At 38.0% G+C, this 288,358-nt stretch overlaps 1 long non-coding RNA gene across 1 annotated transcript; it reads right to left on the bottom strand.

The window, feature by feature from the left end:
• Positions 1-133,054: 133,054 nt before the first annotated feature.
• LOC138224244 (uncharacterized) lies at positions 133,055-276,062 on the bottom strand. Its single transcript, XR_011182633.1, has 3 exons — positions 275,969-276,062; positions 137,964-138,078; positions 133,055-134,844 (listed from the first exon to the last, which is right to left on the bottom strand). It is a non-coding gene; the product is annotated as an uncharacterized lncRNA (long non-coding RNA).
• Positions 276,063-288,358: the final 12,296 nt, after the last annotated feature.

Raw genomic sequence — 288,358 nt, 5'->3', positions numbered from 1 at the left:
GGCTTGAACAGTCTGTTGATGGTGGACAAAAGATGTCTGGGGTTGTTTTGGTGATTTTCAATGAGGTGAGAGAAGTAGGTGGATCTAGCAGACTTACTATAGTAACCTTATATTCAGACAAGTAATCTCCCCAAGCCTGATAATGTACATGTTGGCCAGGAAGACGCCACCCACACTCAAGTTTGCGAGAGTCTGCCTTCATGGATCGCAGATGGTCGTTGTACCAGGGGGCAGGGTGAGAGAAGGAGATGGTTCGAGTTTTTAAAGGAGCAAAGGTGTCAAGGGTAGATAAAAGAGCACTTGTCAAGTATCTGTATTTTGGTCTCTAGAGGGTCAGAGGAAGAGAAACAAGATAAGGAGGAAAGAACAGAATTTGCAAACCTTGGGTGATCAATTGATCGCCAGTTGCAGACATTTACAGAGCATGGGGGGGAGTGTTAGAAACGGGTAATTCCAGATTGAAAAGAATAGCTAAGTGGTCAGAGAGGCCTAGATCAAGGGGAGAGCAGTGGGAGACAAGAGTCATTTGCAATAATTAAATCTAAGGCGTGTCCTTTGTTATGTGTAGGGGTACAAACAAACTGAGTAAGATCAAAACATCCCAATAGAGAGAGGAAGTCTTTAGCCAGACTGGAAGACTTTGAATCGATGTGTATATTAAAGTCCCCTATTTTATTATTTTATAAATTTGCTTGAACAGCAACTGTTTTATGTAGGACAGGAACAGTAAAGGTTGGTCCAGCTGGTTGCTCCTTCAAGAGGAGCTGAGCCAAGACTGTTCTGCTAAAAGGTGCATGGTATAAGGTGATGCCATCCAAACTGTAGATACAATGATCATAATGAAATGATTTTGGCTGCTGGGCAGAAAACACATTGGACACATCATTCAGAAGAGAAATAGATTGAAACATAGGTGTGTTCAATCTGGAGATTTATGTATGTGAAACAAAGAATGTGATTTAGATTTCTGGGCATCACCTTATAATCTAAATGTGCTTCTAACAGATATTTAATTCTATGCTCATGAATTTACTGCAAACATGTCAAAAGTGCTGTGGCAGCAGTAACAAAAGATGTGTTACATACAGAGACACTGAGTTGCTACAATCTCTGAATTTTGCTCCACTTCTTCCTCTTTATCTAAACAAAAGCATGGACATCTATCTTTATCAGACTGATTTCTCAGACACATTGCTTCTGATTTTAGAATTAGTCTCTTCCCGCTCTTATTTTGCTTATTTGGCTCTTATTTTGCAGGATCTTGTGCAAGATGTTGACAAGCTGCAGAGCTTTAAAATAATGAAAAAATGCAATAAAACTGAAAACCCACATCTTAAAACTCTTCTACCATGTTGTAGTAGTTACAAAGCAAATGAATGTTGTGTTTTGTTTTTCATGAAGGCTTTTACATGCCCCTCTGAAAAAGGACCTAATAATGTGTTAGTACTAGTAGGGATGCTACCTTCATCATGCAAAAAAAATATATATTTTTGAACAGAGCAGCTTAATTGGGATGCTAATGGTTATGGGACTCATTAACTTGATCGTGCAGTATAATGTTAAATTAAATAAACATTCTGCACATCAAAGGGACCTAAAAACACAACATGATCACCAGAAGCATCTTTCCTCCAGCAATTCAATCAGAATGCGGCTCCAAATTAGCATAAGTCACTAGCATCTAAACCACATTACAACAAATGGTTGCAGAATATAGCTGGGAAAAAGCCATTCAATTAATGAAAGCAAGTTAGACTCGAAAATGACTTCTTTTTTTTTTCTCCACTTAAGTTGATTTTGAATTCTGTACAATTTAGGACAATGCAAGTGTCTAAGAAAAAAAGGAGGTTCTACAATACTAATGGATCTGTCTGTGTGAACATGCCAAAGAGTTGCATTTTCTGCTTCTGACAGCTACAGAAACAGCCAATAAAAAAGAGACAAAAGAGAGTTGGAAATCAAGGTGTTTGCTTTATGTGCACACTGAGAAAGCAAGTAGTGCAGTGCGTAACAGTTATAGAGTTAAGATACTTGACCTTTAACTGCTTTCAGTTTATCTTCAAGGTCATCAAAACTGCATTCTGCTGCTTAACTAAAGTAGGTTATCCTTACTCATCAACGCTTGAAGCATCATACATGAACCTATTCCTGGATCAGGAAACCACTGTATACTGTAGATTACAATGAAACCAGAGTCAGAAGCTTCTAGGCTACTTTTCTCTATTATAATAGTCTGTTATGATTGTTTAACATTGTTACATAAAGAGTAACCTTTATAAGCTTGGTTTTGTAAATAATATAGTAATTCTATGTAGCATTAAACAGAACAAAGACTGATATCTAATTTGCATTGTATTATAAAGTACCAGAGTGAAAATTCACAACATTTGCATCTCCACAGTGTGTCCAAGTTATCTGTTTGTTGCATAAACAGCTGTGTCTTCTAGTAAAGGTGGATGGAGATTCCAGTTGCATTCTTTATTTGCTGAACATGAAAAACTGCTGCCATAAGCCTTACTTATTCCCTTTGTTAAAAAGGGATTTTCTGAAGACATCAGTTTTTCAAAGACTTTAATCAAATCCACTCTTTGCCATCTTTTACTGAGATGGAAAAGATTAAGTTAAAGGATTTTAACAGGGATTTATTTCAGCGCCCATGTACACCAACAGTGTTTGGTTCACTTTACAGGGTAAAAATAAAACAAACGAAACAGAGAAAGAGAAAAAACTCAAAATAGTTATTGAACAGAAACAAAGAAGACATCTAGAAATTAAAAACATGGAAAAGGGAGAAATATGCAAAAGAGTTTACATTTCTCAAATTAGCAATGAGTGAGTTCCAGAGTAGTGGTGTAAGGTACCTGTAAAAAGTTTCTTCAATCTGTCCTCATAATTGGTCTTCTTAAGGTTGGTAACTGTATGAGTCTAGTTGCTCTTCTAGAGGCATTCTCATTTATTGTGGACACTTTTCCTGAACAGTTTCCAGACCATTTCTCTCCCCTAAAGTTAAATTGTTTCAAAGGTGATTTCCTTCTCTAAGCTCATTATCGATAGGTATGAATCTGCTACGGAATAAAGAAGGTGTTTTCCTATGACTTAACATCCTTAGAAATGAACAAAAAGATTTCAGGGAGCAACACCTCCCATGAAGGGCCACTTCAGATCTCTGAGCTACTCTCTGTGAAATCTCCCTTATTTTGAAAGCTCAGTGCTGACAGGTGTGCATTAGACAGTTCATAAACATCAGTTTGACAACCATTTCCTCCAGCTGTAGGTTTCGATCACAGCAGTTCCAAAGATGTTTTCCTAACCATTCTCTAGAGAGGAGGGAATACTTCAAAGACATCAAATGGTCAACTGGGAAGACAAATGCTTCCACACCTTTTTTGACGGGGGTTATTTAGAGATTTTTTAGAAGGGATCAAAATCTAATCAAGTTAAAAATGATTGGAATTTGTCACTGATACAAGTGGGAAATTGGAAGCAGGAAATCTGTAGGTCTAAATCACAGTAGCAGTCTTCCATATACAGATGACTGCTTTTATATTTATTTGTATCATGTCTGCATGTATAAAACATTGGACTGGATTATATACTTAACTGGAAAACATTTTGCATAAATGCATACAATAGAAAATCACACAATTTGGTGGCTGTGAATTTCTATTTTGTGCACTTGTGGTGCGTTGGAGATACTGAATACTCATCAAGTAATACTTTTTTGTTCAAGCAACAATCACCTGAGGGATTTAATATCTGTGCTAATCCACTCTAATTTATATGTTCTAAGAATAAATAATTAGTGATTTGCAGCAGGTATAGGGGTAAATATTTAATGATCACATATGGAATTCTCTTTAATGAAATCTGGTATGGAAGTATATCTGGATGATCTGACCAAACATAAAGAGGACATATGATCTAAAGGAATTTTTGCAGGAGTAATAGGACCAGAGCAAAAATGATTATAAAGTGACAGTGTTCTTCAAAATTATTTTTTATTAGTTTAAAGGGATGTTTATCCAAGAGATAATATGATGGAACCTACAAAACGTTTTTAAAAATAACACCATGACTTTGTGGATGAAGTGTACAACAAACGGCTATGGTAGTACTGGAAGGAGTGGGGCAGTGAAGCTTTTTGACAACTAATTCACACAGCTGCTAGGCATACTAATAAAGCTGCTGTTAAAAATAACAGGGTAGTTGTAACCTGAGGACAGCTGACATATCTGGAAGCACATTGGTCGTTGACATTTTCTGAAATGACTGAGGAAATTAATGGCAGCTAATGCACATTAATTAAATACAGAAGCCCCTTTTTGATGCATTTCCATCTGCAGATAGTTGTCTAATTGTCTTCCTTTTGCTGCAAGTATAGAATATGTATGTTTATTGTGAAGATTTTAACTAAATATGGAAACAAAAGTTTCATCTCAAGACTAGAGTGTTTAAGCCATGTATAATCAATCACTCTGCATGCTGATTGGCATAAACACACTTAATATATACAGAATACCTAGGATGCTTTATTCCTAATTTAGGCAGTTTCTAGTCCAATGCAGTTTAAATTGTGGATGTGAAAAAAAAATATTCTAATTTTTATTCCAAGTTTTAGTCACGCAAATATAGACATGGATCCTGTGCATGAATGGTCATTTCTACATTTACACCAATCATAATGAGTGAATAATATACTGTATACAACAATATCAATTCTTTATGAATTAAACATTAACATGAAATCTTACATGCTAATTTTAGCTCAGTAGTTTGGGCAAACTCTAATTAAGCAGAAGAAGTGTGATTTACATATGTTGTGCTTTATTGAGTAACTCACTTGGCTGATGAGATAGATAGCCCTTTTGTAAGGATGGGGTGGCAGAACTCCTTCTAATGAGAAATTAGCTAGGGAGCTTTTGCACAGGTAAAGATGGGTTGGAGGAAGTGATGTAAAGAAGTAAGCAAGAAGCAAGATATTTATATATATACTGTAGATTAGGTACAGGTACTGTAGGTGTAGATGGAAGAGATTAGGCATAGACTTTCTTCTTAATTCTTAACTCTTTAGTGTGACATTATGCACTGTTAAAATATTAATTACAAAACAGAAAACTGTAGTGGAACATTCAATCTGGAAGTAAATAAACTACAAAATGAATTAAATAGGCTATTAATAAATTGCTGCACACCTCAATGAACACCAGCACTGTGCCCTTAACAACAAAGGACTCTGTCACATCTCAGATACAAAACAAAAATGAACACCTACTGTACTGTACGCTTACATTACTTTTTGGCTACACACGTAGCAAAACTTTTATATTTATATTATTTAAATGATTCTTTACTACAGAAAGATAAAGAGAAAGATTTCAGGGATGGAGTGGAAGTTAAAGATTATATTTCAAGGCAGTCTGAACTCTATGGATCAGAAGAACAATAATTTCATATTTCATTCAGTAATATCCCTAAGTTATTACAAAAACCTAATACGTAAGTGACAGTGGTTTCTCATTAGAATATTATCATTCAATGTCTACTTAACACAGTGATTTAAATTACAGGGATGTTTTTTATTATATAGCCAATATCATAAAGGTAAAAGAATATGAAATAACGGAAGACATATTATGTTTTTATATTAAAACATTATTATTAATACAAACTAATATAACAGTACATAACATATCTGCATTCCAATATCTAATTTCTACATGCATTTGACTTACAAGTCATTATTCTAATCCTAACAAGGCAAATGAGGTGCCAGTATTACAAATAAAATAACAAAGACAAGGTCCAAGCACTTGGTCTTTGGTTTAATTTATCTTGACAGTAATCACAATAAACTTATTGTGCATTTGGAAATTGTGGTTGGGGGGAGGAACTGTTGTCATGAACTCAGGGTTGTGTATCTGTTTCTTGGAGAAATGCAAGAGAGCAAAGATTTATTTGAATGGTGATAATTGAGGAACTCATTTTATTCCAGTAAGGTTCTTTCAACCACAATCAATTTCACTTGGCATCATAAATAACAGAGGTCAGATAAATAATATGGGGACTCATGTGAGCTCTGCCAAGAAAGTGGGAATTGCAGCACTGGCAGGAAATGTCACTTTTCCTGTGTTTGGGTGCACATTAAACTAATTTAAAAAGAAGTACTGTAGCTCAAGTCATGCAGGACTTCCACATTCCACCACCAAAAAGAACAGTGCCCTCCAAAATTATTGGCACCCTTGTGTCACGGTTATAGTCCCCCCTCCTTAAGGGTGATCCAGCCCTTTCACTTTAGACTTTATTCTGTGCACCTGATTCCTATTCCCAGCCCACCTTAAAAGCCAGGCGCTGACGCTCATCCTGGCTCTGCATCTGGTTTCCGTGCCGTGCGAGTCCGGGACCTGGAAGCGCCTGGTCCCGTTAAGGTTTTAATCTCTGTTCCTGTTCCCTGTCCGCCGGTTCCGACCCGGTTTCTGGTTTTAATTCCTAGTTTTGATGGATCTCCTGGTTTTGGACTTACCCTTGTGTTTTGGATACCCTCTAAGGATTACTCTTTTGGATTGTTTGCCTAGGCCAGACCTCCCCCGTGCACCAGCGCACTTTGGACACGCCCCCCTGTTTTCAGCCCCATATTCCTGCATGACGTTTCCCAGTGTTTCCCCACTTCTTCGGATTGTGTCGTCCGCATAGGGTCCGGAAAGAACTGTTCGTTACACCTTGATGAGCAAAAAAACCATTTGTTTATCTGCTTGATCTTACACTGAAAATATGAAAGAAATCTAACCTTTCAGTGAGGTAAAACTATTCAAGGAAAAAACATTTTTAAAAAACACGTGTCACAATTATTGGCACCCCCACAAATTCCTATGAACAAAATCTAATTGACATACATTCCCATTCATATTCTACCTTTTTTAAACACATGAGTCTTTAGGAATTCTTAATTGGTCCTCCATGACTTCCTATTTATCTGGGGTATATATATGAGGTGACATGCAGGCCAAACACCCTTAGTCATCCATCAACATGGAAAAGATCAGAAAATACACAAATTTCAATACACAAATGAAATGAGACAAAAGGTTGTCACCTTCATAAATTAGCCAGTGGCTATAAAAAAATAGCTTCACACCTGAAAATACCTCCACTGGCAATAAGAAGTTTCAAACAACTGCAGCTGTGATGAACCTGCCTGGACGAGGACTAAGGATTCTAAGGATTTTTTCTCTTTGAATAAGTTTACCTCACCGAAAAGTTAGATTTCTCTCATATTTTCAGTGTACGATCAAGCGATAAACAACAAAGACATTTTTTAAGCCTTTTTTGCTCATCTTTACCAAGGGTGCCAATAATTCTGGAGGGCACTGTAAGTACAAAATTAAATTAGAACTGTGCTGCTTTTCACACATACAGTACAGTACAAGAATTGCTTATAACTCCAACCCCTAAAAGTCCAACCCTTCAGATCATCTGATCATCCCAAGCAAGCTTTCTGAATTTTCATCTCAGGTTGTTATATTTCAAGCCAAATAGCATAGTTCTGTATGAAACAAAAGTTAACTATTCTTAGTACATTATCATACAGAAAGTCTAGAATCCCCTTGCAAGTAAATGTTTGATATTTACTCAGACTCCCACAGGAAAGGAATTACACTGCAACATTTAGAAGGTACAGTGCTAAACAAAACAATTAATAGCAGTTTACTAGACAGTCCATTAATCCTCCGGTCATGCCTTCCAGCATTCAGGGGAAATTAGGTCAGAAACAGCATCTATTATAATCTATTTCAGCAAACAAAGAATACATTGGTCTTTTCAACCTATCGTGTTTGTTTGAGCAATAATTTCCAGTAGTATTGAATAAAATCCTTCTTGTGTTTAAAAGACTCTCCTTAACATTTCAGATCAGTATTAAGAGCTGGACCAGTCAACATCTGGCAAGAAGATGGAGGAAAGGGTGGTTTTGTACCTTAGCATGTTCAAGGCAAGAACAAGAAAGTCCCAAAAGTCCCTTTCAAATTCAAAATCTCTCCCTCTGCCTCCATACAGGACCTGCTCCAAAAAGAAGACATAAGATTGGCCAAAAGAGAAGAGCCATACTTGCAGCACAACCACTGGCTGTCATTATCCAGTAAGACAAAGTCAGTAAATATGTGATGTGATAATTAACCACTTCACAGATAAAAGAATAAAGAGCTGTAATTAATACATGAACACATAAAAAATACTATCAAATAAAAAACACACACACAATAAAACTGCAATTGTTTTACAAGCAGATAAGGAAAAAGTGAAAAAAAGATTACTAAATAAACAAACAAAAAACTAACAATACAATTTGATTGTACAAGGACAAGATTTTTGCATTACATTTTATTTTAAAAATGTGAATTCAGAACCATGCACTTCACATTGTCCAGCTGTATAAATGGGTACAAATGTAAGCCACTCTGGATAAAAAGATCAACCAAATCAATTAAAAATAATTAAGGTATAATTTCCTAAAAAGCACTAAATGCAACAATATTCCCAATCTAACTTCTAATTATTTTGTTTTCCTGGGGTGTGTGCAGGTGGGCATATAACTCTCCAACTCACAGCTGGCAGCCCACTGAAGCTAAGCAGGTGTGAGCCTGGTCAGTACCTGAATGAGAGACCTCCTGGGAAAAACTAAGGTTGCCGCTGGAAGAGGTGTTAGTGGAGCTAGCAGGGGGCGCTCACCCTATGGTCCATGTGGGTCCAAATGCACCAGTACAGTGACAAGGACACTATACTGTAAACAGGCGCTGTCCTTCAGATGAGGCGTAAAACCATGGTCCTGACTCTCTGTGGTCATTAAAAATCCCAGGGCATTTCTCAAAAAGAGTAGGGATGTAACCTTAGCCTCATTTCCCATTGGCCCTTACCGGTCATGGCCTCCTGATAATCCCCATCTATTAATTGGCTTCATTACACTGCTTTCCTCCCCACTGATGGGTGGTGATGGTTCCGGCGCATTATGGCTGCTGTTGCATCATTCAGGTGGATGCTACACATTGGTGGTGGTGGAGGGGAGTCCCCATTACCTGTAAAGCGCTTTGAGTGGAGTGTCTAGAAAAGCACTATATAAGTGTAAGCTATTAATTATTATTATTATTATTATTATTATTATTATTATATTACAGTCAGAACTAAAGCAGAATCAAGGTTTCATACAGGAGAGATAAAAGTAGCAATAAATTACATTCAGCAAAAATAAGTTTGCCAGAGAGTGGCTAGGTAAACTTATGCTCAGGAATCAGTCTTAGCTTTTTACAGGAATAACCAAATTCAAATCAGCTGTTCACAGAAAAACACAACAGAGAACTCAACTGGAAAGTATCCATGCTGGGGATATAAGGACCAGGACTAAAAAGTCTTGGTTAAGACTTTCCTTCAATTCATGGAATGAGGAATTTATCTCATGGGGTGAAAGGTAAGACCATCCTACCATCTCTGAATTGCAGGCTTTTACACGTGAATACAGAAAGATCATTTTAGCCAGAAATCTAATATTGCAGATAAATAGAAGCATATTCCATCTAACCTAATGTGGAGCTGTTTTAGTTTTCCTGTCAGGATTATATCTTGGGATCGATGTTCCCACTGACCACCCTTGGTAAGACTCCTGTCACGGACGTCCAAAGGGACTAACCGTGGGGAGCAGGAGAGCGGAAAAAGACCCATATGCGTAGCGGCGAGACGGGAAAAAGGCCCGGGCTCATTAGTGCAAAGAGTTCAGGAATGCCGTAAAGAAACCTATGCCCTCAGGGAGCGGACGTGGGGCGCCCTGGTGCTAGGCGGGTCTCAGGACATCCAAATGTCAATGCTGAGCGAGGACAGACTGCAAGACCCGGAAATATATAGCCCAAGGGAAAGAGAGGGACAGGAAGGACAGCAGACCGGAAACTAGGGACAGGAGAAGGAGCGCCCTCTGGCTGCAGAGGGCGTGACAACTCCTTCCACCTGGGATAGTAAAAGCGAGGTGCTAGAACCAAAATAATTGATTTATTTTTTATTTAAGAGTATGCTTGTCCCATGCAACAGCATTGTGTGCTATTTGAGATTTCAGTTAAGCTCATTGAAAGTCCAAACCATTGGTTCAAATGATCTTGGTATCTGAGTAGGCACTGCCATTGCCACAATGAATACTGAGTAGTGCATAAAAGGGGGCTCCCTGTTTAAGTATTCAGGACTGTCCATCTCCCTTGGCCCCTCATAGCATTAAAAGCCATTGAAATAACACTGGAATGAGGTTATCTAAGTCAATCAGAGGCAGAGCAGTTCTTTCTAAAACCTATCACACTGAAGGAAAAAGAATATATATCAGATTCAGGAGCTTTGAAGGATAAATGTAAGACAAAACTGTTTCCTTTGTGAGATATTTCCCTGGGCTAGACCCAGACTTATGTAAGCACATGCTTCATGACTCTTTTGTGAGGTAAAAAGCTGCTACACAATAAAGAATGGAACTGTCAGGACAAAAAAAAACCCTTTAGGACCGATTTAAGGAATCTCATGAAAACATGATCTGGAGAGCAATTGGAGCAGAATACTGCTCCAAACCCTGCCAATGTCAGTGGAGTAGAATGTGAATTAATAGGTCAAAGAAGCCTTTGTCAAGTTGATCTGAAAAAGCCGAGTGGATTTGATTACTGAACATTACCTGCAGCACTGGTCAAAGAACCACATCAAAGAACATGAAACTATACACCTGGTAAGAAATAGATGCAACACAGGATACATTTGTACATACTGTATCTCAGTGCAACACCCACATGTATTCTGACAATTATATCAAAACATAAAAATAACTCCCATCATAAATAACACTACAACCTACATAATGTACAAGAACTTAGAATGACTAATGTAGCTTAATCAAATACTAATATTTGTTTAATGTCCATCATAGGGGTGTTGGGGTGATATCTTGGAAGGATAACTGCATGTCTGAACTGGTATCAGTTCTTCACACTGGGTTCTTACTCAGCTTTGAGTCATAATGAAAACTCTTACATATCTCTCTCCGCAGCATGAGCCCTAAATACCGTACCTTCATCTGCTAGATGCTTCTCTTCCAAAATTGTAACTGAGATGCCCCTCTCATAGACTGCTTGTAACTTCTCTGCCCAAAGAGACCCCACTTTGGAAAATCTATTTCTGGTGCAACATTCTTTATCTAAAAAAAATCTCTTCCTGGACTCAAATTATCTTTAATGTCAATCACCACCACCTACCCTCCTCCTATGTGAAAATGCCCCAGTCACCTAGGGCCTCTGTAGTCTTCTTTCAAAGTGTGAATTTTAAAGCCATCTCATTTTATTTTCTTATTCCATACTTCACTCCCACAATAGCTTTATCATTACATGGTGAACTGTGAGCTCAGAGGCACCTGGTAATCTAAGAGGACTGTCTTGTGAAGTAAATCCTAACTGTGCTTAATCAAGTCAAGGTTGGGGAGTCCTGGATAGCTGGCTCAAAATCTTATCTAGACATGAACCAGATGATGTTGGACATGTGCAGTTCAATCAACACTCCCAAATGACACATTTATTAACAGATAACAAGCCATGATGCATTATTAAATAACTTATAAACTTAATAAATCATTGTATTTATTAGTATCCCACACAAATCCTTATATGCAGCACTAATTATAGACATAACTAAACCATACTGAGGGCAATAATGAGAGCTAGTGTAATATATTTTCTTTATTTCTTTTTAGAAACTCGTCATTCATTAAAAAGCTTGTTTTTATTCATCATCAATAACAACCAAAACACATTGTCACTAATTTGTTTGCTGTCTTGAAAATATGGAAAGCAAAACAAATTGTTCAGTTGCTTTAAAAGTCATCATCTTATCATAACATGTATTTCCTCATTTAAAATGGAAAACCGCCACTTCCAAATGATTACTTTATAATTATATTTTAGAGATAATTGTTACCTACTGTTCATATGATTTTATTATTCCTAAATATAATTTTGTATTTTTTTTCAGCATAGGACTAGAGCTATGAATTTACTAAATTTTATCCTAACAGCCAGAAACAGTACATATCTACAGTTTGTTTATTGTTTCATAGTAACATGTCATCAAAAACAGTTTTTGTTGTTGTATATAGTTTAGAACACTGCTAAAAATTTAAAATTGTGTAAGTGAAGGGGAGAAGTTTTCTACAACATTGATTTTTCTGGTGATCAAGGACAGGGTTTGTCATAGAGAGGCCACACTCCCTACAGTATATACTTATTTCCCCTGAGTTAACTGTTAAGGAATAAAACAAGCTGTTAGATTAGGTGGACAAATTTAGTTCACCTCTGAACTCCAGTGATCCTGGTGCAAATTGGGCAGGCTTTGCTTTAATTTTTAAGTTAAAAAAAAGGTAAGAACCATGAAACCTATATGACTTTTCTTGTCTATTTTTTGTATTTTAGCCCTTTGACCACAAAAGAAAACTGAAGTAAATACAATTAATTGATTGATTTTGCTGGACTCCTGCCCACTCTAAATTATTGGTGTCTAAAAATGATGAAAGTGTTGTTTTTACACATGACATTTCAACAGTGGTGTATTTAATCATCCTGAAGTATTTAGTTTTATATCATCCCCATCTTCAAGAAATGTCATTTTTGTAGGAAAGTAATCTGGTATCTGAAAAACAAAGATAAGAAAAAATAAATGGTTTATTATTCTAATAAATTCTAAAGTTAATAATGTATACCTCTGAAAAAGTATTCATTCTCAGATGGAGACAGAAATCTAAGACTTGTTATAGTTATTTAAACAGATAAAGAATAACTTAACATTCTGTGATTTCATTGGAATTTCATCAATGAAATGCATGTACTACTAAACTAATTGTAGTAGAAACCTGATACTGTATTTTTTTTATCTACATTACAAAGAGGTTACTACATGATGAGGTTATGATGAGGTTATCTAAGCCCATTCTTCGGTTGTGCTTAAGCCTAACACTACACCAGGCAGCAAATCCATTGTTTACTTTTTTGGTGGGTAGTTGATATTGCTCTCTCTTTGGAATGTGAGTTCTTTCTTTGATCACTTGGATTTGGAGGGGCGAGGGTGTGGTATGTTGTTACTGTACATGCTTAAACTTGGGAGTATTGCGTGATTATGTGATGATCATGTGATCATGGCAGAACTGACTGTTGAATTTCTTGAAGCATTTAAATTTTTTAAGCATTTATTTGTGAAATGATTTGTGTTAGATCTTATCTCCCAGTGAGCCCATCAAGATTTCAAATATTTGATGGGAAAGATGAACCATAAACCTTGGTAGAAAAATATTAACTGATCAGCTACAATTCATGCTCAGGTTTTGGAATTGAATGAGAGTAGAAGAATGTAATGAGGAATTTTGTTTTATGAATTGTATTAGTGTACTTCACTTCCACTATCAAGAAATGGGATTAACTAGTATAATTAATAAAGATGTCAACTGGCAACTTGACATTATCAAAAATGTCAAAATACCACAAACGCTCCTGCCCTAGCAGTAAAATACAGTACATTGTTCTAAAGAGTGTTAATACCAATACATTACTTTCTCTGACATTTATTTACTGCTTTCTACCTCTGATTTCTAAAACGTGGGCATGTACAGATCTGCCTTCTTTAAACTGAGTTTAAAGACAAATGGCAGATGAGCAACAGTAACTTTTCTTAATTTATCTTCACAGAAATTTAAGCATACCTCTGTACAGTAGGTCTAAGATCAATTCATCCATCCATCCAAGTAAGCAAATAATGTAAGCAACTAGTTAGATTTTGGTTGTGATAAAATGGGATTTATTGCCTTTAACAATGATAGTGGGTTACTGTAACTTCCACATGTAACACAACAGAGTAACTGTTAAGTTACATTTACATATAACATTTCTGTAACTGGAAAATAAATATTTACGTGTGGTCCATGTGTGTCCTAATGCCCCAGTATAGTGATGGGGACACTATACTGTAAACAGGTGCCGTCCATTGGATGAGACGTAAAACCGAGGTCCTGACTCTCTGTGGTCATTAAAAATCCCAGGGTGTTCCTCGAAAAGAGTAGGGGTGTAACCCAGGCGTCCTGCCCAAATTTCCCATTGGCCCTAACCAATCATGGCCTCCTAATAATCCCCATTATTTTGGGGATTTGGAGGCTTCATTACTCTCTGCTCTCCTCCCCACTAATAGCTGATGTGTGTTGAGCGTTCTGGCGCACTATGGCTGCCGTCGCATCATCCAGGTGGATGCTGCACATTGGTGGTGGTGGAGGGGAGACCCCATTACCTGTAAAGCGCTTTGAGTGGAGTGTCCAGAAAAGCGCTATATAAGTGTAAGCAATTATTATGAATTATTATTATTATTAAATAATTTATTGTCAGATGGCAATGTTTTCCCATGACAATGCTTTTCATACACATTATATTCCTCCAATGGTACTGGGATGACCTTTTGATTTAATTTTTCTTCATTTTTCAGGTGAAACTGCCTAGTCTCATTTGCCCTTGGCCAAATAAAGCTTTAAACTGTCCTAGATACTTGAAACGTTCTGAAACTACTGAAAGCGGCCATATCAATTATCTTTTCCCTGTGCCTAAATAGTTATATTTTGATGTTTTTATTGTATGGTGCCATAAAGATGTGGAACTGTTCCATTTAGATTTCTGAACAAATGTTGTGTGTTTTATAACTGGATTTAATTTCAAGCTTTGGAAGCACCCATACCACTGCAGAATGTACTATGACTGCATTTGATTATCTGTACATCATACAGCAAACCACACCTTATGACCTACCAATCCCAGATTCGACCTGTATTTAATATTGAAATAAACTACTGCAATGTCTCAAAATCTCATAAGTCACAGATTTGGGATATGGTCATATGTGTATTTTATATAACTTGAGGTCATTGTATTGCTGCCACTCTGACAGGAATATGGTTCTTATACTGAACACTAATGTATCGTCTGGCACCATCTCTGGACAGAAGGAAGGAAGCCACTGCACCAGGAATACATTTTGTAGCATTTCACACAAACAAAATACATGTTGCATAATGTATTCACTAAAATACCCAACATGTGATAGATGTGGGCAAGCCTCTGCCACTATGAAACATGATTAGGTCTTTTCCCAGGCTGAATCTTTTCTGGTCTTCCATTTTTTATACTCTCATATCACTGATCTTGAAATCAAACCTATTACTTTTATTGCCACTTGATAATCTCTGTAATAATCTCAAAAATACAATTTGCCTGGATTTTACAACTCTTTTTTTGTGTTTACCAATGGATATTATATTCCTGTGTTTGTGAGGAGATCTAGTACCTACCTTCTCCTGAAAAAAGAAAAACTTTGAAACACACGGTTAATGTAGATTCAAAAGATTTCAAAAGGCTGGGGGATGCCTTAAAATGGTAAACTCTTTTGGATCCTGGGATGTGATACCAGCGTCTCACCTTGAACTACAGACCTGTTACTCTACTTAAAAATGATTAGAAGACAGAATTGATTCTGCCACTAGGTGCTTTCAAGAGAACACCCCAGTGATTCATTCTGAAAGTGCACTTGTTCAGGAGTGCTATCCATTTTTTTCAAATCAAGTTTTCTCTGGTGTCATAATTTGTCGTTACTGTTATAATACATAATGTCCGCAATTTGAATTTTAAGAGGCTGGAATAGGTATTATTGCAGCACCCTAACTGTTGCAACAATCCTTTTTACTCTATGAATTGGCTTCATTACACTGCTCTCCTCCCCACCGATAGCTGATGTGTGGTGAGCGTTCTGGTGCACTATGGCTGCCGTCGCATCATCCAGGTGGATGTTGCACATTGGTGGTGGTGGAGGGGAGTCCCCTTTACCTGTAAAGCGCTTTGAGTGGAGTGTCCAGAAAAGCACTATATAAGTGTAAGCAATTATTATTATTATTACTCTCCTCTCTCGGCTACCTTAACAATTCCCTTTCACCCTGAATGACTCTAAGATATTAATTTAGAAGCTTCCTAAGCAGCCCAGAACAATGTAGATGTACAAGATTATTAAAAATAGCCTTCACTTATTAGCATGAGTAGATTAAACCTGTATGAGACTTGAAATGCTAGTGTCAGTCTTTAATAAAACAGAGCACTAGACCAAAAGATTTTGTATGAAAACTTTGTAAGTGGTATTGTATTATCAAATTCTTTTGTCTTTAGAGTCAAGCAAATCCTTTTAGGGGTCACAACAGACCATAAAAGCAAAATTATGAAGTTTCTGGTATTCTTTGTCAAGTTACTTATTTTCTATTTTTTTTTTGTGGGATTAGTAGTAGTAGGAGACGGAGTAGTTTGTACTTGGAGGTTCAAAATTTTATCATTACCAGAAAGGTATGTGGCACACTGTAGCTTCAAGGTACATCTTTATTATGACCTAGTACAGCTTCAGAAGGCAGCTCTCAATTTTACTTAATTCTGTACATTCTGCTACCTACCCATCAGTGCCAGTCTAACCCCTTGATGTTTTTTTAAACAATTTAATTGCTCTTGCAACTTCCATAAACAAAAAACAAATATGAAGAAATAACTGACTGTCACTGTCTTCAGCTTGCTTCAGATGGACTTTTATCACTGACTTCTGAAAGTCTTTTTCAAACTGATCATTTATTTTGAAACTGCTGCTTTCTCAGCTGCTCATATTGTATTATTTTAATTTGTATCAGGTTTCAGTAGGATTCATCAATAGATAGTGTAAATATAGCATTTAAAGCAAAAAGTGAAAAAGATCATATTTTTTTGTATTCAATGCAATTCCACATTTGTTAGATCAAGATATAAACATAAGGGTATATTAATTACACAACTAATCCCTTTGCTAAAGCCCATAAAAAATATTGTAGTGTCTAGATACAGAAAACTTGTAACTCACATACAATGGAATTCTTACTTACAGAAAGTCTCTCGATTGTTAAAACAAGTGTAAAACCAAAGTGCAGACAGTGCATCAAGACAATATACAAACAGTAGACAGTGTACAAGTAAACAATTTGAATGTAAACAATACAGACATGTAAACAATGACTGAAGATGTGAAATAAATAAGAAATCATAATGAGGTAGATGGTGTAGGTGTGGTCCGAGGGGCATGGCTAAATGTGTTCATCAATCGCACTGCTTGTGGATAGAAGCTATTGAAGAATTTAGTGGCAAGTGTCCGTACGCTCTTTTATCTCTTGCCTGAGGGCAGTGGGGTGAAGAGCTCATGCCCGGGGTGGTGACTGTTCTCTGTGATGGCCAGAATTCTACCACTGCAGCGGTCTGCATAGAAGTGTTTAATCTCGGTGAGACCACAGACGATGATCTTCTGGGCCATATTGACCATTCTCTGCAGTGCCTTTCTTTCTCGAGAAGAGGTGTTGCCGTACCACACGGTGATCCCGTTGGTGAGGATGCTCTCGATGGTGCAGCGGTAGAAGTTCACCAACACAGGTACAGGTACATCTTCCATCGCTTGAGGCACCTCCAGAAATAAAGGCGCTGCTGGGCCTTCTTCATGATAGAGTCAGTGTTCACAACCGAGGTTAGATCTTTAGAGATGTGAATTCCCAAAAACCTAAACATGGTGACTGTTTCCACTTCCGTTCCATCAATACTGAGTGGGCTGTGAGTGTGTGACCTGTGTCTCCGAAAGTCCACTATTATCTCTTTCATTTTATTTACATTCAAGTTGAGGTTATTGCTATGACACCACCTAACAGCCATCCCTGTAAGTGGACTCGTCATCATCACTGATCAGTCCTATTATAGTGGTGTCATCCACTTAATAGGGTTGTTGCTGTGTCTTGCTGTCTCTTGCTGTGCACTCATGAGTAAACACGGAGTACAAACTTGGACTCAGACAGCTGCCTTGTGGGGTTCCAGTGCTCAGGATGAGCATGTTGATGTTTTATTGCCTATCCGCACCACCCGTGGTCTCTCAATAAGAAAGTCCAGCAGCCAATTGCACACAGAGTTGCACAGACCTAATAACCTGAGCTTTGTCACCAGTTGACTGGGTATGATGGAATTGAATGCTGAACTGTAGTCCACAAACAGCATTCTCACATACAAGTTCTTAGTGTCCAGGTGTTCCAAGGCTGTATGTAGAGCCAGGGAGACAGCATCATCGACTGATCTGTTCTGGTAGGCAAACTGCAAGGGGTCCAGGGACCTCTTGATGGAGGAGTTGATGTGTGACAACACCAGCTTCTCCAGGCATTTCATCACCACAGATGTTAATACTACTGGGAGGTAATCGTTCAAGAATGTCACTTTTGCCTTTTTGGGGAGTGGAACAATAGTGCTTTTTTTAAAGCAGGTAGGGACAATGGACTGTGACAGGGAGGAGTTAAAGATGTCCGTAAACACTGTGGTCAGCTGGGCTGCACATGTCCTCAGGACGCGAGGTGGTATCCCATCAGGCCCTGCAGCCTTATGGATTTTCACCCTGCTCAGAGTCTTCTGCACATCCTGCTCTGAGAGTTTCAGAACAAACTCACCCTGCACGCTTGGGGTGTTTCAGCAGTGCCAGTGTTCAGAGCATCAAAGAGGGCATAGAAGTGGTTCAGCTTGTCCGGCAGGGATGTGTTGTTTGTGTCGATCTCCTGGCTTCAGCCCTTGTAGCCTGTGATTGACTGTAATCCCTGCCACAGCCTCCGGGTGTCAGCGCACTGTGTTTCAAGCCGCACTCTGTAGCTCCATTTAGCACGTTTTATGGCATCCTCTAATGCATACCGTGATTTCCTGTACATCTCTTTGTCCTCTGATTTGAATGCGGTGGATCTATCTTTTATTTTATTGCAAATGTCATTGTTGAACCACGGTTTCTGATTGGGAAATGTCCTAATTTTCTTTCCTGGTACACAAATGTCGGTGCAGTATTTAATGAAGCTGGTGACCGCTTCTGTATACTCATTTAAATCTGTGTCGGGAGCTCTGAATGCGTCCCAGTCTGTACTATCAAAGCAGTCTATTAACCTGCTTTCTGCCTCCTCAGACCAACAACGCACTGACCTGTTCACAATGGGGGAGGTCTTCAGCTTCTGTTTGTACCCAGGAAGCAACAGGAGAGCGATGTGGTCCGAAGCTTTGTATGCTTCTTTATTGTTGTGTAGCAGTGGTCCAAAATATTGCCTCCTCTTGTCGGTACAGTGACATGCTGAATGTATTTTTGCAGTACTTTCCTCAGATTGCATTGGTTTAAGTCCCCGACTACAATTGAGACAGCTTCCAGGTGGGAGTTTTCATGCTTGTTGATAATATCATGGAGTTTGCTGTGTGCTGCTTCCATGCAGGCTTGAGGTTGAATGTAAACGGCTGTGATAATGGTGGTGAAAAACTCCCTCAGCAAATAAAAGGGTCGACATTTTATGGTCAGGTGTTCTAGATTCGGTGAGCAGGATTTAGAGATTACCTTCATGTCTGTTCACCATTTGCTGCTGACCAAGAAGCAAATGCCTCCTCCTTTGTGTTTGCCGGTTGCTTGGTGGTTTCTGTTCATGCGATAAACGGTGAACCCTTTTGGCTGGATGGTGGTGTCCAGAACGCATGCATTCAGCCAGGTTTCAGTGAAGGTGTATACACAGCATTCCCTCAGGTCCCTTTCCACGTTGATCCGACAATGTAGCTCATCTATCTTATTGTCCAGTGACTGAACATTAGCTAACAAAATAGACGGTAGCGGTGGTCTGTGCGGACGCCTTCGTAGTCACGCTTGTACGCCGCCTCGTCTCCCCCTGGCGTCTGCCCACCTGTTGTTGTTGTTCGCCGCATCTTTGTCCGATCCAGCAGGTGGGGTCCGGTACGTGAAAAAAGTTGTTTGATGACCCTAAGGAGTCTGTTGTCAGGTTTAAAAGTGTTTGTCTGTCATAAGTAATGACAGACATTGAGCATCCAATACAAAACAAGAGTATTAACGTATAAATAAACATTAAAACACTCACACAATAAGAGAGCTTTCTGTAAATCGTCACCATCTTGCCATCAAGAACAACAACAACAAGAGCATCAAATCTCTGAATGTCATATTGTCATAAACGATGTTAATTTACGAATATAAATATATTATACATATTGTATTTGACTTATAGTGGTAGCTTAAATAAAACTTACACAGTATTCTACTTTCTTCATGAATATTTTATGCATCAAAGTCTTTAACTCAGTTATTGTGGTTATTTTGGAAATGTTTTGAGGTGCTTGTTCTGACTATATTAAGTTTATATACTTTGTAAAAAGCTATAACACTTTAACCTTTTCTATGAATACCTGCTGCTGTTATTGCAGTAAACAAATGTGTATTTTTAGAATCTGCTTAATAGGGAATATATGGGTTCAATTCCTCCTTAGGGTACAAGTTTTTCTTCTAACAAACAAAGACTCCTTTTAAAAAAATAAAAGAGTAAATATTATGTACACTATACTAACAATTATTTATTGTTTTTTATATATCACAACCTATTCAATGTTAAATGATATAAATAATTAAATAAAAACGTGAATGAACAAACGTGAATATTGTCAACAGTGGGAGTAAAAACCAGTTCAACCGGTTAAATTCAATTAAATTCAATTCAATTCAAAATACTTTATGCATCCCAGTGGGGCAATTTAACACAAGCCTTTACACGTAATCATATATAATTATAATCAAGAATAACAAAGTACTAAAAAGACCACCAAAACTATAATAATATATCTGATTATTATGAACAGTATTCATGTATTAATAATAAATAATTTCAAACTTCTTTTAGAGGGTAAAGACTGTTATGTCAGAATGCTGTACATATACTTTAGTTCAGCATTCAATACCATCGTCCCCCAACAATTGGTACACAAGCTGTCCTCACTGGGTCTGAACACTCCACTGTGCAACTGGATCTTGGACTTCCTGACCAGCAGTCCACATGGCTGTGAGGATCCATGGTAACACTTGCCACACCATTGTTCTGAATACTGGTGATCCGCAAGGCTGTGTGCTTAGCCCACTGCTGTAAACTCTGCTGACCCATGACTGGGTTGCTAAATACAGCAGTAATCATATCATCAAGTATGCTGATGACACCACAGTTGTGGGAACAATAAACTACAACTTAAATAAAAGGAGCCAAGATAACTAACTTTCAAGGATTCATGTCCTTAGAAACTTTAGAAAGTTGGTCTCTAAGAGTCAAGTCAGTTCCTTTCACATGGCTGCTGTCTTATTCTGCTTTCTGAAGGAGATGGATTTTGGTAACAGGTCTGTCATCCACCATCAGGACCAGGTCCCCAGGAATGAAGTTCCGCTTCAGCTGGGACCATTTTTGGTGTCTTGTAGCAATGTTAGATACTCCTTTGTCCTTCAACGCCAGAACAGGTCTGACATGTATTAAACCTGTCTCCGACTTCATCCCAAATACAGGTCTTCCTTACTGAATAATCCTGAAGGTAGCATTGGCTTGGTCTTCAATAACAACAAATGGTTTGGTGTTAAGGCCTCCAAATCATTGGGGTCTGTGGATACTTTTATCGGTCTGCTGTTAATTATGGATTCCATAATTCTGTCTGCAGTGGAATTGAGAACTTTTCTTGCAAATCTAATTAATCACTCCCAAGGTCCACCATCGTCCGATCCAGTAGGAGGACTTCCAAGAGGTGTTATGTTGCAGAAGAGCATCATGGATCTAGGCATTTTTCCGTTCTTGTATGGCTTCTTTTAATTCTCGCCCAGCCCCAATGAAATTCATTCCATTGTCTGAGTAGAACTCCCTTACCTGACCTCTTCTAGCAATAAATTGAAGCAGGGCATTCACAAAAGAGCTAGTTTCCAAAGATGAAGGCAGTTCAATATGCACAGCACGAATTGTCAAGCATGTGAAAATTACCCCATATTACTGTGCTACTCTGGTGAAAGCAGGGTCATCTGGTAAAACTCTGGCTGAGGGTAGGTCTTCCATTCGCTGTTTTTCTGCTGCTCCATGCAATCATCACACTTGGAGATAATCCTTCTTATTGCAGCATTTCCACCCAGTATCCAGTACTTTTCACACAGCTTAGAAAGCATATGGTTAATGCCACCATGCCCAACTATTTCATTAATGTGTTGGAGGATCAAAGTAGTAATATGAAGCTCCTTCTAAAGGATAATAGGTTTCTTAGATTCTTCTCTACTGAGTCTGTCACCAACTCTTAGAACTCCATCCTGAAGGAAGGGATTGAGCTTGTAAATGGTACTAGTCCTCCTCTGTCCCTTAAGCAGAGTGGAGATTTCCTCAGGGAACGTCTCATTCTGAATGTGGCAGATGATTTCCAGCTCTGCCCTTCTCAGGTTTTCCACAGAAAGGTGACTTTGTCTGGCCTTTGCCCTTTGCAATTCCACCTGTCTCTGTAGGTTTTCTCCCTTCAACTGATTAGGGATGGCTGCCAACTTTCTTCTTGCCCCCAACTCAGGAGCATGTCCCTTTATCTTAGAATCCACGCCACCACATGTTTCAAATTTGTCCAACATGAATAATGATAAATCAATTTCTTGACTGCATCGTTATTCCTAACGGCCACAGTGTTTACAGTTACAGTCCCTTTGGGACTACATTCAGCAACAACCTCTGGGTTGTTGGTTTCAATCCTTCAAGCATTATCTAGGATTTCAGGCCAGCTCTGCCCTGAACGTCTGAGAAAGCTTGGTCCTGAGAACCAGACCTCGTTCCGCAAACATTTATACACCTTCTGGCCCTTTGATGCATAATCTGACGTTTTTGGGGAAGTACTGACATATCGCCATTGTGCCACATTAGACAGCTTCAGAATGACTGAGACTCTATTTGCCATGAAGGTGCAGAGCTGGTGTGTTCATTTCCAGGGTATTTCAGTACAGCCATACTGTCCACCCAGAAGACAGAATTCACCAGTTCTAGATGAAGTTCTTTCCGTAACAGTCTATCCGTCCGAGTGGTAACCACTGCTGCAGTCAGCTCCAGGCGCGGAATAGTTGGTTGCTTTAAGGGGGAAACCCTGGCCTTTCCAATCATAAAGTCTCCGCTTGCATCTGAAAAATGATGCAACTGGGTAAAGCTGTTCTCCAAACCCCTCAGGCTTGATGTAGCTTCAAGTAGCTAAAGCAGAATCTTTTGCTTCTCAGGAATTTAAGCTTTGTCATGTGTGTTTTGTTCCTTAAACATGTACAGACCTCAAGAGCATGCGCTCCCTTACAGAACACACAAGAGTTTGTTGAGCCACAGAATCCCTTTTGTCCTTATTAAGAGGTACAGCTGCAGTAGAGAATGCTTTCTTTCCACCTTTCTTCTGAGAGGCTGTGTTTGTGCTGAAATACGCACATCCCTTCACAACACTGCTGTCCTTCATATCTCAAACACTGGCTGCATTGCAATGTTAGATTGCTTACTGATAAAGCTAACAAGATCTTGAAACCTGGCTCTCCTACCCAGTTGTTCATGGACATCGAAAGCTACAGCCCACCACTTCTCTCTCAACTTGTAGGGTAGCTTAGAAATGATAGCTTTTATGTTAGCTGCGCTTTCCATTTGGTCTAGAGAGTCCACTTCAATCATGGCATTGCAGCACTAGTGAGAAAGAGTGAAAATGAATTCAAAGCTTCTCCATCCTCTGGTTTAACTGGTGACTAGTTTAAAGCCTTGTCCACGTAAGCAGTGGCTATCCTACATTCATTTCCAAAGTTCTCCTGCAACAGCTTCTTTGCCTTATAATAGCCCTTCTCTGGGTCCATAAGAAGACAGCTTCTTACTAAGTCCTTGGGTTGTCCACCAGTGAGTTGTTCTAAAAAGTAAAGCCTGTCCCTGAAACTCTCTGTCCTTTCCTCTACTCTCTGTTCAAAGCCTCTAATGAACAACATGTAATCCAAAGGATCACCTCTGAAAACGGAAACCTCCAACCATGGTAATGTGAACAACCTATGTTGCTTCGCTAAGATCTCTGTGATATAATTTTTTGTTTCTGCATTACATCACACAATGCACCAACTAGTCCATCTTCCCTCGGTGCAGGAGTGTTAAACCATTGCACATCACCATGAGTTTCCTGGCATTGCGGTTCAAATGTGGTTCAAACAGACACTCTTCTGTCTGAGAAGTCACTGTCCTGGCTGGGTGACTTAGTTGCTCACTACTGCCAGGAGCATCACTGAAGACATCTACCTTCCCTTCCTTGCTAGAAACTAGCGATGTAGCTTGATCAAGCTCAAGTTCCTTCAAAGTCTTGATTTTATCGTCGGAAATGGCCAAAGCAGTCTCAAGTTCTAGTGCCTCTCATTGTCTTTCCTGTGGCTGGAAGGTTGCCGGTTCGTATCCTGCGGCTGGCAGAGGAATCCTGCTCCGTTGGGCACCTGAGCAAGGCCCTTAACCCCAGCTGCTTCAGGGGCGCTGGACCCTGCGCTCTGACCCCCAAGCGAGAGCCAGTTGGTGTGTGCAAAAAAAAGACAAATTCCTAATACAAGAAACTCTATAAGACCAATAAAGGGATCTTGTAGATCTATAAGATCTCTTATAGAAATCCATGTTTAACCTGGTTTTGACTATGTCAAGATTACTATCATTTTTCATGAGCTGTTCAATCTCATTCATTTTACTAGTCATCTGCCCTAACATCTGTTACCTGAAGTGTGATCCTTTCTTCTTTCCATTATCATTCCGTGCTCCTCAAGATCCAGTTTCTGATTAATGTAGTAACCGAATTCCCCCGTAAGAAAGGTGAGCTTATGGCTGACCGTGCCATAAGACTCCAAAATAAACTTTGCCAGGTTGAAAAATTAAATGTGTTTTATTCATATTCACAATGGTTTTGTTAACAAACAAAAGGAGTTTTCCACAATACCAAAACTATTCCTCAAAGCTCAAGTAAACTAAACACGCACCTACACAAGCACAACAGAAACCACTGTGCTCTAGTTTCCTCTCTGTTTTGAAAACTGAAACTTCTAGAATTTACATTAATGAACAGCAGCAATTGGCCATCTTAAAGGCATACACAAAATTAATGTAAACAAAACCATGTGATTTTCAAATAGTAGAACATCAACATATTCACAAGATTGTTTATAAAGGAATATAACCAAAAATAAAAACATCACATGGCTCCTAAACTTTGTATTACAGGTATTATGGATAATTATGGTGTCCATTGTGCCTTTCAGTTTAGAGGATTTTAGTCTGTGCCCAATTTTGGAGCAGTTAGAGAAATGTTGGAAAGCAGATGTTTTATCAATAGCGGGTTTTAGTCTCCGTTTACTAGGGAGGTATCAGATGTTAAATTGAGGAATGAGACAACCCCCATCCCCACACAGACAAAGGTGATTAAAGGTGATAAAAATCCATCCATAAGGGTGCCCTGTGTTAGCACAAAATCTGCTAACAGAGCCGCTTGTAAGAGCAAGGTGACTTTCTGCTCAATTAAATGAGAGCTACAGTACAGTCGGACATATTTTAAATTCTTTAAGCAACATTAGCTGTTTGTCAAATTCTACTATTTTGCACAATACACGTAATCTGAAAAGGTACATTTTTCTCTTGTGCAAACTCATCAAAGGTTTATTTTTTTATAATTTCGAAACGTTGGACAGTATGTGTAGCTCCCATGAAAAGGGAAATGATTAAATAATCAGTCACTCAGCTCGCCGTTTCCTCATCAGTGGATTTTAGTGTGAATCTATAGGATAAACAGTTTATAGTAATACAATATAATCAAAAAAATAAGCTAAAAGTTATAAAAAGGCTTCTCAATATTTTTTTAATGACATATTAAGAAAATATTCTGCATTGAAATATCGGCGATATCGCAAGACCTCATTAGTATTTCTTTACAAAAGTAACGTTCACTAGCAATATAAAAGCGATAGCACTTTGGTTATTAATATAAAAAAACTCAAATAAATATAAAAAAACCAGGAAGGGTAAAAATAAAGTTGCGTAAAGAGTTGGTTTTCAAATTCACCCCCTTGGTCGTGGTGAATTCGAGATGCAAATCCAAACTTCATAGCAAAGTCATTGAAGAGACGCTCAGCAACAGTTTTTCCTGACTTAGAGGTTGTAGCATAAGCCTGAGCAAACCAACAATTACAAGAATGTATTCGTATCCACCTTTGCATTTGTCTACATGGAGGAAGTCAACTGAAACAAGTTCAAATGGCCGTATTGTTACAAAGTTCTTAAGTGGTGTTCTTGTCTCATGGCTTGGCTTCTTCTGTTTAAGACAGCTGCTATTTCTCAGCACATGGTGTTCAATATCTCTCTGCATATAAGGCCAGAAAAAGCGGTCTCTTATCAGGTTTGTTGTTCGGTCGACACCTTGTAGCCTCATTTCATCATGTAGCTCTTTCAGAACTACTCTTAAACTTCTCAGGCAACACCAACTGTGTTCTCTGAGTGTTTTTTTCTATGAAGGATACCATCCTCATCTAATACCAGCTTATCCCATTCTCTGTAGAGACACTTGGTTAACAGACTTGCTGTCTGTAACTCTTGGAACAAAGTCTTTGATCCAGAATGGATGTAGTCAATAACCACATTTATGTTGCTTTCTTCTTTCTGGGCTTGCTGTACCTCTGATTTTGACAGTGGTGTAATGGATGTGTTCCCCAGAGTGAAATTTTCTGCTGCACACTGAACAGGTACTGTCATAGACCTGTACTTCAATGGCTTGTACCGTTGCTCCCACAGAATTGGAAGATAACTCTTGGTTGTCTCTATGTCCACAGGCATCCTAGATAGAGAGTCAGCATCAACATTTTCTTTTTCTGGGTGGTAGCGGATGGTGAAATGGAAGTCTGCCAATTCAGCAACCCATCGGCACCCAGTGGCGTTAAGCTTTACAGATGACAACACATAGGTCAAGGGGTAACACGGCTGAACACGGCGGTGAGCATGAATACGACTGTGATTGTATTTGTTGATGCAAACCACTGTAAATTACATGACCTTGCAGCCCTGTTTGCTACTCTTGTTCTATGCTAGGTTCCCTTTGCCACTCATATCTCTCTGTGCACGGACTCCACAACTGTTCCTGCATTGGCTGGTAACCAGGTTTTGGATATTGTAACTGCCGCTGGGCTGCTACAATTGTATGTTTTTCACTTGAAACTATACAGCATTTTTGAGACGTTGACCCAGACTGCTGTATTTTAATAGTCTCTTTGATATGTGCGATGTCTTCCCCAAGGTTTTTCAGTTGTGATCACATGTCTTGTTTTGTCTGTTTAATTTGGCATTTATGTTCTACTGGATGTTCATCTAATTGCGCTGAGTTAACAGTGACAGTATGATCAGGTCCAACTGATTTTTGTTTATTTTGTTTCTCTGCATCATTTGAACATGCAATGTTTAATTTCTCTAGAAGCACTTAATCAGTAACATTGGTATCTAAGAGGTAGGGCTGAAGATCTTGTTGGATGTGGTCACTCTGCAGTCCAGTGAGGACTGTGTGCAAGAACATACTCTGGACCAGAACAGGATCATACTTCAGGCCAGACAGAAGTTTCTGTCTCAGATCAAGAGCACGAATTAGAAAACTTTGTGTGGTCTCTTTACTATGTTGTACTTCTGTGGTAAATTGGTTGTACAATTCTGTCGCACCCTTTAATTGGTAATGACACCAAAGAATTTGTCTTAGCGTAGGTAAGGTCAAATCTGTTTAACCCTCGAGGTAACTGTGCAACTGGAACCCAAATGTGATGGCCCTAATTACAGCATCAATTATTTCCTGCTCTGTATAGTCCTGATTTAATCCACTTTCAATCTGGCTAGCAAGCCTGGAGAATGACAACCTGTCTTTCTGACCAGGTTCCCCAATCTGACCGGAAATCTTAAAATCTTTGTGCCATTGTGAGATTGTTTGCCTCTGCACTGAGTATTGGGAGTTACCAGAATTCACATCTTTAAATAGTGGGTGGCGTGTTGTACCTGGGGGTACTGTAGGGCTAACACTCACACTGGAGAGTAGTACCACTTTGTCTTGTTTTTCTCTTATTGACACTTGTAGTGCATTCATTTCTTGTTGCAGTTTTCCTCTTTCTCCATTTATTTGCTCTGTTTCAATCATAACAGTGGCAGGAGCAAGTAATAACTCACTCAATTTATCTTTAACACTTAACAGTTCAACCATGCCACAGTCCTCCAAGTCCTCTAATTCGCCTCTTAAAATGTGGGTACTGATCAGAGATATGAGGGATAAGCGGGATTTATTACTTATGTTCTCCCTAAGAATACTATGAAAGTGGCTGAGCTCTACCAGCTTCTCTCTGGAAAGTGTGTATAGTATTTCACCAACTTCCTCTTGCAGTTCTTGGTGTGCTGGGGTGGCTGGGTGTTTACCTGGTGCTGACTGGACTGCTGCCTCTAGTGGTCACTGTACCTCAAGTGCATTCACTGCTCCACCAGCTCCACGTCTCAATCCACTGTTATCAACTACCTCACTTTGCTTCTGACCTGAATGATCTCAAGGGTTGAGTGCTACAAGGGAGGATTCTGCTTGACATGGAGATGTCCACCCTGCACCCAATCCCAGCGGTGCCTCCAACAATTGTAGCACCCCTGAAGAGGGAAATGATTATATAATCAGTCACTCAACTCATTGTTTCCTCATTAGTGGCTTTTAGTGTGAATCTATAGGATAAACAGTTTACAATAATACAATATAAACAAAGAAATTAAGCTAACAGTTATAAAAATGCTTCTTAATATTTTTTAATTACATATTAAGAAAATATTCTGCATTATGTCCTATTCAGTCTTCTCCTTAGTTTACTACACATTTCAATAATAAAACACAATCAAATCGGCGATATCGCGAGATATTTCTAGTATTTCTTTAAAAACGTAACGTTCACTAGCAATATAAATGTGATTGCACTTTGGTACAATTTTATATTTTATATTTATTAATTTAAAAAAACTCTAATATAGAAAACCAGGAACGTGAAATAAAACTAAGGTTATTACCGAACATGAACTAAATTACTAATCACTAAAACATTCACATTTAACATACCAAATACAAATAACCACGAGGAATCGGTCTACTAACTTTGTTCTAATAACTTGATATAACTTAACAAATACACTCAAATATGACCGGAAAATACTTTTGTCATATTAACAAATCATTGATAACTGTTTTCTGCACATAACAATCGTGTTTTCTACACTTTTTACCTGAAGAGGGAAATTATTAAATAGTCAGTCACTCAACTCGTTGTTTCCTCATCAGTGGCTTTTAGTGTGAATGAGGAAAGGCAACAGGAGCTCCCTCTCGCTGTGTTTCACAGACATAAGTAGTAAATTATCGATTAAAACTGTAGATTCTATGGGTAATCTTGATATAACAGATAAAAAGATTGAACAAAATAACATCCCAGTGAAAACTATACGAAATAACAGCGCCCATTACAACCCGTTACATATGCCTCAGGGATTCATTCATAGTATAATGAACACCCCCTCCACTGCCGGGTCATACCATGAAGATGGGATAGATATACCTAAACAGTAGCGTGCACGGCAATGAACAGCAGTGTTTTTGTATACTGTATAAATAAACTGTATATATAGTATGATACCATACGATTTCAAAGCCACTACAGTACAGTATGTGCGAAATATTTTGTAATCAAAAGTTAAAGTTAAATTTCTCATTTCTGAAATTTGTATAAAGACAAAATATAGATTTTCTTAATACAGATGTAAACCTCACGTTCGCAACAAACACATCGTGTGTGCAACAAGCTATAGTAAACTATTTTTATACAGCAGGCTATGTTAAAAATATAGCCAAAAAGGATCACTCTAAAGGTTAATTACAATCTGAAATACAAGACTCAACGTGTCTTCTCTATAACTCTTTACAGCTCATCCATGGTCATTCATTTATGAATATTATTAATAATATATTCTGCATTGCATTTAAATGTAAAGGTTTTTCCAACTATAAAAAGGTGTGATACATAACGTGTCTCCTCTATAACTCTTCAGTTTACAGAAAAATTAGACTTGAGCCACACAACATTGTTGTGTGGAAGCTCGTTTCCGCCAAGGAGTAAAAAAAAACGCTCTATGGTATCTCGCAATTGCGACTTAAAAACTCAGAATTACGACTTCATATCTCAGAATTACGACTTGAAAATTCAGAATTCCCACTTGAAAACTCAGAATTCTGACTTAAAAACTCAGAATTCTGACTTAAAAACTCAGAATTACGACTTTATATCTCGCAATTGTGACTTTCTATCTCACATTTGCGACTTCAAAATAGCCCACATTTTTTTTACTCCCTGGCGGAAACGGCCTTATATTGACTTCACCCTTCTTGTCTCTAATTTGCAGGGAGTAACCCTATTACAATAGGGAACAGTGCATCAGTCCTTGATTGTGGTGAAACAGTACATACGATGTCTGGTGGAGTTTCAGCGTTCACTTTTTTGTAATCTGTACAGAACCGTGAGGTCCCATCACAGGGGGCACTCTACGGATCTCCTTGTTTGAACAAAACTGTGCTCCAGCAAATAATGTACAGTATATCACCTTCTGCAACACTTCTAGTTTAGCAGGATTTACTTGATAAGCACATTGTTTAATAGGGGTGACATTACCTACATCTATATTGCTGTACAAAACAGGTTTAAGTAGTAGTGTCTGTTAATAAAACAGCGCCTTCCAATAAATCTAACTTTAAATTTAAATTTAACATTAGTAAACAACAGAGTGAGTCACTGGCTCACTTAAGGCTGTAACACATCTGTCTTCACTGCCATGGTATGGTTTCCACATATTGATCAGCTGTTCTGCAGTTACTGGCCCTCCTTTGTTTAACTTAAATAATTTTGTAAAGAAATCCTTAATCACAAAACCATCACTTATAATAATTCATCAAGATATGCACACTAATGCCGGAGCCAATTGTACCAGAAACAACTTCCCAGTAGGTCTTTGGAATGTGCAGTACTGTACAGTACAATGTACAATTTAAAGTTTTTTTCAAGTTAATTTATTGGCTGATTACTAGTTGCTGAAATTTGGATTAAGACAAAGTATAGATTTTCTCACTTCAGATGTAAACCTGAAAGAAGCACATCACATTCAAAACAAGCTATAATAGTGAACTATTTTTATATAATTGGCTATGTAAGAAACAAACCAAAAGTAATGTTTTTATCGGGCTTTGAACCGTCTGGGTAGAGCGGGCTACAGTATGATCCCTGAGTGTTCCATTGTTCATTACCACTACAAGGACAACAAAAGTAAAAAAAATACGAATGTCAAAATGTTTCCAAAACATCCACTTATGATATTTTTAGAACCTTAGTTACACAATTTTATATTAGTTTTACAATCAAGTGATATTAAATCAGTACAATGTTTTTTTAGTAATAGCAGCAGGTGGTGTTCTTATTCCTTTTTCTTAGAAAAGGATAAAACATTATAACTTTTTATGAAGTACAGTATATAAACTTTATAATGTTCGAACAAGCACGTTAAAACTTTTCCATAACCCAGTGTAAGTCACCAAGTTAAAGACTTGGATGCATAAAATATTTATGAAGAAGTTGAAATACAATCTGCTTTGTGTACATTAGGTATGTATTGCGTTATACTACTGTTTTTATTTTCCCCTACCAAAATTTACCTTTGGGTTTTCTCTATGTGGATGTAAACCTGAAAGAGGCACATCATGTTTACAAACTACAATAAAATAATAAACTATTTTTATATATCCAACTGAGCAATCTTGCTTTTATAAAATAGACATACTTTTTAATTAGTTTTATACTTAATGTACTGAACTTAATGTATTAAACTTAACTTGCTGTAATACACAGTTGAAAATTAATAAAAGTCTAAACAGTATAAAACATCTATAAATCTATAACTCAAAAAAGATTGTCCCTCAGCATTGACCGGGATTTGAAATCAGGTGTTTTCTGGCGACAGCCTAAATGCTCCACACACCACATTAAGCTTTCACTGTTCCACCTGATGGTTTTACAAAGCAGTGCAGTCGCGCAACTGAGTATTTTAAAAAACTTGAACCGCAAAGCATTGTCCCCCGCCCATTCTGAATGCCTGGATCTGTATATTGGATTGGACTGTATATGCGGTAATATTGTCCCGTGCAAAGTAGCACTGACTTTAACAACAGTAGAATATTGTCACACTTTTCTTTTTGGAAAAAAAAATATCTGGAGGAGCACGTGTTCTCTTTTTTGTATACATAAAGTACAACACCATGTCAGTAAACATTCCCAGATTAAAACGGGTATTGTTTTAGCCATTTAGCCAGAGTGACCACATCCAACAAGATCATGTAGAAATGACACAGCTTTCCAAACGTATGTTGTTCTCGATTTGAAGCTGCAGAAACATGCCCTGTACATAGGTTTTTGACTACTCTTTAAACATTTAAACATTGAACATTGAAAATACATTAATGATGACTTGATGATAAGACTTATACCAACTGTTTTTGCTGGTAACAGGAAGATTTTTTAATTCATATGTAACTTTTGATTATGATGCACTGCATCATATTCAACATATTCAATATATTGCATAAAACAACAAGGAGTGTTTGCTTGTTTCCTTTCTGGAGATTTTGGCCAAACCCTAGTGTAGTGAGCAATTTAGCAGATAAGCCATTGAGATTCTAATTTGGCATTTATGGAAGTTACAAGTTACTCCTGTAAAGAATTACTATTTAAAATTAATAAAAATAAATAAATGGTTTTTAGAGCAACTAATTACTTAACATAATATATATATATGCACACTACATAATGTAGATCATTGATGACTGTTTTAAAGTAGTTTCCCTCAAAATTCTTATTAATTTTAAAAAGCAATAGATCCCTTTTCAAAAGCAGTTTTCTACAGCACTGCCAAAGCAGTAAAGCTAACCAAAGATGAGTGTTTAGGGAGTAACTACAGTTAGTATGACTTTGAGGTATGAAATCAAATAAGAATTCACAAGGTAAAACAGGTAGACACATTATAAGGAATGAGACAGGATCATCTCAGCAGAATAATAAAGGGCAGGGATTAAAAATGTGAGGTGGGGATGGGAATCAAGCATGTGTTTCTTATTTGAATAAATTCAATAATTAGGCAGACACTTAATAGTGGAAGCCTGTTGCCAGTAATGCAATTTGGCTGCTTGCCATTTCAGGGACAGAGATGTATTCAGTCATTTCAGAATTACCCTAATGTTCACTGCTGGATTACCTGCTTGGAGAAGGAACGGCACTGTGAGGGAGTGCTGTGAAAGTGCGGGATTAAAAGGGCGAAATTGAACATGTGTACAGTTTCTCGGTAAAATGGAGGAGAAAGGGGCAGTACAGCCACCTAGAATGAACATCATGAAGAATGTAGGATAGGACATGAGATTGGAGTGCCTGGAAGTGACTTGGTCAGGATGGCAGGTGTCTTGCATTCGTTTTTGTTTAATATTGAGAAAGGCTAGGCTTTATAATCTGCTATAGAAGTTCAAGTAGGGAGCTGCATCAGCATACGTAGGCTGCAAAGGAACAACTAAAGGTTTATTCCATGCTGAAAAGAGAAGAAAAGAAACACAATATGTCGGCTATGGAGCCTTCTTCGGTTATGTTTCTTTTCTTCTCTTTTCAGCGTGGAATAAAACTTTACTTGTTCCTTTATAATCCTCTGGTTATTAAATGCAAAGTTTTACAGTAATTACTTCAGTATTGTGATATGTAATGGAGTATTTATGTTCTCCCAATGTTCACATGGGCTCCTTCTCTGTCCTGTCCCTAGTTTCCTGCCTGCTGTCCTTCAGGTCCCTCTCTTTCCCTTGGGCTATATATTTCCGGGACTTGCACTCTGCCCTTGCTCAACATTGACGTTCGGATGTCCTGAGACCCGCCTAGCACCAGGTCGCACCACGTCCGCTACCTGAGGGCATAGGTTTATATGCGGCACTCCTAAACTCTTTGCACTAACGAACCCGGGCCTTTTTCCCGTCTCGCCACTACGCATATGGGTCTTTTTCCGCTCTCCTGCCACTCCACGGTTAGTCCCTTTGGATGTCCCTGATACTTCCTCCAGGTGCTCTGGTTTTCTCAATAGTCCAAAGCCATATTGGTACAGTAGGTTAACTGGCTGCTGAGAAATTGGCTCTGGTGTGATTTTGTGTATTTTTTGTTGCTTGTGTGTACACTGTGGCTTTCCAGGATGTTTTCTGCCTTACCGAATTAGGGTCCAGGATCCCCTGTAATCCTATACTGGATAAAATTGTTAGAAAATGGATGGATACATCTAATATGTATTCTCATAATGAGAAAAAAAATCCATCTAACCACAGAAACTGAACCCACGTGTTCTTTAGCTTCAAGGAAACATTGATCTTCCATAAAGTTAAACAATCTACCTTTGAGGTACTGCAGAGTAATCCATTTTTTGCTTGTTTGCATTTCTTCAACTTTTATTAAATCTTTTTGAAGCCTTCCCTGATGGAGTCATTTGTTAATTTACATTTTGTGTACAGTACATCATGTGGATGATTAAACTGACCAGAGAAAGATGAGTGACTTTGGGCCTTTGTGGGAAAGTCAGACAGCAAAGTTTGACAAACCATGGTGAAGCAAAGTTAAGATCAATGGTGGCAACTCCTTTTTTAATTCATTTCTGATCGGATCACTGAAAAATAGATTAGTGGTTTTTGAAGGCTTTAAAGCTTTCACTTCCCAGCTAAATCCAAACAGTTCACTTAATCACCAAAGGGCTGTTTATCTGACTGCATGCCATGCTCAATGTAACCGAGCCAAAGCTGATTGGTTTCTCTGCAGCCCAAGTTAATCATAATGAAAATAAGATCAATGCAAATAAAACAAAAAGCAGTAGAGCAAGCCCTTAAACATGTTATTGGGTTTTGTTAGTGGTCTAAAATTGCTTACAGGACACTGAGCATTGAGCTATGCAGATTGCAGTACAGCAGCAGTACTCAACTCACAGCATGCAGAAGTAAGATATATAGCCTTTGGGACACTTATCGCACCCACTGATGTCCACTTACTGAATGTTGTTACTATGTAGGAACATTATCATTGCTCTGAACACTATTGGTGTTAATCAAATGATCATTTTAGCATTGTCACGGCAGTACACTCTTTCCCACAAGAAAACAGAAAATATAAAAAAATATTCATAAACGTTATAAAGATTATAACAATGATAATTGTTTATACACAGGACATCTTAACAAAAAGAAAGAGTGCAGATTACAAAATATTTACAATAAAATATCTAAATCAATCAATAAATAAATACATAAATAAATAAATTGAAGCCCCAAGTCAGCACCACCTGTTAAACCTGCAACTTGCAGGAGGCCATCCCAGCATTTTCAGGATATGTGGAATAGTGGTCTGTGAAACGTCAAGCTTAAAGGTAACTTTTGAGCAATCCTTCATGTTGAAGGCGTGGCAAGAACACTTTCTCATTGTGTTGTCATTTTGGCAAATGGAAAATGCAAACTTAATTCTTAAAAAAAAATTGCATTGCAGACTGCAGTACAAAACCCCCAATATCCAAGATAAGATAACATAATAAAATGTTTTTTGCCCTGTTGGTGTCATTCACTGCATGTATAGTTCCATTCTATATTTCTCTTCTACAAGACAAAAATGTGTGATTATTTTTCATTATTTTTTTATTACATTTATTTTATTAATTTCATTAAATAGTTGATCAAATCAACAGCATATTGCATTTTAATATTTTAAAGAGAAAAACACTGAAAGGACAGTTTCATTTACTTGACTATAAAATGCAACCAATGTTCAAGGTGAGAAATCGTTATAGTTCTAATTTATTACAAAAATATTACTGAAATGAAAATTAAACTGCAAAATGTATTTTTCTTCTGAAATAATATTCTGAAATCAATATTATGGAAACTATTCTGAGAAGACAAATGCCTCATCAAAAACCAACAACCAGAAACCAACAAGATAGACTTTATGGCAACAGCATTTACAGTAGAGTACTGTCAAATTATGTCTGATAACTAAGTTGTAAACAGTAAGAATGGAAATCAATTTTAATGAAAGAGACTGAAAATTCTTAAAGATATTTTTTTTTTTGGCAATGAGGGTAAATAGATTGTTTATTGGACCAAACCAGGTTCTGACTATGCATTAAAAATTCAAAGCATTATTCCACTAAATAAGTATGGTCTTGCTTGCAGTCTTAGAACCTCAGGCTGTCTGCTCAACCCTGCAACCATATGTACATATTAACTATGTGCAGAAATGCATGCAAAACAGTGAAGCAAAAACTGAATTTACATCTCAAGTCTGAAAATCCTAATATTAATTATGGTTGGAGAAAATAGTAATAATTTGTATACATCACCTAAATATCTATCTGCTTTTTACAGTGGTTTGCTAATCTTTGCAGACATATTTCTTGTATACTGTATATCTTGTCCAATGTACAGTACACCACATTTTTCTTACTACTGGTGTGATTTTGCCATTGTACTGTAAGTATATCTAACACAGATCTGTGCTATCTAACACAGATAAATAGATCTAGTCACACTTCCTTTCTGAATTAAACTTTGTATTTTGTAATTAAATTGCTTTGATCCATTAGCCTACTTTAAGATATGAATGGTAAATACCAAATATTTAAAAATATGCAATCCAGACCTCCCCGACAGAGTATGACTGTTGCCTGGCAACAATTCTCCTTTATCATCCTGTTCTTTGTTTTAATAGATGGAAATGTTGTTGTTAGTCTTTGACACATGTAAACAGCAATTAATTTTCTATTCTTTTTAGTCCTCCAGAGTGGGAGGCTCTGCTTTTTCACCATTGAGCCGTCCGGCTGCACCTCTGAAGCAGAGAGACAGAGATTTAATGGTCACTGCTCTTGTTATTCTGCACTGTTAGGAACTTAGTGTTGTCCAGTTCTGGGTGTAGGACAGAGGTTAAACAGTCACAGATTTTACACTGCAAGTGTCTACTAAGGAAAATACCATACAGTACATACAAAAATGGCACTGGCTTGGTTTCTAGAAGTAAAAAATAGTCTGACTATCAAAATTAGTCCTCTTATAGCTTTTTGGCTGCCTCAAATTATTTTGTTCATACTGCCATGTTGCCTTGTGGTAATTATGCATTAATAACAAGTCAGTTAAGCTTTAACAATCCATGTACTCATTAATTTATTTCACTTGAAGCTTTACTTTTAAAAAACATGCCTCAGTCAAAGTGCTCAGGAATAACCTAATGTGGCCACTGAGCAATATTATTAGACTTCATCAGGGATCTGCAAAATATGACAGATTTCTATTCTCAAATGTGTTTGATACCTTAAGAAATGAGACTTTTATTTTAGAGTATGTCATATTTCTCTATGATTCACTCCATGAAAGTTTAGATGCATTATTCATCATTATCAAATTATGTATTTGATTTGCATATGCAAGATTGTTATTCCATTTAGATCAGTCTTTCTTCTTTTATTTACAGGGAGCAATTGTGAAACAACAGGAACATGATAAATTTGGAAGAAACGCATTACCAGCTACATCTGAAGGTAGGGCTTTAAAAATGTTTCTCCATATGGCAGAATCAAGAGCACTGATAAGACAAGAACTGTGAGAACATGAACAATGTGATATTGTTCTGTATAGTACTGAGCAGATCCAACCAGGACTAAAGCTTCCAATATGTATTACACCTTTAATGTGAAAGAAAAAAGATCTATTCAAAAAGATCTAAAAAGAACATCTAATAGTTGTAATGTAATGCATTCATATGTTACATACCAAATAATAATAAATAAAATAAAATAAAAATAATGTTATGAAAAACTGACTGTGAAAATTAAAGGATGACCTCAATGGTTTGCCATTGCTTGTTTACTAACCTATTGACTATAAAAATAAAAGTCCATAATATTGAGTTTTTAAATATTAATTTTAGTATTATTAACACTGTGTTGCAATTGACACTTCTTTTATCCACCATCTTTCTAGATGTAATCCTAAATTTAAATTAGACATTGAAGTGACACAACAGGGGTGAATAGATTATTTGCTCCAAAGGAAGCAATAACTCTAGTTTGCTTGGCATCAGAATGATGAAAGCAAATTGTGCATTAGAGCTAACTGTTTTGAATATTGTCTCACTGCATAACTAAAAACACATTTTGAAACAAATTACATCACAGACTGTCACATAGAAACATGATAAATGCTAAGGACATGAAACATTATAAAAAAATCAAATTAAAAAGGGAAACATGTACAACTAATCTCTAATTCATTCCATCCTTGCAGCTACACACTACTACAATAAATCAAGACTTCTCCAGAATATTAATAGTGCAGATGCATGCCTTTATTTACTGGAATGAAAAATTATTAGTACAAACACTGCAATAGAAGGATGCATGCTATTCATTGCAAACAAATAATTTTATTAAATGCTGATGTCAATAGGTATTCAAAGAATTTGAAACACAGTGAAGGTATTCAAAGTGGGTTATTTATTAAAATTCTCAATCAGTGGTTTCTAAATCTTTTTTTCTTTTGTATGTTTATATAAATCAGAAATTATTCATTTTTCCTGGAAATCTAAAAAAAATGAATCCAAGTAGAAATAGTCGTGATTTGCATTTTAGACTGATAACACAAGCAAGAACTCACAAAGATTCTTATCATCACACAAAGATCACGTTTTCCAGTTGAAGCTGGTCTTTACAGGAAATCCAGAAATCATACTGGGATCATTCTCATGATCTGAAACCCACAGAAAGTTACAGAGCCTTGCTTCTGGTTTCCAGCTGATGGGTTCCAGCTAATGAGATTAGTTTAGAAGGTGCATGTAAGCAATTTTTAGTCGGTTAATTAAGGAACGTGACATGACAGATGTATACTGTTGTGGGATAACACCACTATTTGAATGTGTTGTGAAGCATGACATGGAAAGTAGTTTATTTTTAACTAATTGCTAATGTACTAAATTATTTCATTCATAAGTTTATTAAGGAACAAATGTTCAGCAGTCCCCAGGCAAAAACAGTTTGAAGAGACAGGAGTATTACAGGTAGAATTTCCAGGGCTTGAGCAATATTTTGAGCATTATTTATAGACCATTAACAAAACTCTTTCAACTGTGACTTGACACTGGGGTTATAGTCTTTAACTGAAAAACAGGGTAATTTAGCAAACGAGAGGCCATTTGATCAACCCAATGTACTGTATCAGCTTTAGCAACATGGGTAGCTTGTTCCAGGTACCTACTTTCATTTAGGTAAAAAAGTGCCTCTTGTTCTGATTTTTTAATTAACTTCCTCATAGTTTCCACTTGTGTCTTCACTCATTTGTTAATGAATAAACAAGCACATTCAATGAATGGCAAAGAAGGGCTTTTGAGGCTGCCTCAGATACCTCTGCATTTGAACGCCTTTCTTCTACTAGCCCCATGCCTAATGCTATGAGTTAGGGAGTCTAAGATAAAAGGGGATGGAGAGGGAAGGAGCAACGCAAAGGACAGGGCCTGATGCAATGTAAGAACATAATGTGTAGGAAGCACTTATTCACATTAATTCTTCTGACAGAAATACAGCATCTGATGCATTCAATAAAGCTCAAAGATCCCCCCAAAAGAATTTGATCATTATTCCCTAAATACTACTGATAACACATGTTATCATTAAAGATAAAAAACATTGAAAATAGAAAAAAACAAAGATGTAGATAATATACAGTGAATACCCAAAGTGATGCAGTGATTGATATTTGAAATGTAAGACCTTCATACTTTTACCATTAATTTAGCAGTAAGCAGTGCTCAATGGGAAGTCTAATCTTATTCTTTGATTAAACGTCAGATAAATTCTTCTTTAAATCTTCACCTTAGTGTTCATGTATTGGGCTAGTCTCAATATGTAATGCCATGGACCTTATAAATGTCATACATTAAAATACAGTAACATAGGTGCTGTATGAAAACGTACCCACTAAGTACAACATATCAAGCATAATTTAGAAAAGGAACCATGTACTTAAATATTAAAACTAAAGTAGATAGACACACAATGATGGCCAACAATTTTTACTCATACTATACAGTACAGTATGTGTTGTAAAGGCAAATTATAGACAAAAAACAGTATATTGCCTCTAAAACATTTTGTAAAGGGTTAAAGGGCTAAATTTATACCATGCATACATTAAATTTCCATTCTAATTAAAATCCCTAATTAGGTCTTCTAACGAACGTTGCACTGTCAATGAGCAAATACATAGGAACACATACTAATAATGCCCTTCTTTTACCTTGCTTATACTCCAGAGCATACTGTGTTAGCACATGAAATGTAAATGAAGAACTGCTTTTATTTTGGGGCATTTAATGTCCAGTTGGTTGTGATGGAAAATAGAATATTTTTTTTGGTCATATTTCATTTTATTGAGAATTACAGGAATTAATTTGCCCTTAATTACAATAAAGTCTTAGAAAATGAGCTCTGTCATTGTATTATCTGTAATGGCTTTTGCAGGCATTCTTCAAACAGTCAAGCAGGAAGTAACAAAGCAGATAATTTTTGTAGAACAGCATTGATGTTATCAGACAGAAAGTTTTAACGACGGGCATTATAAAACAGAAGGATTGCTTTATGAACCCCAGGGAATACATGTTATTCATTCCAAATATAAATGAAAATAAATCATTTATCTAATTCCTTTGCCCTTATTTCTTTAGTTTAGTTTTATGGTTTAAATTTAACACATCCAAGGATGTCAAAGCCAACGTACAAGGTCTTCTAGAATGGGTAGCAATTTAAGTTTCTCAGTCTATATCACTGTTATAAATATAAAACCATAGAGTGCATGTGAAGTTAGCTGGTTTAATTAATCAACAGTATTATGAAAAATGCAATGTGGAGTGGAATTTGGTGTATATAAAATGTTCCTATGGAAAGCAACAGTTTGAGTTATCACCACTTGGCGCTGTATTCAGGTGATCATGTTTGCCCATGATGGCTCTGTGTGCAAATATATGGGGCACACAGCTGCATGAAGTTATTATATATTACATGGTACCCAACAAACTTTAAAATCTTTTTGTTTTTGTTTGTTTACAGTCAAAACTAATTTGGTTAGTTAATGCCAGTTTATTTTTATTTGTTGGCTAGTTGAGATCAGATTATTTTTACTTGAGATCATGCAGTCATTTAATATAATGGAAATGATCAACTTCCATCATTCACCCATCGTAAACATAGAAGGAAAATACATGATTTTCTCTGTTTTTGACATGTGTTTAAGAACAAGTTTTCACAACTGAATTGGACCGATAGTAAATTACAGTTGTATTTTGTTTCCTCTTCTAAAATGCACTGGTGTGTTGTCTAACAGTGAACAGAAATGTAGAAAAATAATTTGCAGTCCATATCCTCTAATTTCACTCTTGAACCCTTGCTGTTATACATAAAAAACACTTAAAATATATCATCACAAATTTAATGTCAATGCAATATACAGGTTTTGTAATCTTACCTTCTCTGACCAAGTTCCTTACCAGATCACTTTGCACATTTGGGACAGTGACCCCCTCCAATTACTAACCTACTGTAAACAAAGAAATAAGAAAATTTCTATTTAGAATTCACTAGAACTGAAGCACTATGGAGCTACACATCATGGAACACAGATCCTTAATATGCAGCTTTATAAAACAAGAATGGACACAATTTTTCACATTGTCCTCTTTGGATTCATATATCCTTCCCTTTTTTACCAAAATCAGGATGTATTTAAAGCCAAGAACATGTATAGCACCATAAGGGAATAAGATGAATATCCCAATGTGGATCCACATTGTTATTATTATTATTAATAATATTAATATTAATAATAATAATAATAATAAATTATTTGTTAAATTATATGTACAGTATATGCCACCCTACAGAAATATTGTGTAATTCATATTATAAAATGGAGAGTTCAGGTCCTGAAATCTGATTAGCTGACACACTTTCGAAGCTGTGCTATATTCGGTGATACACGCACATCCCGGAAGAAATTTTGACTTTTTACTGTGTGATAAAGAAATATCAATGCACTGACCGATAAATTATGGTCAATCAAATCGATCGCATAGGCTTTTGAAGACTTCTTCTTAAGAGCCATAGATAAGAAAGCTTGGATTCCCAGGTATCTGCTACATGTATTTTTTCTGCTGTCTTTGTTGCACAGTTGAGGATCCTTGTGATTTTTTTTGTGCTCTCGTTGAATGATAGTGTCGCGTAGTTTAAATCATTTTCAATATTAGAAATGATGAAACACTTGGTTAAAAGCAGAGAGATTATGTCTGTTATAGTTATAGCGAGAGTTCGCTACGACGTTATTGGAAACCCAATTGTAATGACAAAGCACTGTAGTGATATCCTGATAGGCACTGAGACCAGCACCAGTGGGAGCACTCCCGCAGTGAAAAAGAAAATGCCTGACTTATGTTATGTTACTTATGTTACTTATGGCTGTGTTTCTGCGTTGTGATTATAGTCCAACAAAAGTGGACTATAATCTCAGACGGGGGAACGTAAACAGCTTAATTTTCGTTTTAAATATTTTTTTTATTAAAATGTATTCTATACAACAATCGTATATTTGGGGACTGTTTTATAAAAGCAATAACGCATTTGAGGCCTGTGCTACAGTATATCGTGAATATAGTCACAGTTAAAAGGGTTGCCGGCCCTCTGCATCACGTCGGGCCTAACAACGCCTTTTAACTGTGACTTTATTCACGATATAGCACAGGCCTCTCGTGCCTTATTGCTTAAATATTTCTACAATAATGTCCCATTATGGGTTTGTCCAGAGAATTCTGTTGTTAATAGATCAGAGCTTTCTACCCAGGGTGTTATGTAATGGGACAGGTCTCAAGAACAAATTTCACCCACCACTGATGACTGACAAAGTGTGGGTGTTTGAGCAAAAGGTATTCGAAGCCTTCATAAGTCCCAGATGAGAAAGAACAGAGGACTTTTCAAAGAAGGAAGGTTTGTGGCAAAGGTTACAGTATTGGACTCAGGAGAGGACTGAAACACTTGGGACTCTATATGGAGCAGCTGAAGAAGACTCCAGTATCATCTCCCCCACCTGACATTGGACTTGCAGAAAACAATGTGGGGGTGGAATGAAGGAACCACATTGTTCAGGGAAGCCAGGACCAGAGAGGGTGCCTAAGAATCACTGAGGGTACTACTACAGTACTACTGGACTACAGTATTTTGAAATATTTGTTTTTTAACTGTGGTTTTGTAACAATTGAGTGGTTGGGGCCTGGTCTGCAATGTTTCTTTTTTGGAGTTGGTTTTGTACGATGTGCCCTGCGTGTTCGGTGTTGTGAAAACTGTTGTGATCGCTTGAAAATAAAAAGAGCACTGTATATACTAATAAAATCAAAACTAATGTTTGTTTCTGGTCTTTGCATGGACTGGTGACTCTGGGAAATGAATAGAATCTGTGGAAGGGGGAAAGGATCCTAAAATCCTTTATTATTTCTAGAATGTGTAGTCATCTAAAAAATAAAGTAATTCCTGAATTTGGAGGTCACACACTCCATGACAGTATTCTCTGATATTTGGCATATTTAGTATGCTCTCAGGCACACAGTTTAAATCCAAGGCCTTTCACTCAACAGTCTTCCACTGACAGCTCTCACAGAGAGACAGCACAACACATTACTTGTGGCCTAGCTTTACTTGAGATAATTGGTGTCAAGATTTTATCATTATACAATGGAAGACATGTTGGCCAATTAGCAATGAACTGATCTGACAGCCTGATCTGGGGATCAGTCTGTAATGACAGCCAAGGAGGCTCAAACTCCATGTAGTCTGAATGTATCTCCATCTTTCAATGCCAGACTCTGTCACAGGAATATGCTTTTCTCAGTTCTGTACATCATTTAATTCTGTTTACTTAATTCTTGGTGATCTTTGAATTACATCTGTAATGTAAGTGAGGTTTTAATATATTTATTTTAAAACAAACCTCTTAAGAAATCTAAAAGAGGTGTTGATTTTTTTAGATTGTTGAGAAACTCAAATAAATACATTGCATTTTTGCTTTAGCTAATGAGCAAATACTAGAAGAAGTCTTAATTACCTTTTGTGTTTACACTTTGTGTCAGAGGTATCAGAGCATTATGTAAAGATGGGCAGTTGATGGGTTTACCTGCTTCCCTTTTCTTGTAAAGTGTACTATATTTTTTGTGTAATATATTCTTGCTAGTGTACTATACAATAAACCTTTAAATATTAACACAGGTCACTACTTTTATTGTTATTACTATTAATACGACGTAACGCTGCTTTATCATCTTGGGGGATCAATATTTTATGATTAAGAAATAAAAAGGTGTTTTAGGTGGAGAGAGCTAGTGCATTCAAATTGTTCATCCAAAGTGAAACACACAGGATGCTCCACACATTTGCAACTCTTTCCACTGGAAAGGAAAGGGAGGGTTTTGATTTGTAGAGGTTGGACAGGGTATCAGTGACTTTACTCATGAAAACAGCACACCTTGAAATAGACTCTTTTCAAGTATTTGCACTTTTGAACACTTCTTAATCATTGAAAAATTACCTCAAAACATGCAAAAGCAAACAAGCAGCACAATATACTAATACTGTTAAAAGTTGTTAGTATTCATACTTTATTCAATATAACAATTGTTTTATGACATATAGTTCTATTTGCCAGCTTCAAAATTGGTGTCAAACATTTCCCTCTATCACATCCCTACCCGCAACCAGCCATGTTTTTTTTCAGCTTTTACTACACTGAATGTGAAGACACCAGCAGTATTGTGCTTTCACTCTGTTACTGTTTTATTTGATTCTACAACACTTCCATTTAAAAAACAGTGGAATGTCACATTACATGCAGATGGAATTCAGTGGTGTCCCAGCCTGACACATGAACCATGTTTGTTATGCTGTCTGTGATAGAACTGGAATAGCAGAGGAATATGCCACAGACATGTAGCAAGAGTCTTAGAAAGAGTCCACAAGTATCACTAACCTCACCGAACGTTCACAGTTATACTGTACCTTACTGTAAGTTAACATACTGAGTTTTTGACTGCAGGTGGACATATTGTTGATATTGTTAGAATTTCTCACATGCATAATTTGCTTCTCGTTCTCTCCTGCTAATACACCATAAATAAGGTTTCCCAATGAGACATAACTCCCCCCCCCTTTAACATGCACATTGGAAATTGTATATTTATAGAAATGGCATTTTTCTTTCTTTAGCACAAAGTACATACTGAAGTATTCTGTCTTAGTAAGTCATGTTGTGTTTTAAAAAAAATATCTTTGTGTAACCATGAAAAACACTTCTGGCAGATCCTCGAGACAATAGGCCATGTTGATTAATTGTCTGAGAAACTTAATTGTACCACTTATTTTTAAAATAGAAAATACAACTACAAGTGTATGGACTAAATTTACATTCTGTCTTCAGTTATTAAAATGTAAGCATTTTAATCTCAGCATAAACAACACTTCTTGGTACTGTTACAGCATTTTAACTTGGAAGCATTGTAGATGAGAAGATTTTGTCATTATCTCCAGCTATTCTCCTGCTTCACATGCCACAGTACATGCACAGACCCCCAAACAGTTTGCTTAATAGTAGTATAGCAAAGGAAAAAAAAAAGGAAAGCACAATACGACATTTAACATGCTTCAAGAGGACTACTATCATGCCACTGCCTAAAGCAACCAAGGTGTCATGTCTGAATTACTACCACCTGGTGGTACTCACCTCAGTAGTCATGAAGTGCATTGAGAAATTGGTGATGTGACATATCAGCAGAAACTCCCAAACTCCCTGGACCCCCTGCAGTTTGCCTATAGGAATAATAGGTCAGTGGACGATGCTGTCTCACACCACTCTTGAGCACCTGGACAAGAAGAATACCTATGCCAGGATGTTATTTATTGACTTCAGTTCAGCCTTCAACACAGTTGTGCCAGGCAGGAAAATGGTCAAATTCAGGGGTCTGGGCCTCTGCAACTCCATCTGCAACTGGGTCCTGGACATCCTGACAGGCAGACCCCAAGTGGTTAGGATTGGAAAGAAAACCTCATCCCCTCTGATCCTCAAGACAGGGGCCCACCAGGGCTGCTTACTGAGCCCACAGTTGTATTCTCCATTTACACATGAATGTGTGGCTAGATTTAACAGCAACCACATCATCAAGTTTGCTGATGACACAGTAATCGGTCTTATCAGCAACAATGATGAAAGTACCTATAGGAGCGAGGCAGCAGAGATGGTGGAGTGGTGCTACAACAACAGCCTCACACTTAACACTGGTAACGCAAAAGAGATTATTGTGGACTTCAGGAGGCATGGAGGACGTCACACACCCATCATCATTCATGGGGCTCCAGTCGAAACTGTCGGCACCTTTAGGTTCCTCAACCTCCAGATCACTGAGAGGCTGAGCTGGTCAGAGAACACTGCTGCCATCCTCACTAAAGCCCACCAGTACCTTAACTTCCTGTGACAGTTAAGACAACACTCACCAATTTTTACTGTAATACCATTGAGAGTGTTGTGACTGGATGTATTACGGTGTGGTATGGTGGAGCCACAGTACAGGACAGAAAAGCCATACAGAGGTTTGTGAGGTCCATGCAGAAAATCACTGGGACAGAGCTACTGTACCCTCCATCGACCGGATATATCTCCACCGCTGCCACAACCGTGCTTGAGCTATACTGCCCAGCAGCCATATCACCCTGCAACTCACAACTGGCAGCCCACTGAAGCTAAGCAGGTGTGAGCCTGGCCAGTACCTGGATGGGAGACCTCCTGGGAAAAACAGGTTGCTGCTGGAAGAGGTGTTAGTGGGGCCAGCAGGGGGCGCTCACCCTTCGGTCCATGTGGGTCCTAATGCCCCAGTATAGTGAGGTGGACACTATACTGTAAAACAAGCGCCGTCCTTCGGATGATCCATAAAACTGAGGTCCTGACTCTCTGTGGTCGTTAAAAATCCCAGGGCGTTTCTCGAAAAGAGTAGGGGTGTAACACCGGGGTCCTGGACAAATTTCCCATTGGCCCTTATCAATCATGGCCTCCTAATAATCCCCCTCTATGAATTGGCTGATGATAGCTGATGTGTGGTGAGCTTTCTGGCGCACTATGGCTGCCCTCGCATCATCCAGGTGGATGCTGCACATTGGTGGTGGTGGAGGAGAGTCCCCATTACCTGTAAAGCAGTTTGAGTGGAGTGTCCAGAAAAAGCACTATATAAAGCACTTATATAAGTGTAAGCAATTATTATTAATGTAATTATTATACTTTGGGACCCAATTCATCCTGGCCATGATCTGTTTTCACCCCATGGTTCTGGTAGGAGGTATCGCAGTATTTAGAAACAGTTTCTTCCCCCAAGCAGTCCGCGTCATAAACAGCTCATAAACAGCACCTGCACTTTAAGGTACTGCACTGTTTGCACTATGTTCTGTCTTGGCTGTATTATAATGTCTATTGTCTAAATTTATTGTCCATGTCTGTTTGTCATTTGTGCCTATTTTTTTTCTCTCTTCTGTTACTGGGTACAGCTGAACGAGTAAGCATCCCAATACACTTGTTGAATATGGCAAATAAAAAATCTTGAATGAGATGCTACTGATGCACAAAAATGAATAATGCTCCATTAGATGTGTTCTTTTTGTTAAAATAGATTTTAATTTCTTAAAGTAAAGAAACTGAAACTAGAGCTGATGTGTCAGCAAGCAGAAGGAAGGGAGCAGTGTGGATCTTTGCTAGACAGCCACAAATATTTTTGTAATGGAAACACCTTTTTTGAATACTAGCGAAGCCTTCCAAGATGCTTAGCAAGCCATTATGAACAGAAAATTAAACTGAACTCGTTATTTCCCCATAAAGATCGTGCTTAAGATACAAATTCTTATTTAAAACTAATTTTCAGAAAAAACAGAGAACATACAAGCTCCATGCAGATAGCACCCTAGGTCAGGGATCAAACCCAGTGTCCCCCAGTGCAAGGCAATAATGCTTACTGCCGACTCCTGTGCTGTCCAACCAGTGAATTGTTTTAGAAAATTAAATAGATTTATATCTATTTTCTGTATAGGGCTCAAAAGAAGTAATACAAATGGATTAGGTGGCTGAATGGCCCTCGCTCCTTACTAAACCGTCTTTGTGTTCTTACAGTATTTAGAAATAGGTGTAGAGACTTTGTCAATTACAAGTATTGCATGGCTGCCTTGATGAGCATGATTTAGACTCTGGTTGGAGCAATCCCCAGACATTTTTTCCATTCATTAACAAATGAGTTTGAGTACCTGTCTGTTGATGTGAGAAACATAGGGACACAGTAGAAACTATTGCCAAATGTCCTTTCAACCCAAGAACACTCTTACTGTACATATATGTACAGTACAGTATATACTATATACTGTACATGCTTTCTGGGTCCTTTTTTGTGTTGTTGTTTTAAACAATTGCAATCAATACAGTCAATGAAAATCGTTCCTGCACCTGGGTGAGGGCTGTCTGGAGTGAAACCAGCAGGAGCAGGGCTGCCTGAAGTATTGGTCAGTGGGTGAGCTGGGTGAGGAGTCAGTGAATAAAGGAGAATCTCTGCTGGATGGGTGTTTGTCGTCAACTTTTAAGTCAATGGGGTGAGAAGGCTAATGGAAAGCAGAGTGCTTGACAGTTCTTAGGGACTCAAAAACAAAAGCACTGATCTAGTGGAGAGTTAAGCCTTGAATAGGCTGATTAATTGGCAGATTGATTTGGTAGTGGTTGTTTGATTGGTAAGCAGCCAGTCGAACGGACAAGCTGCCAAACCAAAATTTTGGGGAATAACAGGTGGAGATAAAAACGGTGAAAACAGTTAAACCCTAAATATCACAAAGTAACAGAATACTACATCTTATTCCATCATCAAAGATTGCTCATTTTCTTTTATAATAAGTCTATTGTGATGGTGAAAGTCACTGCTGAAACAAATGACTGACATTTTGTCTTGATTGGAATCGTTCGGTAGTAAATTAATAACAAGCTAGCATTTTTTAGGAAGACTGTAATGATCACACTGATAGACCTGTGTTTAAACCTGATTTTCTCCAGCAAGTACAGAGTAGAGGAAAGTCTATGAGACTCATCAATAATGATATTGTGTTTTTTCTGAAACAAGTTCCACACAGCTATCGACTACTGCATCCAGATGGGCAGTCTGGTTTTCATAACATTCTTACAGAGATCTTCATCAAGGGATGACCAAGCAGCTCTTATTGTTTTTACAGGGCTTTTACAGCCTTCAGCATTTTTCACAAGTGCACTTAGAAATATCCTAAACTGGACTGTGGCACATCATACCTGCAGTCTAAACTGATTCTACCTAACAGAATCCCTTTGCACTAATAGATTTCTTTGTTAATGTTAAGTAAAACTGAGGTCAAATTAACAACACTTCAATAGGCTATCTTCTTGTGCAGGTCTCTGAGGGGATTAACTGAAATGAGAATTAAAAATAATTTAGCATGATAAAAAAAAATCCTAAATTTTAAATTTCACATATATATACACTAAGGCAACAAACAGCAAATTTTGCTGTTACTGACAGTGCATGAACATAATATATTGTATTAAATGCGATATTGAAGCAAGTGAATAATTTGTTGACCTCTTAGTATCTGATTTTCCAGTATGTGGTGATAGTATTTGTCATGTAAAGATGACTGCCACAATTACAGATCTCGCAGAGCAGAAAGACATCAGGTTTGTGATGAGTGAGTGTGTCAATCTGTGTGATATTTATCAATATGAAGTGTATCTCACAGAAATTTAAGCTTGAATGGCTTTGTAAAAGTGATGAATTTTTTGTGTGATGAACAGCATTAAATCAAAAAAAGACTAAATTAAGCATATAAATTAGTGTTAGTTGTTTATTTTTTACACTTCATTCGTGAAATTTAATTTTTAAACACAAGACTTTCATATGTGTAATTTACATATACAGTATGCACTTCCTATGTGAAAATATAAGTAAATTCAATCAATTTGCATTGAAAGAAACATTGTGTTAAGATCTGGTCTGTGATTGTCTCGTTAGATGCAAGCATCTATAAGGTTCTGACATGTTCATTTCATTTTATGTCTTTCTTTACAATGAAGTTTGTAAAGTATGTTGGAAGGAGTTTTATTCATTTTACTATAGGACATATAGAGATACTGGATGCCATGAAGGAGCAGCTGTCACCTTGGATGTGCAGTTTAAAAAGACGAAAGATAAAAAGCAGCCGTGAGAGTCAATTGTTTCTCTCTGAAGATAATAGAATGCCATTATGCTGAAAAATGCATGATGTCATGGCATTCCAAAAGTGAAGAACAACAGAAGACCAGAAAAGCGATCGTATTAATAAGTCAGGAACCATAGCAACCAGACAAGAAACAATGACATGTAAAAAAAAGTCTATTTGCAGGATAATACAGAAGAGGTCTTGCTGAATACTAGTCACATCAATTTGCATAAAATATTAAATAAAAATATTGCTAAAAAATAGTAAAGAGTGTATAGAACTATAAAAAAGTAGACAATCCTCCACTTTTGTTTCACAGATCTCATTGCAGTTTTGTATGTGAAAGCTGACAGCAATAGATTTTCACCATTAATACATTTAGCTAATGGTCAACCTCATGTGTTCTCTCAAATATTCATTCTTACTGGCAGGTTCTGGTGCAGATGTGCTCACCACAGAGAAGCACCTATGTATCTGCTTGTCTATTTACTGGATGTATTCTGTTTCCTTATCTGCAAATTCAAAGTAAAAAGTAATTTTATGAATTTATTTTGATTTATATATCTACATTTTCCTCCATTTTGGGAAACTTGCTCCTTAAGTCATGGATTTTTGTAAATGAAACGTAAAGGAAAGGATGATGCAAATATTTGGATTCCAAAGAAATGTTACTACTGTATGAAAGCTGAAGTTTGGAATACTGAGCAAAGTCTTAGATTGAAATCAGGGATTACAGATTCCTTAGACTGAAATAAAGTGAATGCACAGAGAAAACTTTGAGAAATGTCTTAGACTGAAATAAAGAAGAGTAATAATTATTTTAATTATTAACCATTCCCTGGAAACTGGCGTAGGTCTGACCTCTTTGTATTTGTTGACAGCTTCATCATTATAGTTAGAATAATTAGCTTAGCAGATTTCCTTATCCAGGCCAACTTAGAACAAACTTGGACTTTATAGTAAATGTAGTGTACAAGGAAACAAATTAATACAATTTCATTAAGGCAAGCACAACAATGTGGAAAGGACATATAAACACAACACATAAAATTGAAATAAGCATGAAATCAGCAGCACATTAAACAAATTGATACAGCGTCCTGTAAAAAAATATTATGTGCAATTTGAGCACCACTTTATCTCCATTGCATGTTTTTAAGGCAATGATTTAAATTAAAGCTAATAAAATTATTTCAAAGAATAGGAGTGAGGCTGAACTAATACTGGAGTTTGGTCTTTTAAACTTGGTCTTTAAATTATGTTATTGCATTGTTTTAAAAAAGATTTGAAAAATAGGTTATATATCTAGATCTTACTTGTACTCTTTTTTAAAGTTTTTGTGTTTAGATACTGAATTAAATTAAACATAATTTGAAACCTGCAAAGGGTAACATAGTGGCACAGTAGTTAGCAATAATAGCAATACTAGGGCCCTGGGTTCAATTCCTGGCATGGAATATGTGTGGAGTCTGTAGTTTTTCCCCAGTCTGTATGGGTATCCTCTGAGTGCTCCAGTTTCCTCTCATAGTCTAAAGACATACTGGTAGGTAATTGGCTTTTGGAAAAACTGGCCCTGGTGTGGGTGTGTCCCATCTGTGGAATATACTGCCTTACACCAGTTGCTTGCTGAGATAATGTCTGGCACCCCCACGACACTGTCTTGGATAAAGCAGTTAAAAATGCATGCATGAAACCTACAATGGAGCTCATTTGCATTTTATCAGCTTGTTATGAGGGATGCTGATGTATGTGTGTGTATCATGGCCTTATTTGTATTTTTAAGATGAGGCTACGGAGGAATGTTGAAGATAATTTTTTTGTCTGTGTTAAGAGATTTTGGATTTCTTTGAATAATTGTATTAAAGATTCACCCATGGTGGCTATTTTTAAATAAAGACTTACTGTATTACATGTTTCATTCTGATTTTTAATTATTCTGACTCTCTATGTCAGTTTTCAATACAGTAGTTTTATTTCTTTATTTGTATACATTTGTTAACATTAGAGTACATTTTTTGTTTTATTTTTCAATCGTTCTTGACATATTTACCTCTTTATTTTAATTTTGTTTGAAGTACTTTGAACTCTGGAGGTTGGAAGACTCTCAATAAATAAAGTCTGGTGAAAGGGACTAAATAAAGCTTGCTTTGTGTAACTGACCTTGGAATCAGACAAAACTGATATTTTACACTGACAAGAGTAGTTCTTCCAAATTTACAGTGTAAATTACACTGACACTTTAGTTTTGGACCAGTTTAGATCTAGCGGTCCTGGTTATAATTTATAACTTGGACAACATTTATACATTGTACATTTGAAGGATATTGACAATGAAAACAGCTGCTGTGGTAGGACAGTTGACAATAGAGGAGAGACTCCTTCACCTGCTCTGCTTCCCCCTAATTCACCCAATGTTTTCACATCCAACAATTTCCTCTGCAGTCCAAAGTGCCTCATTAAAATATATTTTCCTTCTGCAGAAAACTGCAGCCCTGACAGCCTGGGGACTGTATTTCTATACCACAAACTAAGGTATAATATTTAATTGAGCACTCTCTCCTGTAATGCTTCAGTGATCACCACTGCAACTAAACCTTCAGTTGTCCTGATCGTACAGAATCTCTTTCACATAACCCCTTGTAGACCTTCATGTAAATTGTTACGTTTGGGAGCTGGTAATATTATTCTGCAGGGGGAGTCGTGTGTGTGTGTGTGTGTGTGTGGGGGGGGGGGGGATAGCAGAAACAGTAGCAGAGAAACTCCTATATAATATAAAAGTAATTGAAATATATTAATCCACTTCGTTGTGAAGAGCGTCATAAGAATGAAACAGTATGCTGCGGACTTAACCTGCTTTGAATTGAGAAACCGGAAGAGAGCGCAGCACACTTCTTGGGAGCAACAGGGGGATGAATCCCATTGACTGAATCAGTGATGTTAGTGTAACAAACTACACTATGAATTACAGGATTTAGCAATCTGAGAGCAATGATGAGACATGAAAGCTGGCTCCTATAACAGGGATTGCTAGTCAAATGAAAGGTTAGTGTAGTGGTAAAACATGAAAGCAGGTTGAATGTAATCTCAGCAGTGGATAGCAATCAAATAGACAACAGCATGTACATCCGGCTGACGGACATGTTAGCACATTGAATGCTGGGATAGGCTGGATTAAAGCCTCAAATTTATAACTCTCATATCCTGCGTATTTCAACAGGAATTTTAAATCAAAACAGTTTCTCTCACAAACCTTTGCCATTATCTAAAAAATGAACTGCTATATAAAGTATAGATTTGTAATTTTGTTTTGATGAATGTAGAGAATGATATAGGGCTAATATATGAAGTTGGAGTAATACATTGGCCTCAGCAAGTCACTGGACATCACCCCTGTTCATTTAATTTTGTCTACAGTTCTTGGATGCAATTCAAAATGTCTGGAAAAATGATGAAAAGCAAATTATCATAGTCTAATACGATTTAGAATAAAATAGTTTTTGACCTTGCACTGCGAGACCGATTTACTTTTGAGTAACTGAATGCAGAATTTCTCACGTATGCAACAAAATTGCTGACCTGATGCAGAGGCCATTGTGAATTGAGGTTATTGTTCCTAGTCTGTTTAAAAAAAGACCTTTAGCCCTAGGAGTAAAAAAATGATAAACAGGTTTAAAATTTTACTTCTTCAGGGAAAAAGGACAAAATAATTGTCAATAATTGGTTATTTAGCATTTCCAAATAACTGATGATGTCACTTATCTACTCTCTTCACCAAAAATGGAAAAAATCCACACAAACACAAAAAAGTTAAGGTGCTAAATATGAAAAAATCAATGAATAACAAAAAAAGAGAAAAACAAAGATTTTTACAAGGTTGGTCCTACACTGAGATAAACACAAATGGGGCATCCAATAGCTGTCACAAAGGGGTCCGTGTGACCCAGTTTGATTCACAATAAAACCGTATTCTGAATAGATGTTAATTTCAATCTGCTTTTCTTCCACACACATCTGAGAGAACTGTGTATATTGTCCTTGTATTGTATAGTATGTCCTATTTAACTTTTTTTCTAAGCTTCTAGCATTGAATGAAACCCTTAAGGCCAAAAACTTTTGCTTTGTGTTTTTTATTAAATTAAACTGAGAATGCCAAGGCTGAGCTGCAAAAAAAAAAAAAAACAACAAGGAGGAAAACATGAAAAAAAGCTCACCCAAGAAACCCATGGAGACTAAGTAAGGGACTCAACTCAGCAACAGAGCCATGTTTCTTTGATTATTCACATTATGTTTTTTAGGACAGAGTTAGAATCACACTGATTAAGACCTAAAAGAATTTTCAATAATTATCCAGCAGCTGGTACATATTTCTGTCTGTAACCAGTCTGCAATTCACAAGACAGGAAGGAAATAACTAATATACTTATGTTCTTAGATTTTCATTATTATTCTGTAGCAAATGTGAATTGCTGTCTATTAATCATTTTCATTGGCTTGCAAAACTACATCAAAAATGTTTCAAAGACTCTTTTGTAACTCAGCCTTTTCAATAAACAGAATCTATTTTTGATGCACATCTACTAATAGAGTGTCTACAGAAAATGTTATTCATCTAAATGTATCCCAGAGTACAGTATGTACAGTAGTAAGCAAACAGATATATTATCCTGAACCCTCGAAATAACCATGTGGAAAAAGTGAAAGAAAGTGTTGGCTTTTCAAATGGATTATCTTCTACATTTAGTGAAATTTAATTTGAATGGAAAAAAGGACTTATTTATAAAGACCAATCATTTCACATTCTCACCACATGGGAGTATTCTCTGAATATTCTATTTAAACAAAGGAAATAAAAATTGCTTAAGCCTTGAAGACAGACTTGGATAGTGATGACTTAGTCTTATTATTAAAAGCAAGACTGCTGGAAAACCTAAGCATACAGTAAATATATATTTTTTGAGCTACAGTATCCTAGCATCCTAACCTTTGTATTAAAAAGCATTCAGAAATTCAGTGCTTTCACAAGCGTCTGCAAGTCGGCAGGGGGCAGGCTTGCAGATAGTGCAGAGATTCTTTCTCTCAAATGCAGTATGTAACATTCTATTAAATTTTATTACCAAATGCCATTATTTTCCTGTGCTTAATAATCACAAATGGATTTTTAAGAGCAATACATTTTACTGGATTTAGACAGGAAGACAAAACTAAAAACAACAACTCAAGAAATTAAGCTTCAGAACCACACAGTAGAATATGGATGGAAATGGAAGATGTGGGCAGCTCCTTCTCAACTGTTCCCAAACAATCAACAGTTCAAAAGACAAGCTGTTCTCAACCTAATATTGACGAACAATTACCAATCATGTGGAAATAAGTATTTTTAGTCTGTAGTATTTTTATTCTGTTTATAACTTTGTGAAACAGTCATGGAAATTTAGTTTGCACAGTTCCAATTACATATATAATCATGCTTGATATTGACTTTCTCAGTTAGAAATAAGAAAGTAAATATATTTTAAATACCCTCATGGAGAAAAAAAAACCTTTTAAGTGTCTAGATATCAAAACTGTATATAAATGTCTATTACAAAGGAAGAGTAATGCAAAATATCACATGAAAAACATGTCTCTACAGGGGAATTATTCCAGGAAAGAAAAAAAGGAATCCATGGCAGTACCTGTTATCTGTAATAAGCTCTCAGCATTTAAGGATAGTCATTAATTTGAGACATTAATTAACAACCTGAGATCAATTCTCAGTGTCAGGCTCAGTTTGGAAACATAGGGAAAGCAGAGAAATATGTTTTTGTTTCCAAGGTACTGTAGGTAATGTTTGTTCCTGATCACCCATAGTTCAAGCTCAGGCTTTGAAGTTTTCAAACAAACCTGAAATAATGGCAGTAAAACTACAGTGCTTTTTGAAAAATGAACTCTAATGTCATACTATGGAGGTTAATTGTAATATCTTGTCTGAAACTTGAGTCATCCTGGATTGTATTGATTAAAAATGACCAAATCCAATTTAAGCAATTTACAGCAGTGTATAACATTATTTCTCTGAAGACAGCCAATTTACAGCACCCTTGGGTGAGGTGGGTTTGTAATTATGTGCTGATGCAAGTGCTTAAGGCTCATAAATTTGGTTTAAATGGATGTCACTTAGCCAAATTGTGCCATAAATTTGTCATAAGTATTAAGAAGTATGAGGCATGGCAATGCAGGACTGGCTGCTTAGAAAAGGCTAAGAGATGTTAAATACAAAACATGAAAATCATATGTCACATCTTAACCTTTTACAGCGATAAAAGAGGTCTCAGGGTTAAATCATCACATATGTCATTAGCACAAAGACATTGGTAAAATATCATTTTTAATCAAGATTTGACTGTATTTTTTTCTGAAACGAGTGAAGAAAAGCAAGAGATTACAAGTCAGGGGGGGTTTCCTATGTTATTCAATATGTCATCTGTAAGAACCACTGTAATGTACAGTACATATAACTAAATATACATCATGTGGAAATAAGTATTTTAGTCTACTCTTTATTACATTGTGAAACAGAAATCAATAAGAGGACTGTATTACTTCTCTGCCTTTCCTGTAGGTGGTGTCACACCCAGTACACCTAGAGGGCACTTTACTTTTCTCCTGTTCCTAGTTCCGTGATTATTCATGTTTTTCTGGTGTGTCTTGTTGTGTAGCCTATTTACTTCCTGCTTCTGCTCTGCTACTTGCTCAGCATTGAGGTTCAGACATTGAGCATTGAGGTTCAGGGTCTATTTTTGCTCTCCTGCCATTCCACGGTTCGTCCTTTTTGACATCCGTGACAGGTGGAGGGAATTCTACCACAAGCTGAGCAGTTGGTTTCAAGCATCCTCGGAATGACAGTCATGTAAAACTTAATTCTATGATATTACGTAAATAGGGCCCATTCACAGAAACCTTAGGGTTTAACTTCATTTGCATAAGGTCTGTCACCTTGAAATTGAAATGTACAGTAGCATTTATACCGATAGGTGATGTTCACTCATGTGACCTCATTAAGAAGCAGATGCTGGTGCAATATTTCCACATCCAGTTAAAACTGGTAGGGCATCTCATTGTCTTGTTTATCTTAAGTAATAACTTGAAATACCAAGTGTTTTTTTTGGTTGACAAATGCAGCATCCCACTATGAAACACGGTAGTGTCATCAAGAAACCTCATCACTATGTATTTATTTTTTAGAATTGGTGATGTACATGTAGACAGTGAGGCAATATGTACACATGGAGAGTAATTATGTTCTTTCTTTAAGGTACTAAGTATAATCACAGAATCCATTTAGCTCCACAGCTTAACTTCCCCTCTAGCGTCCCTTTGTGAGCGCCAATAATTCAATAACATCATGCTGATCTGTAAATAACACACAAAATAAATGTTTTTATTTTCTTTGCCAGGAAACAGATAGTTCACTCTAGTGGGAAAGAACAGCACAGCTAAGCTGTCAAAGTGAGGTTTTACCTAAATTTTTTTTAAAAAACAACACAGTCATTTCTACCATGACTAACATGAGACAGTGTTTTTTTGCAAGGCTGATACACATGCATTGCCATATAATAATAAAAAAATAATAATAATTGCTTACACTTATATAGCGCTTTTCTGGACACTCCACTCAAAGCGCTTTACAGGTAATGGGGACTCCCCTCCACCACCACCAATGCGCAGCATAACCTATTAGGAGGTTATGAGGAAAACAAAACTAGAAATTAGTTTGCATACCATAGTCACAAAGAATATATCTTTATGATCAATATTGTAGTGCTTTGTATATGCAGGTATTTTGTATATCCCCAGTGAGTTGTTGTAAATATCTGTTAATGCACTACAATATACAGGATACTGTATATACAGTACAAATGGAAGGGCAATGTCGCATGGCACTACAGATGCATTAAAATGCTCCATGTCAGTGATATCAATGTCTCTTTTCAGACCTGTTTTACCTAGGGTACACTGGCTTCTTTCAAGGCATCACACAGCACCACTCTGCGAAACAATAACTATTACAACACACTAAGGAACCTCAGGGCATAGATCAATGGATTAATCCCATCTTCCATTACATTTAAATTTCTAAAATACAAATTTATTTAATTTTAATGCCACAAATTATATTAAAGTAGTTCATTGTTTCAGTATTTCTGAGTTAAAATTGAGATCAGACATAACAAACTGCATTACATGTGGTGAAAATGAACCAACATACTGTATGTACAGTACTTTGAAACATAACAAATAGTAATTTTTAAAATACAATTAATCTTTAATGCAATTTGAAAACAATTCTTGCAGAATAATAAACCTTTTGTGTTTTATAAAATGCTGCAGAATGCAGTTCAACCTGCCGATGCTGCATTTAAAATCTGATGACTAAATCCCTGAATAAGGGATTTTAGTATGAGACATAAAATTCTAAAGAAAAGCTCTGAAAATCATTCCACTTCCTATAGACATTTTTGCAGACATGAATTCCTGAGCTCTGACAAGCTTGCAGCCATCAGTTTTCTTTAATTAGACATGTAATATTGGATAATTTAGTGTGTTTGGAGTCTTAGGCTATTCATGTTCATTAAAAGATGGAGTTACAGATTCCATTTTAATAGATAATTATAACATCCTTCAGAAGATAACAAGATACTGAATCCGGAATATTCAGAGATGAAAGTATCCTATGATAGGAGAAATTCATACTTAATGTGTTTCAGACAATGGGCATTTTCAGTGATTTCATTCGAGTGGTACTGTACATAGTGTGTGCAAAGAGAAAAAACATTATCTTTATGGACCCAACATCACCATGGTAAATCATGATTTCACTGTTAAATGATTTCACCATGATTTACCACTTTTAAATCTTAAAGGAAGGCATAAGTAAAATAAGAAAAAAGTTGTGGAGTTCATGAACATTGCTGCCTAATGAAAATAATTCTAAATATTTAGATTTTTTTTAAATTGTAAAAATGTATGTAATGTATATATTGTATATGTTATATGTAATGCAGAGGCATGTAAAATACAATTAAATGTGATGTACAACAGTCTATCCATCATTGAGTACTGGTTAGGTCAAAGTCTTTGCCAATGTATAAAATTACAGTAACTAGCAGATGATTGCTTTAAGGTTGTTGATGCCTTATATAGTGAAGGAGTATTGTAACAGAATCAAGTCCATGACGCTTATATGCAGTTATTATTAAATTTGTTTTTTTCTTTTTCTGTGTCATTTATTTTACTAACAATGGAGAAATTCACAAGAGAAAATGATTGTGAAATCTAAACCAAGCGCCCTAACCATGTTGTTGAAGTTGTTTTCGAATGAGATCAATTAGCTACTACCAGCCGCAAAAACTAGATAGGGTAAATGGCCTTCTCTTTTTTGAAAACTTGTGTTCTTTATACAAATATAAAAAGTGAGCAAAGGCATTTACATTTAATTCAGTTAAAATACATTCAGAGGCTAGAGTGTTCATTTATAAATGTCTCTTAAGATTTGTTACTTTACGCAACTCATATGTAAAAAAGGATTTCCATTTTGAAGAGAAAGATTACATACGCAAATTCTAGGAGAAAATGAATATTTTTTTAGCTACTAAAAGAAGAACATTCTGAACAGTGGAGCTGTGTAGGATGTAAATTGCAACATTTACATATTCCCAGAGGCTTCTCCTACCTCCTACATGTCTTCTAACTCCAGCTGGCTGTGTTGGATTGACTGGGGGCATAATCAAGACAGTGGCTACTGAATTTGTATCTACTCTATGCTATTAGCTTTTATATGCATTCGTATGGTTGATTTTAATTATAGTCCAGATTTGAGAGAACACCTTTTCTTTTCATCAAAAGCAAGCAAACATCTCTTTGCATACACAGTATAGTGACTACAGTATACTGCATGTAATGAACAGCTAGTTTCTACAATTCAGTTTCAATAAAAAATAAACTTTTTAAACTACTTCACATACAGTATACAAATGTGTGTAAATACAGACAACACATGTACATTTTAGACCTATGACTGTGCACTGCTCATACCTCGCCTGCTACAATTAAATATGAACCTTTTGAAAATCGACTGCCTCCTGAAGAGAAATAATTGCTCTCTAATGCTAAAAGCATATTCTTTTGAAAATAGAGACATAATGCATAAAACAAGCATTATAAGCAAACCAAGATTTATGTTCTTATGTTCAATAGATTCCACTTTTTGGCCTTTCATGAACACCAAATAAGATTCCAAAAAACCTATATTATTCAGTATACATACATACACTGGTTTTCATTTCAGTGAGACAATGTGAAGGATGACTAAATTTTCATTTATTGTGACCCCAGTAAAACAATGGTTCTATTGTCTTGTATTTTGTTCAGATGCATTGCACCTTCAGTGAGGATCCGAAGGCCTTTAACATGGCAACCATAATGCATTGTGCTCGTTCAGTTATTCCTTAAATCCTTCCTGGAACTCATAATGCACACATGAAGGTAACTGCACTTTATTTGAACAACACAATACATTTTCCTTTGGGGAGAAGACCATGGTTAATTGGTTGATGTTTCTCATATTATTTGGAATGCTTTATTCATTAGGGAGAGGAAACATTATTTCCTGGAATATACTTCTTTGACCATAATGAAACATCATTGGACACACACATAGTTCAGTCTCATAAAAGAGAAGGCTGGGAGGCAGGGACTGTACAATATGACTCTCAGAGAAAAGAATGCATTAAAGTAACATTATTCTATACATAATTAATATTTTGAGTTGTCAAAAGGTTAGTGGCATATTTGGAATGCAAATAATTCTCATCCCTGAACAGTTATATTACATTTATGTAATTATACACCTGAGTTTAAGGAAGTACTTCATTTAGTAGAGGAGGATGGTTCAGTATGAGATTCTTTTTTTTCTCCTATTGACCAGCATTCCTAAGAGAGGATCTTTGTAAAGGAAATGAAACCAGGAAAGTCTTGCAGTGAGGTAGAAAGCCTGATAGATGTATTCATTACAGAATATTGCTGATTATATTGACTAGTTTGGGGCATAGACAGATCTGATTACTATAAACAAGGTCAGTGGGGTCTTTGTAGTAAAGCTTACCAAAGAGAATGAATTTTTCTTTTGCATCTTGCACATCACAGTGGACAAGAGAACAACTCATAAAAGACAGAGATAAAGCTGCCAAGCACAATTAAAATTCTGAGCAGTAAGCACAAAGTATTCAGACATATGAAAAACTTCTATACATTACAGAAGTTTGTAAAAAATAGCTACAAGATAAGATGCATAAACCTGGAGACTGTGAAAACTGATGAAGGAGTAAAAAGGATGTGCTTGTTTTTTTTTATATGTTTAATGTTGAATATTATAAAACAAGTGGACAAACATAACAAATGTGATCTTCCCTGTGCAGATATTATTTTTGTAGCTATTCTACGTGCTGGAAGTTGGGCAAAATGGGGAAAAAAGGATCAAATCAAGCACAAAATGTACACATTACTATTCAGCTAGTATGGCCCTTTAGCTGCCTATTCACACGAATCCAAGTGGAATACATACAGGGATTATGCTGAGACTCTTGTTTCTGCAGTGATAGGATCTTGCTTATTTAGTTTTTCAAGCTGGGGTACTTTTCCTTTAAGCTCTGCAGCAGAACAAAGCTCTAAGAGAGATATTTGGGAAACAAATCCTAGTTCTATGAAAAAAAATAAGAAAAAACTCAAGTTGTGATCCTGCACAAAATAAAGCTCTATATGTAGGGGTTAAACATTCTTCTATGGATAATATTTCTGCCTCAGCTGTATTTGCAAGGTTGTGAACAAGAAGAATGGTCTGCTTGCACAAGAAGATCAACACATGCCAGGGACCCACAATCTCCACAACCCACACAATCAATACAGCTGCAGCTGGACTGAGAGAAAGGAGGGAACAAAGAAAGACAAATTAAATAGGCAATCCACACCTTCCTCTCTGAAAGCTACAGCACTTACGGAACACAATGTATCCTGGCTCCCAGGTGGCTTGCATAAGGAAAATAGATTTTACAGTGACTCATATTGATGGCAAATACAGGCCTGTACTGGTGTTGATGGCACCACTGTCAAAACCATGGAAAAATATCAGTCAAAGGGAGATACAATACCTATGGTCTAGATACATACTGTGGTAACACTTTATTCTACAGTGCTATTACATTTGAGTAAATACAAATAATTACACTATTGCTTCACTTTAGTAATAGCTCAATTCAACAAAGTTCATGTACAGATCCAGCCATTCAAAATGCACAGAGTACGCTGTGTTAAAACGAGGTAGGCGTGGTGCATCTTACTGCATTATACCTCATTTTAATTGAATTATGACAATAGTGTCCAGAAGCACCTTGTAAAACCTTGTAAAACTGCCAGGTGAAGCTAATCAAGCTTAACGTCTCATGTATAACATTTGAGCTGTTGCCATATTCATAAATATTTTATGCATCAAAGTCTTTAACTTGGTAACTTAGTGTGTTCTGGTTTTAAGGTGCTCCCAGTGGGCAGTGATTCGTCCAATATACAGTACGTATATATCACAGCGAAAATATGGCTATACTGATATATACATTGCTGTGATGTATAATCAATGTTGAATTGCATCCGTAATATCAATAACATTAAAACATGCATATATAATGTCTAAAACATATCTAACACAGTGCCTCTAATATGAGGCTTTTTATATATCCTGTGTGCCGCAACTAGGAGTATGACAGCAATCTGCATAGTGTACGAAGTAAATTATTTTCGCAGTATGTAATTTATTTACACAGCTTTGCATAAAGGGGTTTTGTGGACGGGGTCTTGCCACCTGCCTGAAAAAAGTAAAATGTTGATTGTTTGAATGTCTATAGACAAAAAGTTGCTACTATTTCCTGGACACTCCAGGGCTGGTGCCCAGGAAAAAATCTGTAGGGGGCGTCTGAAATTCTGAGGGGGGCCTTGATATTTCGGTTGGAACGGAGCAGTACGTTGCAGCTACCCAACTGAAATCTCGCAACTATGCCATTGATTAGTGCTTCATAATAGAAGACAACAATAAGCAATCTGGTACAGTTTCATGTTCATCAGCACTCTTGCGATTATTGCCTGGAGCGACAAAAGACCATACGCATTCATTTTTGCAGTTACATCGACGGTAACGAGGTTCTGAATCAATAAGAAAAAAATGTTGTAAAACCAACAGAAAGCACAGGCTGCTATAACTAGTCCTACTTATATAATGATTTAAAGTGTGAGGATAAACTACTGCAAGTCATTGCAGTTCACCTGAGCAAACAGGATCGTAATGTTACACCCAATAATGACATGTGCTGTTCCTCGATGGATAGCCCTCCTGCACATCAAACGGTCTGAGTGACTGTTAATGTCAGTAAGTGTTATCTGACCATTGACAAAGAACAACTATTTTTTAGGGCGCAAGTTAAGTAAGTGGAAGTGTTCCAAAATCCTTTTGCCCAGAACTGAGGGGGGGGGACACCTCTCCCCCGTGGCGCCAGGACTGTTCCCATCCTTATATTCCGTAATGTCTTTAAAATACTTCACATACGACAGTGACCGTTTCCATACTAACTGCATGCGTTAATATTGCATATCAGCACATTGCCACAATGTATTATCAATGTTAAATTGCAACCGTAATATCGTCAACATTAATAAACGCATATATAATTGAAATTGAAAACATATCTAATACAGCATGTTTTCAGGTTATATACCACAATGCATTTCTGATATTTATTGGTTGCAATTTTGGTTAAATACTGTCACGTTTTTCAACGAAGAAGGAATTTGCAAAAATCTCAGCAATCCTCTTTTAACGAGTAAGTATAAATAATAATAATACTATTTGAATACATACAGGTCTTACTTAATATTATTTTGATTAAAAATAGTATGTGAATAAGCAATAAATGGCACATTAAAATAGTGTGAAGGTGAAGATCACACTACAAATGTCGGAATTTTAATTTTTTTAAGATTATAAATTGCATGTAGCACATTAGCAACACTACAGTAATGCTAATATAACAATAGTGTACGAAAATCCTGATCTAATTCCTTTCAAATGCTGATACAAAATGTGAACGATTTCAGAGTTTCAGAAGTGGGTATTGGGTCTCCTGACAGAGATCAGAGATTAATTGAGGCGTGTGGGAAGGTGTACAGAACAGTTGGATTCCCAATTCTACATCAAGAGGCTGAGCACAGTGGAAGAGTTCTGTACACACAAGTGAGTCCTTGCTGCTGGTATGATATTATATTGTCTCTGTGGTGTAGAAAATATTCACTACTAGTATTCTTGGTTACAGATAGGTCATAATATGACAGCCTACATCTGATTAATATGATCCATCTCTGGCATACTTTCTTTTTTTTTGTTTATAATGTATAATCTTGCTTATCTTTTAATGCCAAAATAAAGTGTTTTACAAAAAGCTCCATGTTCTAAAAAGTTACTACAACCTTTGAACTTTGAAATGTGTTCACTTTGTATTCTAAGACTGAGCAATTACTGCAGAAAAGTGCAGTTAATACGTGAAAATGTGTTCGTTCCATTGAATGGTTATGTGTAATGGGTATGTCTGATTAGTTGATTAATGAAGATTCAGTAGTAAATAGCTTCTTATATTATTTCTAATTTAATATTTTTTCCAGATAAACCAACTTTGGAGAGTAGGTGGCATTGATGTCAGAGAGAGTGTGTTCACAGTGTTGTCAAGGTATTGCTTATTGATTTTTTAAAATCTTTTTACATTACATTTTTACTTTCATCAAGTTAAAAGATCCACAAAATGTAGCTTATAGATATTTATGTATTAACCACAGAATTTGCAAGGTGTAAAACTGCAAAATTGTCTTTCAAAATATAAGGATTCCAGTAGTACATTCAATCCTAAATATTTTAGTAAATAAACATTGAGTGGAAACTAGTTTGAAAAATGTCTAAGCTCAGTGAGAATTTGGTTTTCAGACTTAAGACAAATTAACTGATGATGGAATTCCACTTCGCTGGCACAAACTGGAAAGATCAACAAAAGAGGGGCCTGGGAGACACAAATCTTTATAGAGCAATTAAAGGTACTCTTATTCTATGTTGTACTTTCCAACTTTGGGTACTTTTTAATTTGGACAGATTTTATTGCTCAATTACTATGACTCAAGCTAAATTTAATACATTGATTAAGCTTTGAGCTTAGTAAACCTTAATGGTTCTTTTATATCATATATTTGAGTTCTAATGTTATAACATTTTCTCCTAGCTGTGGTGCTGAAGTCCCACCCAACAGCAACAGAAAAATAAATAAAGGAGCACACAATGCATTATTTGAAGAATGTGTATGCAAGGCAGGGGGCCTGGAAGTCTGGACACTGAAAATGATAAGTTGCTGGTTCTAACTGTTAAGGCAATTAGGGTTTTGCAAATGATGGACAGTAAAAATTGTCTTAACTTCACATGTAATAATATTTTCTTGGAAATATAGAAGTTATAAATTTTAAATATCACAACATGTTCGAAGTTAAGTCATTTATTAAAAGTCATTTATTTAAAAATGTATTTAACACGAAAATTAAGCTGTTTACATTCCTCCGCCTGAGAATATAGTCCCTCGTTGCTACGCAACGCAAAAACACAGCCACAAGTAACAGTAACTAACAAGAAGAGGACTTTAACTAGACAACATGATAAAGGAATAAATTACTTGTTTTTTGTTTATTTTTTAGCACCTTTATTTAAACATTTCCATCGATCGTACCAGCACAGAAAAACTGTCCAATCCCTAGTTCATCAGGCATTTTCTTTTTCGCTGTCGGAGCGCTCCCACTGGTGCTGGTCTCAGTGCCTTCTAGGTGCTAATTCAGCACCTTGAACTGAATTAAGAGAGAGAACGAGCGAGCTCCAGAGAGAGCAAGAGAGAGAGAGCACAAATCCTTTCACCTGGCAATCTACCTGAACATAAAGCAAGTGGTCTCGTAAACAAAAATACTTTATTTTTTCATTGACAAAAAGTAACACTACAGCATTTTGTTGATCCAATCACGTATTCATTTCCAATCATATAAAGTAAGTCTTGAGAATCTCCGATTCACCATGCCTTTCACATGCTCATAAACTATATTAATTTAGGAACATAAATATATTATATACACTGTACTGTTTATGGCTGGTCTTGGCAGTTTTAAGAAAAAATACACACCAATATTCCATTTCTTCCTAAACATTTTAAGCATTAAAGTCTTACATGTGGCATACTTTTAGAATTTGATTAATAGGGAATATAATATGGAATCACCTATCTAAAGAAATTAATAACGATATTGACATATATTGACATTTTTCTCTAAATATCACAACATGTTCATACTGTATGTACTGTACACAGTGGTACCGCAGGCTGTAGGGCGCAAACAAGTCCTACATTAATGTTGCACATTCGCTTGGCGCTGTGGCTGAAGAGTGCCCGGCAGAGGAGTGGTAGTGATCAGGGCGAGGATAAGGAAACCCACTGACCAGTGCAGCTGACCCACTTTGAAACGAGCGTACAGTCTGGGGAGATCGCCTGGTTTTTGCACCCCTGTGTCTGCTCTGCTCTGCTCTCTGTCTCTCTCTCTCTCGGGACTGCTGGCTGTGCCGAATTTCACTCCACAAAGTCTGAGTCTATGCGTCTAAATTGTTTGTAAACAAACCAGTTTCCTCAGCTTCTTCATTTTCAATGAAAGACAGTCCACCTTCCACCCATGGACAGACTGACACATGTTATCTTAGAAAACCAGATTCGCAACGCAAACCTGTGTCAGTCTTCTGTGTAAAAAAATCGGCTTTAACACCGTGGGTGATGTTTTTAATAAGCTGCTGAGTAAAGAATAGGAATTTTCCTGCTGTCAGCAGTATTGTGTATATAGTTAATATGATGATATGTTCCTGCTTAGACATTACACGACTTTAAAAGCTATAAAAACAAGCTTCGGTAGTTAATTACCACTTTTTCTGCACAAAAAATAGGTGATTTTTCTTCCTTGTGATCAGCTTAGAATCTCTGTGTACGCTGTAATGTTTTTACTTCTTAATTAAATGTTTAAAATACACAAATTTCAGAAAAATAACACGTTTCTAATAGAAAAAATCATATTCTGTCTTCCTGGTACTGTATATAGAACAGATCAGCAGGTCTTTTTTCCCCAATCAGAGGTTCTGAAAACAGCGTGCCGCCCCCTGCGCTGTGTCAGAGGGGGAGGCGGCACCAAGAGAGGGAGGTTGCCTCCGATCTGCATTCATAACTTAGTGTTTCAAATTAAACAACGTAAATCAAGTCCCTTAATTATCATTAAGCACAGGTTTCTCACCACTTAAACTACTTTTTGATACCATTGTTAGACAAAGCAGGAACTTGTTGTACTTCTAATGACATTACACGTGGATAATACTCATTATGCTGTAACCAAGGGTTTTACACACTAGGCACACCCAATGACCCATCACAACCTTGCTTTGATATGTGAAGCCTTTCTTTCGGATACCTGGCTATTTTTTCAGATACCTGGATATGTACATTTTGCAAACCCTGGTCTGATGAAGGTATGGTATGCACAATGTCACAATAGAAGGTTTTGCTAGAAGGATATGTAGTGATAGATTTGAAAGAAACAAAGCATAGTTCAGTGGAAGGACTATAGGTTTATCCGCAGGGGTATTGGTTCTGTAAACTAGGGAAAAGGAATCCAACAGTAATACAAAAAGGAAACACAGAAGGGTTTATCAATAAATCATTTTTTTTAATCGTTTTATTCCTTATTACATGCATGCACAACCATCGCAACAATAGAAATCAGATGCAACAATTTTAATGATAAAATATGTATGCAATTCAGTGTTCTATCCAATAATATTAAAACAAAGGGGAGAAGACCATGTCTTCAGGGATGATGTTAAAGACCATGTTGTTTGGCATGCTGGAGCCAGAAATGTTTGGAATAATTAAAACAGAAAAGCATTGTGACAGTACTCCAAAACGTGTTTCAGTTGTACAGACAGAACATAATTTCTTGCTATAAAAAATGTTCCTAGACATAATTTGTTTGCTATAAATATGTTCCTAAAAAGGAATAAAAACGCCATTTGATTTAAATCGCTTTGGCACAATCTACGGATACTTGAGTTGTGAAGCTTTTAGATGCTTTGGGTCCTTTAACTGTAGGAGCACCCATCATTTAAAAGATTTTAAAAACTATAGCTTTCATAAAAATGTGAGAGTATCTTCATGCATTCTTCTTCATAACACTTTACACTTAGTTTAAACTACTGAGTGAACAATGTTTAATACAGACAGCAAGGGGCAGTTCTTTAGCCGGTTGTGGGTCAACTTCAACATCTGTCCAACTGTGTTTTTGATCATTTTACTTGGGCAAGATAAGGTCCTCAGATTAATATATTATTAACTGTTACATTAGCTCAATAGAGTGAATGGCCTCCTGTTGATCGTAACCCTTTTAATGATTTTAGATTCCAGGCACTTTTGATAAGTATACAGCCACCCCATACTGCACAGGATAGTATAATAGTGAAGAAAAATATAAGATGTGAGGAAGGGATTAACCGAGTCCTTTCTGCATGAGGACTGAACTTCTAAGTAACAGGCTTAGAGTTATGGCAGGAAAGGGGATAAATGATAAGGATTCCAGAGGCCAGCTAGGAAACCTCCAGGGAAGGAAACCTAACACGGACCATTAAGAGTGAACAAAGTCTGTGAACTGGCCGGGCCCCCAATTACCCTGGTAACGAGCTACGTCAGAAGCGGCAATACTTCGAACAATACTTCGGTTTTATTGTTGTTTGCATGCAATAAAACTCATCTGTTTAAACTTCATCTCAGGATCCAGAACTTATTTGTCTGTTACAACAACAGCTATGATAGAAAATCAAGAAAACAGTAAAGAAAAGTACATTTTTTCTCAGGATAACTCCCCTCACAAAGAAAGCTACAGATGCAGCCATTCAAAGTGAGCGGTACAGACACGGTAAGATGACACAGGGTACCGCGGTGCGTGATTGGTTGACCGACAGGGGCGCTCGTGGTCCGTTGGTCTGTCGTAGAAAGACTTACTGTAAACGTCTTTACTGTGCCCGTTGTAGATATTGAATTTTACCACTGAAGGGAAATCTTGGTAGCTGAGCATAAAAAGAATAGGAGCATACTGTAACACGTGTGAAGGATATAAAGGATATTAATTTTGGAACGTAAACATACAGTATATAGCTGGTCTTGGTACTTTAAAGAAAAAAATACACACCAGTATTCCATTTCTCCCTAAACATTGTAAGCTTCGAAGTCTTTAACTAACATGATACCGGAGTCAACAAGCATACTTTTAGAATTTGATTAAAAGGGAATATAATATGGAATCGCGTATCTCAAGAATTTAATAACGGTATGATTATATCCGTGTACTGCGGCAGGGCTGTGTAGGGCTGTTTCGCCTGCTTGTTCATGCGAGCTGTCTTGTAGCCTACTGGTTTAGGTGCGTGACTACCAACTGGCAGGTTGTGTGTTTGAATCCAGCTGGTGCTGGACTTTTCATTTTTATTTATTTTTTAATCGCGTAACATAAACATATTACCGTATGCAAACTGTACTGTATACAGTATGTATATGTATATTTAATGTCTTAACTGTGCCCGTTTAAGTATTGAATATTCATATCTAATTTTACCACTGAAGGGAAATCTTAGTAGCTGAGCATAAAAAATAGGAGCATACTGTAACGCGTGTGAAGGCCATAAACGATATTAATTTTGGAACATAAACATACAGTATATGGCTGGTCTCGGTACTTTAAAGAAAACATACACGAAACATGGTTTCATTATGACCAGAATCGGTCTTGAGATATTTTTAACTTGATTTACAGTATTTGACAGGTATGTCTTAACACCGATACTACAGTGCTTAAGTACTGCTCACGTATCTGTTTCTAGGTTTATATTATGCATTTCATACGGTCAAATTACTTTTGAGCAACTAATAAGAAGCGCGAAACGGTATGCGTTTTAGGTTCGTTTTGTGCTCGGACCCGTGGATTGATTAGAGATATCAAGTACATACAAGTCATTTTTTAAATGTTGTAGTTCGTCTTGAAAAAATGATTTTGGTTACGTAATATTATTTTCTAGATTTCACGTTGTGAATATGATGGAATGTCTGATGGGATGTTTCTAAAAATCCATCCTCTGTAAAACGTCTTCTCTAGTTGTCCTGCATATGTATTCGCTAATGAAGCTGTGTGTTCTGAGCCTGGATCTCTACATTTCTGTATGAACCAGCTTAGAGGGCTAAAGACAGCTTGTGTTTAAATTGAGTGTAAGGCAATTTATGCTTCTAAAGTCATGGTCAGCATTTATTTTTGTACTGTGCTGTAAACTTGTTCTGTGCCAAGTCACATTATTTTATAGCGTTTTATAGCGTTATCAAATACGGTGTTACTGTAGTTTACTGAGTCCCATGTCACATGGTCTGTGATTGAAACCTGTAAAACCGGTTGAATTCGTCACAGCCAGCACTCTTCAGGTGTGAGGGTCTTCTGCTCAGAATGAAACGCTAAAATGTTTGTGTATATTCTAATGGTAGTGGGGGCAGGGTGTGTGGGAACAGGTTTGGTTGAAATTGCATTGGAGATGTTCTTCACACCTGAAACATTTTCTCTGAAAGCATTTTCTTTGCAGTTTAACCGATCTTGTTACAGCATGTTACAGTTTACTATTATTAACCATATTAATTTTAAGTGCTTAATGTAAAATCTTGTAAAAATATATTTTCATTGTTCAAATATACATTAAGTCTGACTATCATATAATAAGTTAAATACAAAACTAAAGAAAAAATAGGGTTAAATATAATTCAAAATATTTTGCTAACAATGTTAACTGTTTATGAATAATAAAATGTATTAACTAAGGAGTAGGATGGCACAGTTGTTAGTATGTTTTTTGTTTTGTTTCTTTTTCATAAATACAACAGTAGTACCTGATGTCTCAGTGGCTTTCAAAATTAAATTATGCATGCAAACCTGTGAACTAGAAAGATAACTAAGATATCCATCCATTATATTCCATAATATCCATGAAATATATGGCGCTGAAATATGTGTGACGCAGTGGTGGCCTGACACGGTGAGGTGCCCTGGCAGCTGTATGATGCAGTGGTGGCCTGGCACGGTGAGGTGCGCTTGCAGCTATGTGACGCAGTGGTGGCCTGGCACGGTGAGGTGCGCTGGCAGCTGTGTGATGCAGTAATGGTCGGGTATGTAGAGGTGCACTGGCAGCTGTGTGTTGTGACGCAGTGGTGGCCTGGCATGGTGAGGTGCGCTGGCAGCTGTGTGATGCAGTGGTGGCCTGGCACGGTGAGCTGCGCTGACAGCTGTGTGGTGTGGCGCAGTTGTGGCCTGGCACGGTGAAGTGCGCTGGCAGCTGTGTGATGCAGTGGTGGCCTGGCACGGTGAAGTGCGCTGGCAGCTGTGTGATGCAGTGGTGGCCGGGCACGGTGAGGTGCACTGGCAGGTGGGTGATGCAGTGGTGGCCTGGCACCGTGAGGTGCGCTGGCAGCTGTGTGGTGTGACGCAGTGGTGGCCTGATACGGTGAGGTCCAAGTAACAGTTTCAATATGCCCAAAAAACAGTATGTCTTGCATAAGTGTTAACTTTCAGAACCAATGTGAAACTGAAATAAAACACAGGAAACCCAGAAATTACTGGACATTATGGAAGGATTTCACATTAGAAATTATGACAGTGAATGATAAGAGGGCTGCTTAGTGTTTAAACACTTGGTTGCAGCATTTTGAATCTTGTGCTTGAAATGCTATTGAGTCATGAAGAAGACCCCCCTATTCCAGTGTATTACTTGTAGTGCTATCTTCAAAAAATCCTAAAAAAATAAAGAACAGTTTCACAACCCAAAGCAAGGTTGTATGAGGTGACAGGGGCTGTCTGGTCTGTAAGACACTTGGTTGCAGCATTGTGAATGTTGTGCTTAAAAAGCTATTGTGTCATGAAGAAGACCCCCCAATTGCATGTCTAATGGTGCGATATTGAAAAATCATTAAAAAACTAAAAGAGGTTTTAGAGCCCAAAGCAAGACTTGGAAAGGTCAGATGACCTGCTTAGTCTGTAAAACACTTACTTGCAGCATTGTGGGTGCTGTGGTTTAAATGCTATTGGCTTGTGAACAGCATTCCCCTATTCATAGGGGTGCATAGTGCCACATTAAATAAAAGCACGAGAATAAGAGATTCAGAACGCAGTCTTCTGTGTAAAAAAATCGGTTTGAACATCGTGGGAGCTGTTTTTAATAAGCTGCTGCGTAAAGAATATTTGAATTTTCTTGCTGTCAGCAGTATTGTGTATATAGTTGACCCTGAATGAAAACAGGACATAAAGAAAGGGTTTCAGAAATCAAGCTTTATTCCTATGCTTACAGTCTGGGTAATTGGACGCTGCTCTGTTATGCTTCCTATGGTGATATACATGTTTTTCACATGTGTTACGAGTTCGGTAACAGGGACCGAACGAGTGAGTGAACCCACTTGCAGGAGCGAACAAAGCCAAGTCGTAATCCAAAAGCAAACCGTAATCGTAGGAACGAGCCGAGAGTCCAGGGGAAGCCAGATATCCGAAAGGGTACGTGTACCGAAGCCGAAGAGTAATCCGAAGCCGTAGTCCGTAGAGCAATCCGAGAATCCAGAGGTAGCCAGAAATCCAAAACAGAGCGAAAGCACCAATCCAAGCCGAGATCCGAAAAGCCGAAGTCCAAAGGGAAAAACCGAAAGCCGAAATCCAAGACAAACACAGAGCAGAAGAAGCGCAACCAGGAAGCTCGATAGGGAAAACCAATACTGAGCAACCAGTTAGGGAAGGACAGGTGTTTAAGTAGGATGAGACGGGGGTGTGGTGGTGAATGGGAAAACTGATAGGTGAACTGATAGATAGGGGCTACGCCTACTTCTGCCTCCTCCGTTGCCGGGAGCCAGGGTTCGTAACATTACCCCCCCCTCTATGGGCGGCTCCTGACGCCCTAACGGGACGATCTGGGAAGTTAAGGTGGAAGTCTTGGATGAGGTTGGGGTCCAGAATATCCTTCTCCGAGACCCACGAGCGCTCCTCCGGACCGTAGCCTTCCGAATCGACAAGATATTGTAGGGATCCACGAGACCAACGGGAATCCAGGATTTTATTGACTGTGTAAGCAGGGAGTCCATCAATTACTCGAGGCGGTGGGGTTTTTTTTTGCGGTTTAGACAGGGTGGATCTGTGAAAGGGTTTAAGAAGGGACACATGGAAAGTAGGGTGGATCCGCAGGGTGGGAGGCAAGGCCAGTCGGTAAGTCACAGGGGTGATCTGGGCGAGGACACGAAAAGGACCAATGTACCTGGGAGCAAGCTTGCCAGAAGGTTACTTAAGAGGAAGGTTACGAGTAGATAACCAAACAAACTGACCGCGACGAAGTCTGGGTGGGATACGACGGCGCCAATCAGTCACCTTCTTCCGCTGAGCTGAGGTGCGAAGAAGGGTGGCTTTGGCCTTCCTCCAGAAGGTCTTCAGTTTAGAGATGTAGTCCTGAACCGAAGGTACCTCTGTGTTGTGGTGGGAGTCAGGGATAAGAGGAGGCTGATAACCTAAAGCACACTTAAAGGGAGACATGCCGGTAGCTGTAGTATACAGAGAATTGTGTGCATACTCTGCCCATGGGAGCAAAGACACCCAATTGTCATGGGTAGAGGAGATATAAGTCCTTAAATAGGTCAGCAGTTCCTGATTCATTCGTTCAGTCTGACCGTTGGCCTGAGGGTGATAAGCTGAGGTAAGTGAGACTGAGGCGCCCAGCGACTTACAGAAGGCCCTCCAAAATCGGGAGACAAACTGGGGGCCCCTATCAGAAACAATATCTTTAGGGATGCCATGCAGTCGGAAGATATGTTGTACAAACAATTCTGCTAGTTCCCGAGCTGTCGGTAAGGATGGTAGGGGAATAAAATGGGCAGATTTGGAAAAACGGTCTACCACCACCATAATAGTTGTGTGTCCATGGCTGGGTGGAAGGTCAGTAATAAAATCTACTGAAAGATGGGTCCAAGGACGGTCCGGGATGGGTAGGGGTTGAAGAAGGCCCGCTGCCTTCATCCGGGAAGACTTCATTTGGGAGCAGATAGAGCAGGCCTGGACATACTCCTTGGTATCCTTAGCCATAGATGGCCACCAGAAGTCTCTGGAGATGAAATCCAAGGTACGGTGGAATCCAGGGTGTCCGGCGAAGCGGGAGTCGTGTCCCCATTGTAAAACTGCCGATCTGACGGAATTAGAGACAAATAACTTGTCCTGAGGGCACTGAGGTGGTACCGTCTGTCCTACCAAAGCTCGTCGAACAATTACCTCAATGTCCCATCTTACAGCTGCCAGGAACTTACCAGACGGGATGATAGGTTCTGGAATCAATTCGGCCTCAGGGGGGTCGTGGATCCGTGAAAGGGCTTCTGCCTTGACGTTCTTGGAACCTGGAGTGTAGGTGATCAAGAAATTGAATCTGGAAAAAAAAAGGGACCACCTAGCCTTGCAAGGACAAATACGTTTGGCCGACTGCAGATACTCCAGGTTTTTATGATCAGTGTAAATTAAAAAAGGGTGATGAGCACCCTCTAACCAGTGCCTCCATTCCTCCAATGCCAGCTTAATGGCCAAGAGCTCACGGTTACCGACATCGTAGTTCATTTGGGCAGGTGATAGCTTCTTAGAGAAGAAGGCACAGGGATGAAGAATCTGTTTTTCTCCATGACGTTGGGAGAGAACAGCACCCACACCATGGCCAGAAGCATCCACTTCGACCACAAAGGGCAAAGTAGGATCAGGGTGTTTTAGGATGGGGGCTGTAGTGAACAGATGTTTCAGACGCTGAAATGCTTCTTCGGCTTGAGGGGTCCATTTGCCTTGTTTAGGTCCATTACGGGTCAAAGAGGTTATGGGAGTGACCACCGAGCTGAAATTTCGAATAAACTTCCTGTAAAAGTTAGCAAAGCCGAGAAATCGTTGAATGTGTTTTAGATTCTTGGGAGTGGGCCAATCAGTAATCGCCGAGACTTTACTCGAATCCATTTCCACCCCAACCGGCGAGATGACGTACCCTAAAAAGTGAATCCTTGAAGCATGGAAGGTACACTTCTCTAGTTTGACATATAGCTTATTCTTAATGAGCCGGGAGAGTACTTCTCTGACATGGAGAACATGATCCTGGAAGGAATCAGAAAAAATTAATATGTCATCTAGATAAACCAATACAAATCTTTGTAGGAGATCCCGAAAGATGTCATTAATAAAAGATTGAAACACTGCTGGAGCATTAACTAAACCAAAGGGCATGACCAAATATTCATAATGTCCATGGGTTGTCATAAATGCCGTCTTCCATTCATCCCCCTGCCGAATGCGGATTAGGTTATAAGCCCCTCGTAAATCCAGTTTAGTAAAGATCTTGGCTCCATGCACCGACTCAAGTGCTGCTGGAATTAAAGGCAAAGGGTACCGATTCTTGATGGTGATCTCATTGAGGCCACGATAGTCGATGCAGGGACGGAGCCCACCATCCTTCTTTTCCACAAAAAAAAAACTGGCACATGCTGGTGAGGTGGATGGACGTATAAGCCCAGCCTTCAGAGAATCTTGTATATAGACTTTCAGGGCCTCAGACTCAGAATTGGAGAGTGGAAAAATACGACCTTTGGGAGGGATAGTACCAGGCAAAAGGTCAATGGCACAATCGTATGGTCGATGAGGGGGGAGGGCCAAGGCCTCCTGCTCATTAAAGGCTTCCTGAAGATCAGAGTATTGAGGGGGTATGGTAGGAACCCCTGAAGGGGGCGTCGCCATGAGTGCAATCTTCACTGGTAGGCGACAGCATTTTCTAATACATCTGGGTCCCCAAGCTACAATCTCTTTATGGGACCAAGAAATGTGTGGGTCATGCTGCTGTAGCCAAGGAAATCCTAGAACCAGAGGATGTGTAGGAGTCTCCAGGAGATAAAACCAGATGTCTTCGACATGGGTGGCGCCTATCTGCAGGCTTATAATTTCCGTTTGCCACCTAATAAGTCCTGGAGATACGGGGGAGCCATCAATAGACTGGACACGAAGAGGGGTGGACACCAGGGTCAAGGGTAATTTCCAAGCTCGAGCGACGGAGGCATCTATAAAGTTTCCTGCCGCCCCCGAGTCAATAAAAGCAAGAAGAGGTCTCCTTTCATTATCCCAGAATAGGGTAGAACAAATAAAAAATCCTGAGGAAAACTGAGGGAATTGAGTAGTCTCACTCACCTTAGGATTCCGAGAAGGTGGGCAGCGCCTCAATGACGAGTATGCAGCAGGGCAGGCCGCTTTAAAGTGTCCAAGTTTCCCACAGTACAGGCAGCGACCCTCTCGTTGGCGCCTCTCACGTTCTTCAGGGGTTAACCGGGTGCGGGCTATTTCCATAGGTTGTTCCGAGTCGGCAGATCTGAAAGGTGATAGCCGAGGAGCCTCTAGTATAGAGGACCGGGATCTCTCAGCACTCCTATGACGAATTCTGAGTTCCAATTGCAAAACCTGTGAAATAACTTCCTCCAAGGTATTGCCCAATTGTGGCATATTTACCAGATGGTCCTTAATTTCTTCACTGAGTCCTTGACGGAAAAGAAAAATAAGGACCTCATCGTCCCAGTGAGTCTCTGCTGCCGCTACTCGAAAATCAATAGCATAATCATGTACAGACCGGCGGCCTTGGTGGATGGAAGAGAGGCGGAATGCAGAGTCTTGGCCAACTACGGGGCGACAAAAAACCCCCTTAAATTTTTCTAAAAAAAAATCATAATCCTGAATTTCAGGAGCCCCGCGATCAAGGAGAGCAGTAGCCCATTCCAGAGTGCGGCCGGTTAGCAGTGAAACTATGAAGGCGATCTTGTCCTGAGGAGAAAAAAAAGTTTCCGGATGGAGCCTGAAAACCAGCGCACACTGTGCTAAGAAGCCCCGACATTTGGTAGGGTTGCCGTCAAACCTGTCAGGTGGAGTTAGTGGAAGAGGTCGAGGGGCAGGTGTAGCGGCTGGCGGGGGCGGAGCCGCAGCGGCAGCTCCAGCGTTGCTTCCTCGATTGCCGATGGGCGGTATTGCAGACAGGTGCGCAGAGATCTGTTGGACAGAAGCCTGGAGTTGGAGTAAGGCTTGTCCGTGCTGATCCAAAGCTGAGCGAATCTCCTGTTACTCCGCTGGGTCCATGATAAATGGCTCAGTATTCTGTTACGAGTTCGGTAACAGGGACCGAACGAGTGAGTGAACCCACTTGCAGGAGCGAACAAAGCCAAGTCGTAATCTGAATGCAATCCGTAATCGTAGGAACGAGCCGAGAGTCCAGGGGAAGCCAGATATCCGAAAGGGTACGTGTACCGAAGCCGAAGAGTAATCCGAAGCCGTAGTCCGTAGAGCAATCCGAGAATCCAGAGGTAGCCAGAAATCCAAAACAGAGCGAAAGCACCAATCCAAGCCGAGATCCGAAAAGCCGAAGTCCAAAGGGAAAAACCGAAAGCCGAAATCCAAGACAAACACAGAGTAGAAGAAGCGCAACCAGGAAGCTCGATAGGGAAAACCAATACTGAGCAACCAGTTAGGGAAGGACAGGTGTTTAAGTAGGATGAGACAGGGGTGTGGTGGTGAATGGGAAAACTGATAGGTGAACTGATAGATAGGGGCTACGCCTACTTCTGCCTCCTCCGTTGCCGGGAGCCAGGGTTCGTAACACATGAAGCCATATTGAGCAGTACTTCTTGCGTTGTGAACACAAGAAGTACACAGTGGTCCCCCTGGGTTCCTGTAAGTGCATAATTATGCATTGATGAAAAACCGGAGGTTTAAAAAAGAGAATGAGCTCAATGGTAGTTTTATGTGGAGGCTGTGAAACTTTTCACAAGTTGTGGTCTTTAAAATGCATTTGGTTTGAAGGCTTTCTGTCTTTCCTTTGTGACGATATGAACAAAAGAATATTCGAGAGTGGTAAAAAAAATGGCTTACATACTACATAGTGAAGGCTGTGAAAACCGTATGAAAACAGTCACAATGTACTTTGTACACACAGCAAGTGTTTTCGTAACTCTAGGAAGTTTTGTGAAAAAGCTACAGGCGTGTGTGCACTGCATTGTTATGTCAATCACCTGTAATTCGTTTTAGACCACGGGAAGACAGGAGAATGTGATTGTACTGTATCCTTACAGAATGTGTGTTGCGTTTTCAAAAATAAAGTGTTTAAAATGTAGAATTAAAAAGTAAAAAAATCTTACAGGTTACTCAAAGATTCTAAGATGATCATGAGGAAATGTACTGCATGTCTAATGGTCTTACCCCATTGTCCCCATTTTGATTAAAATCGCAAATGTGTGTTTAATTAAATGCCTTAGAGGTTAGAGGTTAAAGGTTAAAACTATCACTTTTCTAACAAAGTATATTAACAATATGGTCAGAAGGAGCACGTAAAAACGTTTCCAAAAATAATAATTCAATTCTGAAAAGTATGAGTCGTAAGACTTTGATACTTAAAATGTTTAGGGAGAAATGGAATACTGGTGTGGATTTTTTCTTTAAACTACCAATACCAGCAATATACAATTTATATAATATGTTTATGTTCCTAAATTAATATCATATATGACCTTCAGATGCGTTATGCTCCTCTTCTTTTTATGCTCAGCTACAAAAATTCCCTTTAGTTGTACAATTCCATATAAATATTCAATACTAGGTGGATTAAAATGTGCATGGTAAAGAGATTAAATGATTAAATCTTTTCACTACCGACCAACGCAGCTCGAGTGACCCTATCGGTCATTTTAGCCAGCCAATCACGTACCGCGGTACATCGCGGTGGCTCGTGTGTAGTTGTGTGGGGTATGGGTTTGTACTGCGAATTTTGAATGGCTGCATCTGTATATATTGCCATGTTACTAGAATTTGTAGCTGAAGTTTACTAGTTGTGTTTTTTTAGGATGATTAACCATATGTTGATTACAATATTGTATATAATGTATAATTTGAACAACATATGTTTCAGGTGTGAATGATTGTATATTTTCAGAATAAATAGTCCTCTAAAGTTATCCGTATAACAAAACTCCAACTATATATATTATTGACGTATAACAATATATGTACAGTATATAAGAATTTCATTCTAGACAAATTATGTACCACGTTTATACATCTAAGGTATGCGTTTAATAGATGTATATCTATTCTATCTATTTTGCCCACTGAGCTTATTCTAATACTATTAAGCTTATATTGTGGACTTCATAAAAAGTTATAATGTTTTATTCTTTTCTGAAAATACATAGTAAGAACACCACTTGCTGTTATTGTAAAAAGATCAATGTTGTATTGACTTAGCATCACTTGATAGTTAAATTAATATGAAATCGTGTAACTAAGCAGCTAAAATATCACAGGTGGACATTTTGACATCCGTTTGTTTTTAAAAAACTTTTATTGTCCTTGTAATGGTAATGGACAAAGTACTTAAAAATAGTCCACTATTTTAGTTTGTTGTTGGCTCAGGTGTGAATTTGTGTATCTGGATAAATTAAGTGATTGTATTGTGATTAAAGATTTCTTCATGAAATTCTTTAGGTTAAACAAAGGAGGGAAGAAGAGTTATTTTTACAATTGGCACTCCGAGATTCTGACTGATTTAATTCCCCTCATTTAGCTGAAATGGATAAAGAAATCATGCAGTAGTTATATGTATTGGAAGGGGCTCTGTTTTATTAACAGACACTCAAACCTGTGTTGTACAGTGATATAGATGTGGGTAATGTCATCCCCATTAAACAATGAGCTTATCGCGCAAATTCTGCTAAACTAGAAATTAGACACCAGAAGTGTCTAATATTATTAGACAGTTCAGCAGCCATATCACTCTGCAACTCACAATTGGCAACCCACTGAAGCGAGCAGGTGTGAGCCTGGTCAGTACCTGGATGGGAGACCTTCTGGAACTAAGAAGGTTGCTGCTGGAAGAGGTGTTAGTGGGGCCAGCAGGGAGCGCTCTCCCTGTGGTCCATGTAGGTCCTAATATCCAAGTATAGTAACGGGGACACTATACTGTAAACAGGCACCGTCCCTCAGATGAGACATAAAACCGAGATCCTGACTTTCTGTGGTCATTGAAAATCCCAGGGCATTTCTCGAAAAGAGTAGAGGTGTAACCCCAGCATCCAGGTCAAATTTCCGATTGGCCCTTGCCATACTTGGCCTCCTAATAATCCACATCTATGAATTGGCTTCTTTACTCTGCTTACTCTGCTGATGTGTGGTGAGCGTTCTGGTGCACTATGGCTGCCGTCACATCATCCAGATGGGGCTGCACATTGGTGGTGGTAGAGGGGAGTCCCCATTACTTGTAAAGCGCTTTGAGTGGAGTATCCAGAAAAGCACTATATAAGTGTAAGAAAATATTAATTATTATTATTAGAGTATTACTGGACAATGTTGTGTGGCTCTGGCCGAATTTCTCTGTAAACTGAAGAGTTATAGAGACACGTTGTGTACTGCCTCTTTTTACACTTGTAAGAACATGTTAATGCGACATGAAAGATATTATTAATAACCTTTTAAATCTGAAGCTGTTAACTCTGCTTCACACCTGCATGTCAAGATCACGGTTTCAAAATAAAAAAAGCATCAAACCTTTTATTGGATGAGAATGTTATGATTGTTTCGCAAGGATGTGAAATGTGACAATTTGTTACAGTTACCATCAGGAGAAAAAAATGTTTATTTTTTATTGCTGCTGCAATTGAACCCCTTGCAAAGGCTGGATAGTTAAAGCTTCCCAATTGCTGTATCAGTCTATCCATGGGGGGAAGGGGTGGGAGCTCTCCTTGACAGCTGACACTCCTCCATACGCTTAAGTGAAAAATTAATAAAAACACCAATGTTAACGTCATATTTACAATTTGTTGAAAATAAAAATGTAAAGTTCTCTAAAGCTTTCTCACTCTACGGCAGCAGAAATGAACGATTACCTGCTCGAAAATGAATATGTTCCCAAAATGTTTTCTTTCTTCTCTTTTCAGCATGGAATAAACCTATTACTTGTTCCTTTGCAGCCTACACATGCTGACGCAGCTACCCACCTGAACTACAGTTTACATAATATGTTTATGTTCCTAAATTAATATAATTTATTACCTTCTTTTTATGCCCAGCTACTAAAATTTCCCTTTAGTGGTAAAATTCCATATAAATATTCAATATTAAGCAGAATAAAACATGTACAGTAAAGAGATGAAATGATTGAATTGTTTCACTAACAACCAATGCACCACAAGTGCCCATGTTGGTTATTTTGGCCAGCCAATCACGTACTGCGGTACAACGCGGCAAACTGTAGATAAGTTTGCGTGGTATGGGGTTGTACCGTGTATTTTGAATAGCTGCATCTGTAAATATTTTTCCATTGTTGTGCTGTGATTAGAGCTAGAGTACTCTATTTCAATAGTTTATCATACCATTTTACAATGCAAATACTTGCATTACTTGCAAATACAAGTACCAGCATTTTAATGTAGATGTGTTTATATTGAATTATATAAATGCATTATAAATATAGAAATTGAATTAAATAATTGTGATCCTCTGGAATTACTTTATTAAATATTGACTTCAGTATAACAATATTAGATATTTTGAAAGGGAGAATCTATAACTCATTCTCCTATGTTATTTTTTTCTGATTTTATAAGAGTCTTGGATAAATCTTGAGATAACTGTTACTGACCAAAGAATAAGATATTTTAGTTTCTTATTTAACATCCTGGAAGACACTTTTTTCCAAGAAAATACTTAATGTGTATGGAACATACAACTTTGAACTTTAAGCCTGAATTAAAATCACACCACCACCATACACCTTCCAAAGTCAACCACAAGCTTGGTTTGGCCCTGGACGTTAAGATTCTGTTTTGATTTGTGCAACAATTTCATTGGGTGCTGAACCTTCATGCAACGGCTTTAACCAAGCAAAAGATTTTAAACTGGTCCACACTATTGACAGTGTATAGGTTGTAATTTACACTATCTGCTTTTCTTCTCTATGGGAAATTTTGTCTTGTCCTTGTAATCCATTAGATCAAACTTATCAGACCAGTCTGTGTTAATTTTGCAATATTGTCTGTGCTTTGACTATTGTTTTGAGGAAATACTTGGTCAATGTGATGATGGTCTGCAGGTTCAGGTATGATTGTACAGTTGTCCTGTGAAATATTTAGCCAAATCACAGTCAAATTACCTCAACCTTTAATCTGGGATTTTTTAATTGATCCCTGTAACATTTTGTCTTTTTGTTTTAATATTTGTTTCACTTAGCTCTCCAAATCTTCCAAATTGGCTGAATTCTGCCTTCTCCTTAGCACTGTTGTTGCTGCAGGAAGAGGTATTAGTGGGCCCAGCATGGGCGCTCACCCTTCAGCTTGTGTGGATCCTAAGGCCCCAGTATAGTGACGGCGACACTATGCTGTAAAAAGGCACCATTCTTTGGGTGAGTGTCATGGGAGCCGGAAAGGCCAGCCATGGAATGAACAGAATTAGAGACCCTATACGTTGCTGCAAAAATTAGACAAACACAGAGGTTTACTCTGGGCTCAGGGGTCAGGCGATGTCGGGGATGATGCCTGTGCCCTCAGGACATGGACGTAGGGTGAGCTGGTGCTAGGCGGGCCTCGTAACATCCGTACGCTAATGCTGAGCAAGGAACACTGGAGACACAGGGACTAAATAGGAAATGGAAACAAGACACACCGGAAGTACATGGATAAAAACACGGAAGTGCCCTCTAGGGGTTGGATGTTGACGGAGCAAGTACAACACATAGAATAAGCTGCACCGGACAGGGAGGAGGAAAAACCTCATTTAAATGTCAGGAAACCTGTGGGAGTCCACGGCTGAGAGCTATTCCCTCCTCCAGGGTAATACAATAAACTTTATTAACATGTGGTAGAGGTATCCTGAAGTCTCACGTGGACCATGACAATGAGACAGAAAACCGAGGTCCTGACTCTCTGCAGTCATTAAACATCCCAGGGCGTTTCTCAAAAAGGTGTTACCCCAGCGTCATGGTCAAATTTTCTCCTTGCCTTCACTAATTTTGGCATCCTAATAATCTCCATTTATGAATTACCTTCAACACTCTGCTCTTCTCCCAACTGATACCTGATGTGTTGTGAATGCACTGGCACTGTATGGCTGTCATCACGTCATCCTGGTGGGTGCTGGACATTGGTGGTGGTGGAGGGGAGTCCCCATTACGTGTAAAGAGCTTGAGTTGAGATCTACAAAAGCGCTATATACTTGTAAAAAAATATTATTATTATTAATATAATAACTTGTACTTTAAGTTTAATGTGTACTTGTGTACACATTTGTACTTGTCACAAGTATTACTTGTACTTGGTGGTGGTGGAGGGGAGTCCCTATTACCTGTAAAGCGCTTTGAGTGGAGTGTCCAGAAAAGCGCTATATAAGTATAATCAATATTTTACCTGCCCACCTTAAGTACATGTTTTTGCCATCAAAAATCACTTGAACAATTCTCTTCAAACAACAGAACACAATGTATAGAATATTGTCTCACAATGGAGGCATTCAAAAGTTATCAATTGTAATAGAACATTACAAATGAGCCTTTTATAATAAGGTGGTGCTGCTCTGGAGGCAGTAAAAGGAGATAATCAGGTTAATTTCTACTTTGAAGGAAATGTCACATTCACATCAATGGAAATGAAACGTTTTAGCCAGCAGCACACTACATTGCATTTTTACTTTAAAATCCTGGAAAAAACTTTAAAATTAGGTTTATAAGCATTCATGTCAAGAGCAGAAGGAAGGATCAGGTTATGTGTGATACCAACTCCCTTGCAATACTGATCAGTAGACTTTATGTGATTCATTTAGAAATGGCTTCATAGAATTTGTGAATCATTAACAAATTGGAGATAAACATCAACAGACAGTTGAAAAGACCTCTTGTCCTTTAGAACCAGTCCTTTATTAATGACAAATATTAAATTACAATATTCACCACTGTTTCACTTGTGCTTTTTTTAAGACAGTTTAGATAATTGAACTGTAGTTCTTCCAAAACAAAATCAGTAATGACATGAGGGTAAAGGAAAAGGAAGAGATTTTCAATTTAAGTCCTGTGGCAAAAAATAAAAGTAATGTTCCATCAGAACTCAGGAAATGTTAAAAGCAGAGAAATTGAATGGATAAGATAGTTTGAAATAAACAGATCTAACCTTACCCTTAAAAAGGTAGGGGCTTGAAAGTGTATAGATCAGGCACCATCAAGGCTGCAATTCCCTTACAAGGTACTATTTTTCCTCTGCTTTTGAATTCCCAAAGGCCTCTGCCAATGCAGTTGCAGCCAGGTGGTAATTAGAGTAGCTGTCAATGAAACACACTGAGGAGCTGGTGCCATTCATTTTGGAGGTTTGGTTAATATTAAACAAGATTAAAAAGCTGCTGTACCTCACTAACATCACAAGGGTGTTTTTTAAAGCAAGCCAGCATGCTTTTCCTCTGCATTCAAACAACCTTTATTATCTCTGCACTTGTAAGACAGACTGAAGTTGCTTCAGAATTCAAAATGCTATTAAAACCATACATTAGCTCTATTGGGTACTCTGTTCAGAAGTGCATACAGTAAAACAACAAATAGGAGCAATGGTAGTCCCAATACCAAGTTACATAAAGTACAGAGGACCTTCAGTCACTTACCATACACAGTGTCTAGTTTTTGTGCTTCTGTATTGAGGGTATTGCTTGGGCTAAACTAGATTACTCAAATGTCACCATCTTAATATAAATGGTGTTAAAAATGAAAAGATGTTACTTGGCCCATCTAGCTGACTTGGAGCTCCTTCAGCCATTTAATGAAAGAAGCCAGGTATCATCCTGGGCTGGGTAGCTTGGACCAGACACCCCTCTACTTTACATGTATAGTTTCAGACATAGAAATGTGGAAGATTAATTCCAATTGCTGTCACATACAAGGCAATGCTGTACTAAACCTTCTCCTTCTGTTAATGGGCTATCACATTTGAAAAGCCAAACCTGTCTGACACAGCATCTAACCTTCAGAAGATTCAACAGCAACTCCATCCAACTCCATTCTTACTTTTGCATAGCACACTAACCAGACTGTGAAAGATTAACTCTAACTTGCAGAATGGATTAACACAGCTCACTCTATATATACAGTACTCTAAATCTCTGTTTCTACACAGTAGTACACCTATTTAATAAAACCAATTTATTAGGGAGTGCAGCAGTGTCCACATACTAGAAACACTCCCCCCCATGCTACCACTAACATAAAAAAGCCAGCCCCACAGTGTCTGTCCCAAATGTCACAGTACAGCAAATTGTCACCACACTTTGCCCACTCAAGGTCTGAGTGTCCCTGTCAAACCAAAGCTGCTTCCCTGTAGAAGTCAAAGTCAGTCCAGAGTCCTCAGTGTGCTCCAGGGAGCTATACTTTCAATGTTCTCTCGATGTTGACCTCCTCTGACACGCACTCCTGCTGGGGTATCCAGTCACTTCACTCCTGGTAAAGAGTTAGCTTGTGTCTTTGGATCATCCGCTTAACCATTGCTTTCAATGGACACTGCACACCAGGAATGGGGAACTGCAGTCTACATTACTGTTGGTTTTGTGTGCATCTTTCAAATAGCACCTTTTTTGCTAAAACAGGTGTTTTGAGTTCTTAGTGTAATTAATTATATTATGTAATCAATACCAGAGATCCTTATTCCCCGAAATACAACACAGGGTCCTTTTCTACAAATGAGCTCTTAAACCATTCCATAAATAACACAAAATAGGAGGCACACTAGGTTTCATACTTTCCTTGCAAACAGCTACTGTAGGTGTAACTTAAAAACAAAGTTTAATCTCACTTGTGGTTTGGAATTCAGTTTAGCTGAGATCTTTTTGTAAATGTATTACTTTTTGCACTTCCTATGTTTCTGTTAAATATATTTTTTTAATGTTGACTTATCTTTTAACAAATATTTTAATGTATATTAATATTGCAATATTTATATTAATATGGAATAAGTAATAGGTTTATTCCATGTTGAAATGTTGAAAAAAAGAAGAGAGAAAAAACACAACGTTTCGGCTGTGGAGCCTTCTTCAGGTGTGTGAAGATACTATCAGTCATGGAAAATCTTAAAAATGATTTGAAAAACATGAGCCAGTAAGGTACTGAATTCTCTCTAAAGAGAAAATCTTCATGTTTAGGTAAGAGTAGTAGACTAGTAGTAGACTAGTAGACGCAGAGGTAAATGTCATCACAGTGAAATTGTGGAAAAAACTAATAAAAAACATAGATATGCAGTGAATATGTGGAATGATATAAACTCTGGTAAATTAAGGCAAATCATATAGGACATATGTATTTAGAAAGCACATTGCAGATGTATAAGCATTAAAATAAGAATATATATACATATTCCTCCCACAGTCCAAAAACATACTAGAAGATGAATTGCCTTCTGGGAAAATTGGCTCTACATGTAGGTGTGAATGTATGAGTGTCTGTGTGTCTTCTCTGTGATGGAACAAGTAATAGGTTTATTCCATGCTGAAAAACAGAAGAAAGAGAACACAAAGTTTCGGCTGTGGAGCCTTCTTCAGGTGTGAGAGAGACAGGGCAGTAGGCAAAGGTAAAGTAGCCGGAGAACAAAGGTTGGGAGGGAGGAGGAGTGAGAGGCGGGAGCAGGGGACAGAAAGAGAGGCCAATCAAGAGGTGTGAAGTCAGAATGGGTGCAGAGAGGTGTGAAATGAAACTTCCAATGAATGGAGAAAATTTAAAAGAACAGTAATCTGTTGTTAAGGGAAGGGAGAATGTGTGATCCTAACTGCAGAATAATTTTAGTTTCAGTGGTCTTTCTGATGTATGAGTTCAGAAAACCGTCTTTGAGAACACAGACGGAGAGATTAGAGTGGTCGTGGCCGTCAGAGGTGAAATGAGAAACAATGGGCTTGGAGAGATCTTCAATCTTCACAGCCCTGACGTGTTCTCTGAAGCAGTCTCCGAGTCTCCTTCCTGTTTCTCCAATGTAGATGGCTGGGCATTTACTGCAAGAGATACAGTAAATAAGGTTGCTGGAGGTACAAGATGCTGTCTGGGTGATCCGGAATTGTCCTGAGGGGCCTTGAATGAGTGTGGTGGTGGCTGTGTACTTGCAGGTGATACAGCAAACTCTATTTCAAGGGAAAGTGCCTGGTGTGGATGGTTGTTGAGGGCGGTCAAGGGAGCTGTGAACAAGGAGGTTACGCAGATTAGGTGGTCGGCGATATGAGATGATAGGGCGATCAGAAAAGAGGGCCCCAATGGAGGGATCATCCTGTAGGATGGAAAAGTTCTGGTTAATGGTCCTGGGGATAGGAAGTGTGTTAGGGTGGTAAGGAAGCACCAAGGGAATGCAGTTGTTACGGCGGGAGTTCCTGATCGGGTTGATGGTCCGGGGGGTGTTTTTGGCTCGGGCAAGGGCCCTGTCAATCACACTGCTGGGATATCCTCTGTTGATGAAAAATGAGTACATTTCGAGGGCTTGGTTCTCGAAGTCGATGTCGTCGCTGCATAGTCGTTGTAACCTAAGGAACTGTGAAAAAGGAAGAGAGTTTTTAGTGTGGTTGGGGTGAAATGAGCTGTACAGAAGGTAGCTGTATGAATCCGTGGGTTTGTAATAAACTGAAGTGGATAGTCGGGGATAGTTGATAGACAAGTGGATGTCTAGAAACGGAAGAGTGGTGGAAGATATGTTAACCGTATATTTGAGGGACGGGTGGAAGTTGGTGAAATGGTGCAGGAAGAACTCAAGCTGATCGTTGGAGCATGTGGCGGCACCGACGCAGTCATCAATATATCGTTTGTAGAGGTCAGGGACATAGCCAGTGTAGGAGGCGAAGAAGCATTCTTCTACCCAGCCGACAAAAATGTTGGCATAGCTGGGTCCCATTCTGGTGCCCATGGCAACTCCACTGACCTGTTGGTAAAAAAGATTATTGAAAGAGAATGCGTTCAGTGTGAGGACCAATTCTGCAAGGCTTTCCAGGGTGTGGGTGGGTGGATCAAGCACTGTGCGTTTGTCCAGCGTGTGCTTGAGGGCTGTAAGGCCGTCATTATGGGGAATGACGGTGTACAGAGATGTGATGTCCATGGTAAAAATGTGGCATTCGGTACCCTGAAATTGGAAATCATTGAAAAGTTGGAGCGCGTGGTTGGTGTCTTTGATGTATGAGGGAAGATCTTCAACCAGCGGTCTCATGAGGCTGTCGAGAAAGGCTGAGATGTAAGTAGTTGGACAGTTACATGCTGATACGATGGGGCGTCCAGGGGTGTCCGGTTTGTGGATTTTGGGGAGGAGGTAAAATTGAGATACCTGTGGATGTTCCATGATGAGCCGGTTCGCCTCCTGGGGGAGCTCGTTACTGCTGATAAGAAGGGAAATGGTGGATACCACTTCCTTTGGGTAGTCAGTGGTAGGGTCCTGTTGGAGAGGGAGGTAGGCAGAAGTGTCAGTTAGTTGTCTAGAGGCTTCAAAGATATATAGATCCTTACGCCACACCACAACAGCACCTCCTTTGTCCGCTGGTTTGATGACGATATCATCCCTGTTGCGGAGAGACTGGAGCGCCTGATTTTCTCCTTGGGTGAGGTTAGACCTATGTTTACTGGGTATAGAGAGTGCCTTGGGAGCTTGATTAGTGCATTGGTTGATGAAATAATCAACTGGTGGAAAATGGCCAGAGGAGGGAGTCCAACAGGTCTGTTTGGGATTAATGTTGTTAATGACATCAATAACCGGGTTGCTATCAGCTGCCTGTAAAGAGGAATTGTCGGCAAAATGTGCTCTGAGACAGATCCTGCGGTAAAAGCGGTTAAGGTCAACATTGGTCTGGAGGATGTTGCTTGCTGGGATAGGCTCCAGCTTCCCCTGTGACCCTGAGTCAAAAAAGCAGTTAGAAAATAGATGGATGTATTATAGGTCTGGTACAATCTTCACACATACTGTATGCTGTGACATTTACATTTTAAATTTTTAAAACAATATTTTGAAATGGTTCTCTTCTCTTTTTTCATCTCCTAAACTAAAACCTTGAAGAAAGATTCATGTTTGACTCACTTTTTATAAATGATATTCATCCAAAGACAAACATTTCTCAAACATGTAGGAATAAAGTCCTCTTTTCTGCTACTGGTATCAATGATATGGTAGAACTGGTCCATAGTTTAAAATTATAAATCATTTTTGTTTTCTCAGTAAAATAATAATAAGTATGATAAATGCATCCAGTTTTTAAATGCATCCTCTGTGGTTTGCTCATTAGCAAAACAAATATACCTTGCAAAAGCATTAGGTGCCATATAACCAACCAGAGAAATCTGGGTGCATAAAAAGCCCAGTTTGGCCTTTATTAGCAATGGACACAGAAGAGAGACTTTTTAACTGGAGAACAAAAAATAAGCCCTCATGAGTTAATTTCTCTTAGGGCACTGCTCGTTGAGTTAATCCTTCTAATGTATAGGGACATATCTAAATATCCAAAGTCTGGAAGCAGCTTTTTGTGATTATGTTTGTATCTGTCATGCACACAGTGGATAACAATTATCCATCTTCCTGTAAGTAATTCTGTTGAATTGATAGTTTGTCATTACAGCTCTACAATTTTTCTAGCTGCTTATTTGGTGCAATCATTTCCGACTCCAGCCTTCCTGCAACACAAGTACATGCTGACAGTTTTAATCAAACCTTTATTTGTACTGCAGACATCCAGCTCCTTTCTTCCACCAGTCCTCTGGGAATTATCACCCTGTCAAACACTAGCATCAACCTCCATTTGGGAATCCGACATTGTGTTATTTGAAATATAATCTTCGCGACAGGCAGGCATTTGCATATCTAACACATACTGTATAGTTGTGTATATATACAAACATATTTTCACCAGTGCTTTTAAATCCCATCATTCAACAAAAATTGCATCATTTCTGTAGCCTTGTGCAAGTATGGAAGAATATGTGTCAGAGGGGATCCACAGGAGAACTGCAATGGAGATATACAGTATAGGGAATCAAAAAAGACAACCCAGTGGAAAAACAAACCATCCATATAATTAAATGCATAATTAACAGGACCATGTAATTAAATGCATAAATGCCTTGAGTACTAGGAACAGAATGCAAAAGCTGAGATAGATGGGCCAAGTGACCTCCTCTCATTTGTAACTGTTCTTAAACAAGAATAAGTATGAGATGTGTTGTAATTGGAATCACAGAAACAGAAGACTAACAGAGAACAATGGTGATGAATATGGACTCCGGAGGTATAGAGTATTCTGCAGAGACAAGAGAGGTAGAAGCGTGTGAGGGGTGACAGTATACACTGAAAAGAGCATTCAGGCACTGAATTTTAACCGGATGATTCAAGCCACTCAGAATGTGTAGCGGTCAGAACTGTAAACATATTCAAAGGGCAATGTGCTAGGACTCTGCAACAATTATAAATTCAGATACCAATTGTAATGGAATCAGAGAAATGTTTAAATGAAGAGTGGATTATTATGGTAGGATATTATAGTTTTCTTTTGGTAGAGTCACTGCTCCAAATAATTTTAAATATATTCCTTACTTAAGTACTTACACTACTATAAGGAGAAAGCAAGCACTTTAGAGAGTAACAGGGTCCCCCCAAAAAAATAAAGGGTAAAAAAGTAAAGTGTCTAATAAATAATATTGGGGGATTGAAAGACAACAAAAGGATTTCCAAAAGATTTTGAAAAATGGGTCTTACATGATCAATGGATTTTGAATGATAACTGAAATCTTGATCTTTTAAAGCAACCAAAAAATGTGATCTGACCACAGCTTAAAAGATGCTGAAAGCTTTTGGTAAAGCTTTTCATAAAAGGTTAATAATTAAACTGCAGGCATTCAAGGTAATGCATGTAATTTAGAGGTAAGAATGACTTTTTTTTCTTCTTATGATGTCAAGTCAGATACAAAACAACAGAACAGTAGCTTATTTTAAGAAACAGCTACAGTACGTAGATGAGATCCTTTAGCGATAAGCAATAAAATGGGATGCACTCATCTGTAACCTCTTATGTTTCTGAAAACATTTATACTTATGAGACAGAGTGTAAAAGTAGAAAATGTGCTAATGTTGGATGAAGGATGAAGAAAAAAATCAGTAAAATTTTAACAGCTTGTGGGTGCATGAGTATTTTGAAATGGAAAAACTTTTCAGTTAAGAAAAGTACAAGTATTAGTCCTATTGTAAATATTCAGTCAATTCTTGTACTAGAAGTACTAGAAGCATTTTCAAATAACCTCAGATTATATAACAAAAAATCACCTAACTATATCATTAATATTAACCACAGTTCCTCTGGTATTAAAAAAGGAAAACAAGAGGGGTCTGTGAATGTAGGCATTTTGAAAAGAGATGCTATAGTGTTCTGAATATTAATACTGTGGAAACAAGGTATGTACACTACCCATTTTGAATATTTATTCAGAATCCTGCAGCTTTTGACAGAAGCATAAGGATTAATCTTTGTTTGTTTCACCCACATCAGGCTCTAGCAGTTAGCCTTATGCCATGTTAATAGGAACCACCTTTACCCTCACATTCCCAATAATACTTGGGCAGGCTACTCTTGGAGAGTCTCACAATGAATCTTAATGTTTCATAGACTTTAGCCTACCAGATCACCTCTTCTCTTAAAAAGCTATGGAGTACACCATCATATATTTTAATTTACCCTTAGCCTTCATTTTCCTTATTAAATATGGACTCCTTGTCCTTCTCCAGACCTCAGAGGTCTAGAAACCCCTCTGACTAATATCAGACAAGATCTTGTCACTTCCAAATAACTGGGGTGGTGATACTCTACTGTGGGGGAAATCACCCAATAACTTAGGAAGACTGAACTTAGAAAAATCAAAGGAAAAGAGATCAGATATAGGAATCTGAAAGATTATCCCTTTACATTTTATGTGCATGTGATTGAAGCCTCAAGGAATTTTTAGAAGAGCCTTCAGCTGACTTCTTGAAAAATAAAAGATAAGATTCCCTGATCAGTTTACTTCTTTGCTAAAAGGAAACCAATACTACATTGAAATGACCCACATACAAACAAACATGACAAAGAAGTGCAGTCAGAACAGAGAGTCTGTTCTTCAGTCTGGATTTGAATACTGTGATTGACTTGGCAACCCAATTATGGGGTGGGAGACTGTTCCATAAGCTAGGGGACCAGTAACAAAAGCCTTTACTGCCAACTGTTTTTTTATTAATGCATGGAATATGAAGAAGACCTGCATTCTGTTATCTAAGCAGGTGACTTGGATGGTATACAGTTCCATTAAATAGACAGATGAGAGCTCTCTCAGGATAGACCTCTGAGAGCCTTGTAAGTAAGTAGAAGGATTTTGAAGTCCGCCCTGTACCTGACAGGAAGCCAATGAAGAGAGCTAAGTATGGAGGTTATGTGGTCGTACCTTCTGCTCCTAGTAACAATTCTATCTGCCGCATTCTGAATTCGCTGTAAGGTGTTGAAAGAGTGATGGGTGCTCCCTGATAGTAGGACATTAAAGTAGTCTATCCTATTGTATACAAGAGCATGTATTAATTTCTCTGTCTTGAGTGGAGAGAAACTGCTGTAGTTTTGCAATATTTCTTACCTATAGGAAGCATGTTTTTGATACTGTTTTAACATGAGAGTTAAATGAGAGCCTTGTGTCCAATATGATGCCTAGGTTATGTGCAGAGACTTAGAGGCAAAGTTTTAAATCCTCTGAGTTAAATGCTGAAGTTATAATAGTCCTCAGTACTGTTGCCTCCAAACAACAGAACCTCAGTTTTATCAGAGTTGAGTAACAAAAAGTTTTCACACATTCAAGTCTTTACTTCATTAATGCAATTAACTAAAGTGATAATAGATGAATTGTCATTTGGTGTAAACAAAATATATATTTGAGTGTCATCAGCATGTGAATGAAAGTTAATATAATGTTTTCGGATTATCCTACCTAGTGGCAGCATGTGGAGAGTGAACAATATTGGTCCCAGCACTGATCCCTGTGGTACCCCAAATTGAACTGGTGACATTGACATTATTAGATATTTGAACAGAATGAAAGCGATTAGTTAAATATGAAGTAAACCACTTAAGGACGGTTCCACATAAGCCAACCTCAAACTCAAGCCTGTGTAACAAAATAGAATGGTCAACCGTGTCAAAGAGGTGTTAGTGGGGCCAGCAGGGGGTGCTCACCCTTCGGTCCATGTGGGTCCTAATGCCCTAGTATAGTGAGGGGGACACTATACCGTAAAACAGGCGGATGGGATCTAGCGGACATGTGGTTGACTTTGTACCCCTGTCGATGTGTCGTGTTGTAATAGTCTTCTCCTTGGCAGCTATCAAGGGCAGTCAAATCTCAAAAGTAATTAAAGAGTGGTCAGAAAAAGAGTTATTGATAGGATGGACTAGTACATGATGAATGTACTTAAGTGACAATTAAGTCTAGTGTATGATTGTACAGATGCAGCCATTCAAACTTTGCAGTACAAACCCGTCCCGCATGCAACTACCAAAAGCCACAGCAGCATACCACAGTACGTGATTGGCTGGCTAAAATGACTGACAGGGGCACAAGTGGTGCATTGGTCGGTAGTGAAAAGATTTAATAATTTAATCTGTTTACTGTGCACATTTTAATTCGCTTAGTATTGAATATTTGTATGGAATTTTACAACTAAAGGGAAATTTTAGTAGCTGAACATAAAAAGAAGAGGAGCATAATGCATCTGGAGGTCATAAATGATATTAATTTAGGAACATAAACATATTATGTAAACTGTACTGTATATGGCTGGTATTGGTAGTTTAAAGAAAAAATCCACACCAGTATTCCATTTCTCCCTAAACATTTTAAGCATCAAATTCTTACGTGTGGTTATTTCGGAAATGTTTTTACATTCTCCATCTGACCATAGTACTGTATGTTTATATACTTTGTGAGAAAAGTGATAGTTTTAAGTTTTTCTGCGAATATGCTCGTTATCAGAGTAAACAAAAGCATACTTTTAGAATTTTATGAATAGGGAATATAATATGGAATCACGTATCTAAAGAAATTAATAACAATATAATTATATTAATGTACTGTAGCACAAACAGTAGTATAAGACTTTCTATTGATATGTGTATGGTTGTTTCAGTGCTTGATACAGTATGTCATTGTGTTTGTGGTGTGATGGCTTAAGTGACTGACTTATAAAGCTGAGGGTGGGTGTTCAAATCCAGCTATTGCCATGAGTTTTCTTTTAACAAATAAACATTTCTTTGAAAAACTAAAATTGCTAATTTCTAAATATTTCTAAATATCACATGTTTGAAGCTAAGTCATTTATTAATAACAACAAATAATGTCAAACGGCTACTGATATTATTACTGACAATAAATATTATCGACACTATATTGAATTTGTTGGTCTTTCTAAATATCACAAAACATTCAATGTGAAGTGATTACCATTTTCCATGAATACTTGCGCTTGTTATCACAGTAAAAGAAACTCATACTTTTAATAGTTTAATTATTTAAGCAATAAGTCACGAAAGGCCATGCTTTATCATGGATATAGTCACAGTTAAAAGGTGTTTTAACTGTGACTATATTCAAGATATAGCACAGGCCTCGAGTGCCTTATTGCTTTTATAAAACATTCCTCAAATATGTGAGTACTGTATAGAATGAATTTTAATTTAAAAAAATTATTTAACACGAAATTAAGATGTTTACATTAGCTAGCCAATATGATAAATACAGGGGGGAAAAGCAATTGGGAAAAAAAGACCTGCTGATCTGTTCTACATACCAGGAAGAGAACAGAATATGTTTTTTTTTTGTTTGAAACGTGTGTTGTCTTTATGAAATTAATGTATTTTAAACGTTTAATTAAGAAGAAAAAACCTTGCAGTGCACACAAAACATTCTAAGCTGATCACGAGGAAGAAAGATCACCCATTTCTGCCAGCGAGGTGATGTCACCACCTTTTCCTCTGAATAGCTAGTTAAATAATAGGCAGTGAAAACATTTGTCTGCATTTGTATATGTGTGTTGTTGCTGTTACAGTATATGCTGATTACAACCTACAGAGTCAAGGAGAAACAAGAAAGTTTTACTGAAGGTGTCTGTCTGTATGTTAAAGTTATCTACAGTAATATTACAACTTTGTCTAAATTAATAACGAAAATAGTGATCAGTTCACTAAATTCGGCAAGAAACAATGCATATGGTCTTGGGGGTCTGTACTTTAAAATAATGTATGTAGATGATTTGGGTGCTATTTTAAGAAGCATTGCTTCCAATGTGAAAGTCATTAATAGTTTTTGATTCAATTCTTAGAGACACACTGAAGATGGCTGCCAGACTTCCTCCAGGCCCTAAGCAACAAGCTTTCTGTAAAAAAGTATAGCCATTAGGTGAGGCTTCAGCTAAAGGAATAGTGTCAGTGGGTCTAAGCCAGGTTTCTGTTAGTAGGCACAGATCAGAGTTGGTGTTAAGCACCATATCAATAACCAGAACTGATTTGTTGCCTAGTGAGCGAACATTTAACAGTAAGCATTTTATGGTAGTTTCATGTTTTAACGGATTTAGGTTTACCAGTGGAATGGAGATTAAATTGTCAACACAGGAGCCACTAAAGGAACATCTGTATTCTAATCTAGGTCTAGTGATAGTTGCAATACTCTGTCTATTGACACTCATATCTGGTTCTGAATACTAATGTGATTGATGGGATGCCGTGTGGTAGAGAACCTGGGTCGGTACAGGAGGTAGGAGTACAGACAGCACATGATTTAAGATCACATGGCTGAGGCCTTGGTGGTGTTCTTAGTACTCAAGCAAGCAACGTCTCTGCCTAATTTTGGGATAGAATAAATTATCCCCTCTTGTTAAGGTGGAGACTGTATTGGAAAGTTACTGAAGAAAAGTGTTTTATCCTAAAAATTTTGTTTACGGGCAGAGCCGTGTTGTAAAAGCAGCTGGATTCTGTGAACAAAGTGTGATTGTACCCAGCGGGTCAAGGGCACAAGATGTTCTAAGAATATGTTTATCTGCCCCAGCAAAAAGCCAGATGCGGAACTGCATGTAGCTGTCTTCTCTGTCCTTCAAGGGTAAAACCTATAAGGACTGGAAAATTACTGTCTCGCCTGTCTTTGTATTACTAACCAACCGTAATGAAGTAAACAAGATGAGGCGTTGCATCAGCTAAGTGTATAAAATAAGGGACCTTTCTCTATTTTACTTTGGAAAATTTGCTATCACTTGCTGCACAGACTAGTGGTTGCTGTTTTTCCCTATTGCACAATATGAATAAATGCCTTACTGAGTGAATGAGAACACCTTTCCTGGCACTTCTTTGATAAAAGAAGGACAGGACCATCCCATTTATAAAAGCCAGGCCATTCCCCCAAAATGTCCCAATTATTAATAAAGGTTATTCTATTGGATGCTAACAAAGTCTCTAACCAGCAATTTAGGGATTATAACTTACTGTAGGGTATGTCCCCTCTGTATAGGATTGGTAAGGGACCAGACAATTAAATTCCGACATTTTCTTTGTACTCCTTTGCACATAGAAATGAAGTTGCTCTTTAACACCTCGGATTGTTGGCACTTTATATCATTAGTTCTAGCCTGAACAAACAAGGTGGAGACTTCATTGCTGGAAAATTTGTCTAGTTTCACCTCAGGGGTCAGAAACTCTGGCCCCAGGGAGGCATTTTAAAGACACCGCTGCTTTTTGATGGTGAGGAATTCTAACATTCCTGATTATGGAGTTGCCAATTATAATCAACTCATCTGCATCGAGAGAGCAGAGAACCTGTTGCTGAGTCAGATTGGTAAATGGTGTGCAGGGGGTCTAGTCTTTGAGCTCTTAGACCCCCGTCTGACCGTGACCTAGGGCTGGTGTGTGGTTGCTGCTGGTGCAGGCGCCTTGTTGGAGACAGCTGGGCCGGGAGGGACTGCAGCCAATTCTGAATTAAATCCATTTAATATCTAATAGTGTACTACTGCGCTCCTCCAAATCACGACTTCTGTCCTCCAACTCTACTATAACTAAACATTTCTGGCATTTAAAATTATCTGCCAATAATAAAATTATTGTTGGTGGAACAGTCTACACTGCACATGCCGCAGGACTCGCAAAACACAGGAGTGCTCTCGATGGAAGACATAATCACCACTCACCCTTTGTAGGATACACTGTCAGAGATTGTCCTTATCCTGCCCAAGTCAAGGGGTTAGTTGTCTGGTTTTGAAATTTGTTTTGCAGGGAGACACCGAATGCCTAAGCCAGTTGCTGAAAAGCAGGCTTACTGTCTACAGTCAGAGTAGTTAATCGACAATGGCGTAGTGAATCGAAAACACGAATTAAAACTTTTTATAAAGAGTGTTAGTTGTTATATTATAGATATATTATGGAATGTCTGTAAGTCAGTAGTAGCAGTAGCGGCATGCATGGTCCTTCTCACCTTGACGTCACATCCTTGATCCTCCATCTGCCATCTATGAAGGCAGTCTCCTGGAAACTTAGGTAGGGTCTTTCTGTCATAAACATACATTATCAGGCTTGGAAAGATTACTTGTCTGAATATAAGGATATGATGGAGTCTGCTAGATCCACCCACTTCTCTCACATCAGTAAAAATAACCATAACAACCCCAAGCATCTTTTCTCGACCATCAACAGACTGTTGTTTAAAGCTCTGGGTGCCTGACTTGACGCCATCTTTAACTGTTCTGGTGCCGAGCCGTAGCGAATCAGAGAGTGTGCCCTGGTGGTAAGGGGAAGCAATACATCAGTAGCTACTTCGAGGAATGAGGGAAATATGTAGAATTAAAATCTGAATGAATAAAAAAAACTAGATGTTAAAATCTTGACAAACAGAGCGATGATGGAGATCTACAAATTTTCCGGAGCCAAAAAATCAAATAGGAAACAGACACTTTTTGATATCTTAAATCACAATTTCGACCTAGGTCTAAGAAATGAACAGGAAAAAGAATATTTTCAGCGAGTGATTAGTTTGTATGTACAGAGGATCATCAATAAGAAATCCCGCATAAGAAAGAGTGAAAGGGAAGATTTTGACAGCCAGATCTTTGCTCTGCCCCTAGTACAGTAAGAAAGGAGAGCAGTGAAATTTCAGCTGCAGAAGTTGCACAGCAAACAGCTAGCACTAGCTCTGCTTGTGATGTAAGATCAGGAACGAGTGAATTAAGTGATGTAAAGTGCACTAATGAGGTAATAAGTGAATTAGGAACACAGTTTAAAAATGTGCATAGATTAATGGAAGAATGCAGGAAACTAGATAATGAAAGAGATAGGTTAGACAAGAAAAAAAGAGAGAGGACTTATGCTTTATAAGGCTGAAACTGAAATTAAAGCTCTCTCAAATAAATTAAGCGAGGCAAATGAAAAGTTAGGACATGGAAGTGTTAGGAATGTGAATAAAAGGCTTAGACACATGTATAGTAAAATTCGAACACTTGAGCAAAAGGTTGTGGAGTGTGAGCAGACAGTCATTTTGAATGAACTGGAGAAAAGTGAGTTAGAGAAGGAAAAGACACAGCTAGAGAAGAGTATTGATGAATTGCAAGAACAGTTGGAAAAGCTCAGATATACAAAAAAAAAGGAATCGCAGAAGGTTGCGTATTATAAAAGGAAATGTGACTCTGAAGCAGATTTGGCACATAGGGTGAGGGACCTGAATGAGGAGGTACAGTTCTGGCAGGGAGAATACAAAGGCTTGAAAACAGAGATAGACAGGATAGTGAGTCACAATATTACCATGTATGAAAAAGGCAAGTATAGTGATGCTGTAAGAGAGGCTTATATGGATTTAGTAGCAAACATGGGCGTAAGTGCACGAAAGGCTTCTCAGATAGTCAGACTAGTTTTGGATAAATTGGTAGGTATTCAGTTAGATAGATTACCAGGGGAAAGTTTTTGTGTTAGAAGCGAGGCAAGTTTCTTTGCAACATCTGAAAGAGAAACTGTTGCAAGAAAGTAATTTAACCCTTGCCACAGATAGGACCACTAAATATGGCCATAAATATGGAACCGCAGGGATTTCTTTCCGGGATGGTAGCAGAATGCATTTAGGACTCAGAGAGCAGGCATCGGGTTCAACTCAGTGCATATTTGACACAGTAAGAGAGATAGTGAAAGATGTTGTTAACAGTGGAAGCAGGGATTCGGATGCAACATGTACTGAGAAGGAAATTTTCTGCAAATCTAACTGGCGACAGGGCAAATACAGAAACAAAATTTAATGAAATTCTGGCTCAGTACAGAACTGATATCTTGCCTGAAATTGTAGATGGATTTGATGACCTCAGTGAGACAGACAAGGCTAGGATCGGAGTTAACAATGAGTTGTTCTGTGGATTACATTTAATTGATGGCTTGGCACATCAGGCAAATGGTACACTTTCTGTCTGGGAAAGAATGATTTTTGGTGGTGAAAAAGCAGGCAGTGTTAGTTTATATTGGATGCATAGAACAGTAGGAGAGAGTGGTACAGTTAGATTGATCAGATCAGTGTTCAAAGCCATCCATGAAAGACCGTGTGAGAAAAGTGGCAAATCTGTGCAGTTTAGATCTTTTTTGTTGAGTCAGGGCAAATCTGATCATGTCCCTCTGGTTCCCTTTAAAGGAAACCGAATTAATGCAATGTTCCACAATGCAGCTGGAGTTTATTTTTTGCATGCTGAATTGCTGGAATTCATGCATGATATACGTAATGAAAATAAACCAATAGAAGCAGTGTTTGAGGATTTGAGTGTAGGTCAGTTTATTGCAGGAAGCAGAGCACTGGGAATTATTTGCAAATTAGTGACAGAGCTTTTGTGGAAAGCTCTGGGAAAAAAGAGCATGTTTTAAAAATGAATGCAAGATACAAGGAGTTAGTGTGCAAACTGAAAGAATGGCAGGCTGATAGCAGTAAATTAGTCAGAGGTGAGGTATGCTTGTTTATCGACATAGAGGTACATTCTGGACCTGTTCTGCAGAAGCTAACAGAACAGAGGAGCTCTGAATTTGAGGACATGACTAGACAGGCTATGGAACTGATCCTTGCTAGTTTTGTAAAGGTATGTTGTAGGATGGTATCAGATCATTTAGAATATGGCAGGTATGATGAGGTTTCAGAGGAGATGTTTGAAAAGCTTGAATCAGCACCCAAAGACGAATGTTAGCTGTGAGAGGGATTTTGGAATCTTTGATAATTTACTTAAAGTTAAGGCCAGAGCAACAACATGAGCTGTCGAGGGTATGATTTTGTTCAAGGAGAACAGGTCTTGGCAGTGGCTTGAAAAACTAGATTCTGAAAAGAAGGCAGAAGTTTTATCTCAAGCTAGAGAATCAGTTAAAGAGAAGAGGGCTGTGTTTTGTGAGAGGATGGCTAGGATAAGAGATGCCAGGTTGCAGACACTTAGAGAGAAGAAGGAAAAAAAGATAGAAAAAGAAACAAGAGATATAAGGACAAAGGAAGTACTAGCGGTAGAGATAGGAAAGTATGGGGGACTTTGGAACAGTGAGAAAGAAATAGATGCGCAACTGAGGAATTTAGATGAGGACAAGAAGCTTCCTGCAGTTACAGCACAGTTGAAGTTTAGGAGATTTGTGATAGGAATGAAAAATGAAAATAGAGTTTTCAATTTTTCAAAGGACGAGAAAAGGCTTAGTCTAGAACAGCTGATTGTTAACTTAAAAAGTTGTCTGCAGGCCAGAGGAAATCCCAGCTGCATCTAGAGAAGACAAAGATTATTGTTTGGCACCGTCAGAAAGTATTGTTGAAGAAAAGGCAGAGTTTTTAAAGGAGGCTGTTAAGCAGCATTTTAAGGCTAGAGATCTAGGTAGAAAAAAGTTTGGTATGGAAAGATTAAGAATTCCTATGTTAATTCAACCAGAACACTTGTTAGGAAAGAGAATTAGACATGCTTTTGATGAGAAAGGTAGGAAGGTGTGGTACAAGGGCACAGTTGCTGAAATGAGACTAGATGGCCAGGAGTATATTTTTAAAATAAAATACGATGGATTTAGAAAAATGTGGTGGTTTGGTTTGTGGAAAGATTATATGGATAGTTATTTAGAACTGCTTCCTGTTAGTTAAAGGCAGAGGACTTTGTAGGCAAGAAAGTAGAGCACATGTTTGTGAGTAGTGAAGATGGGAGTGAATGTTGGTGGCCAGGCAGGGTAGTAAATGTAAATAGAACAGGAGACTTGTTTGTTGTGGATTATGTAGAGGAAGGTGATGATGAAGTTAATGGCATAATTGAGTATCCATTGTTAGATGATTACATGAATAATGAGGTGAGGATTGTTGCTTAGGTTTCTTAAGTTCCAGGCTATTGCTAATGTTACACTGTGTGTCAGATGCAGATAATTTTGAGGAATACAAATAGGAAACATCTTGTAGCCGATGCTGATGCACCAGGGAGGCTGGTGAAAAGCTGATCCCTGGAGCCAGCATCTTAAGATATCTGTATTTGTAGATACCTAGGGAGTACATTAATTTGAAAACATGCAGATTATGGATGCTGATGCGCCAGGGAGGTCAAAAGGCTGATCCCTGGAGCCAGCAACGTGAAATTAATCCTCTATGCTGTAGATAACTGCTGATGTAACTTCCCCGTGCCTTCTGATAGCTGGTTTCCAGCACTGTACATAGTTACTCGTTAGTTATAATTTTTAACATTTACATTATTACGTTATTCATTGTTCATTGTTATTTATTGAATATGTTTGCTGTTCAGTTATAGTTTATATACTTTTAAGATTTATTTTATGATGTAGCTGTGATAATGCCTTTTTCCCATCAGGTCCAAAGAAAGTGTATGTCCTCGGTGACTCTATGTTGCGGGGCCTGGAAAAAGTGCTGCCAGCAGAGCAGGTGTGGCTGCACCCTGGCACAACACTGCAGCGCAGTGCCCACCAGCACCTGTACCACCTCCAGGCCCTGACAGAGGATATATTACTGATCGTTCACATAGGGACAAATAACATAGCTCAGGGTGACTCCCCCTATGACATCCTTAGAGCTATGAAAGAACTGATTGTGGCTGTAAGGAGAGCATCTCCTTGTAAGGTACATTTCACCATTTTCTCAATTTTGCCACGGCTCTGTGATGACTCATTTACGGCTGGGGCTGTGAAAGAAGCCAACCGGGTTGTTTCACAGCTCCCTTCTCAGATGGACCATGTACAGTTCCTCAGGAGCGACAGAGTGCTTCTGAAGAATACGCAGCCCATTGCTCAGGCCTTTGCTGCTGATGGGCTTCATCTCAGTGCCGATGGGAAAAGGAGCATTTTTCAGTATATTTTAAATTTTATTTCTCATTATTTTAGAACTTTAGTTTGATTTATTTTACTAGTGCCACATTTTATTTCATAATTTACTTTTTTGTTTACTTTCATTTGTTTATATTTTTATTTTGTCAGATCAAATGCACATTGGACCAAAGTCTTGTAAATGATTATGTTTTACAAGACATGGAAAAAAGTGCAACAATTCCAACACAGTTTTATTATTACTATATTTGTCATTTATACCTTATATTATGTATGATAATTACTTTATTTATAATTTATACTAACACTGTTTTGTATAGATGAAACCTTTCCAAAATGTATAAATCATTAAAGATTATTAAACACATATTATTTTCCATGTGTAATATAATTAGAAAGTACAATAAGATGTTAACGGTTATAAAGTGAGTCTAATTTGTTGAAAAGCTGTTTGTTTAATGATAAGTAAAGGACTTAGAAGTAAAAGGAGATGCTTCATATTGCTTGACTGATTTTAAAACTAAGTTATAAATGCAGACGCGATTGCTGCCATAAGCCCTCCAGCCAACAGAATGTTCGTTCTGTACTGCTGAGCTCCGCACCTCCTCCCTCTCTCGGTCCGCTCCCCTCTCTGGCGGAGCGCAGTGGGTGGTACGCTGTTTTCAGAGCCTCTGATTGGGAAAAAAGACCTGCTGATCAGTTTCACACAACAGGAAGAGAAAAGAATGGGATTTTTTCTCTTTGAAACGTGTGGTGTCTTTATGAAATTCGTGTATTTTAAATGTTTAATTAAGAAGTAAAAACCTTACAGTGTACACAAAGATTCTGAGCTGATCAGGAGGAAGAAAAATCACCCAATTTATGTGCAGGAAAAGTGGTTTTTAACTCTCGAAACCTGTTTTTATAGGTTTTAAAGTCGTGCAATGTCTAAGTTAAGCAGGAACACATCATTATATCTCATTTTTTATTTATTTTAAAAAAATCATTTGCCCAGCCTACCTTATTTTATCACTAACTGTAGCTGAAAGCTGATCAACACATTTGTCTTCTCCTCATTTGTCTGAACTGCTCTACTCGCTGGGGTATCTAAATCTACATTGAACAAACTTCAGTATGTCCAAAATTCAGAAGCCAGAATCCTGACAAGGTCTAGTGCAAGTGATCACATTACTCCTATCCTGGAGTCCTTGCACTGGCTTCCTGTCAAGTTTAGTGTCGACTTCAAAATCCTCATGCTCACTCTGCATGGTTTGGCACCTCAGTACCTGTCTGATCTATGATTGCTCTACTCCCCATCTCGCAACCTTTGCTTTTCTAATTCTGATTCCCTAACTGTCCCCCAAGCCCATCTACACTCTATGGGTGACAGTGCCTTCTCCTGTTATGCCCCTAAGCTCTGGAACTCTCTCACCAAGGATATCAGAGAGTCACCTTTTCTTAAACGTCTTCAAATCCAGACTCAAAACCTTCTTCCTTTACTTAACTGGTTCAATTCTTTACCCCTTTGCTCCTACTGTATTTAGTACCACCATCTACTGTCACCTCTACATATTCTCATCATGTTTATCTTGGGTATTTTTGTTGTTTATTTGTAATTGTTGTTGTTGCTGTTGTCATTATGTAAAGCGCTTTGAGAACTCACCTTATATATATATAAAGGAAAGTTTATTATTCTTCACAAAACTACTACTCAAGCCATCCAGTAGGAATTGAAGAGGAAAAACAGATGAGATCCCTCTTCTGCCATTTCATCTAGAGTAATTTTTTCATAAAATTTCTCAGACTCACAAAGGTCATCAGTAAAAAGGTGTCCAGCAGAGCTTCTCCAGCTCTCCCCTCATCTGTAACATCTACATCTTAAACTCCAGCAAATGACAACACACAGATACTCAAATTGAGGTGGCAGAAGCACATTTTTTATCTTCTGCACACAGGTGCTCCTAATAATTACTGCAGCTCATCTTCCAGACAAACTGAATAGGAGAAGGGCAGCAAGGTGATATATGGCTGTATTTGTTTTGCACCCCCTACTATTTTCTCTTTATTTCTTCCATTTAGAAAACAGTCTTTATCTCTGTGCCCTTTTGTTTTGTTATTATTTTCAGGGCTAGCACACGACTCCCTGTGCAATCAACATGCGTAGCTAATTTTGTACTCAAATCGAGCAGAGTAAAATTCAATGAAAACAGAGGACATAGAGAATTAAATGTGTACTTTGTATCTGTTTCAAAATACCAGTTAGCTTGAAATATACTGTATATAATCACAGCCCTTTTCACAAATGTGACATGCAACTAAATTAGAAGATTAGCATAATATACTGTAGCATCCTAATTAACCACCTGTAGCCTTGTGTGTTGTTTCTTCTTCAGATTACATAAAACAGTGCTGATACCTACCCTGTATGTTTAATTTTTTTCACCTAATTAGCTTTGTAATTGTCATCCTAATAATGCAATTAAAAGGTTTAAAGATATTCTGTTAACCTTTGTTCACATTTGGATAGCCTTAGATAAACGTTTAAGTGTTCTTTTTTTTCTCCATCTATCTTTAAAGTTTGAGAGTTATAATATTGCTGTTTGGTGTACAAACAAGAACTGGGTAGAATAATAAAAACATTCAATCTTTAAACACTGAAGTTTTTTTAACAAATATTTATTCAGCTTTTTCCTCAGTGAACATATAGTTTTTAATTGTGAGGCTAAGAACTGTCATCGATTACATCTCGATACCAGTAGAGCTTTAAGAAATCTCTCTCCCAGTGATTTGTGCTAATGCAGCCATTGAGAACACCTGTCATTTCTTAGTAACCTGTAACACAGAGCAGCACTTTGTGTGATTCACTAGCCAAAGACAATATATAGTGGTATCTGTGGTACGTTAAATGTTAATGAAATGATTACTTCATTTAATCCATTTCCCTACTGTTTATCATCTATGAATTCACTTAATATGGAATATTAACAATTTGTAACTTAACAGAAATTTTAGTAGCTGACAATAAAATAACAGAAGCATAACATCTCAGAACATCATTGATTTAATATATATTTATTATTATCAAATATTAATTTAGTATAAATATAAATGTATTACACATACTGTATGTAGCTGGTAGTGGTAGCTAAAAATAGAAAACAAAGTATACCACAGTATTCCACCTTCTTCATAAACAATTTCTGTATCAAAGTCTTTAACTTGGTCACTTATTGTGGTTATTTTGGTAAAGTTTTGATGTGCTTATTCTAACTATATAAAGTTTATATATTTTATAAAGCACTATAACGTTTTAACCTTTTCTATGAATCCTTGCAGTTGTTATTCTTGTGAAAAAGGTTTAGTACTTTTTAAATTCAACGTAATAGAGAAAGTTAGCTGAAAATAAAAAATATGTTTCAGAAAATCATAAATAATAAGATGCTGATTTATGGACCTAAATATAATATATTTATATAGCTGGTAGTGGTACCATATTGCACTTTGTTATAAATATCTGCATTGATTTAATTAACTCATTCACTTGTGGTTACATTGTGACGTTCATTTTAACTACGTTTTGCTCTCATTGCTGTTGCAATAGACAATGAAATGCTCATAGTTTGTAATCAGGGCACTGTACTTGAGTGCCACTTAGAAGGTCCAAGGTTTGATTACCAGTAAAAACAGAATTTTTATTTTTCAAAATGAAAGTAGGGCTGTTTTACAAAGTTAAATTACTAGAGATATAAAATTAGTTTATTATTATAGCTTGTTATTATTATATAATGTGTTTTATTCAGGTTTACATCCACATTAAAACAATCAATATTTTGTTTTAATGTTCATTCCAGCAACAAGCAATTAGGAAATAATTTTACTTTAGATTTTGATCATGAAAAATAAATTTCATGTATACTGTACTGTAATGGCTTTAAAACCCCACGCTATTGTTTTGGCATATCTGTCGATACTAGTTCATTTGATTCATATGTGTGGCACGTTGGGGACTTGTAGTTTTCATCATGTATTCGATTCATATGACCAAAGTTTTTAAACTACAGTACACACTCTCTGAAGAAAAAATGTTCCATTTTACAGAGACCATAGCATCTCGTTAGGATAATACATTTGAACCACCTTTAATCGCACAATGTGCTGTAGAAAGTAACATTTGTGCTGCTTTTATCTAGAGATACAGTGTACTGATAGAGATGCAGTGAACTGAGGTGACTTTAACACCCTTTTGTTTATTTGTTTGGTATATCTGTGGATTACTTCATGTGATTTGCATGTGTGGCTAACTGGTATATACTGTACGTTATGATTGGTAACTGTTCAGATGCAGTCACTCAGAATGCATGGTATTTCTTCCAACTATGGTAAGAGTTGTGCGGTACATTGCCTTATGTACTGTAATTCACCTGTCAAAGATTATAGATAGATGGCACTTGTTAAATATTTGTGAAACAATTGCTTCATTTGATCTCTCTACTGTGCATCTTTAAATCTGCTTAATATGGAACATTAATATGGAATTACACAACTAAAGGGAAATGCTGGTACCTGAACATAAAAATAATAGGAATATAACATCTCTGAACATCATAAATAATATTAATTTAGGAATATAAACATATTATGTAAGCTGCATATGGCTGGTATTGGTAGTTTAAATAAAAAATACTTTCTTCATAAAACTTTTAAGCATCAAAGTCTTTCATTCAGTTACTTACTGTGGTTATTTTGGAAAAGTTTATGTGCTCCTTCTGACTATATTAGGTTGATATACTTTATAAACACTTATAATGTTTTAACCTTTTCTATGAATACTTGAGCTCCTTATAACAGCAAAAAAAGCATTCTTTTTAGAATTTGATTAATAGGGAATATAATATGGAATCGCATATCTAAAGAAATTAACAATGATATTTAAGTAGCTCATATTATTACCGTAGTCCACTTTCTTTGTAAACATCTGCATCAATTTGACTCATTCACCAGCTATTACTTGGAAACATTTTGCCTGCCCTTTTTTTTATAGTTTAAGTTATCAAGTGAAGTGGTGGTGTAATGGCTTTGGCGTGTGACTCACATGCCGGAGGTCAGGGGTTTAAGCCCTGTTCCTGGTCTGAGCTTTTTTTTAACAAACATTTCTTTGAAAAACTAAAATAGAAAATATTATGGAAACCATATTGAATTTTTTGTCATTTCTGAAACTCCCTCTGTATTTCCTGTTTTCAAACAGATAAGAATAAACTACATATACAAATCTTTTCATATACAAATCTTTTAGGTGGAAAGATGTTTTGTGCTTTACCACAGTATGCATTGGTATGTACATTTTTAACCATCAGTCGAAGCATTCTGAAGTCTGGCAAAATCGTAAAAAATGTTACCAAATAGTATCGGTGAAACTGTTACCTGTCCTGGATAAAGCGGTAAGAAAATAAGTGAATTTACACTTGTAAAAAACATTCAAATTTGAATGTGATACGGAAGATATTATTAATAATAACTTACCTTGGGCAGTCTGTAAACTGAAGATTTATAGAGGAGACACGTTATGTCTTTTCTTTCCAGCTTAGAATTAACTTTTACCTACTAGTATATTCCATCGCAGCCACTTTATGTAACGCAGCTCCATACTTCTCACAAAGGTGAGGAGTGTTAACACATGATGCAGATGCAGCCATTCAAAGTGCGCGGTACAGACACGTACCAGAGGTAATTGGCTATGGTGTCGCGTATTGTGACGCACGATGACGCGCGGTACCGCGGTACGTGATTGGTTGACCGACAGGGGCACTTGTGGTCCGTTGGTCTGTCGTAGAAAGATTTACAGTAAACGTCTTTACTGTGCCCGTTGTAGAATTGAATATTTATATGGAATTTAACTATATTAATTTTGGAACTTAAACATACAGTATATGGCTGATTTTGGTACTTTAAAGAAAAAATACACACCAGTATTCAATTTCTCCCTAAACATTTTAAGCATCGAAGTCTTTAACTAACGAGATATCAGAGTCAACAAGGATACTTTTAGAATTTGATTAAAAGGGAATATAATATGGAATCGCGTATCTAAAGAAATTAATAACGATATAATTATATTCATGTACAGCAACAGAAGAATAGTACACGCTGTACATTGTCTGTTGATAATGTTTCTGTAGTGCTTTTTCAGCACTCTGTATGTGACTTTGCTGGTGGTGCTGTGGGTTAGGTTCCTGACTCCTATGTCACATAGTCTGTGATCAAATCCCACTGTGGAACCATGACTTTTTTTTAACAAACATTTTTTTGAAAAAATCAAACGTTTCCCTTGTTCAGAGATTAAATAAAACCTCACTCGCACCAAACAAATTTATATTTCTAAATATCACAACATGATCGAATTTAAGTCATTTTAATAACACTGAATAGTCACCTAGGCATTACAATATAAACATTTATATTGATTTAAATCGCGTTTTGATTTAAATCACAAACGTGGGTTTAAATATATGTGTTTTTTTATTCACAATCAGACAAATGCAACATAAATTGATATCTTTGTCTTCTAAGTATCTTAATAAACTTTCAGCATAGCTTTCTCCCCATTTAGATTTATTTTTCTTGGGATCTTGGGATCAAACGTGGAAAGATTAGATTGTAATCGTTTTTATTTTTTAAATACATTGCGGAGTTAAAGCAAGTTAAAGCCTTGATTTTATATATCACCTTTAAAAGTGGAATCTCAGAGCAAAGTAAATACCCAACACTGATTGTACCCATCTGTCATGCTCATAAAGTACCTTGAATTGAATTGAATTGAGGGAGAGAGGGGGGGAGGGCGAGCGAGAGAGCCAGGACAGACAGGCAAATAAGATACACTCCACAGACATTCACAACAGCGACATATCAGCGACAAATCTTCTTTGCTTTTAACCGAGCGTTTAACCCCTCTGATTGGAGAAAAAAGACCTGCTGGTTTGCTATACATACTGTACCAGGAAGATGATTTCTTTCTATTTGTATATATCTACTTGTATTTCGAATCATTTGCCCAGCTTAACACTATTGCTGTTGTTTTTATCCTGTACAGCGCTTTGAGGAGCACAGCTTTCTCACCACTTAGATTACTTTTTGATACCATCCTTACACAAAGCAGAAACTTCTTGTATTTTCCGGTGACAGACAAGTGGAAAAATTACAGATTTTAATTGTCTTTTTAAGAAGTAAAAACCTTACAGTGTACACAGATTTCTAAACTGATCAGGATCGTTATCTTTGTCTTATCCATAATAATGTTCACCGCTCTGTCCAGTAAATTAATAATAAACTTTATTTTATATAGCGTTTTAAACGAATAAGTAATTAGATTGCTCATAAACCTAATCGCTTTTTCTACATAAACACAGCGTGATTGCTCTCTGAAAATGCTTTTTCTTTTTATTTAGGCTCAGATTTCAACTATAGATCGTATTATTATAAACTTTCTTGGAAAAATGTCTTTTATGTAAACCATGTTTGCTATTAATTCATTTAGGGCTAGAATACGTTCATTGTCTTCCAATCGAGTCGCTTTGACATTAGAAGCTTGCCACGCCCAGACTGTTACACCAACGCATTAGCATGTTAAAGCGATTTCATTGAGGAGTCTAGCTTTCTTAACTAGTACGTACTGAACTTCCTTGGCTTTGGAGGGGGGAGGTGTCTTTCGCTGGAAATCTCGCCGCCTTCTACTTTGAAAATACCTGTGAAACCAGTCTAATTCGTCACAGCCAGCACTCCCGCAGAGAGGGGGGTTGTACTCGTTAATGTCTAAGCCGGAACACATCATTATATCTCATTTTGTATTTCTATTAAAAAATCATTTGCCCAGCTTAACACTATTGCTGTTGTTTTTATCCTGTACAGCGCTTTGAGGAGCACAGCTTTCTCACCACTTAGATTACTTTTTGATACCATCCTTACACAAAGCAGAAACTTCTTGTATTTTCCGGTGACAGACAAGTGGAAAAATTACAGATTTTAATTGTCTTTTTTTCTGAACCAGGGAAAATCTGATCATGTTTCTCTATAACAATAATAAAAAACTTTATTTTACATATCACCTTTAAAAGTGGCATCTCAAAGCAATACAGTAGATGTAAACCACAGATTACAAAGTAAATACCCAGACAAACGCAAACGCGTTTTTAATAAAATGCTTTTATTCATTCAGCAGAGAGAGAGCGTAAAACCTGGGCGTAACAGCTGTTCCTTTTTCTGATCACTCGCTCTCTGGATAAACGTCTCACCTGTCCTGTTCTTTGTTTTCCTAATTTGCTGATTATGCCTTCTGCGATCCACTCCTGCCCTCACACCTAAAGAATACTATTTTAAATTTCTTTGCGCGGTCCATTGTGCAATTAACCCTTGTATGTGCTGTCCTTAAGGTGATATCACTTAAGGTGATATGTAAAATAATCTTTTTATTATTGTTATAGAGAAACATGATCAGATTTTCCCCCAGTTCAGAAAAAAATATCTAAAGTATACTAATTTGTCACTAGTATACTTTTAATACAGTCTTTGCTGTGCTCTAGAGGATCCTTGTGATATTTCGAGCTCTGGTTGAATGATAAGTGTCGCAGTTTAAATAAATTTTGTAGTTGGCAATTATGAAACGCTCTATTAAAAGCAAGGGAGTTTTTAAGTCCGTTGCAGTTTTTTTTAAACTGAATCAGCGTTGAACTTGTTTGAATTGACTGAGCTCAGTTCTGCACAACACAATGATCCCCCCCAGAGTCTCTGCCCCGGGTGATTTGTTTTTTTTGGACAGAGGGTAAAAAACTCTCCCTTTCACTTGCCCTCCCCTCCGTGTATTGTCTGTTTTTCTTGTGCTGTCCTTTGACAAAACAAGGCTCACCAGATAATGTGAATCGAAACCTCTTTTTCTAGCTTTTAAAGTCGTGCAATGTGTAAGTGGGAACACATCATTATATCTTACATATGAAAAATACATAATATAGCTCCCAAACAAATGCAAACGTGTTTTTAATAAGATCCTTTTATTCATTCATAATCCGACAATTTCAGGAAGACTAATGGAGGTCTGGCTTTTTTTCTGGAAAACCATAATTCTGGTCTTGTCCAGATTGACTGTCAGCGCTCAGGTCTGACAGTGCTGCTCCAGCAGCACCAGGTTCTGCTGCAGCCTCTGTTCTGTGGGCGACAGCAGAACCAGGTCGTCTGCAAAGAGCAGGAACTTGATTTCTGTAATTAATGCAGATCAGCAAATCAAGGGACAAAACAGTTATTGCGCCCGGCTCCTCAATGGGCTTTGACGTGCTAATGAGTTGGTTTAACAATCTGGGTGTGGTAATGTTTTTTATTATTGTTATAGAGAAACATGATCAGATTTTCCCTGGTTCAGAAAAAAAAGATCTAAAGTACTGTACTGTATACTAGTTTGTCACTCTTCTCATCCCCTCTTTGCTAAATGGCTTTTGAATAGAGTCACATGAAGAGAGAGGTGAAACAGCCCTACACAGCCCTGTCGCAGTACACTAATATAATTATATCTTATTCATTTCTTTAGATACGCGATTCTTTCAATACAGTCTTTACTGTGCTCTAGAAATTATGGAACGCTCTGTTAAAAGCAAGGGAGTTTTTATGTCCGTTGCAGTTTTTTTGCAACATGAATATAATTATTTTGTTATTAATTTCTTTAGATACACGATTCCATATTATATTCCCTTTTAATCAAATTCTAAAAGTATGCTTGTTGACTCCGGTATCACATTAGTTAAAGACTTCGATGTTTAAAATGTTTAGGGAGAAATGGAATACTGGTGTGTATGTTTTCTTTAAAGTACCGAGACCAGCCATATACTGTATGTTTAAGTTCCAAAATTAATATAGTTAAATTCCATATAAATATTCAATTCTACAACGGGCACAGTAAAGACGTTTACTGTAAAGCTTTCTACGACAGACCAACGGACCACGAGTGCCCCTGTCGTTCACACGCGTTACAGTATGCTCCTATTCTTTTTATGCTCAGGCACTAAGATTTCCCTTCAGTGGTAAAATTCCATATAAATATTCAATACTTAAACGGGCACAGTTAAATATACATATACATTGTTAAATATAATGTATACATTAAATATACATATACATACTGTATACAGTACAGTTTGCATACGGTAATATGTTTATGTTCCTAAATCAATCTCTTTTATGAGCATGTGAAAGGCATGGTGAATCACTGTACTTTGCATGATTGGAAACAAATGCGTGATTGCGAAATGCTGTGGTGTTACTTTTACAAAGACGGTGAATGAAAAAAATAATGTGGACCAGGGCAATACTTTGAGTTTAAAGCTTGTCCAAGGTCATTCCTTATTAATACTATTAGTAATATCTTTGTTAAAGACTTTGATGGCGACAGCTCAAACATGAGACGTTTAATTCGGATACTATTATTTTGCTTGCGGTATTATAGGAGAATTTACGGTAACTAGTGGTATTTACCGGTAACTCGCGGTAGACTGCAAAGCGCACCGGAAAATAATGCGGTATCGCCCGCGCATTTTGAATGGCTGCATCTGTATGTAATGTTATGTAGAACAGACAGTTCTTCCAGTTTTGGGGGATGGGAAGGAATTTTCAGTAGCATGCTCTGTTGTCATTGTTGCTGTTTAACATAAGGCAACCAGCAATCATATGTCCTGTTTTTTCTTAACACTTGTTTTTCCATACTGTAGTTTTAAAACTTGAACAAAGATGTGGCACATGCAAACAGCTCGATGTTGTATAGTTTTAAAGCCACTACAGTATAGCTTGTGGGAAATACATTTATTTGTACTGCATCAAAGCGTAACTCGTTCAGAGCGCCCAACATTACAAACTCTGAGTTAAAAGTGCTGGACACAGAGAGGCCATTCGATTTAGTTCAGATTTAAGGTGTTTTTCTATTTGATAGGAACCACTCCCAGGGCTGAGATTCTCCAGCCACCCTAGTAAATGGTCATCTCTGGCACCTTACTGTCTGGAAGATTCCAAGGGAGAGTCAGTGCACCACAGCAGAAATCTCTTTCTTCTCCCACACCTCACGGCAAACCAGGACTGTCTGGCACCGGGCCAGAGGGCACATATTGGATGCAGCAACAGCCTGTCATTGTTTCTTTGTATTAGCGCGAGATCTGAATCCACACAGATTCGATGAGTATTCCCCATTCTGCATTACAGCTTGAGAATTCAATTGTTACATCAACCCCAGTTGACATCAATTTAATTCCTATGAGTGATGTACTTGCTTTGAAGTATCTAGTATAGAAGTTGTAATCAACGCTCATTTACAAAATGGTATAAATTAATCGTATACTGAATGTATGTCCCTCTTGGTTTGTAACTCTTCGTTATTAAATATATATTTTTGTATTCTGCTAACCCTCGCTACAAGATCTGTTATGTTTGTATGCACATTTTATATATTAATAAATGTACTCTCGTGTATTAGTATCCATGTGTGTGCGTTGCTGAGTTGTTTGGTTTTCTAATAGCCATCAAAGAATCATTTTGTGACTTACTGCTACAATTAATAATTGTCCCAGTAAATGCACAAAACCCCTACAGTACTAATAAACAGGGGGGCTTCACAGACTTCATTCTTTGAACTCAGATGCGCTCCAGTAAATATTGTACAGTTAATCACCTTGTGCAATGCTTCTCGTTTAGCAGGATTTGCGCAATAAGCACATTGTTTAATGGGAATGACATTACCCACGTCTATATCACTGTACAACAGGTTTGAGTCAGAGTGTCTGTTAATAAAACAGCACGCCTTCAATTACATGCAACTACTGCATGATTTTTTTATCCATTTCTGCAAAATGAAGGGAATCAAATCAGTCAGAATCTGCAAATCAGTCAGAGTGCAAATTGTAAAAATAACCCTTCTTCCCTCCTTTGTTTAACTTAAAGAATTTTGTGAAGAAATACATAATCACAAAGAATCTGAATAAAGAATTAATAATTATTTCACGCCAGAGCCAACAACAAGCTATAATAGTGGACTATTTTTATGTATTCACTATATGAGAAACAAACTGAAAGTAATACTCTGATCGCGCTTTGAACCATTGGGTGCAGTGCTTTGTCCATTACCACTAGAAGGACTATAAAAGATTTTTAAAAAGAAACGGATGTCAAAAGGTTTCTGAAATGTTCACCTGTGATATTTAAGCTGCTTAGTTACACAATTCTATATTCATATAACTATCAAGTGATGTTAAATCACTACAACATTTATCTTTTTACATTAATAGCAAGTGGTGTTCTTACTATGTAGTCTTAGAAAAGGATAAAACATTATAACTTTTTATGAAGTACAGAATATTAGCTTAATAATGTTAGAACAAGTATGTTACCAGAACCTACTATAAGTTACCAAGTTAAAGATTTTAATGCATCAAATATTTACTGTATGCATAATAAAATTATTTATGAAGGTGGAAGGTTGTGTACTTTTGTCCAACTGAGCAATCTTGCTTTTATAAAATATACCAACATTTTCATGTTTAACATGCTGTAATGCACGGTTTAAAATGATTAAAAGTCTAAACAGTAAACAAATTATTAAAATATAAATAATAATATTATAATAATTAAAGTATTAAAATTCTTAATTGGAAAAAGATTGTCTCTCAGCAGTGACCAGGATTCAAAACTGGGCTTTTTGGCGACAGCTCAAATGCTGTGCATACAGATGCAGCCATTCAAAGTTCACGGTACTGCAGTACGTGATTGACTAGCCAAAACGACCAACAGGTGCATTGGTCGGTAGTGAAAAGATTTAATCATTTAATCTCTTTTCTGTGCATATTTTAATCCGCTTAGTATTGAATATTTATATGGAATTTTACCACTACAGGGAAATTTTAGTAGCTGTGCATAAAAAGAATAGGAGCATAATGCATCTGAAGGTCATAAATGATATTAATTTAGGAACATAAACATATTATGTAAACTGTGTATTGCTGATATTGGTATTTTAAAGAAAAAATACACACCAGTATTCCTTTTCTCCCTAAACATTTTAAGTATCAAAATCTTACATGAGGTTATTTCGAAACGTTTTTACCTGCTCCTTCTGACCGTATTACTGTACGTTTATATACTTTGTGAAAATTGATAATTTTAACTTTTTCTGCGAATACACTCGTTATCGGATTAAACAAAAGCATACTTTTAGAATTGTATTAATAGGGAATATAATATGGATTTGCGTTTCTAAATAAATTAATTATGGTATAACTTTATTCTTATACTGTTTGCACAAACAGTAGTATAAGACTTTCCATTGATATGTGTGTGGCTGTCACATGACTTGACTTGGTGGCGTGGTAGCTGAAATGGCTGATTTATAACCCTGAAATCGGGTGTTCAAACCTAGCTGTCAGTCTTCTGTGTAACAAAAATTAGTTTGAACACCATGGGTGCTGTTTTTAAGAGTAAAGTATAGGAATCTTCTTGCTGTCAGCAGTATTTTGTATATAGTTGACCCTTACCTCAATGAAAATAGGACATAAAGAAAGTGTTTCAGAAATCAAACAAAGCTTTATTCCCATACTTACAGTCTGGGTAATTGGAAGCAACACTGTTATGCTTCCTACGGTGATATACAGATTTTTCGTACAAAGTCATATTGAGCAGTATTTCTCGCGTTGTGAACGTGTGTACACAGCAGCCCCCCCGGGTTCCAGTGAGTGCGTTATTACACATCAATGAAAAACCAGAGGTTTAAAAAAAGAGAATTAGCTCACTCATAGTTTTATGTGGAGGCTGTGAACATTTTCACAAGTCGTGGTCTTTAAAATGCATTTGGTACAATATTCGAGCATGATAAAAAAATAGCTTAAAAATGACATAGTGAAGGCTGTGAAAACAATCTCAATGTATTTTGTACACACAGCAATTGTTTTCGTAACTCTAGGAGGTTTCTTGAAAACGTGTGCCAAAATAATTTTTCGAACTTCAAGCTAACTCTACCCCAGTGTGGGCACCGCATTGTTATCTCAATCACCTGCTAATTTGTTTTTCACCACAGGAAGACAGGAGAATGTAATTGTAATACTGTATCTGTGGAGAGAGAGAGAGAATTAATGTAGGGCTTTCAGGCTGACGTGGATTTGTGCCCTACACCCTGCGGTACCACTGTGTACATACAGTGTGAACAAGTTGTGATATGTAGAAATATAAAAAATGTCAATATAATGCCAATAATATTTGCTATTTTAGATTTTCAAAGAAATGTTTATTTGTTAAAAGAGAACTCATGGCAACAGCTGGATTTGAACACCCGACCTCAGGGTATAAATCAGTCACTTAAGCTATCACACACCAAGGCAAGTCATGTAACAATCCCTGAAACAGCCATACACATATCAATAGAAAGTCTAATACTACTGTTTTTGCAACAGTACATGAATATAGTTATACCATTATTAATTTATTAAGATACGCAAATCCATATTATATTTCCTATTAATCCAATTCTAAAAGTATGCTTTTGTTTACTCCTGTAGATTAAACCGACCCAGGGACGCCAAATAATGTATGGAAAACCGGTTCAGGGACGCCAAATATGTAATCATAGTGGCTCTCTGAAGGCACCAGTTCTGTAGGGTTTGGGCATTTACTGAGACAATTATTAATTGTAGCAGTAAATCACAAAGTTGATTCTTTTGATGGCTTTAGAGTCCAACCATGCGACATAACTCAAACAACGCACACACACAGGTACTAATACACGAGGATACATTTATTAATACATAGAATATGCCTTAAACTAACAGATCTTATCGAGAGGGTTATCAGAATACAAAAGATATATATTCAATCAGTTACGAAGTGTTACATATATCAAGAGGACATACGTTCAGTATATCATTCATTTAGACCGTTTCGTAAATGAACTTGGTTATAACTTCTACATTAGATACTCGAAACAAGTACATAACTCTTAGGAATTAAATTGATATCAACTGGTTGGGATAACAATTGAATTCTCGAGCTGTAATGCATTGAAGTTGAATACTCATCCAATATCTGGGGATTCAGATCTCCTGCGGGCACAAAGAAACAGTTGCAGGCTGTTGCTGTCCAATCCGCGCTCTCTGGCTCGGTGCCAGGCTGTGCTGTGCGGCTTGCGACGGTGTGCTGCTGATGCTCACTGGCCTGCTAGTTAAGTTTGTGCACAGGAGAAAAGATGACTGTGGGTCCCAGCAAGTCAGGAAGAGGACCGGTTCGTTCCTGATGAAGAGCTAGTTCTGAATAGTAATTCAGCTGTCCACAGTTCCGACCTGTTCACGAGGCCTGCTGCTGGTTACTCTCTGGCAACCTCCACTCTAGACTCTTAGAACAAAGGAAAGTTCTGGCACTCGGACACACTGGCCATTCCGTGGTTGTCCGGGCTGAGTCTCAGGATGGTCAGGAGGCGCGCTGCGAGGATGTCCTGCCCTTGGGAGCCTTCTGCTCCTGGGCCGTCCTGCCCTGGAATTCTCCTTTGAATTCCCTTTAGAACAGTCCACAGAATCCTCTCCAGAATCTTGTTGAATCTCCCTTTCTGAATCTGAATCTTACAGGCTCTCTGTGTTGCCTGTTTTTACCTGGAGGAACTTCAGCTCATTGATTGGCTGAAAGTTCCATGGGCATCAGAGTCCCACATGGGTTACTCGGCCCTACCAGTCCCTGATTGGTTGATCAAGGTGAGATATGAGTCACTTAGTCCTGACACTTAGTAATGCAGTCCAGATGTCCAACTGGCACTCCCTAGACAGATAGGCGCCAATGGATGACCATTGATCATGATAGCCAGGCTTAGCTAAGTGCATCCCCCTTTGGGAGCTGTCCTTATCAAAAGAAAACATCTTGCATGAATGGTTTCTCTGTGGCTGCACCACAGAGATGAACAGAGAAATGGGGCCTCATTTGGGAAGCTCAGAAACACTTAATTCTGCCTTATTAATAAGCCTCGCAGCTACACTCCGTTAATGAGCATATTCGCAGAAAAGGTTAAAATGATCACTTTTCACAAGTATATAAACGTACAATAATATGGTCAGAAGAAACACATAAAAACTTAAAATGCTTAAAATGTTTAGGGAGAAATGGAATACTGGTGTGTATTTTTTCTTTAAACTACCAAGACAAGCCGTATACAGTACAGTTTACATAATATGTTACGTTCCTAAATTAATATTGTTTATGAGCATATGAAAGGCCTGGTGAATAGGAGATTTTCAAGACTTACTTTGTACAGTATGATTGGAAACGAATGCGTGATCGGATCAACTAAATGCTGTAGTGTTACTTTTTGTCAATGAAAAAAAGTATTTTTGTGTACAAAGACGGTTACAAAGAATGTGAACCAGGGTAATACTTTGAGTTTACAGCTTGTCCAAAGTCATTCATTATTAATACTATTAGTAATATCTTCGGTAAAGATATTTCCGCATAATTAAAATATTTATGATAAAGGTGGTAGGTTGTGTACTTTTGTCCAACTGAGCAATCTTGCTTTCATAAAATACACCAACTTTTTAATGTATAATGATTCAAATGCTGTAATAAACAGTTTAAATTTAAAAGTCTAAAGAGTATACAACTTAAATTCTTAATTGAATAAAGATTGTCCTTCAGCAGTAATCGGGAATTGAAAAAATGTGTTTTCTGATGACAGCTCAAATGCTGTACATGAGAGGTTAAACTTTATTAGCTCCACCTGGCGGTTTCGCAAGGTGATTCTGGATACTATTAACATAATCCTATTTGCATACGGTACAGTGCAGTATGATGCGTTTCATTACAACACGCCCACCGCGTTGTACCGCAGCATACTCGTTTTGAATGGCTGCATCTGTAAGACGTTAAGCTTTCTCAGCTCCACCTGGCAGTTTTTCAAGATACTATTATCCTATTTAAAAAACGTGTGATTTGTTGCGGTATGAGGCTGTATGTTGCGCAATGTCCACCCCGTTTTAACGCAGCGTACCTCGCTCATTTTGAATGGCTGAATCTATATAGTTTAAAGTTTACATTTAAAGTTAAATTCTTTGCTGATTACTGGATGCTGAAATTTGAGTCGAGTCAAAAGGTGTCCAATGCAGTTCAATGCATTTGCAAGTTAATGAGAAGCTATGAACTGCAGCGGCCATAAGTCCTGCTCTTGTGTCGATGTTAGTGGTTTTATAATAAATCAAATTCCTTTAAGATTAACTACAGAACAGCTTCTTTTTCTGTTTTAGCTAAATTAGACAAATAGAAAGTCAAATTAGTCAGGATCTCTGAGTTTAATAAGTGAGCTCATGAGTCTAAAACATTTCGCATAATAAGACTATGAAAGAAGCAGATCTTAAGTTTAGATCAGATATCACAGTTTTTTAATTCCCCAGAGAGGAGGGTAGCACAGAAGTAGTAAAGACATTCTTATGCGTTAACACAAACTTATCTGCTAACACAGCCATTTTTAAAAGCAAGGTAGACAGTCAGGCAGACAGATTTTAAATTCTTCAAGCAAAATTAGCTCTTTAAGTTTGTCAAAATCAGCTACTTTGCAAACAGTAAATGACTCAAAACGTACTCCTTTCTCTCATGCAAAATAAACAAAGTTTAGATTTTTTTTTGAATTTTCGGTATGCCTCAGAAACTAAATCATAGTATAATTAAAACAAAACACCCACTGGGCACACCGTGATCTTGACGTGCAGTAGGGTTAATAACTTCTGTTTTAAAAGGTTTCAGATTTGTGTTAAGGTTTGTATCTGCTGTAACTTTTAATATGATGAAGAATATAATTGTGTTTCTACCTGGTTTATCATCTAATATTGTGAATGTTGTACATGTGTGTTGTACCAGTGATGTGGCTGTTGGAATAACTGACGGGTTCAATCTTAATGTTTTCACATTGAAAAAAAATGCATGTGCAGTGTTTATGTTTTGTGGTTTTAAATACATTGAACATGCATTTTTATTTATTTGTTGAATATATAAGATCACTTTATTAGCCATATACAATTTCTTGTATGAGGAATTTGTCTTTTTCTCATACCCCAGCTTGCTTTCCATGAGACACACAGACACAAAGACAGAGAGAAGCTTGGGGTCAGAGCACAGGGTCAGCCATTGTACAGCACCTCTGGAGCAGGTAGGGTTAAGGGCCTTGCTCAGGAGCCCAACGGAGTAGAATTCCTCTGCTGGCTGGTGTTGGTGGGCCAACATAGAGACACACAATGGCATGTACAGCAGCACCAGCAGCCATGATTGCAGCAGGCTATACTAAGATTGACTCAGCATCCCGAATATGGGGTGGGAGACTGTTCCATAAACTAGGGGCCCTGTAACCAAAGGCTTTACTGCCAACTGTTATTTTATTAATTTGTGGAATATGAAGAAGACCTGCATTCTGTGATCTAAGCAGGCGACTTGAGTGGTAAACATTAATAAGTTCCATTAGATAGACAGGCACCTGACCTTTGAGAGCCTTGTAAGTAAGTAGAAGGATTTTGACGTCTGCCCTGTACCTGACACGAAGCCAATGAAAAGAGCTAAGTATGGGGTTATACTGTATGGTCGTACCTTCTGCTCCTAGTAACAATTCTAGCTGCTGCATACTGAATTCACTGTAAGGTGCTGAAAGAGTGATGGGTGCTCCCTGATAGTAGGACATTGAAGTAGTCTAACCTGCTGTATACAAGAGTAATTATTAATTTCTTGAGTGGAGAGAAACTGCCATAGTTTTGCAATATTTCTTAACTGTAGGAAACATGTTTTAGATACTATTTTAACATGAGAGTTAAGTGAGAGCCTTGTGTCCAATATGATGCCTGGGTTATGTGCCGAGACTTTAAGGCAAAGTTTTAAATCCTCTGAGTTAAGTGCTGAAGTTATAGTAGTCCTCAGTACTTGCCTCCAAACAACAGAACCTCAGTTTTATCTCAGAGCTTCACACATCCAAGTCTTTACTTCATTAATGCAATTAACTTTAATTAACTTTAATAGATAGATAGTGATAATAGATAAGTTGTCGTTAGGTGTTAACAAAATATATATTTGAGTGTCATCAGCATGTGAATGAAAGTTAATATTATGTTTTCGTATTATCCTACCTAGAGGCAGCATGTACAGAGAGAACAATATTGGTCCCAGCATTGATCCCTGTGGTACCCCCAAATTGAACTGGTGACATTGACGAAGCAGTACATAATTAGATGTTTGAACATAATGAAAACGATTAGTTAAATATTAAGTAAACCACTTAAGAATAGTTCTACATAAGACAACCTTAAACTCAAGCCTGTGTAACAAAACAGAGTGGTCAAGCGTGTCAAAGGCAGCACTAAGATCTAGAAGCACAAGCACTGTTGCATTCCCCACATAAGTAGCTAACAGAATATCATTTATGACTCTTGTTAATGCAGTTTCAGTGCTGTTGCCTAGGTGGAAACCAGACTGAAATTTCTCAAGTATATTATTTGAATCCAGATGCGATTGCAGCTGGGCCACAACTATTCTCTCAAGAAAACCTTCCAGCCACAGGCACAGCCCTTAGCCGCAGAGCCACCGCTCCGCCAATAGTTTGTCTTACGTATTGTTAAGTCACACTGTGAGACTATATACTGCAATGAGGGGAAAAAAAATCATACACAGGATTTTTTTCTCCCAATCAGGATTTTTTAAGCTGTTGAAGCACTTTCACACTTGCAATGGGGGGTAATATAACAGCATGTAATGCAGTTTATAAACATCAGCCACATGAATTGAATACAAGAAGAGAGTCTACAATTCAAGACATGTCGCACACATGAATCACATGAAGTCATATCCACAGACACACTGTATACAGAAACAGTGGCATACACAACAATGAACTGAGTGTGGTCGGTATACCATATACTGTACATGTACTGTATATACAGTATGATACTGTATGGTTTTAATGCCACTACAGTACAGTATGTATGAAATATATTTCAAGTAAAATTGTTATATGTTATAGATTATAATATAGGTTATTTTAATGCAGATGTAAACCTGAAAGAAGCACATCTTTTTATATTTTTGTATATATCCAACTGAGTAATTTTGTTATTTGTAAAATAGCCCAACTTTAAAAAAAGTAATTTAATATTTAATGTACTATACTATACTGTATAAAATTAATAAAAGTCTAAACAGTATACAACTTAAATTCTGTAATTGGAAAGAAATTCTCACATGAGGCTCAATATTGACCGGAATTCCAAACCCAGCATTTTCTGGCAATAGCCCACATTCTTCCACATGCCTTGTTAAGCATTCACTGCACGACCTGGTAGTTTTTCAAGGCAGTACAGTCTTGCAACAGAATATTTAAAAAACACACATTGTTGTGTGGTGTGTACACCACAATCTGCTGCATTATTGACCATGCATTCTGTTTAACCACAAGGACTGTGCTGTATGAATCTGTTAAATAAAACAATGAGAATTTACTTTTGTAAACCAAAACAAAAAAACTTAACTTTATGTCATTCTGCTGCAGTAATTTAAAAATGGAGCAATTTCAGACTGGCTACCTGCAGAGTGAAACTGCTGTTTAGTTTGGATTGCTACTGAGAAGGCAAAAATGGAAGTGGGATAGATTCTTTTAAAATTTCCTCCTTGACCCTTACAGGCGGTTAGAAAAAGGCAAAGATAATTTGTTTTTAAGTGAGTAAAGCAAATAAACAAGAGATTTCAAAATTTTAAACAATTCTCAGAAATCAGTAAACAAACACCCCTCCTTCTGCTACATTCTCAGCCACACATCCACAAAAATACACCTGCCTCAAATCTCTTTTTCTCAGATAATTATTTTTCCAGTTGTATTTAGCGTTTGATATGAAATTTCATTTAATTATGAAACCTCCTTGGTCTAAAAAAAATTATTTCTCTGTAAAGGAGAAATCACTTATATTCCAGATGGCCTTCTTTCCCAGTTGTCTGTTTATAATTTATGTATTATTCAGCTTCCATAATTGCTTCCTAACTGGGAAACTTCACAAGCTGGTATACAGGAATATATATGCAAATCTACATCCATCCATCTAAACCACAGACCTAAAATTAGAAGAAAGGTCCACTCTTTGATTTAGAGATTAGCATCGTCCAAAGAATTACACAAAAGTAAAACTGACAGTGGAAATATAATCCTGTAAGGATAAACAGATGGATGGAAGCAAATGTGGTCCAGCAATGATGGAAGCATTTTTTCTTCCATCTCAAGTTAAGTGTCTCATTTGTTCCAAATTGGATTCATTTTGTGTTTTGCTGGGAAGATAATTGGTTTCACTATTTTGTTTAAAATTCATTTTTCAGTGGCCTTTGCAGATTGAAATGGCAGGTGTTTTGCTGCACAGGAGGTTTTGTGATCCTTTTGAAAAAAATATTTAAACAGGGCAAGAAATAATTAAAAGGTACAACACAAGTTTCTCCAGGTATAAAACACAAATATTCTAGCAGTATATTAAGGACACACTCCCTGCAGCAGCTTGCTGTCCTTCTGAAGTGTCTGATTCTCAAAGTCTGTTTAATTAAGAAATATTTTGACATTTTCCAACATACAAATACAACACTAATCATGTCTTAGTGCTCTTCAATTGACAGACATTTCATATTGTATAATTTAACCTGACAAAGTGCAACCATTTTGCTACTGCTGTTTAGTTAGTTGAAGTATTTATACTGTATATTCAAATTAAAACCACAGTAGGTTATTTCCATTGTAACTGATGTTATATACAAATGATAATTAACCATTCACAGTAACCATTGTTCTGTTGACGATGTATAGTTTTTAAGGCTTCATCTTCATATAATACAAAACATTGTGAGTTATTTGTCTTGAAATGATTAGAGATCTCATGGCCAAGATTGTCGAATATAATATCAATCACCACAGATTTAATCCATAGCCATACCAAAACTCCACATTCACTCATTTGAAGCAGAGCTTCAAAATGTTGAAATAAATAGAAGAAAAAAAATTTCAAATTTGCTAATGGTGCAGCATATGCACAGTGGGTTGGTAGGGGAAGGCCAGGCTCCTGCTTCTTATGATGTTTTATAAATTAAGACATGCTGCTTGGATACATTTCATTCATATGCAAAGATGCATTAATGCAAAGGTAACACACTGAGAGAAAAGAAGATGTGCCCATCTCATTAAGTAGTTTAGTCATATCATGGAATATTTATTGAAAGCATGCAAGGCCTCTGAATCCAAAAGACCTCCACACACCATTATAGGCTCTTATTTTACCAATATGCTCTGTAAAGTTCAAGAAGAGAGGTTTACAGTGTCCGCAACACAGATTCTTGAGTCTGAGTGAAACATTTGGACACTGTCTAGTAAAGAATAAATACAGTAGCAGTGTGAAGAGCCTTGGGTCTAGGAGGTAAGACAAAAATAGGTAATAGAACTGCAGTAAAAAACAGACCACTGAAATAAAGAAAATTAACTCAAGGTATGCTTTACCAACATGTTCAAGATGAGAAGTACTGTACATAGTCTCTCTGACACAGATTATTGGGTTTGAGTGAAACATGCATTGGTGATCTGCTTTTATCAAAACACACCTTTAGGTATAAGACTAAAGAAAACAAAATCAGAAATGTTAGAAAACAATTTCAGTGTACTACAGTATACTCATAAAATATATACAGATAAATGACTGGGTAAGAATACAAATTAGAACATATGGCAGTAGCAGTAGAGTCAATACACTTAGATGAAAGTGGAATAGACACATAGGTGCAAGAACAGATTGTTGTTAAAACAATAAAACATTGAGCTGAATACAGAGAAAACAAAACCAACCAAGCAGAAGACATTTTTAGAATCAGAAACTCTGGAATCAGTACGTTTGCAGGAAAAGAGTGGATGTGAACAGCCACAGAAAGAGATTTAAAGAAGGATGTTGGAAAGAACTTCATCCAGCTGTGAATTAATCAAAGGTCAGACTGTCATCGTCCAGAGAAACATATTCCTGTATAACACCATTTACATATGCACCAGATTTTATTGTTCCAGGGTGCACAGGACACAGCCGTTTGAACAGGCTGGTTGCATGTTCTAAGCACCCTGAATTAGCAAGTCTTGGTGTTTTTTTTAAGATGCTGCAGAAAGTGACTATGCAGCACTCCACTAACGCATTCTTAGATTTAGGATGAGTCACTATTGGTTCAACTGTACTGTGAGTAAATTAGTGTCTTTGCAGAATTTCTAGAATGACAAGGACAAAACAGAAACCAGAGCAGGTGGGGTGCCTTTGGAGTCTTCAGAGCTCTCTCGGCAGTGATATTCACATATTCTTAAATGGGTACATTGGTATATTCATGAGGTATTCCAGTCTGTACATGTACAGATGTAGCCATTCAAAACGAGCGGGGTATGTCATAACGCTTCATACCGTATAATACCACAAGTAGATAATAGTATCCGGAATTACCGCCAGATGGAGCTAATAAAGCTCAACCTCTCATGTACAGCGTTTGAGCTGTCGCCAGAAAACACCCTGTTTCGACTCCCGATCACTGCCGAGGGACAATCTTTATTCAATTAAGAATTAATAAGTTGTATACTCTTTAGACTTTTTAAATTTAAACTGTATTACAGCATGTAAATCATTATACATTAAAATTGATATATTTTATGAAAGCAAGATTGCTAAGTTTGACAAAAGTACACAACCTACCATATTTATCATAAATATTTTAATTATGCAGAAATATCTTATGCATCAAAATCTTTACCGAAGATATTACTAATAGTATTAATAATTAATGACTTTGGACAAGCTGTAAACTCAAAGTATTACCCTGGTCCACATTCTTTGTAACCATCTTTGTAAATGAAAATACTTTATTTTTTCATTGACAAAAAATAACACCACAGCATTTCGTTGATCCGATCACGCATTCGTTTCCAATCATACTGTTCAAAGTTGTTCTTGAGAATCTCCAATTCATGCCTTTCGCATGCTCATAAAATATTAATTTAGGAACATAAAGTAAACATATTACTGTATGTAAACTATACTGTACAGATGCAGCCATTCAAAGTGCGCGGTACACACACATACCGGAGGTAATTGGCTACGGGGTGGCGCATTATGATGCGCGGTATGTGATTCGTTGACCGAAAGGGGCACTCGTGGTCTGTTGGTCTGTCATAGAAAGATTTACAGTAAACATCTTTACTGTGCCCGTTGTAGTATTGAAAATTTATATGGAATTTTACCACTGAAGGGAAATCTTAGTGCCTGAGCATAAAAAGAATAGGAGCATACTGCAACGCGTGTGAAAGCCATAAACGATATTAATTTTGGAACTTAAACATACAGTATATGGCTGGTCTCGGTACTTTAAAGAAAACATACACACCAGTATTCCATTTCTCCCTAAACATTTTAAGCATCGAAGTCTTTAACTAACGTGATACCGGAGTCAACAAGGATACTTTTAGAATTTGATTAAAAGGGAACATAATATGGAATCGCGTATCTAAAGAAATTAATAACGATATAATTATATTCATGTTGCAAAAAAACTGCAACGGACATAAAAACTCCCTTGCTTTTAACAGAGCATTCCATAGTTTCTAACTACAAAAATTATTTAAACTGCGACACTTATCATACAACCAGAGCTCAAAATATCACAAGGATCCTCTAGAGCACAGCAAAGACTGTATTAAAAGAATCGCGTATCTCAAGAAATTAATAAGATATAATTATATTTGTGTACTGCGACAGGGCTGTGTAGGGCTGTTTCACCTCTCTCTTCATGTGACTCTATTCAAAAGCCATTTAGCAAAGAGGGGATGAGAAGAGTGACAAACTAGTATACAGTACAGTACTTTAGATCTTTTTTTTCTGAACCAGGGAAAATCTGATTATGTTTCTCTATAACAATAATAAAAAACATTGCCACACCCAGACTGTTAAACCAACGCATTAGCATGTCAAAGCCCATTGAGGAGCCGGGCGCAATAACTGTTTTGTCCCTTGATTTGCTGATCTGCATTAATTACAGAAATCGAGTTCCTGCTCTTTGCAGATGACCTGGTCCTGTTGTCGCCCACAGAACAGAGGCTGCGTCAGAACCTGGCACTGCTGGAGCAGCACTGTCAGACCTGAGCGCTGACAGTCAATCTGGACAAGACCAGAGTTATGGTTTTCCAGAAAAAATAGCCAGACCTCCATTAGTCTTCCTGAAATCGTCGGATTATGAACGAATAAAAGCATCTTATTAAAAACACGTTTTCGTTTGTTTGGGAGCTATATTATGTATTTTTCATATGTAAGATATAATGATGTGATCAATTCAAACAAGTTAAGTTTAAAAAAAACTGCAACGGACATAAAAACTGCCTTGCTTTTAACAGAGCGTTTCATAATTGCCAACTACGAAATTTATTTAAACTGCAACACTTATCATTCAACTTTAAATAAACTTTATTTTATATAGTATTTTAAACGAATAAGTAATGAGATTGCTCATAAACCTAATCACTTTTTCTACATAAACACAGCGTGATTGCTCTCTGAAAATGCTTTTTCTTTATATTTAGGCTCAGATTTCAACTATAGATTGTATTATTATAAACTTTCTTGGAAAAATGTATTTTATGTAAACCATGTTTGCTATTAATTCATTTAGGGCTAGAATATGTTCATTGTCTTCCAATCGAGTCGAGTTGACATTAGAAGCTTGCCATGCATGCCTGGACTGTTACACCAACGCATTAGCATGTTAAAGTGATTTCATTGAGGAGCCTAGCTTTCTTAACTAGTAAGTACTGTACTTCCTACTTTGAAAATACCTGTGATACCGGTTTAAGTTGTCACAGCCAGCACTCCCGCAGAGTGGGGGGATGTACTCGTTAATGTCTTAGCCGGAACATATCATTATATCTCATTTTGTATTTCTATAAAAAAATTGTTTGCCCAGCTTAACACTATTGCTGTTGTTTTTATCCTGTACAGCGCTTTGAGGAGCACAGCTTTCTCACCACTTAGATTACTTTTTGATACCATCCTTACACAAAACAGAAACTTCTTGTATTTTCCGATGACATACAAGTGGAAAGATTACAGATTTTAATCGTCTGTTTTCTGAACCAGGGAAACTCTGATCATGTTTCTCTATAACAAAACTTTATTCTAATTAAAAAAAATTATTTTACATATCACCTTTAAAAGTGGCATCTCAAAACAATACAGTAGATGTAAACCACAGATTACAAAGTAAATACCCAGACAAACGCAAACGCGTTTTTAATAAAATGCTTTTATTCATTCAGCAGAGAGAGAGCGTAAAACCTGGGCGTAACAGCTGTTCCTTTTTCTGATCACTCGCTCTCTGGATAAACGTCTCGCCTGTCCTGTTCTTTGTTTTCCTAATTTTCCGATTATGCCTGCTGCGATCCACTCCTACCCTCACACCTAAAGAAGTCTATTTCTTTGCACGGTCCATTGTGCAATTAACCCTTGTATGTGCTGTCCTTAAGGTGATATCACATAAAGGTGATATGTAAAATAATGTTTTTATTATTGTTATAGAGAACCATGATCAGATTTTCCCCCGTTCAGGAAAAAATATCTAAAGTATACTAGTTTGTCACTAGTATACTTTTAATACAGTCTTTGCTGTGCCCTAGAGGATCCTTGTGATATTTCGAGCTCTGGTTGAATGATAAGTGTCGCAGATTAAATAAATTTGGTAGTTGGCAATTATGAAACGCTCTGTTAAAAGCATGGGAGTTTTTATGTCCGTTGCAGTTTTTTTTAAACTTAATTTGTTTGAATTGACTGAGCTCTGTTCTGTACCACACAATGTCTGTTTTTTTTGTGCTGTCCTTTTTTTGTGCTGTCCTGACAAAACAAGGCTCACCAGATAATGTGAATCGAAACCTGTTTTTCTAGCTTTTAAAGTCATGCGATGTGTAAGCGGGAACACATTATTATATCTTACATATAAAAAATACATAATATAGCTCCCAAACAAACGCAAACGTGTTTTTAATAAGATGCTTTTATTCGTTCATAATCTGACAATTTCAGGAAGACTAATGGAGGTCTCGATTTTTTTCTGGAAAACCATAACTCTGGTCTTGTCCAGATTGACTGTCAGTGCTCAGGTCTGACAGTGCTGCTCCAGCAGCACCAGGTTCTGCTGCAGCCTCTGTTTTGTGGGCGACAGCAGGACCCGGTCATCTCCAAAGAGCAGGAACTCGATTTCTGTAATTAATGCAGATCAGCAAATCAAGGGACAAAACAGTTATTGCGCCCGGCTCCTCAATGGGCTTTGATGTGCTAATGTGTTGGTTTAACAGTCCGGGTGTGGCAATGTTTTTTATTCTTGTTATAGAGAAACATGATCAGATTTTCCCTGGTTCAGAAAAAAAGATCTAAAGTACTGTACTGTATACTAGTTTGTCACTCTTCTCATCCCCTCTTTGCTAAATGGCTTTTGAATAGAGTCACATGAAGAGAGAGGTGAAACAGCCCTACACAGCCCTGTCGCAGTACACAAATATAATTATATCTTATTAATTTCTTGAGATACGCGATTCTTTTAATACAGTCTTTGCTGTGCTCTAGAGGATCCTTGTGATATTTTGAGCTCTGGTTGAATGATAAGTGTCGCAGTTTAAATAATTTTTGTAGTTAGAAACTATGGAACGCTCTGTTAAAAGCAAGGGAGTTTTTATGTCCGTTGCAGTTTTTTTGCAACATGAATATAATTATATCGTTATTAATATCTTTAGATACGCGATTCCATATTTTGTTTCCTTTTAATCAAATTCTAAAAGTATGCTTGTTGACTCCGGTATCACGTTAGTTAAAGACTTTGATGCTTAAAATGTTTAGGGAGAAATGGAATACTGGTGTGTATGTTTTCTTTAAAGTACCGAGACCAGCCATATACTGTATGTTTAAGTTCCAAAATTAATATCGTTTCTGGCCTTCACACGCGTTGCAGTATGCTCCTATTCTTTTTATGCTCAGGCACTAAGATTTCCCTTCAGTGGTAAAATTCCATATAAATATTCAATACTTAAACGGGCACAGTTAAGACATTAAATATACATATACATACCGTATACAGTACAGTTTGCAGACGGTAATATGTTTATGTTCCTAAATCAATCTCTTTTATGAGCATGTGAAAGGCATGGTGAACCAATTCTCAAAAATTACTGTACTTTGCATGATTGGAAACAAATGCGTGATTGCGAAATGCTGTGGTGTTACTTTTACAAAGACGGTCAATGAAAAAAAGAATGTGGACCAGGGCAATACTTTGAGTTTACTTTTTACTTATAGCTTGTCCAAGGTCATTCATTATTAATACTATTAGTAATATCTTCGTTAAAGACTTTGATGGCTTCAGCTCAAACATGAGAGGTTGAGCTTTATTAGCTCCACCTTGCGGAAATTCCGGATACTATTATTTTGCTTGCAGTATTATAGGAGAATTTACGGTAACTAGCGGTATTTACCGGTAACTCGCGGTAGACTGCGTACAGCGCACTGGAAAATAATGCGGTATCGCCCGCACATTTTGAATGGGTGCATCTGTATATGGCTGGTCTTGGTAGTTTAAAGAAAGAATTCACACCAGTCTTCCATTTCTCCCTAAACATTTTAAGCATCAACGTCTCACATGTAGTTATTTCGGAAAAATTTTTACGTGCTGCTTCTGACCATGTTACTGTACATTTATATACTGTACAGTACTTTGTGAGAAAAGTGATAGTTTTAAGCTTTTCTGTGAATACGCTCGATACCGGAGTGAACAGAAGCATAGTTTTAGAATTTGATTAATAGGGAATATAATATGGAATCGCGTATCTAAAGAAATTAATAACAATATAATTATATTCATGTACTGTAGCACAAACAGTAGTATAAGACTTTCTATTGATATGTATAAGGCTTTTTCAGTACTTGACACGTGTCTGGTGTGATGGCTTAAGTGACTGACTTATAAGCAAGAGGTTGGATGTTCAAATCTAGCTATCACCATGAGTTTTCTTTTAACAAACATTTCTTTGAAAAACTAAAATAGCAATATTATGGACACACTGTTGACTTTTTTATATTTCTAAATATCACAACATGTTGGAATCTAAGTCATTTATTAATAACAACAGATAGTTTCAAACTGCTGCTGATATCATTATCATCAATATGTGAAAAAAGTTAATCCTGTTTTTTTTTATGGTCTGTAGCTCAAATCCTGCTTAACTAAAAATTAGACACAAGAAGAGTATTATTGGACAATGCTGTGAGGCTAAAGAAATCAATAACGATATTAATTCAAAGATACACTTTGAATTAATATCTCCTTCATACATTTTCAGTTTACAGACCATACAAGATCATTTTTTATGAATAATGTCTTCCGTATCGCATTAAAATTGGAATGCTTTTCACAGGTGTAAATCCACCTATTTTCTAACTGGTTCATCCAGGACGGATAACAGTTTCACAACCCACCCTCCCCCCTGCCTGTCTGACTTTCTTTTTAACCCTTCTGTGCCCGAATTGTTTATCGTGCACAAAAAGTGGTCATTAACTATCGTAACCTTTTTTATCGCTTTTAAAGTCATGCAATTTCTAAGTTAAGCATCATTACATCTCATTTTTTATTTTATTTTAATTAAAAAATTAGATTGTATTGTACTTTCTAATGACATTACACGTGGAAAGATTACAGATTACAGATTTTAATAGTCTTTAATTTTGTTATACATTTTAGAAAAGTTTCATCTATGCATACACCACAAAACTATTTTCGATTGTATTTCTGAATGCTATGTATAAAAAAACTTGCAGCTTACTCAACGATTCTAAGATGATCACGAGGAGGTGTATTGAATGTCTAATGGTCGAACCCCATTTTCCCCATTTTGATTAAAATCACAAAAGCGTGTTTAATTAAATGCCTTTATTGATTCACTATCTGACAACGCAATGTAAATCATTATCTTTGCATTCTAAGTCCTGTTGTAACAGAAAGAATAAGGTTCTAGATCCCGAGATGAAGTAAAACAGATGAGTTTATTGCATGCAAGGAACAATAAAGCCGAAGTATTTTTTCCCGCAAGAAACAACAAAACCGAAGTATTGTTCAATGTGCCAGTACAAACTTTTAGGTTATATAGTCCTTGCTTTCTACTTCAGACGTCATTCGGTGTTATGGTAAGGGGGGGAGGGTCATGGTATTTGGCCAGTTAAGAGGCCCTGGCCAAATGGTCAGTTTAAGATTATGCCCCCAGGGGGTTCCTTGCTCGCATCTGGAATCCTTATCAATTAACTCCCTTTCCTGCCATAAACCCCTGTTGCTTAGAAGTCTAATTTTCAGGCAGAACTGACTTAAGTTAACCCTTTTTACATCTTGTCTCTTACTTCATTCCCCCCTTATAAAATATGGCATACGTCAGGACTGCCTATTTTTACACATACAATGTCAGGGCAGATCTTTCCTTTTTAGATGTACAGGCATGCATTACCATGACATTGTGCGATCCACGGTTACAACAAGATGTTATTGATGTTTTTGTACAAGTGATAGTTACAATTATACATATAAAACAATCCTAATCCTACAAATACATAAAGTCCTACCCCAGGACCCAAACGCAGACCTCAGCCATGTGGAGATCTATCGTCAGGATCTTGGAATAGCAATATTGACCCAACTCCAATTATAATTTTTTTTGGCTGATAGATATGCCAACACCCGGAATGTATTGATACCATATCCCCAGTAATGCTCCTCAGGCCTAACAAGCACACTGTTGGTCTTAAGAAGCATCAGACACAGAAACGGTAACAACATCCTTCTTTCTGTTCACTCAGTCTCTGGTGCCATGGGTCGGTGGAAGTGTGATGCGCGGATCCAGCGATCTCATCCTGTCACTCAGATGGCACAATCAGTAGTTAGTGGCACTTGATATTGTCCCTCCCAGCTGGATTGCAACGTCTGGCAGGGTATCTTTTCTTCACCTACACCCACTCGCCAGGTATCCGGTCGTGTCTCCCCTCTGCTGGAGGTCCCCAAGCGTCCGGCACCTGTTCACGAGCCCTGTGCACCGCTTCAGTTAACAAACCTACAATACTTTAATAGAGAGTTAGTGAATTCATCAGTGCGTTAGCCAAACTTGGCCTCCAGGGAGTTTCTTTGGCTGCCCGTGATGATCTCAAATGGGCTCAGTCTCACAGTTCTGTTTGCTCCAGCCCGCAAACTGCACAGGACTGAAGATAGAGCATCTACCCACGGTGTTCCTTCAGTTGATATTTCCTTAGTTGGTCTTTCAGACTGTGGGTGATGGGGGCAATGTGACTTCCAACTTACCCCTAGTGAGGCAATTACAGCCTGGCACACCTTCCTAGTGTAGTATGCCCCTAGATCAGTATCCAAGGGCAGGACAGTCCGTACCACGGGATCATCTTTGTCATACACTTGGGTATGTGCCAGCCCACATCACAACATCATACAACCCCACATTCTTTACACATTTGTTCTAACCACTATTAAACATCTATTAAAAGCCTCAATCGAATTCTCCCTTTTCCCCAATAGAGGTTTCACAGGGGTCTCAGACTCCCGCTCTCCCAGTGCCCCTCATCTGGCATCTGCATCTGCATGGTTGTTACCTTGAGTTACTGGAATTCTTTATTTATTGTGTTATTGACACCTTACTCAAGCTGCTTCTGTCGGCAGCTGTAATACTACAAATCAGTTCAGAGACAAGCCCAGTATTCTTAACTGGAGTCCCTGCCGTTGTGAGAGAATCCTATTTCTCCATAGCCATCCAGAATTGTGGCCTACAGGAAACAAATACATACATTATATACATACTTGTATACAGTAACCCTTTAACATCTTTCTTTTTACAATCTCCCATCAGTGCTCTTAACTGGCTTGCTGCACTGAGGCAGTGGAGGGGCATTTTTCCGATTGTTAGCACCTTAAATTCTGTTGTAACAGCTCAGCCTGTTCTCTGTTCTCCCTCATGCATCAGAGAGGACCCATCAGTAAACAGTATTACATTTTCTTAAATTTTCACGGTCCTCCACCTTTTGGCTACAGCATCTAATGGTATAATAGTGCCTACCTCCATGCTCCTGCGTCAGCACAGCTGCCCAGAACCCTTTTTCCACACTTACATACAAAGAATGGTTGATCCATCTGAGGAAACCCCAGTCTCAGTACCTGTAAGAGAGCTTGTTTCAAATTATTACAGGCGGCTTTTGCTGCTGGAACCAAGGCAATCTTGTCCTTGTACTGCACTCCCCCCTTAAGCAGATCTGTTAAGAGTTGTGCACCCCGTAAAAACATTGCACCCAGGCCCTGTTAAAATTTCACAATGCTAGACACAAAAGGGCCTTATCATAACTGCTTCTATTAGACACTCTAAAGCTGAAGAAACTCAGACTTGTGGGTTTCCTCGTTAGGGGAAGCACTCAGAATACCATCAACATACCGAGTGATCACAGTCAGTTGAAGCCATGTGATACCCTGTTCTGGATAGTCATTCTTTGTAATGCATAATATTCCAACCCAATAGATCTGGGATAAAACCACCCATTAAAATCTGGTACTCGGCAAGTAAAACTTGCTGCCCCAATACTCCTGTGGCTTCCTGCCGTCTCCCCATATACATTACTCTATAGCACACTGTTGAACAGAGGAGTGAAACAAGCATGACAGTAGTGCCCCAGTATCCCCTAACAGAGAAACCAACACTCCATTAACAGTACATTTTTATCCACTGGACTGGGACAGATTTAGGGAGGCTACAAGGGATTTACAGGATCTAATTGTTAGGTAAACAGATCTTCTCACAATACGTTATTCTCCCCAGTCTCGATTCTAAACCTACAGCGTTTCAGCATGTCTGGTTTCGAGACATTCGAATAAATCCAAATTGTTTCCATTATTGCAACTAATTGTATAAAAATACAAAAACTGTTTATCTAACTACTTTTACGTCCACCTGTACTGTACTTATACGTTTCAGGCGCTCTTATATTTTCCAATCTCCTTAAGTTGATTTTCGTCAAGTCTCTTTAGTTACGTCTCTAGCCAGTCCCGCTGGCTAAACACATTCGCACCGTCATTTAGTATACCAAAACTCACAGTTACACACATACATGCCGGCACACAAATTCATAAAACAGACATACACATCGAGAATATATTTTTTTCTTTGTACTACAATGTGCTGTATTCTTGTTTTACTTTCTACATGAGTCCTTTTAAGTCCTGAAGTGCACTCCAGGTTCGCTGCGTTCCTAATTTCGTGTGCGGTACTTTAGCCCACCGGTCAATATCTTCCGGTTTTGGATTTGATCGTATGGGGGAATCAGGGAAGGTAGGTGCGAGTGCGGACCCCCCTCGACAGGGTGCGAGACACTTAGAGTGACGCTGTCATCAACAGCGCCAGCCCCCGCTACATCAAGTCCTTTCCCACTTCGGGTGAGAGTGCGGTACAGATCTGCGGGCGCCCTCCCTTTAAGAAGGGAGTCCCTGTTCCGTCTCTATTACACTCGTACCAGGTGTCATCCCACTTGGACCCCCCGTCTCCATATGGTCACTGTGGGAATTGATCCCAATTATTTTCATTTCCTGCCTGTCTGTTCCCCTATGGGAGAGCAGGATATAACACATTAACTAGTGCAGTGCGACCAGGAACTAATTCTTCTTTTAGTTTCTGATTCGCTTTTGTTCATACTCTTTCGTAGCGAGTAAAGTATCTTTTCTTCCGGGTTTTTGTTTTCCCCGTAAACACACTTTTAAGAAGTCACATCACAATTTCTTTTTTTTTCTCTCATGTATCTGCCACCACTGGTGCCGGCCATGTACCAGGGTGGGAGCTACATGCTTGTGCTTTTGCCAATCAATACGCATATGCTTTCTTTACAGGCATCTGTAAAGTGCATTCCTGCACTCATTCAGCCAAGGGCGTCTGTTACCTCCAGATCTAAATGCCTCTCAGAGACTTTAGAGAGAACTTACACCTCACTGTTCACAGGTAAGGAACGAGACCTCGAAAACCCCCTTTCTTGATCAGTAATTCACCATTCCCAGAACGCCAGCATCGCTGCTTTTGCCCCGGGGTGGACTTACACACTGAGCTCAATCAGGGCGATTCTCGGGTCTCAACGTCCTTTAAATCCTGCTACTTCATGCTTTGCTATTTTATTATGAGGTGTGTTTATGTTAGTGTCGTGCGTGTGTATATGTATTCACAAACAAGGAAAACACCAAAAACATACACATATATATCTTCTACTTCTGTTTCCTTTAAAACAAAAAACCACGCCACGCCAATCCGTGCACGATCAAGGCGTAGCTAATCTCAGGACCCCGGGCGCAATTAAGGCCCACACCAATCCTGGATTATACGTGCATTTAATGCACCATTCAGCTCCAGAACCCCGGGTGCAATTAAGGCCCACACCGATCCTGAGCCTCAGAACTCCGGGCGCAATTAAGGCCCACACCAGTCCTGAATTACGTGCATTTAATGCATCACTTGCTCCAGAACCCCAGGCGCAATTAAGGCCCACACCGATCCTGAGCCTCAGAACTCCGGGCGCAATTAAGGCCCAAACCAGTCCTGAACTTCAAAACTCTGGGCGCAATTAAGGCCCACACCAGTCCTGAACTTCGCAGTAAAGGTCCAAAACCCATTCGAAAACTCCACGCGCAATTAAGGCATACACCAGCTTTGAATGCCTGTACACAATACCGCGGACCGCCTGCCAGACCAAATTTTGGGCTTACAGCAAACCACCCATTACATACACCGGTGTCTTCCCCGGGCCAGAGGAATTCAGGAACTCATGTTTACTCTGTCATCTCGGGCGATTCTCGCAGGGAGCAGAGACTTCCCAGAGAGAGTCGGGACTTTTTTTTTAAAAAAAAGAGGCATCCTTACCTCTTAGTAATGTGAGCGCTGACCATCTCTCCTGCCAATGGGAAGTTCTGCGCCTTCTGGAGCATCCGCCGACTACGCCAAATTTGTTGTAACAGAAAGAATAAGGTTCTGGATCCTGAGATGAAGTAAAACAGATGAGTTTATTGCATGCAAGGAACAATAAAGCCAAAGTCTTGTTTCCCGCAAGAAACAACAAAACCGAAGTATTGTTCGATGTGCCGGTACAAACTTTTAGGTTATATAGTCCTTGCTTGCTGCTTCAGAAGTCATTCGGTTTTATGGTAAGGGGGGGATCATGGTATTTGGCCAGTTAAGAGGCCCTGGCCAAATGGTCAGTTTAAGATTATGCCCCCAGGGGGTTCCTTGCTCGCATCTGGAATCCTTATCAGTTAACCCCCTTTCCTGCCATAAACCCCTGTTGCTTAGAAGTCTAATTTTCAGGCAAAACTGACTTAAGTTAACCCTTTTTACATCTTGTCTCTTACTTCAGTCCCTTAATTCACTTTAGGCATAGCTTTCTCACTAGTTAGATTTATTTTTCATACCATCGTTAAACAAAGCAGGAGCGTATACTAGTTCCTCATGGGATCAAACGTGGAAAGATTGGAGTAATTGTTTTTATTTTTAAACTAAATTTTAGAAAAGTGTAATTTATACAAAAAAGTTGCATTTAATACCACTCGATAGTTATATTAATAGAGATAAGCTCTCTATTAAAGCTCAGATCAAAGATCAAACAGCAATATCTCATACACTGGGACTGATCTGTGATCTGTGATGTGGTTGAGTGTGAATTGTGTTTACAAACAATGTAGACAGAGACTTAGACAGTGGAGTGAAATTCGGCACAGCCAGCACACCGGAGGGGAGGGAGAGAGAGATGCGAGAAACGCGCAGAGCCAGGCAAACACACAATATTAATGTAGGGTTTTCGGGCACACGTGAATTTGCGCCCTACACCCTGTGGTACCGCTGTGTACATACAGTACGAACATGTTGTTATATTTAGAAATATAAAAAATGTCAATATAATGCCAATAATATTTGCTATTTTAGTTTTTCAAAGAAATGTTTATTTGTTAAAAGAAAACTCACAGCAACAGCTGCGTTTGAACACCTGACCTCCGGGTTCTAAAATCAGTCACTTAAACTGTCACGCTACCAATGCGAGTCATGTCACACCTACTGAAACAGCAGCACATATATCAATATAGAATATAGAATGCCTGGCGGAAGTCCTGTGTCCGTCCTATATAATAATGCCACAATATTATAAACGCCCCTTTGGCTGGGCAATCGAATTTCTTAATTAAAAAAAAATAAAAAATGAGATGTAATGATGTGTTCCTGCTTAACTTTTTTGAAATACAGTTTAGAAAAGTGTAATCACTGTATTACAGCATCGTACACATTAAACAAGGCAGTATATTTTAGAAAAGCAAGATTGTTCAGTTGGACAGTATAAAGCAAGTATGATTTTAATGTTTGCAATCGCTATTCTCTAACATTCTAATGTTAATGTGACACTGAAGATATTATTAATAACTTTCTAAATCTGAAGGGAGATCTAAAGGGATCCACACGGTACAGGTCCCTGCTAGAAATCCAGAGGGAAAGAAAGTGATGTCACCTCGCAGGCGAGCAGACACACCCTTTAATATCAGGCGTATGCGTTAAATATATTTAGATCTTTGAATTAATATCGTTATTGATTTCTTTAGTCTCACAGCATTGTCCAATAATACTCTTCTTGTGTCTATTTTTTTAGTTAAGCAGGATTTGAGCTACAGACCATAAAAAAAACAGGATTCACTTTTTTCACATATTGATGATAATGATATTAGCAACAGTTTGAAACTATCCGTTGTTATTAATAAATTACTTTGATTCAAACATGTTGTGATATTTAGAAATATAAAAAAGTCAACAGAGTGTCCATAATTTTGCTATTTTAGTTTTTCAAAGAAATGTTTGTTAAAAGAAAACTTGTGGCAATAGCTTGATTTGAACACCCAACCTTTCACTTATAAGTCAATCACGCCACAACTGTTTGTGCTACAGTACATGAATATAATTATATTGTTATTAATTTCTTTAGATACACAATTTCATATTATATTCCCTATTAATCAAATTCTAAAAGTATGCTTCTGTTTACTCCGGTATTGAGCGTATTCGCAGAAAAGCTTAAAACTCTCACTTTTCTCACAAAGTACTGTATATAACTGCAATAGAATCTGTATATAAAACGTTTCTGAAATAACCACATGTAAGACTTTGATGCTTAAAATGTTTAGGGAGAAATTGAATACTGGTTTGTATTTGTTCTTTAAAATACCAAGACCAGCAATTTACAGTTTACATCATATGTTTATGTTCCTAAATTAATATCGTTTATGACCTTCAGATGCATTATGCTCCTTTTAATTTTATGCTCAGCTACTAAAATTTCCCTTTAGTGGTAAAATTCCATATAAATAATCAATATTTAATGATTAAATGATTCAATCTTTACACTACTGAGCAATGCACCATGTGTCAGTCATTTTGGCCAGTCAATCACATATTGTGGTACGGTGCGGTGGCGCACACATAGATGCCCCCGGTACGGGTTTGTACTGTGCATTTTGAATGGCTGCATCTGTACCTTGCAACACATTGGTCTATTGTCTTCTTAGGTAGTTCGGACAAAGTGATATTTTTCAGCACATAGCAGAAATTAAATTATTTAATGAACTATTCAGTATGTAGCTTAAGTAGGCGTAATCAGTCAATGCCAAATGGCTTACAGTTGCTGTGATTACTAAGGTGGCAGTCAAATGTAAGCCGAATGTAATAGGCTTATGCTTTTGAGAATATTTTAGGCTTGTCAAGTTACAGTGACACTTGTGGTGTGTCAAGCACCTGTGAGCTTGTGGTGAGACTCATGTCACTCCTCCAACGGCTGTTTCTCCTGCTGTTGCCATTGAAGGATTTGCAGCTCAAATAACAGAAAGGTTTTCCTACATGCACAAAGTTTATCTTCAACACATTGATCCAAGAGTAGCTTTTAGTCAAGACAATTAGAAAATGGCAATTCCAAACTGAGGAGCATAAAATTAAATACAGCTTCTGTTCTACATGGCAAAATGATCACTGACTTCCACAAAAGAAACAAATACTTTATCAGAGCGTATAATACCTTCAATGGTTGATATTAACAGCAATCAATTGCTACTTAATTACTCTGTGTGAATGGTCACATCTTGCTAAACCAAAGTTTTGCTTCCCTGCTTGCCTGTACTGGGATACAGCGGTTTTCTGTATATTTTGCCCTATTAGTCTTGAATATTTTTTCTTTGCTCCTTTTTTTGTTTCCCATTTTTTTTCTCCTTTTTCTTTGTACTTTATTTTTTCCTAGTTTTATGATGCTTTCTTTCTTGTTTGGCTCACCAGCTTCCCCCTTTTATTTTTAAGCCGGAAGCCTCGCTTTTTTTAGACGGTTCTTAATGAACTGACCAGTTTCCAGCCTGTATCATTTCTTATTGAATCTCCTGATCCTGACATCTGTTATCATTTCCTTACCATCTTAAACAGCACACTAAAAAATACACTTGGGCTTCGCCCAACCATCACACTGCTGCACCAACTGCAGCATAACAGAGATTAAATGGAGCTATCTCATTTTTCTCAATCCATGCAGTCATTCTAAGTTCTTATCTATATGGAAACGGTAGAAAGTCAGGAGAAAATACATAGTGGAGTGCAAGTGAGATTATTTTAATGGCAACAAAGTTCAGACTGGCACTTTGAGTGCTAACCAGACAGTGCACAGTTCCTGCAAAAGATAGGCAGATTTCCTGAAGGCAAGGTTGCTGCTTTGAAACTGTTCAGCCTAGAAGCAGAAATATATATATATACTGTATATATGCCATTATTTTCATGTATAGTACTTGTCCAGGCCTTTATTTTTACTTTAAATACAAAGTAACACATCAAAGCCAAAACATTATGTTAGCGGTCAGTCAAGTAAAAGATATACAGTAACATTTTGCACAGGGATTTTATCCAAAAATGCAAGACAAAGAAAGTGAGAAACAGCAGAGTTTAAGGATGTGAACAACGTAGGGAGTTTCTATTAATATACAAAATAAACCACTGACATTTTCAGCATTGTACATCTTAATGCAAGACCAGCTGCTGCGTAAATGTAAGTTAAACTTAACAAGAGTGTGTGGCCTGAAGCCTGCCTCTGTCTGCAGATGGTCTGCCCCAAAAGAAGCAGTCTCTGACAGCCCCTGAGCTTGCAGGTGGTGTGTTGAGCCTCACAGCTGGAAACAACCTGCAGGAGAGATGGCACAACAGGAGCAGGGAAAATAAGTCAGGAGGTGCAGCTCGCCCTGGGAGTTTTGCAGGGGAAGCTAATTACTTTCCCCATGGGAGAAGGCCCTACTCTGCTTCCCAAACCACAACACAATTTTTAATGAATATTAAAGACTTGAATATCCAGTGCTGAAATTTGCTCAACAACAAAAGAAGGCACTCTGTAAAATAATACAAAAGAAAAAGAAAGATAGCATGGTGGTTAGTATTGATGCTTTGCATTTCTGGGGTACTGGATTCTATTCTGGACCTGGGGTACTAGCTGGGTAGTGTTTGAATATTCTCTCTGTGTCCACTTGGATTTTTCCTGGTGCTCCAGTTTCCTCCTTCTTAACACCTCACAACAGAGCAGCTTAGAGATTTCTGTTATAATGCTCTGATAATCTGTTCAACAATTTAGAATGTGTACATAAATGAGATTACAGATGAACACTATGTTCTGCTCTATCTGTGTAAACAATATACAGATGCAGCCATTCAAAATGGGTGAGGTATGTCGCGGCATACCCCGGTGGGCGTGTCGCGGTGTCACGCGGTATCACGGAGTGTCACGTATCATTTGACGCTCTGCCGGAAACTATCCGGCGTCGCCTTGTAAAACCGCCAGGGGGAGCTTAACCTCTCATTTACAGCATTTGAGCCTTTAATTTTGAACTGTGTATTACAGCATGTTAATCATCAGTCATTAAAATGTTGGTATATTTTATGAAAGCAAGATTGCTCAGTTGGACAAAAGTACACAACCTACCTTTATCAGAAATATTTATGCATCAAAGCCTTTACTGAAGATATTACTAATAGTATTAATAATGGATGACTTTGGACAAGCTGTATACTTGGAAAAATACACACCGGTATTCCATTTCTCCCTAAACATTGTAAGCTTCGAAGTCTTTAACTAACGTGATACCGGAGTCAACAAGCATACTTTTAGAATTTGATTAAAAGAGAATATAATATGGAATCGCGTATCTCAAGAATTTAATAACGGTATGATTATATCCGTGTACTGTGGCAGGGCTGTGTAGGGCTGTTTCAACTCCCTGTTCATGCGAGCTGTCTTGTAGCCTACTGGTCTAGGTGCGTGACTACCAACTGGCAGGTTGTGTGTTCAAATCCAGCTGGTGCTAGACTTTTCATTTTTATTTATTTATTTTTTAATTGCGTAACTTTTAGCTGAGCATAAAAAAATAGGACCATACTGTAACGCGTGTGAAGGCCATAAACTATATTAATTTTGGAACATAAACATACAGTATATGGCTGGTCTCGGTACTTTAAAGAAAACATACACGAAACATGGTTTCATTATGACCAGAATCGGTCTTGAGATATTTTTAACTTGATTTACAGTATTTGAGAGGTATGTCTTAACACCGATACTACAGTGCTTAAGTACTGCTCACGTATATGTTTCTAGGTTTATATTATGCATTTCATATGGTCAAATTACTTTTGAGCAACTAATAAGAAGCGCGAAACGGTATGCGTTTTAGTTTCGTTTTGTGCTGGGACCCGTGGATTGATTAGAGATATCAAGTACATACAGTGCCTTGCGAAAGTATTCGGCCCCCTTGAACTTTTCAACCTTTTGCCACATTTCAGGCTTCAAACATAAAGACATAAATTTTTTATTTTATGTGAAGAATCACCAACAAGTGGGACACAATTGTGAAGTGGAATGAAATCTATTGGATTTTTGAAACTTTTTTAACTAAGTGGGGCGTGCAAAATTATTCGGCCCCCTTGCGTTAATACTTTGTAGAGCCACCTTTTGCTGCGATTACAGCTGCAAGTCGCTTGGGGTATGTCTCTATCAGTTTTGCACATCGAGAGACTGAAATTCTTGCCCATTCTTCCTTGCAAAACAGCTCGAGCTCAGTGAGGTTGGATGGAGAGCGTTTGTGAACAGCAGTTTTCAGCTCTTTCCACAGATTCTCGATTGGATTCAGGTCTGGACTTTGACTTGGCCATTCAAACACCTGGATACGTTTATTTGTGAACCATTCCTTTGTAGATTTTGCTGTATGTTTGGGATCATTGTCTTGTTGGAAGATAAAACTCCGTCCCAGTTTCAGGTCTTTTGCAGACTCCAACAGGTTTTCATCCAGAATGGTCCTGTATTTGGCTGCATCCATCTTCCCCTCAATTTTAACCATCTTCCCTGTCCCTGCTGAAGAAAAGCAGGCCCAAACCATGATGCTGCCACCACCATGTTTGACAGTGGGGATGGTGTGTTGAGGGTGATGAGCTGTGTTGCTTTTACGCCAAACATATCGTTTTGCATTGTGGCCAAAAAGTTCGATTTTGGTTTCATCTGACCAGAGCACCTTCTTCCACATGTTTGGGGTGTCTCCCAGGTGGCTTGTGGCAAACTTTAGACGAGACTTTTTATGGATATCTTTGAGAAATGGCTTTCTTCTTGCCACTCTTCTATAAAGGCCAGATTTGTGCAGTGTAAGACTGATTGTTGTCCTATGGACAGACTCTCCCACCTCAGCTGTAGTTCTCTGCAGTTCATCCAGAGTGATCATGGGCCTCTTGGCTGCATCTCTGATCAGTCTTCTCCTTGTCTGAGCTGAAAGTTTAGAGGGACGGCCAGGTCTTGGTAGATTTGCAGTGGTCTGATACTCCTTCCATTTCAAGATGATCGCTTGCACAGTGCTCCTTGGAATGTTTGAAGCTTGGGAAATCTTTTTGTATCCAAATCCAGCTTTAAACTTCTCCACAACAGTATTACGGACCTGCCTGGTGTGTTCCTTGGTCTTCATGATGCTCTCTGCGCTTTCAACAGAACCTTAAGACTATCACAGAGCAGGTGCATTTATACAGAGACTTGATTACACACAGGTGGATTCTATTTATCACCATCAGTCATTTAGGACAACATTGGATCATTCAGAGATCCTCGCTGAACTTCTGGAGTGAGTTTGCTGCACTGAAAGTAAAGGGGCCGAATAATTTTGCACGCCCCACTTTTCATTTTTTTATTAGTTAAAAAAGTTTCAAAAATCCAATAGATTTCGTTCCACTTCACAATTGTGTCCCACTTGTTGGTGATTCTTCACATAAAATAAAAAAATTATATCTTTATGTTTGAAGCCTGAAATGTGGCAAAAGGTTGAAAAGTTCAAGGGGGCCGAATACTTTCGCAAGGCACTGTACAAGTCATTTTTTAAATGTTGTAGTTCGTCTTGAAAAAATGTTACGAGTACATCATCTATCAACAATTACACAGGTTCTGTTTCCATATTGCGGATTTTGGTTACGTAATATTATTTTCTAGATTTCACGTTGTGAATATGATGGGATGTCTGATGGGATGTTTCTAAAAATCCATCCTCTGTAAAACGTCTTCTCTAGTTGTCCTGCATATGTATTCGCTAATGAAGCTGTGTGTTCTGAGCCTGGATCTCTACATTTCTGTATGAACCAGCTTAGAGGGCTAAAGACAGCTTGTGTTTAAATTGAGTGTAAGGCAATTTATGCTTCTAAAGTCATGGTCAGCATTTATTTTTGTACTGTGCTGTAAACTTGTTCTGTGCCAAGTCACATTATTTTATAGCGTTTTTATAGCGTTATCAAATACGGTGTTACTGTAGTTTCCTGACTACCATGTCACATGGTCTGTGATTGAAACCTGTAAAACCGGTTAATTCGTCACAGCCAGCACTCTTCAGGTGTGAGGGTCTTCTGCTCAGAATGAAATGCTAAAATGTTTGTGTATATTCTAATGGTAGTGGGGGCAGGGTGTGTGGGAACAGGTTTGGTTGAAATTGCATTGGAGATCTATGTTCTTCACACCTGAAACATTTTCTCTGAAAGCATTTTCTTCGCAGTTTAACCGATCTTGTTACAGCATGTTACAGTTTACTATTATTAACCATATTAATTTTAAGTGCTTAATGTAAAATCTTGTAAAAATATATTTTCATTGTTCAAATATACATTAAGTCTGACTATCATATAATAAGTTAAATACAAAACTAAAGAAAAAATAGGGTTAAATATAATTCAAAATATTTTGCTAACAATGTTAACTGTTTATGAATAATAAAATGTATTAACTAAGGAGTGGGATGGCACAGTTATTAGTATGTTTTTTGTTTTGTTTCTTTTTCATAAATACAACAGTAGTACCTGATGTCTCAGTGGTTTTCAAAATTAAATTATGCATGCAAACCTGTGAACTAGAAAGATAACTAAGATATCCATCCATTATATTCCATAATATCCATGAAATATATGGCGCTGAAATATGTGTGACGCAGTGGTGGCCTGGCACGGTGAGGTGCGCTGGCAGCTGTGTGATGCAGTGGTGGCCTGGCACGGTGAGGTGCGCTTGTAGCTATGTGACGCAGTGGTGTCCTGGCACGGTGAGGTGCTCTTGCAGCTATGTGACGCAGTGGTGGCCTGACAAGGTGAGGTGCGCTGGCAGCTGTGTGGTGTGAAGCAGTGGTGGCCTGACACGGTGAGGTGCCCTGGCAGCTGTATGATGCAGTGGTGGCCTGGCATGGTGAGGTGCGCTTGCAGCTATGTGACGCAGTTGTGGCCTGGCACGGTGAGGTGCGCTGACAGCTGTGTGGTGTGGCGCAGTTGTGGCCTGGCACGGTGAAGTGCGCTGGCAGCTGTGTGATGCAGTGGTGGCCGGGCACGGTGAGGTGCGCTGACAGCTGTGTGGTGTGAGGCAGTTGTGGCCTGGCACGGTGAAGTGCGTGGTCGGAACCCGACCACCACTGCGTCACACCACACAGCTGCCAGCGCACCTCACCGTGCCAGGCCACCACTGCATCACACAGGTGCCAGCGCACCTCACCATGCCAGGCCACCACTGCGTCACATAGCTGCAAGCGCACCTCACCGTTCCAGGCCACCACTGCATCATACAGCTGCCAGAGCACCTCACCGTGTCAGGCCACCACTGCGTCACACCACACAGCTGCCAGCACACCTCACCGTGCCAGGCCACAACTGCGTCACACCACACAGCTGCCAGCGCACCTCACGGTGCCAGGCCACCATTGCATCACCCATCTGCCAGCGCACCTCACCGTGCCCGGCCACCACTGCATCACACAGCTGCCAGCGCACTTCACCGTGCCAGGCCACGACTGCGCCACACCACACAGCTGTCAGCGCACCTCACCGTGCCAGGCCACCACTGCATCACACAGCTGCCAGCGCACCTCACCGTGCCAGGCCACCACTGCATCATACAGCTGCCAGCGCACCTCACCGTGCCAGGCCACCACTGCATCACACAGCTGCCAGCGCACCTCACCGTGCCAGGCCACCACTGCGTCACACATATTTCAGCGCCATATATTTCATGGATATTATGGAATATAATGGATGGATATCTTAGTTATCTTTCTAGTTCACAGGTTTGCATGCATAATTTAATTTTGAAAACCACTGAGACATCAGGTACTACTGTTGTATTTATGAAAAAGAAACAAAACAAAAAACATACTAATAACTGTGCCATCCCACTCCTTAGTTAATACATTTTATTATTCATAAACAGTTAACATTGTTAGCAAAATATTTTGAATTATATTTAACCCTATTTTTTCTTTAGTTTTGTATTTAACTTATTATATGATAGTCAGACTTAATGTATATTTGAACAATGAAAATATATTTTTACAAGATTTTACATTAAGCACTTAAAATTAATATGGTTAATAATAGTAAACTGTAACATGCTGTAACAAGATCGGTTAAACTGCGAAGAAAATGCTTTCAGAGAAAATGTTTCAGGTGTGAAGAACATAGATCTCCAATGCAATTTCAACCAAACCTGTTCCCACACACCCTGCCCCCACTACCATTAGAATATACACAAACATTTTAGCATTTCATTCTGAGCAGAAGACCCTCACACCTGAAGAGTGCTGGCTGTGACGAATTAACCGGTTTTACAGGTTTCAATCACAGACCATGTGACATGGTAGTCAGGAAACTACAGTAACACCGTATTTGATAACGCTATAAAAACGCTATAAAATAATGTGACTTGGCACAGAACAAGTTTACAGCACAGTACAAAAATAAATGCTGACCATGACTTTAGAAGCATAAATTGCCTTACACTCAATTTAAACACAAGCTGTCTTTAGCCCTCTAAGCTGGTTCATACAGAAATGTAGAGATCCAGGCTCAGAACACACAGCTTCATTAGCGAATACATATGCAGGACAACTAGAGAAGACGTTTTACAGAGGATGGATTTTTAGAAACATCCCATCAGACATCCCATCATATTCACAACGTGAAATCTAGAAAATAATATTACGTAACCAAAATCCGCAATATGGAAACAGAACCTGTGTAATTGTTGATAGATGATGTACTCGTAACATTTTTTCAAGACGAACTACAACATTTAAAAAATGACTTGTATGTACTTGATATCTCTAATCAATCCACGGGTCCCAGCACAAAATGAAACTAAAACGCATACCGTTTCGCGCTTCTTATTAGTTGCTCAAAAGTAATTTGACCATATGAAATGCATAATATAAACCTAGAAACATATACGTGAGCAGTACTTAAGCACTGTAGTATCGGTGTTAAGACATACCTCTCAAATACTGTAAATCAAGTTAAAAATATCTCAAGACCGATTCTGGTCATAATGAAACCATGTTTCGTGTATGTTTTCTTTAAAGTACCGAGACCACCCATATACTGTATGTTTATGTTCCAAAATTAATATCGTTTATGGCCTTCACACGCGTTACAGTATGCTCCTATTTTTTTATGCTCAGCTAAAAGTTACATGATTAAAAAATAAATAAATAAAAATGAAAAGTCCAGCACCAGCTGGATTCAAACACACAACCTGCCAGTTGGTAGTCATGCACCTAGACCAGTAGGCTACAAGACAGCTCGCATGCACAGGGAGGCGAAACAGCCCTACACAGCCCTGCCGCAGTACACGGATATAATCATACCATTATTAAATTCTTGAGATACGCGATTCCATATTATATTCCCTTTTAATCAAATTCTAAAAGTATGCTTGTTGACTCTGGTATCACGTTAGTTAAAGACTTCGAAGCTTACAATGTTTAGGGAGAAATGGAATACTGGTGTGTATTTTTTTCTTTAAAGCACCAAGACCAGCTATATACTGTATGTTTACTTTCCAAAATTAATATCGTTTATGGCCTTCACACGCGTTACAGTATGCTCCTGTTCTTTTTATGCTCAGCTACTAAGATTTCCCTTCAGTGGTAAAATTCAATATCTACAACGGGCACAGTAAAGACGTTTACAGTAAGTCTTTCTACGACAGACCAACGGACCACGAGTGCCCCTGTCGGTCAACCAATCACGCACCGCGGTACCCCGTGTCATCTTACCTGCGGTACGTGTCTGTACCGCTCACTTTGAATGGCTGCATCTGTACTGTAGTTGATTTACCATTTTACTACCATTTTCTCTGTTCTTTCCTATTGTAATACCACATGTTAAGTCATCTATTGACCAATAATAGCTGGAATAGAAACCTCTAATTTACAAACAGAATACATAAGTTTTATTTTCTTCTAAGAAATCAATATTTTAAAGTTTTCAACTTGAACAACACTGACATTCACTCATATCTTTTTGAGTGTAGCTAGACATTTTCCACACCCTGCCATGACTCAGGGCTAGCGTATTGAAAACGCCAGCCTCAATGGTGCTTGAAAATGAAAGGCAGACACTTTGATATCTTTTCCAGAATATAACAACAAATAACAATGGCAACAGAAAAAATAGATTCAGTCATAAGGCTGGGCAAAAAAGAACCCAGTTGGTATCAGCAGATAAATATTACACGCTTAACATTTAAACTACAATAAAGTGACAAAGACACTCTATCAGAGAGAGGAGACAAACTACCTACACAAAGGCCAGCCAAGATTCTTCATTAAATAAAGCTCTAAAGTTTTGCTCCCAATGTAATTTATAGCTTATGTAAGCCTTTTGACAGCTATCATCGTGAGCTGCATTGCGTTTTAAATCAGAGGTTACACAAACGTCAAACTGCTTGTACACAGAACACGCACTATAATGCATCAAAGCAAGGTGGAATGTTGAATGGAAAAGCTGAACTGGTACAGTACATCCAGTATACAACAATTTAAAATACTGCAGTTGTGTGCCTTTATAGATGAAAAGCATTTGTACTGGATTATGTAAAGCACATGTTTACAGTATATACCAAAAATCTGCAATGATGCCCTAGCAGAAAAAAAATTCTGAATTATTTAAAACTTAACACAGCCTTCATGTTTGCAATATTACTATTATTTCTTAGAATCGCCCATTTGTATAACCTCTCTTCCCTTGCTTGCTTGATAGAGCTGATGGAGAACTGTAGCCAGAAGGAAGGCAGACATGAATGGAAATGTTATGTAGATGGCAGCTACTATACTGCATGATTAGAAACTTCAGTTTTTGGAACAATGAGAACTTAACTAGAAACTCCTTCAGAGACAAAGTGGAGATGGATGCAGTCTTCCATGTCTCCTCTGCAAAATAACCATTAATAATCAATAATAATCAGTTTGGCTCCTTATTTTAATATAGATAATAATTTCATTTACTCTAATATTTGAATGACCTTCCTGTAGTCTATAGTACTTTTTCCCTAAAATATAGACATATCTTGTAGGTTAGATTATAAGGATACATTTAAGGACTTGTCTCTCTGTCTATAATTACTACAAAACCATTGTGAAAATCAAAAGCCTTTACATTCTGCATACTCTAAAACCGGTGGTGAGTGACTGCTTGCTGGTGCTGTTTGGTGAAGGGGAGGAATTGCTGAGTGAGCAGAGCTCAGGGAGTATTAAGAATAAAGAGGAATTGAACTTGAAGTACTGAATGTAAGCATCCCGACTGAACTGGTCCATTTGCAATGTCTGAATAAATAATGAAGGATTCCAGGTTTAACCCCCCATAGCAACAATTGTCCTCCCAGACATCTGTCTCAAAACTCCATTTGAGGGAATCAGTTCTCAGTTGTCTACCTGTACCTCATCTGTTGTGAAGTGTGTATGCCACATGTCACCCAGGTGGAGGCTCCTCTTTTGTGGCAGATTAAATGCTTCTCCATCATAAAAAAGCACTTTGACATCCCTTAGGAGTTCAAGATATTATTTGTTATTCTCAGAGAGTGAATGCATTTCCTTCAATGTTTTGTAGCTTTAAGGACTGCCATCCCTCTCAATCTAAAACATTCCTGCGATACTATCTTCTAGAAACTGGATTATTCTTTGATGGGTAGCGTGCTAGGGGGCATGTTGGAATTCATTGATGGGTGAAGAGGGATGTATGACCTCACTGCCTCAGGGCTGGGAGGAGCTTGAGAGACTAATAATAATAATTCCTTACACTTATATAATGCTGTTCTGGACATTCCACTCAAAGCGCTTTACAGGTAATGGGGACTCCCCTCCACCACCACCACCAATATGCATCCCCACCTGGATGATGTGACAGCAACTATAGTGCACCAGTCTGCTCACAACACACCAGCTATCAGTGGAGAGGAGAACAGAGAGATGAAGCCAGATCATGATTGGTAAAGGTCAGGGGGAAATTTGACCAGGATACCAGGGTGATGCCCCTACTCTTTTCAAGAAACACCCTGGGATATTTAATGACTCCAGAGAGTCAGGACCTTGATTTTACATCTCATTCAAAGCACGGCACCTTTTTTACAGTGCAGTCACTATACTGGGGCATTAGGACCCACACAGACCACAGGGTGAGCGCCCCCCTCTGGTCCCACTAACACCACTTCCAGCATTAACCCTAGTTTTTCTCAATAGGTCTCCAATCCAGGTACTGGCCAGGCTCAAGCATGCTTAGCTTCAGTGGGTTGCCAGCTGTGCAGGGTGATATGGCTGCAGACTGAGATGATGTCCCCCCCATTATACAGTATATCTGTGTATCATTAACTGTCGAAAGAAAAGTTACATATATTTTAATAATATTTTGAACATCTGACCACTGACTAAAATGTAATGTATTAGGATGAAAATTCTCTGAAAAGTGTCAGTGTTAAGAACAGCAGTGGTCTAAGTGGGACTTGTGTCAATGGCCCTATATACAGTACAGTACAGCCAGAATTTTCAATCCTATTTTTTAAGAGTCAACGGCTTAGGAGCCTTATTTCTTAGCTTGCCTGCCAGGGATGGTTTAATTTTTTATGTTCCTTTTCACCATGATACTCTATATTCAGTTTCTCTGTGAATTCTGTCAGTGAAACCAATATCTTCTCAGAATATATTATTTGACTCCCTGCTGAGGTTATTTACTGATAACGATAAGTCATTTAGTTTCTTTCATAGAAAGAATTATTTCAGTTAAGATATGCGTATTATTTAAACGAATTAAGGACCATTAAGTTTCATTTTTGATTAAAAACAAAAACAAGTTAAAATGGTTTCCACTGCATAATTTTCTATAGCTCAATGGGACCCTGATCAGGTTATCCTGAGTTTATTTCTTTAGTATAGCTTGCTGTCTTTTCAGTACAAAAATTAAAAATACTTGCTGAATTCTTTATTATTAAATTTTAATGCTGAAAAACCACCCTATTAATTGTTCAGTTTCAACAAAGATCATTTTTAAATCTTGCAGTACACACTGAATTAGTTTACAGATTATAATCTGGCTCTTTCTCTAGATGAATTCCTATATGAACACTTCTTATTTCTTTAAAAAGGGAATATGATGCCCAGAATGTGTGAGATTCTGCTAAATTTGTGAAAAATGCATCGACTTGAAAGTCTATGTTCAGTGGGCCAGAAAGCCACTGAAAAGAAATATTTCGGATTGACATCTTCCATTTCAGGAACTTTACCAAGTATTGAAAGTCAGCCCCTGAGGAGAGTTTTCATATATTTAACACACTTTCATGCCCACATTTGTGAAGAAAAATGCCTGCAGTAGTGGAATAATTTCTTTTTTTCTTATGTAGCATTTTTAAAGCTGTTTCAGGATGAGTAATCACACAAGGTTCATAAAAGTGAATAAAAGCTGTTAGCAGTATCTTTTTTCCAATTATATGGATTTTCAATTGTGTTTTTTAACCCTTTTAAGATATAGGGTCACTGGGTCTTTTAATTTTCTAAAAGAATGGAACCTCTGAAGACAGCCCAGTCCCAATGCTATTTTCTAAGCACTAAATAATGCCATTAACTACCGGCTCTCTCAGTAAAAAGCCTGTGCTTGGAGATCAGAATGAGTCTTATAACCTGAAGGTTGCTGGTTTGAATCTAGGACAGACTGACTGTGGCCAGGATGCTGTGGGGATAAAATAAATCGTGGGAAGAAAGAAGCTAGGATTATTTTCACCTCAGTGTGCACCAGACACTGGGTAGCAGCACCATTTGGAAGTCTTACAGTGGACAATTTGCATGCTACTATGCTTTGGCAGTTTCCCCAAGTAAGTTTCAGGTTTCTGTGGTTTTCCAGGATGCAGACATATGCTCTTTCCCAGCTGTACTGTAATTTACTCTGTTTTACCATGATTTGATTATGCTTCTTTATACTTAAAATATTACAGGCTAGATATTCAAAAACTTTTCAAGAAATGCACTCTGTTAAGGTTTTGTGTGGTCTATTGTTGATTTAATCTTCTGCCTTTTCACGTTTGAAAAGGAAAACATCGCTTGAAAGCATTTCAAAATACCATTGAAATTCCATTTGATCTATTTGTCTGACTTATAGAATGTTAACAGAAAGAAACAACCACGTAAATATTTTCAGGAACATGAAAAAAATGATGTCGCAATGCATAAAATCATAACGGGTGGAAAAACTGATTAGGGTAAAGAAAACATTCTGGTCCAATTTTCTTTGCGGGCAATCTAATGGGAAATTACCCATCTCACTCATCTACAATGGTGTGAGCAATTTATTTTTGTGTGTTCATGCTTCATTCACACCTTTTACAAGAAATGCACTGCCTATCTAAATGATATCAATCTCAGAAAGGGATAAAATCTCATTTTGCAATAGTGTTCTTGTAGGCTTTCACCTTTCAGCACTTAGCTACATCTTTAAGTAACTCTTGCACTGTATTGCACTAATGTTTTTAATTCTCACAATGATAATGTAATTTGCATGTTGCTGATATTCCCTGTATACACAGAACACATTCCAGCAGGGTATCTATATTACTGATATGTACTGTACTGTATATACAAGTGTGGATGTAGTTCTGAGTTCTTTTACCTTTTTAGTGATATGTACAGCACTTGGGTTAAACATCCAACATTCTTCTTCATTATTCTTTTCTTATTATTTTATATTATTTTTTCTGCTGATTATATTTTTAACTTTAGAGTAGATAGGAAATTGTGATTGGACTACATCTATAAAACAGCATACTTCCTGCCACTTGGTAAAATCAACTCTAGGCTCTGCCACAGCTTTCATACAGGCATGAACATGATCACAATAACATCTTATTCACCTGGATTGGTCCTCTCTAAGAAGCAATATAGCTTGGAGAGGCCATGTCATGTACCCTACAAGGCTGTGGAATTTGTGTTGCTGAATTCTTTCCATTTCTTTTAGCATGCCTTCAGTTGAGGATATGAAGAGGGTAATGGAGTGTGGGATTGAACTGCCTATTCTATTGGTTCCATCAGGTTTTAGTAGGACTGAGATTTGGGGATTTTTCTAGCCAGAGGAGGTGATGAAATTCTGTCTCAAGATTCTGAAGCCGATCGTGCAGCGCCTGCCATGGACAGAGCCTATTTACTTGACCCAGAGATCATAATAGTTCTGCTTGTGAGTTTAGTTGTTCAGAAATCTGTATAAAACTACTAAAGAATTAAAAACAGCACAGAGCACCCAGGCAAAAACTGGAAAACAAAGATCTGCCCATGAACTACTAACACACAACAGTGTTTTTTTTTTCAGTTAATCCAAGAGGTGAAGATCTACCTCATTCTTGTTATCTCAGAGGGCAGAGGAGTGTAGAACCCTGTGGATAGCCATAAACTGTGCCGCAAACTGATAAGCACAGAACAACCAGAGGATTACAGGGAGTCTTCTGCACCTCTGTACTGGGTACTAACAGGTTATATCAGAGAGCAAATTCACCAGTTGCTTTCTGGAAAGATAGGTTTTTTTAAGACTTGTTGGAAGTGCAACTGCAGTTAAACTTTCAAATTAGATAAGGGGTCACATTCGTACCACAGTAAAAGCAACCTTGTTTCTCCCATAAGGTATTATGTGATTATGGAAACTCTGTATTCACTATATAACCGTGCATCCACAGGTATTGCATTCACTATACACAGAAACTATATCACAAAAATCTCAATTTCCTTTAAATACAGTTCCATAAAATTTGAGTTGACATGAGAACAGCAATAAATAACAGTAGTAAATCACCACAGTAATTTTATCTTACCCCCTTTTCTTCTTTTTCCTCCATTACACTTTTTACTAATGTGAGGTTACTTAAAAAGCTACATCTCCCTAACAGGACATCCTATTTTCAAGTTTTTTCTGTTGTACTTTATCATAACAATAACAATATAATAATCATAAAAATGAATTTCTGGCAGGTACAATTGCACACACAATGGAGAAGAAAAAATACAATGTTGAAAATACACACAGTTTAAACAGTAATTTAAGCATCCTGCTTTTGTGTCATATAAAGCCGTCCATGATTAATCTGATCATACAGCAGGAAGTCAAGCTGTGGGAGATATTTTGGTGTACCAGTTATAGGCTGTCAGTGTTAGCATTGGCCAGTACCATCATGTGCTATGGAATATGTAGTTGCAGTTCTAAAAAACAAAGAAACAAAATAAGACAGTATACAGTTGTGAAAAAAATGTTTGTGACCCCTTAGGAATCACATGGATTTCTGCATGAATGGCTCCTAAAATGTGATCTGATCTTCATCTAAGTCATAATAATAAATAATCAAGGTCATTGATGGAAAAAGTGTGTGAATCCTTATACTTAGTAACTAGTGGAACCTCCTTTATTGGCAATAATCTCAACCAAACACTTTCTATAGCTGCCAATCAGACCTGTGCAGCGGTTAGGGGGTATTTTGGCCCATTTCTCTATACAAAACTGTTTCAGTTCATGTATAGTTTTGGCATGTCTTGCTTGAATGGCCTGCTTCAGATCATGCCACAGCATTTCAATGGGATTGAGGTCAGGACTGTGACTTGGCCATTCTAAAAATATGGAATTTCTTCTGTTTGAGCCACTCTGTTGTTGATTTACTTCTGTGTTTTGGATCATTGTCATGTTCCATGACCCAACTTCTTTTGAGTTTAAGATCACAGACAGATTCTGCTCTAGAATTTCCTGATATTCATTAGTCCCTCAATGATTGCAAGCTGTCCAGGCCCTGAGGCAGCAAAGCAGCGCCACACCATTAAACTCCCTCCACCATGCTTCACAGTTTTTTGTGCATTGTACATTTGTACATTGTACATTTACCAAAAAGTTCAACTTTTGTCTCATCTGTCCACAGGACATTGTTCCAGTAGTGCTGTGGACACCACTCTTGCTCAGTATTTTTCAAATGGTAGACTCATGAGCACAGACGTTATTAAGTGCAAGAGATGCCTGCAGATCTTTAGCTGTCACCTTAGGGTTCTTTGTCACCTGTTTGAGGATTGCACAGCATTCGCTTGCACTGATCTTTGTAGGATGCCCACTCCTAGGGAGAGTAGCAATGGTGCTGAATTTTTCCATTTGTAAACTACTGTATCTGCCTGACTGTGGACTGATGGGGGCCTAAGTCTTTAGAAATCCTTTTGTTACCCTTTCCAGTCTTATGAGCTTCAACAGCTCTTCTTCTGAGGTCCTCTGAAATCTCTTTTGATCAGACCATGTTGCTCTTCAGCACAATTCTGTGAAGAGCAGGTAACCAAAATATAGTGAATTTTTATACAGCAGGGCAGGTCAAACTCACACCTGAATTGATTGGAACACCCGCCTCATTGATTGGAATACCTGACTCCAATTACCCTCTTTTCAAGATGTCATTATCCTAGAGGTTCATATACTTTTTCTATCAATTACTTTGATTGTTAAACCATTTGTTCAATACAAATATGACAACAAGTGTTGTGTGTGTTTTTTGTTAAATAAGACTGCCCTTATTTATTATTATGACTTAGATGAAGATCGGATCACACTTTAGGAGCCATTCATGCAGAAATCCAGATAACTGTAAGTGCTGCCTTCAACTGATTGACTGGTGCTTTTTATACATGGTCTTATAGCTTTCATGATAAGAATGCTCCTTTATATTTAGTTTTAAGAAAGTTATTAGTGATTGGAACGACAATAGCTGAATACATTTTTTACAATATGCAGCATGTTTTGATGACAGGCTAAATCCCTTGGATCCTACAGTATGTAAAAAGCTTTTATTACAGAACATAAATGACTGTATGTACAAATATCTGTTTAAAGTATTTCACATTGTATTTTCTTGTAAGAATAATTAGCATATTCTAAAATGTTGTTTTTGTAGATGATTTGTCCTTTTAAAAAAAAGCAAGAAAAAGACAGAAGAACTGTGTATCTGACAAAACCACAAGTTTCTTCATGCACATGTGCAAAACAAAGACCAGTTCCCACCTACAGGGCAGTGAATATTCTCATCAGAAAAATGACAAAAAGCAGCACAATGGAAAATGGATGCTCCTAATAGTCAGATAAAGCTTTCAATCAGATCAAAATTATATGTGATTGTTTATATGAAACAGTTTTATATTATAATATATGCTGATGGAAAAAAGAAACACAACACCTCCTCCTCCATACTCTGGCTGCGTGGAACAGGCTGAAGAGTGACTTATCTGTGAAGATGACCTGATTCCACTGCTGACGAGTCCATCGCAGCCTCCGTCTGGCCCAAGCCAGTCAGGTGTGACATCTAGTAGGTGTGAGCCGAGGGCCTCTGACAGGTTGCTTGCTCTAAGGCCAGCAGCATGGAGCCTCATTGTCCTGTCACTGATGCGGGCATTGTGACTGCTGGCAGTTTCAGCTACAGTACGGGTGGAATATCTGAAACTATCTCTCAGATGGACCAATCTGATGTGTCGCTCCTGCTCTGGTGTGGTCACCTAAGGGCAACTGGATCTTGGACGGTCATCTGTCCTGCTGGTCTGCTGAAACCTTTTCTGCAGTCGGGACACAGTGGAGTGGCTTATTCCATAGTGTCTGGCAAAGCCTGCAGCATGTCCCTTGTTTCTTGTGACAATCAAGGCATTATGGAATGCACAGAAAACGAAGTGTGGCTTTTTTCTTGCAGTGACCTAAGCTTTGAATTAAGGCCTTTTTAAAGGTGACCTGATCAGGCATTGTTCCACCTGGACCTCGATAGGTTAAAGTGCACCTAACAAGCTTTCGTGTGATTGGCAAGTTGAAATGCCTCACTGCACAAGCTTAATTGTTGGTCAGAGGGCTTTAAACAAATTGACAACTTTTTGTGAAAGTACATAAACTATAAGTATAGTATTTTCATTCCAGAAAATTTTGTGTTTCTTTTTTCCATCAGTACTGTATTGTAACGCCCTCGCCTGGTGGTGAGGAGGAAGCGCCCCTAGGCGCTCGTAGTACCGCTGGGCATGCTGGGAGTGGTAGCCGGGAAGAGTCTGAGGGTCAGCACGATGACCAGCGGCTGACCCTGCCTGTGTAAATAATGTCCTAGTAATTCTAGTGCCCTGTGTAGTCCTGTAAAAGTAGAGTGTGTTGTTAGGTAATTACCACCCTAAATGTGTGTACGTGTTCGTCAGTCTCCTCATGTGTGTGTAGATCCTGTGTTTGGTTTGGTGTGGTTGTAAAATAAAGCCAGTGCTTGGTTAATCGCGTCTCCACTGTTCTTTAGTTCTGAGAAAGAACCTGCAATACGCTACATTGGTGTCAGAAGCGGGCAGAATGAACAACTCGTGGCAGACACTACCCGATTCCATAAAGCGCCGGCTGACGCTGGAAGACGCAGAACCCATCGGCGGCGCACATAGGGAGCCTGAGCAACTCCTGGGTGCGACAGGTGGCCACAGCCCTTACCAGGGCTACCCAGTAGTGGTCCCGCCAGTAGAATTGGGGCGGCCGCCCCGGAGAGAGGATGCCCTCCCTGCCGGAGCCGATCAGCGATTCCCACACCCATCGGCGCGGGTGCGACCAGGTCGCTACGATGGTGAGGCGCCTTGGGAGACCTATGAGGCGCAGTTCCAGCTCGCGGCCCGGACGAATGGCTGGAGCCGGGCAGAGATGGCCGGCCACCTAGCGGCGGCGCTGGAAGGAGCGGCCTGCCAGGTGCTCCTGGACGTCCCGGAGGAGGACAGAGGCGACTACACGGCGCTGGCAGCAGCCCTCCAGCTGCGCTTCGGTGTAGAGGAGGCGCCGGACTTGATGCGGGAGAGGCTGGCCCTGCGGCGGCGCCGACCAGGAGAGCGACTGGGCCCGGTCGCCGCGGATGTCATGTTCCTCGCCCGCCGAGGATACCCAACTTTCCCCCGGGAGGCGCAGCGGGAGATGGCTCTCCAGGCCTTTCTCAAGGCCCTCTCGCCCGAGGAGCTGCGGCGCCACGTGCAGCTGGCCGCGCCAACATCGCTGGAGCAGGCCTTGGCCCTTGCTACACGGGCTGAGGTAGTGTTCGGGGTGACTGGCAGCGCCAGCAGATGCAGTGCGCCCTGCCGGCTGACCGAGGCGGCGACGGAGGAATCCAGCGAGGGGGAAGAGGAGCCAGCCCGTGCAGCGACCGCCGCGGAACAGCCCCGCACGCTGATTTGCGACCGCTGCGGGAAAAGAGGACACCGAGCCCGGTTCTGCCGGGCACCCGAACCTCGCTCGATCGGCGTCGGGAAACGGGAACGGGGCGGCTCAGCGCGGGGAAGGCCGCCCTTGAACACCTCAACCCCCGCTCCGGAGAGCGCTGTAAAAACCGGCGCCCCTCACGCCACCGTGGGGCGAGTCGGCTGTAGCCGGGGCCTGTACCTCCACTGCCGGATTGAGGACCAACCCTGCCTGGCCCTACTCGACACCGGTTCATCAGTGACCCTACTTCGGCCGGGCGTTCTCCCCGACACCGAGGGCACCAACCCCCCAGGATGGGAGGCCTCCAGCCTGCGGCTGAGGACCGTGACGGGACAGCTCGCTGCAGTCCGGGGGAAACGGGTGCTTGCCTTCCGTCTGGGTGCAGCGACGGTGCGCCACCCCTGCTACCTTGCACCCATCCAGGAGGACTGCATTCTGGGGCTGGACCTACTGCAGCGAGTGGGGGCCAGGTTGGACTTGGACCGGCAGGAGTTGGTGTGGCAGGGGGAGCGACTGCACCTGGTGGAGGGCAGGTCCGGCGAAGGCCGAGGGACGCGGGCTTGCCAGAGCCGGGGGAACAAGAGGCAGCGGCGGCGGCGGCGGCGTCAGTCGCCGGGGCAGACCAGGCCTGCGAGCCGGGGAGCGAGCGTGCCGGATCCTGCCCCTGAGTCGGCCGGGGGGCCAGACAAGGCGGCGGCGGGGGCCGAGCGTTGCGTGGAAGCGAAGCGTGCCGTTGAGGACCTCTTCCAGCGGAGCTGCGAGGGCCTCGATCAGGACCAGCGGCAGCGGCTCCAGGAGCTACTCGCCCAGAACGAAGACCTCTTTGCGGCGAGGGATGAGGACTGCACCCGCACTGCCCTGGTCCAACACGAGATCAACACCGGCGACGCTCGGCCCATCCGCATCCCACCAGGACGCATGGTCCACGCCAAGCGGACCGCCGCCGAGGAAAAGATCCGGGAGATGGCCGCAGCGGGGGTGATTGAGCCCTCCGCGAGCCCGTGGTCGGCGCCAGCCGTACTGGTTAAAAAAAAAGACGGCTCGTGGAGGTTCTGCGTCAACTACCGCAAGCTGAATGAGGTCACCCGGAAAGATTCCTACCCCCTGCCGAGGATAGATGACGCCCTGGACTACATCACCGGGTCGACCTGGTTCAGCTCCCTGGACCTCCGCTGCGGCTACTGGCAGGTACCGCTTGCTCCCGATGCTCGCCCGAAGACGGCCTTTTCCATCGGCCAGGGCCTCTGGCAGTTTACTGTCATGCCTTTTGGCCTGTGCAATGCCCCGGCGACGTTCGAGAGGCTGATGGAGAGGGTGCTGGCATCGGTCCCGCGGAACCAGTGCGTGTTATATCTGGACGATCTGCTGGTTCATGCACGGAGTTTCGACCAGGCCTTGACGAACCTCCAGGCGGTGCTGGCCTGCATCCGCCGTGCTGGCCTGAGGCTCAACCCCCGCAAGTGCGAGCTCCTGCGGCGGGAGGTGACCTTCCTGGGACATGTTGTTGGACCGCGAGGGGTGGCTACGGACCCAGGTAAGGTCGCTGCAGTGAGGGGCTGGCCGACTCCACGCACCGTCGCGGAGCTCCGCAGCTTTCTGGGGTTGGCCTCGTACTATCGGAGGTTCGTCCGGGACTTTGCCAGCATCGCCGCCCCGCTGCACCGCCTCACCGACAAGGGCCGCCGTTTTGACTGGGACTCGGGCTGTGAGACTGCCTTTGGCCGGTTGCGCGAAGCTCTGGTGGGGGCCCCCGTGCTGGCCTACCCCGACCCGCGGTTGCCGTATATTCTCGACACCGACGCGAGTGACTCGGGGGTGGGGGCGGTGTTGGCGCAGGAGGGGCCGGATGGGGAGCGCGTAGTGGCTTACTACAGTCGGGCTCTGACTAGGCCTGAGCGGAACTACTGCGTGACCCGTCGCGAGCTGCTGGCGGTGATGGCGGCGGTCCACCATTTCAGGCCGTACCTGTTCGGGACCCGGTTCCGGTTGAGGACCGACCATGCGTCCCTCACCTGGCTGCTCCACTTTAAGGAGCCAGAGGGACAGATGGCGCGATGGATAGAGATCCTGCAGGAGTACGACTTCACTGTCGTGCACCGTGCGGGGTCTCGCCATCTCAATGCCGACGCTCTCTCGCGACGCCCCTGCGAGGCCGCGGACTGCCATCACTGCGCCCGGCGGGAGCAGCGTGAGGAGGCTGTCCGCACCGTGGCGGGGGTGAGCGCCGCGGCCACGGCCCGGGAGGGGCCGCTGGGGGTGGGCCTGCCAGACCTGGCGCAGTGTCAGGCAGCTGATCCTGACGTGGGCCCGGTGCTCCGCTGGAGGGCAGCAGGAGTGCGGCCTACACGAGAGGAGCTCGCCCCGCACCCGAAGTCCGTCAAGGCCCTCTGCGCCCTGTGGGAGGCCTTGGAGGTAAAGGACGGGGTGCTGCGCCGGGGGTGGCGGGTACCCTCCAGTGGCGAGGTACGGTGGCAGCTAGTGGTGCCTCGGTCGCTCCGCGGGGCGGTGCTCCGAGCGGTGCACGGCCAACCGGGTGTGGGGCACTTCGGCGGTAAAAAAACCCTGCAGCGTCTCCGAGGCCATTTTTATTGGGGTCTTTGCCACCGGGACGTGGATCGGTACTGCCGAACGTGTGCGGTGTGCGTGGCGCAGAAGGGTCCCCCCGAGCGCTCTCGGGCCCCCCTCCAACAACACCAGGTGGGGGCTCCTATGGAGCGGGTGGGAGTGGACGTTTTGGGCCCGTTTCCGCGCACCGAGGCCGGGAACCGCTACGTCTTGGTGGCTATGGATTACTTTACGAAGTGGCCGGAGGCCTACGCCCTCCCGGACCAGAGTGCCCCCACGGTGGCCGATGCACTGCTGGAGGGGATGTTTGCCAGGCTGGGGGTGCCGGAGGAGTTACACAGTGACCAGGGGCGTAACTTCGAGTCCCAGGTCTTCGCCAGGGTGTGCCAGCGCCTGGGGATTACTAAGACGCGGACCACCCCGCTGCATCCCCAGAGCGACGGGTTGGTAGAGCGGTTTAATCGGACGCTCGCCACCCAGCTGGCCACCCTGGTGTCCCGGCACCAACGGGACTGGGACCGCCACCTCCCCCTTGCGCTCTGGGCGTACAGGACCGCGGTCCAGGAATCCACCGGGTGCACCCCGGCCTCGCTCATGCTGGGCCGGGAAATGCGAACACCGGTGGACCTGGTCTTCGGCCCGCCGCCCGGAGACGGGTCGGCACCGCCGGCTGGACCGGACTACGAGTGGGACCTGCGGCAGCGGATGCAGCGGGTGCACAGCTTTGCACGGACCCACCTGACACAGGCGGGGGTCCGGCAGAAGCGGTACTACGACCTGCGCTGCAGGGGGCCTGCCTTCCAGCCCGGGGACTCGGTTTGGGTGTACAACCCGCGGCGCCGCAAAGGCCTCAGTCCTAAGCTGGCGCCGTCGTGGGAGGGGCCCGCTGAGGTACTCGGGGTGGTGGGCGAGGTCTGCTACCGTGTCCGGTTGCGAACACGGGGGAGAGTGGTGGTCCTGCACCGAGACCGCCTGGCCCCCTACCGGGCCCGGGAGGAGGAGCCGTGTGGGGAGGCTCCAGAGGAGCAGCCGGGGCCGGAGCCGGCCGATAGTGGGGCGTCCGTGGATCGCCAGCCGTCACCGCGGCGCAGCGGCCGCTCACGCAGGGTTCCGCAGCAGTTGGCCGAATACGAGTACAGCCTGAGGGGGGTGTTCGACGTCGGCGAGACGCCAGACGCTTCAGGTGGGGGCAGTGTAACGCCCTCGCCTGGTGGTGAGGAGGAAGCGCCCCTAGGCGCTCGTAGTACCGCTGGGCATGCTGGGAGTGGTAGCCGGGAAGAGTCTGAGGGTCAGCACGATGACCAGCGGCTGACCCTGCCTGTGTAAATAATGTCCTAGTAATTCTAGTGCCCTGTGTAGTCCTGTAAAAGTAGAGTGTGTTGTTAGGTAATTACCACCCTAAATGTGTGTACGTGTTCGTCAGTCTCCTCATGTGTGTGTAGATCCTGTGTTTGGTTTGGTGTGGTTGTAAAATAAAGCCAGTGCTTGGTTAATCGCGTCTCCACTGTTCTTTAGTTCTGAGAAAGAACCTGCAATACGCTACAGTATATTACTGTATTCCTGTGTTATTGCTGCCAAAGAGTTTTATGCAGATAAACGTAAGCCTTGGATCAAACATAAGTAATAAGTAATTACTAATATTAATAATAATGCTAACCATAACAACACCATGTCAATGCAGAAAATCTGCTTTAAAGAATGTGCCTTAGTGCTTGCAAGCCAAATTTACAACTTGGTATCCATTTCTGATATTTCCATTTTAACAGACGGGATTGTTTTTAGTTTTTTGTAGCTTGTAGATGAACACATATACAGTACAATAACAGTGCAAGCCGACATTTCATTTGAAACACTACTGGTAACTGTTTAGTGTAGTTAGTAGTTTACTGCTTATTCAATTTCACTTATTGACCCATTTATTACCCTATGGATACACTCCTCCTGACAAAATTGTTTATCCTGATTCCATAGGTGGGATTGAAATAGATGCAAGTTAGAGCAGCTATTCTATTTTGGCCAGCATGTTTTCTAGAGATGGATGAGCCTAAAGCACTGGCTAAGCACCATGTGCTCGTAGAGGGAACCAGGGAGGACCATCCAGACAGGGCTGCACCTAGGTCACCCAGGACACTGGAGTGTGCTGTCCTCCTATTTATTGATGATATCTTTTCAAGGTTTTTTGAATAATAATTCACCCTAACAAGCAGCAATAAAACTTCACAGTGATTTAACTGTGTTCAGGTAAGGGGTGCAAATACATACAGTATAACTGTAACTCTGTAGATACACAGTAGCTAGTCAGGTAGCAAAGCTTACCAATTTAACAATTTGTTTGCTATTCAACATACCTAGGGTTTTGATTCTTCCATTTTTTCATCACTGTCTGTTGACTGGTCTAACCACTGGCAGCTACAGACTCAGAAGCTGGAGTCTCCTTATCTTCACCTAGATTGTGTGGGTGCAGTAAATGTATTTTATTCAGTTACACATTCAAAAGGACTATGAAGTATCACCTTCATCCTACTGCCACATGTTACTTTTCCACAGGACATTTGTCATCAAACTACCCATCTTTGCAATGGTGGGAATAATTCTGAAGATTCCTCAGTTACATTTTTATTCACTACATCTGTAGCTAGTTCCTAAAATTCACTAGTGAGAGATTATTCTCTGAAATCCAGTTAAAAGTCAGTTAGCTACATGGCCATGGGGATAAGACCTAACTAGGATTACAACAAAAAAGGAGGTAAATCTTATGTGAGTATTAGGAATAACAATGATTTTGAGGAATGTTTTTAACTTCGATTTTCAAGAAACAGCTGAACAAGATCTTGAGACAACAAATGAGCAAAACAGTTGGAATGGCTCCCTCTAGTTTCTGATGTTCTGAGTTTCTTAGGCATTTCTGTAGGCCATACAATAAATCCCAGTACCTTGGCTGTGTTTTTGTTGTATTAGTTTAATTTCCTTATCCCAAGAACCTAATCAGTTACTTAGATCAACTAAAATGAACAACTTACAGTATGAGTAATGCACTCAAGAAGGTGATACATGGTGATAAAAGAGCATTATGTGTTTGCATTTTTCTTTTTGTCATGCTGTGGCTGGAAGAAATAAAAGCTTCCTCAAAGCTTTGTATTCACAACTGTTGCATTAACCTTTTAAAGCTTCTTAATGGCTCAAGATAGGAGCCATTACAGGATAATCTTGATAACATCAGATTTGCTGAGAAACAATTACAATCTCAACTTAGGTTACTGCATGATAGATAAAGTTCTTTTGGCTTTCTTTTTTATTTATAAAATTTAAAAGATGTATTGGTTAATTATTTTGTAGTAAAGACAATTTCAAGGTTAAAGCTAGTTTCTGTACTCTTTTCAAGTTCTAAAATCTAAATTAGATTCAAGATAAATATCGATGTGGATAAAACTGATACAAAATAAATTAACAAATTTGGAGTAACAAACACTTCAGAAAAATATTCACTATTTCAGTAGCCTGTTTGGCCCATACTGTAATTAATATTATTCACATTTTAAGTGCTGAACTATTAAGTTGCTTGATAGTTTGAGTAGTATTGTTACTACTACTAGTATTGGGAAATCCCCGTGTCTAAACTCTAGTCATGTAATTACATAAACATAATAACATCACATAAAATAATTCACAATGTATTATTTTAATTCAAAGAGCAGCAAAAGAACCAGCCATGCCCTCTTCAGTAATGAATAACTTGGTATTGGCACAATTGAAGGCATTCTGCCTGTGATAGAAGTTGTCAGGGTAGTGAAATGTGCTATCTCTAATGGAAAATCTGCATGTAAAGAAACTTGTGCATTAGCAAAATGAAAATTATCTACATAATACAGGCCATTTGGGGGGTAATTTTGAAACTCAACAAACAGAATCAAGATCTTCTGTGGGCCAGACGACACTGAGGTGGTAGCAGACAGAGAGGCAGAATCACCATTGTGATTTTGAAAAACCTGACTGAAATCAATACAGTATGTGAAGACTGAAGCACGGTGAGTGTGTGTGTTAAGACGACTTTGCATTGCTCAAACCATCTAGTGGGGCAGTGGAAATGATGTAGAGGGGAATCTGCTTTAAAAATAAAATGTTGGTGCAGATTAAAGGCAATTTATCAGTCAGCACTACAATGAAAAAGTTATTGGTCCAGGGGTATATATAGTTTTGTAAACCAATCAAGAAATAATGATTCTCCAAAAAGAACAATGTAACACAATTCTGAGATTCTAATGGCAACTTCGAGATTATTTTCTCCAGGGTATGCTATGACCATATGATTTCCTGATACAAGTACAGTACAATAGAATTTCTGTGAAACCATTTATTAATTCTATCAACAGTAGATAACTGTGACTGACCATCCTTTACCATTTGGCTGCAGCTGCACAATAAAATTAGCTGAACAGCCCATGGAAGCCTGTCTAAAAGTTAATGCATTAGTTCTACTGGCATTTCATCAATGCACATAGAGATCATTATTGAAACTCACTTGGTAGTGTTTTTTTATTATTTTTGAAAGTTTATCATGCCTGTTAGTTATGTATCTTTACTCACATTTTCTGGATTTTTGTTTGATGTTTATGTTCCCAGTATTCAATAAATACTGTAGTATCCTGACCCCAGAAGCAGGTTGCCTGGGAGCTTAATCATCAGACCTTAACTGTTCAAAAAGTGCTCAAATCAATTCCCCTCTCCCCTCCTCAATAGGGGCCCTTCTCCCTTTTTTCGCTCTCTCGCGCATAAGCCCAAAGCTGAGCAGTTGAAGCTATTGCTCCCACTCTATCCTCTTTTCTTCCTATCTCTCCTTCCAGAGTGACTAACACACCTGTGTCCCTGAAAAGGGCAATAAAACTAGTGAGCTGCAGTTCCAGTCTCCTGTCTCTCTTAATACACTGCTATCTGTGCAAAGAGAAATCAAGGGGATCACTAAATAGACCAGAGTATAATTTCCTTATTAATATAAATACATTCAAGTGTTTTATTTTTGCTCAATAAAGTGTTTTATTTTTGTTGTTCACAAATGTTTCAGATTACTGCAAATATATGAATATGATATGTTTGGCGTGCTTGATGGTTGACTTGCCATATGGAAAAAGGTTTTGGCATCCCAAAGGTGCCACCACACATTTGCTTTTCGTTTGCTTGTGCAATTTTTAGAAACTATAAAATGAAAAAACAAAATCAGAGTCAGGTATTGTTTTGCCTGTAGCCTAAAGAACAATAACATTGTTCAATGCAATTAACATGACAGCATTCAAATGGCTTCATTTCTTGTCAATATTTTATTATAAAATGTTTGTTTTCTATATGCCTTCGGGTGTTATATGATAATGCTCCCACATTAAAATAACTCTTAAATCATAATAAACAGACTTTCTAGTGCAGAAAATATAGTTTAATGTTAAAATTAAGACACTACCATGCATGATTTAACTATATATTGAAAAATCTCTTTTTTGAAAAAAGAAAAATTACATTTCCATTAAAAATGAGCCCTTGTGTGTGAAAGAAATAGAACAGAACAGAAATAAATGATATTGCCCATGCTCAGTTTCCCCTAATGTAGCAGTTGTCTTGTAAAAATCAATATGATGATGGTGGACATTTAAACCTAAACAAGACTGACTGGGACTGAAAGCCTGAGGATAAGAGAAGATTCTGCAATATTAATAGTAATTTTGTTTTCTAATTGACTAATTTATGAAGAGAACATTTTTTATTATGCTTCTTTTTTCGGCAATGTAAAGCATAATGGGGCATAAACAGAAGTCCGTTTTAAACTACCAAGTACACAGATTCTAGCTGTTTTTTTCACATTTGTCTTTCTGTTCAATGCTCTACAAGTTGTCACTTTTAGGATGAAGTTTTATTTTTCCCCTAACAAATTTGCTTCATCAGTAAGTTTGAAGTATCATTAAATATACTTTCTGTTGGTAACAAGATAACACTTTGCATCAGCTATGAATATATAGGAATTTGCCTTATATTTTCTCTGAAACTTAAAAGAAGACTTTGCAATTGTCTTGTCGATAACCTATATCAAACAACAGGAAAAACATTTTGACTTTTGCAGAACTTTCCTCTGTGCTTCCACCATGACCCTGAAGAATTTCCAGAGCAACTGGATTGAAAACTTTTTCAATTTCTCATCCAGACCTCTGAAAGCTAGGACTGATCAAATTCTAACCTGCACTACATCCTTAATTGCCTGGGGCTCTGCAGACCACCTAGAGTGGTGATCCATTGTGAGAAAAAATATTTCATTCTCGTCAGCAGGTCAATATTATATCATTTACCCAATACTGAACCCAACATGAGTTGTCATCACATTTCTCACCTTGCCGTCCTATTTTGACCTGTGTAAAATACTTAATTCAAGTGGATTTTCTAATTTTGATTAGCCTTTGGTGAACAGTGGACAATATGATCTTATGTGAATTGTCTTTGGCTACTTTCATTGGCTACTCAGCAACGTTTGTGCTCCAGCAATTTTTTAAGTGTGTGTTTTCAAACAATTGTCCTGTGAGCCATACAGTGTTAGCAAGTAATATATCATACCTGTGGCTGCAAGGCATTAATCACTTTTCCATGTCCCTCAAAGGAATGTTACAGTCATGCAGATTTAATGAATTCTTTATGCTCTAATATACCCCCAAATGGTGTAATAGCTCTATCTTTGATATCTAATCAGTAAAAGGCTGTAGGGGAGATAGTGTCATATTTAATAGGCCGCATTAAATTATTGTGTTTAGGCTCATTAACTTTTTTGGAGATAATAACCTTTGCCTAGTCCCCTTAAGTTAAACAGTGTGTACAATACAGTATACTAAATATCCACACAAAAAGTGCAGGAAAAAATATTTTACCCTGAGATGTTGTAATTTCCATAACTTGAATTAATTCTATAGCTTGCATGTATAAATTCTAAATTATATTCTACACTGTACAGTAAAGATATTTCTGCAGTGATATTGATCCACAGTGTACAGTACTTAGTAGGCACCGATTGTGTAATAGAGGTAATATAGCATGGATTTGGTTTATGTGCAGTAAGACATCTTCAAATGCTTCCAGATCCATTCAGAATGCGTGATAGCACTCATTCCTGTAGTGGAATAGCTGCACTTTTCTTTGCTACTGTATAAGATGGTGCATTTTGGTTTTATGATTCCTTGGCCAAAGACAATCTATCGGTGGCACTTATGGTGCTTTAGATGAAAAAAAAAACATTTACTTTCTACAATAATTCACTTAATATGGAATCATAAGATCAGATCAGATCTTTTCACATACCACAACTTGCTCTCCATGAGACACATAGACAGGGAGAGAAGCTTGGTGTCAGAGCGCAGGGTCAGCCATTTATATGGCACCCGTGGAGCAGTTGGGGTTAAGGGCCTTGGCTCAGGGGCCCAGTAGGAATAGGACATTTCTTCACTGGCTGCAGGATACAAACCGGCAACCTTCCAGCCACAGGCGCAGATCCTTGGCCACAGTGCCACCGCACCATGTAATAACTAGGAAATTTAGTGGTTAAAAGATTAGTGATATTATGAAACCAAATAAAAAAATTGTTTGCATCTCCCTTAGACACTGGGAAGCGCATAAAAAAATCTACTACACTGTTCTGTGTTTCACATTTTAACCCACTATCTCTCTTTTTCAAAAAACAACAACAATGGCAATGCCAAAAAAATCTTCCTTGCAACTAACTGGCTACACTGAAAATACTAACCTACGACAAATAAAAAACTAATCAAATACTTGCCCAGCTCTCCAACATTACCCCTCATAACATCCCTAAAATATACACCAATGTCTGAAAACAAACAAGATCCTAAAATTCTCAGCAGATCATGACCAATGACTTCCCAACAGCTGACTTCCAATAAGGCAGTATAAGGCACTATACTTTGGGGACAAAATATTACTTTTAATGGCACAAATGGAACGTGAACAAATGCAGGGGGTTTCGTTGTTTGAGCTGTTTGTGGAAGGGACAACACAACACTAATTCCTAACTGGATACAATTGGATCTTGCCTAATGAAAATGAAAATCAGACTTACTTGATAAGGTCTTACTTGCAGGGTCATAAGCCAGCAGCCATATCACCCTGCAACTCACAACTGGTAACCCACTGCAGCTAAGCAGGTGTGAGCCTGGTCAGTACCTGGATGGGAGACCTCCTGGGAAAAACTAAGGTTGCTGCTGGAAGAGGTGTTAGTGGGGCCAGCAGGGGGGCGCTCATCCTGTCCATGTGGGTCCTAATGCCCCAGTATAGTGACAGGGACACTATACTGTAAACAGGTGCTGTCCTTCAGATGAGATATAAAATGAGATGTAAAACTGAGGTCCTGACATCCTGGACAAATTTCCCATTGGCCTTACCAATCCTTACCAATCATGGCCTCCTAATAATCTCCCTCTATGAATTGGCTACATTACTCTGCTCTCCTCCCCTCTGATAGTGTTCTGGCGCACTATGGCTGCCGTCGCATCATCCAGGTGGATGCTGCACATTGGTGGTGGTGGAGGGGAATCCCCATTACCTGTAAAAGCGCTTTGAGTGGAGTGTTCAGAAAAGCGCTATATAAGTAAGAAATTATAATAATTAGGTAAGGTAATCCGGCTGAATAATGTCACTTTGTTAAATAGTTACCTGGTGTAAAAGACGTTTTAACTAGCAAATCAGAATGTCTTATTTGTAGTTGTGTTATTATTTTTAAAACATGAGGAACTGACCAGTTTCATTGTGTCCTTTTAAAATAAATATAAATTAACTAAACAACATTTGAAGAGATTATTTTCTATATTGTGTTTAAATTTTTACATTTATGCATCCACCAGTCCATCCATTTTCTAACTGCTGTATGCACAGTGACAAAAGACCTAAAGGAAATATTTTACACAAGATCAGGAAAAGAACAAAGTGTTAATAAATGTGGCTTTTTTGTTTTCAACTTGAGGCAGTGATCTCCCATCCAGGTAGTGGTAAAGAGTTGAAAGGATAAACAGTGGGTAGTTGGTTTACCCACTGGTGGTTAAATGACTGAAATCATTTTCATTTCATATTTAACATACTGTGATGTATATAATCAATAAATATGTTCATATAGTACACAAATTAAATGTTACGATTTTTAAAAATTGTATAATTGGACAAAGCTTATTTCCCACAGGGATTAGCCAGGATTTTAAACCAGGTGTTTAGCGTGGCAGCCCAGAATTCTTCCACATGCAACATTATGTGTTCACTACACCACCTGGCCATTTTACAACATACAACAGTCCCACAGGATTATTTTAAGAAAATAAAAGGCTGCTGGGCATCACAATGCATTGTAAAGTGCTTTGCACTTTCTGGATGGCTGGATCTGTCTATGTACTGTAACACTGCACAACATTTATGTCAACAGAATAAATTGCTTAAAATTGGATAATTCTATATATAATGATCATTCAGTTAAAATGATCATTCTGTGAGAGACCATTGAACAGGTATATCCAGTGGTTTCATATTAACATTAGGCAGGAATGGTGTTAATAGTTCTGAGGAATTATTTTTTCTAAGTCAATTAAGGGGTAAATTAATTAATACTGCTCTACCTATAGATAAGATGGGGAACTGAGTCTGAAGAAGCTACTCATGAAAACACTGGTGTTGATGCTGCCAAACCATTTACAGTACATCTTGTAGTCAATATGGAACCAGGCCATAGAACAGCAACCACAAACACCCCTGTAATTACAGGTTAAAATAAGTGTATTTTTAGTTTTTAACACAAAAGAATACAAAGGGACCTGACTGAAGTATTCATGATCCTCAAAGGTGATATTCTTTAGAATTTACAAGGAAACATGGTTACCTGTCCATATTGTCGAAAACAGATACCCTGACTTCTTTCAAGAAGTAGCCAGATCCTCAGATCATGTATCTACAAGCAAACTAAACAGGCTAAATGAGTTCAGTTTACCTTCTTTGTTACATTCTATCCTTCAATCCAGATATCTGTCCATTTTATTTTCTGTACACTTCAGGTTGTGGGGAAGCTGGAGCCTGTCTCAACAAGGAAAGGGCACAAAGCAGGGTACTCCCTGAATGGGACACCAGTTTATTGCAACCACTACACCACCATGCTCTAATCAATCAAAACGCTGTTCTGTATATCATTTAATCTAATATCTACAAACTTAGAAAAATCATTATTATGCTTTACACCTTAGGATCTTCCATTAATTTATTTGAAAAAAAAATCTGATTCCAATCAGAACACCTTTAGAAAAAAAGTGTATAATTGTAATTGTAACAGTTTAAGATTTCTTTTGAAAAAATAATTTTGCTGAAAACAATACTGTAGCAGTATAATATATTTTGAATCTGGTGAAACACAGTTCATTTATGCTTATGAGTTTTGGACATGAACATGTTGCCTCTGTGAAAATATATTTTTGTAACTAAGGGCTGCTGAAACCTAATGCAGTACAGTGGGTAATTGCAAGGACAAAGACTTTTCCTATTGGCAACACAACCATTTCAGTGTAATAAATATCAACACTATATTGGCCTTTGGTTTGTTGGTTTGTTGGTTTGTTTTAAAGTTTAAACAGACTCATAATTAAAGTACATACTGTGATTTCCACAGTGGTGGGGAAATTCCACTAAAAGCGCTTTACAGGTAATAGGGACTCCCCTCGACCACCAATGTGCAGCATCAACCTGGATGATGTGACGGCAACCATAATGCACCAGAACGCTCACCACACATCAGCTCCCAGTGGGGAGGAGAGCAGAGTAATGTAGCCAATTCACAGATGGGGATTATTAGGAGGCCATGATTGGTAAGGGCCAATGGGAAATTTGGCCAGGATGCAGGGGTTACACCCCTACTCTTTTTGAGAAACGCCCTGGGATTTTTAATGACCAAAGAGAGTCAGGACCTCAGTTTTACGTCTCATCTGGGGCATTAGGACCCACATGGACTGCAGGATGAGCACCCCCTGCTGGCCCCACTAACACCTCTTCCAGCAGCAACCTTAGTTTTTCCCAGGAGGTCTCCCATCTCCCATCCAGGTACTAACCAGGCTCACACCTGCTTAGCTTCATTGGGTTACCAGTTGTGAGTTGCAGGGTGATATGGGTGCTGATAATGTAACGCCCTCACCCGGTGGTAAAGAGGAAGCGCACCTAGGCACTCATGGTACCAAGAAGCAGGCTGGGAGTTGTAGCCGGGGGGAATCTGAGGGTCAGCATCACCCTGCTTATGTAAATAGTGTTATAGTAGTTTTAGTGTCCTGTATAGCTTTATAAGTGTATAGCCTGTAGTTAACGAGTTACCACCCTATCCATGTGTACCTGTTCCGTCGGTGTGTGTATATCCTGTGTTTGGTTTTTGTGTGGTTTCGTTAGGATAATAAAGCAGTTCCTTGGTTTACTATCACGTCTCCACTTGTCCTTTGTCCTGAGGGAACCAGAAACGCTACAATAATTTCTAAAATAATAAAACACTCCCTCATAATATGATGGTGTCTAAAAGTCAGGGAATATGTTACATTTTAAGAAGGAGATAAAACCGTCAATATCGATATCACAAGTGCAAGAAAAGATTAAGCAGTGTGCAGTGTTGAAATGTACATCATTAAAGAATAAATGCTTTACAAGACAAGAGTGCTCAAAGTAATATAATGTTATAGAATGGAGAGACTGTGAAAGATATGTGATACTGTAAATATTATAAGGAACATTCTTCCACGATAGCAGACAATAGTTGAATTATGGGTATAAAAGTTAAAGAGCTCTTCATCCAATCACAACACTGCAGGAGATTGAACTGTCTAATGACTTCCCTTTCCACAGTTTTGAGCATAATAAAATCAAAGACAGACAAACATGCAGGCAGACAGATGTAGCCGATTCCTTAATTTACGTTACAATTCATCCTGTAGTTGTGGATATAATTATCTTATTATGATTATCTATAAAAAGCAAGAGCTATCGTTTAAAAACCTTGAACATTATTCAAATACAGCATGCACTGACAGCAGATACAGGGATAAAAATTGAAATCAGATTAGATTTTAGTGGGTGATGCAGTGTGGCCAAGTGTGACCAAAATTAATAGTTGCAACACATCGGGTTTTTCATAAAATTGCCTGTGGTTCTCTTCGTAGCTGAACGATAATTTTAGAAAGGGCAGATCCTTCTGAGTAGCATACTAAATAACTAAATAAAAAGTGAGTGTAATGCTTATATAGATAAAAAATTACATTAATTCACAAAAAAGACTGCTTCTATAAGATTATAGTAAACTTCCTATGTGATTATGTGTAGTACATACAGTATATATGCATAAAAAGGTATATAAATAGAGCTATTTATCTGTGTTCTTTCACCTCTAAATTCTTTCAAGTTCAAGGTGCTTCTATTAGTTCAGTGAAGTGTAGTGACTCCTTTAAGGAAATGTACAGTAGTTAAAACCCAGAAAATATACTGATACACAAAGCTGTGCTACATACAGTGTTTCAGAATGAAGAGATGCACCTACCAGTAACCTTTAGAGAACTACAGCCTCAGAGATCTATAAAGCAATATGATTAATGACATGAACACGAAGCTCAAGATTACATTGTGAATTAACTGGATATAGAAAACCTGTCTTGGGGGAATATATTTGTCAAAATTATTGCACAAATATTACACTATACTATACTTTGAAAGTTCTAATGGAGCAGCCATTGGTCACAGACATCTTAAAATTCTTATGGGAGAAAGTGTTACTACTAGATTACACCTCAATAATTTATGACTCCCCAATGCTCCATTAAGAATACACAACAGCACAGACTGTGTTCTTACACAGCATGAGAACTACATCACACAGGAAGAGAATGTGTATTTTGGAATTCCTCAGAAATGACTGCACACCTCAGGCAACCTGTGATGCATACTACTATCTGAATAGAATGTCATGCCTTCAAGTACCTTTTTTATAACTATTTAAAGTTTAATATTCAGAAGTAGCTTGGACAGTTCTGTCATGCTGTAGTTGCTAGGATACCACAGAACCGAGAGTTTCAGAGTATTATGGTATGTGAAAACACCACAACCTCTTAGGATACAAAAATTATGAAATCCCAAACAAAAATAATAATTTAATTAACAAATGAGTTAAGTAATTACAATTATGAATTACAACATATTATTTAATAACATAACACATTCATTCTTGTAGAGTCTGACTTTCCAAAATCTGGCTAGCACTTCCTTGGATCACTAAGGTACTAAAAATTCAATGAGGAAGTTGGATTTAATGGCCTCCTTTCACTTTCTTATATTCTTATGCTCTTATTAATCATAAGATTAAAACCAAAACCTGCAAAATCATTTTTCCCAGTTTAAAAATGAAAGGTGTACATGAATATCTGATTCGAAGCAAGTTCTTCGGTCTTAAATAAACACTGACAGAGCCATATTTTACTCTCTAAGCAAACACATAGTTCTGTCAGTTAATGTAATACCGCAGAATAACAATTGACTAATATTTCAGAATCATGGTCATTAATATGTTTTCTTATATGTGCAACAGCCACAGACATGCAGTATTTGGTAGCTAAGTGTATACAATATCTGCAGGATGCAGAACCTGCTGTGAACTCTGATTTGATTTGTAAAGAATAGGCAGACAACAAATATGCATACTTTCTCCATTCTACATGTTTGTCTGTGCACATTAATGTAATACAAGGTTAAAAAATTAAACCTGCAGTCCTGGGTGTTGGCTTGAGGAAGGAACCTGTAGTTTGTGAAGCCTAGGTGCACAAAGGAGTGTTGTTCCCTTCCCTGGTCTGTTTTGGTGGCTGTCTCCGGAATCGAAAAGGAGCATGACTCTTGTTCTTCAACTCCGAAATGACATTTATAAACCCACTAAATGGCATTACTTGTTTGTTTCTCAAAAACCCCTCTGTTCTCTTGAAAAATTACATAATTGAAACTGTCAGTTTAAAGATGAAAATTACATTAACTAGAAAATTCATAACCAATAAACAGTTAAAAATTACAGTACAAAATAAAAACCCATATGAGCCTCCATGCTTCTATTTTACTATGCACCCAACCCACAGGAGCTAAGGGAGGGAACTGTGCTCTTTATTAATGTGGTCAAATGAGGTAATCTGTGCTGTGTATTCACCCTTTTTAAAAAAGTACCAAAGGTTGCAATCGCTCCTTCACTTTAAAAAATGCATTGTTCTGACCTTTAATGTGTGTGGGTGATATGTTATTAGCTTGCCATATTGTTAATAAATGACTTAGTTACATTGCTGACCTGTACTTTTTCCAAGCCCTTCAGCAAGTACAGTCAAAGTGATGCATGGTGTCACATAGAGAGAGAGCTCCACAAGGAATCAACAGGTACCAATTTGTCCACATACTTCAAGGTTTACATTTTCCTCATCATCCATTGCTTAATTATGTTACTATGATGTACTTTGAGATATTTTCTAACCACTTCATCAAATTCGGGGTCACAGGAAATCCAGAGTCTACCTTGGTAACCAACAGGCACAAAATGGGGTACACCCTGGACAGGGTGCTAATCCATTGCAGGGCACACACTAAGATACACACACCAAGGCCAATTATCACAAGAGCCAATTAACCTACCAGTATGTTTTTACAGTAGGATATGGGAGGAAACCGGGGAAAAGAGAGAAAACCCATGCAAACACAGAAGGAACATATAAATTCACACAGACCCAAAATTGAACCAGGGCCCCTCTGGTTGTGGCAGCAATGCTAACCACTGTACCAGCATGTCATGTTAACTTAAACCATAAAGTGTTATTCATAAACATGTATGCTTAGGAGAGAAAATAAGCATCCGTCCACCTGTTTTCTAACAACTTAATTCAATGCTGGGTCACAGGGGAACCGGAGCCCATTCTGGCAAGCAACAGGCACAAGGCAGGATGCACATTGAACAGAATACCAGTCCATCACAGGCAACACAAGAGACAAACTGACACAAACTCACACCAGCACCAATTTTAATAACCATTCAACCTGTCTTTGGACTGTGGGAGGAAACCTGAGTGCCTAGAGGAAACATGCGTGAACAAAGGAAGAATATACTCCACTTACAGTGATAACACCCCAGAAATTGAACCCAAGGTGTACACTAACCACTGCATTAATAAAAGAAGATAACCTTTTATTTAAAATAAACATATTAGACTAACCATTGTATCACAGCCATATGTTTCTAGTTAAAAATAGAATATATACATGTGCTCTCCCATTCTAAAATGTTCCAGTTTCAGGGTCTTTTGATATTTTTAATTTGGGATACACTTCCTAAGACAAGGATATTAAGAGAAAAGCAGATGCACCTCATGTTGTCTGAATGACAGGCCTAGTGATGATTTCACAAATGTGACAATCACTCGCCAGTAAAAATAGATCATTCAGTCTGTAATGAAAGGTCACATTGTCAGTGTTCCTGTCTACTGGGAGAGCATGAGTGCAAACGATCTGCAGTGATAAACACCAAGGAGTTCCACACACAGGACATCTAAAGTTTGACATAATGTGATCTTAGAGGAATTTGATCTACTGTTGATGAAACCCAAGTTCCAAGTTACTTCCCCTTGGCTAACCATCCCAAAATAGCTCAGGCAAACCCACACAATGGAACACTACTTGAAGAATATTTAACTTGAGGCTTCTGATAAACCAAATTATTAATACAGATTCATGCATTTTTGATTTGCATATAAAGAATGGTAACATACTGTAACTGCTAAAATGCTTAAGGCTCAATTAGTCACAGGTTTTTATGGAAATGTGAGTGCATGGTTCATAACAAAAAGGGGCTAGTTGGGCTTTATATCCTCTAATTTTTACAGTATGTTCTTAAGCAGTGAAAGGGAGCTTTCTAAACTTACGTTTCTTTATTTTTTCATTTTATAGGAAATGATTCATTTCTTTATTAAGCACTGTGTCTTCTTAGCAAAATAACTGAAAACTTATTTTATGTTGTAACATCTAGGAAAAGCTCCAACGACACTTTCAAGTGTGGACATTAATTTTTATGTAGTTTGATTTTGAAATGCGCAGTTTAACCAACCATTAAGACTACACATTGAACCCTAGACCCCATCATCCACAACTGAAACACAGCACCGACTTGGCTGTTATGTACCAGTGATTTACCAATTGAACTGAGGTGAAACTATAGCAAGGCCAGAATGTCAGTAGACTTACATCTCTAGCAGCCACAAAGGGCTATTTAATGAACAAGTAGTCAAGACCTTGGTCTAACATCTTATCAACGGCACAATGTCCCCTTACACAATACTGGATACAGGTTTAGAAAGCAGCACCACTTACTGGTCACCTCCTTACCACAGCAACCTGGAGGTCTCCTATCCAGTAAGTACCAGGCCTGACAATATCAGTCGACAAGTTGGTAATGCTGCTGTTAAGAGGAATATCCGAGTGGCAATATCTGGAATTGGAAGTGCTTAAGCTGGAAAAGGATACCACTACTTGCCTCTAAACAGTAATATCTGGGAGCAGCTGCCACCTCCTGCCGTGAAAGTTAGCAGCAAGTCACATGAAGAATGGCTCTGACAGGAGGGTGTGTTGAAGTAATGTCTGTGCAAGTCGTCTTTTAAGTTGTGCATTATAGGGATCAGATTGGAGAGGTAAAACAAAGTGATCGCAAGTGATGACTGAAAAGCGGGTGAGAGTAAAGCATAAAAAATGAGAAAAAAATAATTTTAATAAAGGACACTTATGTTAGAAGAAAACAAATGTATTTTATGGCAGTGTTTCTGCAGAAACAAAACAGCCCAGAAGGCACTACATGAGAGGATGGTGTTCTTTTCCACTTATTGAACACGAATTCCCTCTGTTTTCACCACTATAATTACTAACATATAATCAACAACAGAGTCTGTACTGATCAAAATAACAGGAACAAAAATCTCAAGCGAAATTGCATCTCAGACACAATTCCCACTGAAGTATGCTGACTATTTCGAAACTCCCCCCAGTCATTTCATCCATATTGACTGCTATCATGGTCCAGTTTTCAGTGACTTTTCAAAACAATTTATAATTGTGCTGCTCTTCCAGCCAAATGCCATTGTCAAAATCTGAAGAACACTGGACAATTCAGACACACTTTTTTTAAGGTAAAGTCCAATATAATTAAAATAAATAAAATAAAACAATTAAAAGTGTATTATTTAAGTGATATTTGTTCACAACAGTTACATGGAAATGTAATATTCAGCCAAAATTCCACACCTGTAGACAACAAGCACTCCATTTAGAAGCTATGACGCAACGGATTAATACAGCTATTGACATGGTTCTGAACATTTAAGTCCCCTTTTTACTGCATGCTACTGTATATAGTATCTCAAATATTAAACATGTGGCATGCCACTGTCTCCCCAGACTGCATTACTCACCACCTCATTAGCAGCTGTTTTGCTGTAAACTCATTAGTGAGTGCTGCTTCAACATTACTTGCATAGTGGAAAGTCTTGATCATTAGTGTGCTCAAAACCAGTGGCCTGCCCTTAGGCTGCTGCACAGGCAGTATGATACAGCAGCAGCATCTGAGCTGTGCACGTCTACTCCATCTGGTTACAAATTAAGCAAGGGTGCCTTTGAACATCTTGATTACAGAGTGTTGTTTACGTCTCTGTGACATGGAAGGCCTGGGTAGTCTGTGAACTAATTCGATCGGGACTCACAGTGCAATAAACCATGTTACAGTGACAAGAGTGTGATTGGAATATTGGGAAATACAGAATGAATAAGCTATTAAATTATACATAAGGTCTCTACAGTTGACTGCACTGGTAATTGTCCAGGTGCTTTCAATCTCAGTTGGATAGACTCCCATTATTAGAAATAGACTGCTATCTTCTGTTTATGTGTGTGTGTGTGGGGGGGGTAAATTTCAATCCTATTTGCATTGATGATGTACAATTTTGAGTTTGATTTAATTAATAATTTGAGTAAAATGTGACTTTTAAAAATTGCTAATGCAAACAGTCACTTCCTGTGCTCAATCAGCATGACCACTTTTGAGTCAATATCAGTCAAAATATCACCAAAGATGATGACAAAGATACCCAAAGTCTCTTCTTTAATTTATTATTGTCTTAAACACAGTCATCTTTTGCAAAATCACTTACCTCAGGAGGAATCAACAGATTAATTGTATGCCATTGTCATACATGTCAATGTTGACCCAAAAGCTAAAAACCTTAATTTCAGATGATTTTCCATAACTTGGAAACATTAATGAAAATGTTATTGTTACTTGATTCATCTGCTCTAGCTTTCAAACACTTGCATCACATACAGTATATATATAAAAATATGTTTATTTTAGTCTTCTCTGGCCATTGATCTCCTGTCTTGTGCTTTTGACCTGCAAGCAAGACAGTCAAACAATGGACAGAGAAGAGTAAAATTTATACCAAATTTAATTCCTATTAATTTTTCACAGGATGCTAAAACGTTGAATTTTGTTAAACTGCCAATATCATCTTCACAACCTGCATCTTGTCTGGATCTTAGAATATCTTGGGCAAAAAAAACAGCTATTAAACATATTAGCAAACTCTGTTTTTTATTGGTCAGAAAGAAGAGATTAAAGAAAATATAATAAAAAGAATACTGAAATACATAACTTACAATGAAGGCCTACTTTTTTGTTTAAATAAGGAAGCTGCTGCAAGATATGAAAAAAACCTGATAAGAAAATAGAAGCCTCTGAACTGTCAGATTTATACAGTAAATCTGTATTTTGACAGTAGTACACATGAATCAAGAAATAGGTTTATTCCATGCTGAAGGCTCCCGAAGAAGGCTCCACAACTGAAACGTTGTTTTCTTTTGTCTCTTTTCAGCATGGAATAAACCTATTACTTGTTCCTTTGCAATCTACGCATGCTAACACAGTTACCTACCCGAAGTACTTGTACATATTAATCTATCCATAGGAATTGGTGGAAGCAATTGGATTCCAACTCTTTTTAATCTGAGAAAGTTTCTTAGCATTTTTTTCAAATGGACACTTTTACAGGCATCATTAGGGTAACCCATTCCATATTTCATACAATAAGATTGTCACAGAAGCTGGAGGCTAGCCACGGAGAGACCGGCAGAACAGGAAGACCCTATGCATATCGGTAGGAACTACAAGATCGAGGTATTGGTTGGAGTCAGGTAAAAAAGACGAGAGAAATTTCATTTGATTATTTTTAACTCAATGTTTGTAATCCTTGTACATTACATGATATCACAGTTTATTCTATTCTCAGAAGCCAGATTTCAAACAATATATTAAACTAAAGACCTGGAGTATAAAGAGCTAAATAGAGCGAATCAGTTGGTCAGAGTAACACAGAAAGCATGACCCCCCTGTATTGTACATGTTGGTAAGTGCATGCCTTAATACCTCTCAGTCTGTCATGTTAAGAAACTTTATAGTGTGGCTTGCTGAATGGCTCTGTTAATAAAGGCTGAGCCTAGGTGATGACACTTCCTAGGGTCTGAATTCTGCTACATGTTTCCAACAAAGAGCTCCCTGAGTGTGGATGGAACTAGCTAACCAGGACACCCTTGATAATACACTGTACCAGCTTCTCAAGCTTTGCAAGCTTGTCATCTGTCAATGGGTGCATGGATTAGAGGAACTTCTCTGCATCTTCTCATTCTGCCTGTGCAAAGAATACACACTGTTGTACAAAATAAAAATAATGTTCAAATGAAAAAGCTTCAGAGATGCTGAATCAGGTGTACCCTTTCTTAATTCAACACACCTGTACACAGAGCTAGCTGCCTTGTGGCTGTGCAGCGTCTGTTCAGAACTCCCCCAGTGTTTTGACATTTTGGGTGCTCTGAAAAATGCAGGTGCAGTAATTATATTTCAATTACCCTGCTGTTATGCTTGTGGTACATTATTCATTACATGCATTCACCACATAATTTTGTGATTGGGAGGTGAATTCATAATGGAAGTACTTGAAATTAACATGTAACACACCTACTCTTGCTACCACATATTTATCTGCAATAATTCAGGCATTGCTGAAAAAGTGAACTCAATCAGAATACACCTTTTCATGGCCACCTGTGAATCTGTGTTTTTTGAGAAAATGATAAATCTAAAAAATAAAAATAAGAAAACAGTAGGAATATTTCATTCCCTTGCTTTTGACTGAAATAATAAAAACATCATGCATTATGAAGATGAGAATGATCAAGGCCAGAAAACTGTCAGTAACAGAAAAATACTGCTTTATGAAAATACAGCCTCAAGAAGCCTGCTTTTAAAAAAAAAAAGGAAAAAAAGGTCAGAAACTGGCAATGCAAAAATAATGCTTGTTTTCAGCTGCTGTGAAGTGAAAACGAAGTAATAAAAAATTGTATTTTAATAAATTGTGGTCATTTAGAAAAGGCTTCTTATCCAGAGTAACTAACAGAAAATTGTCAGCATTTCTCTGTGCACTGTCACTGATGGACACATGAAGGAGAGGGAGCACACGACTTCCTGCAAGTTATGTTTTGTTAAATCGTTATTGATTTTGATTTGTTTAAACATTGGATTCCCCAGTGGGTAATCTGAATCCATGGTCAAAATTCTTAACATGTACCGAAAATTGTTTTGGGGCTGCTTTCTGTACATATGTCTAAGAGAAGAAACAAAACAATGAATACAGAAGAAGAAATCTCTCGGCTTGTCTAGCACGTTTGGTTGCCATTAATGAATTGACCTGAGGATCTGATCCATACTTTTCTGAAGGATCTCTGTGTATCGGCTATAAAATTCTTGCAAGCTGTGAAAATCAAGAAAGGGTACACAGAAGGAACAAAGTAGGAGAATGAAAGGCCAACTACTGATGTCTGGTTCCGTGAATTACCACATACTTCTAATTGTATTGCGGAATCTAAGACATATAACATCCTCATAGAACAATATGTAACTCTCAAAAAAAATACTGTTTGATTTTTTGCAACCCAGTCACATTTAACAGTAACTTGTTTAACTCATTTAACATCCACTTACTGTTCTCACCGTTGCACAATTATATTTCTCATCTGCTAAAAATGTTCCACCTTCTTAGTGATACTGTAAGTGTGGATTAGCAAGAGAAGCCAAGTTTATTGACTAAATCTAATGGAAAATCAAAGGATGATGTTGAAGAATATTCTTAAAGGGGGTTCTAACATGTCTGTTAGAAGATATAAGGCATAGAAGAAATAAAACGAATCAGTATAAAACCCAATCACTGATGTGAGTTAATTCAAACAAAGAGTACACAGGCTTGCTTACTCACACCCTCTCTATCGAAGACCAGCATGTGACCTGGCTCTTCTGTTTGCATCCAATAATTCAATAGTTTGAGGACCTGCCAGCACAGTATCTAGTGATTGATCTGGAGGTGTTTAACATTCATCAATCTACCAGAACCGGATATTCCCATGTTATTGGTGCTTCTATAGGTAACACACTCCTTTCCAGAATAGCAAACAGACAGAAATTATTTTTTGGTAATTCCAGTCAGAACAAGATTAAACTGTGGTCTCAGAGGTGTTCCTCTGTATAAGTGGATCTATTTCCAAAGGCTGACAGACACCATGAGAGAGGAGACTACATAACTAGGGCTTATTGATTTAGGAAGGCTGTGTGTGAATAGCTCAGTACAATTCCATTTCTTCTTCTCTCACAGCCTGTTTGAAAACTGTCAGATGTACAGTTTTATTTGTGAAAGTTATGATAAAGCACTGTGCTTTAGGAAGGACATACAGTATAGATATGCAGTTTATTAAAAAAATAACCTGAATATACTGTTTAAATTATTTTAACACATTTGCTTACACAATTCAGTCCTTAAGATAACCATAATTCATAAATTTGTATTCTCATCCAGTTTATACCAAGAACGTGTTTCATGCTGTCACAGTTTTCTGTTTTATTTACATTTTATCACAGGAAAACTTTCTAAGGGAGGTTATGTGGGCATTTTACTTTTTAATATTTGACATATTTCAGTCCAAATGATAATAGATTTCATTTTACCCTATGGTCATAAAACACAATTTAAAACGAGATCTAATTTATTTCTTAATGGTTTGCTCACTGTTATTTTACTCAGCTGTTGTTAGGGTGTGCTCCTGAGTTTGATTGGAGGTAAAAGTTAAGGCCATGGAATGTTGCCAAATGTATGACATGATCAGATTTTTATATTGTGAGACAGCATTACATTTAAAGCTGTTTTGTTGCTTGTGGGTATAATTATATAAACTGCAGAAATTACACTGATTGGGAACTATCACAGTAATAACTGCAGTTACTACGATTACTACTATCACTGCCTTCTGCATCTAAATCTGTTACCAGTGACCACTTCTACTATTGTACTATTGTTCTTACTGCTAGTACTGCAACTGTTACAATGTTTTAGTACAACAGCTTGTGCTATCTAGACAACACAACACAGACACTTCATACAGTATGTTGCATCTACTACTTACTGCTATTGCTTCTGCTACTACAAGTATTAATGGTACTACTGCTGCTATAGTACATATCTAACAGTATACTATATATACTAAAATATATATGCTTGTAAAAGATCAAAAGCGTTCATTTCAGGGTCAATCAAATCCACTATATTTGTTGTTTAAACATGTCCCTTTAAGGATGTACCATGTTATTATTTCTCCACTTCCTCTTCATTAACTTCCAATAACACAGCAGACGGCCTCTGTCATATTTTACTGGTTTTAATAATCACTTTCCTCTGAAGTTTTCAATGTACCAGGTAGAAAACACACACATCATACCCTGTCCTATTTTTTTAATCTGTATTTTGAAGCTGCATCTCGCAACCAATTAGTTCCTCATTAAAACATGGTTTAAAACGAAGAGAATGATTAATGATCAAACGAAAAAGATTAAAGTGCTAGATTTAAATGAATAGGGACTGCAGAAATGCTAAAAAGATATTTAAAAGAACTAGTGGATAGAAAGGCAGGAGATTTTGCAGGTACATATGTGGACAACAGACAAAGAGGAAAAAAAAGGCAGGAAGTCACAGTGACCTGCTTAAGGTGGTGTTAGGAACATATTCATCTTGCTTTAGATGGTGGCCTGCCTGCCTTTTCTTCTGGAGATAAAAGGGCAAAGAACATTTTCAGGAAGAAGATTCTAAAATATAATACTTGACAACAAAATATGTCATAATGTTGTAAAGGCAGTAAAGAACATTTCACATTTTTATTCTGATGGATTTAAGAAAGTTTTTCTTTCCTATCTGTGTCATTTGCTTATTAAAGAAAATGATGAATCTCCCTGCTGACTTTAGGGAAACCCTCCTTGTCATGGTACTCACTGAATTGGATTATTAATGATGACAACAGCTGGTTTTGCTAAAGCTCTTCTCTGCTGTATGTCACTAACAGGTTACAAAGATCAACTGAGAGAAGCTGAGATGTGAAGATTTTCATCTGCTTTCAGTAGAGGTGGGGTGGTATTACATGGCCGTAGCATAAATCTCTCAACCTCATACACCTTCTGTGACTACCAAAGTGAGAAAAGAAGGCCCTTGTTAAGATGTGGCGATGAGATGAAAAAATCCCTTTCTGTGGGACAGGCTGAGAAATCTATGTGCTAGGTAGCAGTGATGGCAATAGGAGAGGCAAGAGCTGAGGGATGCACTGTACAGGCTGACAAAGATAGCCAAATAGCGATTAGTTGTGCAACTGGGCTGATCTGACTGTGAAGGCTCAGTGCAGCTAAAGCTAGACAGAGCAAGATGGGGCAGCTGCCTGGCCAAGCAGGCCTAGAGGACACTGCATAATGCCTCTAGTCTGGCATATTGTGGAACTGGATTAGTGAAAACAGGGAATATGGAGGGCTGGCTGATGGTGAAGTTCCATCTCAGGATCAGGCAGACAGGCTGAATAGGGCAGAGAAGTATTCATAAGACACACTAGTTGTGTTGAGAACATCTCCTTAACTATCTACTGTTAAGAAGCTCACTGACAGAGCGCTGGACCATTGGCAGATCAGGGTCTAAGTTTCCTGGAGCTAATGAGCTAATTACCCATTAAGTGGGGGCAGATGGCTGGAATGGTACCGATGTTCGACAAGTGCAAACAGTCAGTTACTGTGGAAAGCGAGGGCAGCAAACGGTGGCTTGCCCTAGCCCTTTCTGTACTAGCTACCCAACCATGTTGTTGAAGCTGATACCCTAGCTTCTTTCAGCTCATCTTAATTGGCAATCAGCCACTTAATCGGGTTAGATTGGCCAAATGCCTGCTTCTTTTTGTATACTTTTTATATATTTATGTCCTCCATTATTATCCATGTTTTTAGTTTTTGTTTAATTGAAATGATGGCATTGAAAAGCAAGAGGCAGTTTGACTGATGGAATAGAGGGAATTGGCTACAATTTACAGGTACCTGTCAGATTATAACACACTTGTTAAGGCAGATTATTCCAGTATCTAATATTTGTTCAGTGGAGTCTTAATAACTTAATAATACTTAACCGGTGTCTAAAACCAGCTGGCAGTGCAACTCTGTTTGTGATCAAGGAGATACTTAGATAATAATACTGTAGAAACCAAGAAATTCGAGCCTGAATTGTTCCTTTGTCCAGCCAAGCTTTATTGTATGCATACAAGGAACCACAATAAGGACCATAATAGTTATAGTACCTATAGTAGCTCAAAGGGAATATGGCTCTACACAGCTTTATATAAAGGTATATACAGCTCTACTGTATATACCTTTCTCCACACCCTCCCCCTCCTGTCTTTGATGTAACTCTAGGAAATAGAAACCTTCCTTTCTCATTGGAGTTTAGTGTAAACATTCACCATTTGGGTAAACATTCACCATTTGGGGGTAAGTACAAGGGGGGGGAAGAATCTGTGCTCAAGCAAGCATAATGGTCACAGTTCAGCATGTAAAAGCTGCTAGCAGGCTCTATCAATACCAAAAGTGATTGTCATTAAATCAAAATCAATCATAACATCACATATGAAATGTACAACTGAAATGTACAGTAATGTTAGGAGGCCACTTCTTAGATCCTAACATTTTTTTAAGATAATACATTTGCTAAGCATTGATGAATTCATAATGGCCCTCATCTTTCTAGAAATATAGGTAACCAACATCAGTTGCAACAATTAACACTCTGTAATGGATTGAAAATCCCAAGGGACTCTGAGTGATTCCATCTATCCAAAAAAAACAGATGCTAAATGAGGAAATACAGAAAGTCATTCTTGACTGTGTCAAGATGTCAATTTCAATTCAATTCAATTTATTTTTATATAGCGCCTTTCACAACAAGGTTGCCCCAAGGCACTTAACAAAACTGTGTGAAAATACATGACATTACAATACAGAAAGAGAAAAAGAAAAAGACAAAAAACAACAGAGGAAAAAAAACAAAAGCTCCTCTGTAAGGAGAAAACAAACCTCTAGGGGTCCAAGGTCAACTGGCTGCCCAAACCCTCTGGGCATGCTAACATTATACAATTCTAAAAAAGTACTAAATGTGGAGTATTAGGTCTTCCATCATGTCCTTCTGTCTGCCAGTACTCCATGCAGATATCTGTAGACCAGCAAATCCTCATAAACTATAGCTGTTTTTGCAATGTCCCTCTTGTATTCTGGACATGTGGGGAGGAGAATAGGACAGTTTGGTCAGAACAGATGTATCTACCTAGAAGGCCAACACTGAGACACACAATGGCATGTGTATAGTTGCAACGAGCAGCCATAGTTGCAACGAGCTATGATGTAAGGTGTGAGTAGGCTAGGCTGAAGTAATAGGTTTTCAGTCTGGATTTAGATCCTGAGATTGACTCGGCATCCAGTACGTAGGCTGGCAGACTATTCCATTAACTAGGGGCCATGTAGCTAAAGGCTTTACCACCAACTGTTTTTTTTAAATTAATATGTGGAATAAAACCTGCATTCTGTGATCTAAGTGGGCGACTTGGATTGTATACATTAATCAGCTCCATTAAATAGACAGGTGCCTTACCTATGAAAGCCTCATAAGTAATAGAATTTTGAAGTCTTCCCTGAATCTACAGTAACAGGAAGGCAATGGAGAGAGCCAAGTATAGGTGTTATGTGGTCATACTTTCTACACCTGGTAACAATTCTAGATGCCGCGTTTTGAATTCGCTGTAAGGTGTTGAAGGTGCGATAAGTGCTCCCTGATAGTAGGACATTACAGTAATTTATTCTGCTGTATACAAAAGCATGTATTAGTTTCCCTGTGTCTTGAGTAGAAAGAAAATACCTTAGTTTTGCAATGTTTCTTAACTGTAGGAAGCACGCATTCGATACTGCATCGAATGAGATAAATGAGAGCCTTGTGTCTAAGGTAATTTATGTGCTAAATCTTTGAGGCAAAATTTTACACACCCCAGAGTTGAGTGCTGAGGTTATAGCAGTCCTATCTGCACTGTTGCCTCCTAACAACAGAACCTCAGTTTTATCAGAGTTGAGTGACAAAAAGTTTTCCCACATCCAAGACTTTACTTCGTTAATGCAATTAGCTAAAGTGACAATCGACAAGTTGTCATTAGGTGTAAATGAAATGTATATTTGAGTGTCATCAGCATATGAATGAAAGTTAATATTATGCTTTCGTATTATCCTACCTAGTGGCAACATGTAAAGAGAGAACGATACTGGTCCCAGGACTGATCCCTGTGGTACCCCAAATTTGACTGGTGACAGTGATGAAGCAGTACAAATATTAGATGTTTGAACATTTTGAAAACGGTTAGATAAATAGGAGGTAAACCACTTAAGGACAGTTCCGCATAGGCCAATCTCAGACTCAAGCCTGTCTAGCAAACTACAGTGGTCAACTCTGTCAAAGGCAGCACTAAGATCTAGGAGCACAAGCACTGTTGCATTCCCTGTGTCAGTTGCTAACAGAATATCATTTACAACTCTTGTTAATGCAGTTTCAGTGCTGTGGCCTGGGTGGAAACCAGACTGAAATTTCTATATTATATTGAAAATATGAAATTTGTATATTATTTGAATCCAGATAAGACTGAAGTTGGGCCACAACTATTCTCTCAAGAATTTAAGATAAAAATAGAACATTTGAGATAGGTCTGTAGTTGTTAAGTATTTGTGGATCCAAATTTGGTTTCTTAAGCAGTGGTCTAACAACTGCTACCTTAAATTGGTCAGATGCAATGCCTGATGAGAGGGACTTGTTCATCATACTAATTATAGGTACAGCCAGTACTTCAAGGGAATCTTTAACTAGCTGGGTGGGGATGGGATCTAGCGGACAGGTGGTTGGTTTTGTCTTAATAAATTTCTTTAGTTCATGTTCATTAACTAATAGCAGATGTGTAGCACATTAACAGATGTGACTCAGAATAATCAGATCAGCTCTTGGCCAATAAATGTGTCTGCTATTCAAGAAGTTAACAATGCCAGATTCCTTCAAAAATTAAAACCTACAAAGTTTAATGATGGGATTTGAACTTCATGCTTTATTGTGGCAATAGTATAGAGAAAATATTATTCCAATCTATTATAATAATAGACAGGAGAACTGTCAAAAATATGTAATATTATAAAGTATACTGGGATTCTTGACTGCTAAACATTTCAGAAATGCTGACAGAATGATGTCCTAAAATAGATATGAAGATAATACTATTAGAAAACTGAACAATCACAACAAAAATGCTTCTGGCAAAGTAGTATAATTCTCAAACTACCTTTGAAGGAGAAAATACTAAAAACAATCTTTGTACTGTAATGGTGAAAATGGTGCTGAAAATCTACATGATATACTTTCATTTTGCATAAAACTATTGTATAAGTGAAGAGGAGTCTAGCAAGCGAAAGATAACTTGTGCAGTGCAATGATGTGCTTAATCAGCTTGGTATATTACAACTTAAGTTTAGAAACCGTAATGAAGCAGACATGCACTGTACCACTGTGTTTTGTTGTTTTGAAGGTGTTTTGTTTTGATTTGTTCATGAGGTTCACTTCAAATATGCGCCTGTCTTTACTTTGCTGTCAGACAACCCCTTCCATATACCTCAAACAAAGCAGTGTATTTCAGCTGGCAGGTTACAATGAGTGTTTTTTTATTTTAAAGTGTTGACAAACATGCAGCAGTCAATTTAATTCTGTTCGAGCTCACCTTTTGTTCTGCTTCTGCAGAATGAAGGGCCTCTTTCTACTAACTACACAGATACGACAGCTGCAGGTGTCAGGTTTAATAACTAAGGCAAATTGCAAACACTGTGAAATTATGAATATGTGCCTGGAGTATGTGCTGTGTGTGCGCTGTGGTTCTTCCTGAAACCACAGGCAAGAAACTGAACAATACTGGTACAACTGTGCAGTAAAAAAGCCTGTTATTTGTTCTGTTGATGTGGGTTTTAAAACTCATTATACATATTTAGAAGATAAATCTTAAAGACGTTTTACAAACAATTCACTTGAAAATAGTCAAACTTTAAAACCTCTTTTAAGTGAAAAACTAATTATATTGATTAAGCATGGAAAATAATTTGGGAGGTTAAAGCTACTCTTTGCACATAACATCCAAGTACATTACCATATAAGAACAATAACACTGAATATTGATCAGTGTACTTTTAGTTAAGAGGTGTTTGCAGGGTCACTTAATAAATTAAAGTGATAGTTTAGGCATTCATTTTTTATGGGGTAAGACAGTCAACATAGAACATTCATGCACATACAGTACGTTGTCTCACCACTAGATGTGTAACAGACACTTACACTAAACCTTAAGAGTTTTGCACAAATCACATCAGTTGAAATTATTAAATGTTACATGCAATCTACAAAATTGCTTATATTCAGAATGGAAAAAATATTCTGTTAAAAATAATCTATACTGTACATTATTTACCAAACACTGGTCTTTTCAAACACACATATTGCTTGGGTAAGAAATAAAAGTGAGAAACAAATCAGTGAATTACATTTTGTTGCATCAAAGTGTTGATATTGTAAATATGATTCACCTTGCAAAAACATATCAGAAAAAATGAATGATTATCATGCATGTAAGCAGTTAAGTCCTTCACCTATATTTAGATGAAAATATATGTTTTATTTGTATTTCCAAGCATCATTTACAGAGCAGAAAAAAAGCAAAGTTACAAATTAATTTTATCAATGCTTCACTTTTAAAATCATGGTATTGCTGAAAGTGAGAATCATTAAGATAAGGGACATTACACTCTACAAATGTTCCTTGATGGGAAATTGATTATAAGTGCACTTTACAAATCGTGCAGTGAATTAAAATATCTTAAAAATGTAAAGACCATTTGTATTTTTATGGTTAGAATTCATTGAGAAGAATTATGGGAATCTTTGAAAGAGCATTTCCATAGAAACTAGATTTTAATTGGTTTTATTGTGGTAATCACATAGAGAAAGTCAAAGCAACACAGAGGAAATACCTGTTATGGCTAAAATTTGCCACAAGGGGGAGAACTATATATATATAGTCACTGGGGTAAGCTCATTAACAAGTAAAGCTTAATCAGTAGGTAAGGTGATACAGGTAAATGGGAGATAAAAACTTGCTGCTTTGCCTAAGACAAGGTTTAATCTAGCAGCAGTGTCACTTCTATCATTTCTTGAGTATTCTGTATGCCAAATGTGATACTCTTGGTTTCTCCTTAATGTGTTTGAATGGCCTTATTTTGCTTCCACTAGAAGCTCATGTAGAATTCTATCTGACCTTATTTTACTATTACAAAAAAACACACATACATGGTAATTTGTCCCCTGGTGGTATCATATAATTCTAAACAACAAAGAAGACTCTATAAACTCCAGACTCTATAAATGCTATAAAGACTATAGACTCTATAAACATTGAATCTATAAATTCAATGTTTTGTTTATTTCTTCTTTTAAACACAATACTTTATCTTCAGGAGATTAATGAAACAGAATAAAATGGAAAAAAGGCTTTCATTTTTGCATTCTAAATTTGTGACTGTATACATGCCATCTATAGACTGATAATGGAACACAATATTGGAAAGAGGCTTTTTGTTGCTGAATGATTATTTGTTGTATTTCCATCTTGAATTCATGACAGAAGGTGCTAGCTTGCTTTATTCAACACCCTTAAGTACAAGGGACACTTAAGAGCAAAAATAAAGGCAAGTGTAACTTTCAGATGTAACTGGTCACAGAGCTCTCACTCGCTTGGCGACTCCAAGTTAAAGCATTTAAGGGACACCCTGTGAATCCAACCCTGCTGTGGCTGAGTTTACAAGCTGAAGAAATCCCAGTCACTCCAGGTTTTTCAGCCTCTCAAATGATACTTTTTCTACCGTGCTGCAAAATGACAGACCTGAGCTATCAAAACTAATCATGTGGTAGAAAAGGCATGAAAAGGCTTCTTTGCCATAGTGTCACACTCTTGCACAAGTTAGATGTGCAGACACATTAATTTGAAGCCACAAGTCTATGGAATATTGGGCAGAAAAAAAACCTTTTCTTTACTCCAGGAACACTGTAATCTAAGGACACTATCAAACACACCTGAGTTGATATGGGTAGGCTGGGTTGACAGAAAAAAAATTAAAAGAAAGTGACTTGCCCCAGGGTTGTTTAGTGGATCAAGGTCTGCAAGCTGCACATCCAGTAGTTCCTTTCCTGTGACTCTGGCTGAACTACAAGACTCCCTACATCCTCTGTCTATACACAGCCCAGCCTCCATCAACTATAGACAGAGGGACGCTGACACTGACCAACGCAAGGACTGTGACTTTTCCCACCTACTGTACAGATGCAAACTCACTGTCCCAGATAACAAATATACTTCCAGGATTAAGAAATGAATGACACACTCCTCATACTGTATGTATTACTTTCAAATGTAAAAAACAAGAAGAGAAGTAAAAGTAATAAAGAAGAAACAAACTATTTAATGAATATTTAATTTGTTGATGTAAGACATGGTGTTTTTTTTTACAGAGAGGTAGAACCTCTTTTCTTCATTAGAATACTTTTTTTTATTTGATGTAGATTGAGACTATTTGCTCGGGTGCCACTGAACTTGAAATTGATTTATTAATGGCACAATAACCTCTTGTAGGTGCTTGTTTTTCCTTTTTTACTCTCGCAAATCTACTCTTGAGAAAACAGAAATGTATTTTAAAAGTGCTGTTGTCCTGTGTTGTAATTCAGTTAGTTGAATTTGGGCATCACTTTGTTTTGTATTCTGATTAAGGCAACAAATTAAACCCACTGAACCTTGAAAAGGAAGCATGCTTGGATTACAAAACCCATTTTTGTAGAGGTATAGTAGTTGCAGTAGAAGTGGCAGCACTAGTAAAAGCAAAAGATAAGACAAACACATAGAACACACTACTGACTTAAACATTATTGACAAATCTGAAACACACGAATCAGATAATTTTCTTTTAAATTTCCTGATTTTGTATGTGTGTAGGGGGGCAATGAAAAAAGTTAATTAATTTGACTTATTAATAATAATAAATATGTTTATATATCATACAATCATATGCAATCACATGTCTTTAAATACTGCCTCAGAAGATGTAGTTCTATAGCCCCATGAATTTGTCATATGTGGTACTACAATATCCAAATATGAGTGATTTGTGATTTATTCTCACATCCTAATTATGTCCAGGAAATACAGTGAGTTAGTAACTATGCAAAATAAGGTTCCCTAAGAAAGTTGGGTAGATAAAAAATGCTATTCTCTCTGAAAATGATTATCATATTTCTGCTCAATGTGCTTTTCTGGTTGCTAAATTTCCAAAATGAGATCTCCAGTATGATGCACTATATTGTACATTTTTCAGCAATGTGCATGTACACTTTTGTACAATACTGAGTGTGAAGTGAGAGAGCTGTTTATCTGCTAATTTGCCCTGGAGTTTAGTAAAAGAAATGAAAACTCAAAATGCCTTACAGAAAATATATTTTTTTAAATGTGTTTTGGAAAAAATATGAAATCTTTTTCAGTTGACAGTTCACGTGTGTCTTCATTGTTTGGATAATAAAGCCTAGTAGAACCCCTGCTGGATCTGACTGATATCCCCATTTTCCTTATGATAACATATAAAGTGCACAATAACTTAGACAAGTATACCACAAAATTGCATCATTATTTTCTTCTGTGGAGAAACTGAGGAAAACACTCCACTCATTAACAAATAAATAAAATGCACAGTTTGCCATTTTGAAAAATGTTGTCCAAACAGTAACAGAGATTTTTTTAAAGATTTTGATTGGTACATCTGGGAAAGGCATCCAGGCCAGAAACAAGAAGTGTGGAGCTTAAATGCCCAGCAGTGTAGTTAATGGGATGTGATTGTCCGAAGGTAGTGTACAAATAGGCTTATATTGATAGAAATGGTTTTGCTATAATCTGCTGCATTGGTCCAAATACAGTCACATTCAAAGGTATTGACTCCCTTTTTTGATATCTTGAGAGTTGTAGATATAAGTTAAGTATGGGCACCTTCTGTGTGAAAGTGCTTAATTCACCTTGGAATTTTGTCTGGATGAATCATTGTTCAATCTGTGTTGAAAGCACATGATTGTTTCCATTTCTGAAACTGTGGTAAGGAGGAGGGGAAGCCATATTTTTTAGACCAATTATTAAAATTAAGCTTCGAAACTGAAGACTTGTACAAAACCTATCCTGACTGTGATGGCATGGTATTGGAAGATGGCATGGGAGAAATTTTCAAAATTTTCTGCATATGTGTTTGTTTTTTATTTCTAACTATACTCCAAATTGTAGAACTTAAATTCATAGAAAGTATGCTATAAACAGACACACACAAAATTTACTTTTGTATCTATCCAACAAATAATAATTCTGTGGTTTTTCCACATGATGAGACCAAATTTTGGAAAGAGAAAGAAGAAAAGCAGAGAGATACTTTTTACTTTTAACTAGTAACATTGCTAGCACATAAAGCATGAATTTTCCTTCCTTAGTACAAGTCTTTTTGAAGTCTGAGTCTACGTTTCACATCAGGGGCTTTAGTGAAAGACCTTGAAGCTATTTTTGCAAAAAAAAATGAAGGGAGAAAAGAAATAAGCTACTTACTGTGGCATGAACTACAGAGGCTTTCGTGTCATATGTATTAAAAGTGAGCATAATACATTTGTGGTTATTGTCACATCCACACTTCACACTTAATGTGGTGTGCTAATCAAGGACAGTAGGAGCATAATTAAAATTCTGTCATGTCTTTAAAAAATGTAGAAGGAGCACATCAAAATGCTTAAAACTTATGAGTCCTTGAATAATTCAGTATTCATACTGGAAACAAGAAAACTAATGAAAAGAATATTACTGACCATTTTCAAAGCAAATGTTAATCATTGGTGTAATTAAAAGAGATGAAAGATCAGTAAGAACATGATTAACAGTAGATCAGTGATGGGCTAAAAGGACCAAAGGGACTGACTTTTATGTAAAAAATATGTGGGTGATTGGCCCATATTTTAATGACCTCTGCAAATCTGGGGTCTGGCTTACCAAATAAGAACAGTATGATTTCCATTTTTAAACCTGTTAATGAATAAAAGATTGTAACATTTTACACCACTGCAATTCTACAGGGCACCAAATAAGACAGACATTCACTGTAGATGTGACACTGAAGTGGCACTATTTAAGTATGGATTCACTGAGGCATATCATCAATCAAAAACAGTGACTTTCAAGTGTCTAGTGAACGTCAATCTTTTTCAGAAAGAGAACTGACAGGGACATAAAATTCTTACCAAAATGTTTTTGCTATTGATTCAAATCATAATACAAAGATTCATTTAAAAAAAGGGTAAAATTTATTTTGCTGCATAAGAGCAACATAGTGCTTCAGTTCTATTATGAAAGGTCACATTAATACATTTTCCATAATACTGTCAGTCTTTTAACTGTGCTTTTACTTTTACACTTTGGCAATGCAGTTCTTCTATGGTTTTAAGACACTTCCACTTTGCTTTACTGGACTGGTCTGAGGGAATACCATGATTTATCATTCTGTTGCTATGGCTAAAGTGGTAAGGCACAATGAAAGGTAAATCACAGGAAACCATGGTGAAAATATATAAAACCTATGGAAAAATTGAAAAAAAAATACCTTGGAAAATTTACCAAGGAAAACACATGAGGTTTTACTTATACTATTCGATGTAACTCCAAATTTTCAGCATTCTTCTGAACTTCAAATGTATGCAGTGTATTGAGTTTAAACAATTTCATTTCGAACTTTAAAAACTTTGACTCTGAGCAGCATGCAGGGGCAAAAATCCAATTGTTAATACAATAATTTCATCCTTTTTTGCTTGGACAGAACCCAGACTGATCTCTCTAACATCCAGACCATCCTTCTTGTCCAATTGTCCAACCATCATGTATGATTATATTCTTTGCCCTCTCTCAAACTCAAAACTATGATTGGAATTCAGCACAGCTCCATGTCTTGTATTGCACCAAAACAAAGTTTCTGCAACAGAGGAGCATTTATATTTCATGGAGTGAGTATGAATTATGCACAGTAACCATTGAACAGGATTTTAATGATGCCTTATTCACATTCCTAGTGCTTGGAATGAGCACAGTGGCTCCTGCTTATATCAAGGGGACCTCGGGAGTGATTTAAATAAACCTTGCCCTATTCATTCCTGCTTTATGTGAGTCAATGGAAAGACATTTCAAGTCTGGATTGCAAGCACCAAGTTGCAGTATTGATTAGTTTGTGCATTTCCTTCACCCTCTGTCATGATGTGTGGTTTGATACAGCCGTAAAGAGGAATAACAGAAAGCTGAAGTGGCTGAAGAAGAAGCTGTCAAAGAAGTATCTTTTAATTAAGACTTTGGAAACATTTTCTTGACCTTCCCTCACACCAAGCAGTCACTGCCGGGTAATTATCAGGTACCCATGTGGATTAATCCCAGAGATTTGGATCAGGCCCATTTAAAATGTGGAAAGGCGAAGTGAGCTGATTATCAGTAAGTGTCTGTTGAGAAGACATGACTCAATATTCCCAAAAAACAAAGAAGTAAAGCTGTTAATGGCTGACATTTAGTTTCCACAAATGCATGAAAGAGGATATTTTTAAACATACTATACACTGCTTGGAACCCATACCCAGTTAATCGATAGTTATAACAGATGATATACAACATATTTAGTTGTTAAATAAACCACAGAACACTCCAAAACTATTACCTCAAGAGATATACAGAACATTTATTTTTTACTTTTCTGAGTGAAGCATACTAAAAGGCCTCAAGGTTAAAGTAAGCTATTCTGTGTTCAGAAATTATCATTTCAGCTGTTATGTGTGTCTTATTTTGATTAATTGCATCTATTTTCACACAAAGTGAGCTACCAATTTAAATTAACCACATTTTACACTGTATTGTATCAAATAAATCCTGATGTGTACATAAGAAAGGTTATAAGTGAAAGAAGAAAATTCAGCCCTTTTTGCTGGCTACTCGTAGCTAAAGGGCCCAAGGATCTAATCAGGTTGATTTTTTTAAATCTTTTTAAAACTTTTTAAAAAAAGTTGATAGAATAGAGTTGATGACTTGAATTATTGCTGTTTTTCTAAATTGCATTGTCTAACAATTAGCAGAACAATGTAAGGCACAAAAATTACAAGAAGACGTAAGCAGCCAAGAAGAAAAAAACAAAAACACGATTGCTTCCAACAAATAAAAATAGAAGCTTTGCTATATTTTCTCAAGTGCTATAGAAGAACTCCCAAAAAGCATGATCAGACAGCCAAGAATAGCTCTATTTCAATCAGTGTAGCTCTTTAGCCCCTGCCCTTTTCTTCTTACCTATAGAAGGAATTTTCTTTAAAATATCAATCACATATTTATGATTCTAGCCACCTTTGTCTTTCTTTTCCTCCTGTGGAATTACAAAAGCTTTCAAATATCCCAAATGCTTTTGAATACTTATGTAACCTTGGGGTATGAGACACGTCTCCTGACCAGCTGTCAAAACTGAGGGTGCTGAGTTTCCAAACAGTTCATAAATGCATGAAAAAAGAGAGTTCATTGTGAAGTATTCTCTTTTAGATATACACATAAAAGATAATTACAAGAATGTTTCTGATGTTCATTCCTTTTTTAGATTTTTTTAAAATTCTGCATCTACAATGAAATATTAATTCATTTGGCTTTTTACAGGGTCATAGAGAAGTACTTAAAGTATGTATAATTTAAGGTATTTAAAAAACTGATTTAATCCTTTCTCTATAAAGAGAAAGCAGGATTACTCTTTCAGAAAATCTAAGGTGGAAACCAGTTGTAACTGAAACATGAGGGCAGCATTTTTATTTATTATAACATCAATACTCCTCAGCAGTTTTGCATAGTCAATGACAGGTGCTTATTAAAACCAAACTTTTGTGATCCAAAAAAGGCATTTTACTAAATATAAAGGTACACATTGTGAGTAAACATACATATGCCTTGCACTTTACTGAACTATTCTATTTTGTTGTATCATATAATGTACAATGTACTGTATGCTATAATACAGTAGGTCTATAATGTATAATGTTTCTTTTCCCCAAAACATTTGTATTACTATAAACCAGACAAAAATTAATTAGATTCCTGTGAAAAAACAGGCAAGGTTATGGGTGATGCAGGGGTGCATACACCAACAAGCCAGTGTACTATATCAGATTTGGGTTAAAGCTCAAATTGAACAGGGATATTGCTTACTCCTATCACAAAAGAAGGCAGAAGGAGTTGAATCTATAAAAGTGCATGGAAGTGATTACATCTGCTGGCTTGAACTCATCAGTCCCTTCTTGCACTATAGTTCTTAAATAAAATTTAACATAAAAATGGTACACAAATCTGTCATTATTTAGGTACAATTAATAAGTATTAAATGCATTAGAACCAAATCAGGACCTAACAATCACACTTTTAAAGTACTTTTTGCAAATCAATTACAGTATATACAACCATATTCTAACTGCTTTATCCAATACAGTCACGGGGGAGCTGGGGCTTATTCCAGCAAGTGACAAGGACAAGAAAGGATACACCCTGGACAGAACCCCAGTCCATTCCAGGGCAGATAAATTATATGTCATGCCAAGGTTTTATCTGGTGATCATTATTATAGAGATATCAGTTTTTGTGTTGAAAGGTCAAGGAATTAAGCAACTGGGTAAACAATTAATATTAATTAAAGAAAATATTATAAAGAGGAAACTTTCTTTTCCAATATCAGTGAACTGAATTTGTTGCTCAGTTTGGCCTTAGTTTAACAATTATTGATAATTGACTGATTGTTTTTTGGGCTGGGATTGGATGGTATAGAACAACTGTGCTTCCAGGGACACAGGAAGAAAATTGTCTTGCCCCTTATCTTTTGTTATGAACTTCATTTAAAGGATGTTTTCATAGGTAATGAATTTTCATGCTCTTCTATATAAACACTGATCTAAACTGAGTGCTTTGTGAAAATGGTGTCTATTCCTAAATGTTTCTTTGGGACAAAACACTACTAAGACGAGATTTAGTTTTGCCTGTTTGAGACATGTTTCATAGTAAAATATAGCAGGCTTTTCTTTCTGAAGACTATAAACTAATTTGCTTCATACTGTGCCTCTTGCTTGTGTCTGAAAGCTCCTGTAATTTTCATGTGCCACCCCCTTATACCAACCTTCATTCTGGCACTTCTTTTGTACATTTTCTGGCATGGAAGGTTTCTGCTGATGGTTAGGGGATTGTTACCTGACAAGCATAACTGTTAGTGAGGCATTACTACAAAATTTGTGTTCTTATTATTTGCTGTGAGACAAGAGAATCTAATAACCACAAAAAAAAAATCTATAACAGCATTTAGTAATAAATTATAATACAGTTATGTCTAGAAAAATGTTAAGATATCATGTAGTAAATGTACAGTATTGATGTATCTCTGGCACTGTGATTTCAATCTTTTGTGTGTGATTGATAAATATTCTAGTGTTTGTGATCAGCATTAGACTTGATAATGTTTTTTACAAATTAGGAAGGAATTTTGCTTTGTAAGGAACAAGAGAATATAACATACACAAAGAAGGGAAGGGCTTGAGAATGGGTACTGCATTTACTTTGTATTGTGTCTTGGAAACTTGTTTTTGTATTCAGCAGGAATGGGCAGGCACAAAAATTAGAAACTGAATTGCAGGTCTTTCATTTAACAGTATCCAAAGGGGGAAAATAGAATTTTAGTTTTGTGAGAATGTAAAGTGATATGCAGTGGCTGTTCAAAGGACAGCTTTTTACTGTGCATTGTGAATACACGACTGTGCAAGTGACAGAATTTAACTAAAGGGAAAAAGGGACAGGTACTATAAAATGGAGTCGCACCTTTATTGTCTATTTTGTGTTCAGAACACTATCAGAGTTTGGCTAGATTTCTTATGCTTGAGTGATCTCTAATTAGAATTGAATTTTAATGCAGACTTGTAATCACGTTCACTTTATTGCTGTCGCAATTGTGACAGCGTGCAGGGAGAGAGGTTTGTGACAGAATTATTAGGTAGTGGAAGTGTGGACAGGAAGGCAGCCTGCAAGTGTCACCCTTTTTTATCTCACAATTTGACACTGTAACGCCTTACTTAATGGCAGGTGTGTAGAAAGTACACAAATATGTTACTTGAGTAAAACTATTGTTACTTCCAAAAATAAGCAATTCAGTAAAAGTTTCCATTTGAGAAAACAGCTCAAGTAAAAGTGAAAAAGTATCATCTGAGTATTCAAGTATTAGAAAGTAAAAAGTAGCCATCCTTTTTCATGTTACCATGACATTTAGCTACTTATTTTCACTAACTTTTCCAACCTATAATAATTAACAAAACTTATGTTACCAAACCAACAAATGAGACAGTATGTTAAGACACTTTCAATACATAACTTATAGAAAAGTGTGAAAATAGTTTTATCTTGAAATAACTGAGCTTCCCCAAAAAAAAGTCTCTGTTGCCTCTTTTTATAAACGGTCTCACAGCACTTGTCACATATTAGGTTTGTGTCTATGAGTCCATTCCCAAGATTTGTTGACAATTTCTACAGTTTATAAATAGGTTCGAGGGTTCTTGCATTTTTCCTAAAATGTTCCTTTTCAAGACATTTAATTTTGAAGAGAACTCACTACACCATTTATTACAATTATTTAGAATGGGCCCAATGTTTTCTGGGTATTTTAATAAGCTGTGTTATTAACAGTCTTACTGAGATGTCTGTGTGTTTGCTTTTAAGTGTACAAATGTACATTAGGGGGAAAAAAACTCAGCCCTGTGGTGATCCAGTGGAAGTGTAGTGGATATCAGACCGGTTAAGACCTGTATGTTATTGTAAAATGTCTAGGACCCATTTTATCAAATTATGGTTTAAATCAAAGTTCTTTGACAATTTCTGTGTAAACTGAGAGTTTTTGTGAGATGGTGGTTGTTAGTCTGGCAGTTTTTTATTTCTTCCACTGAAAGGGGATGATTTGTAAAATAAGGACATCTTTAAATGCAAGTAAAAAATGTCACATAACAAGGAACTCTTCCACACTTGTTGTCTGGACCTGTGCTTTGCCATACATGAATTATCCTAAACTATCTATACACCTCTAATGATCAGCTGAGATAGCTGTAGTTTTAATTCAAGATGCGTATAATTCAAAATGTGTATAGATGCAATTAACCAGTTAACTCAAGAACAGATTCTTTCTTTAAATTTGTAGGCTGAGACCTCCACCACTCACACTCAATTAAAAGGGGTGTGTTATGGACCATAGATGTAAATTCTAGTACTATAGTGAATAAAATAAATTATAATGTATGTAAAACTTAAAAGTATTTTAATGTTGCTTTCACCTTCCATTGCACTACACATACGGGATACACATCAGCTAATTTAAAACGTAAATGTTTAAATGAATGTAATGTTAAAAATACTGTCCATAGCAAAAAATGCACATAATTGTTAATTTTCAAACATTTCAAATAAGGTTAAATAACATTTAAGTGCTCAACTGAACTGTTTATTACAGCATTCTGTTTATACTGGTAAATGTGAAATTGCGTTGTCATGTCCTGGTCACTATTAATATGGAAATACTTTGATTCTTATGGAGAAAAGTATCGCAAATAAGGCTCAGAGAAATATTTACATTCTCCCTGTGCCATTAATCCTATGTCCACTGTTTCTTTTGGGGCATAACCCCTGCTTAACCTCCATGTTTTAGAGCACACCTTAAGGATGCTACATGTGGCCCCCGTATTCTTTTCTCGGGGTACTTAGTACAGTATGTTTTCTGAATGTCTATTTTGAACAGTGGTTGAACTTCAGAATAGTACACAGAATAGTTCTCAGAAGCACATGACACTTTGTGCATGCGCTTGCAGCCCTGTTTTACCCAATCAGAATCCTAGCCCGTGTAAACGTCACTATCACAGAGAGGAACGAAGACGCTATTGGGAAATGTAGTAAAAGTACAGTTTTTTTTCCCTAAACCATCATACTTGAGTAAAAGTCAAAGTATCCTGAAAAATAAACACTTTACTTTAAAGTTCAGATCTAAAAAAAATGTACTTAAGTACTGTAGCAAAGTAATCTTACTTCGTTACTTCCCACCCCTGCTTACTGGGAATCTACAAATGCTCCAAATAGGCTTCTGTATATTTAGAATACATTCCGTAGCTTTTGTGTTAATTGAAACAGCTCTCCTTCACCAGCCTTTGGCTACGATCAAGTTACGGTGACCTTTCCTGAAGATCCTGAAGAGTACTTGAGCTGGTATTGCTCTAGGTTGAGCCCAGGGGGTTAAGGGTAAGCAGCAGCTCAGCAGGGTGGGAACCAGTGCTTTTCTTTCCTCTCTTTCCTCTCTCTCCCCCCTTGGCCTCTAGGCTGGGAGTAGGTGCTTGTGGCCTGCCTGTGGCACTTGCTTTCTCCTCGAGTCTTGGAAGCACTATCGGCTTCCTCCTCTCTCTGTCTCTACTGCATCTTGGCTGGGCCCGTGTGTGTGACTAGCCAGCAGCTCTCATCTCCTTCCTTGAGACCAGCGAATGCTTTCTCCTGCGCCTGCACCCAGTTGGGTTAAGCCCACAAGGACAAAGGCCAGGGCTCCCTGGCTGCTCTTTTAGCAACTAACACCTCTACTATTCCCCCACTTGGTTTCTCTTTTACTTCACTTTGTTACCTCTCTTTGTTTCAGGAGCAGAGGTGGTGGAGAAAAGGAACCTTATCAAGTTCCACTGGAGGAAGGCAGGAGAAGAAATTCTGAACCTCCGTCTTTTTTTCATGACCTTCCTGTGTGCACTACTGCAGCTCGCAGCGAGTGACATTTTCTGCATCCAGGAAAACTGGGCAGAAAAGCACATAGACTGTGCTAGTCTACATGGACTCCGATGCCTGCTAATACAAGGCAACAAAGAAATGCAGGGAAATGGGTAACAAACCTGGTTTCTCTGATTTCAGGCCTGAACTGGCACCTGAATTCGACATCTGGATAGGCAAGTGCCAGTACCAAGTCCTCTTGAGGAAGGAATCTGATGGTGTTGAAGGATTCCAGCACCCACCGACTCGTTTTACCATCGGAGCAAACAGCAAACTGGGGTACCTCTACTACCCCAGAATGCTGGATTTCTGCAAGAAATGCAGGAAGTCCGGCCATGAAGACCTGTAAGGTGTCCCAGCTGCGAAAAGGATGGACAAACAGCTAAAGACTGCCAGGCAGCCAAGAGGTGCGATGGATGTGGCGCTGAGGGACATGTGCTCTGTCAGTGCGTGGTAAGCAAACAGTCCTTCGCACAGGTGGTGAAAGGTAGCCAGCCTAAACCAGCAGCGACACAAGAGGAGAAGGGTGAGAACAAAGAGCCCACCCCTCCCCCGCAGAGAATGGACAACTCAGAGCCCACACTGACAACCTCAATGACACCAGAGAACAGTCAGATGGAGGAAGGACCCTGGATAACCCCAACGAAGAAGGCAAAGAGGAAGGGGGAGAAGAGAAGTAGGGCTGACCCTCCGTCAGAAGGACACAAGAAGAAACCTGTCAGGGAGAATCATTTCCAGGTACTCCTGGAAATGGAATCACCCTCTTCTAAGACCCAGGAACAACCAGATGTGCTCCTAAAAAAGGGCCGGCAGCCATATCACCCTGCAACTCACAACTGGCAACCCACTGAAGCTAAGCAGGTGTGAGCCTGGTCAGTACCTGGATGGGAAGCCTCCTGGGAAAAACTAAGGTTGCTGCTGGAAGAGGTGTTAGTGGGGCGAGCAGGGGGCGCTTACCCTGCAGTCCATGTGGGTCCTAATGCCCCAGTATAGTGACGGGGACGCTATACTGTAAACAGGTGCTGTCCTTCTGATGAGACGTAAAAGTGAGGTCTTGACTCTCTGTGGTCATTAAAAATCGTTTCTCGAAAAGAGTAGGGGTGTAACCCCGGCATCCTGGCCAAAATTCCCATTGGCCCTTACCAATCATGGCATCCTAATAATCCCCATCTATGAATTGGCTTCATTACTCTGCTTTCCTTCCCACTGATAGCTGATGTGTGGTGAGTGTTCTGGCGCACTATGGCTGCCGTCGCATCATCCAGGTGGATGCTGCAAATTGGTGGTGGTGGAGGGGAGTTCCCATTACCTGTAAAGTGCTTTGAGTGGAGTGTCCAGAAAAGCGCTATATAAGTGTAAGCAATTATTATTTGAATGATTATAAAAACAGAGCACTGTCCTCCGAAGCCCATGAAGAACCAATAGAGGCAAGGGAGGTGCCACAGATGGAAAGTGAAGAGAAGAGCTTTCTCGATGCGGTGACAGAAAGCATCCTCACCACAGACGAGGATGACTGCGGGACCAGCCTTGAGACGGAGATGATGGCAGGGCTGGAGCTTGAGGAAGCCCAGTGTACTCTCCTCAGGCTCCAAATGATAGGAATTACATTTAGACATGACAGTGCCTAACATGTACATTTGCTATCAGGGTAAGTAGTAAAAGAGAGGAGTTAAACTTTCACTCGATCCACTATGACAGTGTAGCGGCAATGCTTGTTAATAAGACAGAATTAAGTTTTGGTGTGCTTTCCTAAATGAGGCCCCATCTCACCCTCCATCTCTGTGGTGCAGCCACAGAGAAAGTATTCATGCAGGCTGATTTAAGATGTTTTCTTTTGATAAGGGACAGCTCCCAAACGGGGATGCACTTAGCTAACCCTGGCTATCATGATCAATGGTCACCCATTGGCGCCTATCTGTCTAGGGAGTGCCGAATGGACATCTGGACTGCATTCCTAAGTGTCAAGAGTAAGTGACTCATATCTCACCTTGATCCACCAATCAGGGACTGGCAGGGCGTGGTAATACCACGTGGGTCTCTAATGCCCGCCAAACTCTCAACCAATTAGCACACATCTGTGTCTTGGTCAAAAATGGAGCGCAAGCTCAGCTCGGGGCTCTCCTTGGCCATTTTTGAGCATCCTCAGAGACAATCACGTGACAACTGCTGTTGTCTGCAAAGGGACTTGGACTTTGTTCTAAGCGCGAGGCCGAGGATCCCGTACGTACTCAGAATTCTACCAACGTGAATGCTCCGCTTGATCAACGGCAGCCTACAGTTGGACTCTCGTCGACAACCTGAATAGCTTATTCAGAAGCAGCGCTGGACCGGGAACGAACCAGCTTCTTCCCGGGCAAAAGAGTGACTTGTGAGGACTCGCGGTCACACTCTGTGCATAGAGACTTTCTACTAGCCAGCCGGACTGCTGGTAGATCCTCTCGGAGCAACGAATGCCCTGCGTGCCGCAGTCAGATTCCTCCGTCTGTCCTACTCCGAGCTGCACCTCAACTGGTTGGCCGGTAGCCAGAGGACGCCGGGACAACGCCCATTGGACAACCGCTGGAACAGAGGCTGCAACAGAGCCTGTCAGCTGGTTTGGTGTTCGTGCCTGGAAATTTCAAATCCATACAAAGTGGATAAGTAAACCTCATGTTCTACATTGCGTCTTGAGAATTCAATTGTACCTCAACACAAGTTGTTATCAATTTAATTCATGAGTAATGTATTTACTTCCGAGTTTAGAGTAACAGTGGGTAAAAACACTGATTAGCGATTTGGTAACCGAACGATATATATTGACATATATTCTCTGTTGTGTATCTCTTTGTGTTTGCATCTCTTCGAGATTATATACCTTGTATATTGATAACCCTCACAGTAAGGTCTGCCGCTCGTATCCAGGCAGACTAGTATATGTTTGGTGCACAATTTATATTAATAAATGTATCTCGTGTATTGAACCCGTGTGTGTGCGTTGTTAGTTGTTCTGACGATTGATTTTCTAAAAGCCACAACGAACAACCTCGTGATTACTGCTATAATTAATAATTGTCTCAGTAAACCTATCAAACCTCTACAACAGTGAAGTTTACCTTTCTTACCACTAATGTCAGGGGGCTGAGATACCCAGTGAAAAGACAGGCAGTCTTTCACTACTTGGCCTCCATACCATTTTCAGTGTCTTTCTTACAGGACGTCCAACCAGAGGTGTGGGGTGTGTAGCAGCAAGGTTTATTAATAAGACAGAATTAAGTGTGCATTCCCAAATGAGGCCCCATCTCTCTTCATCTCTGTGGTGCAGCCACAGAGAAGCTATTCATGCAGGCTGATTTAAAGATGTTTTCTTTTGATAAGGGACAGCTCCCAAATGGGGATGCACTTAGCTAAGCCTGGCTATCATGATCAATGGTCATGCATTGGCACCTATCTGTCTAGGGAGTGCCAAATGGACATCTGGACTGCATTCCTAAGTGTCAGGAGTAAGTGACTCATATCTCACCTTGATCAACCAATCAGGGACTGGTAAGGCCGAGTAACCCACGTGGGACTCTGATGCCCATGGAACTTTCAGCCAATGAATGAGCTGAAGTTCCTCCAGGTAAAAACAGGCAACAGAGAGCCTGGAGAAGAACAGACTATTTAGGACAATTCTAAAGGGAATTCAAAGGAGAATTTCAGGGCAGGATGGCCCAGGAGTAGAAGTCTCCCAAGGGCAGGACATTCTTGCAGCGTGCCTCCTGACCATCCTGAGACTCAGCCCGGACAACCACGGAACGGCCAGTGTATCCGAGTGCCAGAACTTTCCTCTGTTCTAAGAGTCTAGAGCGGAGGTTGCCAGAGAGTAACCAGAGGATCCACCCGAGGTTAGCACCAGCAGCAAGCCTCGTGAACAGGTTGGAACTGTGGACAGCTGAATCACTATTCAGAACTAGTGCTTCATCAGGAACGAACCGGTCCTCTTCCTGACCTGCTGGGATCCACAGTCATCTTTTCTCCTGTGCACAAACTTTGCTAGTTAAAGCCAACACTAACTAGCCTGCCAGTGAGCATCAGCAGCGCACCGTCGCAAGCCGCACAGCACAGCCTACTACTGTTTCTTTGTGCCCACAGGAGTTCTGAATCCCCAGAGATTGGATGAGTATTCAACTTCAATGCATTACAGCTCGAGAATCCAATAGTTATCCCAACCAGTTGATATCAATTTAATTCCTAAGAGTTATGTACTTGTTTTGAGTATCTAATGTAGAAGTTATAACCAAGTTCATTTATGAAACGGTCTAAATGAATGATATACTGAACGTATGTCCTCTTGATATATGTAACTCTTTGTAACTGATTGAATATATACCTTTTGTATTCTGATAACCCTCTCGATAAGATCTGTTAGGTTTATATGTATATTCTATGTATTAATAAATGTATCCTCGTGTATTAGTACCTGTGTGTGTGCGTTGTTTGAGTTATATCGTATTGTTGGATTCTAAAGCCATCAAAATAATCAATTTCGTGATTTACTGCTACAATTAATAATTGTCCCTGTAAATGACCAAACCCTACAGAACTGGTGCCTTCAGAGAGCACACTACAGGTGGAAGGGCCATCCATCAGTTGTAAACTCCAGCTCACCAAAGACGCTATCACCTGGGCTGAGGACAGGCACGTGCCCATGATGGGGGTGAGCCTAGACCAGGAGAGTAAACCACAGCTATCTGTTCAGAGTGCTGGAACACTTTAGTTTTGGAGAGAGTTTCAGCCACTGGATAAAGATCCTGTACTCTGAAGTGGCAACAGGGTCAACATAAATGGAAACCTGGGGGATTTCATTCCCCAGGAGTCCGGAGTACAACAAGGGTGTCCTCTTTCACCTCTTCTCTATGTTCTTTTCACAGAGCCATTAGTGGAGGCAGTGAGACAGGACCCTGTCATCGATGGCCTGGTGATACCAGGGGGTGCGAGGGAAACCCCGAAAATGACAACGCTGTTCCTGAGATTGGACAGGGGGTCATAGAGGGCTCTGAAGGTCATGCAGCAATACTCCACGGCTTTGGGGTTGAAGCTCAACCACCAAAAGAGCAAACTGAAGTTCTTCAGACCCTGGAAGGACAGGACAGCCCCTCAATTTATTTGGGGTTTCTTTCCAGAGCTAGGACAACAAGACCATCAACCAGACCAAGAGGATTGCCAAGTTGAACACGAAGGTGGGTCTGTGGAAAGTGATGGTGTTGAAAGCAGACATCCTACCGGCTTTGGTTTACCTGGCGGTGGTGTTCCCGCTGCCGGCCAGACTCAGACGAGCTCTGCAAGGGATGGTCTTCAAGTTCGTCTGAGGAGGCAGTTACGAGTACATCACAAGGAACTGGATGTGCCAGCCAGCCAAAGATGAGGGAAGAGATGTGCTGCATTTCCCCCTGAAACTCGACTATCTTCTTCTGCAGACTCTGTCGGAAACTGCGAGAGTCCATCAGCCACAAGTACCAGTACTTTGTCAGGCTTTGGTTCTCCAGCCCGATGAGGCACCTCGTTCAATCGACAAACACTGGGCCCAAAGCAGGGAGGCGACAAGAGTTCTACACCCACGCTGTCAAGTGGAGTAGGAGGTACAAGGCCATGAGACAGCCAGAGCTCTTCACCAACCACAGAGCCTTGTAAAAGGAGGTAAGGGGACAACTGGTTACTGAAAGGCTGCGGGTTCCCAGACGAGTCTGGGAAAGGACACAGTTCCACAAGGACTGTGTAACACGAGGAACACTCTCATCCGGCACAACACGGAGTGGGGAGTGACAGAGTTGGAGGAAAGGTTCCTTGTGGACCTCAGAAGGAGGATAAAGCATGATGTCGCAGGGAAAGGGACTAATGGACAAAAGCAAGTGGGAGGGCTTGGAGGAACTCTTTAATTGTGCAAATCTGGCCCCATCATACACTAGCGTTGATTGAAAATGGGCAATCACCTCTTTTGGAAAGTTTTCTTATTGCAATGATAGTGTGAAAATTCGTTAGAATATTTACTGATTGTGAGAACGTTTTCTATTGTGAAATGTTGTTTTGGAATAAAGATTATTTTGATAGACAAAAAAATGCCTGTTCTCTGCAAATTACACTGTCTTCCTATGAACAGAATTTAGAGTGGACTGCACACCTATGAGGCACTGAACACTTAAGACCTATCTTTTGTCTAACGCCTTTAATGAGGAACTTAGCTTTACTTTTGATTTTAGTAGGTTACTGAGCTCTTTCTTTCTTTTGCATTACTTGTTGTATTAAGCATATTGATGTATGTAAGCATTTTTGGACAACAATTTGAATGTTAAAGTGTTTATAGAAGACATATGTTAATACCGTTGTCATTTAGTCTTTGAAAGTAAGAAAATAAATGTAAAAGAGTAAGGATTTGATCAATGACTTTATTAGGGAAACAATGCAAGATTGAAATGTTTCCTTTCAAAATGCTATGCATAGTGGAACTTTGAGTTCTTAAAATTAAAGATCATGTCATATTACATAATGTTTGACTGTGAATTATCTAAATATAACTTATGATTTTCTGACATGAAGAATGTGTTCTCCTTCCTATGTATTCTTGCTTCACTTTCCATCCAGAAATGAAATGAAACATTTCATGAAAGCATTTTTGTATTAAATCCTTGCAGCTCTCCTGGTCTGGCTTTAAATAATACACATCCTTTGTAACATGCAAGGAGGGTGTACAGTAGCTGCTCATTAGAGATTTATAAAAGAATAACAATAACAGAGCAGGGAAGTTAAAACCCTTTTAATCATTATTAGTAAAGAAAATAAGGTGTCGCAGGTGTACTTGAGAGCACTTAGAAAGAGTCAAGTCAGAGTGCAACTCCTTTGAATGAAGAGCATTTTTTATCTCATTTTTATGTAATCTTTTCTTGTTCAGAGCAGAAAGACTTAGCTTTATTTCTTTAGATTGTTGAAAAATATCCAAAACTACAGTGCAATGTTTCAGTCGAGGGAAAAAATAACATTCCCTGCATGTACTATCAGACCAATACATATAGAACCCTGTAAGCCATCAGCCTCCTGAAACACTTGTTTCCTCTTCCTTGCCTCTGTACAATGGCTTCCTGTTTTGGCTTGCATCAGATTCAAAGCCACGGTGCTGTCCTACAGGGATTCCAAAATACTACACCGGCATGCTACCAGACCACTGTCAGAACCACTGTCCCCACTAGAGCACTGAGGGAAGAGAGGGAGTTCCACAGGCTGACTGGCCCTGCTACTGGTAGCAGATTTTGGGAGGTGGATTACCATGTAGATCCTAATTGGTTTTGTATTTTAATATCCCATACCACATTTTAATAAGATGCAGTTCCCCCTTGTAATATTTATAGATATCGCAAATGGCTGCAAGTTCTGCTAGCTAAACTAGTCACCACAGCCAGTAGTGATCACATGAGGAAGAGTTTCTTTAAAAGTACAAAGTACTTTGATTTACAAAAGCACTCACAATGAAAAATGGGATAATTACATATCCAGGTCATATTAAATACCTAGCTTCCTCTTAAGAGCCTTTTCTAAACATTTAAATCACAGTCCTATCAATGGCTGAATGGCTAATCCACTCAAAAGCCATAAACGAATGGAGTTCTTTGTTTTATCTTCACATACATTGCTGTTAGCTTTAATATGTTTGTTGCACAGATTCCATATCATTTATCTTTTATGCCTGCCTGGAATTAAGCAATTGTGTGTATTTGTTAGCCAAAACGCCACTACTTAACATGATCTCTCTCACCAAAAGACGATCCCATGTCTGCCACAACCTTTTACACCTACAGTGTGCCTTGATCAACTCTTGCAAACACAGTCAGTCATGATCTGTTCTGAATTTCATATCCTTGTGAGGGCTTCAGTTCTTATCCAATTACAGTACTAAACTACAAACAACAGAAACATATCCCTGAGAAGGTCACAGATGGTACACAGCCCTTGGCCACAAACAAACTCCGTCCATCATCTGTGCATGTCACTGCCGTCACATGAACTGTCTTTCCCTTTCATCCGCTGTTTTATAGTCCATTTTTGAAAACCACTGTCACAAAACAAATCTTAAAACTTTAATGAGGTGAAGACCAAAATTAGTCACTGAGTTATTTACAGTTAGCAGGCAGAATCTGAAATGGATGGGTTATCATGGGACAGTTATTGCTTGGAATCTGAGGTATTCCTCTTTCAGGGGCAACTGTTTTTTTTCTAGTGGAGTCTTGTTTACTCCTTGGCAACAGAAATGTATCTAAAAATACAAATTTTGAAATAAATAGGCATTTCATTAGCTCTGCAGCTCAACATGATCCCTTTGTTGTACACATTGTAATTGAGCATCTTTCAAAGATCAGACAGTCTTTGTGCTCTAAATAGGCTTAATTAATGCTTCTCTCTGGCTAACTCTTCTGTTTTCAAGCTGATCAACAACTTCATCACAGAGAGGTATGCATTTAAATTATAATTAGGTGTAATAAAGAGATGTTTTCATTTGTCTGCAGTTCCCATAATTAGGATGATTTTAAATGAATTAAGACTAGTACACTTTTCCAGAAACATGCCTGTAATTACAGAACTGAGAAATAAGTGTTGTTCCAGGATGGATCCAGCACTGTGATTATGCATTCATCCTCCCTCTGCTTGTGTAATTATAAGACTATATATCTTCTATCTTGATGCATAGTTTGAAACATTTTTTGTAAACCTTGCTAAATGTTTTTGCCTTATTTGTTTCCTTGTGTAAAGGCACCTTCATAAACAGAATTTATTTGGATAATATCATACATGTATCTATTTAGATAGTATTATACTGTACATATTCAAATATATATAATGAGAGGCTGATAAACTGTATAATTTTATCCAGGTTTTCTTTGATAGCAAACAAATATGAGCCAAGAATTTGAACTGTTTTTTTTTTTCATGCAAAAGCTTGAAGAGCAAAGAAAAAATCCAGAATCAACAACCACAGTACACTGAAGCAGATGAAAGTCACCATTCCGATTAAATACATTTCTGATATTTTTCCTCCATGAACAAGAAGCTGCTTCGTATAAAGTCAAATATGCATTCTTAAAGCACTGGAGTCCCAGAAGTGACTGAGATTCAATTGTGATTGTGCACATGGAGTGCAACTTACAGTGGCAAAAGGCCATTGTGATTCCTGTTGAAGGAACAAAGAATAAAGTGTCTGTGTGAAATGACAAGGGAGTTAACATTTAACATTTTTGTCAGAAACATGAATAACAGGTTTGTAAATACTGTAAAGTGTCAGCGGATTCTCTATAAAATTAAAAAAAGAAGATGTTTTCAATCCCTTATTCATGCTGTACATACTGTATATGGTAAAAGACCAAGTTGACCCCAATTCAGGAATTATACAGGATCATCGGAATGTTTTAACATTAATCCAGTGACTGTGGATGATATCTTCCATCAAATCTCAAACCACAGATTTATTTTAGGACTGGCAGGCACTTCTAAAGGATGGCAAAGTGAATATAATGGAAATATCAATCATTATAACTTAAAGATAATATAAATGAAGTGTAACTCTGAAACGTTAACTTGAATTATTTATTTGTGTAATGTTTGATATACTGTATAAAAAAAATTAAAATACTTTTTTCAATATCTCAACATCTGAGATTTACTTAGTTATAGTAAAAATCATGTACAGAGATGATACAAAGCGCAGAACACAGCTCTTGGTCTTTACTAGAGAAACACAGTGTTTTTGCTGTAATAGGCTTTTAAGGTAATAATGTAATGCATAGGAACATTTTAAGAGTTTTATTGGAAAATTAAATTAAATGCAGAAGCCTAAACAAGCCTGTGTCAAATTATCTTGTTAACTTTATTTTTTAGTTATAAAAACATAAAACACCCTTCATGCTTTAGCATTACTGAATACTATACATGATAGATTGAAATTGAAATGATGGCTTAAAATATTAGGGTACTGTTTTTATATATCAACAATGTTTATTTTGTGCACTGCATAAGGTGCAGGGTGAATGGCTTTCAGTCAGCTCATACTCCAGCCTCTTTAGCCATGAGGACATTTCTGCATTCCAAAAATCATTGTGGTGGAGGCTCGCTCTTTATATCACATTGTTAACCTTACAGACAAGCTCCAAAAGACTGCTTTAAATAGGCAATAACTAACACGATTACATTATGTTCAATATTTTCAAAGATACAGTATTTGTTAAACTGGAACGATACAAGAACAAATTTGCCAGAATCAATAATTTAATACTGAAAACAAAAATCAATGCAATCAATACAAAAAACAGATGTTAAAAGCAGCCTACAATGTTAATAACAATAAATGGCAAATGTAGCATGTGCTGTCAGACATTGCATTTAAACCACTTTGTTTCTTCAAGCACCTCTAAGATCCAGTCCCCACACAACCAACAAATTCAGAAAACCAAGAGGCCAGTCTGCAGGTTTGAATGGTCTCGAGAGTTCATGGATGTAAAGTCACTGTAACAGTCTTAAATTACTCTTAAACATACTCTTGAACAGAAAATAAATACACTTATTGATTATTATCTCCTCACTATGGACAAAAAGAACTAGACATCCCCAGCCAGTTAGCTGTAAACTTACATTCAAGTTTATCTGATTAAAGAAAATAATACATTTTTGCTTTCTGCCCAATTACATTCTCTACAGCAAATTCCTTTAGAATTAACCAAGAAGACACCTATGTACTTTATCTTCTTTATTCAAACAACAGGAGAAATCATGTGTAGAAGTTTTTCTGACTTCAATAGCAGCCTACAGTGATGGCTTTTAGTAACATTTTGGGACTTATGCAATCTTAAACAGCTGTCACATCCAAACACTCACAGTAGAACAGATAGAAAAGGATTTGTATATGTGGGCAGCAGTCTGCATTTCAAATTAGTACAGGTGCAGGCCTCCCACCCATCATACCGAATGACTTTGGGTTTAGAGTAGTTTTGGAGCAAATGTGTCATTATGCTCAAGATGACTCAAAAGCATGTTGGAGCCAAGCGACTTGAAGCATGGGCTTCTGAAGAAGTGCTCCTTCGTTATGCTGCTTAAACCATGTGATTTTCTGCTGACAGCCTCATTTTAGTGAGTACCATTTCACCACAATCCAGCAATTTTCTACATTAATTTTGTTTGCATTTGTAGATTTCATAGGAAAGAAATGAAGGTTGCAAAAATGAGTATGCTATTTGATGCACTATGTACGTTTGGTTACTAGTAGCTTAATATCCAAGAATCCCTATCAGGATATTTCTTGAATGGTCCCATGGAAACACCTTTAACAGTATGACTTTGTAGAGAGACCTTCTCTGCCTCTAGTCTCAACTGCTCCAAAACTTTTAAATTTGCTCCATTAGTCATCTCGGACAAATCCCCTGACTTGACTTTTTATCCTGTTAAAGACACAGGGGTGTGACATCTCTCTTAGTACAAGGTCGGGACAAATTGTCAAGACAAAAAATAACAGTCTGTATTAAGAATTAAACTGTGGGCACTGGGCATATTTCATATATTTCAGGTTTGCCATTGTGTAATTATACTTTTTTTGTGAAGGCCATCTATGTTCCTGTTAGAAACACATAAAGAAGAAATGAAAAGAGTTTTCAGATTATATTTTCGGAAATAATAATCTTCATGCTAAAGCAGGACTGAAATATCATACTAGATTATTTTCAATGTGTAGAATCAATGCAATAGAAATTGTGGTTTATACAGTATGAGAATATATTAATAAAAAAGCAAATGTTGTTTGCAATGTACCTTAAAGGATTAAAGAAGGAATTATATACTAAAAAAACTGTTATTGAGCAAATATTCATACAATAACCCTGTTTAGTTTCTACACACAATATTATTATTATTATTATTATTATTATTATTATTATTATTATTATTATTATTATTATTAACAATAATAATAATAATAATAATAATAATAATAATAATCTAAAAAGGTAGACTTTTTCTAAATAACCAGCAAACCTATACAGAATTTTGCATTCTCAAAAATCTTTCTTTAAATTTCAATATCTTTTTAATATCTAGCAGAAATTCAATTATATAACTGGCAACTTAATTTAATTTTATCAGCTGCATGCAAATATGAAGCTTCAGCGAGCAAAAACACTCTTCACTGGATCCTATCCCTGATTCCATGTGTGTGCACATCTGCAGGCAGACGAGGGGTGTAGAGATATCACAGTAATAAATGCAGTTTTAAATCCAATAGTGAGTTTTCCTACATAATTGAAGAAAGAAGGAGGGAGGGAAAGAAGGACTAGGAAATAAAGTTGAGAAATGGGGGAGGTGGAAGGAAAGGATGTGGTGGAGCGAGAGAGAGAGGAAGAAGGAGAGAGGGAAAAAAGAAAGGAGAAAGCATGACAAAGAAACTGAAAGAGAGATGTGGAGAAAGAAAGTAGACAGCAGATCAATATTGGTATTTGCTGGTATCCTGTATATTTGACCTCTTTAATTGTAAGGATTAGCTGACATCCACACATTGTTATTGCACGTTATTAAGAGCCATGAGGCATTGATCACATGTGTAAATAACTCCAGACTGTCACCCAGATCAGCAATAATGCACACCTCATCTCTGTGCTGCTGGATAGGTTATAATTTGCTCCAAATCTGAGAACAGGAGCAAATCAACATCAATCTCTCCCACTTCCAGCTTTTCTGGTTCACATACCCACACGCTGTCTTGCTGTGTTCAGTCATTTTAAAAACTCATCTTAATTTACCTCAGTTAATCAAACTTCAATTGGCTGTTGAAAGTTAAGATATACAGAATGGCATATAAACAATGGAAAAAAAATATGGAGATCCAGAAATAATAATTGTGGTAAATAGTCCAACAATGTCCTGTTTCCAATCTCACATTGTGAAGAAATTATGTAATCCAAAATAGGTCCTGTTGAACAGACCTTTCAGAGGGTCAGTGTACAGAAATGTAAAAAATGTGTTTCATGAAAAAGATTAAGGCTATGTATTATAAATATTAGAATTAAACTATTTTTTTTCTCTTAAAAATTGGAACACCAAGAAATTGAATCGGTTTAGAAGCTCGGCATAAACAAATTGAGTGCCTCTTCCTGTTTTACCCTTTGATGCTTTTAAAACTACTGTCTGCTTTTGATGTAGATTTAACTCAGACTGGACCAAAAATAATACAAGGATCAAACAGATTATAACACGTTCCCAGCACAAGAAACTCACATCTCCTAATGCCTTCATCATCTTCAATACATGTTAGTCTTTCTGGTCTCTATGATAACAAAAATACTCAAGCCCAAAAAATGAACTTAATTTTACTTATATCTCAATTAAATACCAATCTACAGCCACACATACATAAGAAAAATCTACTGCTTACTGCTTAGGCTCCCACCTTTTTAAAAAAAATCTTTGGCTAAGCGTACTGTAAGAAAATTAGATAAGTCTTCCCAGGCACACAGCAGTCCTTCATTGATAGGTCAGCTTGAGCTTGTGTTGCAACCACAGTTGTGCATTGATCTATCTCCCCGGAGACTTACAACAGATATAGGCAGTGCAGAAAGACAATGTCACACACTCTATTGTTTTTTTTTTATTTCTGTATAGTTTAAGAGTGGTGAGCCATGGCCATGAATACTATTAAGGCAGCACAATAAATAGCACTAAACCCACTAGTTTTATCCTATGTGTGACAAACTTCTCAAATAACAGCATTGTTCAAGCTTATTAATTTATCTTCTTCTCAAACTAAAAGAATACAGAAGAAGGCGTAAGAAAAAAAATATTCTTCACAGAATCATGGACTCTGATTCCAACCTTGCTATAAAATATTTTGAGTATTAATCCATCTTTCAAATAAAGAAATATTAATTTCTCTTATTTATTGTAATTCCCATATTTCTATATATGGGAATTACAGGTTAGGATGTTCGAATTCTGAGATTTCATGTTTCTTTTTTCATCAGAGTTGAACACCACTCTTCCAGGAACTTAATGTCCATTAGAGTCACAATATTTTTAATATAAAGCACCAGAAATAAAAGATTGAACAAAAATTGGAAAGTGAAGATATAGTTATTTTACTCAGACAGCAGAATATTGTGAAATGCAGCCAGTAGAAAAATTTCACTTTCACTCTTTACCAGGGATTTTATTAATATACTTCACAAGCAAGATATTTTCATTATTGGGTGATTTAAGGGTTACTAAAGATAGTTCATATTTAAAAGTAATATAAAAAATATCAGGGAAAACTTTGTAAACCTAAGACAGCCTCTTGCAATTTTACATGGCATCTGATATCTTGCTTGACTAATTCTTGAAACAGAGAAAGCATAGCTGGCAAATTCAGCTTGGCTTGATCTGCATAATTTCACATTTTGCAGTTCACAGCCAGTAAAACTCCAATGTGTATGAGGCTTTACTTTATTCATTTGCACTGGGGGAAAGCAAAGGAAACCATGTTATAATGAATTTGTTAAATTAGAAATTAAATAATAAAATTAAATATATGAATGAAAGAAAAACTGGCTTGGTGAAACACACGGTCTTCTGCGTCTTCAACACCCTAGCTAACCTCCACTGACTACCCAAAAGCATACAAGACAAACCCAATGGGGAAGGGAGAACAATTGAAGGTCAGCAGTGTGGAACATAACAAAAACACACAGACCATACACTGGGACGTAACAATGATCAACAGTGTCCTCCCACATTAGGTTTCATTCAAGCTCAATAGTCCATATTGAAGTATTTTATTATCCAGGAACATACTTTAAGCAAAGTTTACAAAGACCAAACTTAACCATGGTTTGATATTTTTAAAAGACAAATCCATTCATCTCCATTTTAAAGAGCAACACTTCATTGTTCCTGATGTTTGAATAAAATGGGAGTTTTGCTAACATTGATTAGGAACCACAGACGACTTCATTAAAATCAATATGCAGAAAAACAAACCCTGACATTTTGAAAAGCCTAGTGTGCTTATTTACATTTGAAGGGATTGAATAAATTAAACATGACTATTACAAACAGTATCACCTCAGGCAAGATAACATCATGTCAGCAATTACATTCTTGTGTCAAAAACACAGAGAAAAGGACATAGATGTTATCAGTACTGTTAAAAACCAAAAGCTGCCAAATGTCTCAACTACGAAAGCAGATAAAGAAAACTTATCCTCTTGTTGGTGTGACTTGTTAAAAAATCAATTAGCTTCACCTGTCATGGATTCAGCAGCAATCTGTTAGAAACAGCAGGGGGTGATTCCCAGCGATACCAATTTTCTTGAGAGCATCGTCTCACTCTAATACACGGGATCTACAATGGAATGGAATATTAATCTCACTGTTAATTATAATACTATGATCATTTTACCAATTTTTAACGTATCAGAAATGTACTATTTCAAATTACAGCCTTTTCAGTTACAGGCATTTTAATGAACCTATAAATACACCGTGATCTTCCTGGTAAAACCCACATGTAGAGCAACAGTTAATATGCCACCAGGCACAACAGCTACTATTTATCCACCACTTCAAGTGATTCAATCAGTAAACAACAGATACATAGCAATGTGTCAACAACTTTTCAAAGCCTATGACATGCTTTTTTCCCCAAACACAGACCAACAGTCCTCATTTGAAACCATATAATTCAGAGTGAAAGTTTCAAGCCAGTAACCTTAAAAAACATTATGAGGTTAACTATATATGGTTCCTTGGCAATACTACAATAAAATTTCACAGCATCTGCCCTATTAGTTATAGTTTATAACGTTTCCAGTTCTGCATATCAGATTTTACTTACTTCAGCTTGGAAGAATAGCATGCTACTACTGCACAATAAACTGAATGTTACATTCATTCAACCTTGGAGTTTTGGATTAGCAAAGTGTAGATGCTCAAGATCTTAGATCAAAGATTTGAGTGTTTTGATCAATTTGGCTGCTCCTGATTAGATCAAAAACTTGACAATTGTAAAGAGAATTCCAACATGTGAATGATCTGTGTTGACTTGATAGATGACTGCTGGAGAGCAAAATTGTGCCACACTGTAAAAGAAACAGGGATGTGGAGTAAGCACAATGGGCATTCTTGTATGTGCATTTCTACTGCATACTGTATGCTTTTTGAAGTATTGATCTGTAATATTTGAAAGAAAACACCTAATCATTATACTTTGCTGGTGTTTGATATAACGGGACCCTTTGTTCTAGAATGTGTCTGGTCATAAAAAACATGATCCTAATCCACATTCAATGTCTGTGGTCAGTTTTTCAATGGATACCGAAACAAAGTATAAACTTTGTTGTGAGTTGAATAACTTGTTGAAAATCAATCAGCAGCTGTGCTGCTGGTCTATTTTCATTTTGTTTGTACTAATTTTCCCATAACCGTTTTACATTCTGCCAAGTTATGTTTTAATGCTTTGTTTGCTCCCTTTCACTATGCCTTTTAAAAGTTGACATAACTCTCTAATGTTTTATAGGAACAAGTAATAGGTTTATTCCATGCTGAAAAGAGAAGAAAGAAAACACAACCTACTCTCTCTCAGCTTTTGTTCTCCTGCTACATTACCTTTGTTTACTGCCCTGTCTTTCTCACTGAAGACAGGGGCTCCATGGCTGAAACGTTGTGTTTTCTTTCTTCTCTTTTCAGCATGGAATAAACCTACTACTTGTTCCTATAAAACATTAGTGCTCTATGAGTTTTGTTGCTCAGTATCTCTGCACTAGCCTTGAAGATTTTTATTTTGATATAAAACCTTGCTGTGTAATGTGTTATGAAATCAACAGGTTTTGCAAAGAAAGCAAAATCATTGTACATTGATCTCTCTTTTTAACTTTTCAAGCTTACAATATTTACAAAGTGTTCATAAACATAATGCAAGTCAATTACAATACATAGAATGATTATGTTATTTTTCTGACCATTAGAATCAGAAACACTATAATTTTAAATGAAGGGGCACAGAAATAAAGAGGTCAGTGCCCATGAATTAAACTCTACAGATGTTACTCAAGATGACAACAAACTCTGAATTCACGGAAATATGATAGAGTTTATTGTGATTGGGAATCACGATGTCACTGCAAACCAATTTAATGAGAGTTGTGGAGTTTTTGGTGCACTGGCTAAATACAGTACAGTATGTCTTGCCTAGCTCATCAGCCTTAGAAGACTGGAAGTGTGCTTGATTAACAGAATGGTTTGCTGGCTGCTCATCAGAGCTCACTCCTGATAGATTGGAAGAAGCTCACAGTGTTGATAAGGAGTTGCTATAAGAGCTTTTGCCATTTTTCACAGCAATTTCACCTCGACTCTAGTACTGTGAAAAATCAAATGGTTCTTGATAACTATGGCAGGTGACTTGACCATCTGTGTTGCCTGAGTTGAATCCATGTTCCTTGCACTTGTAAAACAGTATTCTAGGCTAATCTGTGCGCCGTTAAGGTCACAACTGCAGTTTATTTAATTCTAACTCAATGAACAGTGAAGCTTATTAGGAAAAACCTCCATATGTATAAGACACATACAGTATGGATGTCTACAGTTCTTCAAGGTCAGTGTAGTGGAATGTGACACTTCAAATATCGCCTGTCAATTTCAAACTGGAGTTTCTCAGAGGGAATTTGCAGACTTTATTTTTAGGGTGCAGTAAATTGCACTTCTGCCTTACAATTCTAACGTGTGAGTATTTCTTCAGACTTAGTCTTAAGAGATTCAAATGATGGGAAATGGGAAGAAGAGCATCATTACAGTCTTCTATTTCTACCTACCAACTGTCTGGTATCAAGGGGACCCCCTCAAAGTAATTTCCATGTATTTTCCTACATATGTACTGTAGCTCTTTCCATTTTCCCAAATTGGAATTAATCTGAAACAATCAATCATGTTCTTTCATGGGATTAGTATTTAAAAGATTAAAGGAGCACAATTTAAGTGAACAAGAACCAATTGAGCAAATCATACAATTAAGGACAAACCAGCAAGAATCGTTATTGTATTTCAAAGAATTTTGAGCTTGATTAAAACAATTAGCATTAGTATTAGTTCAGCATCTTGCAATCCAGGACTTTTGCTAGGTATAATAAATATTAATATTATTGTACCATTAGTGTTGATAATATATATAGTATAAAAAGGATTATGGCAATACAAGCTTAGAGAATAAAGGTCATTGTAGTGTTTCTAGTGTGTATGGCTAATCATTTTAATTGCCTTAAACACCTTTTACTAAAATGATGGACAATTGTTTTATTCTGCTTAAAAATCAATTCCTGTTTACTCTTATATTGGAAATTATTATTGTAGATTTGGATTTTTAGAAATGAGGTTCAGAAATAAAGCAAGAATTTATGTCTTTTAGGATTGAAAATAACCATACACTGGCAATCTTAAACAAAATATAAGAGATCAGGACTTTTAAATGAAGAACCGCCTTTGAGATTATATGAATGAGCAAGCATTAAAGGTAGAACTTTTACAAAAACTAGCAATATTGCTTTCTTGTTTCAAAATTTAAAAAAAATATATTGTTACAAGTGAGGGGTTACGAAAATGATGAAAATCAGAAATTAACTGGGTGGTTTAGTCAATAAGTGAAATAATTATTTATAACCCCAAACTTGTAAGTACTTTTACCAAAATATAGCCTAGCAGTTGGTATAAATACTGTAGAAGCAAGTGAATTCTTTGTTCTCTGGCACAGCTTTTGTGAGGAGTAATAATCCAGGCATACTTGGTTAAACAAATATTTATTAATGATCACAAGACAGAAACTACACTACACAACAAAAACATACAACACACAAATTACTGTGTACAGTATATACAAACAAGGTGTTTCAGAAGCTTAACATTCTGGTCACCCAGAAAACCCCAGACTGCTACTCTTAATGCCTACAGAGGCCACATAAGAGATAAGCTGCCTTCTAACTAAATGCATTGCAACCTGCAGTTAAATCTCTCTGCACCCCAGGTGCCACAAAATAAATGGGAGTCTATCTTCCAATCCATAAAAATGCACCCTAACCAGGAAAAACGTATCTGAGGTATCCTTTACACATGAAACACAAGTTCCTTACAAACACAGGATAGCATGCTCTTCTCTAGCAAGGATCAAATATTCTAGTCAGGTTTGGATGATCATGAAGTAGGGGCAAGCTTCAAGTCCCAGCTCCTCTGGACTGTTGTCCCTCCTCTCCTTCTTCCATGCTTTCTGTTTATTCCGCTGTACTCTTATTGTGATCTTATATTGTGTGTTTCTTTACAGCTCATTGATAATCATTAACCCAAAACTAGGTATACTTAGGTAAACTTTACAATTGTTTTTTGCTAAGGGACCCCCCCAAACTTCAGCAAACACCCTCTCTACTAAACATTTTCTCTGCCAAGTGCAGCAAACTTCATCTAAAATCCAAGAGACATTTCTCAGTTACCTAAAGCTGTAACAATATATTGCTACATTTAACTACTATGGAGAATTGAAACCTAATTTTTACTTTCCTCCTATTTAAACAATGATTCAAAGTTTTTATGTCATCAGACTGGATTGTGTCTGGTCATGAAAACATAATGTTAATCCACATTCAATGTATGTGGTCAATTTTTCAATGGATGCTGAAACATAGCCTCTACATCCGTGGTTCTCAAATTTGGTATGCGTGGAGTGCCCCCAGGTGGTACGTCAGATGACCCGGGAAATTTGTTGTGTGCACTGAAAAAGTTTTCCTATTTTCTATTTTAATCAAATTAGTTTATGTGTTAAATACACAGCCTACGTATTTAGCTAACAATACAGCACACGTTAATACTTGAGTGGACACAAGAGCTACTATGTAATTCTATACCATTGTATAGGAATGTGTGCAATTGTATTAAAAGACATTTATCTTTAGCAACTAGGGAGGTAGGAGAATGTGCGTGATTTTGGAACACTTCCAATCTTGTAAACAGGAAAGCGCAATAGATAAAAATATTTAAGGACTGTTCTAGGTTAATTTGAGAAAAATACACCAAGCATCTCTGTGTTTTGCTCCCATGTGCATGAAATAAAAACTTTTTAACTTCTGAGACAGACTCCTGATTGTCTTTAAAGGGGAAATGTGGAAAAATGTCTCCAACAGCGCCACATTCGCCAACAGAACAATCAATCTAAAATGAATACTTATAAAGTATTATGTCACAGCTGAAAGGAATAGAAGTCAAGAATACTAATCTTTCTGTTCTGTAAACAGCTACCAACAAAAACTACAGGAGAGCACATATTTTAGCTTCTGAATGAATTTATTGAAGAGAATGACATCGACTGGAATAAATGCGTCGGTGCTAGAGCGATGACAAGCCATCACAGTGGTGTAGTTGCACGAATTAGAGAGGGTGCTCCAGAAATGAATGGACACACTGCGGCATCCACCACAAGGACTTGGCAGTCAACAAGTCAAGAATGTGAATTGTATCAAGGCTCAACCAATGAATTCACATCTGTTCGAGGCTTCCGGTTAGGATGCGGACAGGAATTGCAGCGTAATACAAATCACCTCCCAACAATTTTGTAATAAAGCCAAACTGCACTCCATTGTCACCAAGGTCTTAAGCTACAAAACGAAAGAAATAGTATAAGTTAAAGTTTGGCAAAATAAATAACTTTTCTATAATAACAATTTTACATGGATCATGATTACCCCCAAGCAGTACTCACAAAATGTATGGAATACTCTGAGGTAAAGAAGGTGCCCAAAAAATAAAAGACTCCATTTCCAGCGAGCCTATGGGTGTTCTACTGTTATAAAGACGGCACCTATCTATACCATTCAGCAGCAGAGGCCACAAAGGACATGGCAGCGCCTACACTGGCAGAAGAAATCAAGCGACTGTTTACTTGGCAGAAGGCTGGCAGAGGGGGTGGCCCTGGGAAAGACCAGTCCTTGAAACAGCAAAACCAACATAATAGAAGTTCACTATAATTAGAACCATTGAAAAAAAAGAGTTTCAGAAAGATGACTATTTGAAAAGGAGTAGCTCAGCATCTCATCAGTGTGGTCCAGTGCTGTACCAGAGTAAAAGTTCAGTTATCTATAAAAAAAGTCCTGTTGAAAGTCTTGTGTGAAAGTCAAACTATAACCTGATAAAATAATAGCTGCATCCTAATAATGTTGCCTTTAGCAAGTACTGAGCCCTGGGACTTGTGACTGTAACTGTTTTCAGTTGCTTGCGTTCTCCTCTGAGCAAGGAGATTTCTTGCCTCTATCCTACTCATAAACACGGCCAGGTTTTTCTGTGGCATTCATCTATAAATTCAATGTATATTAAACATGCTTTCAAAAGACAAAATTAACATTTTGTAACATGCAACTTGTTTTTTTTATTTCTGTTTGAAATACAGCGTGGAGCCTTTGTTAGATATCAAACCAAGGAAGGTGATTGGGGTCAGGAGAAGAATGCTTCATGGCTGTGAAATAGGACAAACAGAAATGCAGAAAAAACAGAGATTCATAGATTTATTGATGAAACAAAAATGTCAGAAGATATCCCAATCAGGATCTGTGAAAAAAGCCTGTTGACACAGATGACCATAAGAATGAGTGCTGAGCAAAATTCCTGCAAATCAAAAAGGATTTTAGGAATAAAGAATTCTGCATTACCATCTTGTGACAGAGGAGCCTGTCATGAGGTACAGATAGCATGGGAAATATATATTCATACACCTTCTGTTGAGTGGTTGCCAGATAAGTTCCAGAGGGTGCACACTCAGGGCTTGACTAGTAACTGCTATTACTTAATTTCATATACATTCACATACTTAAACACAGGTATGAGTACTGTGGTGTGAATGGAGAACACTCTCAAAATGGATGATACTCACTGTTTGTTTGGTGTCAGTACTTCCAGGGTGGGTCAGCCTATGAAGGCCAAACCTAACCCCAGTTCTCAAGGCTTATTTAAGGAGATGGGAAAAACCATGCATTGAATTGGAGAAATGGTTTGTTCCAGAGGGGGAGGGGCTTACAAGCTATTTAAGATGGCTCCTCAGCCTAAGGTTGTATGACTGAAAACAGAGAGAAAGCAATAAGGAGGATTTATTTTCATTTGAAGAATTAGTTTTGTTTTCTGGTGTGGGGGGACTGGGAGCACTGTAAATAAACTGCACTTATTTTACTTGAGTGTTTTTGCAGTGGAGCCATTCTGTTATAAAATGGACCTACTTTGGCCTTCCTCAGGCCATGGTGTGATACATCTCATGTTCTTTTCTAATTATGCAGGGCATATGCACATGCTTGCATATGTGCTTAACATTTTTTGTCACTTATGACAAAATATGACATATGACAAAATGAAATTTAATGTATTTGGTTCTAATATACTCCACAGCTTGATTTCCCAAGTGTTAATCTGTGGATCTCACCAGTATGATCAGCAGGGGGGTAAAGAAGACAGTGGCTTGTACAACCCATTTTATAAACTCTAATCTCACATAAGAGTTAGCATTGATAACTGGAGGGAGAAGCAAAAAACACAACATGATCACCTGTGTCCATCTGGTCTTCTGAACATTGCTGCTCTTAGTCATAAGTGAGTGTGGAGTATCTCACTTACAAATATTAATGACACACAATAATCCAACAGTTTTAACAGTGGTGTTTTTAGGGTAAGACTTTACTTTTTAAGTGAATTGGATTGCACTTTGATGCACTCTATATACATTATACAAGCATTTATGTCAAAGTCAGCACCTTAAAGGAATGTATTTCTGTATAAAGGAAAACAGTATGTAGGTACTAACCACTTGAGAAGCAGCTTAAGGTAACTAATTCAAGGGACACTTTTTACCATCTTTAAAAAGTAAATATACACAATTCAGTAGTACACATTGAAATGTAGGCACCAGGAAATCCCTGTGCAAAATAAGATGCAAGCAGCATCTGAGCTACAGCTGTTGATTCTTTATGTATTGTGACTACATAACAATTTGTATGAAAATTTAAGTATAATGAGTGAATGGAGATGTTTTTTTCACCAAGGTGATTGATAATCTGGGAAATATCAGCACACCATACAACAACAACAATAATAATAATTGCTTAGTTATATAGTGCTTTTCTGTACACTCCACTCAAAGCGCTTTACAGGTAAAGAGGACTCCCCTCCACCACCACCAGTGTGCAGCTCCCACCTGGATGATGCAATAGCAGCAATAGTGCACCAGTACACTCACCACACATCAGCTATCAGTGGAGAGGAGAACAGAGTGATGAAGCCAGCTCAGAGATGAGGATTATTAGGAGGCCATGACTGGTAAAAGACAAAGAGAAATTTGGGTAACATCCCTACTCTTTTTAAGAAATGCCCTGGGATTTTTAATGAACACAGAGAGTAAGGACCTTGGCTTTACATCTCATCCAAAGGATGGTGACTCTTTACAATACAGTGTCCCTGTCAGAGGAGCACTAGGACCCACACAGACTGCAGGGTGAGTACCCCCTGCTGGGCCCACTAACACCTCTTTCAGCAACAAACATAGTTTTTCCCAGGAGGTCTCCCATCCAGATACTAAACAAGCTCATACCTGCTTAGGTTCAGTGGGCTGTCAGTTGTGAGTTGCAGGGTGATATGGCCACTGGCATAGACAAAGATACAGAGAACAGACAAACAACAGTTTTTGGGAGAAATTATTTAGATGTGACAGAATCCATATTGTTTATAGTGCATTTAATATTATGTATAAATAATTAAATAAATAATATTATTTTCATATATAAACACAATTTTTTTAGTTTCCATGTTGCTTTCACTAAGACTCATTATAAAGTTAATTATATGTGCTTGGTACAACTGAATTAGAGGTATTTGGTTTTTTGTTATAAGCCATCCCTAAACAGTACTCTTCTGTAAATGCATTTGCAGACAATGTGGCAGGTGGCCGTTGTTTTAGCACTGCCAGCAGAGTTGGCCTAATTTTAAAATGTGATGCACATGGCTCTGATTTAATTACTCATTTTATTATAAGGTTTTAGAAATGCAGCTTGATGTACCACCTGTGAATGACTTGATTTATTAGGGTAGCTGAGGAAATCTAGCATCCAAAGCTCCTAGTGATAACATGGTTAAATCGATCTTTTAATCAACTGTTTTTCCATGGCAAGGCTCAAACGGCAATCTGGCAGCACTGTAACACGTTAGCAGTCATGTAAAGGGAGCACTGGGAAAGCCAGAGGGGAAGCGATGGCTCGTGGCCTGAAGTTACTTACTAAAAAACAGCTTGACGAACCTGAGGAATGTGTATGCCAGGCAGCTGCTTTCATTTCTTCCTTCTTTTTGTTTCATGACTGAAGCCTGTCTGTGTTATGAACCTTTCTGCGTTTTCAAGATTAATAACATTAGATTATCTAGATTATTTCCCACTGCATTTTCAAAAATTCTGTCAAAGCAGCAGCAATTTTTCTCAATAGTATCATCAGCCTTTTTTTTACATAGGTTCCAGGAAAGCCTTTCTTCATTTATTAGCATTCTATAAAAATAAGAGTAAAAAAAACCTTTTACCCCCACACAAACAGACCTAAATATTTTTCATAGGCACCCCTTTCTCAGTTTGCCAATTCTGCTCAACACTTATAAAATAATGGGCAAGAAGCATGAAGAAGTTTGGATATATGTTAGGTATGCAAAAGGCAATTTAGAGTCCTAAAGGCCCCTTTCTGAGAAATCGAAAAAGTGACAGCTAGCTGATGTAATATTTATTGAAAAGGGAACTTGAATACTGCTGTGTACAGTGACATGGTAATGGCTGTTTTATGTGAGTTAAACTATTTTATCTTGGTTATCAATTTCTTATTGATTAGAAATAACACTAAGTACAGTTATCTGAATATATTATACATATACTGTATATAGGAGTGTAGTTTCTATTGGAAATTTACAGTACATAAATTAACATGCACATTTTTAAATGAGATTTTATAATTTGCTACTTCAGCCTCAACCTCAGAACACTGTTAACATATCTTCAAATAGGCTTGCCGGAAGAACATTATCCAGTGGAGTGTGATGTTGAATAGCATGCTCCTGCTTGCATTTTATAATCCCACATTTTACCATGCCAACAGTTGTGCCAGTTCAGGCACTGCAAGGAGACAGTTGAGTGTCCAGAGACGCTGGCCAATTTGGCAGATAATCTGCAAAGAGTAGCCCCATGCAGCTGTCCAGTGTGAATGGTCTGTCTGAGTAGTCACAGTGGCATTCTATCATTTGCTCCAGAGGTGGAATATATTTGCATTAAAACTTTTTAGAGCAGCATGCTGTCCCTGCAAATTGTGTTCCAGTGTCATTAGCTTTCTCATCTTTAAAGTGTGTTGTCATTATTGGATTCCATTCTTTACCAGTGTGCGAGATGCTAATATTGAAAAAAGGGTGTTTAATCTTTAAAAGCATCTCTCCAGTGTGAAATATTCAAATTTTCAAAAAGAAATAAACCCAACACATGAAAATAGCTTTGCATTTGCATTTTGACTCCAAATGCAAATCCTCTACTCTGTTTGTTAACTCCTGTGATGGGAATGTTTCAAGAAAGCAGGTTCAAGTTCACAATTTGCCCTTTTTATGATCTTTTACACAAAATGACGTCAAAATGCATAAGTTTGTAAATTGTTAGATGGTAACAGGAAATTAGGGGACAGGCTCTTACAGTCTAACAACCTGACTGACAAAAGGTCTGACATCACCCCTATGAATCTCTCATTGTTTCCTTACTGACTCTCTTTTACTGGGTTATCTTCTTCCTTTACACGGTACAAGGACATTGAAGGAATATTCTCCCATGAACTTTGAAACAATAGTGGTGTATTGAGAAGAAATTATTCTGCATTATTTATTATAATGTATTATTTTATTTACAGTAATGCACAGGAGACCCAGTTACCAGTAATTCTCGGATTCACTTGCAGCTGTCACTGTAATTTACAACATTAGCAACACAATAAGCAACAAGAAAACAAAACAATAAAGCGACTACATTAAATTACGCATTAGGTAACTGTCCTTAAATATCTTTAATTTATCTTCATAATATGCAACTGTTCATAATACAACCCTTTGCACAAATACACAAAGCAAGAATTAAATGTGCTTATGGTTTGTTGGCCTCTTTCTGTTTAACCAGTATCAATAAGGCCAGTAAGGGGACCTAAGCTGTTAAATGTGGAGAACTCAGAAATGGGTGTCAAGTTGCAAAAACAACTTCCACTAAGATTAAAAGAAAACCAGAGTTTTTACTATTTTTGAGGCATTTAAAGACAATGAAACCGTGCTCACAAAACACTGTGCAAGACAATGACGTTTTGTATTATTGTTGTATTTTTGAAAATGTATTTAAAAACTACTGAAACATGAGACCCCACAGACCCCATGCATATCCCTGATTGATAATTAATTATATAAACTACTTTTAATTCAGTGAATAAGTTAAAAATTTAAAAGTTAAAAACAGGAGTACAACTTTCATATTCAGCTGAAAAACTGAACTAAAAGACGATTAAATGAGTCATATACTCTTTACTTAGCACCAGGGGACTGCTTTATTCAATGTGTCAATTTAATAAATTGTACCCAAAGGCATTAATCCAGCCTAAGTATTTTTAAAATCACACAGGAGTGGTGTTTTCAAAAGTTAGTAAACAGCAATAAAATGTCTCAAGACATAAAATGGCAGACAAAGCAAACATTTGTTTTGTGAGTGATTGAATAAGACTGCAGCTATGTAGCTCAATTAATTAGTTTTCAGTTCTTTGTGGTGCATATTATGTTTTTCTACAATGACCACAGTCTGTTGAACTATTTGTGAATAGTTCCATTAAAGGATGTTGTCCAAAAAATAATTCTATTAACATTTTATAGCTCTTTTATAGAAAGTACTTAAACGTTTTCTTTTATTTCTTCGTTCACTTCACTCTGTCAAAAAGACAAAAACCACCTTTGAGATGCTGTAAACCATAGCTCTAAAATCATTGATGAACCCTGGCACAGCTGTATGCCCATCAGATACTGAGGAAGCTCTGTGCCATCATTAAAGACCCAGCTCATATCCTTCATCAGTCCTTTGAACTGTTGCCTTCAGGAAAGCGTTTTTGCTGTCCACAGTACAAGACTATTAAAAGAAAATTAGTTTTGTTCCAGAGGCCATCAGGCTTACAAACATTGAATGTAAAGATTTATTAATATGATGTTTATTGGATCGAGCCCCCTCTATAAATGTTCATGTACTTTAATACCTTCTTAAATATTACACATCTACTTTCAATCATTTTATGTATTTTTCATGTCTGTATATATAGTAATCTTATTTTGTTATGTGTTGTACAGATGCAGCCATTCAAAATGCACGGTAAAATCCCTTACTGCGCAAAAGTATCTGCAGTTTAGCACGTTATACCACAGTATGTGATTGGCTGGCCAAAACGAACGACAGGTGGTACTTGTGGTGCATTGGCTGTTAGTGAAACGATTGCTTTGTTTAATCTCTTTATTGTGAGTGTTTTAATCCGGTTAATATTGAATATTAATATGGAATTTTACAACTAAAGGGAAATTTTAGTAACTGAGCATAAAAAGAAGAGGAGCATTATGTGTCTGAAGGTCATAAACTATATTAATTTAGGAATATAAACCTATTATGTAAACTGTACATGGCTGGTATTGATAGTTTAAATAAAAAATACAGACCAGCATTCCACTTTCTTCATAAACATTTTAATCCTCAAAGTCTTTCATTCGGTTACATACTGTGGTTATTTTGGAAAAGTTTTTACGTGCTCCTTCTGACTATATTAAGTTTATATACTTCATAAAAAGTTAATGTTTTAACCTTTTCTATGAATACTTGTGCTCATTATTGCAGTAAAAAAACACATACTTTTTAGAATCCGCTAAATAGGGAATATAATATGGAATCGCTTATTTAAAGAAATTAATAACAATATTAATTTAAGGATCTAAATATATGCATTTATATAGCTGGTAGTATTACTGTAATCCACTTTCTTTGTAAACGCGTATTATTTTTAACTTGACTCATTCACGCATGATTACTTTAGAAACATTTTTTAGCTGTTCTTCTCAGCAGTGTTTCTGAGCAACCAGTTGGTACAATGGGATTGCCACTAGGGGTTCTGTCTAGATGATCTGAGTTCAATACCCAGTTTGGGCAAATGTTTTTTTTCTAACAAAGACTTATTTTTTTATATATTATAACATATTCAGTGTTAAGTGTGTAAGATGACCAGGGGAAAGGTAATCCAGGACAGGTACTTCAGGAACAACCTGCTCAATATACTCGATTTAGACCTGAGCAAGATGGCCGCCAAGAGAAACCAGCTGACCCGCAGATGGAAAGGGCTTTTTCCGAAAAACAATAAGACACAGGTGTGTGTATATATATACAAAATATATATGGCCCGAAAACAGTGAACTAGTGTGGAAGTCAGTAGGTGAATGCATTTTGGAGGAGATAGTGGAATCAGGTTAGTGTTGGTACAGATTGAAGAATAACAGATTAACGGAAGAAATAAAGGATTACGATTTCCGTTTGGTGATTTGGATACGAAGCAGATTTGTGGTACTTTACGAATTTTGGACCTCGGATTGAATAAGGATTGAGAGAACGGATTGTGGACTGGCATGGAAGATGAACGGACAGGAGAAATGGAGAAAATCTCCACGGAAATTAAAGAAGAGCAGTGTGGTGTGAGTATTTTAGTCTCGGTTACATAAACCTTTCCCCCGGAGACACCAAAAGTGATCAAATAAAAACATGAATGATACAGAGCCTGCAACCTATAGATTTAAATTGTGATCTGTGAAAAATTTCACAGTTTTATTTCAACAATATCTAGTACCTGGTTACATTTTTAGAAACCTTAGTTTGAATAAAGTGGATCCCAGGTGCAAGTGACTTCATAATGTGAGAAGGCATTATGCTATATTTTTCTGCATCAGTTTAAGCCTTCTGAAGTCTCTCAAAAACATAAAAATGTAACATAACATTGTGTGGCACTATGGGCAACTGATTCTTTTAATTTTAAGGAAAATCAAAAATAGGAAACAATAACGTGTGGGCTTAAAATAGACATTGCATGGTTTTAAAACCCATAAAAATGGGTATAGTTAAAAACACGAAATCCACAAAAAACGGGTGATTTTTCATCCTTGTGATCAGCTTGGAATCTTTATGTAAACTGTAAGTTTTTTTTAACTTTTTAATTAAACATTTTAAACACACATTTCGTACAGATACAGTACAATAACATTCTCCTGTCTTCCCATGGTGTGAAGTAAATTAGCAGGTGGTTGATAAAATAGCACACCGCCCACTGAGCTCAGTCAGAGAAGAGGCGGTGCCGTTCTGCAGCTTGTTTATGGTACTGAGTGCGTCCGCCTTTAAAACTTAATAATGAAATGTAAATCATTTATTTTATCTTTAAATCTTTTAATTATCATTAAACATAGCTTTCTCACCAGTTTTATATTTGAAACCATTGTTAAACAAAAGCAGGGGCTTATTGTACTTTCTAATGACATTACATATGGAAAGCTTATACATTTTAATCATTTTTTAATTTATTTAAAATACATTTTAGAAAAGTTTCATCTACACAGATTATGTTGCATCACAGTTCAATATTTTATATACTGTACACCTAAATAATTAGTAATAAACTATTACTAAACATAAACTACTAATTTAAACATAAAATAGTAATTTAGTAAATAAGTAATTTAGTATAAGTATTACATAAACTATTAGTCATCAGTAATTAGTATTAAAATTCACACTGATTAATTGTTGCACCTCCACATCTTAACATATGTTAAATCTGACTATCAAAAAACCAGGGTTTACTTTTTTCTGTCTCTACTCTCTATCTCACCCGCTGCGATTTGGACACAGAATGGTTAAAAATGGGAACAGATCAGGCAGGCAGAGGGAAGGGGGAGGTGTCTTCCCACCTCTATGACTAAAATGCCAAAGAGAAATGGCTTGAGCGACATACAGAGCCAAAAGCATTTGGTGCTGTCTTCTCTGCTTTAAAGGTCCACTGCTTGTGGAAGAACTTTCACCTCGAACATTCACCCACCAGCTAACACACAGAAGCAAACTGAATGCAAAATGTACTTGCAAGAATAGCGATTACAAACATTTTAAAATATACTTGCTTTATACTGTTATACTGTACAGTGAATTAGAACTAACACTCTATGGTCACTACACTGTAAGTAACACTGCCCACTAAACCTCTTTCCCACAATTTCACGGGGGCAAGTCACGTAGCCGACTCACAGCTGGATACAATTTTATCTTGTCTCATGAAAGAAAAAATTCATATATTTGTCAACATATCTGCTAAAACTATCCGTCTCAGTAATCTCACTGTGTTAATCTCACTGTACGCCCCAGTGCTCACTCAATGTTCACAATGTTATCACCTTGCACCGGGAGAGAAGGAAAAGTACCCGTGGTCATTATTTTCCACTGTCCATCACTCTGCCCACCCCCCCTAGACAGACAAAATTGATAAAAACTCATTCAAAAGGGTGTGGTGTGTTAACACAAACTCTGCTTAACAGAGCCACTTGTAAGAGAGAGGTGACTTTCTGCTCAATTTAATAAAGCCACAGTACAGACAGATTTAAAATTCTTCAAGCAAAATTAGCTGTTTGTCAAAATCCGCTACTTTGCAAGCAGTACACGACTTCTTGTCTCTCGTGCAAACTCAACAAAGGTTTATTTTTTATAATTCCAAAATTTGAATGATATGCCTCAGGGACTCATTATAGTATTGTAGCGAATACGGTTCGTGCAGAAAAATCTAAATACCGCACCCCCTCCTGATCGGGTCTCGCCTCCAACTGTTCCAAAGCAGTATGGTTTCAAAGTATGTGTGATATATCTTTTCTTACTCCAGTTATTAATCCAATCAATTTTTACTCATCTGGCTATGCAAAAATATATATATAGCCAAAAGGATTGCTTTAAAAGTCAAATTCCAATTGAAAAGTCTAACTCTTCAGTTTACAGCTCATCTATGGTCATTCATTATTAATTTTGTAACGAATGGCAGGCATACAGATGGTACAAGTCAGTTGCAGCGTGGTCACAGTACTGCCTACTCCTCTATGCATAACAGGCATGTTGGCTACATAGGCTGAGGAAGGGTCTTCTGTAGCTCAGCTGGCAAAACCTCTGTTGAGTGATGCAGGAGACCTGGGTTCGAGCCCATGTGGTGAAGGATAAACTAGGGCAGGAGCAGTGAGAGCACAAGCCCAAAAACTTGAATTAGTTATATTATTAATAATTTATTCTGTATTGCATTTAAATTGGAAGAGGCAATACACAATGTGTAAATATACAGATGCAGCCATTCAAAGTGCGCGGGCGATACCACATTATTTTCCGGAACGCTGTACGCAGTCTACCGCGAGTTACTGGTAAAAACCGCGAGTTACCGGTAAATACCGCTAGTTACCGTAAATTCTCCTATAATACGACAAGCAAAATAATAGTATCCGGAATTTCCACAAGGTGGAGCTAATAAAGCTCAACCTCTCATGTTTGAGCTGTGGCCATCAAAGTCTTTAACGAAGATATTACTAATAGTATTAATAATGAATGACCTTGGACAAGCTGTAAGTGTAAACTCAAAGTATTGCCCTGGTCAACATTCGTTTTTTCATTGACCGTCTTTGTAAAAGTAACACCACAGCATTTCGCAATCACGCATTTGTTTCCAATCATGCAAAGTACAGTAATTTTTGAGAATCGATTCACCATGCCTTTCACATGCTCATAAAAGAGATTGATTTAGGAACATAAAAATATTACCGTATCAAAACTGTACTGTATACAGTATGTATATGTATATTTAATGTCTTAACTGTGCCCGTTTAAGTATTGAATATTCATATCTAATTTTACCACTGAAGGGAAATCTTAGTAGCTGAGCATAAAAAGAATAGGAGCATACTGTAACGCGTGTGAAGGCCATAAACGATATTAATTTTGGAACGTAAACATACAGTATATAGCTGGTCTTGGTACTTTAAAGAAAAAAATACACACCAGTATTCCATTTCTCCCTAAACATTGTAAGCTTCGAAGTCTTTAACTAACGTGATACCGGAGTCAACAAGCATACTTTTAGAATTTGATTAAAAGGGAATATAATATGGAATCGTGTATCTCAAGAATTTAATAACGGTATGATTATATCCGTGTACTGCGACAGGGCTGTGTAGGGCTGTTTCGCCTGCATGTTCATGCGAGCTGTCTTGTAGCCTACTGGTCTAGGTGCTTGACTACCAACTGGCAGGTTGTGTGTTTGAATCCAGCTGGTGCTGGACTTCTCATTTTTATTTATTTATTTTTTAATCGCGTAACATAAACATATTACCGTATGCAAACTGTACTGTATACAGTATGTATATGTATATTTAATGTCTTAACTGTGCCCGTTTAAGTATTGAATATTCATATCTAATTTTACCACTGAAGGGAAATCTTAGTAGCTGAGCATAAAAAAAAGGAGCATACTGTAACGCGTGTGAAGGCCATAAACGATATTAATTTTGGAACATAAACATACAGTATATGGCTGGTCTCGGTACTTTAAAGAAAACATACACAAAACATGGTTTCATTATGACCAGAATCGGTCTTGAGATATTTTTAACTTGATTTACAGTATTTGAGGGGTATGACTTAACACCGATACTACAGTGCTTAAGTACTGCTCACGTATATGTTTCTAGGTTTATATTATGCATTTCATACGGTCAAATTACTTTTGAGCAACTAATAAGAAGCGTGAAACGGTATGCGTTTTAGTTTCGTTTTGTGCTGGGACCCGTGGATTGATTAGAGATATCAAGTACATACAAGTCATTTTTTAAATGTTGTAGTTCGTCTTGAAAAAATGTTACGAGTACATCATCTATCAACAATTACACAGGTTCTGTTTCCATATTGCGGATTTTGGTTACGTAATATTATTTTCTAGATTTCACGTTGTGAATATGATGGGATGTCTGATGGGATGTTTCTAAAAATCCATCCTCTGTAAAACGTCTTCTCTAGTTGTCCTGCATATGTATTCGCTAATGAAGCTGTGTGTTCTGAGCCTGGATCTCTACATTTCTGTATGAACCAGCTTAGAGGGCTAAAGACAGCTTGTGTTTAAATTGAGTGTAAGGCAATTTATGCTTCTAAAGTCATGGTCAGCATTTATTTTTGTACTGTGCTGTAAACTTGTTCTATGCCAAGTCACATTATTTTATAGCGTTTTTATAGCGTTATCAAATATGGTGTTACTGTAGTTTACTGAGTCCCATGTCACATGGTCTGTGATTGAAACCTGTAAAACCGGTTTAATTCGTCACAGCCAGCACTCTTCAGGTGTGAGGGTCTTCTGCTCAGAATGAAACGCTAAAATGTTTGTGTATATTCTAATGGTAGTGGGGGCAGGGTGTTTAACCGATCTTGTTACAGCATGTTACAGTTTACTATTATTAACCATATTAATTTTAAGTGCTTAATGTAAAATCTTGTAAAAATATATTTTCATTGTTCAAATATACATTAAGTCTGACTATCATATAATAAGTTAAATACAAAACTAAAGAAAAAATAGGTTTAAATATAATTCAAAATATTTTGCTAACAATGTTAACTGTTTATGAATAATAAAATGTATTAACTAAGGAGTAGGATGGCACAGTTGTTAGTATGTTTTTTGTTTTGTTTCTTTTTCATAAATACAACAGTAGTACCTGATGTCTCAGTGGCGCAGTGGTGGCAGGGATGGATTTTTAGAAACATCCCATCAGCTATCCCATCATATTCACAACATGAAATCTAGAAAATAATATTACATAACCAAAATCCGCAATATGGAAACAGAACCTGTGTAATTGTTGATAGATGATGTAATTGAAACATTTTTTCAAGACGAACTACAACATTTAAAAAATGACTTGTATGTACTTGATATCTCTAATCAATCCACGGGTCCCAGCACAAAACGAAACTAAAACGCATACAGTTTCGCGCTTCTTATTAGTTGCTCAAAAGTAATTTGACAGTATGAAATGCATAATATAAACCTAGAAACATATACGTGAGCAGTACTTAAGCACTGTAGTATCAGTGTTAAGACATACCTCTCAAATACTGTAAATCAAGTTAAAAATATCTCAAGACCGATTCTGGTCATAATGAAACCATGTTTTGTGTATGTTTTCTTTTTCATCTTGAAATAACTCATTTCTAAATACCTTTTTCACTGTTAACATCTTGCAGCAACTCTGCCACAAAATATACACTCTGATAGTTCATCCTGCTACCAACATTAAATAAAACAAATCTTAAGATTTCTATATTTATGTCTTTATTTAGTGGTTTCATCAGTGACAAAGGCTAAACTTTCTTGGAAAAATGTATTTTATGTGCTGCGGAAAAAACAGACTTGCTTTAACAAAATATGTTTACAAATCCTTTCACCTGGCATTTTCGTAGTTTGAAATTATGGAACGCTCTGTTAAAAGCAAGGGAGTTTTTATGTCCGTTGCAGTTCTTTTGCAACATGAATATAATTATATCGTTATTAATTTCTTGAGATACGCGATTCCATATTATATTCCCTTTTAATCAAATTCTAAAAGTATGCTTGTTGACTCCGGTATCACGTTAGTTAAAGACTTCGAAGCTTACAATGTTTAGGGAGAAATGGAATACTGGTGTGTATTTTTTTCTTTAAAGTGCCGATTCCTGGAACACCCCTCTGAAGTGGTTCCATAAGAAAAGAAAGCGTTGATAAATACAAGTGTCTTTTAATACACTCTTTGCTGTGCTCTTGAGGATCCTTGTGATATTTTAAGCTCTAGTTGAATGATAGGTGTCGCATTTTAAATCATTTTCGTAGTTAAAAATTATGAAACGCCCTGTTAAAAGCAAGGAAGTTTTTATGCCCATTGAAGTAAAACAAAATGCCTGACAAAGTATGGCTTGGACAGATTCCAAGTGCTTGTACAAATGTGCTAAAGAAATTATACTTTGAGTATACAGCTTGTCCAAAGTCATCCATTATTAATACTATTAGTAATATCTTCAGTAAAGGCTTTGATGCATAAATATTTCTGATAAGGTAGGTTGTGTACTTTTGTCCAACTGAGCAATCTTGCTTTCATAAAATATACCAACATTTTAATGACTGATGATTAACATGCTGTAATACACAGTTCAAAATTAAAGGCTCAAATGCTGTACATGAGAGGTTAAGCTCCCCCTGGCGGTTTTACAAGGCGACGCTGGATAGTTAGTCACGTGACACACGTGAACTGCGTGATACCCCGGTGGGCGTGTCGCGGTATGCCGCGAAATACCTCACCCATTTTGAATGGCTGCATCTGTAAATATTCAAGACTAAGCGGATTAAAATGTGCACAGTAAAGACATTAAATGATTAAATCTTTTCACTACCAACTAATGCACCACGAGTGCCCCTGTCGGTCATTTTGGCCAGCCAATCACTTACCGCGGTGCCCTCCGGTGCCCTGCGGGTAGGTTACTGTACCGCGGGTTTTTACCGCGCATTATGAATGGCTGCATCTGTAACCCTTTTCCCTCCTTTAACTTAAAGAACTGCGTGAAGAAAACCTAAATTGTGAAACCATCACTTATAATAATTCATCCAGATACACACACTTGCACCATGGCCAACAACAATCTATAATATGGACTATTTTTATATATTTGGCTATGTAAGAAACAAAGAAATACTCAGATCGGGCTTTGAACCGCCTGGGTGCAGCGCACTGCATGACAGCCCATTACCTATTGCCACTATAAGGACAATAATATATATTTGTTTAAAAACAAACATCAAATGTCCCCTTGTGATATTTTAGCTGCTTAGTTACAAGACTCCATGTTAATATTACTATCAAGAGGTATTCAATCTGTACAACTTTTATGAAATTCAAGTATTTTAAACGTTAACTTAAAAAGAAAAAAATCTTACAGCATACACAAAGATTCTAAGCTTATCACGAGGAAGAAAAATCACCTGTTTGTCGTGCATAAAAAGTGATTTATAACTATCTAAACCAGATTTTTACAGCTTTTAAAGTCATGCCATGTTTGAGTTAGGCAGGAACATGTCATTGTATCTTATTTTGGATTTTGTTTTTTAAAAATAAAAACAAATAATCTGCCAGTCGTGTTGATAAGTTGTTCCCCAATTACTGGCAATTGTAAAAAATAATCCTTCCCCACTCCCTCCTTGAAGAAATCCTTAAACACAAAACTGTCACATATAATAATTCATCCTTTTGGTTCCCTGTTGAATGACACTGATGGACCAGGTTCAATTCCAGGCGGTGTACTATATAGTACAGTTTAAACTTTGTTAAAAAAAAAGTTAAATTGTTTGCTGATTACTGGCTGCTGACATTTGGATTAAGACAAAATATAGATTTTCTCAATTCAGCTGTAAACCTTAAAGACACATCATGTTCACAATAAGCTTTAATAGTGAACTATTTTTATGCATTCGGCTCGGAGAAACAAACCGAAAGTAATACTCTGATCGCGCTTTGATCCGACTGGGTGCAGCTCGCTACATTACAGTGCTCATTACCACTACAAGGACAATAGAAGTTTTTTTTAATTAACGAATGTCAAAATGTTTCCGAAACATCCACTTGTGATACTTTAGCTGCTTAGTTACACGATTCCATAGTAAGAACACCATATATTAATATGTATTCTTAGAAAAGGATAAAACATTATAACTTTTTATGAAGTACAGAATATAAGCTTAATAATGTTAGAACAAGCAAATTAAAACCAGAACCCACAATAAGTTACCAAGTTAAAGACTTTGATGCATAAAATATTTATGCATAATTAAATTAATTATGATGAAGGTGGAAGGTTGTGTACTTTTGTTCAACTGAGCAATCTTGCTTTTATAAAATATACCGACTTTTTAATGTTTAACATGCTGTAATACACAGTTTAAAATGATTAAAAGTCTTAAGAGTATACAACTTAAATTCTTAATTGGAAAAAGATTGTCCCTTAGCAGTGACCGGGATTCAAAACTGGGTGATTTCTGGAGACAGCTCAAATGCTGTACATGAGACGTTAAGCTTTATAAGCTCCACCTGGCGGTTTTACAAGGTGCTTCCGGATACTATTATCATATTTCAATCAACATGCACTATGATGTGGTAAAATGCGCCACATCCCCCATGTTTAAACGCAGTGTACCTCGCTCATTTTGAATGGCTGGATCTGTATGTTTGTTCTTCCCCCCCGGAATGATTAAAGTATTTTGAATTGAAATCAGTGTCACCTTAACACATGCCCCTTCGAGTGGGCTGTCATTGCATTATGTGAATGTAGCACCATCTAGGCTCCAAGATGTACAGGTCCTTTCAGGGAAGCTTGCACAATCCACTGTTTAGTTATTCATCCTTCAGAGGTTTAAGGAGCACACTCACATTAATTCTTCTTCCACTCCTCTGATGAAATCTTAAATCTTCAGGCAATCTCTGGAAGACAAGAACTGCTGAATTCCCCTCAACTACTTCATGTCTCTCCATTACATGAAACAAAGTTTTCCCTTTTCTACACAAACACACCCTGGTGTGCATAACTCTTGATGCCTTCCACCTTCACATCAATTTATACTCATCTTCCATAATGAGACATTGGAGTCTTAAAGACTTAGTACTGGAACGTTTTACCCAAGTGAATGAATACAAAAACTATGGGTCTTTCTATCAATAATCATTACAAGTACTTCTTAAGATCAGTCCTCACAAGTACTTAATTCACAGTCTCATTCCTATTAGACTTCCTGTTTCACAGGAGGCAAAAGACTATAGCTAATTAATCTCTCTACTTTTTATTCTGAGAATTTAGTCTCTTTACTGCAGAAACCAAAACACAGACCTTCTAGCCTTGACCTGACTGTTAATATACACCAGATTACTAATCCAGGGGAGTGGCCAATTACCTACAGAGCTAATCATATATGCACCCTTCCACATTCACATTCACTTGAAGCCAATTAATCAATTAAGTCAGGTGTATCTAACTTTCACTCCAATAGTTGGATTTAAACAAAGCCCAACGTTTTTCATCACAGATGTGAAACACTAATACTGACTGCTTTGATTAATTAAATGTATGTTAAAACTGAAAATATATAGCTCAGTGTTAAGTGAACAGTAATTACTAGAAACAACTAAAAAGACACCCTTCCCAGAAAAAGCTATTTATGTCTGGCCTCTGACTGCAGACTTGTAGCCTTTCCTAATTATTTAAATCACACTGCCCAATTGTTTTGAAAACCATGCCTGCTCTTATTGAAGCTCCAAACAACATTTAATACTGATATTTTGTCAGGCAAATTTACTTCCTTATCCGTTTGAAGTGATCATGGGAAGGTGAGAAATCACATTTACAGCCTGCTTCTAGGCACTTCAGAGGAGGAGTCTTAATGTTTAAGAACATAGGTCAAGTTTTAAAAACATTACTTGAAACACAAAATAGTGCTTTCTGATGTAGGTCTGAAAATATTTTTGACATGTAATTTTATCGGCTTTAAGTGCTGCTACACACACTGGCCAGAATGTTACAAACTCCTACTGAATAACAAGTAAGTCCTTTGTGAGCAGTAGGAACAGCTTGAACAAACCACGGCATGTACTAAAATATAAACAGCTCAATCTAATATTGTTCTTCTACAGGAAAGTCTGCCAGTTGAAGCTGTGATAAGGGTAATGCTGTGCAGGACGAAATGTTCCATCAATTTGAAGTAGAGATCATTTTTTTTTCTGGCCAAGGAATAGGGTGGAAATCTGTCTCATGTTCCTGAAACCAACCACACGGTAACTGCCGCTGCATGACTTGGAATTCCTAATATCTTGGCCAGTGTCTGCATAAATGGGCATGCTAAGGGTGATGCAACTCATCACCTTATAGTGGATATTACCAGCCCCTAGAAAGAACTAAAAAAATAGCAAGGAGAATGAGCCACACATAAGAGACTGTGAGTCCATCTTATTCAAGTACTCAGAACTCTGACAGATATTGACAAAGTCAAACCAGTGGATTACATTAAGCCGAACAAATAAAAACAAGAACTGCAAAGACAGGGGGAGTTCAAAGGAAGTGCATTCAGCATTGAAAACTTAAGTACTTCTTTTTACACAAAGGCATAGGTGCCTGTAGCTACTCAGTCTTGCTGTTTAAGCAGCCTTTTGGATTCACAGAAGACATAACACCTAAATGATCAAATTAAAAACCAATGACTATATCTCCTGTGCAATCTTATTGCACTTCTTATGCAAAAGCAAACTGAAGAACATCACCGTTCTCCTATATCCCTATACTTTAATTGTGCAAAATGCATCAAAGGCATGTTGTAGGCGCTGACACAAACCTTTCAGTACAGTGTATAAGATTCTATTGATTTTGTCATTCACAACATTGGGAGAAAACTAGTATCATCTGATTATTTATGATCACTATTTAGGCGCATAGAAAGGTTATAAAAACGACTAGTCTTTCATGGCAGAGCTCTAAAACACAAGAATGAAAATGTCTGTGGGTTCTTAAATCGGTATTAAAAAAGCAATAAAAATTAGGTTGCATGCACATTTATCTTGGTTTGTCATTCTTTCCTATGTTGCCCTTTTTCATTCTGCAATGGCAAGAAACAGATTTCCATGTGTAACTTAGTCTTCTGGGTCATGCCAGACATACAATACAATGCTTCAGGGAAGCCACCTGAAGCCAAAGAACTTGAACAAAATTTGTACATCAGGCCATGACAAGGACAAATTGAGTTTCTAGCATCCTTTCCTGTCATTGCTTAATCATATTTGTTACTCAAGGAGAGAAAAACACCTCACACCATCTCAGATAATGAAATACAAAACCAGGTTATGTACGGTACACTAAACATTAGAGATGCATCCATCGAGAACACTCAATATTTTAACAACCTGTCTAATGAATTCAGATTTTTCTCCATACTTTTGGTTCTGGTTTCATGAATGTTTTATGATAACTGCATGCTTGGCTGGAGTTTCTGACACCTCCGAGTGACTGCTGAAAGTCTTGGTATGAGAATAAACTTCTAAACGCCATGGAACAGTGAGCATCTGCTATTCTACTCATTATTTCAAACCCATCTTCAGTCTGTGCAATTAATTAGTTCAGTGTTATGTCGCTTACTAGATCTGATCTGACTTCAACATGACATTAATCCCTCATTTCTAGTTTGGAGGTAATATTAGCAAGAATGCCGTGTATCTAATATATCAATTTTCTCTGGCAAGAGCTGAAAAGACAATCATATTTCAAAATACTGTTCCCAAACAGAACATTCAAAATATCCTTTGTATACACTGTTTGATATCCAAATTCAAATTCAAACACTTGCCCAGTGAACATATTACAACAATTATAATATTCTGCTGAGACTCACGGGGTTTCTTAGATAAGCAGATCAAACTGATGGGTTCACTAAATGTTTTCTTGGTGTATTCCTCCAGTCGAAGGACTCAGGATAACTCATCAAGAATCAAGACTAGACTCAAGACAATATATTTTCAATAGGCTTTGAGTTCAATGGAGGGTTGCATTGAAATTGACACAAATCTGGCAGTCCATATGTGCAAGGAGGGATCTAACTGTTAGTAATAATAATTGCTTACACTTATATAGCGCTTTTCTGGACAGTCCAGTCAAAGCGCTTTACAGGTAATGGGGACTCCCCTCCACCACCACCAATTTGCAGCATCCACCTGGATGATGCAACAGCAGCCATAGTGCGCCAGAATGCTCAGCTATCAGTGGGGAGAAGAGCAGAGTAATATAGCCAGTTCATAGATGGGGATTATTAGGAGGCCATTATTGGTAAGGGCCAATGGGAAGTTTGGACAGGAAGGTAGGGTTACACCCCTACTATTTTCGAGAAACGCCCTGGGATTTTTAATGACCACAGATCGGTTTTACGTTTCATCTGAAGGATGGCGCCTGTTTACAGTATAGTGTCCCCATCACCATACTGGGGCATTAGGACCCACATGGACCGCAGGGTGAGCAGCCCCTGCTGGTCCCACTAACACCTCTTCCAGCAGCAACCTTAGTTTTTCCCCAAGGGGTCTCCCATCCAGGTACTGACCAGGCTCATACCTGCTTAGCTTCAGTGGGTTACCAGTTGTGAGTTGCAGGGTGATATGGCTGCTGGCTTCAGAGACACACAAGCCTTAGGCTTTAGTTTCTATTGAAAGCCAATAGAAACTCCATAGCATTTAAATAAAGGAATATTACAGAGAGAGCAGCATGGTGGCAAAGAACATTGGAACGGAACAGTTAAAATTGTTGCTCTGCAGAGCTGGGGCCCTGGGTTCAATCTGAGTGAAGTTTTATATGTTTTCAGGAAAGAAAGAGGATGGAAAGCTGCTTTCAATGGCACAAATGCAGCATTAACGATTCAGACCAGTTTGGTTTTCCTGCGCCTCTGGGGATGAAATCAGCTGGAGAGCTACTCTCAAATTTACAAACCGGGAAAAACACAACACTAACAAATGAGAGTGGTTCAGCTCTCCTGTACTGTACAGTAGGAGGACTGAGTGACATCACACCCCTGAAAAATAAAGGCGCTCTATCTTGGAAACAAAAGCAGCACAAATGCTACTTTCAATGGCACAAACCGACACAAACAGAGCACTAATGAAGGTGGTGGGTTTCATTATATGTGCTTTTTGTAGGCAGGGCAACTTCACGGAGCTCTCACTTCTCCCCATGACCCTGTACTTGATAAAGAGAGTTTAAAAAAATGGATGAATGTTACAGAGAAGAAACAATGTGCTTGGAGGGAAACCACAGTTTTTAACAAGACCCAAAGACAAGGTCTGAGATACTATAAAATAGCTAACAGACATCCACTTGAGAAATGCAGGGGAAAGACAGTGCAAACCCATTTAAATCAAGGTTGCAGGTTTTTCTGCATGATTTGAGCTTCCACCAGATATACAGTAACACCACTCTTCAGTTTAGCCAAAAAAAAAAACAGAATGCAGTTTGTCACATTCTATTAGGGCTGCTTAGAGAAAACTGTCAGTCTGTTCTACACTATACTGGTGCAATCACAAATAAACACTAAAAGTGCCATTTATCCAATTGAGACTGATAGGAGGGCTGAAGATTCTAATGTTACTTACTGCCAAATGCTATATGTGTTGTATAGGCAGGAGTGGATGGAAACATGTTTATTTAAATTGTCGAGATAAATTTGCATTCCCTGGCTGAAGGATGGGTAGGATTTAGTGGACTTTATTCCAGACGAAGGTAAATAAAAATAAGTAAGAAAGTACGAAAAAGGCAAATTGAAAATGGGGATTTGGAAAAGTGATTTTTTTTCTTTAGTATTTATTCTCTCTCTTAGTAATGAAAAAATGTTGACCTTCAAAATGGAGCCATAATTTACATAAAACACATCACTATTTGTGGATCATTCCCCCCAAAATGCAAGAGGGTTGTTTTTTCATCAGTTTAATAATTTGCTCTTCATGTGGTAATTGCATGTTCATTTAAAAAAAATGCCTAAAACAGCTTCAGGCAAGATTGGTTTTCATCGGATCATTTTTTTACTGCTGAAATTCTGCAAGCTTTAATCTTTTCTTGTGGCAATAAAAAAAGTCTTTGAATGCATGGGTGTGTGCATGCATCAGTCCTGTGAAAGTACTGAAGTGATAGCATTTCTATGAAACATGATCATTTTAGTGACACATTAAATAACCTACAAAAACTATACAAAACAAGATTTAATATTTTGTATTTTCACAAGTTGGTTTTGGCATCTATACATTGAGATGTCAAATGATGTTTTTACCTTATGGTTGGAGTACTTTTGCAGGAGTTTCATACCAAATGACATATGAAAAGATTATACATCTGTCTGTCTAGACAAGTCTGTCTGCTTGAGTCCTCTTATTTTTCTCTCATTCAGGAAATAATTCGTACAGTCTCAATCATATTTACATTAGCACTTTGAAGTGACAGCTAAAGCATTTTCAGCATATCTGCTTTTACCTGCATTTTTAAATACTTTTTAACTAAATAATATGTTTTGGATCGCTGTAATCAACATAATCTAAAGTCTCATAATGTTGTATAAATAATACAAATATATTTTACACATACATAGCGCTTTTCTGGAAACTCTGCTCATAGCACTTCACAGGCAGTGGAGACTCCCCTCTACCATCACCAGTGTGCAGTATCCCCCTTGATGTGACAGCAGCCAAAGTTGACCAGTATACTCACCAGCTATCACTGGGGGGGAAACCAGAGTGATGAAGCCAATTCACAGATGGGGATTTTTAGGAGGTCATGATTGGTAAATGACAGGGGGAAATTTGCTCCTGTTATTTCAGTTTATGAACCCTTTGTGACATGATACAAAATATTCACAAAACAGCATGAGCACTGCTGAATAGTGTATTTCCAGTTTGCATTCAGTAAGTTCCTAGAAAGGAGAAAACAAAAAGCACATGATCTTGTGAAAATTTATATGGGAGTCTTATCCTTTGTATTGTGAGAAGATGACAATGGGTTGTGTTGACTATAGAAAAAATCCTACAAGAAGGATTGTAACCTTTTTGAGAGTGCAACCCTTTTTTGGGGTAACAAATATTTTGAACCCCACCCCACACCCCTCCACACACACACAGGTTTAAAAATTGTCACATTCTATAAATTGTAAGCCTACTCAATAATAATAATAATAATAATAATAATTTTTCATTATATAGCACCTTCATACAATTTTTAAAACTTAAACTGCTTGTTACAAAAAGTAAGTTAAAAAAAACTTTTAGAAACTTAAAATAAGCAACAATTACAAATTAAAAGAACCATGCACAAACAATACAAATAGCACTGACATTATATAAGAAAAATCAAGTAAAAGCACCTCTCTAATATTTTTAGGAATACTATTCCACAGTTTGGGTGCGTAGTAGCAAAAGGCTGCCTCTCTAGTCATCCTATGCTTCATTTTTGGAATAATCTTTAAAAGTCGTGCACTTGTTGCACTGGCCTTGATGGAATTTACAGTACGAACAGCTTCATCCATTACTTATTATTTACTTTTGTGACTAGCCTACTGTGTTTGCCAGTCATAGCTCGTGCACCGTCTGAGCAGATTCCCACACACTTGTTCCAGTCAATTTCATGCTCACGTACATATGTGTCCAGCAAACCAAAAAGTTGATCGCCAGTGGCACCCTCGGGTAGAGAACGACAAAACAAAAAATCCTCGTTAATTTCTCCCTCATCAACAAATCTGGCATAAACAAGCATTTATGCATTTCCAGAGACATCAGTGGTTTCGTCAAGTCGTAAAGAAAAATACACACTAGATTTGATCTTGGCGATCACCTGCTGTTCCACATCTCTTGCCATACGCCTAATGCAGTTAGACACGGTATAATTTGAGACTGATATAAATGCTAGCTGCTCTGCAGTGCTTTTCCCACACATGACTGAAACCGTTTCCTTAGTGCAAGGTAAGAAAAAAGTCTCACCTAATGTGTCTTGCATCCCAGTTTTGGCAATCCAGTTAGCTTTGACGAAAGACACCTGATGTTCCTTCTGGTTCACAGTGGTGGCTTTTTGGAGAGTAGATTGTTGGCCTCTTTGCTCTTGTTGCTTTCGTTAAAAAAAAACTTGTAGTATTTTCTTTTTTTTCTGTTCAGAGTTTTCTGATGTGTCCCGTTTACTGCCCTAGTGTGTGCGTTAACATTTGGTTGATTCTGTCTCTGATGCCAACTGTGCCAACCCCCTAGGACTACGCTGCGACCCCCAGGTTAAGAACCCCAGTTATACAGGATTTTTCCTGCATTTTTTACACATATCCCTAGCAATGCACTGTTCGTAGAGTTGATTTAGTGTCCAAAAACTGCTGCATTCTTCCTGTAATGGATAAGGAAACTGACGAAAGAGAGCTGACCTGAGGTGTTATTACTAGCAAATGTCAAAATGATTGTCATTCATTTCAAATGCAACTGATACAAATTTCCATACAGTCTGACATCTTGCATACAAACAGAAACTGTCCATATGTGTGGGGACCCTCTATAGTCAAAACCTGCTGTTTGAAAGGCCATTAAAAGCAGAAGGTGGCAGTGTTATTGGTAACTGGTTGCATGCTGTACAGCCATAGCTTATTACGATTCTCTGTAAAAAAAATGATAATACTCCCCCTGGATAGGACGCCAGTCCATCACAGATACTCTTTCTCCATTTGAACTTGCTGAAACAATCGGGGTAAAGCATCTTGCTCAAGGACACAGTAGCTATGTGATTCATGAACCCCTGGACCTCCAGACACAAATCCAAAGCCCTAGTGATTCCATGAACATAAAAACAAAATAAAAACAAAACCAAGAATCAACATGAGAATTAAAACCATCTTTATGGCAGAAAGACTCAGCTCAGCTCTCCAATATTTTGGCAACAAAGAGGATGCTCCCTTTGGCACATAAACAAAGACCTTAGCTGAGCAGAGGCCTTGTTAGCAGTGAATGTCCTTGGTCATTGGTCACATAGAGACTATTTCACTGTACTCATACAATTGTTATCCTTTCTAATAGATTTTAAGTAGTATTTCCAAGATGTCCATGGCTGCAGTATTTATGTTTGCTAACTCATTCATGTTATTTATTTATATTATTTTTAATATTTAACACATTGTGATATATAAAATAAAAATGTAAATATAGTGTACTATTATTTACTATGTTCTAGTCAGAGAAATTTAAATAAATGTATTAGAAGTACATTTTAATTTAATAATTAATTTAATCTAATAAAAATAATTTTTACTTTATTTTCCTTGAGCAGGAATGAAATGTGGGACACCCTTGGTGATAAACGGGTGCTTAACCACTTTACCAAAGCATCACATGGTATAGTTAAAATGGACACGTCAAAATGTTTCCAAAATTGATGCTGCTGTTTATGATAAACTGGAATATTAAATGTAGGCATTCATGACATTCAGCTACCAAAATGTCTTTAGTTACATTATTCCATATGGTTTCATATTAATATTCCCTATCAAGTGGATTTTAGTGGATCAAGTGGAAGTAATATAACTTTTTTTACAATAATGACAGCAAGTATTATTTGAAAACTTTAAAAACATTATAGCATGTTATGAAGTATATAAACTTAATATTGTTAGAACAAGCACATCAAAACCTTTACAAAATTAACCACAGTAAATGATCAAGTTAAAGACTTTGATATGGAAAATGTTAATGAAAAAGATGGAATACTGTTGTATACTGTTACAACTTTAGGTGACTGAGAAGTGTCTTAGATTTTAGCTAAAGTTCATGACACTCATGACGCAGAATAAGCACTTCTAGCTTCAAAGCAAAGAAGATGTTTGTTGAGATGTGGGGGGTCAGAAACAGCAGGTAAGTTGTGGCTTAATGATTGTTGATCAGAAACACACAATATAAGATCACAACAAGAAACAAGGACAGGACTAGAAGATGAGAGAGAGGAGAGACAAGAGTCTGGAAGACTTGGAACTTGTTCGCACCAGGCAAGAGCCCCTACTTCATAATCATCCAATCAAAACCTGACTGGATCTACTGTAAGTATTTGAATCTTGCTAGAGAGAGCTTGCTATTCTGTGTTTTTAGGGAACTTGGGTTTTAGAAACATCTTTCCTGTTTAGGGTACATTTCTAGGATAGGGAGATAGGATCCCATTTATTTTGTGGTATTTGATGTGCTGACTGAGAGCGATTAACTGCAGGTTATATTGCATTCCTTTAGAAAGCCAGTTTATCTGTTATTTGGCCTCCGTAGGCATTAAGAGTTTCATGCTTAGTAGTAGTCTTGGGTTTTTTCTGTGTAATTAGAATGTTAGGGCTCTGAAATGCCTTGTCTTAAATACTACACATAGAGTAACTTGTGTGTTGTATGTTTTTGTTGTGTGTAGTGTAGTTTGAGTGGTGTCATTGTAATAAATATCTGTTTAACCAAGTGTGCCTGGATCATTACTCTTTTCACCAAAGCTGTGCCAGAGAACAAACATACAGAAAAGAATATTAAAGTATTGCCTACACCTAAAAAACAGCGACCAAAATTCCTACCACCACAAAGCCCTGCTGAGCCAAGAGCTAAGCCCAAAACAGAGCCCCCTGAGCCAGCTGGTCCTGAGGCTCACTGACCTGAGCCACACTGACGCTAACCAGCATCAGGACAGCACTGCTAGAGCACCACAACTCAGACTCAACCACATCACAGCACAGATCAAACAGCAATATTTCACACACTGGGACACACACACAAACACAACATAAACTGGAATGCTACAGAACCTAAACAGACAATACACACTAGCCGAATATTTGACCAAGATAAGAAACAACAAACAGAAACAGACCCTGACAAAGTAAAAGGCTCAGTGACCACAGCCTGGCCATATAAAATGGGCGACACAGGCAGACCTGGCTGCCCAGAGCGGGGAGAAATAGAGATAGAGGTGCACTTCCTACTGCACTGTGACAGATACTCTGGGATTAGAGAAACATTCTTCCCTAAACTTAGATATCTAGTCCCAGAGTTCCCACACCTGCCAGAATCACAACGGGTCCCAATCCTACTGGGAGAAGGAGCAGGGAACTCAGTTGAACTGGCAGCCCAGTATGTGATTTCCTGTCACAGTCTGAGGAACAGTGAGTCTGTCTCCCAATAATGCTCCTTCTGTCTACAATATATGTAAATATTTTATAATATGTAATTGTTGTAAATGTCTGAAATATGTCTTTAGATTTTATATTAATGTTATTTTTTGTTTTGTTTCATGTGAATTTCATTATTTTATTTGCTTTGGCAACACTGATTGTACCCATCGGTCATGCTAATAAAGCACCTTGAATTGAATTGAATTGAACAAACAATTCACATGCCTCTAATTATACCAACCGCTTAGGTATATTCTGGAGAAATCACTTCCAATTTGGGTGTTATGAATATTTATTTTACTTATTGATTTAAGCGCTTGGTCAATTCCTGAAATTAACCATTTTCATAACCGTCCCATTTGTAACAATACTTTATTGTTTTTTTATTTTTAACCATCCCTACCAGTGAAATATAGTATGTATAATATATTTATATTCTTAAATTAATATACTTTGAGAAGTTCAGAGATGCTATCTTTTTGTTATTTTTATTGTCAGCTACCAAAATGTTATTTTAGTTACACAGTTCCATATTAATATTCCATATTAAGTGGATTTAAAGATGATAAACAGAAGGGAAACTGATTAAATTAAGCAACTGTTTCACTAAGATTTAACACACCACAAGTGCCATCTACTGTATCAATCGTCTTTGGCCAGTGAATCAAATAACGTACCTCGGTGCATTACAGGCGCCATGTTGCTAACAAATCACATGCATTCTGAATGGATGCATCTGTAATTCAGTGATGCCTTTCTTTGCCTGAAGATGATGATTCAATAATTTCAGTTTCAGTTCCAGCATGATCATAGATATTCACACATTTCAACCGTATTTACCAGTCTGGTTTCCACCCAGGCCACAGCACTGAAACTGTATTAACAAGTTTGAAATGATATTCTGTTAGTTACTGACGTGGGGAATGAACAGTGCTTGTGCTTCTAGATCTTAGTGCTGCCTTTGACACGGTTGACCACTCTGTTTTGTTACACAGGCTTGAGTTTGAGGTTGGCTTATGTAGAACTATCCTTAAGTGGTTTACTTAATATTTAACTAATCATTTTCATTATGTTCAAATAATCTAATAATTGTACTGCTTTGTCAATGTCACCAGTTCAATTTGGGGTACCACAGGGATCAATGCTGGGACCAATATTGTTCTCTCTGTACGTGCTGCCTCTAGGTAGGAAAAAACGGAAACATAATATTAACTTTCATTCACATGCTGATGACACTCAAATATATATTTTGTTTACACCTAATGACAACTTATCTATTATCACTTTAGTTAATTACATTAATGAAGTAAAGACTTGGATGTGTGAAGCTCTGAGATAAAACTGAGGTTCTGTTGTTTGGAGGCAACAGTACTGATAGGACTACTATAACTTCAGCACTTAACTCAGAGGATTTAAAGATGTGCCTTAAAGACCCAGCACGTAATCTAGGCGTCATATTAGGGCTCTTATTTAACTCTCATGTTAAAACGGTATTGAAAACATGCTTCCTACAGTTAAGAAATATTGCAAAACTAAGGCAGTTTCTCTCCACTCAAGACAGAGAAATTAATGTATGCTCTTGTATACAGCAAGTTAGACTACTGCAATGCCCTACTATCAGGGAGCACCCACCACTCATTCAACACCTTACAGTGAATTCAGAATGCAGCAGCTAGAATTGTTACATAACCCCCATACTTAGCTCACTTCATTGGCTTCCTGTCAGGTACAGGGCAGACTTCAAAATCCTTCTATTCACTTATAAGGCTCTCATAGGTCAGGCACCTGTCTATCAATTAGAACTTATTAATGTATACAATCCAAGTCACCCGCTTAAATTACAGAATGCAGGTTTACTTCATATTCCATGCATTAATAAAAAAACAGCTGGCATTAAAGCCTTTAGTTACAGGGCCCCTAGCTTATGGAATAGTCTCCCACCCCATGTTCAGGATGCCGAGTCAATCTCAGTTTTCAAATCCAGACTGAAAACCTATTACTTCAGCCTAGTCTACTCACATCTTATATCATAGCCTGCTGAAACCATGGCTGCTGGTGCTGCTGTACATGCCATTGTTTGTCTCTGTGTTAGCCCACCAGGTAGATACATCTGTTCTGACCAAACTATCCTATTCTCCTCCCCACATGTCTGGATGGCATCTGGGCTGGGCACCAACTGAGTTGGATGCTGCATTACTGCCATTGATCCAAGAGGGACATTGTGGATATAGCTATCGTTTAGGAGGATTTTGCTGGTCTACAGAGATCTGCATGGAGTACTGACATACAGAAGACATGATGGATAGATTTATTTATCCATAAATCCCTTATTCATTTATTACTTCTTTTATAATTGTATAATGTTAGCAAGCCAAAGGGGTTGGGCAAGTCAGTTGACCTTGGACCGCTAGAGGTTTTTTTTTTCTCCTTACTAAGGAGTTTTTGGTTCCTCTCCTCCATTGTCTTCTGGTCTTTTCTGTTCTGTATTCACAACATGTATGATCACTTGCTTTGTTAAGCACCTTGGGACAACCTTGTTGTGAACGGCGCTATATAAAAATAAATTGAATTGAATTGAATTTACAGTAAAAGCCTTGGTTGAAGAAATGGGGATATAATGTTACACTGCCTGATCTAGAGAAAACATAACTGTTTCTAAACTGTTTCATTGCTGGGAAATTCAAAGGAAGAAGAGCCCCATCCTGCCTTCTGCTGTCACATCTAGCAAGATTCTCTCTGACCTGGGCCTAGACTTTTCAAATACAGGTTCACCAAAAAATAAATGTTAGCATCCTGACATGGCCTGTTGAAGAACAGGAATAGCGATATTGGAAGACAGAAAGTTTTTTTGACACCTGAAGAAGGCTCCACAGCTGAAAAGTTGTGTTTTCTTTCTTCTTTTTTTCAGCATGGAATAAACCTATTATTTGTTCCTTTGCAGCCTACACATGCTGACGCAGCTACCCACTTGTATTTAGAAAGAGGTGTGTTACAAAGACATTATCCCCAGATGAGAAATCAAGTGCCAAGGAGCAAAAGAGATAAAAAAACCAGCAATAAAAGCAGAAACTTGTCCAAAAAAAACTGACAATTAAAAGCAAAATCAAACACAAATAGATTTGAAAACCTAAACTTGTTTACAAATGAAAGAGGACCATTTGGCCCATCTGGCGCCTTTGGATTAGAAATAATGTTTCCTGTGACAATAAACTTGAATACTAAACAGAACACTTTTCATTCCAGGATTTTGTTAAATAAATGGGGAAGAGATTTTCAAGTTGAGTAGAACTGTATTCTATAGAGGACCTTGAGAAAGGCTCTCCAACCATAAAAGTAATTGATGAGTCTCTCGCACTTTACCAGCTACAGTAGGGACTACATAAAAGTCATGTTCTAAATTGTTGTCATGTCTATAAAAAAACACAATCGGGCACGCACTAATATTAACTTTCTGAATGAGCAATGAAGTTGCTTGTCCAGGTTTGTTACTGTTTCCTGTTGACACAATACAGACGTCAAAGTCCAGCTTGGCCCATTTTAGTTTATGCATGAAACTCTGGCTCACAAAAATGAAGAGACTCAATGATCCTCATTCTGAAACACTGTGCATCCTCTGGGAACTAAGAACAATGAGGTTCAACACCTATGTCTTAAATAATAGAATAAAACTTCTGTAAGAGCTGAATCAGCATAAAAAATGTCTCAGATTTTACTTTTTTTTCAAGTTTACATGAGGTCATTGTAGGTCTTGTATAATTGAACTGGGCAGAAACTGTATTTTATTAGGTATTAGTGTTTAATAAATTATAGATAATATATTTTGTAGTTCAGTATGCCACCTGATGTATAAAGAATTGAAAGTTTAAAAGTGCCAAAACTTAGAAAACCTATGACAGTTTATGAAGAACAATCTAAAAGCTGTTCTTTGCAACTAAAACAATGCTTTAGTTTTCAGACATCACCCCACATAATGTTCTGCATACTTCTGATCAAGTCAACCAGGTCCTGGGACTGTTTAATTATCCTCATCAAACTGAGTTACTTTCAGATATAAAATGATACATAAAAAAGGATGTCTATATTCTATGCTAACTAACTTTGCTTAAAGTTCAAAGTCTTATTTCTAGTCTTCTCTTAACCACACCACAAGGCCAGCCTGTCCTGGGCCTATTATATTCTAAGAGAGCATGTTTCACTCTTCCATTGTGTCTGACATGCAACTCTCTGTGATTAAACGATACACCATCAAATGTTTTGATTAATTAGACACCAGTTTAGGTGTATAACATAGTCAGAATTACACTTTCTACGCAGAACTAAAGTCTTTAAATAAATTAGACTGATACTCTTAAAATAATGGATAAGATACCTTTGTTATCATGCTTCTGTTAATGTTTTATTGAGCAGAGCAAATACTATATTCTAAACAACATGGTTAAGACTGTGGAAAGAGAAGTCTAAAACCTGCCTGTTTCTTATAATTAAAAGCTTTATCTACCCATCTAAAGACTATGACATCAGTTATTTCTCCTGACCAACAGCAGCCCTCACAAAAAGTAAAGTTAATAAAGCTGCAGGACACATTTTTAGCCATTGTGAAAATAAAGATCTATAATTCAAACAATAAAAGCAAAATATCTATTACATATAAAAAATACTATAAAAACATGGTCAAAGGGACAAATTTTATTATAGCCATAAAGCAAATTTATTATTAGTGCCACAGTTATGTGACATAGACCTAGATTGCACATTACATTTTCTGAATGTTCTATGAAATTATAGTTGCTAGAATTACAGCATTATTACAATATTCAGACATACTGTATGTGCCATTGTTCCAAAGACAAATGCCTTTTATTGTGAACCAATTTGTATTAATTTGAAATTTTTGAAAACAGATCAAATAACAAAAAAAAAAACATTAAAAACATTTCCTCGTTTAATTTGCAAAAAATAACACTTCTGTTTCCAAAACTGAAGTACATCTGGACACTCTCAAACTATTTGTAAAAAGGTACCTACTGTCACGCCTGACATCCCTCCTTAGAGGGACTCCACTACTCCCATTATTGTTTCTGTGATTGTTGATAAGTTCCCCTGGTGTACCTTCTTAGGTGTATTATTTAAAGACTAGCTCCTCCAGTCCTCGGGGCTCAACATTAGGATAAGGATGTTGTGAGCCCCGCCTACCACCAGGAAACCCTACGTCTGTCTCCTGAGGGCATAGGCCTCATTCCCAACACCTCCCACTTCCTGAGCCCGGGGTCTGGAGGATCTCACCCCATCACCCTTGGACCTTCATGTTTTGTCTGTTCATGTTTTCCCCCTTCCCGGGGATATTAACCTTGTCTCATCCCAGGATGGATTACTTGCTGCTGGACTCCCGGACTGTGCCCTGACCTGCCTTTGGACCTGTTTGGATTTGGATGCCATTCTTTGTCTCCCCCATTCACTGTCTCACGGACTGTCACTATTATTTTGTGCACTATTAAACCCTTGTGTGTTTCCTTTTACCACGCCTTGTGTTTTCTCCCACTCTTACAGCATCACATATGGTCTACTACAAGACCTGACACAAATCTCAGTCCATGGCCGTAACACCTACAGTGCCTGTTGGACAGAATGTGGCTTAACTTGGTTTCCAGTTCAATAAGATAAAATCCTTGCTGTTGAGAGGAAGATAGAGTTATTTTGTATTTAATAAAACCTTTAACAGAATCCCATTAAATGCTGAGGTCATCAGCTGAGCCACACTTCAAATCAAGAAACTCCTCCAATATGGTATTAAACTACATCTGCAATTTTGTAATATAATGGTGTTAAAATACAATGGGGGGCATCTGAGAATTTATCCGTTAGTACAAATCTGCATTAATTGTCTTGGTGATCTGATAACAACCTACAGTATGTAGTATATCAGAATTATGTATTCTAATGGAAAAATTCTAGTCAGTTGTGGAGTGTGATTTATTTGTAAGCAAAAAAAAATTAAATCTTTGACTAAGAGGTTAAATATGCATCATATATCTACCCCACCTAGAGCAGACATACAATTTCTCTTAATGTAGACACCAGGATGTGGGCACTTGTTTCCTTTGATTTCAATCTGCCAATTACATGATTCAAGACATACTGTAAAGATAAACACCTTAACAAAGACAGACACTTCTTCTAAAGCACAAACAACAGTAAATGGGGTTGTTACATATACAGAATAACTGCAGTGACAGCCTTACTTCTGACAGGTATCAGAGCAAGTCTTATCTCTGATCTCTTATCTCTGTAGCCTCAGTGCTTTTTTTTAAAGAAAGGATGAAAGAATCAGAATAACAGAGACAAAAACAGTGTAAGTAGATGTATGAAATAATCCTTAAAAATCTTTACTGGTGGATGCCCATCCTAACTCTTTAGTCACGGGTGTAGTAATTTTATATTGCTGACAAATGCTAAATGTAATTTTTCTGAAACCTGGCATTATAGTCCATTTGAACTAACTGGCATGAGATATATACCTTTAACCATTAAAATACATTTCTAATGGAGCAAGCATGAAATTCATACCTTCTTTTACAGAAATGCTACCCTCTGCTGTGCCTCAACCTTTAATCAAAACACAAATACTTTATTTGCACACATACCCTACCGAAGGATTCCTGGTAGAAAAGACAATATTACTATATTAGCTTTTTGCCATGGTTTAGCTTGAATACTAGTATATCCCTCTACCCATTCATAATCAATAAACCTCTTATTAATGTTCTGGGTCATGACAAATAGTAGCTTATTTGGGAAGTCTTGGGTGCAAAGCAGGACTATACTTTGGATGGGACAGCAATTGATCACAAAATCCAAATGATTCAATTTTACTTCTTTTTAGCTGTGATTAACAAATTCATTTTATGCCCTCACTTCTGCAACCACTTTAAAATCACCAAGAGTCAATGACTTTTGTACCAGAACACCGGGGACAAGCCCTGCAAGCTCTTTCCTCTTAAATGGTCGCTCATCGGAGCCATTTGCTATTTTACTTTCTGTAAGTTCCACAAGGCACACAGGAGAGGCAACCTCAACACAAGCAGCTGTCAGTTCTGCTTTTAGAAATCAGTCACTCAGCTAAGACAGCCCTACAGTTTCTAGAATCAGAAATATTAGGTTATGTATCAATTTTAATATATCTAGGTATCTTGCCAAGAAGCTTTTAAAAAATAATACTGATCTTTAAAACTGTTATTATTGCTGGTTTTAAATAGTGAACCAGTGAAGTCCTTCTTTGAACTCCATTCAGTTAAATACACACATTTTATGTGTCCTGGATATATGGATATTAGAATATCCTTCCAAATTTATCAGTTAATGAGTTTGAGATATGATACTGTATATACAGTAGCTATTGTTTTCCTTCCACAGTTGCATTCACACTAATCACATCTGAGCATATCCAGTTTAGGCAGCTCTTGTTAACTGAAGCAGTTAGTTGATTGATGTTTTGCAAGTTGCAAGAATTTTAAGTCACCACAGCTTGTTTACTGCCTGTGCAGATCATAATATCCCACTGCATACGTATAATCATCTCACACTTATTACAGATGGCATTCAGCATATAATTCTGAAAACTTCACATGCCTATATGTTCTATACTCCTTGGAATCTTGGATGGAAAAGCAGAAGTGGAGTAACTACTGCAGAAAGTGGTTATTTAAAGGCAGGTACCTTTTAATCCAAACTAGCCAGACAGCAAGGACATAGAAAGAGAAAATTTTGTATGGATACCAGTACTAACAAGACTTTAGTTTGGATTATTCTTCATGTACATATTGTAGAAAATTCCAGGCATACTTTTGCATAGACTGGTGGGTTCAAGAATAAGATTTAACACTTTAATTTTATGTTACCTTTAATATGCAGGCTGCATCCATATCCTTATTTGCATGCAGACCTACTATTTGATGCATATTTAACCAGTTAGTAATGTACTTTATGTTTTATGGTTTAATGAGTGTGTTTGCTCTGAGAATTACATTGAACATTCTACATTAACTGTATAATGGTAATACATTTCTTTACTAAAATACAGCAATGCTATTATAATATATACTGTATGTATACATATTAGTCCTATAACATGTGAGAGTGATTTCTTAAATATTTGTTAAGTAAATGTACAATGATATGTTTAAAATGATACACAAAAAGCAGAAGGACCCTATGATTTATTGGACTGGTAGAAAAAAATCTCAACAGAACAATGGTGGATTCTACCGTTTTCTTTACAGTTACCACCAGCATTCCCCTGTGTAACTTATCTGCTCACCAAACCACAGAAACATTTTTTTAAATAAGGGATGTGCTTCAGTAATGTCCTAAAGAATGCAGACATCCTATTTCTTTGAGTATTACTTTAAGAGTCTTTTCTGAAGCAAAAATATTCTTACACCCAGAGCACTTAATCTATGAATAACATTATAAATCTCCTTCTTAAACCCATTTCCAATATCTTTGTCACATTATCTTTAGAAAATGCCCATGATAAATTTGATGAGAAGCACCACTTGTTTTCATTCATTTGAAAGTAGAAAATGGCTCATTTTGATATTATTGGGATAGAACTTAAATTTCTCTGTCGACCAAGAGTTATTGAATTGAACTATTGTATTTCTTTCATGAAACTGAACTGAGGATGGAAGATTGCAGTTCTCCTCTATTACTTTCACAAAAAGCACTTGCTGGCATTTTTGAGAAGCCTGGATAAATGTATATCACATATGAATCTTTTAAACACTCTCTTTTTCTTTATTATCAGAAGGACAAAACATTTAATTCTGTTATCTAGCTTGAAAATGAAGTGCCTAAATTTCCAGAAGAAGATAAATTGCATCTGTTTAAAGGACAAAAAACACTGAGCGAGCAGAAAAAATACAAAATGTTTAAAACTTTTAAACAGTAGTGTATAAATCCTACTTTGTAAGAATGAGCAATACATAATTTAATACTATCCTTTGCAAAATATATAAATCACAGATTGTAACTATTGACATCACACAGATGCTGTGATGCCTCAGTCATACTCTAAGGATACATTTTCTAAGATTGGAAGCTGTGAAGTAAATTTAAATGTGTCCGAGTACAGCCTGTTAGCCTTTGCATGATCAGTTTTTGTTTTAAGTTCCATCATCAAAAGGGGGAGAGGAAGATTATTTAATATTTTAGGGTTCATAAATCATTTTAAAAATATTATCTGTATGACAAAGGAGGAAGCATATATCATATTCCTCACAATAGCAGACTTTATCAAACCTGAGAGATGGTGTCACAGAGCTTTTTTGGAGCAGAAAGTTTGTTGTATGCCATATCTAATAGAGCGGCATTTTATCATGCTTACTATACACATATAACATCATATTTCTTGTCTATTGATTTGGGTTTGTAATGTTTCTCAAATTAGAAGGCATTAAAGAGATGCATGCAAGATTTTTTAATAGGCATCATTTGTCAAACATTATTTCATAGGACTTTGTGCTGGTAATAATATGCAGATTACAGCAAAATTAAATGGCTTGTGAGTTTGAAAAAAGCAAAGGATAGGATATTCTTTGCAATAGCCTTAACTGAGGGTGTGAGAGACAGGTGGACTAAGCCCCACTGGGCATAGATAACAGTAATTAATCTAGTTGGTAGAGCTTCTTCTAAGAAGCTCATAGTGTTTGACAAAAGGCAGAGCATTTGGTTGAATTTTAATCCACTGTTTGTGAATAGAATTTGTTTTAATACGAATGTACTCATGCATTTTTAACACCCTCTAAAATCAGCTCAGCCAAGATATACTTTCTTTTGTTCATATTCATGCATAATTACACTGCAAGTCACTGTGAACAAAAGCTTCATGCAGTATCCTTCCAGGCAAAAGTCATTACCTTCTGGGATGCCCACCTTCTCCTTCGAGTATGCTTATCTGTCATCCCAAACAGACCGTAACTCATCTTTCAGTCCCATCCCAGTTTTCCTACAAGGCTGGGTTGATCTGGGTTGATGTATGCCTTACTCCAGTCCGGACAGTATAGCTTTGCACTTCATTGATTTGCCTGAGATTACTACTACTGTATCTCAATAGATCAACTGAAGACCCTCATGCTGAGGAGAGGTTTTGCCAGTTTGGTTGCTAGAGTAGGTTTCACTTCCCACTTTCCTTTCTATTGTCCCTACTTTTTGCCTGTAGTAGGAAATCAATGGTGGAGGCAGCACCATTCACTGGATCCAAAGTTCCATGGATCTAAGAGAATCAGAGAAAAAGGGCTTAAGCTTTAGTAAGACAGGGCTTAAGTAGGATCTCTCCCTACAGGCCTTCAGTCTGAGTTCAGTGGTTTTAATGATTACCCATGGAAGGGAATACTACAGTAGGTTATCATCACAACATTTTAACCTTGTAAATAAATATGGTGACCTTCTGGGTCACTCAAAAATTGTCGACAGAAGGGTGCTTGTTTATCAGAAATGAAGATTAGGTGCCACTTCAATAGAGCCTCATTGGAGAATGTTTGAGGCTAGGAAAACAGTGTTGGACGACTTTGATATACAGTACATACTCATTGGAAGGTCAGGGAGTCTCAGCCAGTGTTTCTTCCCTGAGACATAATGACTGCATTTTTCTTCAGGAAAATGTAAGCTGAACTGTGATTACTGGCTGAGCAAGAATTTCTTTGCAACCTTAAATATTTTACATAATAATAAGGATGATCAACCTGTTGAACCTTGATGCCCAATGTGTCTTCACGTTTATCTTTGGGTCTCTTTAAAACAGCAAAATGAGTCCATTTAAGCTAATAATGAGTTGAACACAAAGTCTTTAGAAACTCCAGTACCAGAATTGGACCACTTTGTTTTTAATAAAATACAATTGAAATCACTTTCCTTTCTGAAAGACAAAATTGAATTGAAGATTACATGCAAGGGGAAAATGAATTAGACTTGAACATTTTCACATTCTTTAATGATCAACTCCTATCATTTATTTGTTCCAAGACCAGAACTAGCCTTTTTTTACTGTTTAGCACAAACTATCTTTCAGTAATTCAGAAACACAGTGTTTCTTAGATTTGGTATTGTACTATAGATATATTACTGAACCGATACATTTAAATAACAACTATATATGTTTTACTTTATTGTACTTACAGCATGTTGGGTATGTTGGGTACAGTATGTATACAACAGTACCATTTACTATATTTACAGTAGATATCTCATCATAGGGAATAACAGAAGTGAAATAATTAATTGTATTGAAAATGTTTTAAGAGAGATTAAATGTTTTAACTGAGATTAAAGTGAATTTGCCTGATGTCATTCATCCTGAACTTTTGTTGTAAACTCCATGAACAAACACAGCAAAGAGAAGAGATAAGGCAATTGTTTCACGGCCTTGTAATAGAGTTATACTCAAAACTTAATGTACACAGTATGCTTGCTGTTCCACAGGATATGTGAAATGAAATCTCAACACCTTTTGACTCAACGGCTAGTACACACATCAGTGTTAGGCTTGCAGGGATGTTTAAATAAGGATTATCAGACACTGGTTATAACATATCACATGTTTGAGGTCTGAGGGACTTTCCATTTTTCCATTGTGATAATGTCTTATCAAAATACATAAAATGAGTCTTTCAAAAGCAGGCTGAAATATTAATAAAGTCTTCTATTAACAATTCAAACTGCAGAAGACTGGATGTGAGGCACAGATTTGTCCTGCAGAGCTTAAAGATTGTCACAGTTGACATATTTTTTAAACATTTCTTTTATTTTTATTTCATTTCTTTACATTTATGGGAGGGGCAGTGGCTCTGTGGCTAACAATCTGTGCTTGTGGCTGGAAGGTTGCTGGTTCGTATCCTGTAGCCGGCAGAGGAATCCTGCTGCGTTGAGCACCTGAGCAAAGCCCTTAACCCCAACTGCTCAAGGGGCACAGTTTAAATGGCTGACCCTGCACTTTGACCCCAAACTTTTCTCCCTGTCTGTGTCTCTCATGGAGAGAAAGTTGGGGTACGCAAAAAGACAAATTCCTAATACAAGAAACTGTATATGACCAATAAAGTGATCTTATCTTACGTTTGGAAAACTCCTTAATGTAAGTGCTATTATAATTTATAGATTAATGGCAATCTGTCAATTTCAAAACATCTTACACCTTGGCAATTAGTGAAAAATAGAACTGAATTTCAGTTCTAGCATGTTTTAAAGGTTTGTTTTGCAGTGATAGTGCAGACAGCTTAAAACACTATTTCTAAATTGTTCGAAATCACTGTGTTGAATGGCTAACTTGGACTGAGGGTCTAGCTGAGTTCAGGGTTGAAGTATGATGTTTTCATCAGTATTGAAAGTTTGTCACATGAGAGGCTGTTAACTACATTGCAGCAGCAGTCTCATCAGATGCGTGGGCTTCTCATTAACATGTTGTCCTTTGATCGAAAACTTCATGTGGGCTTTGTATTAGCCTTTCACAGAGCAAAAAGATCCCATGGGATACAGAGAGAATACAGGCAATAAATTAGGCTGCATAACAAATTTCAATGATGGTAAGCACATCCCTAAGACTACCTAGAAAGGGAAGGGGGGGCAATTCAGTTGTTCTTGTTTTAGTGCATGGTGAAATAATTCATTGACAATTCTGAGCTGAGAAATATGACTTCTTGAAGCACATTAATTGCCCCAAAAGGTCATACATGACTGGAGAGGGAGAATCAATGAATGTCTAAGTGACCACTTCAGAGAGAAGTTGAGAAATGGGCAGTTCAGGAGTAAGCAGGCATGTTTGATGTGAATGAAATCAGTAAGTGAAAGGACAAGAGTCCAGGAGGCATCTGGAGTACAAGCAAGTTTAATATTTAAGTTGGAGGTATTGTAAGACTTACTACTGCAGTGCCCCTCTTGTCACAGAGTATTCCACCAGACAATCAAGATGTGGAGAGGAGGCCAGGCTGTGGTCAAGTGGCTCATTTTTTCAAAATCCTTTTCAAAGACTATTGCATTCAGACTTGATTGTGGTTATTGTACTTCATGTGTTGATATTAAATCACATTAAATGATAAATTATAGAACAATGAAAGGGGAAACAACTCCATTGACAAGTTCTATACACAGAAATGTATAATGACTGTACATTACATGCAGCTATGATAAATTATTTTGAGAACTCATACCACTCTATTTTTAGATCAAAATTATACCTGCACATACAATACATTTTATTTACTGTTGTTGTTCAAAATTAATACAGAAGCCCTTATATTATATTATAATATATTCATCCATTTAATTCCCTCAAAACGCATCAAAAATAGTCAGCTCAGTTCGGTAAAGGCCTAGAATAAGCAGCACCTTCCATCAATTTCAATTGACACTTAATGTGAGGTACTTACACTTTCTATTAACCCCTTAAATAACTGTAACAGACAAATTAATAGATAGATGCACTCATTTAAGAGGAATATATCTGTTAATATTCTTAGTATTTGTTGCAACAGCCTAATGTAGGAGAAGTCAGAGTGCTTAAAAGCTTTTAAGTTAGAAGATCCTGTAGCTTTCCTAAATTTTGTGACCCCAGTTTTATTGTGTATTATGATGTTATCACAAGTAAGAGCAGGTCTTTTTTACATGTACAGTATATTGTCACAATCACATGAAGCATTAGTGCTGTCCTATATTCAAAGTACTGTATTTATTGTACCTTTTAATTTTGGAGAATGTACTACTGTATATCAAAAAGTTAAAAAAGTGTAAAGTGTTTGAAGTGTCTGAAATTAATTTCATTCTTATGTATGTAATTCTTTTGAAGTGGAAAATGTCACTAGTCTATTCTCTGGAATACTTTTTATTTGATCACCTTTAAGCTTGTGTTGTATTCAGTGCATCAGTATATCTTATTTTGTTTGTCACGTCTGACCTTCTCTGTTACAATCACTCCACTTCTGAATGGGACACACAAGTGCAGATTTGGCTGCAAATGCAATAGTGAATTAGTTATTCACTACAGGTAGGTTGGCTTCAGTAAGGGTTGAATTGTCCTTTCAGTTTGCAGTGGAGGTGTTTCTTCCCTTCCCTGAAGCTGGCAGTTAAAATATGCAAGGCCAGAATCTCATGCAAGCGCAACAGGGCATGCTTGGGATGCCAATTAAGGCAGCATCAATCTGAGCAACAGAGATATATCAGCTTTTCTGGTCTGTGCTCAAGGGGCCAAGTGAATTTGAAGCAGAGGCTAGAAAGCTAAGCCTGTCTGTAGGAAGGCAGTAGGCTAGAGGTTCACATCTCAGCTTAAACATCTACATACAAGGCTACTGGTCCCCAGTACAAACACAAAAAACCTTCTGGAGATTTTAATTAACATATCATCATTATGCTTTCAATACAAGCATTAGACTGTTACTGGGAAATAAGGATTTTTTATCACCCATAAAACAAATTTTTATTTAACCATTTCTCGGTGTGCAAGTGCAGCCCTCAACTAACTGGAATTTTATCGCTGTCACTCAGGGGCAACTCCGGGATCAGAGTCACACAGCAGTCATACAGCTCCAATGGTTTGACACCAGATGTCCACCAGATGGGCACCGGTCTGTTTTCAAGACTTCTCAGTACCAATGAGTTATATTACATACCCTCCTTTAAACTAAATTTTCCACTGCACAGCAATCTCAACAACTAAAAGACACCAATGTCTGTGATTCCAGTCATGACACCAGAGTGATGACTGTACTTCTGCCCCCTTATCAGGATTAGAACACAACTGTTCAGAGGAATGTGAGCTTCTATGGCCACAGACCCACTTTCCCCAGGTCTCTTCAGTGCTGTCCAGGTTCCAAGAGAGCGACATCACCTTGTGTAACAGGATCTGTACCAATGAGCCCTTTTACAGGTACAATCACAAAAAGAAAACAGCTAAGACATCCCATACATCCCATCAGGTAAATATTATTTTACTGTTCTTAAAATCATATGTCATGTGCAAATTATATATGCTAATTAACAAAACAGGACAAATATTTCTTGTGCTAACAACTATCTAGCGCTTAATTCCCATGAAAATTCTCATTGCCTGTTCTCTCTCAGATACCCTAAGATATTAATTATTATTTACATATTCAAGTCCAGAGTATCTCGTTAGTGATGACAATCTTGAACCAGGAATGTTTAAAGATGCAGGCATTAAAAGAGTAAAATGTGTTAAAATACATTTTTGAGTGTGATTTGCTTTGTATGTAAATGGAGAAAATCATTTTTGTGAAAATCTTATCTTTAGCCAATTAAAAACAATGTATGTAATGTGTTAGGTAAATTAGAATCACACAGCACATTTGATAGGTTTACACAATGGAATTAAATAAAATAAGGCTTTTCTACAACCAGGCAGCATTCTTCCGTTAATCCTAATGAGAAAACCTGTGTCGCTGATGGAAAAGATATTTTGCAAAGCACATCTCTATGAAAGCTTCAGGTAGGTGATCCACATAAAACAAATACTTAGACAGGCTTTGGTTTTTCAAATTCGTAATGTTGATACTGTTGGTAGCAGTGGCAATACACAGAAGACATGTAATTGGCAAATTGGCTATGTGACAATGCCATGGTAACTAGGATTTTTTTTAATGAATTCATTTAAAAGTAAAAAAAAATGCTTTGAAAATTTCCTTCCTTGCAGCTGACAGTAAGCATAGCAATTCTGTATAGCAATCAATTCTGAGACTGTATCAATGTGGATTACAACTGTTTGCAATGAAAATGTCATATTAAAACTGTATTTTTACAAGCCAGAAATGTTGTGACAGGCTTTTGTGCAAATGCATTTTATTAGACCAGCACAAAGGCATAAATGATGTACACAATGGATGGCACAGAGGCACGGTAGTTTGAATTGCTGCCTAGCAGCACTGGAGCCCTGGGTTGAATTCCATTCCATTTGCATGGAGAATGCATGTTTTTCCCCATGTTCACATTTGTTACCTCTGGATGACTGTGTGCGTGTTTGACTGTGTGTGTGCCCTGCTGTGGACTGATGTGCCATCCAGGGTTTACCCCGCCTTGCGCCCACTGCTTGCTGGAATGTGCACCAGTTCTCCCATGGCCCTGTATTGGGTAAAGTGGTTAGAAAAAGGATGGATGGAAGTAATTTAAATGTAACAAAGAGCTCTCTCCTTTTAGGTATGCCTCTACATGCACAGTACATTTCCAAATAAACTCAAGACTTTTCATGGGAAACATGCTAATATGTTTTCTGTTTTACACTGGACATACTGTACAACACATCCAAATGTCTACTTCTGTCTTTTCAGTTGCTCTCAAAACAGCTCCCTCTCCAATAATGTTCCATTTTATGCAAGTTTCTGCATGTAAGATATGATATAATCTTGATAAATCAGTTTAACTTTTTGTTAGTTTTCTACTTTGTCAGCTACAGAGTATTCTTCAAATATCAGAATCAGAATGCATTTATTTACATAGTCATATGGATTCCTTGATCCAGGAGATCGTAGTGCAAATGTAAAGATGTGTATTTTATAGTTAATGATGCCTTCGTACAAAGGCATACTCTGAAAGCAAGAACTCAAGCACACCCACATGTAGAAACACAAAAAACCCTTTTCAATCTCAAAATTGATAATTTTATCTTTATAAAAGGGTTTCTATAGAAACAAAGTATTTCAAGGTATCCTTAAACAATTTGCACCCCTGATTCTGTGAAAAAATGAAATGAAAAAAAATCAATTTTCTATTATAGCCCTTAGATTTCAGAGCCTCTCAAATACATTATATGAATTAACGGTTGTACAAATAGAGGCTGTCTGTTGATAACTGTTATCAGGGCTAACCATTTCTTTAGAAGGTCATTCTGAGAGGCACAAAAATATATTCTTCTCAAGAACAAGCCTTGAGTATTGAATTATCCATCTGTCCTGATCTTGAAACAAACCCTACATGTACCAGATGGCTCTTAATTCACAGACACTGTATTACTGTAAATTGCATAGAATGGAAAGTGTCAGAGTCATGTAAATCAACTGATTTCCATGGCAGAACAGATGTGTAAGAATTCTGCACAATTAATTGGCATCATGGTCGTAAAGTAACTAAGTGTGATACAGCAAGCACTGAAGGCCACACACAAGTTCAAGAATTTTCCATGCTAAACAGATTTTAACACAGCACATACATACTGTATGAACATGAAGAAAATCCACAGAAAACACATACACTGCAAACTAGATACAGATGCAGCCATTCAAAGTGAGCGGTACAGACACGTACCGCAGGTAATTGGCTGCAGTGTCGCGCATCATGACGCAAGATGACGCGGGGTACGGCGGTATGTGATTGGTTGACCGACAGGGGCACTCGTGGTCCGTTGGTCTGCCGTAGAAAGACGTACAGTACAGTAAACGTCTTTACTGTGCCCGTTGTAGATATTGAATTTTACCACTGAAGGGAAATCTTAGTAGCTGAGAATAAAAAGAATAGGAGCATACTGTAACGCGTGTGAAGGCCATAAACAATATTAATTTTGGAACATAAACATACAGTATATGGCTGGTCTTGGTACTTTAAAGTAAAAAATACACACCAGTATTCCATTTCTCCCTAAACATTTTAAGCATTGAAGTCTTTAACTAAAGAGATACCGGAGTCAACAAGCATACTTTTAGAATTTGATTAATAGGGAATATAATATGGAATCGCGTATCTAAAGAATTTAATAACGGTATGATTATATTCGTGTACTGTGACAGGGCTGTGTAGGGCTATTTCGCCTCCCTGTTCATGCAACTTCCCCTGTAGCCTACTGGTCTACGTGCCTGACTACATACTCACAGGTTGTGTGTTCAAATCCAGCTGGTGCTGGACCTTTCTTTTAACAAACATTTCTTCGAAAAAATAGAATAGCGATATTATGGACAATCAATTGACTTTTATATTTCAAAATATCACAACATGATCGATTTTAAGTCATTTTTGATAACAATGAATAGTCACCTTCTTCCCTTCTGACAACGGTCCCTGCTTCTGCTTCCTGCTTCTATTGTGTGTGTGTGTGCAATAGAGTAAATTTTTATAGAGAAATGGAGGCTGGACAGTATGCGTTACAATATAAACATTTATATTGATTTATATTGACCTCCCCCTTCATGGGTATTGTCTGGAAAAGAATTTGTGATCGGATCAACGAAATGCTTCATAGAAGGAGGCGCTCTTTTCCTCTAGTCTAACAGTCTGTCCACAAATAAAACATTCCTGTTAGACAAGAGGAATTGAAAAAAAAACAATTTTGTCAATGGAAACCGGTGTGTGTGTCTCTCTCTGCTGGATGTCCCTCTCACTCTCTGCTGAATGAATAAAAGCATTTTATTAAAAACACGTTTGCGTTTGTCTGGTATTTACTTTGGTCCCTTTTAACTGTTTTTCGATCTACTGTATTGCTTTGAGGTGTCACTTTTAAAGGTGATATGTAAAATAAAGTTTTTTATTATTGTTATAGAGAAACATGATCAGATTTTCCCTGGTTCAGAAAAAAAGATCTAAAGTGCTACACATAACTTTCTTAATTCGATGTATTTAAAGCAGTGAACTACTGTAGGTGTAACATAACATTCAGAAATACAATCACGTATTTGACAAATAAAAATGATTACAATCTAATCCTTCCACGTTTGATCCCAAAATCCCAAGAAATATACATCTAAACGGGTAGAAAGCTATGCTGAAAGTTTATTAAGATACTTAGAAGACAAAGATACTGTATCAAGATACAGTAAGTTTGGAACCTGACTATTCCAATCTTAAGTGGTGAGAAAGCTGTGCTCAATGTATTTAAGGGACTTAAAAGTAAAAGGAGATGCTTCATATTGCTTGACTAATTTTAAAAACTAAGTTATAAATGCAGACGCTCCCTCTGTGCCGCGCCGGGTGTAAATATCAAAATATACATACCCAACACTGATTGTACCCATCTTTCGTGCAAATAAAACACCTTGAATTGAATTGAATTGAGGGAGAGAGGGAGGAGGGGGAGAGAGATAACCAGGACTCAAGGCAAATAAGATACACTCCACAGGCATTCACAACAGCAACATATGAAACATTTGCACGTATAGTTAAGTTATTACTTGGTTTTCAAAGTGCAATGAAATACAATATTGTTGTTGTTCCTGTTCTTGTTGTTTTTATCCTGTAAAGTGTTTTGAGAAGCCACCTTTAAAGGCAATATATACTGTAAAAGCGCTGATTCTTATGGAATGTGTTCCGCCGGGGATTCAAATTTTTTTAATTTTTTTTTTAATCGCGTATCTAAGGAAATCTCAGTTTAACTTTGTTATGAACAAACAGTGGCATGTTACATTATTATTAGTTTTTTTTGTTAACAAGGCTCGCTAGCTAATGTGAATCGAAACCTGTCTTTCTAGCTTTTAAAGTCGTGCGATGTGTAAACCACAATTCAACTAGAGAAAAAAAGACCTGACTGACAAGATTTAAGATGTGGCTGTCAATGTTGGATTAAAAAAAACACATTGCCCGACATTTGTTGCATTGCTTGAAAAATAACTTTATTTCGAGAGACTGGATAACTAATTCAAGTGTTTTTTTAACTTCCTGAAAAACAACTAATAATTTAACTATATGTGCAAACGTTTTATGATATGTCGCTGTTGTGAATGTCTGTGGACATGTGCTGGCTGGACAGGAGGCTCCACTGTACACAGAGAGGGGCGGGAGGAGGGGACAAGCCGATATATACTCTTAGAGTTTGATTAATAGGGAATATAATACAAAAATATAAGATACACTCTACAGACATTCACAACAGCGACTGTCAGAAGATAGGACACAGCGGCTCAGGCACCCGCTGAATGGAAAAGGGGCACTTTAATGTTCTGTATGGCTAATACTAAAGCCAATACTGGCTCAATACCCTCAATGGGCTTTGACGTGCTAATGCGTTGGTTTAACAGTCCGGATGTGGTAAGCTTCCAATGTCAACTCGACTCGATTGGAAGACAATGAACGTATTTTAGCCCTAAATGAATTAATAGCAAACATGGTTTACATAAAATACATTTTTCCAAGAAAGTTTATAATAATACGATCTATAGTTGAAATCTGAGCCTAAATATAAAGAAAAAGCATTCTAATGAGCAATAATTTTAGTTTCGGTGGTCTTTCTGATGTATGAGTTCGGAAAACCGTCTTTGAGAACACAGGTGATACCCTTGCAACAATGCTCGCTGTGTCACCTGCAAGTACACAGCCACCACCACACTCATTCAAGGCCCCTCAGGACAATTCCAGATCACCCAGACAGCATCTTGTACCTCCAGCAACCTTATTTACTGTATCTCTTGCAGCAAATGCCCAGCCATCTACATTGGAGAAACAGGAAGGAGACTCGGAGACCGCTTCAGAGAACACGTCAGGGCTGTGAAGATTAAAGATCTCTCCAAGCCCATTGTTTCTCATTTCACCTCTGACGGCCACGACCACTCTAATCTCTCCGTCTGTGTTCTCAAAGACGGTTTTCCGAACTCATACATCAGAAAGACCACCGAAACTAAAATTATTCTCCAGCTAGGATCACACATTCTCCCTTCCCTTAACGACAGATTACTGTTCTTTTAAATTTTCTCCATTCATCGGAAGTTTCATTTCACACCTCTCTGCACCCATTCTGACTTCACACCTCTTGATTGGCCTCTCTTTCTGTCCCCTGCTCCCGCCTCTCACTCCTCCTCCCTCCCAACCTTTGTTCTCCCGCTACTTTACCTTTGTCTACTGCCCTGTCTCTCTCACACCTGAAGAAGGCTCCAAGGCCGAAACGTTGTGTTCTCTTTCTTCTTTTTTTCAGCATGGAATAAACCTATTACTTGTTCCATTATTAATACTATTAGTAATATCTTCGGTAAAGGCTTTGATGCATAAATATTTCTGATAAAGGTAGGTTGTGTACTTTTGTCCAACTGAGCAATCTTGCTTTCATAAACTATACCAACATTTTAATGACTGATGATTAACATGCTGTAATACACAGTTCAAAATTAAAAGCTCAAATGCTGTACATGACAGGTTAAGCTCCCCCTGGCAGTTTTACAAGGTGACGCCGGATAGTTTCCGGCAGAGTGTCAAATGACGCGCGATTAACCACGTGACACTGCGTGACACCGCGTGATATTGCGACACGCCCACCGGGGTATGCCGCGAAATACCCCACCCATTTTGAATGGCTGCATCTGTATAAATTCTGCTTGATTTAAGAAAGACGTTTTACCTTCTTTGAATGTTTTGAAGATTAATCACAAACTATGAAAGTGCACACGATAGTTCAAATGAATGTTTCAACAATGGTCTACCGCGAGATGTAACCAAACTATTTTAGGTCTCTGCATGAGAAAAATGTAATGTGTGTGAATATTGAAGAAAGATGTGAAGACGGGGGTTTAAATTAAATCCTTTCTGTATGAGGTTTAGACTTCTAAATCACAAGGTGGAGTTTATGGCAGGAAAGGGGGTTAACTGATAAGGATTCCAGATGCAAGCTAGGATCCCCCCTGGGTGTAATCTTAAACTGACCATTTGGCCAGGATCTCTTAACTAGCCAAATACCATGACAACCCTCTTTACCATCAGACTGAGTTTCGTCAGAAACGGAAAAGAAAATACTATATAACCTAAAAGTTTGTACTGGCGCATTGAACAATACTTTGTTTTTGTTGTTTCTTGTGGGAAACAAGACTTCGGCTTTATTGTTCCTTGTATGCAATAAACTAATATGTTTAACTTCATCTCAGGATCCAGAACTTTATTCTTTCTGTTACAACAATATCTTAAGCCACAGTGCCCTACTCTCATAATTAAACAACATAAGGGTTACAAAACAGTAAACCTCCATCTCTTTATTATGCTGTTAAATGAGGAATATTTAACATGCAGAGCTATTTAGACACTCAGGAAAAAGACATCCAGAGAGACTGGGTACACTGTCATCCCTACATTCACAAATATCGTTGCACCCCTGAGCTGATCTCCAAAGAAACCTGTGCTCCTGGAGTGTGCTGGAACATTTGCTTGATAAATCTGCTCCACATTACATTTGGTTTGACAGAATGACTGGGGAAATGTCATTGGTTCTTCTTCACTTTGATTCCTGAATTATTAATATCTCACCCCTGCAATGGCTTCACTTTTACTGGGAATTCTGTATATCCTGGAAGGAGTGTGTTTTGCTTCTTAAATAATCTTTTGGAACATACAGTTTTTGAACATGCTTAAAATTTGAAATTAAACTTTTAAAACATTTACAAAAATGTAAAAAAAAAGCAACTCTGACTTTAAATACCCCAAAGAATTAAACAGGCATGTAACCTAAACTGACATATTAGGAAACAAAAATGCTGTCCAGCTGTAAAGTTAAGAAAGGGTATTGTGCTGACATCATGCGTAGACCATCTTCAGGGTATCAAATAGATTTCCTGTTGACTTGGCAGACAAAAATTAAAAGGCATTGCTCACAAAGAAAAGACCAGGGATTTCCAGTGGCTCCCAGCTAATGTAGTAAGCTACAGTATGTGACGGGCCCTGTTTTTATTCTGCTCTGCTCATGCATTTTAATTTTACCCCATTCCTTATTTTCTTGTCATTTGAATTTGTATTTTTTTCCCTTTTTTACTGCTTTGAATGGTGTCTTTTTGTATTTTAGCATTACTGTATATAAGTCACCCTGGGTAATAATATCTGTTAAGCTAAGAAATAATTATTTATTAGCTCCTGACTTTCCTCTCTTTCTCACATCTGAAGAAGGCTCCACAGCTGAAACTTGTTTCTTTTCAGCTTGGAATAAACCTTTACTTGTTCCTTTGCAGCCTATGCATGCTGACACAGCTACTGTACCTACTTGAACTAAGAAATAATAATGCTTTCCACAATACTTCCTCAATTTACATTGACTGATTGAAATATTAGAATACTATGTATTATTAAGAGAAAGTATGAGGTACTGTATTCACTTCAGAACACAAGTTCAGCAATTATACAAGTCAGACTTACTGTATACTAATTCAGGTATAAGGGAAAAGAACATTTTGAGTCTCTGCTTTGATTCAGGTATTCCCTAGTTAGTAATCCAGTTTAGGAGATTTTACAGGTCAGTATCTATACTTAAAATGTCCAGGAGTAACTTTTATCTTTCTTTGGATGGATGTCAACAGAAGAAGCTGTCAGATACCAGCAGAAGACTACTGAAACTGGCAGATATATTTTTTTAAATAAAATTTTGTCTGCTTTTAAGTAACACAGTGCCTTATTACATGACTTTTGCTGTGAAATAAAGATAACTCTGTAAAAACAGAACAGTCATTTTCATAATACTCCCTGCATTACATTAAGAATAAGTCAAAAACAGTCCATTCAGACACTATGATGATCTCCTAAGTACAATCACATTTAGGACTTTAATAAACACATGGATAAAAGGTTAATATCCACTATGTTATCACCTTAAAAAAACAAACCAGAGGTAGTTATTACTAGCTATTACTGATAAAGAAATAAGTTGCTTTTAGAAGAAGGTTAATCATAGTTAAATGAAGTTAAATTAACAAAGTGTTTCTTTGTTCACTGCACTATTTTTCTGATAGCAGATATCCTCATTAAGTGAGATGTACATTCCCTGACTTCCCCAGGATAAAAACATGCTGCCTTACAATATAAACCTGTCTTGCAAACCAGCTTTCATGCTTTACAGGGTATAGTTCCTGGATGATGCACTGATGTAAGAAATTGCTCTTTGTTATTATAATGTTAAAGAACAATCTTTACCCTTTCCTTTTCCCTTCTAATGTGGTACTCAATAGTAATTGAATTGGTTCTTACCTATTTCTTGGTTTTCCTCAGATCACTGAAATACATCTTATCCTTGGAGTTCTGATGCTTTGAATTCTGTACACAGCTCAAAACCTATTTTGGGTTCCAGATTAAAATGAGTCTGGCAAGATGGCATCTGGCCTTTAGGTCAAAGGTTACAAAGAGCTCATAACCAAAAGACCATACTTTTAAGTATGACTACCCATTGTTAATTTCTAATGTGACACCTAGTGGCCTTGGGGTGCTACTGTAGGTAGGGATTGGACATTGATTATGCAGCCTTTCCCCCATGGGGGCTAACAGTGTTTGTTGTGTGCATGTATGTTGCTTTTATGCTGTTGTTTCTCCTTTATACTTCATCTTCCTATTTAGACTGCCCACCCAGTTAGAGTTTGTATACTTGCTGTGAGTGGAAATTTCAGCCTCCCCTAGAATTGACACCAGCAGTTTGTGGGTTAATTTGCGTCTGATGAGGAGGTATGTGAGAGAAAAGGTTGGGGTTTAATCTAGTAAAGTGAAGACCTGATTACTGGCATCAATGTTTCAGTCAGGTTGAGGGTAGCCTTGGCCTTTCCATTGTCAAAAAGAACTACTATCTAAGAGGCCTCTGAAGATCAGGGAAGGAAATCTTCCTGTGATTAGGAAGCAGGAAATCTGTGGAAAATTGTGAACCAACAGATGTTTCTGAAAACTATAATTCTATTAAAGAATGTGTCATTTTTAAGACAAGTGTCAATGATGTTGTGTGTATAGCAAAATGTTTTGAACTGATTAATGCTTAATGATTAACCAGATTGTATTTGTGTGTGGGTTTTGTATTTTTGCTACATGTGTGCATACTGTATATAGAATTTTAGCTATCATTATACAAATATGTAAAGATTTTCTCTTTATGGTGTATTTGATTTGTGACAAGAAAATACAATTCTTAAAAAAATATTCTTCATATTTTATGCTGAACAATATTTCTATACTCTATCCTATAGTTGTTCTGAGTGGCATCATTCCATTTCTGTTAAACCCACAGGAGTTTTAAGTATTATATCATTCACATTATACTAGGTCCTACGTGTACTTTAAGAAAGTGAGTTGGAAAGCGGGTAAAATGTGAGTATCCACTTTACCAATATATTTTTGTCAGTGTTTCTTTTATTTCTGTCCTTTTTTGTAAAACGTGACACACATTTCTTTTAGTGAGAATGGGTTTGTGGGGTGTGGTTTCACAATATATACAGAGGGATGACAAGGAGCTGGGCTGCGGCTGTTTGGTGTATGTTTTGGATGTTTTAGATCTGTCTTGTATGGTTATTCTTCTGTTTATATTATCTTTGTTTTTGGTGTGAGTACAGATCATTCTTTTAGCAATCTGAATTAGCTGGTGATAGTTTTCAGTATAACATAAAAAACTACTAAATGTATTTTTAAAGCAAGTCTTCAAAACTGAATATATACAGTACATTTTCAAACAGTACATCTGGACTTTTTGACAGTCCAATGTCAAAAACAACATGAGAAATTTATAAAAACAAAAGCAAAGAACAAACCCATTTTGGTAGTAGCTAATTGATCCAAAGATCTTATCCAGCCATCTCTTGAAAGATGCTAAGATATTGGCTTCAACAACAAGCCTGTCAGTAAAAAAAGTTTTAAAAAGTACTACCTGTTCTCAGTTTTAAATTGACATTCATGTAGTTTCTACTTGTGCAAAGGTTCCAAGAGTAATATGGGCATGTAATAGGAAGGTTGTGGGTTCCAATCCTGTGTATAACATAAGAATCAAAACAAAAGTGTTAACACTCACAAATAAACTAGTACAGAAATATGAACCAGGTAGCATGAATGGAAACTTTGCAGTAATGGCTTGAAAAATTAGAACAGGAGGCATTACTTTACCCACAAACCTGCAACTCACAAGAGGATAAATACCAGTAACAGTTAAAATGGGCACAGCATCCAGCAATTTTATTGTTTCTTTCGTAACATGTCTGGTAATAAAATACTTTGTTTTGTTAAAAAACTCATCACTGTATTTTGGTTTGTTGATTTTAGCACGAATAAATGTGTCTGTGTTTCCAATATGACATTTTTTGGTAGCTGTCAACACTTTCTCTTGCAAGTTAGCACCTCCCAAAGAACACATGGGACTTTGTGTTCTTGTATGAATACTGATGCAAAGCACAAGAAGAAGTGTTCTGAGAACAACTGAAAAGGCAGAGTGGACAAGTGGAAGGGGACGTGTTGTATGTCCAGTATGAAATAAAAAAAACATCACAGTATGTTTCCTCTAGAAAGTCTTGAGTTAATTTGGTAAATGAACTATATGTGGTTCATATAGAGATATACCTTAATTTAAAGAGCGCTTTGTTACATTCACATTACTTTCACCCAAACATTTTCTAACCTCTTTATCTAATACAGCGTCATGGGGGAGCCAGGTACATACGCAGTTACACATGCACACATTCATTGGGCAAATTTTCAGAGAAGCTAATTAACACACCATGTCTTATGTCTAAGTACATGTATGTCTTAGAACCTGGGCCAAAGCCTGAGCACCAGGAGGAAACGCACTTGAAACTCAGGTAGAAAAGACAAACCACGCAGAGACTCCCAAGTCCAGAATTTAATACAGGGCCACAGTGCTGAAAGACAGCAATGCTAACCACTGTGTCACCATGTTTCCCTTTTTACAATACTTACGGAAGTTAAAAATTTTGCTAACGTTGCCCCTATGTCTAAAAAGAGTCTCCTTGATCTTTCTGATTTCTGATCTAAACATCGGGTTTTTAGAATCGCTTACTCTCATGCTGTTAGGCTGATTAATATGTTATTGATTTTTGCAGTGATACAGCATTACTGTAAAAACAGAACATTCCTTTTCATAATACTACATTATTATTACTACATACAGAACTAAGCCCTCAAGTACTATACATATAAACTGCTGTGAAGTTGTCTCTCAGTTTTACAAATTGGGAGATTTTAATTAATATTTTAGCCAAAACAGGTAATAAGTAATTGTACTATAAATATTTCCATTATCTATATTTTATCATTTATTTGTAAAGCCTACAGTACAAGATTCAAAACAAGGAAGCTACAGTAATATCTTATAATAGGGATTGACATATTAGAGAAGGTGTTCAAAACACCAGCACTGCATACCTGATCAGGAGAAACATGAGGAACAGCCTCCAGATAGAGACCAAAGTGATGTTCAAGGCTTGCAGTAATGTTTAAATTTCCATTCTGATATACTGACACTAATTGTGTGTGATGAGTTAATACTGTTGTCCCCTCCAAATAAAGGATAGCCTCAGTATCAGTTATTTCTGGGGACCTTGCTTCCCTTAAGCTGTTCCACTATGAGGGAAAAAGTGAATCCATTGGGAAAATAATACAAATAATAATGACTGTCTGTTGGAAAGCTTTTAAACAAGAGATCTATACAAACCTTCTTTAAACACAGTTTAAACAACAACCACAGACTATTATATAAGAATGAACGAAAGACTGTGTGCAGATTAAAATGATGCAGAGCAGTAGATGTTTGGAAATTGTGGCTTTCATAGAACTGCATAATAAGAATAATTAATAATACTTTTTCCCCATTGTTCCTAATAACTACTTCTGGATTATAGAACATGTCGCATCTGCATTGCATGCAAAATTGAAAAAGCCCTTTGAGACAGCAGGGAAAACAAAGATAATTATAAAACAACTTTGTTTCTGTTACTCAGGCATTAAGCTAATGTATTAACAATTACTCCAGGTTGCTGTGAGCTACAGATTAGCACATTAAAATGACAGCCAGCTTTACAAAGATTAAGTACTCTTTACTGAAAACTATGCTCCTCTTGCTAGACTCTCAGACCTTATCTATTTCTGTTGTTGTTGCTTTTGGTTATATGTAATAAAATAATGTATTGATTTTAGAGGTTGTTGTGTTTGTTTAATGATATAGCAAATGAAAAATATTCCTTTTTCTACTGTGTAATGTAACTTTTTTTTTTAAATGTTAGCTAGGTCTGCATACCAGAGATGTGCCAATTGTCTATAGATTTATTATCACAAATTATGTTCATTCCTGTTCATTCCTACATCATCCCAGTATGGGAACAACTACTCAGTCTGGCTACTCAATGCTGGAAAATTGAAAAATGACCACAGGGAGATTTACCAGGCACTGAAACTGGAACAACAATAATAATAATAATAATAATAATAATAATAATAATAATAATAATAATACTGATGATGATGATGATGATGATGATGTAACCGTGTCTCTTTTCATTTCAGCATGGAATAAACCTTCAATTTCAATTCAATTCAATTTTTATATAGCACCTTTCACAACAAGGTTGCCCCAAGGTGCTTAACAAAGCTGTGTAACAATACATGACGTTACAATACAGAAAGAGAAAAACCCAGAACACAACTGAGGAGATGAATCAAAAACTCCTCAGTAAGGAGAAAAAAAAACCTCTAGGGGTCCAAGGTCAACTGGCTGCTCAACTCCTCTGGGTATGCTAACATTATACGCTAAGTGTGGAGTATTAAGACTTCCATCATGTCCTTCTGTGTGCCAGTACTCCATGCAGATCTCTGTAGTCCAGCAAATCCTCCTAAATGATAGCTGTACTTGCAATGTCCCTCTTGATCCATGGCAGTAATGCAGCATCCAACTCAGATGGTGCCCAGCCTGGGCTCCATCCGGACATGTCGGGAGGAGAATAGGATAGGCTGGTCAGAACAGTTGTATCTACCTGGCAGGCCAACACAGAGAAGCACAATGGCATGTACAGTACAACAGCACCAGCAGCCATAGTTGCAACTGGCTGTGATGTAAGGTGTGAATAGGCTAGGCTGAAGTAATAGGTTTTTAGTCTGGATTTATATCCTAAGATTGACTCTGCATCCTGTACATAGGCTGGCAGACTGTTCCATAAACTGGGGGCCCTGTAGCAAAAGGCTTTACTGCCAACTATTTTTTATTAATATGTGGAATAAGAAGTTCTGTGTTCTATTATCTAAGTGGGCGACTTGGATTGTATACATTAATCAGCTCCAATAAATAATTAAAAGAATTTTGAAGTCTGCCTTGTACCTAACAGGAAGCCAATGAAGAGAGATAAGTATACAGATGAAACCATTCAAAATGCTCAGCAAAACCCCGTACCGTGGGAAACTATCTGAAGAATACCGCAGAATACCTCAATACGTGATTGGCTGGCCAAAATGACCGACAGGTGGCACTTGTGATGCATTGGTTCATTTAATCCCTTTACTCTGCATGTTTAAATCTGCTTAATATTGAATATTAATATGGAATTTTACAACTCAGGGGAGATTTTGGTAGCTGAGCTTAAAAATAAGAGGAGCATAACATCTCTGAACATCATAAACAATATTAATTTAGGAATATAAATATATTATCAAACTGTATATGGCTGGTAGTTTAAATAAAAAATACCCAGCAGTATTCTACTTTCTTCATAAACATAAACATTTTAAGCATCAAATTCTTTCACTGGGTCACTTACTGTGGTTATTTTGGGAACCTTTTTATGTGCTTGTTCTGATTATTTTAAGTTTATATACTTTATAAAAAGCTATGAATACTCATAATCACAGTAAAAAACTGCATACTTTTTAGAATCTGCTTAATAGGGAATATAATATGGAATTGCGCATCTAAAGAAATTAATTTGATTAATTTATGGATCTAAATATATTTATATAATAACTAATTGCTTACACTTATATAGCACTTTTCTGGACACTCCACTCAAAGCACCTTACGGGTAATGGGGATCCCCTCCACCACCACCAATGTGCAGCATCCACCTGGATGATGTGACGGCAGCCATAGTGTGCCAAAATGCTCAACACATACCACCTGTCACAGTCCAAATCCCTCCTCTAGTGGGCGCTTCTACCTTTTTCTATTATTGATTTAGTTTTATTATCTCCAGGTATGTCTTGTTTATATTTTGCTTTATAAGCCTAGAAGCTCAGCTTTGGAAAATGGACGTCCAACAGCCCACCTACCACCAGGCTTAGAGGTATCCTGAGGGCATAGGCCTTCACCCTGACATCCTGACCTCTGAGCCCAGAGCTCGTTGCGCCTGGTCCCATCATGTTTTTATCTTTTTGTGTTCCTGGTCTTGGTTCCCCTTCCTGAGGATTTTAATCGTCTTTGTCCTGGATGGACCTACTGGCTTCTGGATTTCGGACTGTTCTTTGACTACCCCCTGGATTTGCCTGGACTTTGTTGTCTTTATTTATTCCCCTTTGCACTGGATCACAAGCTCTCACGGCTCACTGTCTGCACCAAATAAACCCTGCTCCTCCTCTCTCCCAGCTTTTGTTCTCCTGCTACAGTACATTACCTTTGCTTACTGCCCTGTCTTTCTTACACCTGAAGAAGGCTCCACGGCCAAAATGTTGTATTTTCTTTCTTCTCTTTTCAGCATGGAATAAACCTTCAGTATTACTTGTTGCTTTACACAGATATATGGCAGTGTGATATATACTGTATAAATATACTGTAAATACAATATAAGACTATATAGTTTCAAAGCCACTACAATAATATAGTATGTGTGAAATATTTTTCTTAATCCAAATTAAAAGTTAAATTACTTGTTGCTGAAATTTATATTATGACAAAATATACTGTAGATGTTCTTAATGCAGATGTAAACCAATGAAAGAGTCACATCGTGTTCACAACAAGCTATGATAGTGGGATATTTTTATATATTTGGCCGGCGAGAAGCATGCGTGTCTGTCGTGTCATGTACTCGTACTGTATGTGTCCTGTCTATCCCGTAATGGACGTTCCTTGCTTGTCCCTCAAAATTAACATTATTATTATGATTCACTTAAAATAAATTTATGTTGCTATGAAAAAAGCTCCTAGATTTATTGAATTTCAAGTCCCGCCTGCGTACGGCTGGGCGATATGGCCAAAAACACTATCACAATTAAAAATTTCATATCAGTTGATATCTATAATTATCACGATAAATGTCAAATCATTATTTCTTTCAAGTTTAAAGGCAGATTTTTTTCTCCTGAGTGAAAGTTGAAGAAACCAGACAGTTAATTGGTGAATTAAACAACTCTTTATTTTAAGAACACAACACTTGCCAAACAGCAGAAACATTAAACAAATCTGTTAGCTGCCCGGTCTGCAACACGCACGCACACTTGCACAGTATTTAGTGCGCATGCGCGTACCATGCGTAAAGCATGACCATTTATCGAACTTTTGTTAAAATTATATAGAGGAAAATTATATCGCGATAATTATCGTTATCGAATTATCGCCAGGCAGGGCCAGACCAAATGATACGGCCCGCGGGCCGGACATTCCCCACCCCTGTTCTAGTGTGTCTTGTTGTCTGGGGTATATATTTTCGGGTCTCACTTCCCTCCTTGCTCGGCATTGGGATCGGTTGTCGAGAGGCTCACCTCACCAGGTCACCCCACGTCCGCTACCTGAGGGTTTATGTCTTGTCCCTGACTCCGCCCGATACCTTGAGCCCAGAGCGAACCCCCGTGTATGCTCCATTCCTGCTGCTTCACATAGGGTCTTCCTGTTCTGCTGGACTCTCCACGGCTAGCCTCCAGCTTCCTTGACATGTTCCATTGTCCATTGCCACTATAAGGACAATAAAAGTTTTTGTTAAAAAAAAACGAAAGTCAAAATGTTTCCAAAACGACCACTTGTGATATTGTAGCTTCTTAGTTACACGATTACATACTAATTTTACTACAAAGAGGTATTAAATCAATACAACTTTTAACAGCAAGTGGTGTTCTTACTACGTATTCTTAGAAAAGGATTTTACAAGGAATGACAACGCCCCAAAATCAAAGCGTAACAAACTATTGGGAGTGAATATTTGGCTTAACCTGCTTGGCTGAGGGCTGACCTCCTGGCCATAGGCGAGGAGGCCAGGACCCCCCCGCAAGGTAACCAAGGGGTCGCTGCAGAGGTGGAGTTGGGGTGGAGGTGGGATGTAAAAGTTGCCCACAAGGGAGAGAGATATTGCATTTGGTATTTATAGTGTTTGGTGGAGGAAGGACGAAGGGAGTGATTGCTAATCACTGACGGCTGGGAATGATTGAGTGTGGTTGTTTTCAATCCCTCCCGAACTTTAGTTAAATAAACTCCATGAAACATTATACAGTAACGTTTTAGGAAGTGCAGTATATAAACTGTATATAATGCCTGAACAAGCACGTTAAAACCATAATGCATAAACTTTGATGCACAAAATATTTATGAAGAGGGTGGAATACTGTTGTGTATGTTTTCATATTTAGCTATCACTACCATATACTGTGTACATTAGGTATGTATTACATTACAGTACTGTTATTTAACCTCTGGGTTTTCTTCATGTGGATGTTAAGTTGACAAGCTCCAGTATAATACCAGTTTAAAATTAATGAAAGTCTAAACAGTATACAATTTAAATTGTATAATTGGAAAAAGATTGTTCCTCAGCATTGACCGGGATTTGAAACCGGGCATTTTCTGGTGACAGCCCAAATGCTCCACATGTCACGATCAGCTTTCACAGCTCGACCTGGCTGTTTTACAAAGTAGCACACTCACATAACTGTGAGAATAATAATTGCTTACACTTATATAACGCTTTTCTGGACACTCCACTCAAAGTGCTTTACAGGTAATGGGGACTTCCCTCCACCACGACCAATGTGCAGCATCCACCTGGATTATGCCACGGCAGCCATAGTGTGGCAGAACGCTCAGCACACATCAGCTATTAGTGGGGAGGAGAGCAGAGTTATAAAGCCAATTCATAGATCGGGATTATTAGGATGCCATGATTGGTACGGGCCAATGGTAAATTTGGCCAGGACACCGGGGTTACACCCCTACTCTTTTTGAGAAACGCCCTGGGATTTGTAATGACCACAGAGAGGCAAGACCTCAGTTTTACGTCTCATACGAAGGACGGCACATGTTTACAGTATAGTGTCCCCGTCACCATACTGGGGCATTAGGACCCACATGGACCGCAGGGTGAGTGCCCCCTGCTGGCCCCACTAACACCTCTTCCAGTAGCAACCTTAGTTTTTCCCAGGAGGTCTCCAATCCAGGTACTGACCAGGCTCACACCTGCTTAGCTTCAGTGGGTTGCCTGTTGTGAGTTGCATGCTGATATGGCTGCTGGCTATGCATTCTAAACATTCTAAAATGTTTAGAGTGGACTGCGAACTACTGCAGCATCCCTCGTACATTCTGAATGGCTGGATCTGTAGGCCTCCCATCTTGGATTGTTTGCCACCAGTGTACTTCCAGGATTTTGACCTACCTTACTCCTTTTGACCATGACCTTGCCTCTTGCTTAAGATTGTTTGCTCCAGTCGTGCTTCCTGGATCCTGAATCAACTTTTTCCTTTGGACCACGAACTCGCCTTACGTATTGGATTGTTCGCATGCCTTGTCATCTACCTACTCCAGATACTGGATCTGTATACCTTTTCATTGAACTTTTTCAACTCACTTCAGCTGCAACCTACTATGCCTTCCGCTAAATCTTTTTCTAGATCTCTTCGTCATTCCTTCTCCTCCTCCCTAAGATACTTGCCCCCTTGTCTCACCCAACTGACATTCCATCTCTTCACAGCGATCTGTTCCAAGACCAGGTTTTCTAATCATCTCCTATTCCTTTACAGATGTTGTTGTTATAATATCATTCTAAAAGGATTTTGTCTGAAAAAAAGTTCCTTATATTTACATTGTACTTTCTGGACATTCTACTCAAAGAGCTTGACAGGTTATGGGGACTCCCCACCACCACCACCACCAATGTGCTGCACCCACCTGGATGATGCAACAGCAGCTATAGTGTGCCAGCAACCTTAGTTTTTCCCAGGAGATCGTCTATTCGGGTAATGACCAGGCTCACACCTCCTTACTTTCAGTGGTTTGCCAGCTGTGAGATGCAAGGTGACATGGCTGCTGATATAACTGCAGGGTTGCAGATGTCAAACAACTCCCAGACATCTCTTTCAGATGAGGAGATGCTGGCTCAACACATCACCTGTAAAAAGAGACACTACATTTATGGCTATAGAGCCTTCATCAGGTGGCACCTGTTGCTTTCCAGCCTTGTTATGCTGATGCAACTCCCTATTTGAATGACTTGTTAATGATGATAACATAATGCACCACTAGTTCATTCCCAATCACAATCAGTTCATGATTGAGCCCTCTCAAACCAGAGACATTTAAACTATAGGGCTAAATCTTGCTCTTAACAAACACCTAAGTTGTTAAACAACCCTGGAGCCTTCTGAATTGTATGCAACTAAATGTTATAGAAAAAAGAAAATCCTTTCCATCTATAATCTATATCATCTATAGGCTATAATCTAAACTTCATGGGTTTCCACCCAATTCATTATTTTCATCCAATTGCTATGACCAGAGGATGGCCATCAATGTTCTCAGTTCTCCACATATGTTTCAATATACAGCTTCAATATGCTTTTTCACATTTCATTAAGCATATCCTATCTTGCATAACAAAAACACAAATCCTGCAAATAAACTCTGCAGATATTCCTTTTGCAACACTCCTTTAGGAATTCCACAGGAAAGTTCTTTCAGGGATCATTAAACAAGGAAATAAAATATTCCTTAAGGACTCCTGTAGGTTACTTGCAGCAAACCATAAGGGCCTTTTTCCGTAATGTCCTGTTTGATTTCAATATGTATCCTGCTGGCTTATTTGAAGGATTTGTACAAGAGTTTGGGGAATAATTACCACTGTAAAATTCATTTATCCAAGTAATTTATAAAGAGAGATAATGTATTGTTTTACATTTGAAGAATGATCTACTGAATTTGACAATAAATTCATCAATTAAATAAATGTTTTAATTATATTATTTATATAATAAATTATACAATTTGAGGCATTAATCAGCCAGTCAATTATTTTTCTTAGCTCTTATCTGGTTCTTTTCTGATTCTTGTGTAACAAAAATGCTTCTATCCATGCTTATATTGTATTTGTATTATATGATATGTATTTATATGCATAGATTTTTGTGTCTCTTGTTTTCAGGGCACTTTTACAAGTGTTCCAATTTCCTTGTACTCACTGGAAGTGTAAGAATCTGTATACTGCTTCATTGTCAGTGGTATGTTAATCATCTACCAGACACTGGATAACCTTTTCAATGTTAAATTTAGATAATAAAACCATTTCATTCTTCACCATATTAATATTGATGGGTTCAGTTCTTAGAGCTTGTTTACAAAGTTATATCGGAGGACAAATAAAAAATGTTTTTTGTTCTTGGTTATGTATAGCTTTCCCCTCTACTGGCTTCTTTGAATATCATGACAGTAATCCATGATTCAGAAAATTGAAGCTCCAGTTCACTGCATTATCATCTATAGTTGGAGGAGTAGTACAGATTGTATTCAAATTTTGCTGATTCCCTGATGCTCAAAAAATCTTTAGAAGTCTTTGTTTATAAATCTTTGGATTGGATATAAATCATTTTGTTGGCTGAAAAAGGAAAGGGAAGACACCAAACACCGGTTGTTTTATTTGATAAATCAATGTGCTGCATCACTACCATCCACTTTCCAGAGAGCTGGAGCATGACAGAGATTATCACAGTATTTTCAGAATGGTCTTTAGAAACTATGGATATTTTTCTTCAAGAACAGATTTAACATCAGTAATACTATAGTGGAAACTCATAATGCACTGTGTGTAACTTTGAAGGCTGTACCTGTTGTTAGGTATCTTTTTTTTCTCCATTTTATACCTCAGCAGTCAGATACAAACATTTGAGACACATTTGGTATAGTGACCTTTAAGTGAAGCTAATCTGTTGCTGTTTAGTCTAAGATTTATGGTGATTTATGAGTTAAACAAAACTTTGTATAATCCAGTACGTCTGTAGCAGTTCTATTAATTTAGCATTCTAAACTGTGTCTTCTTTAGTAGAAAGCCTACCATCCTTAAATAACTATGTTCAGGATAGAGAACTGTTAACCACGGCAACCATTGGCGAATTGTAAACTTCAAGGAGTTTTCACAATATTATAGCAGCAGCACCTGTGGAACCCATCCTGCATTTCAAGTGAAAGCATTCACCAGAAGGCCCACATTTCTTAAGGCAATCAAATTTTTCCCCAAGCTTGGCACTTCCACACCCATTAAATTCATGAGGGCACATGATTTAGAAAGACTTTGGTGCACAGATGTAAAGGCCTTTGACCTACTATTTTCACTATATTGACCAAAAGCTGATCTTTCAGGTGACCAAGAAATTAGATGTACAGCATAATGCCCTGATGCACAAAATTAATTTGTCAGTTGGGTCAGT

The sequence above is a fragment of the Lepisosteus oculatus genome, chromosome 19 (assembly GCF_040954835.1).
Source record: "Lepisosteus oculatus isolate fLepOcu1 chromosome 19, fLepOcu1.hap2, whole genome shotgun sequence".
NCBI lineage: Eukaryota > Metazoa > Chordata > Actinopteri > Semionotiformes > Lepisosteidae > Lepisosteus > Lepisosteus oculatus.
This window is presented reverse-complemented; position numbering and strand designations above follow the sequence as displayed.